Source organism: Macaca mulatta, chromosome 12 (genome assembly GCF_049350105.2).
Source record: "Macaca mulatta isolate MMU2019108-1 chromosome 12, T2T-MMU8v2.0, whole genome shotgun sequence".
NCBI classification, from domain to species: Eukaryota; Metazoa; Chordata; class Mammalia; order Primates; family Cercopithecidae; genus Macaca; species Macaca mulatta.
Window position 1 is genome coordinate 105,970,266 of NC_133417.1, and position 232,829 is coordinate 106,203,094.

The 232,829-nt window shown below is 40.1% G+C and overlaps 5 protein-coding genes and 2 non-coding genes across 67 annotated transcripts; 3 read left to right on the forward strand and 4 right to left on the reverse strand.

Annotated features, from left to right (window-relative positions):
• Nucleotides 1-4,845: 4,845 nt before the first annotated feature.
• On the reverse strand, nucleotides 4,846-22,989 carry PPIL3 (peptidylprolyl isomerase like 3). 5 transcript variants are annotated; one of them, XM_028830454.2, is made up of 7 exons: nucleotides 22,942-22,989; nucleotides 21,553-21,627; nucleotides 19,646-19,720; nucleotides 16,325-16,418; nucleotides 15,411-15,478; nucleotides 10,585-10,703; nucleotides 4,846-5,409 (listed from the first exon to the last, which is right to left on the reverse strand). In XM_028830454.2, the coding sequence occupies exons 2-7, from the start codon at nucleotides 21,553-21,555 to the stop codon at nucleotides 5,283-5,285; spliced, it is 486 nt and encodes a 161-aa protein (XP_028686287.1). In that variant the 5' UTR covers nucleotides 21,556-21,627; nucleotides 22,942-22,989; the 3' UTR covers nucleotides 4,846-5,282. The 5 variants fall into 5 exon arrangements, with proteins under 5 accessions (XP_028686287.1, XP_014966099.1, XP_014966097.1 ...); XM_015110613.3 differs by lacking the exon at nucleotides 22,942-22,989 and adding an exon at nucleotides 22,420-22,757; XM_015110611.3 differs by lacking the exon at nucleotides 22,942-22,989 and adding an exon at nucleotides 22,287-22,556.
• On the reverse strand, nucleotides 15,703-15,809 carry LOC114671552 (U6 spliceosomal RNA). The gene has a single exon (XR_003721594.1). It is a non-coding gene; the product is annotated as a U6 spliceosomal RNA (small nuclear RNA).
• A 62-nt stretch (nucleotides 22,990-23,051) lies between the features above and the next one.
• On the forward strand, nucleotides 23,052-103,130 carry NIF3L1 (NGG1 interacting factor 3 like 1). Of its 20 annotated transcripts, XR_013401792.1 has the most exons (10): nucleotides 23,052-23,089; nucleotides 25,594-26,055; nucleotides 26,921-27,083; nucleotides 30,402-30,528; nucleotides 32,482-32,620; nucleotides 34,827-34,910; nucleotides 45,591-45,675; nucleotides 70,291-70,399; nucleotides 81,030-81,163; nucleotides 102,788-103,130. XR_013401792.1 is itself a non-coding variant. In XM_077956324.1 (8 exons), the coding sequence occupies exons 2-7, from the start codon at nucleotides 25,620-25,622 to the stop codon at nucleotides 45,668-45,670; spliced, it is 1,029 nt and encodes a 342-aa protein (XP_077812450.1). In that variant the 5' UTR covers nucleotides 23,052-23,089; nucleotides 25,594-25,619; the 3' UTR covers nucleotides 45,671-45,675; nucleotides 70,291-70,696. The 20 variants fall into 20 exon arrangements, 14 of the variants coding, with proteins under 14 accessions (XP_077812450.1, XP_077812448.1, XP_028686292.1 ...); XR_013401791.1 differs by lacking the exon at nucleotides 102,788-103,130 and having other exon boundaries at nucleotides 81,030-81,875; XR_013401794.1 differs by lacking the exon at nucleotides 102,788-103,130 and having other exon boundaries at nucleotides 23,066-23,508; nucleotides 81,030-81,875.
• On the forward strand, nucleotides 34,463-34,564 carry LOC114671588 (U6 spliceosomal RNA). Its single transcript, XR_003721623.2, has one exon. It is a non-coding gene; the product is annotated as a U6 spliceosomal RNA (small nuclear RNA).
• Nucleotides 45,566-105,642, reverse strand: ORC2 (origin recognition complex subunit 2). Of its 4 annotated transcripts, none has more exons than XM_015110704.3 (19): nucleotides 105,472-105,642; nucleotides 104,279-104,347; nucleotides 101,261-101,309; nucleotides 99,870-99,973; nucleotides 99,226-99,369; nucleotides 85,239-85,328; nucleotides 77,094-77,186; nucleotides 75,683-75,714; nucleotides 71,867-71,927; nucleotides 69,694-69,887; nucleotides 67,889-67,987; nucleotides 65,403-65,512; nucleotides 60,622-60,754; nucleotides 59,364-59,460; nucleotides 55,755-55,901; nucleotides 54,990-55,161; nucleotides 49,311-49,372; nucleotides 48,677-48,795; nucleotides 45,566-46,786 (listed from the first exon to the last, which is right to left on the reverse strand). In XM_015110704.3, exons 4-19 carry the CDS (start codon nucleotides 99,961-99,963, stop codon nucleotides 46,700-46,702), a joined length of 1,734 nt encoding a protein of 577 aa, XP_014966190.2. In that variant the 5' UTR covers nucleotides 99,964-99,973; nucleotides 101,261-101,309; nucleotides 104,279-104,347; nucleotides 105,472-105,642; the 3' UTR covers nucleotides 45,566-46,699. The 4 variants fall into 4 exon arrangements, with proteins under 4 accessions (XP_014966190.2, XP_077813480.1, XP_014966189.2 ...); XM_077957354.1 differs by having other exon boundaries at nucleotides 45,566-48,170; XM_015110703.3 differs by lacking the exon at nucleotides 104,279-104,347.
• Nucleotides 105,643-121,382: 15,740 nt separating this feature from the next.
• Nucleotides 121,383-204,711, reverse strand: HYCC2 (hyccin PI4KA lipid kinase complex subunit 2). Of its 33 annotated transcripts, XM_077956342.1 has the most exons (15): nucleotides 204,650-204,711; nucleotides 183,312-183,409; nucleotides 169,259-169,354; nucleotides 167,414-167,494; nucleotides 166,312-166,413; nucleotides 165,547-165,602; nucleotides 160,481-160,660; nucleotides 154,607-154,687; nucleotides 151,905-152,020; nucleotides 139,983-140,078; nucleotides 135,416-135,532; nucleotides 134,815-134,902; nucleotides 130,822-130,981; nucleotides 129,934-130,101; nucleotides 123,613-124,463 (listed from the first exon to the last, which is right to left on the reverse strand). In XM_077956342.1, the coding sequence occupies exons 7-15, from the start codon at nucleotides 160,565-160,567 to the stop codon at nucleotides 123,862-123,864; spliced, it is 1,515 nt and encodes a 504-aa protein (XP_077812468.1). In that variant the 5' UTR covers nucleotides 160,568-160,660; nucleotides 165,547-165,602; nucleotides 166,312-166,413; nucleotides 167,414-167,494; nucleotides 169,259-169,354; nucleotides 183,312-183,409; nucleotides 204,650-204,711; the 3' UTR covers nucleotides 123,613-123,861.
• Nucleotides 204,712-205,034: 323 nt separating this feature from the next.
• Nucleotides 205,035-217,890, forward strand: NDUFB3 (NADH:ubiquinone oxidoreductase subunit B3). Of its 3 annotated transcripts, XM_077957356.1 has the most exons (4): nucleotides 205,035-205,099; nucleotides 206,433-206,512; nucleotides 212,212-212,353; nucleotides 217,606-217,890. In XM_077957356.1, the coding sequence occupies exons 3-4, from the start codon at nucleotides 212,214-212,216 to the stop codon at nucleotides 217,760-217,762; spliced, it is 297 nt and encodes a 98-aa protein (XP_077813482.1). In that variant the 5' UTR covers nucleotides 205,035-205,099; nucleotides 206,433-206,512; nucleotides 212,212-212,213; the 3' UTR covers nucleotides 217,763-217,890. The 3 variants fall into 3 exon arrangements, with proteins under 3 accessions (XP_077813482.1, XP_077813481.1, XP_028686804.2); XM_077957355.1 differs by lacking the exon at nucleotides 206,433-206,512; XM_028830971.2 differs by lacking the exons at nucleotides 205,035-205,099; nucleotides 206,433-206,512 and adding an exon at nucleotides 208,426-208,573.
• The last annotated feature ends 14,939 nt before the right edge of the window (nucleotides 217,891-232,829 follow it).

Below are 232,829 nucleotides of genomic sequence, written 5' to 3' on the forward strand. Positions count from 1 at the left end.
ATGTTGGCCAGGCTGGTCTGGAATTCCTGACCTCAGGTGACCCACCCGCCTCGGCCTCCCAAAGTGCTGGGATTACAGGGGTGAGCCACCATGCCCCTGCAGGAATGCGGTGTTCTTCGCACTTTCTCACAGCAGAATATGACAGAGGTGTTTCTTTAGTGGTGCGTTTGTCCGTTTTGTGGTCAGGTGGTTGGGCAGGATGTTTCTCACAGCCCGAACCCCCGTGGAATGTTTCACTTTGACCAAGGTCTGCAAAATAGCCTGTGGGGGAGACGGGGCAGGGCCAGGGGAACGGGGGAGGGCGGGGGGCAGGGATTTACAAAATGGTGCAGTTTGGACTAACACTCTTAAAACCAAAAAATAACCATATTTGCACCACTGATTAAAAGTGGCAGAGTTTAGAATAAAACCTGGAGGAGGTCGGGTGCGGTGGCTCACGCCTGTAATCCCAGCACTATGGGAGGCCAAGGTGGGTGGATCACGAGGTCAGGAGTTCAAGACCAGCCTGGCCAAGATGATGAAACCCCATCTCTATTAGAAATACAAAAAATTAGCCGGGCGTGGTGGCAAGCTCCTGTAATCCCAGCTATTCGGGAGGGTGGGGCAGAATTGTTTCAACTTGGGAGGTGGAGGTTGCAGTGAGCCGAGATCCACCACTGCACTACAGCCTGGGCAACAGAGCAAGACTCCGTCTCAAAAAAAAATAAGTGGCAAAACAAGGTCTGGCCAAAGGCGTTAATACTAATTCTAGAAACCTAAATGATTAAAATTTTAAAAGTGAAACAAAATGTAAAGTCATTAGTATACCAGGCGTGGTGGCGCACACCTGTAATCTCAGCACTTTGGGAGGCGGAGGCGGGTGGATCACGAGGTGAGGAGTTCGATACCATCCTGGCCAACATGCTGAAACCCCATCTCTACTAAAAATACAAAAATTAGCCAGGCGTGGTGGTGCTCACCTGTAATCCCAGCTACTCAGGAGGCTGAGGCAGGAGAATTGCTTGAACCCGGGAGACGGAGGTTGCCGTGAGCCAAGATCGCAACATTGCACACGAGCCTGGGCAATAGAGTTGAGACTCTGTCTCAAAAAAAAAAAAAAAAGAATTGCTTGAACCCTGGAGGCGGAGGTTGCAGTGAGCCGAGACTGCGTCACTGCATTCCAGCCCAGGCAACAGAGTGAGACTCTGTCTCAAAAAGAAAAAAAAAAGTCACTAGTATAACTGGCACTGTTACAGTAGGTAGCTAGTCAGGTATAAACAAAGAAGATGGCTCCCCCAAAACACACACTATGAGTGTCGGGCAACCATCAGGTGAGATGGTCATGCAGTTATTACTTGTCTTGCTAAAGTAGTAATTGGTCACAGCTGGCACCAGGGAACGGCAGTCTTCTAATAGAGAACACCTGAAACTGATGAGCAGCAGCTTCCTGATAAGATCTCAGGAGTTGGGCGAGTGGGGAGAAGTAATGCAAGATCCTGGAAGCATGACAATGTATAAAACCCCAAGTCATAAGCTCAAGCCACACACTTGTCTTCCAAGTCGCCCGCTTGGCCCTCTTCCAAGCATACTTTCCTTCCTTTCATTCCTCCTCTAAAGCTTTGTAATAAACTTTCACTCTTGCTCTAAAACGTGCCTCACTCTCTCCTGCCCCTCAGTCGAATTCTGTCTTCTGAGGAGGCAAGAATTGAGGTTGCTGCAGACCTGTACGGATACAGCTTCGCTCCTAGTAAAAGCACCTCAATTTAGTGGAAGATATAAATGGTGACAAGAGGATAGCTGTAAGCTAACTTCAAACTAGTCAAGAAAGAATCAAAACATTAATTAGACCAGCCATTGGAAGAAATGAGACAAACCAAGAACTGATGCCAAGAGAAACATTTTGAGACGGAGTTTTGCTCTTGTCGTCCAGGCTGGAGTCCAATGGCATGAGCTCAGCTCGATCTCAGCTCACTGCAACCTCTGCCTCCCAGGTTCAAGCAGTTCTGCCTCAGCCTCCCGAGTAGCTGGGATTACAGGCATGTACCACCACGCCTGGCTAATTTTGTATTTTTAATAGAGACAGGTTTTCTGCATGTTGGTCAGGCTGTCTCGAACTCCCAACCTCAGGTGATCTGCCTGCCGTGGCCTCCCAAAGGGCTGGAATTACAGGCGTGAGCCGCTGCGCTCGGCTGGTATAAGTTTTAGGAACACCCAAATCCAACCACTGTGATCTAGGCAGTGAGCAGAATATGGTCTTGATGAAATCAATGGTAGAACCCAATGAATGGCCTGATGAGGTGAGAGCCCTGTGGTGGACATGAATGTTAGGAGAGCAGCTTCCACTTACTTACTACATGCCAGCAGCTTTACACACATTTAACCCTCACAAATGTCTTATGAGGTATTATTTATGGATGAGAATACTAAAGCTTGGAGATGTTAACTTGCCTAAAGTTACACAGTAAGGGGCACAGCTGTGATTCAAACACAGACCAGAACTCCACAAACTGATGCCTTTAACTAGTTTACTGCATTTTTCAAATGGATCTTCTGTAAAGCTCCACTCTTCAATATTTTCAAAGATATGCCTTATGTTCTTACTTGTAATACAACCAAGTATCCTAGCCTTGAAATGCATTTTAAAGTTTTTTTTTTTTCTTGTTTTTTTTTTTTTGAGATGGAGTCTCACTCTGTTTCCATGCTGGAGTGCAGTGGTGCAATCTTGGCTCACTGCGACCTCCACCTTCCGGGTTCAATCAATTCTCCTGCCTCAGCCTCCCAAGTAGCTGGGACTACAGGTGTGTGCCACCATGCCCAGCTAATTTTTGTATTTTTAATAGAGACGGGGTTCCACCATGTTGGCCAGGATGGTCTCGATCTCTTGACCTCCTGATCCGCCTGCCTCGGCCTCCCAAAGTGCTGCGATTATAGGTGTGAGCCACTGTGCCTGGCCCATCAAGGGCTAATCGTGACATATACCAGGCTTGGAGACCCAGCTGCAAAATTCCAGAGATTACCTTAAGGTGGTTAGTCAACAACCCAGCCATTGTTGAGATGATGCCAGCCCCCACTCCAGGCAGACCACAACTCAAGATAGCCACCAGAGCAAGCCACAGAGACCTGAAACCCTGTACCACTCCCGCATGCCTCCCATTCTAAGTTCCCTTTTTAAGCCCCTCTCCCCAGCCTAAAGTTCAAAATGATTTATTTAAGGTACCAGCTTTGGCCATTTCCCCATTAATAGCTCTGGAATAAAGTCACTTTCCTTTTACTGCATCTCCTCCTTGTTATTGACTTTGCAAGTGGTGTGCAGCCAAGCCTGCATTGTTACAATAAATGGGAACTAAATCTTGGATTCACATGGACAAAAAGATGGAAACAGTGACACTGGGGACTCCAAAAAGGAGGAGGAAGGGGCAGGGGCAAAGGCTGAAAAGCTTGCTTTTGGGTACTATGTTCACTATCTGGGTGACAGGATCAGTAGAAGCCCAAACCTCAGCACCATGCATTATACACTTGTAATAAAGCTGCATATGTACCTCCTGAATCTAAAATTTTAAAAAAAGATATGCCTTAAAACATGTCCATAAGCAGGCCAGGTGTGGTGGCTCACACCTGTAATCCCAGCACTTTGGGAGGCTGAGGTGGATGGATCACCTGAGGTCAGGAGTTCGCAACCAGCCTGGCCAACATGGTGAAACCCCATCTCTACTAAAAATACAAAAAAACAATAGCTGGGCATGGTAGCGGGTGCCTGTAATCCCAGTTATTCGGGAGGCTGACACAGGAGAATCACTTGAGCCCAGGAGGCGGAGGTTGCAGCGAGCCGAGATTGTGCCATTGCACTCCAGCCTGAGTGACAAGAGTGGGACTATGTCTCAAAAAAAAGAAAAAAAAAAAAGTCTATAAGCAAATCAGTTGGGAAATGTTGTTTACGGTATTCCAAGACGTCTTTTTTTTTTTTTTTTTGAGATGCAGTCTCGCACTGTCGCCCAGGCTGGAGTGCAATGGCTCGATCTCAGCTCACTGCAACCTCTGCATCCCAGGTTCAAGCGATTCTCCTGCCTCAGCCTCCCAAGTAGCTGGGATTACAGGCGCCTACCACCACGCCCAGCTAATTTTTTATATTTTCAGTAGAGACAGGGTTTCACCGTGTTAGCCAGGATGGTCTTGATCTCCCGACCTTGTGATCCACCCATCTTGGCCTCCCAAAGTGTTGGGATTACAGGTGTCAGCCACCGCACTCGGCCTCCAGGACTTCTTAGAGCCTTTACTGTAAACCTAAAGATCACACCTGTAATCCCAGCACTTTTGGGAGGCCAAGGTGGGCAGATCACAAGGTCAAGAGATCAAGACCTTCCTGGCCAAAATGGTCTCTGTAAACCCTGTCTCTACTGGAAAAAAATACAAAAAGTAGCTGGGTGTGGTGGCGTGCACCTGTAGTCCCAGCTACTTGGGAGGCTGAGGCAGGAGAATCGCTTGAACCTGGGAGGCAGGTGTTGCAGTGAGTGAGACTGCGCCACTGCACTCCAGCCTAGGTAAAAGAGCAGACTCCGTCTCAAAAAGGAAAAAAAAAAAAAAATTACAGAAAATAGCAAACGAATTGGCTGGCCTTTCCAGACTAACTTTTTATCCTGTCCCTCCTCTTTCTGACTGTATCAAGTGAATAATTAATGGCAGAGCTCTTACCATTGGTATCAGTTTCAGGAATACCCAAATTTTCAGATTTGGGGATACTTGCATATACACAGTAAGATATCTTGGAGAAGAGACCCAAATTTAAACATGAAGTTCATTTACGTTTCATATATACCTTATAGCCTGAAGGTAATTTTACACAATACTTTAAATTAATTTGTCCTCCAATTTAATTCCTTAAAACATTTTTAATTTTATTATAAAGTAACACTTCCAGGATATGGACTTGCTGTGGTAGGACTACGTAATCAGGCCGCTCAAAAATGCCTGCACTTGAGGCTCAGCATTTAAAAATGAATGTTTATATGTAACAAAAATTAAATGATGTATTTTTTGTATTAAAATTAAAGAAATATGTTGGATAATCGTTATAATAAAGACTATGCTCTAAGAATGGGGATAAAAGCTGTTGGGTGCCCCTTGGTATCATCATTTCGTAGAAGATCATAGTTGTAAACAAGCAGAAGGATGATGTAATCTCTGAAAAATTTAGAGATGAATCTCTAAAAAATTTTTAGATTCAGGAGGTACATAATTAAAACCGGGTAAACCACAATAAGTGTGTTCCAGCAATTTGTCAAGTTATTTGTCCAGGTCTATTACAGCTACTGAGCAAATGGGTTGGCATGAATAGTTATGTCCTTAATGTGTACATCATTAAGAGGTCGATAAGTCTTCTCATTTACTGGCAACTTCTCCAACTCATCTAGAGTTTCCAGACCATCTATTACCCTGAAAGAGAAACAATATAACATATGAAAATTTCCTTAAATTGAAACATGATATCCATATCTATGACAATTACAGTCTCCTTAAAAGAAATCAAGTCTTACAGATCTCTGAATTCTCTAGTTGAATGTACAACAAAATATTGATTTTCCATCATAGATACGGATCAAAATTCAGAAATAATTTACTTTTATGCCCTTAATTAACAATACAAAAGGTAGGAATATTTCCACCATAGTACCTAAAAGTATATTCTACCCCATTCATACACTGACACAGAACAGCTACCAATGGGACTAATATAACCAGTGAAAGGGAAAACAAACTGTTTTTCTACACTTTCACACTTCCAACACCAAATGTGTGGGTTTTCCCAATTCTCCAATTCTCTGGGTATCCCACAACTTAATTATTTTTTCAAAATTTTATTTATTTTTTTAAAGACAGGGTCTCACTGGGACTACAAGTGCATGCCCCCACACCTGGCCCTACAATTTAATTGTGACACTAACTACAAAGAGTGAACAGAGACGCCGGTTAATCCCACAAGACAGCCCCTACTACTTCGGATGCCAGTTCCAAGTCCTGGTTGTGATCTGTACTATCTGACTAACCAGATATGCTTTGGGATTTTTCATGCCCCCCGGCTCTGTTCAATAATTTTCTAAAATGGCTCATAGAACTTAGGAAAGCACTTTATTTATTATCGGCTATTATACAGGTTACAACTCAGGAACAACCAAATGGAGGAGATGCATAGGGCAAAGTCTGAGAGGGGGGCACAGCGCTTCCATGCTCTTCTCAGGGTGTGTTACCGTCTCAGTATCTACTTGTGTTCACCAACCTGGAAGCTCTGAAACCCTGTTTAGGGTTTTTACGGAGGGCACATTAGGTAGGCACGATTAATTAAATCACTGGCCACTGGTGACTGGAACTCAATCTCCAGCCCTTCTCTCCTTCCCAGAGGTCAAGAATAGGAGGTCACTGAATGTTCCAGCCCTCTAAAAATACATGGCTGATTCCTCTGGCAACCAGCCCTCCATTCTGAAGCTATCCAGAACCCCACCAAGAGTCACCTCATTAGCATAAACTCAGGTATGGTTGAATGGGGCTTATTATGAACAATAAAATATTCCTTTCACTCCTGTCACTCAGGAAATTGCAAGGTTTTTAAAAGAACCATGCTAGAAACAAGGGATGAAGTCCAAATATGTATTTCTTATTACAACACACTAGTCATAAAGATTTCTGTGTTACAGGAAATAGCTGGAGAAAGCTAGTAGATGACACTATTATCAATGTTGCCCTACAATGAAGAGTCCTGAAGTAGGTGACCACCCCACTTTGTCCTTGTTTTTGTTTTTATTTTTTATTTTTTGTGAGACGAAGTCTCACTCTTGTACCCCAGACTGGAGTGCAATGGCGCGATCTCGGCTCACTGCAACCTCCACCTCCCGGTTTCAAGCGATTCTCCTGCCTCAGCCTCCCGAGTAGCTGGGATTACAGGAGCCTGCCACCATGCTCGGCTAATTTTTGTATTTTTAGTAGAGATGGGGTTTCAGCATGTTGGCCAGGCTGGTCTTGAGCTCCTGACCTCAGGTGATCCGCCCACCTTGGCCTCCCAAAGTGTTGGGATTATAGGCATGAGCCACCGCACCCGGCAGTTAATTGTTTGTTTATAGTATTTCTTTCTTTTTTTTTCCGGAGATGGAGTCGCACTCCCCTTGCCCAGACAGGAGTGCAGTGGTACTATCTCGACTCATTGTAGCCTCTTCCTCCAGGTTCGAGCAATTCTGCATCAGCCTCCCAAGCAGCTGGCACTACAGGCACATGCCCCCATGCACAGCTAATTTTTGTATTTTTAGTAGAGATGGGATTTCACCACGTTGGCCAGGGTGGTCTCAAACTCTTGACCTCAAGTGATCTGCCCACTTCAGCCTCCCAAAGTGCTGGGGTTATAAGCATGAGCCACCGTGCCTGGCCTAATTACGGTATTTCTACTTTTTGCTTCTGGGTAACAATAAGAAGTAATAAAAATAGGAGAAGAGAAGACTAACAGTTAACTCAGCCTCTAGCAATCCCACTTCATGTTACCACCAAGAAAAAATATATTGAGAGCTATTCTTCAAATACAAGTTTTGGAAATTTCAGTCTAAAACATTTACTAAGAAAGAGTGGCTTTTGGCCGGGCACGGTGGCTAGCGCCTGTAATCCTAGCACTTTGGGAGGCCAAGGCGGGTGGATCACAAGGTCAGGAGATTGAGACCATCCTGGCTAACACGGTGAAACTCCGTCTCTACTAAAAATATAATAATAAAAATTAGCCAGGCGTGTGGTGGTGGGCGCCTGTAGTCCCAGCTACTTGGAAGGCTGAGGCAGGAGAATGGCGTGAACCCAGGAGGCAGAGCTTGCAGTGAGCCAAGATCACACCACTGCACTCCAGCCTGGACGATAGAGCGAGACTCTGTCTCAAAAAAAAAAAAAAAAATTAACAGATTTGCATTTTATCTTGCATTTTCACAAAAAGGGCACTTCAACCAAAAGATTTTGATTTTACCCCTAAATGTAGACATTTAAGTCTTTAAATTATAAGTCTTAAAAGCTTTCTCACCTTCTGGGTCAGTAAGAGAAACAGAGAATATAGAAAACATAGGTTTCAGGTAAAAAGTTAAAAAAACCCGGCAGGTAGAACTGAGGCAGTTTAAGTAGAGTCAAGTATCTGGGAAACGGACCCCTTGGAGAACTAGAGGAAAGTTACTGGATCATCTTCCCAGAAAAATCTGTGTGCATCTGTATACAACAAACAAGGAATTAATGAACCTAAGGTTAATCTTTGTTCTAAACTCTACAGTTTTGTCACAAATCCAGTAAAATGAGTCCTGGTAATAACTGAACAATAATTTTGAATGATGGGTTAAGGGATAAAATAAGAGGGAAACTGGGTTATTTACAAACAAAAAAACCAAACTACTAGGTGTTGTAATATTTTTTTTCCTTGATTATTATTGTGTAAATTAGACACATGTATATGGAATGAAAAAGAAAAGATCTGTCTAGATCTCACTGCAGCCTTGACTCCCTGAGCTCAAGCAATCCTCCCACTTCAGCCTCCCAAGTAGCTGGGAACATAGGTGTGAGCCACCACACCTAATTTTTAAACTTTTTTGTGGAGACTGGGTTTTGCTATGTTGCCTAGGCTGGGAGTCCTCTATTTTTAATTAACCTAACTTGGCATCCAAACTATTAAATAGAACAAACTCTAGAATTGTGCCTTGGTTTATTAAGCATGATAATTATTTGTTGAATGAACAGACAAATTGACTTCCCACTGATTTATAAAAGGAACTCCCATATATAGTACTTTTAACAGATACCCTGGCAGAAAGTGCAAAACACCTTCCTAGGAGCCATTCTTCTTACTCAGAGAAATCTAATTTTAGTAAGGGTGGCAATGTGGCTGAAATATATTTTCTACCCTCCACTGTAGGTAAGGAGTGGTCACATTACTAAGTTCTGGGTCTTCTGGGAAAGTTCTTTTTTTTTTTTTTTTTTTTTTGGAGACAGAGTCTCACTCTGTCACCAGGCTGGAGTGCAGTGGCGCAATCTTGGCTCACTGCAATCTCCGCCTCCGGGTGCAAGCCATTCTCCTGCCTCAGCTTCCTGAGTAGCTGGGATTATAGGCGCACACCACCGCACCCAGTTAATTTTTGTATTTTTAGTAGAGACAGAGTTTCACCATGTTGGCCAGGATGGTCTCGATCTCCTGACCTCATGATCCACCCTCCTTGGCCTCCCAAAGTGCTGGGATTACAGGCGTGAGCCACTGCACCGGATTTTTTTTTTTTTTTTTTAGAGATAGGGTATCATTCTGTTGCCCAGGCTGGAGTACAGTGGTGTGATCTCAGCTCATGCAGCCTTAAATTCCTGGGCTCCAGTGATTCTCCCACCTCAGCCTCCTGAGTAGTTGGGATTACAGTTGTCTGTCACCACACCTGGCTAATTTTTAAACTTTTTTATAGAGATGGGTTCTCATTACGTTGCACAGGCTGGTCTTGAACTCCTGACCTCAAGTGATCCTCCTGTCTCAGCCTCCCAAAGCACTGGGATTACAGGCCTGGGAAAGTTCTGTTAATTAAAAAAGCTGAATCAGCTGGCAAGCACCTTTTGTCTTTCCTCCTCTTTCCTGCCTGATACACAGAAGTTTTGATAAAAGCTGTGCTGCCAATATTATGACAGAGGAGACTAGAACACTGGTAACAAAATGGAACCACCATGCTAGTCCATCTTGTTTAAGCCACTATTTTTCAGATCTGTTAGTTGCTGTGAAATGCTATTATTAATGAAAATAGACCAGCCTGGGCAACACAGTGAGATCCTGTCTCTACAAAAAGAGTGTTTTTGGTTTTGTTTTTTTTTAAAGTAGCTGTGCATGATGGTACACATTTGTGGTTCCAGTTACTAAGGAGGCTAAGGTGGGAGGATCACTTGAGACCGGGAGGTTGAGGCTGCAATGAGCCATGATTGTGCTACTGCACCACACTCCAGCCTGGCAAGAGAGCCTTTCGTCTCAAAGAGAAAAAGAAAAAGAAAATAGATATACTATGTTAATTTGCATAACAATGTTGAAAAAATTACTGGCCTCTTTTATAAAAATAAGGAAAATAAGGCTCAGGGAGATTATAACTTTCCCAAGGCCACAGGGTTGCTAAGCAGTAGACTTAAACTCCAGGTACATTTAGCTCTCACACTCTCACACTCTTCTTTTTTTTCTTTTCTTTTTCTTTTTCTTTTTTTTTTTTTTGAGGCAGTCTTACTCTGTCACCCAGGCTGGAGTGCCACGGCATGATTGTGGCTTACTATAATTTCCATCTCCCAGGTTCAAGCAATTCTCCTGCCTCAGCCTCCTGAGTAGCTGGGCTACAGGTGTGTGCCACCACACCCGACTAATTTTTTAAAAATATTTTTAGTAGAGATGAAGTTTCGCCACATTGGCCAGGCTGGTCTTGAACTCCTGACCTCAGACAATCTGCCCACCTTGGCCTCCCAAAGTGCTGGGATTACAGGTGTGAGACATTGCGCTCTGCGTCACTCTTTTCAATATTAGTTATGCTACTATCACAGCTGAGCATATGCACCTGCGTTGAAATGCTAAAAGAAAACCATAACCAGAATACTCACTTCCCAAATACGGTGTATTTCATGTCCAAATGTGGCTGTTTGCCATAGGTGATGAAGAACTGAGATCCATTGGTGTTCGGGCCATTATTAGCCATAGATACAACACCTCTAACACTGTGCTGAAAAAGACACATCAAAGTATTAACTGTGCTTTTATATAACCATCCCAAATATAGTATTCAGGCACACCTTTGTCTTCTTTTTTAAAAATATTTTGAGATGGGGGTCTCACTATGTTGCTCAGGCTGGTCTCTAACTCCTAGGCTCAAGTGATCCGCCTGCCTTAGCTTCCAAAGTGTTGGGATTACAGGTGTGAATCACCACTCCAGCCAAGACATTCACTCTTTGCCTTCACAATATTTAAGGGAGCAAGAAAATATTTAACCAACTTTTATTACGGGTAATCCAAATGTTCAGTTTCTACTTTTTCTGTATACTTGAAAACTTGTATGTAAAAGGTTAATATATCAAATCATATTTCTCAATTAATTTCATTTTCACTTTGAAGAAATACAGCCATGGACGCTTTTTGCAACACCAACAAATAATATAAATAATCCTTACATTTATATTAAGGAATAGTGTGCTGGAATGAAACGATCAGGTAGGCAACAAAACCAATTTGCCCACAATCTCTTCTCACATATAATGGACTCTTGCTAGTTTCTTTATCTGTAAAACAAGGGAGGCTGGACTAGTTCAAGGGTCTATTCATAATTCAGATGCTCACAAGGGTCAAGCAGATAAACTGACAATTGGGAAGAATGTAAACATTAAAGAGAGATGAAGTCTGGCAAAATGAATAGGCTATCTCTTAACTAATGGCATTAAATATATTTTTTTAAACTAATGGGCCATAGAAAATGCATCTGTGGGTGTTCCACTCATGGGCAGTCAGTTTATAACCCCAGGACTGAACAATCTAAGAAAGGTCTCAGCTAGCTCTACTATCATATTTGTTTACCAGAGACTGTGTAGAGAAATTAAAAGGACCTTACTGATAAGAATGAAGATATAACTGTGAACTATGTTACAGGGAGGTGCCTGTAATATACTACAAGTAACTCCACCAATTACTCTAGCTTTAGCTATTCATTGGGTGACGCTAGTAAGTCATAGAGATGCACCTATATAAAAATATTAATGCTTGTTTCCCTAAAAGGTGTTTACCACTCAAATGTAATATTTAATACATATACATGTAATATTTAATACATACACATGTAATACTTAACACATACACAAAAATATAGTTAATAAAAATATAAGTTAATAAAATAAGCACCCATTAATGTATTTCCCAGCTTTCAGAGTTAAAATTTACCAATTCATTGGATAATGGGAGCTCAAGAAAAAATAAAAGTTACCAATTAATTACATATATCTATGTGCTCCTCTCCATCTATTACCTCAGCCTCTACAAGAGGTAACCACTATTCTAATACTTTTTTTTTCATTTTTTCCTTTTTTTTTTTTTTTTTTTAGAGACAGGGTCTCGCTCTGTCACCCAGGTTAGAGTACAGTGGTGCAATCACAGCTCACTGTAGCCTTGACCTCCTAGGCTCAAGCAATCCTTCCACCTTAGCCTCCTGAGTAGCTGAGACTACAGATGTACACCACCATACCTGGCTAATTTTTTGACTTTTAGTAGAGACAAGGGCTCAATATGTTGCCCAGGCTGATCTCAAGCTCCTGGCCTCAAGTGGTCCTCTCACCTGGGCCCCCTAAAGTGCTGGGATTATAGGAGTGAACCACTGTGCCCAGCCCTAACACATTACACATGCCTAAACAACACATTCTTTCCTTTTCCTTCTGAATATAATTACATCCTAACATTTTAGTCTTCTGGGAAATGCTCTCTACAAATAACACTGTTACAGTTCTAAGGTCATACCTGTACACATAGCCATAGTTTATTACTGATTTTTTACTGATATTTCACTGATGAATGTACTGCAATTTATCCACAATCTACATGGTGATTTATCTACAATCAAGGGACATTTGGGTTGTTTCTAGACTTTTGCTATTACAAACACTATATCAGAACACTCCTGTACACATCTCTTGGTGCATACTTACAAGTTTCCCTTGAGTAAACATTTGGGAATGGATTCCTGGGTCAGAAGATATGAACAGTCAATACATATCTATAACCTTGGTGTATAAGGTGTATAATACATAATGGTTCTTTTTTTTTTTTTTAGACAGAGTCTTGGTCTGTCACCCAGGCTGGAGTGCAGCAGCACGATCTCAGCTCACTGCAAGCGTTGCCTCCCGGGTTCATGCCATTCTCCTGCCTCAGCCTCCCAAGTAGCTGGGACTACAGGCACCCGCCACCACGCCCGGCTAATTTTTTGTATTTTTTGCTAGAGATGGGGTTTCACTGTGTTAGCCAAGATGGTCTTGATTCCTGACCTCGTGATCTGCCCACCTCAGCCTCCCAAAGTGCTGGGATTACAGGCGAGCCACTGCACCAGGCATGTAATGGTCGTTAACTCTGCCTGCAAAAGAATCATCTAGGAACCTTAAAATATAGTCTCAGTCCTAACCAGCCCTACTGACTGTTTATTTTTAGGAGGGCAAGGCCGTGATCTGTTATAGTTTTAAAACTTCCAGCCAATTGCAGTGGCTCATTCCTGGAATCCCAACAGTTTGGGAGGCCAAGACAGGAGGATCATCTGAGTCCAGGAGTTTCAGACCAGACTGGGCAACAGAGCGAGACCTCGTCTCTACAAAAAAATCAGAAATTAGCTGGGCATGGTGGTGCACTCATGTGGTCCAGCTACTTGAGAGGCTGAGGCAGGAGAAACTGCTTGAGCTCAGGAGGTCAAGGCTGCAGTGAACCGTGATCAGGCCACTGCACTCAGCTTAGGCAACAGAGTGAGACTCAGTCTCAAAAACAAACAACAAAGTTTCACAGGTGATTCTGTCATAGCCAGTCTCTGGTTTTCAACTGGTATATGGAAGCAGTCATTAATGTAGTAATTAATACCTAAAAAATTGTTTAGTTATTCATTCAGGAAAAAGTTGACTTTTCAAAAAGTTTATCACCTCCCAGCCTCAAATCCTGTAACAAAACTAATATATTTCCTTACAATAGAAAAGTAAAAGAAACCAGCTTGGGCAACATAGTGAGACACCATCTGTACAAAAAATACAAACATTAGCTGGGCATGGTGGCATGCACCTGTAGACCCAGCTATTCTGGGGGCTGAGGTGGGAGGATCATCCGAGCCCAGAAAATTTAGGCTGCAGTGAGCCAAGACTGCATCACTACACTCCAGCCTGGGGGACAGAGTAAGACCCTGCCTCTAAAAAAAGGTTTTAAAAAAAGTAAAACGAAAAGAAATTATTCCTAGTCTTATCATCCAGAGATAAACACTGCAATGAATTTTTTTTCAGAAATTTTGTGGGTACATTTTAATGTAATGTAAATATAATAATACACTTAAGCTGCATATTTTGATTGAATAGACTTTTTTTTTTGAGACGGGGTCTTGTTCTGTGCATGATCTTGGCTCACTGCAGCCTTCATCTCCTGGGCTCAAGCAATCCCCACACCTCAGCCTCTTGAGTAGCTGGGACTGCAGGCACATGCCATTACAACAGGCTAATATTTGTATTTTTTTGTAGAGATGGGGGTCTCACTATGTTGCACTGGCTGGTTTCAAACTCTTGGCCCCAAGTAATCCTCCTTACTGGGCCTCTCAAAGTGCTGGGATTACTGTACCCAGCCCTGATTGAGGATACTTCATCGCTCTTTTTCTAGTCGTAAAGTTGTCATTCTATGGAGATACAAAGTTTGAAAGACCACATAATAAGTCATCAGCTGAAGGCATCTCTGGGAAGTGGAATTGATTTTTAAAACTAGGCATGCACTAGTTTTTTATTTTAGACAAAAAAAAAAAAAAAAAAAAAAGACTCCACAGAGGTTTGAAAAACACACAAAAATATAACAAAGAAAATTAAAAATCCCTAATTTTACCATGGTAAAGACTATTTATATGCACTTCTCTTTAACCTAGTTGTGATCTACCACAGGTATTAAGTCAGATTAATACAGGGATATTCAAACATCTAACAGAAGATGATAAAAGCTGGGTACTGATAATGGGCAACATTGCAACCAGGAAGTTTGATAGTCTTTCCTCCCCACTCTCAAAAAAGGCCACTGTTTCATGTCATTCAATATGAATTTTATGGTGAGATATTAAGCCTCTTTGGTACACTACTAGTTAAACATTTCAGGTTAGATTCAAAGATGAACTCAATATCAAGAGCCATGTGGTAGTGGGATTCCATTATACGTCAGGCTAGGACCACCATTTATCAAGTCTCCCCGACATCATTTGTCAAATGTACAAAAACTATAAAAAAGTCTACTCATTTTGCAATGATGTTAACTTGTATTACTATAACACGTGTATCAAAGTTTCCATGCATAAGCAAGGCATGAAAAAACAGATTTTTGGTCGGGTGTGGTGGCTCACACCTGTAATCCCAGCACTTTGGGAGGCCAAGGCAGGCGGATCACCTGAGGTCAGGTGACACCAGTCTGACCAACGTGGTGAAACTCCATCTCTACTAAAAATACAAAAAAAATTAGCCAGGTGTTGTGGCATATGCCTGTAATCCCAGCTACTCGGGAGGCTGAGGCATAAGAATCTCTTGAACCCGGGAGGCGGAGGTTGCAGTGAGCCGAGATCTCGCCACTGCACTCCAGCCTAGGCGACAAGAGTGAAACTCCATCTCAAAAAAAAAAAAAAAAATTTTTTTTCAAAAATTTTTTCAAAAAATAGATTTTTAAAGCATTGAGGATTTACCTTAAGATATTCACTGTATTCATCCTCAAACTTCTTGCCCCATATACTGCTGCCGCCTCTTCCAGTTCCTATGTTACAAGAGAAGCAAATCGAAAGAAGTATTTAATTAAAATTGATAACAAGTTCATTTCCCAAAACTTAAGGAATAGAGTTTGACTGCTTAAATATAAACAAAATTCGATATGGCCTCTCCTAATTCCCCAAATTTAACTTCACAGACCTGAAGATTAAAACAGACCTACAAAAAACAAAACAGAATAACCCTTCTTGTAAATATTGTTCATACATATATTGTAGCATGAAAAGCTTCACAAATTTGCGTCTTATCCTTGTGCAGGGGCCACGCTAATCTTCTCGGTATTGTTCAAATTTTAGTATATGTGCTGCCAAAGTGAGCACAATATTGTTCATATTTTAGGTGTAGGTGCTAATAATTTCTGCTTTAAAATTACACCATGGAATACTATGCAGCCGTAAAAAGGAATGAGATAATGTCCTTCGTAGGGACATGGATGCAGCTGGAAGCCATCATTCTTAGCAAATTAACACGGGAACAGAAAACCAAACACCGTATGATCTCACTCATAAGTGGGAGTTGATCAATGAGATCACATGGACACAAGGAGGGGAACAACACACAGCAGGGCTAGTTTGGGGGTGGGGAGCAAGGGGAAGGAGAGCATTAGGACGAATAGCTAATGCATGCTGGGCTTAAAACCTAGATGACAGGCTGATAGGTGCAGCAAACCACCATAGCACACATATACCTACATAACAAACCTACATATTCTGCACTTGTAGAACAGAACTTATTAAACAAAACAAAAACTCCACGTTTTTAATTCCTCTTCTTTTACCCACTTCTTCATACTATACGTTCAGTTCCTTAGATCTTAGTTAATGGAATAACTTACCTGTTGGATCTCCTGTTTGAACCATGAAACCCTTGATATTCCTATGAAATATACATCCATTGTAGTAATTACTGGCACAAAGAGCCAAGAAATTCTGAAGAGAGTAAAAATAATGATTGAGAAATGATGCAGCAGAAACCGAGTTAAGACAAAGAACCAATCATATTTACTGAAAACCTGATAGCAGCATATTTAAACTATGACTTTTGGCATTACGTTGGATGTCATTTCCCTGCCTAGAACACTTCAATAGCTTCCTTCTCCTTTTGGAATAAAATACAAAATCTTCGGCCAGGCATGGTGGCTCACTCCTGTAATCCCAGCACTTTGGGAGGCCGAGGTGGGTGGATTACCAGGTTAGAAGATCGAGACCATCTTGGCTGCGGTGAAGCCCCGTCTCTACTAAAAATAAAAAAAAATTAGCTGGGTGTGGTGGCAGGTGCCTATAGTCCCAGCTACTCTGGAGGCTGAGGCAGGAGAATGGTGTGAACCCGGGAGGCGGAGGTTGCAGTGAGCCGAGATCACACCACTGCACTCCAGCCTGGGTGACAAAAACAAAACAAAACAAAACAAAATCATCAGCAGGGCCTAACAAGCCCTGCAGTACCTGGCTTATCTCCTCATCACATATACTAAGAACTGCTTTCTTATTGTTTACTACCTAAACCCCATCAGCATTCTGACAATTAATCCAAAAGGGGCAGCTTTTCTTACCTGGGGGACTTTATACCTGATATTTCTATACCTGGAATTTTTTTTTTTTTGTAAAGACAATGTCTCCCTATGTTGCCCAGGTTGGTCGTGAACTCCCGGGCTCAAATGATCCTCCTGCCTCAGCCACCCAAAAAGTTGGAATTACAGGTGTGAGCCACTGTGCCTGACCTTGGAATTTTTTAAAATTTTATTTCACAACCTTTTCTGAATCTGAATAGCTGGAATATTATTTTTATACCTCTTTCCAGAGATGCCCTCATACCTTTGCATTTAGTTTAAGTATTAGTTTATTGGCTACGTCTGCCCTCACCTTCTTCCTTTCCCATTAATCTCTATCTTAACACTTAATTTTTTTCAAGGCATTATCACCTTTTAGAATTACTTAATTTTAGGCCAGGCACAGCAGCTCACACCTGTAATCCCAGTACTCTGGGAGGCGGGAAGATCACCTGAGTCCAGGAGTTCAAGACCAGCCTGGGCAACATAGTAAGACCTCATCTCTATCTTTAAAATAAATAAATAAATAAAAATAATTTCTTAAAAATATAATTACTTAATTTTCCTGCCCTGCTTATTTTCACAACTAAAATATTGGCTCCATGAGGGTAAGGAACGTCTGTTGCTCATCACTGTATCTCCAGACTCTGGGGTAAGATAGCCTTTCACAAATAATGGTTTTTTTGTTTTGTTTTGAGACAGGGTCTTGCTCTGTCACGTAGGCTGGAGTGTAGCCATGTGATCAGAGCTCACTATAGCCTTGACCTCCTAGGCTTAAGCAATCCTCCCACCTTGGCCTCCCTTGTAGCTGGGATAACAGGCTCATACCACCATACCTGGCTAATTTTTGTATTTTTTTGTAGAGATGGGGGTCTCACTGTGTTGCCTAGGTAAGTCTAGAACTTCTGAGCTTACCTCAGCCTCCCGAAGTGCTGAAATTATAGATGTGAGCCACCATGCCCAGCCATAAATAATCGTTGAATAAATGAATATATACAGGTGACTCTTCTTCCTTCCATCCTTGTCATTTAAACAGGTGAAACAGGCCGGGCGCGGTGGCTCATGCCTGTAAACCCAGCACTTTGGGCAGCCAAGACGGGTGGATCACCTGAGTTCAGGAGTTTGAGACCAGCCTGATCAACATGGTGAAACCCCATTGCTACTAAAAATACAAAATTAGCCGGGCATGGTGGCTGGCACCTATAGTCCCAGCTACTCAGGAGGATGAGGCAGGAGAATCCCTTGGACCTGGGAGGCGGAGGTTGCAGTGACCCGAGACTGTGCCACTGCACTCCAGCCTGGGCAACAAGAGCAGAACTCTGTCTCAAAAATAAATAAATAAATAAATATAAACAAACAGGCAAAATAATGTATAGAACAGGTTAGGCATGGTGGCTCACGCCTGTAAGCCCAACGCTTCAAGAAGCTGAGGTGGGGAGGATGGCTGGAGATAAGGAGTTCGAGACTAGCTTGGGCAACATAGTGAGACCTCATCTCTATAAAAAATTAAAAAAAATTAGCCTGGCATGGTGGCACACACCTGTAGTCCTATCTACTTGGGAGGCCAAGGTGGGAGGATTGCTTGAGACCAGGAGGTTGAGGCTGCAATGAGCCGTGATTGCACCACTGCATTCCAGTCTGGGAGACACAGCAAGACCCTGTCTCAAAAAATATATATATACACAACAATTCTTTAATATAATATTCTGCCGGGCACAGAGGCTCATGCCTATAATCCCAGCACTTTTGGGAGGCTGAGGCAGGCAGATTACCTGAGGTCAGAAGTTTGAGACCAGTCTGGTCAACATGGTGAAACCCCGTCTCTACTAAAAAAATACAAAAATTAGCTGGGCATGGTGGTGGGTGCCTGTAATCCCAGGTACTTGGGAGGCTGAGGCAGGAGAATTGTTTGAACTCCAGAGGCGGAGGTTGCAGTGAGCCAAGATCATGCCACTGTACTCCAGCCTGGGCGACAGAGCAAGACTCTGTCTTGAAAAAATAGAAAAAAGGCCGGGTGCGGTGGCTCATGCCTGTAATCCCAGCACTTTAGGAGGCTGAGGTGCATGGATCACCTGAGGTCAGAAGTTTGAGACCAGCCTGGCCAACATGGTGAAATCCTGTCTCTACTAAAAATACAAAAATTAGCCAGGCATGGTGGTGCACGCCTGTAATCCCACTTACTTGGGAGGCTGAGGCAGAAGAATTGCTTGAACCCGGGAGGCGGAGGTTGCAGTGAGCCGAGATCGCACCATTGTACTCCAGCCTGGGGGACACAGCAAGACTTTGTCTCAAAAAAAAATAAATAAATAAAAAATAAAAGAAAGAAAAAAAGTAATATAATGTCCTAATGATTATGTTTCCCGAGGAAAATCAGTCAAAAGAAAAAGATACTGGCTACTCTATCGTTACTGAAAAATTATCTACCTTCTCTTTGATCCACATTTGACATTGAACAAACAAGTGGAAATCAGGCCAGAAGTTATGATGGCTGGTTTTCCTTAACAATGGTTTTACAGAAAGTTTTGTTGTTGTTATTTAGGTTAGATTATTCAATTCCAAAGTGGTTATCTTGTTGTATTAACTGAAGTTGAATATGTAAATGGTACTTACCTCACATGTTTTGGGTGTCCTCTCACAGAAGACTTCAATTTTAATATCACCTACATCTGTATGCAGTGTCACAGACTAAAAAGGAGAGAAAATGTGAGAACAAATGAAATTTCTTTAGGTGACTTTATGCATTGTTTATTTCCCTATGTGGATATTCAAGATGATAATCTGAAAAAAAACAGACAGAAATACTGCTTCAGAGATGACTCGTCCACAAAGCAGCTCTTAGAGCTAAGTTGTATTTTTTCCTCAAAATTGATCTCAACATAGAGAAAAAACTCCAGAATATAAATGTTAGGGTTAAGTAGTATCCATGATAAAAATTTGGAAGTAAATATTTTGATGGAAAGATTTTAACTTTGAATTTTATCAAGAAAAATAAAAACAATTGTTATGTATTATTGATGTACATGGCAATTCACCAACATCCTTATTTATAGAAAAATGATGAGAAAATGATCTTTCAAAACATAATTTCCACCATTTTCCTTAGGTAATTTAATTCTGAGAAATAAGGTTAAAAAATAATTCCTTTCTCGACTAACAAAAATATAACAAGTGTCAGTGTTTCTAAAATCCTAAATGCTCAGAGATAACCACAGTGCTTTCTTGCTTGCTTTTTGTTTTTGTTGTACCTGTTTTTCTGTAACCTGTATACCCCTTGATATAATACTGTATTCCAGAGAGGGAGAAAACAATTTGGAGGGTTCCTTTTCCATTTCTCCATTTTTTTTTTTTTTTTTTTTGAGATGGAGTCTTGCTCTGTTGCCCACGCTGGAGTGCAGTGGTGTGATCTCTGCTCATTACAATTTCTACCTCCTGGGTTCAAGCAATTCTCTTGCCTCAGCCTCCCAAGTAGCTGGGATTACTGGCATATGCCACAACACCCAGCTAATTTTTGTATTTTTAGTAGAGACAGGGTTTCACCATGTTGGTCAGGCTGGTCTTGAACTTCTGACCTCAAGTGATCAACCTGCCTAGGCCTCCCAAAGTGCTGGGATTACAGGTGTGAGCCACTGCGCCCAGCCTTCTTCTTCTTAAATAGTATGTAGCAGTTAGAGAATATGACCAGGTTAAAGATGTGTGAGGGAGAAGCAGGGCACTATTCTCATTGCTTTTTCTACTTCAGGTTCTAGTTGCCCACTTTATTTTATTTTTTTAAAGTAGAGACAGGGTTCTCACTATGTTGCTCAAACTGGTGTTGAACTCCTGGGATCAAGCAATCATCTCACCTCAGCCTCCCAAAGTGCTGGGATCACAGGTGTGAGCCACTGCGCCCAGCTTAGTTGCCCACTTTAGATCTAGAGCAAAATAATCCAATTAAAATTGTCAGACCTGTCTATTCTCTTCTGCTCCTTCAACTCTCCCTTTCCATTTCTATCTATCTTGTAATCAGCCTTTCTCCATAAAAGGTAAATTCTGGCCGGGCGTGGTGGCTCACGCCTGTAATCCCAACACTTTGGGAGGCCAAGGCGGGCAGATCATTTGAGGTCAGGAGTTCGAGACCAGCTTGCCCAACATGGCGAAACCCTGTCTCTACTAAAAATACAAAAAATTAGCTGGGCGTGCTGGCAGGTGCCTGTAATCTCAGCTACTCGGGAGGCTGAGGCAGGAGAATCACTTTAACCCAGGGGGCAGAGGCTGCAGTGAGCCGAGATTACGCCACTGCACTCCAGCCTGGGCAACAAGAGCGAAACTAAATTCTGTGCATTTTAAGTGACAACATTAAAGAATTTTAAAGTAATTTTGTGTATTTTTTAAAAGAATTATTCCATATTAAGTGGAATAATGGTATACAATTTCTCTATCTTGCCACTGCAATTTCCATGCACTTTTATTGCCCTTGACTGAATTTCTAAAAATTACTTACAATGAAAGACATTTCATAAAAATTGTTCAAAACTTACCATTTTTCCTCTTAGTGGTTTCAGGAAGGACTACGTAATTTCTCAGAGCCTTACAGCCAGTTTAAAAATAAGTCTCTAGTCCCAAAAGAAAAAAAGAATTAGGCTCATTTTTCTGTCTTAACTCACACACGCTCATCTTTACTGCACATTTTAAATAAAAATCCTCGCCGGGCGCGGTGGCTCACGCCTATAATTCTAACACTTTGGGAGGCCGAGGCGGGTGGATCACCTGAGGTCAGGAGTTCGATACCAGCCTGGCCAACATAGCGAAACCCCATCTCTACTAAAAACACAAAAATTAGCCAGGTGTGGTGGCACACGCCTGTAGTCCCAGATACTCGGGAGGCTGAGGCAGGAGAATCACTTGAACCCGGGAGGCGGAGGCTGCAGTGAGCCAAGATTGTGCCACTGCACTCCAGTCTGGGTGACAGAGCGAGACTCCGTCAAAAAAACAAAAAATAAAAATAAAAAAATACTCTAATGGCAACCTCTACGTAATAAAAACCCAGCTACAGAAGTAATGACGAGAGATCCTACCCGATTCAAGCCTCCCCATCTCCTACTTGCCCTGCTTGCTCTTCTTCAAGAGCCTCATTGCAAGTCCCCCAATAACCCAGATACTCTTAGGGTCTAGGCATTGGGTGTCCCTTTTGCCTGGAATTCTTACACTCGAACATCTCTACGGCTGATTTCCTCACCTCCACATTTCTGGTTAAATGTCAAGTTTAACTGACCTGATAATCCTACATAAAACTGCGTTAGCCCTTTAGCCCTAGGACATTCCTATTTCCTTCTCCCACAGCACTTATCACTAATATACTATGAACTTCTTCTTTTTTTTTTTTTTTTTTTCATTTTGAGACGGACTCTCGCTCTGTCGCCAGGCTGTAGTGCACTGTGGCACGATCTCGGCTCACTGCAAGCTCCGCCTCCCGGGTTCACGCCATTCTCCTGCCTCAGCCTCCCGAGTAGCTGGGACTACAGGCGCCCGCGACAGCGCCCGGCTAATTTTTTGTATTTTTTAGTAGAGACGGGGTTTCACCGTGGTCTCGATCTCCTGACCTTGTGATCCGCCCGCCTCAGCCTCCCAAAGTGCTGGGATTACAGGCGTGAGCCACCGCGCCCGGCACAGCCGTTGTTAAAACAGTAAAAATGTAATCGCAGATGCCAGCATAGGTCTGTTAGTTCAAAATCATAGTTTCTTTGGGCCGGCGGAAGTTGGGCGCGGGACCCAAGAGAGAAAACGCCCCTTACGGCCTCACCTCCTCCTTCCCCTCTCCTTCCTATCTCAAACCAAAACGACAATGTAATTTATCCCCAACTGGAAATTTGAAAGTGAAACGGAGCTCTACTAATGCACGGGGAAGAGAAATGTAAGGCGAGAACTACCTGGCCAACCTCAAGCAACACTTTACACTCGGCTGCCAAACGGAAAGGACCACTTCCGCCCAGCTCTCTCGCTACGGGGAGCCCATTGCCACAGCGCCCGGAGCGCCGACGCAGGACCGGAAGTGACGCAGCGAAGTTTCCGGGACTGGTGAGTAGTGGGCGATTTAAAAACCCGCGAGTGTAGTAGTGACCTACGCGGTAGGTGCCGGTTGGGGTCGGCTGTGATTGTTGTGTTGGTGCTGCAGAGCAGAGCAGAAGAGGTTGGGTCAGAAAACTGCCCAGCCGCACGAGAGCACAGCGCACTAGTGGGTCAGGGGTCCTGACTCAGACTTACTGGCTGTGTCTCGTGGTTTTTCACTGCCCTGGAAAAGGCCTGAAGTGGCGCTGAAATGAGGCATAGATGAGGTAACGTTGAGGGAGCGGTTTGCAACTTGCAGAGGGGCCCTACTGATGCTACTTAGTAGTAAACAGTGCTTACTTTAGGACAGGAGCTGTTTGCAGCTTTACATATAAATCTCGCGATATTGTGGCCTGGGCACTACTTCCTTTTAGGAGGAAAATGCATAGGTAAGTCATTTACCTGTTGTTGCACAGCTCTGGCTCTCGGATTCAGACTGGCTTCAGAGTCGGTGCTCTTAACCACCATACTATCCTGCCTCCTGTTGTCGTTGTTGACTGTGGCCATGTAGCCTCGCAGTTTCCTCATCTGTTGCAGTAAATAACTCAAAACCTGAATGGTGGCCCACTAGGGTTTCACTTTCGAGCTTGCCAGATGTAGAAGATGCTGGAGAACGGAGTACTATGAGGACCATTAGAAGATCTTCCAAGGCCGGACGTGGTGACTCACGCCTGTAATCCCAGCACTCTTGGAGGCCGAGGCAGGTGGATCACTTGAGTGCAGGAGTTTGAGACCAGCCTGGGCAACATCGTGAATCTCTATCTCTACTAAAAATACAAAAATTAGCCAGGTGTGGTGTTCCGCGCCAGTAGTCCGAGCTACTCAGGAGGCTGAGGTGGGAGGATCTGCTTGAGCTCAGGAAGTCGAGGCTGCAGTGAGCAGAGATCACGCCCCTGCACTGCAGCCTAGTCAACTAGTGAAACCCTGTCTCAAAAAGAAAACAAAAACAAACTTACAAGACCTCGAGTGGTTTTTGGAGACCCCGTATCACTTCAAATAATGTATTAAATAAGCATCCTCATCTCATTAAATAGAAACGTTGAAAAATTGCTTTTGGAATAATTGGCTTGTGGATATTTCATCAAATTTACAGTTGGCTATGCTTTCTTATTGTGCATACTATGAAATGCTTTTCTTCAAACAGTTTATAAGTGGTAGGTTTAAGAATGGGGTTGACAGCATTATCTTTTGTGGTTATTTGATTAAACATTTACTAATTGTGCATATTTTGGAGCCAGCAGTTTTTTTCTACCTTTCCATTGCCCTCCCACCTTTCCTCTTTTGCCAACCTTTTCAGTTCCTTGTTGGATGTAGATATTTAGAAGGCTTACAGGCTACATGGGAAAAGTACCCTATACCTTAACCTCTTCCACCTCTTGAGCCTGGCCTTTGTGTAGCAAATGTTGCTTAAGGGGCAGTGGCTTCTCCCTTCTTCTGCCTTGACCCTGCCCATTTGTAGAGTGACCTGCCTATGTATTCCTTGATTTTTGATTCTGATAAAGCACTTGACATTTTAAACATTCTTTTTTTTTTGAGACGGAGTCTCACTCTGTTGCCCAGGCCATAGTACTGTGGCACGATCTTGGCTCACTGCAACCTCCACCTCCCCGGTTCAAGCGATTCTCCTGCCTCAGCCTCCCAAGTAGCTGGTACTACAGGTGCACGCCACCATGCCCAGCTAATTTTTGTATTTTTAGTAGAGACGGGGTTTCACCATGTTGGCCAGGATGGTCTTTATCTCTTGATCTCGTGATCCTCCTGCCTCGGCCTCCCAAAGTGCTGGGATTACAGGCGCCCCGCCACATTATTCTGTTTTTTGGTAAAGCACATTGTAATGTCAGTATATACCACCCCAACTCCAAATTCTGTTGCAGTCAGGGGAGGTGAGCAGTGTCATTCTATGCAGTAAGCAGTTAGTGCTGGCTTATATTAGCGATACTGAGATTTATTAAAGATAGTTCCTATTCCATAGTAGCTTTAGCATAATGGGCACACTCAATAATGAGAATACTGAGGGGTTGGGAGCCTTGGGAAGGATGCTGAAAAGGGAGGTCAAGAAAAGTTTTATTTAAGAAGTTGAAGGGGGTTTGGGAAAAGGAAGGATAATATTTAGAGAAATGGATTAGGGAGGAGGTTGGTTGAAGCAAGGGTAGGGAGAATAAGAACAAGGGTGTGTGAGGCAGGAGATGGGATGGACGTTTGTGTATTATGTACCAGACTTTGCTAGGTTACATAATTCATTTGCTCCTCTGGATGGCCTGTGAGGTGGGCTATAGTATCTCCATTTCGTAGGTGAGAAAACAAGATTGGAGAGGTTAAATGGTTTACCTAAGTTACTATGTGCTGGTAAGTGGCAGAGCCACTATTTGAACCCAGATCTCTATGATGACAGTTCTTTTGCCCATATGCTTTGATGCCTCAAAGATCCAGGCCTAAAGTGTACCTGTGTACCATTTTCTTTGTTTTGACTTCAGAAACTTGAACTTTACCTGATTTCTGTATGTTGTCATCTTGTGTACGCCCGGTCCCCACGACAGTCCGGTTTGTAGATTCTCTGATCTGCAGTTCTTCCCGTTCCTTCATGGATTTGAAGGCTCTCCTTTCTTCCTTGAATGACTTTGCATCCCTCTCCTTTGCTGAGAGTTGGGACAATGTTGGATTACTGGTGGAACCAAGCCCACCACATACTGTAAATACGCTCTTCCTGACCAATGACCTGACTGAGGAAGTGATGGAGGAGGGGCTGCAAAAGAAGGCAGACCTCATTCTCTCCTACCATCCGCCTATCTTCCGACCCATGAAGCGCATAACCTGGAACACCTGGAAGGAGCGCCTGGTGATCCAGGCTCTGGAGAACAGAGTCGGTATCTACTCTCCTCACACAGCCTATGATGCCGCACCCCAGGGCGTCAACAACTGGTTGGCTAAAGGGCTTGGTGAGAAGCTTCTTTCATATTTGATATTTTCCCTGCAAATACTTTGAAACCTTAGAATGTCTGTCCAGTAAAGTTTTAACTGCTTTAGGGTTGGGGAGGGTATGATTCCATTTTTGTATAATAAATTTAAAATAATGTTGCTGAAATTTGGCAGTTAAATTGCATTTGAAAAAGGAAACATTTTTTATTCTTACGGAGTTAGGAGAGCAGAAGTCTTCCTTACTGGGCTGAACTTCGTGATCCCTCACTTTTGTGGCACAATGCCTGTCACCCAGGCACTTGAAAAATGCTTGTTGAATTGAAAGCTCAGGTCTCTCCAGAATACACTTGATTGATAAATCAGGCAAATAGACATCTGGGTTTTAGTGAATGTTTTTAGTGAATGTTTACTTATGCCTAGGGAATGATGTATGGATTTTAGCTTTACTTTAGTAAGTCTTTTGTTTACTCATTTTGGGCTGAAGCTTTTATTATGATATCTGGATTAATGTGGTCAAATAAAGTATGAGCATTTGCAACCTGAATGATGGTTTACATGGGTAGATTTACCAAACAGTAGACCATTCTGTGTATTATCTGAAAATGTATGAATCAGTCTTTCTTGTCCAAGTTTTTCAGAGATTTAAGAATCTTTTGGAAAATAATTCTGAAATAATTTGATTTTGTACATCCATACCAAAGCCCTAGGGGACTGGTGATGTATATCTAAAGGATATATGTATGTGTGTGTATGTCATATAAGCATGAGAATGAATCTTTTAAAAAAGTCATTTCTTAGAAATTTTGCCTATAATAGTTTATCTTACTTTTAAATGTTAACCTCTAACCCCCCAAAACTCCCATTTTCCCACAATATTTTCTCTAGGAGCTTGTACCTCCAGGCCCATACATCCTTCCAAAGCTCCCAACTACCCTACAGAGGGAAACCACCGAGTAGAATTCAACGTTAGCCACACCCAAGCCCTGGACAAAGTCATGTCTGCAGTGAAAGGAATTGGTGATGTTTCTGTCACTTCTTTTTCTGCTAGGTACAATTTATTTTTCTCTTTTTTGTGTGTGTATTTATTTGTAAGCATCTTCCTTACAAAGTCTGTAACCCTGGTATTTAGGCTTGAAACAAATAATTTTCTCTAGAGTTGGTTTACAAAGCAGCATACTCCTCATTTGTCTGTGGGTCCTGGAGACCTATGGAATTTTTTCAAAACAATAAAAACAACAAGTAACACTTATTAAGTATTTTCTATGTCAGGGGACTATACTATGCATTTTATATACAGTATTTCTAATCCTGTTGATGTTCAAAGATAGTTGTTTTCACTTTAGAGAACACAGATAGATCCTAGTGATGTGGTGATGAGGCTTTTATTGGTTCCCAGCAAATCAGTGATTTCCAAGCACTTTCTTTGTTTTTTATATTTATCTTTACATTTTAAATATATATTTTCATAAATCAGTTTTTTAATTTAACATCATGGGAAATACTTTTCTGAATAATCTTTGTTTGTTTGTTTTAAGAGACTCCCAGGCTGGGCGCAGTGGCTCACACCTATAATCCCAGCACTTTGGGAGGCCAAGGCTGGTGGATCACCTGAGGTCAGGAGTTCGAGACCAGCCTGACCAACATGGAGAAACCCCGTCTCTACTAAAAATACAAAATTAGCTGGGTTTGGTGGCGCATGCCTGTAATCCCAGCTACTCGGGAGGCTGAGGCAGGCGAATCACTTGAACCCAGGAGGCGGAGGTTGCAGCGAGCCGAGATCGCTCCATTGCACTCCAGCCTGGGCAACAAGAGTGAGACTCCATCTCAAAAAAAAAAAAAAAAAAAAAGCGATTCCCATGCTGGAGTGCAGTGGTATGATCGTAGCTTGCCATGGCTTTAAGCTGCTGGTCTCAAGCAGTCTTCCCACCTCAGCCTCTTAATTAGCTGGGACTATAGCTGCCAAGCACTTCAAGTGAAAAATACATTAAGTGCCTCTTTATAAGGTCAATCATTATTTAGGGCAGAGATAGGAGTTTTTTTGGTTTGTTTATTATTTATTATTATTTTTGAGACGAAGTCTAGGTCTGTCACCCAGGTTGGAGTGCAGTGGCACAATCTTGGCTCACTGCAACCTCCGCCTCCCTGGTTCAAGCGCCCGCCACCATGCCTGGCTAATTTTTTTTTGTATTTTTGGTAGAGATGGGGTTTCATCATGTTGGGTGGGTTGGTCTTGAACTCCTGACCTCGTGATCTGCCTGCCTCAGCCTCCCAAAGTGCTGGGATTATAGGCGTGAGCCATGGTGCCCAGCTGTTTTTTTATTTTTTATTTTTGAGAGACAAGGTCTCACTTCGTCACCCAGGCTGCAGTGCAGTGGCATGATCACAGCCCATTGCAGCCTTGACCTCACAGGCTCAAGCCATCCTCCCACCTCAGCCTCCCTAATAGCTGGGACTATAGTTATAACTTGCCACCATGCCTGGCTAATTTTTGTATCTTTTGTAGAGACAGGGTTTTGACTTGTTGTCTAGGCTGGTGTCAAACTCCTGGGCTCAAGCCATGTGTCCACCTTGATTTCCCAAAGTGCTGGGATTACAGGCATGAGCCACTGCCCCCAGCCTAACCTCTCATTATTTTTAATTGCTTGTAGTGTTTCTTATTATGGATGAACGGTAGTTTCTTTAAGCATTCCTCTTCCTACTGATGGACTTTTTAGTTCGATTCCAGTTTTTCCATATTGTAGATAATATCTGAGTTTTACCACTAGATAGGGACCAAGGCATTGGTTTTCTTTCTTTTTTAAAAATTTCGGCCGGGCGCGGTGGCTCAAGCCTGTAATCCCAGCACTTTGGGAGGCCGAGACGGGCGGATCACGAGGTCAGGAGATCGAGACCATCCTGGCTAACACGGTGAAACCCCGTCTCTACTAAAAAATACAAAAAACTAGCCGGGCGAGGTGGCGGGCGCCTGTAGTCCCAGCTACTCGGGAGGCTGAGGCAGGAGAATGGTCTAAACCCGGGAGGCGGAGCTTGCAGTGAGCTGAGATCCGGCCACTGCACCCCAGCCTGGGCGACAGAGCAAGACTCTGTCTCAAAAAAAAAAAAAAAAAAAAATTTCACAGATGATTGCAGAGTTTATAATTAATGCTTCCAGATTATCTTTAAAGGTGTTCTTTAGTTCTAGAATTTTATGATTATATTTAGAATTTATGGTTAAATGTGAAACTTTCTTGATGCCAATAATTTTGGAGAGGCTCTGGAGGGTGATCCAAGGACCCCCTGCATGATTGTTAATCAGGTGCTTATTTAAAATGCAGATTTTTGTATTCATCTCAGATCTTGTAATTAGAATGGAGTTTGCCTGAGAATCTGTCCAAGACATTCTCAAATTCAATGTTTTAAAATTATCTCTAAGGCTTTAAAAAAATTCAGTTTGCCCCAGCCCCATTCATAGATGTTCTGTTTCACTGGTTCTGTGGAAGGATCCAGCACCTGTTATTTTAAGAAGCTAGAAGGAATTTTTTTTTTTTTTTTTAAGACAGTGTCTTACTCTGTTGCCCAGAGTGGAGTGCAGTGGCGTAATCTCGGCTCACTGTAACCTCTGCCTCCCAGGTCCAAGTGATTCTCCTGCCTCAGCCACTGGGGAGTGGCTGGGACTACAGGCACCCCCCACCACGCCCGGCTAATTTTTTTTTGTATTTTTGGTGGAGATGGGGTTTCACCATGTTGGCCAGGCTGGTCTTGAACTCCTGATCTCAGGTGATCCACCTACCTCGGCCTCCCAAAGTGCTGGGATTACAGGTGTGAACCACTGTGCCTGGCCTTTTTTTTTTTTTTAACTTTAATTTTTTAATAAAAAAATAAAATGGGGTCCTGCTATGTTGCCCAGGCTGGTCTTGAACTCCTGGGCTCAAGTGATCCGCCCACCTTGGCCTCCCAAAATGCTGGGATTACAGGTGTGAGCCACCGCGCCCGGCCAGGAAATTTCTGATGCACAATCAGGATTGAGAACAGTTCTTGAACAGTGGTTTCAAAGTGAGGTCTCTGGAACAGCAATATCAGCATCACCTGGAACTTGTTAGAAAGGTAAACTCTCAGACCCCCACTTAGATATAATGAATCAAAAACTCCAGGGGTAGGACCCAGCAATCTGTGTTTTAATAATTCTCCAGGTGATTCTGATGCATAGTAGACTTAGAGAAATGCTATTCTAGAAAATGGATTGGTTTCAGATTAAATGGGTTCTGTTGGTTAAATCCTTAGTTCTACATAAATCTAATCTCCTATTATAGTAAGTTTGTAAACTGTGGATTATGTAAAATACATTTTGGCTATATTTGGCCTAAATGGAGTGATTTTTCCCCCCTAGGTTTGATAATGAGGAACAAACACGGATTAGTCTGAATTGTACTCAGAAGGCTTTGATGCAGGTGGTAGATTTTCTTTCTCAGAACAAACAACTTTATCAGAAGACAGAAATTCTGTCGCTGGAGAAGGTAATAAAAATATTTTATGTTTGATCTTAAAATACTGTGCATTTTCAGCTTTATTGAGGTATAACTGATATACTCAGAATTGTACATATTTGATGTGTACAGTTTGATAAGTATCATTACTTTGCATTTTTCTTCAGCAAATTCATTTGTAAATTATTAGATCAACAGGCCATTCACTGTTTTTTTTTTTTTGAGACAGAGTCTCGCTATGTCGCCCAGGGTGGAGTGCAGTGGCCGGATCTCAGCTCACTGCAAGCTCCGCCTCCCGGGTTTTTACGCCATTCTCCTGCCTCAGCCTCCCGAGTAGCCGGGACTACAGGCGCCCACCACCTCGCCCGGCTAGTTTTTTGTATTTTTTAGTAGAGACGGGGTTTCACCGTGTTAGCCAGGATGGTCTCGAACTCCTGACCTCGTGATCCGCCCGTCTCGGCCTCCCAAAGTGCTGGGATTACAGGCTTGAGCCACCGCGCCCGGCCCATTCACTGTTACCTAAAGTACAAAATGGCAATGAGAGCATAATATTCTCTAGGAAGTAATTGAGAAAGGGAGACATTCCAGGAATAGGAAAATAGTGGTACTTCTTCAGGGTTACAGATTTGGTTACAGGTTTGCTCTCTCTTTATTTTATACCCTCTGCCTGGACCATGTCATTCACTCTTTCACTTGATAGCCATTTGTATGATGATGATTCCTATCTTTACTTTTTGGCTTAGAATGCTTTCTTAAGGGAAAAAATGACAAGAATCCATATTTTCAACTACTTTCTGGATGTTTTGCCCTTACAGAGCCCACAAGTATTTCAAATTCAATATATCCAAATACTTTATCCCTGTGCCCCCCCCCCTTTTTTAAATATATATTTCATATTTCAGTATCATTATCTACTTTAGTTTCCAAGTTTTCATACTCCTCCTTGACTCCAAGCCCTGCTGATTCTGGCCTCATATCTATACAGTGTTTCTCCTCTGTATTGGCTCTGCCACCACAGGAGTTGAAACTCTCATTTTCTGTGATGAGAGTTGTCTCACCGAGCACCTAGGAGGCAGTCCAGGCTCTTTAGCATGGTGTCGGAAGCCCTTAATGATCTGCTACAGCCTGGGCCTCCAGCCTCCTCTCCTTCCACAGCACGTGCTCTGCACAGTAGCCATACTGTCTTCGTTTGGATCTACCCCCACAGTGTGTTCTCTCAGGTCTTTGGCACCTTTGTCCATGTTCTCTCTGTTTAGAGTGCCTTTCTTCATCTCATCGTACCTCTGTCCTGCCACACTGCACTTGACATCACTGCCCTTTCAAACTTTTTTATTACCCCCTTTTTAACTCTTTCAGGGTTTTCTCTAAGACCTGAGTCCTTCCTCCAAGTACTCCCCAAGCCTCCCAAGTCACAGCTCATTTAGTTTGTCATTCCTTGTGCTGCTGCAACTGTAGAACCTACCTTGAATTTAAACAGTTTTATTATTTTGTTTAATTAATTAATATATTTTTGAGGCAGGGTCTGGCTCTGTCCCCAGGCTGGAGTGCGGTGGTATAATCTCAGCTCACCTCTGCCTCTTGGGTAGCTCAAGCCCACCTCCCATTCAGCCTCCCAAGAAGCTGGGAGTGCAGGTGCACGCCACCATGCCTGGCTAATTTTTGGATTTTTTAATGGAGATCAAGTCTCACTATGTTGCCCAGGCTGTTCTCAAACTCCTGAGCTCAAACAATCCACCCACCTCAGCCTCCCAAAGTGCTAGGATTATAGGCATGAGCCATCGTGCCTGGCCTGATTATTGATTTAAACATCTGCCTTCTTAGGAAACTGTGAGCTCCTAGAAGAATGATTTTGTCAGGTTTGTGTCCCCACATTTAGCCTGGAGCTTGCTGTAGTAACCTCACAGTGTGCATACTGATTGATTTTAGCATTTGTTGTTTTAGGACTGACAGTGGACACCGTTTCTAACTTCTGTTTCTCCTCAGCCTTTGCTTCTACATACTGGAATGGGACGCTTATGCACACTGGATGAGTCTGTCTCCCTGGCAACCATGATTGATCGAATCAAAAGACACCTAAAACTATCTCATATTCGCTTAGCCCTTGGGGTGGGGAGAACCTTAGGTAAATATTGCTCCTTCATTTATCCAGTATGCCTACTGTTAACATTGGACAAAGGTTGAAACTCTTGATTGTATTAATATGTGATAGAGAATGTGTTAGCAGCTCATAGGAGATCATTGGTTTACTTTATTGATTAGGGTAGGCCAGGTCCTGCTGTGGAGTACATCTCATTGGCCTAATCAATGAGATTTATTTCTCTGTCATGCTATGTGTTCATTTCAAGTTGGTTATTTTAGGAAGTCTGGCCATTGTAGACTGGTTGTTGTTGCAGAGGGAGAGAGTTTTGCAGGGTCTTAAACCATCAGTTCAAAATTCCAGGAAACATGTTCATTTCTGCTCAACTTATTTTCCAGATTTAGTCATGTTATCCAATACAACCAAGGGAGGCATAAAGTGCAGTCTTACCATATGTCAGGAGGAGAGCTGGAATCATGATTGCTACAATTACAACATAAATTTTGCACTTACAAGACTGGTAATATTTTCTAGTGAGGTGCCACTGAGTGATCTGATCCATTGCAGTTTCTAAGTCTTGTATTTTTTCTTCTGGCCTTTCTCGGTACTTTTGAGAACAAAAAGAGTGAACAGACATTTGTTCAACACCTGCAGTGAACCTAGCACTGTACTGATTGTCTGTCCTGAGTGTGTGAGCTCCCACTGGCAAAAGCAGTGGGGCACAGTGGTTATAGGTATAGATTCTGAGCTCAGACAAACCTGGCTTCAGATTTGTCTGTCCTCTCTGTTTGCTGCTTGTCTTTGACAAGTTGTTTATGCCCTCTGTGTCCCAGTAGTCTCATTGGTAAAAACTGCATTAATAATAAAACCTAACTCAGAAGGTGGTAGTATAATCCATGTGACATGGCACAGTGACTGGCTCACATTAAGTATAGTTAAAGTGCTAGCTCTTGTTAGCTTTGTGGTTGGTACTATTTCTCCTATGTTATAGGTGAACAGTTTTGGTTCAGAGAGATAAGTAACTGTATTAGTTCGTTCTCACACTGCTATGAAGAAATGCCCAAGTCTGGGTAATTTATAAAGAAAAGAGGTTTAATTGACTCTTTAATTTATAAAGAAAAGAGGTTTAATTTATAAAGAAAAGAGGTTTAATTGTTCTGCATGGCTGGGGAGGCCACAGAAAACTTACAATCATGGCGGAAGGCACCTCTTCTCAGGGTGGCAGAAGAGAGAATGAGTGCAAGCGAGGGAAATGCCAGACGCTTATGAAACCATCACATCTCATAAGACTCACGCGTTATCACGAGAACAGCATGGGGGAACTGCCCCCATGACCCAATTACCTCCACCTGGTCCTGCCCTGGACCCGTGGGAATTATGGGGACACAGAGCCAAACCATATGAGTAACTTATGCAAAAGTCCAGTTAGATCAAACAACCCAAGGGAGTTAAGTGTCCAAAGAAAATGGATAGCAGAGGTGGGATTTGACTTCCAAAATAACTCCAAAGCCCCATCTTTGGGATACCGTGCTGCTGAACTGGAGTGACCACTGAAGAAGTGTCCATTTTAGAAACCCAAGTGCTAAATACTTGGATTTTGGTTCAAAAGTTGCGGTTATTTCACTTTTCAGAGGATGCTTTTTGAGAATAAATAGTATATTTAAAAATATGTGCCAACTCCATTCGTAGCATTCCTCTTTCTCACTAGTCCTTTTAGTTCCTTAGCTTCCTCCCCTGAGAATAGAGATAGTACTTGCCTACCTCTCACTGTTGTCTGAAGACCCAGGTGAGATTACTTTACCCAGCAACGTTGCGGTACTGCCTGGAGCTGCACCATTAGTACTATTCAGTGGTTTGTGAGTGTGCAGCCATGTCAAAGGAATAACGGTACTCCCTTCAGCAGCACATATACTAAAAATTGGATGATATAGATTAGCATGGCGCCTGTGCAAAGATTACACGCAAATTTGTGCATTGTTCCATATTTTGTGCAATTCACAAAGGTTGTTAGTTAAAAAAAAAAAAGGAATAATAACTGTACCTTGGGTTAGCTATGCAATATCAAAAGAATGACCTGTTTGCTTATATTAAAACATGTTTTTTTTTTTTACATGCAGAAAGAACAATTCGTATACTCGTGATGAGACCAGGAGTAAAATCTGTATTATGTTTAGGATTCTTGCTACAAATTATAATAGTAAAAAGAAAGGGAATTGTAAAGTATTGGTCTCTTGTTTCCTTTGTCTTAAAGAGTCTCAAGTCAAAGTTGTGGCCCTGTGTGCTGGTTCTGGGAGCGGCGTTCTGCAGGGTGTCAAGGCTGACCTTTACCTCACAGGTAGGACAGACTTTGGATCTCTCTTGGTTTATTTTTTGCAAAATCAAAAATGGCAGATTTTAGGACAGTACCTGGTACATAGATGATACCTAATTAATGTTTTGTAAACTTGAACTAAACAGAAACTACAACAGAATTGGGACATACTGCGTTCTTTGTGGAGGGATGAAATCATTGAACAATTTATTATCTCAAAAATTAATGGTCAGCATTTATTTTACCTACATTCTTCCTAAACTGTCCCAAACCTCTCAGATTTCACGTCAGTGGGATACTTTCTACCCTGTCACCTTAGCTAGGAAATGGTTCCTCTTAGCCTAAAGCCAATCATCAATTCCTATCAATTCAAGCTCCCAAATCTTTCTAGAATCTTCCCCCTTATCTGTCCAGGCAGTGTCTCCTACTTGAAGTACAGCATCAACCCTCTAATGTTATCTTCCATATATTCTCCTGAAATTAACTTTTCACAGTGCGTATTTGATGGTCTTGACTAAAAAGACTTCAGTGATTTCCTTCATCTGTCTGGTAGAGCCTGAACATTGCATCCTCTTTCTTGTACCCTTTGCATATGCTGTTTTCTTTGGTTAGAATGCCTTTTCCTTGTTCTTCTTGTGATAAGTGAGCACCCCCTCTGAGAAGCCTTCTCTGACACTGTCCTGCTTCTGCCTCTTGTGGGTCCCTGTCACTTTGTCCTTGATCTCCAGTGTGCACTTCTGTTGGACAGTAATTGGCTCCTGGGCCTTACACTCTCTCCTTAAGGATACTACCTAATAGGTCCTGGCTAATTTTTATTGAAAGAATTACTTCACGTAGTTACTACTCAGGAATGTGACCAAACATGGCCCATTATACCTGCAAAGGATTTGAAGACATTTTAATGGGTTGCCAGTTTGTTTACCTCCTCCTTCTTAGGGTTAGGAGAGAATGAGTTAAAGAATTACTTTTCCCACTTCGAGGACCAGGCTCTAGACTCTTAGCCCTCTGGCCATTCCTTTGGCTACTTCCATGCTTCCCTTGCCTCCCACACCCATGCCTTGTTGTGTAGCACACTCTCTTACAAAGGCTGCTGCACTGAAAGCATTGTCACATCCCGAAGTACCAAGGAGCAGCATCTGAGAAAGCCTGATGGAACTGCTCTAAACCAATAAATTGATTAAAAAAAAAAAACATGTATGTGACTATTACCTGTTTTCCATTCTTCTGAAGATAAAAGATTTTTGTAAGTCCTTAAATTTCTACCAGATTAAAGTGAAATTTCAATATGAATATCTTACAGCATTGTGTCTGGCTATTTTAAAATTCATTTTAGCATTTTACTTAGAAGGAATTTCAGACCTATGCAAAAGTTGCAAGAATAGTACAATGAATTCCTATGTGCTCTTCACCTTGGTTACTAATGGTTATATTCTGCCATATTTGTACATTCTTTATGTACATATTATATATGTGTCTGTATACATTTGTGTGTGCATATATAGATATATAATATATAATATACAAGTTAAAATTTTTATATATATATATATATATATATAGATGTATTTCCCCCAGGACCATTTTAGAAATCGATTGCAGACATGACAATTTCTTTACCTCTCAATATTTCAGTGTATAGTCTTCTAAGAACAAAGACATTCTAAGTCTATAGAACAATTATCAAATGAGGGAATTTAATATTGTTAAAACATTTACTTGATATACAGTCCATATTCACATTTTTCCAGTTGATAAAAGTTTATAGTATTTCTTTTTCTGATCCATATCCAGCCCATGATCTCACATTGCATTTAGTTGTTGTTAGTCTCCTTCAGTCTGGAATAGTTCCTCAGCTTTGTCTTCATAACACTGACATTTTTAAAAGAGTATAGGCTCTTTGTTTTGTGCTTCTCGCTCAATTTGGGGTATCTATTTCCTCATAAATACTTTTTTAAAAACTAGTTTTTAAAAAAAGTGATAAAATATAATGATATGTTCATAAAATAAATTCAGGCAGTTCCAAAATGTTAAAATGTCCTTCCTATCTCGCTGTGGGGAGAAAAAGAAAATATTACCTGGCTAGCATTAGATGTCTCTGGTCTGTGAGGCATTGCTTTTGAGTGTAACTTCAGAGATGCAAAGCCCCTCCTAAAGGACCTCTGCTGAACTTCATCACGCTCCCTGTGAGTCTGAGGCCGTGTTCTCGTTGTATTAGGTTGTTAAGGGTAACACCCTGTAAGACCAGCAGATGGGGAGCCTGCTCCTTGCAAATGTAAGTTCTCTCATTTGTCATTTCATTCTCCATTTGCTTTTCCTTTCCCAAGCTGCCATCCTGGGCCAAGCTTTTCTTTCCGTTGGCTTCAGCAATTATTGCAGGGTCTTCACAGATTTCCCCCCTTTCATGCCTTCTCCGGCCAATGAGTTTGTCACAGTACAGGCAGCCAGACTTATCTTTCCTAAAACAAGGCTTCCAACTGGGTCATCTTAGTGTCTTTTTCTTGCTTTTTACTTTTACTATTATAGATTAAGATGTTTTAAAAAGTGCTCGAATAAAAATTATTCCTTATAATGAGATGACACTTACTAGAAGAGTGTGGGGAACTGAAAAATTCTGGAATTAAGAAAACTTATTTTTTACTTACAGATGTTTTCTTGTGGGAAAATTAGAGAAAAAACTCAATTTTTTTTCTAAGAACCTTTTTTTTCTTAAATTTGTATGCCCTTCTGTCTCTAAATACAGTTCAAAATTGTACTTTCTAAAGAACAAACCAAATTGTACACAGTGCAGTTTTGCTCTTAAATTACAAGTCATCAAATTCACAAACTGCATTTTTAAAAATTCAGAATATTAGGCTGGACACGGTGGCTCACACCTGTAATCCCAGCACTTTGGGAGGCCGAGGCGGGCAGATCACTTGAGCCCAGGAGTTCGAGACCAGCCTGGCCAACATGGCAAAACCCCGTCTCTACTAAAAATACAAAAATTAGCCAGGCTTGATGGTGGGTGCCTGTAATTCCAGCTACTCGAGAGGCTGAGGCAGGAGAATCACTTGAACCCAGGAGGCAGAGGTTGCAGTGAGCTGAGATTATGCTATTGCACTCCAGCCTGGGCAATAGGACAAAACTCCATCTAAAAAAATAAATACAAATATAAATAAATTAAAAATTCAGAATATTTGAGTTTTCCCCAAATCTTTTCACAACAGATGAGATTCCCTCCAGAGTTTCTAGGGATTTTGCTTAAGTCAAAGAAAAATACTTTGTTTTAATCTGGAAATAATCTTAAATTCATTTCATCCTTGTATATTAGACTAAGTTGACGACAGAAATACTAGTGCTTACAAAGCCTAAGTCTGCTGGGCAGTATACACAGAATGTCCTCCAGAGGTATTTATTACATAAGAGGCAGATTTTCTGAAGGCCTCATTTTACTTAGCAGTGGTCATTCTCTCTACGGTGGAAACACAGTAAAATGGGTGTTTACAGATCTGGTTCTGGCCAGATATGTTGGATTGGACGATTGCCTTGGGGTCTGCCAAGGAAAAAGAAGTTGGAATTCTCAATGGGATGGCTTTTATTTTTATTTTATTATATTTTCAAGACAGAGTCTTGCTCTGTCACCCAGGTTGAAGTGCAGTGGTGCAATCTCGGCTCACTGCAACCTCCAGCCCCCATACTGAAGCAATTCACCCGCCTCAGCCTCCTGAGTAGCTGGGATTACAGGCGCACGCCAGCACACCCAGCTAATTTTTGTGTTTTTAGTACAGATGGAGTTTCACCATGTTGGCTAGGCTGGTCTGGAACTCCTTAGCTCAGGTGACCCCCCTGCCTAGGCTTCCCAAAGTGCTGGGATTACAGGCGTGAACCACCGTGCCCAGACCTTTCTCTGTTTTTAAGTTGGAGGACATAAAAGAAAACTGTACAGTACTTTCTAGATTTATAACAGTTCTGCTGTATTACATTCACTTTATATAGAATATAAACTTGGTATTTCTGCTTTTGTGTTTCCTCATTCCACAGATTCCATATCTAGCATTTAAGAATTTGCTGTTTCCTTTTTGGTAGGTGAGATGTCCCATCATGATATTTTGGATGCTGCTTCCCAAGGAATAAATGTCATCCTCTGTGAACATAGCAACACTGAACGAGGCTTTCTTTCTGACCTTCGAGATATGCTGGGTTCTCACTTGGAGAATAAGATAAATATTATCCTATCAGAGACTGACAGGGACCCTCTTCAGGTGGTATAATTGCAGAAACATCAGGATAACACATTGTACAAATTAGTTGGATGCCAACTTGAATTTGTAACATGAGTCAGTGGGACTAGTGTGCTTCTAGAAGAGTGTCTTAGAGGGTATGATCATTTCCGGTTTGTTAATCTGATTCACCAAACATTCTTTTTTTTCCTTTTTTTTTTTTGAGATGGAGTCTCGCTCTGTCACCAGGCTGGAGTGCAGTGGCGCGATCTTGGTTCATTGCAACCTCTGCCTCCCAGGTTCAAGCAGTTCTTCTGCCTCAGCCTCCTGAGCAGCTGGGACTACAGGTGTGTGCCACCGCACCCAGCTAATTTTTGTATTTTTAGTAGAGACGGGGTTTCACCATGTTGGCCAGGATGGTCTGGATCTCTTGACCTCGTGATCCACCCGCCTCGGCCACCCGAAGTGCTGGGATTACAGGCGTGAGCCACCACGCCCTGCAGATTCACTAAATGTTCTATCGCTCATACAGTAAAACTGTAATGTAACTACCACATTAAATAACAAGTATTCATATAAAATCTAGGAAAGATTGAATAAAATCTGTTTACTTAACATTCTTTGGAAGCAGCTCAAGTGATTCTCTCCTTAGTTTAATTGTAGATGGGATGGGATGGATCCATTTGGGTATCTTTGCCCTTGCTTAGTTTAACATTATGCTTGAAAAACTTGGGCTTGAATACTTCTTTCTAGGTAGTAGCCTCTTTGCAATGATAAGGTCTGTTTGTCCCTGTTCCTAGTTCTGCCTACGATCTAGTCTCTCACCTAAATTTCAGAATCAGAATGAGATTTATCAGGATGTTGTTTTAAAAATATATATACACAATCATTATTCATTATTACTATTACTTTATTGCTTTTTAGATGACTTACTTGTAATTTTTTTTTTCTTCCACAGTCCTTTGTTCCCAATTTCTGCTGTCACTTCCCTCTCTTGGCAATGAACTTGGCTGACACAGGCAGGGGGCAGGGCCAGGGAGTGAAATTCCAGAGCAGAAAGAACGAAGTCAGATATCTCAAAATATCATCCTGCCCCATTTAATCTGGGCCCTTTCTCCATGTGGATGCCCTTTTCTAAACAGCGCCTGCACTGGGCTGCGAGGCCCCTGCCTGCCTCCACTGGTTGGGCAGGGCAGATACACCTTTCTCCACCCGTTTTCAGATAATCTGGCTAAAGCAATATTCCCTCCAGTTTAGGCATTCTTGGATTGCCTTTATGATTTGTGCTGTTTTACCATACCACATATAATTTTTACTTCATGCTTTTGTGTAAAGCAACTTTTTCTCTTCTTATTTTTTATTGTGGTAAAATTCACATAACATAAAATTCACCATTTTCCTGCCCCTCCCCCCAATTCACCATTTTAAAGTATATAATTCCGTAGCTTTTAGTACATTTACAGTGTTGTGGTACCGTTACCACTACAGTTCCAAAACATTTTTCATCACCACAAAGGGAAGCCCCATTAAGTAATAACTCCCTCCTCCCATCCCCTGAATCCTATTTCTATGGAGTTGTCTATTCTGGATATTTTCTATAAGTGGAATCATAAACACGTGGTCCCTTGTGTCCGGCATCTTTCACTTATGTTTTCTCCATTACTGCCGCCTTTTGTGTTTTTTTCCTTGTATTTTGACTCCCTTATTTCCTTATATATATATATTCTTACCTATCTTTAAAGGAAATTTTATGTCACATCCATTGTAACTTAAATATTTACTTAATCTGTATTAAATACAGGATTATTAAAATACAAAGGAACACTGCTCAAAAGAAATGTCATTTTTTAAAAAATATCATTTTTTTTTTTGGAGACATAGTCTCACTCTGTTGCCCAGGCTGGAGAGCAGTGGCATGATTACAGCTCCCTGCAACCTCTGCCTCCTGGGTTCAAGCGATTCTCCTGCCTCAACGTTCCAAGTAGCTGGGATTACAGGCACCCGTCAGCATTCCCAGCTAATTTTTGTATTTTTAGTAGAGACAAGGTTTCATCGTGTTGGTCAGGCTGGTCTCCAACTGCTAGGCTCAAGTGATCCGCCCACCTCAGCCTCCCAAAGTGCTGGGATTACAGGTGTGAGCCACTGTGCCTGGCCTGAAATGTCATTTTTAAGCTTAGTGTCTAATGACATGTTTTGTGCTGTTTTGCTGATTTAATAAATAAGGCCACATACTGACATGAAATAGTGGTTTAGTAATCCCTTGTCTACTCCTGAAAGCTGAAGGCTGAGGAAGGACATGCACATTCTCTCACAGGCGTCACATGAAAAATCTTCCCCATCCTGTAGGACTTACAAGGTCACTTTGGATGCCCAAATGGATGGTACATTCCAGGTGGAAGGTTGCAGATTGTAGGGAACAGTGTCACCACCTTTGTTGTGCATCCGTGACACCTTATATAATCTTTTGTGCACATGTATTGGAGGGTGCTGCATACCAATCTAGATCAGGATCCAAATCAGACACTAGCGCAGGAAAGAAGCAGCTGGCCAGGAGGTGGCAGCAACAGTTCAGCTCAAGGCAACTGCTGCTGAGCAGAATGAAGGTCCAGCATGGCCAAGTCTTCCTGATCTTTCAGGGGCACAGGAAATCTGGATTTTTAATGTGTGGTGTTAAAATATACATATATTATCATATATAAAACATACATATATAGGTGTTTCTGTACAGTTCCTGGCTTACAACTCCCTTAGCCCTTGTTACAGTCTTTTGGGTGTGTTAAGCCTCAGGGGCAGGCCTCAGGAAACAATCTCTCAGAGTTCTCCTGCCCTTCCTTCACCCCCAAAGCAAAATCCTAATCTTCTCCCTCCCTTTTCTTTTTTAGAGACAGGGTCTTGCTCTGTCACCCAGGCTGGAGTGCAGTGGTGTGATCATAGCTCACTGCAGCTCCGAACTCCTGGGCTCAAGTGACCCTCCCTTCTCAGTTTCCTGGGTAACTGGGACTATAGGCACCTGCCACCACCCACCCCCTACTAATTTTTTCAAATTAAAATTTTTACTTTTGTAAAGACAGGGTTTTGCTACACTGCATAGGCTGGTCTTGAGCTCCTGAGCTCAGGGAATCCTCCTGCCCTGGCCTCCCAAAGTGCTGGGATTACAGGCGTGAGCTACTGAGCCTGGCCTTTTTTTTTTTTTTTTTTTTTTGAGACAAGAGTTTCACTCTTGTTGCCCAGGCTGGAGTGCAATGGCGTGATCTCGGCTCACCACAACCTCCGCCTCCCAGGTTCAAGTGATTTTCGTGCCTTAGCCTCCTGAGTAGCTGGGATATTAGGCATGTGCCACCAGGCCTAGCTAATTTTGCATTTTTAGTAGAGATAGGGTTTCTCCATGTTGGTCAGGCTGGTTTCGAACTCCTGACCTCAGGTGATCCACCCACCTCGGCCTCCCTAAGTGCTGAGATTACAGGCGTGAGCCACCGCACCTGGCCTTATTTTTATTTTTTTGAGACAAGAGTCTCACTCTGTCACCCAGGCTGGAGTGCAGTGGCACGATCTCTGCTCACTACAACCTCTGCCTCCCAGGTTGAAGCAATTCTCCAGCCTCAGCCTCCCAAGTAGCTGGGATTACAGGCGCTCGCCACAATGCCCAGCTAATTTTGTATTTTTAGTAGAGACAGGGTTTTACCATGTTGTCCAGGGTAGTCTAGAACTCCTGACCTCAAGTGATCCACCTGCCTCAGCCTCCCAAAGTGCTGGGATTACAGGCATGAGCCACCGTGCCAGGCAAATGCTGCCATTTTAAGGCCTACACTTTGGGTAGCAAAAGTAAAGATGTTGACCCTAAATACTTGAGAGGCCTGGGGCCAGTGATAAATATAAAAATGGTTACAAAAGTTTAGGAATGAGCTTTGTATTGTACTATGTTTAAAGTTATCCATAGCATCAGTCTTTTCAAATTTGCTTTATTCAACACATTAAGGATGCTATAACTTATGCTATTAAAACCTCATAGGCTGGGTGAGGTGGCTCACACCTGTTAATCCCAGCACTTTGGGAGACCCGAGTGGCTGGATCACTTGAGCCCAGAAGTTCAAGACCAGCGTAAGTAACATGGTGAAACCCCATCTCTAGAGAAAAAGAAAAAAAAAAAAGCTGGGTGTGATGTGTGCCTCCTGTAGTACCAGCTGCTCGGGAGGATAAGGTGGGTGGATCACTTGAGCCCAGGAGGTCAAGGCTGCAGTGAGCTGAGACGGCACCACTGCACTCTAGCCTGGATGACAAGAGACCCTGTCTCAAAAACAAACACTTAACAGACATTTCATATTTCATCTTCATATCCTCACAACTACTGCCTTTTGTGTAGTAAGTGTTCAAATTTAGGCTATTCAGGATTATGCTGAAGAGTAATTTCACCTCACAGAATGTAAAAAGTACATTCTGAACAATGCTACTGCCTCCACATTTGAATTAGCTGGAACAAAAAGAGTGAACTTCTAAAGTTAGTCATTTTGTTTAAAAGTTAGGCAAAATCTATTAATCAGCCCCCAAACCAACTGATCTTTTATTTTGAGACAGGGTCTCACTCTGTTACCCACCAGGCTGGAGTGCAGTGGCATGATCACAGCTCACTGCAGCCTCAGCTTTCCTGGGCTCAGATGATCGAGCCACCTAAGCCTTCTGAGTAGCTGGGACTACATGGTGGGTGCCACCACGCCCGGCTAATTTTTTGTATTTTTAGTAGAGACAGGGTTTCGCCATGTTAACCAGGCTGGTCTTGAACTCCTGGTCTCGAGATTGGCCTGCCTTGACCTCCCAAAGTGCTGTGAGCTACTGCACCTGTTTACACTGATCTTTTATATGAGTGAAGTGATCATGTATTAAAATAACAAATGATGCTAAGAAGGTCCAGTTTCTGGACTACTGTGAGGACTAATTTAGCAGTCCTTTCACAATAAATTCAGCACTGTGGCAAATTTATAAACAATAAATGTTTGACATCTCCTGTGCCTTTTTTTTTTTGGTAATTTTATTAAGAGTACCCAGAAAACCTTTCAAGGTTTCAGTAGGTCTGTTCAATCTTGCCAGAAGCAAGTTAACACAGTAGAAGAAATTAGAGCCTTAGCAGTCGAGACATAACTGCTAGAGCCTGAGGGACACCGATGTGGACACAAGTCAACAAACAGCATATAATAATATGCCAAGATCTTCACCAGATCTGTAAGATGCACTCATAAAACTTCTTTTGAAGAACTTAAAAATATTCTTAGTAAAAAAGTAGCACTACAAATTTACAAAGTGATTCTATCCAAATTGGCTTTTTATTTATTAGTAATAAAGTCTACTGACAGATACTGCTTGCAAATAGTATAGACACAAAAATTATAAAAATAAACCAGTAGATATTTAGGGCAGATGCAAAAATTTGCACATTAGGTCATTATAAACTAGATATCTTAAGCAAAAAAAGCAAGGTGCAAACCAGCAAGTATATTACCAATTGTGTTTTTAAAAGGAGAGAGACAGATACTTTTACATATGCATAGGCTATATCTGGAAGAATACTTAAGAAAATGCTATTAGTGGTTGCCTAAAGAACTGGGTGGATCAGGGAGTGGGCAGGAAACTCACTTTCACTGAATATCCTGTGGTACTATTAAAACAATTTTTAAAATCACATTCATGTACACATTTGTTTAAACATTTTGACTAGAGGTTATATTTAAGACTAAGCCCTTGGCCAGGCGCAGTGGCTCACCCCTGATCCCAGCACTTTGGGAGGCCCAGGTGGGATCACTTGAGATCAGGAATTCGAGACCAGCTTGGCCAATATGGTGAAACCCCATCTCTGCTAAAAATACAAAAATTAGCCAGGCATGGTGGCGTGTGCCTATAGTCCTAGCTCAGGAGGCTGAGGCACAAGAATCGCTTGAACCTGGGAGGCAGAGGCTGCAGTGAGCTTAGATCACACCACTGCACTCTAGACTGGGCGACAGTGCAATTCCATCTTTAAAAAAAAAAAAAAAAGACTAAGCCCATGGACTTAACATAAAATTACTTTTTTTAAAAATGCCTTTAAAAAAATAAAAGTAAAAAAAGACAAGGTCTTGCTCTGCACCCGTACTGGAGTGCAGTGGCACAATCATAGCTCACTGTGATCTTGAACCCCTGGGTTCAAGCGATCCTCCTGCCTCAGCCTCCACAGCAGCTAGGACTATAGGCATGGGCCACCATGCCCGGATGATGTTTTAAATTTTTTGTAGAGACAAGGTCTCACTATGTTGTCCAGGCTGTTCTTAAACTCCTGGGCTCCAGAGATCCTCCTGCCTTGGCCTCCTAAAGTGTTGGGATTACAGGCATAAGCCATTATGCCTAGCCAAAATTACTTAAGTATAAACCACAAGAAAAATTATTTAAAAATTCCAAGGATTTTTGGAAATATTTTCATGAAAGAGGTTTACAAGATAAGAAATGAGTGAGAAATGCTGATGTAGTACATATTTTATTGCAGTGATATTTTCAGGAAGAACTTCATTTCCAAGTGTCGGATATTTCAGGGGGTATGTGATGACTGTAAGCCGACAACAGTAGCCAAGGTGAGCCTTTTCTTCTTTCCTAAGAAAAAAGTCTCGTGCAAATAATTAGGAGGCTTGAAATCATCATTTTAAGGAAAAAACTGAAATATCTTACAGTGAGTTTTAGGTCTACTTGACAGAGGAATCAAGATTAAATTTACAGCCAGCCATTAATATGCTACTCACCTGCATGTTATTCAGGAAAAGAAAAATATGTCAATATACAAGAATAATGAAATGTTTTATTTTTTGTGTCTTGAAAACAATTACTAAAATGTAATTCAGGATTTTATTTCTCTAGCCTGGCTTCTCACTGGTATCATGAAGGTCATGGCACAGACATTAACTGTTCCAAATATATGACGTATTGTTCTGTGCTTTCTAGGCTGGGTAGATACCCTATATACTCTTTGTTTTTCCCACTATCCCAACTGAATAGTAGTATAATATATTCCCTCCCCTGCCCCCACCAAGTACATAGCCTCAATCCAAAAGGAGAAAGCTGGATCACCCACCTCTTCCCAATCTATACCTTTTAAGTTGTTTTAGAAACAGTAAGAGATGACCTGCCTTCTCCATTACACTCGTTGGTTCTGACACACAGAATAGCAAACAAAGCCAATTTACGTGATGCCCATGTCTTGATACTTCCACACTCTGGAACAAACACACTTGCAAACAATCAGCTCGGGGAGTGTTAAAAGGCCCTCAAAAAATTCAGAATATCTCTAAGTATAAAATATTTCAAAAACATCCAGTTCCAAATAGTCCCTGAGCACACTGTTCATTCCAGCAAGAAGTCTCCAGAGAGGTAATGAATGAAAGGCACATTTTCTCCAACTTGAGGACCGCTGCATAGTACTAGACGGTACCAGCCAGGCCGATCAAAAGTTCTAATTGAGGACATCCCCCACCCCTTCCCAAATTTAAATCTTGTACACTGGAAAAATAATTTAATGTCAGATGTAAACACAACACTTTCAACTAGAGGAGTGGCAGCTGGGGTACAACCCTTCCATGGGAGGTTCAAGAATAAAGGAAAGCTTCAAGCCTCCTCTTCTTCCTTTTCCAAGAAATCAGTCAATGTTCCATTATCAACAGGAATTAATAAATACTCTACTCCATCAGTTCCCTGAAAGATTTAAGAATACCTGTACGTTAGTCATTCATAAGAGGTATATGAACTCTTCTATTGTAGAGGCTAAAGAAAAAATGAATTTATTTCTTTGATGTAATATTTTAAATATATAAGTATAAAAATTAAGGCAAAAGGGCACACAGTCATATATACTTAAATATATGTACAGTTAAACAGCCTTATAGTGGAAAAGACAACTAATTAGAGGGTGGGTAGGTGGGTATTTATTTTTTTCATTGTGCTTTAGATCATTTTCACTTTCCTGCCCTGTCCGGAATCTAACACTATTGATGTCTCTATCCTTTCTTCCTCCTTTCAACAAGATCCTTCCCTTTGGCTTTTCAATATTTAATACATTTAAGTATGTCCAATTTTTCAGTAACCCTCACTAGACATCTTCATTCCTCTCCATCTATCACATTATCTCTGCACTTCTCCAGGCAAGTTGGCTATGATGGCAGTCTCCATTTCCACACCTCATTCAACACAGTTCAACTGAGCTACTGCTCCCATTATCACATCGTTTGCTTAGACCATCAGGAATTTTATATTCCTAAATCTCACAGACATTCTCAGTCTTCATCTTTTTGGCCTCTCAGCAGGATCTGACACTGCTATTTTCTCTGCATTAAAACATGCTTCTCTTGGCTTCTGTGACATCACATCCTGGTTTTCTTCCTAGTTCTCTGGCTGTTTCCCTTACCTTATCGTTTACTTGGCTTGTTAAATGTCAGACTTCTGGTCTTATCTCCTAGCTCTCTATTCTCACTAAATGTCCTCCCTTTAGGTAGTACCCCCAATGCCTGGTTTCAGTTATAATCTAAATACATAAGAATCATAATCTTCTCTCTCCAACCCAGATCTTTCCTCTGGTTTCTTGTCCTAGGTATCCAACTGCATAGTTGACATTTCCATCTGGAAATCTCAAAGGAACCTCAAACAGAGTTGTCTAAACTGATTAAGATCATGAACTCATCATCTGTCTCCCTAAAATGCCGCTCTTTCTGTGTGTGTGTGTGTTGTTCTTTTTGAAATAGGGTTTTACTCTTGCCCAAGCTAGAGTGCGGTGGTGTGATCATGGCTTACTGCAGCCTTCACCTCCCAGGCTCAAGTGATCCTCCCACCTCAGCCTCTTGGGCAGCTGGGATTACAGGTGTGTACCATCACAACCAGCTCTTTTTTTTTTTTCCCCGTAGACAGGGTCTCGCTGTGTTGCCAGGCTGGTCTCGAACTCCTGGGCTCAAATGATCTACCCACCTTGGCCTCCCAAAGTGCTGGGATCACAGGCGTGAGCCACCACGTCTGGCCTCCTAGTCTTCCTTTAGATCTCAGCTCAGTGGTCTCTTCTGATATCTATCCATAAATAGGTCAAATCCACCTATTTAAATAAACTCTTTCAGAACTGTACTTTCTAATCATAGGACTTCCTTACAGTTAAAATTTTATGTATGTGATTACTTGACTAATGTCCATCTCCCCCATTAGACTTTAAGCTCCATAAGAAAAGCAATCAGGTTTTTGCTTACTACTGTATCCTAATACTTAGTGCAATATCTATGCAGTTAATACTCAATAAATATAGACCAAATAAATGAATGAGCAATAGGGAAAAAACAAAAGAACAGAATTATTTGACTCACACCATGTTTCTAATTGCCTATTACTCTGGACTAGAACATATGAGGAGTTTTCTGCTCTGCTCTGAAGCAGGGTACTTCTACCACGGCTCTTTCTACAAACTCAAATGGCATATCCCCTAAATGAATCTGCGACCCAACATGGGACGTCAGTTTCAAAATCAGGTCTGAGTCAAAGGTATACTTGTCCTTAAGTAAATGATATAGACTATTCCTGGCATACAATGCTACAACAGTGGAGTCTTACCTTCTTTGTTCTTATAAGCTTGTGGTCCCTAAATTCAGTTAACTGGGCCCGGAGTGTCAGCTCACTATTGACGAGGAATGCCTCCCGACACTGCTGGTAAAAATCTTGAAAAGAAAGGCCTGGCAAGTTCAAAAGGATATGAACATAAGTCAGCACTTAAGACATGACCCAGTATACAAACACCCATACAAAAGAACACAGAATAAAAGTGCTATTTGCATGTTATCCCAGAGCAGTGAACAAGTATTGATAGGACTTTTAAAGAAGGAACAAGTCAGTCATGAGAGCAGAACAATTATTAAAATGTTTGTTGAAATCATTTCTGCCAAAGGGGAAGACAATCTCCTAAGATGCCTAGAATATGAAAAATATGTAATTGGCAGATACACATCCATAGTTAGCACAGAACATTTTTAAAGTAAGCTGGGTTTGTCTTTCAATTTGTGTTGGCAAACACCTTGCTCAGCAGTGGATCTGTAGAGCTGCTTGAAAATTTGCTATGTGGCAGACATACCCATCATGAGTGACCACTTACTGCTGTGAAAAACTGCACTTCTGTCATTAAATTCCAGAGAAAGGAAATGTATGGGGTAAAACAAAAATTACACAATTGAATGTCATAAATATTGGATACCAGTGTAAGAAGGGTTATCCTGGTTGTCCAGCTGGTACTTTATTAGTAGCCTGAAAATTCCCCTAAAAACAAAAAACAAGAATTTAAATCCAAAATGTTAACATCAAAAGGTAACAACTAATAGCAAAATACACAAAGAAAATGTCAAATACTTGGCCTATCTGCATTATCTTCTGTTCCTCCAAGGAATATCATATCCTTGCCTACTTAAACAGAAAGCTTTTTTATTTCTTCTAAAGAAAAATATAGGCTGAGTGTGGTGCCTCACACCTATAATCTCAGCACTTTGGGAGACTGAGGTGGGAGAACTGCTTGAGCCCAGGAGTTTGAGACCACCCTGGGCAACACAGTGAGACTCTGTCTCTATAAAAAATTTAAAAATCAGCCAGGCATCGTGGTATGCGCCCATGGTCTCAGCTACTCGGGAGGCTGAGGTGCAAAGATCACTTGAGCCTGGGAGCTTGAGGCTGTACTTGAGCGACAGACACCCTGTCTCAAAACAAATATGAAAATATTTTTTTCTTACTTTTTAGGTTAGCCTTGGTAGAAAAGTTGGAATACAGAATAACATCTAAAGAGAAAAATATCAATCCAATATCCATTAACACTTGGTATTGAGATCATATGGGGTATGCTGTTGTCTCAAATCTTTGTGGAATGAAGCGGGTGGAAACACCATAAATTCATACATTTATATACTGCATATACCACTTTATACCTTGCTTCTTCACTTTTTGATTTTTCCCACGTCTTTAAAACTTCTCCTAAACAAGTTTTTCTTTTTTTTTTGCCATATGTAAGAAGAACTTAAGGAAGTTTTAACAGCTGCTTATCTACCATGTACCATAAACTTACCATTTCCCTACTGGTTTGGATGTTTACATTATTTCTAATTTTAGATTAAAAATAACTCTTAATGGATGACTGGATACAGAAAAAATAATTCTGCACTAAATAAAACTGTACCTATTTCTTCATATTCTGAATTATTTCCATAGGAGAGTGAACCAGGTAGAATTATGGGATTGGAAGCAGTGTTACACAAACTAAGACTCCCATCAGTCCTTGGGTATGCCAAAAATTCAAAACTTAAATGCATTTTCATTTTTATGCAGGTCCAGAAAACAATGACTATAGTCATATTTTGGATCATCTCAATGAACACTTTTTTTTTTGAGACAGGATCTCGCTCTGTTGCCCAGGTTGGAGTGCAGTGGTGCAATCTTGGCTCACTGCCATCTTGGCCTCCCAGGTTCAAGCGATTTTCATGCCTCAGACTCCTGAGTAGTTGGGATTACAGGTGGACACCACCACACCCAGCTAAATTTTTATACTTTTAGTAGAGATGAGGTTTTACCATGTTGGCCAGGCTGGTCTTAAACTCCTGGCCTCCAGTGATCCGCCTACTTCAGCCTCCCAAAGTGCTAGGATTATAGGAGTGAGCCACCGCATCCCGCCCTCAATGACTACTTTTTAACTAGGTACTACTACTAACTCCAGAGCTGAATTTTGGTTAAAATTTTTATTCAATCACATACCAAGTAAAGGCTAAATGATACTGGAGTTTGCAGAATCAAGCAAAATTTCAAAATAGTTCAAATAAGAAAATGCTGAGGTCAGCACACAGACACTGAGGCATGCCAAACTAAAAAATACTTGCATTAGACTGGGCATGGTGGCTCATGCCTGTAATCCCAGCACTTTGGGGGTCAAGGTGGGTGGATCACTTGAGGTCAAGAGTTCAAGACCAGCCTGCCCAACATGGTGAAACTCCATCTCTACTAAAAATACAAAAATTAGCCAGGTGTGGTGGTGCATACCTCTAGTCCCAGCTACTTGTAGGACGCTGAGGCATGAAAATGCCTTAAAACCTGGAGAGGGAGGTTGCAATGAGCTGAGATCTTGCCACTGCACTCCAGCTTTGGCGACACCATGAGACTCCATCTCAAAAAAAAGCTTGCATTAGAGTAGCCATTGCCATATTTAATGTTGTGAGTTCTCACAATGCATGGACCCTCAACTTTACACACAATAACTTCCAACAGTCCTTCAGCAATTAAGGACTTTTATTATTAGTAATAACAAAACTGAATGAAGACTTTGTCCCCAATTCCATCAAAAAATTTCATTAGATAACCATTTAATGCCTATTTCAATTTTTATTTTATTTTTTTGAGACGGAGTCTCGCTCTGTCACCCAGGCTGGAGTGCAGTGGTGCGATTTCGGCTCACTGCAAGCTCCGCCTCCCGGGTTCACGCCATTCTCCTGCATCAGCCTCCCAAGTAGCTGGGACCACAGGCGCCCACCACCACGCCTGGCTAATTTTTTGGTAGAGACGGGGTTTCGCCGTGTTAGCCAAGATGGTCTTGATCTCCTGACCTCGTGATCCACCCGCGTCGGCCTCCCAGAGTGCTGGGATTACAGGTGTGGGCCACCGCGCCCGGCCTTTTTTTTTTTTTTTTTAAGACAGAGTCTCACTCTGTTGCACAGGCTGGAGTGCAGTGGTGTGATCTTAGCTCAGTGCAACCTTTACCTCCTGGGTTCAAGCGATTCTCCCTCCTCAGCCTCCCAAATAGTTGGATTACAGGCATGCACCACCATGCCGAGCTAATTTTTGTATTTTTAGTAGAGACGGGGTGTCCATGTTGGCCAGGCTGATCTCGAACTCCTGACCTCAAATGATCTGCCTGCTTCAGCATCTCAAAGTGCTGAGATTACACGCATGAGCCACCGCACCCAGCCTGCATATTTCAATATTAATGCAAGGCTTTATTTTTATTTTTTGTAGAGATGGGGTCTCACTATGTTGCCCAGGTTCGTCTCAAACTCCTGGCCTCATGCAATCTTCCCTCCTCAGGCTCCCAAAGTAGTAAAATTATGGGGTGAGCCACTATGCCCGGCCGAGTTCAATGCTAATCTTATCTTCAGTGTTCAAATCAGCTTTATAGAGTAACAACATTCATTAAAATTAGCATTTGAGGGTCAACATTTGAGTCTTGTGGTGATGGTACAGCTGTATACATGGAGGTAGTTATACAAGGCTACAGGTAACAAAACTGCACAGAAATTTACACACACACACGCACACAAGTGCAGCATGTATAATAGCGAAATCCAAATAAGCTTGATGGATGGGATTACAATAATGTCAGTTTCTTGGTTCTGATACTGTACTGTGGTTATATGAGATGGTGGTGGTTGGTGGAAGTTGGTGCTTTGGGAGGAGGGTACATGAGACTTCCCGGCATGTATTTTTGTAGCTTCTTCTGAATCTATAATCATCTCACAACAAAAAGTTAATCCCCCCACCACAAACACACAAGTAAAAGAAAAATAAATTGCTGGGGGGGTTAAAGAAAAAGATATCCCCAAAGTCCCTGTGTACACCATCCTCTATCTATTCCCCTTTATTCTTCTCCAGGGTTAGTACCTAATTATTTTTAAATTATTTTTAGTACCTAAAAATACCTAATTATTCTGAATTAGGTATTTTTCATTTCCATGCACATTTAAAACTTTTATTCATATTGATATATACATTTGAACACTATATGTTTTATATGGTTTTATTTCTACACCGAACATCTGTTCAGTTCAGCATTTGTCCTAAATGAAAATATCTGGTTTGGGCAATATGTATCATCACACTACTATCATCCCATATAAGTCAAAATCCTGGCTGCCAATGCCGCTTCTAAACCTAGAATGCAGCTGTGCTGTGGCTTCAACTCTGCTCACTGATTTATCATTCTGTTGCATTGAGATGTTTCTATTTTGAGCCAGGGTATTTATTTTTAAATTTTGTCTATTATGCTGTGTGTTTGGAACAAGAGGGGATGAAAGGAAAGAGTGAAAAGTATTATGCCATCTTGACCACAAGTGTCCCTTTGTTGCTCTTTAAAAACAAAAAAAGAAATTGTCTCTGCTAGACTTGCTTGTTTCTTCTTTTTTTTTTTTTTGAGACAGAGGCTCACTCTGTCACCCAGGCTGGAGTGCAGTGGTGCCATCTTGGCTCACCGCAACCTCTGCCTCCTGGGTTTAAGCGATTCTCCTGCTTCAGTCTCCCAAGTAGCTGGGATTACAGGTGTGCGCCACCAAGTCTGGCTAATTTTTGTGTTTTTAGTAGAGGCAGGGTTTCACCATGTTGACCAGGCTGGTCTCGAGTTCTTGACTTCAAGTGATCCACCCGCTTCGGCCTCCCAAAGTGCTGGGATTACAGGTGTGAGCTACCACACCCAGCCGACTGTTTATTCTTTAGGAAACTAAATTTTCTTTCAAATTTAAAATAAAAAAATTCATTTACATTTTGATTAATTTATAGATCTAATACCTATTTTTTGGAGACAGGGTCTTGCTCTGTCACCCAGGCTAGAGTGCAATGGCGTGATGTTGGCTCCCTTCAGCCTCCCCAGCTGAGACTATGGGTGTACACCACCACACTCAATTAATTTTTAAAACTTTTTGTGGAGATGGAGTGTCCCTATGTTGCCCAGGCTGGTCTCAGGCTCCCAGCTGGAGCAATCCTCCTGCCTTAGCCTCCCATAGTGTTGGGATTACAGGTTTGAGCCACTGTGCCTGGCAAGTCTAACACATTTCTAACATGGAAAGAATTTCTACTCTTATAATAGTTAATCTACCCACCCAAGAACACAATATTTCTTTTCGTCTATCCAGCTCTTAATTATCTATTCTCAACAAGAATTATCTATTCTCAGTGTTGTTATTTTTCAACACTTCATCTTGTTAAATATAATTCTATAATTTTATGCTTTTGTCAGGGGGTAAAGTTTGTTACTAAAAGCTTCTTTCAACAGGCTAATTATGCAATTTCTTTCTTTATTATTTTTTTGAGACAGAGTCTCACTCTGTTGCCCAGGCTGGAGTGCAGTGGTGCAATCTCAGCTCACTGCCACCTCTCTCTCCTGGGTTCAAGCAATTCTCCGGCCTCAGTCTCTTGAGTAGCTGGGACTACAGGTGTGTGCCACCACACCTGGCTAATTTTTATATTTTTGGTAGAGATGGGGTTTCACCATGTCAGCCAGGCTGGTCTCGAACTCCTAACCTCAAGTGACTTGCCTGCCTTGGCCTCCCAAAGTGCTGGTATTACAGGCATGGGCCACTAAGTCCAGCTAATTATGCAATTTACTTTTTGCTGGCTTATGCTATAATCAGCTTGTGTTTATTAATTCAGATATGCCTCTTGGTTAGGCTGCTGTAAGGGCTTGACTGGAGACATCATACAGTGATGTTTTGGAGCTGACATATCTGGATCAAAGTCTTTGTGCTACTGACTATCCACCTTAGGATCAAATGAGGTATTGCATATAAAGTACTCAGTGTCTGGATCAGAATATTCAATATGTAATGAAAAATAACCATAAAATTTAAGTAAAAGTCATGAAAAGTCTGCTTTTTCTCCATTATGACCACTCAGGTGCTCATATTCCGAAATATATTAAGAAATAAAAAGTTGGTACTCTCACTTTATTACTGAGCAATATGACAGACTGCTGTTGACTTACCTGCCTACCCCATAATCCAGTACTGGTAACAATTATTACTATAATTTCTCTTAATCCTTCAAACTAACTAGGGACTTCAGTATCACCATTAAAACCTAGTAGTACATATCTTAAAATGTATAGTTTTTAAAAAAGAAATATGGTTTTCATCCTTACCTTGCATTAGGGGTAAGGCTTCGTAAGACATGAGTAAGGGAGCTAAGTGGCAGGGATCCAGACTGCTTCACCAGAAGAGAGTTCTCATAGGAGGTTTCTTCAGTATAAGGACTATATGTGGTAGTTTCATACCAGAGCCAGTTAAAAAGACTCTGCTTTGCATGATCCCACACTAGCACATGATCGAAGAAAACAAGAATTACAAATTATTTTCATATTGTCATGATACTAGATTCCACTTTACAAAAGAATGAGAAAGGATTAAATAAAAATGAATCCCCAAGTTTTTCATTTTTGCCACTTCCATATCTAAATCAGTAACTCACAATCTAATTTCATTTTCAACCAACATCTGAACCTTTATTTTTATATTAAGCATAAATTAAAAGCATTACCAATGCATTCTTTTTAAAAAATTAGAAATGTTTTAACATTTTCTTCTACAGGATTATCAGAAAGTCTATACATTAAGTTCATAAAATAAATGCTGCAATATTACAAGAAGAGAAGGAGACCAAAATAATAGTTGGGTCTTTTCTCTCCTTTTAACTTTAGACTAAAACATCCTTATTTAGTATCTGAATTTTTATTTCCAAAAAATATGTTCTAAATTAGATTGAGAACACATTTTTGGCAACCTGTGTTTTTAAACATGTAAAAGGAGGAAAAGCATTCTAAAAACAGTAAAAATTTTCTGATTTACATTAATACTATGTTTTGTAAGACTGATATCTCTAGAAGGAAAAATAGTAACACTTAACTTACTGAGAGGAGCGTTGAGGTGGTCAATGGATGCTATAAGGTAAATGTTATGCAAAGATGACAACTGACCAATGATTTGCTGGCTCTTCTCTCCTCTCAACATCTGGCTATCCAAATTGTGGATGAGAAGGAAGAGTTCTAAAGAAGAATCTAAAAAGAAAAGAAATCCAATTATTATTATTATTTTTAGAGGGTCTCACTCTGTTGCCTAGGCTAGAGTGCAGTGGTACAATCATAGCTCACTGCAGCCTCCAACTCCTGGGCTCAAGCAATCCTCCCACCTCAGCCTCCCGAGTACCTGGAACTACAGGCGCACACCACCATGCCTGGCTAATTGTTTTTTTGGTAGAGACGGGGTCTCACTAAGTTGCCCAGGTTGGTCTTGAACTCCTGGACTCAATTTGGCTTCCCAAAGTGCTAGGATCACAGACGTGAGCCACCATGTCCAGCCGCAATTGTTATTTTTAGTGATATTTCAGTGATTATTTCCTCTACCACACACAATGCCTAGGTATTAAAAAATATATTAAAGTAGTATAGGATAAAATAATGATTGCTTAGGGGTATGTAATTTATTTGAGAAGATATGTCATTTACTCATAAAATAGACAAGACATGATTAGCACTGAAGTCAGGCCCTACAGAAAGCAGCTTTTTTGTGTGTGTTTTTTGAGACAAGTTCTGGCTCTGCTGTCCAGGCTAGAGTGCAGTGGCAAGATCCCAACTCACTGCAACCTCGACATTCCAGGGCTCAAGCCATCCTCCCACCTTAGCCTCTCGAGTAGCTGGGACTATAGGCGTGTACCACCACACCTAGCTGATTTTTATATTTTTTGTTGAGATGAGGTTTCACCATGTTGCCCAGGCTGGTCTGAAACTCGTGACCTCAAGTGATCTGCCCGCTTCGGCCTCCCAAAGTGCTGGGATTACATGTTTAAAGGCAATTTTATTTTTATTTATTTATTTTTTTGGAGACAGAGTCTCGCTCTGTTGCCCAGGCTGGAGTGTAGTGGTGTGATCTTGGCTCACTGCAACCTCCAACTCCCAGGTTCAAGCGATTCTCCTACCTCAGCTTCCCGACTAGCTGGGATTACAGATGCGCACGACCAGGACTGACTAATTTTTTGTATTTTTTGTCGAGACAGGGTTTCGCCATGTTGCCCAGGCTGGTCTCAAACTCCTAACCTCAAATGATCCACCTGCCTCGGCCTCCCAAAGTGCTGGGATTACAGGTGTGAGCCACCGCGCCTGGCTTTTAAGGGCAACTTTATTTTTAAGGTACACTGTTGATCCATTAACACGGAACCCACAGTCAAGAACACTATAACTTATAACTGAAGGAAGTTTACATACACAGGCATTTTTTCCCCAAGGCACATCACAGCCTTCTTGTGCTTGGGAACACTAGATAGCATTCTAACACTATGCTTGGGGGCCATTTTAAACAGCCAAATCACCGACACAAAAGCAGAAAAATGTGAAAAACATAGCACTGAACGGACTGCGAAAAGGATGCTTGTTTATAGTATGAGAGTTGAAACAAGACGGCAAAGCATTGCATTGTTTGACCTCTGCTTAGAATGTGTACATTGGGCAATGCAAACTTTTTGCCACTCTGTGCATGTTTCACTTTGCAAAAGTGCCAAGAGTATTGATTTTGGGATTATAATAAATGTTAGCAAGCAGGAAAATTTGTTATTATAGAATTTGTGAATAATGAGAATCAACTCTACCTGTTTTCAAATGTGTACAGTTGGTATAAAAATGTATATTGTCTGGCTGGGCTCATGTCTGTTAATCCCAGCACTTTGGAAGGCCCAGACAGGCGGATCCCTTGAGGCCTAGGAGTTTGAGACCAGCCTGGGCAACACAGTGAGACTCCCATCTCTACAAAAAATTTTAACAATAGCCAGGCAGATGGTGTGTGCCTGTAGTCCCAGCTAATGGGGAGGCTGAGTTGGGAGGATCACTTGGGCCCAGGAGGTTTAGGATGTAGTGAAATGTGTTTGTGCCACTGGATCCCAGCCTAGGTGAGAGAGAAAGACTGTGTTAAAAAAAACCCAAAAACAAAAAAGTATACTGTCCATTTCTATAAAGAACTGTGGGTAAAATGGGTGTAGAAGTGTGAAAGGAAATTTGGGACAGAAAGCTTTTCAGGTTGGAAACAAAATGAAGACAAAACTAAAGAACATGCCAGAATATTGACAAGATAAAAGTACTATGGAAACAGAGCTAGGATTATTGACATTATCAATAAAATTATCCATCAAAGCAGTTAGGCATTCTCATGTACTTCTCTTAATTTAGTCATTATTAAATGGCAATTAACTATCAGAGACTATATAATGCTATTTCCAATTTTCTGACATACTCACATAACCAAAACATTCACACCAAAAGAATCAGAGATCTTAGTATATAAAATTATCCCAATGTAATGATATATACACAGAATAAAGAAATAATGTTTTATTTATTTATTTATTTTTAGATAGAGTCTCACTCTATTGCCCAGGCTGGAGTGCAGTGGTATGATCTTGGCTCACTGCAACCTCTGCCTCCCAGGCTCAAGCACTTCTCCTGCCTCAGCCTCCCAAGTAGCTGGGACTACAGGCACGTGCTACCATGCCTGGCTAATTTTTTTTGTATTTTTGTAGAGACGGGGTTTCACCATATTGGCCAGGCTGGTCTCGAACTCCTGACCTCAGGTGACCCACCCAGCTTGGCCTCCCAAAGTGCTGGGATTACAGGCGTCAGCCACTGTGTCCAGCCAAGAAATAATGTTTTATAAAAACATTAAACAATATAAAAATATCAGACAAAGATGTAACGCTCAAGTGGAGGCACTTTACACAAGCAAAACAAAACCTGAAAATTATTCTGAAATAAATTAGCTGGGCTTGGTGGTGCATGCCTGTAATCCCAGCTACTTGGGAGGCTGAGGCAGGAGAATTGCTTAAACCCGGGAGGCAGAGGTTGCAGTGAGCCAAAATTGTGCCACTGCACTTCTGGAGTGTTTTATAAACAGAAAAAGGCTTTTGGATATACAAACTTAAGAAAGTGGGACTAACATTTTTCTTCCCTGTTAAGTTCACAGAAAAGGTTCATAGAAAAAGGTCAAATTATTTTAGAGCACCAAGATAAGTGCCATTATTAAAATAATCTTTTTGGGCCAGGTGTGGTGGCTCACACCTATAATCTCAGCCCTTTGGGAGGCCAAGGCAGGAGGACTGCTTGAGCCCAGAAGTTCCAGACTATCCAGGGCAACATAGCGAGACCTCATCTCCACAAATAATACAAAATTAGCTGGGCACAGTGGCACACGCCTGTGATCTCAGCTACCTGGGAGGCTGAGGTGGGAGAACTGCTTGAGCCCAGAAGGTCAAGGCTGCAGTGGGCCATGATGGTGCCACTACACTCCAGCCTGGGCAACAGAGAGACTGTCTCAAAAAATATATATATATAAAATAATAATAATACTGTATGTATATGTATGTATATAATACATATAATATGTATGTATAACTGTACTGTATGTATATAAATACATGAATAAGTAGAAGTATATGCTTAACTTTACCCTAAAACTACAGAGCATCTACTTCATGTTACCTTCTTTAAATCTCTTTACTATCCAGTCTAGCTGATCCAGTATACTGCGGAAAGTACCCATATGATCGAGGACTTCTTCTGTTATAGAATTCAGGACCTATATCATGAATGTGCAAGAGGTGCCACATTAATTACAATTTATTGTCATATACAACTAGAAAATCAAACCTTTTTTTATAAATTAACAATGAATTTGGATTTCCCAAAAGTTTTAAAAAATCACTTTTAAAAATTCTACTGGTACTCGATGAATTATATCTAATTCATTGTTTTTTGCCTAAGTTGTGGCTAAAAGAAAATAGAAAAGAATAGCAAAGATATCAACGTAATAGGTAATATAAGAGGGCAGCAAAAACAAATGAAAAAGCTCCCAAGAACATGAGAAACATTAGAAAACTACAGTTCTATCAAAGGAAACAGGACACAAACACTATAGACACTTTTAAAAAGGAATACTACATGACTCAATATCCAGCACCCAAAAGATTTCATGTTCAAATGAGGAAGAGAGATTAAGCATTTGAAATAAAAATGATCTATGATAAATGTATTGTAAAACTATAGTCTTCACATCCTGTTGCATTTTAAAGCATTTTCACAGCATGTAGTTTGTTTTTTTTTTTTTTTTTTTTTTTTTTGAGAGGGAGTCTGGCTCTGTCGCCCAGGCTGGAGTGCAGTGGCCGGATCTCAGCTCACTGCAAGCTCCGCCTCCCGGGTTTACGCCATTCTCCTGCCTCAGCCTCCCGAGTAGCTGGGACTACAGGCGCCCGCCACCTCGCCCGGCTAGTTTTTTTTTTTTGTATTTTTTAGTAGAGATGGGGTTTCACCGTGTTAGCCAGGATGGTCTTGATCTCCTGACCTCGTGATCCACCCGTCTCGGCCTCCCAAAGTGCTGGGATTACAGGCTTGAGCCACCGCGCCCGGCCCCGAGTTTTTGCCTAATAAAGCATTTTCATAGTTTATAACAAAACTGAAGACCCCATAATTCCCTTCTTTAGAAGTACCACTGATACTCAGTGTAGTAAACAAAACTAACATATTTTCCTAAGTTTTAATACATGTCAGTTACAACGTAGGACATTCAAAGATGGTTTCAAAGCTAGATTCTTCTGAGTCCAAACACATGGTATTAAGCACTATACAATCCTACTACCGTGAAGACTAAAACAAAAATTCTTTAATACTCCATCCTCATTTATGTGGAGGCATGAATTGGCAGAGGATATAATGTTTTTCCCTTTAACATTTTGAAACTTACTGATTTCACACTGATTCCGGGAAAGAAGCCATTGATGACAACGTGAATGGAATCTTGCAGCATAGTGGTTCGAAACCTTTCTAGTAAATCTCTCTTAGAACCCAAACCATAAAGCACAATGTTGAACCCAAGGCTGTTAGGAAAGACAGTATTCATGCAATTAAACTTCAATACCTCTTATTACCAATTTTATTATCAACCAGTTTCCTTAAATTAAGCTTATAAAAAATACAGGAAAGGGGTAAGGCACATTGGCTCAAGCCTGTAATCCCAGAATTTTGGGAAGGCAAATGCAAAAAAGTTTTTCATATATGTATATATACTTTTTTTTTTTTTTGAGACACATCACTCTGTCACCCAGACTGGAGTCCAGTGGCACTCTTGGCTCACTGCAACCTCAGCCTCCCAGGTTGAAGCGACTCTTCTGCGTCAGTCTCCCAAGAAACTGGGGCTATAGCTGTGTGCCACCACACCTGGCTAATTTTTATATTTTTAGTAGAGATGGGTTTTTGTCATATTGCCCAGGCTGGTCTTGAACTCCTGGGCTCAAGTAATCCACCCGCCTTGGCCCCCAAAATTGCTGGGACTACAGGTATAAGCCACCACATCTGGTCAAAAATATGTTTATTTAAAAAAAAAAACAATTAAAAAATTATCTGGGTGTGGTGGCAGGTGCCTCTAGTTCCAGCTACTCAGGAGGTTGAGCTGGGAGGATCACTTAAGCCAAGGAGTTTGAGGCTGCACTGAGCTATGATGGTGACACTGCACTCCTGCCAGGGCAACAGAGCAAGATAGTGTCTGTAAAAAAAAATTAACTAAAATTTTTTTTTCAAGATGGAGTCTCGCTCTGTTGCCCAGGCTGGCGTGTAATGGCACCATCACAGCTCACTGCAACCTCCGCCTCCCGCGTTCAAGTGATTCTCCTGCCTCAGCCTCCCCAGCAGCTGGATTACAGGCGCCTGCCACCAGGCCCGGCTAATTTTTATATTTTTAGTAGAGACGGGGTTTCACCATGTTGGTCTCGAACTCTTGACCTCAGGTGATCTGCCTGCCTTGGCCTCTCAAAATGCTGGGATTACAGGCATGAGCCACCGTGCAAGGCCAGGAATCAATATTTAGTGATTTAGCTATCCCAGTTCTTCCTCTTCCTTCCTAAAAAAAAAAAAGTATTCTTTTCAAAAATAATTATTGGCCGGGCATGATGGCTTACGCCTGTAATCCCAGCACTTTGGGAGGTCGAGGCAGGTGGATCACTTGAGGCCAGGAGTTCGAGACCAGCCTGGCCAACATGGTGAAACCCCGTCTCTACTAAAAAATACAAAAATTAGCCTGGCTTGGTGGCAGGCACCTGTAATTCCAGCTACTTGGGAGGCTGAGGGAGAAGAATTGCTTAAACCTGGGAGGTGGAGGTTGCAGTGAGCTGAGATGGCATCACTGCACTCCAGCCTGGGCAACAGAGTGAGACTCCATCTTAAATAAATAAATAAATATTTTTTCCAAACTCATACAAGGTAAAGGCACAATTTTATTATCTGTATACCAATTTGTTCAGTAGCTTCACTGTAGCTTCTATTACTTTTCAGATGACAGATGACTGGAGGCAAGGGAGACCATTGCCAATAAAAGCTCTAAAAAGGCCGGGCACGGTGGCTCACGCCTGTAATTCCAGCACTTTGGGAGGCTGAGGTGGGCAGATCACGAGGTCAGGAGATCGAGACCACCCTGGCTAACACGGTGAAACCCCGTCTCTACTAAAAATACAAAAAATTTAGCTGGGCATGGTGGTGGGTGCCTGTAGTCCCAGCTAATTGGGAGGCTGAGGCAGGAGGATGGCGTGAACTCGGGAGGCGGAGCCTGCAGTGAGCCGAGATCACACCACTGCACTCCAGCCTGGGCGACACAGCGAGACTGTCTCAAAAAAAAAAAAAAGTCCTAAAAATTTTACAGGCTGGGCCGGACGCGGTGGCTCAAGCCTGTAATCCCAGCACTTTGGGAGGCCGAGACGGGCGGATCACGAGGTCAGGAGATCGAGACCATCCTGGCTAACACAATGAAACCCCGTCTCCACTAAAAATACAAAAAAATTAGCAGGGCGTGGTGGCGGCGCCTGTAGTCCCAGCTACTCGGGAGGCTGAGGCAGGAGAATGGCGGGAACCCGGGAGGCGGAGCTTGCAGTGAGCCGAGATCGCGCCACTGCACTCCAGCCTGGGCGACAGAGCGAGACTCCGCCTCAAAAAAAAAAAAAAAAAAAAAAAAAAAAAAAAAAATTTTACAGGCTGAAGCAGAGTTGAAATTGATAGATTAAATTGAAAAGGTAAGCAGAGGTCAAGTAACAAAGGCCTTGTTAAGTCATACTAAACCATTAATTCACTAATTCCAAGGAGAATGAGCATTTATTTATTTTGAGATGAAGTCCTGCTCTATTACCCAGGCTGGAGTGCAGTGGCGTGATTTTGGCTCACTGCAACCTCCGCCTCCTGGGTTCAAGCAATTCTCCTGCCTCACCTTCCCAAGTAGCTGAGATTACAGGTGTGCACCACCAAGCCTGGCTAATTTTGTATTTTTAGTAGAGACGGGATTTCACTATGTTGGTCAGGCTGGTCTCGAACTCCTGACCTCAGGTGATCCGCCCACCTTGGCCTCCCAAAGTGCTGGGATTACATAGATGTGAGCCACCGTGCCGGCCAAGAATGAGCATTTAAAAGTAACTAATGAGGGGTTAACAGAAAGGTTTTAAGTAAGAAAGTAACATGTTCTTTTCAGAAAGATCACATTGGCTATGTTTGGGGAATGGATAGGAAGGAACAAAACTGGAAGATTAATTTAGCTGTCATGGAGAAAAATGTAAACATGTCAAGAACTTTATAGTCAAGCCAATAAGATTTGGAGACTGATTAGATGTGGAGACTGAGTAAAAGAATACTTAAGAATGGCTCAGTGCTGGGCGCGGTGGCTCATGCCTGTAATCCCAGCAGTTTTAGAAGCCAAGGCAGGAGAACTGCTTGTGCCCAGGAGTTTGAGACCAGCCTAGGCAAGATGGTGAGAGATGGTGAGACCTCATCTCTACACAATAAAAAATTTAAAAAATGAGCCCAGGTATGGTGGCGCACATCTGTGGACCCAGCTATTCAGGAGGCTGAGATGGGAGGATTGCTTGAGCCCAGGAGGTTGGGGCTCCTTGAGCTGTGTTCACACCATTCTGGGTGACAGAGTGAGACTCTGTCTCTTAAAATGAAAAAAAAAAAAAAAAAAAAAAAAAGAAGAATGATTCAGTTTTCTGCCATAGGCAACTACACAAATGGAGTGACTAACATTCCCTCATTCACTCTGCTGGATAGCAGGGGCAGGTGGAAACAGTGGACTTCAGATGAGCTTAATTTTATGTATGTTGAATTATTTACAGGACATCCAAGTAGAAACTGCTAATATACATTCAGATATCCAGGTCTGCTACTGCGAGTGAGGTATGGGTTGGAGGTTAACTGTTACATGAGTCATTCATATACAGAAACCAACTGAAGCCAGAAGAGTGAATAAGCCCACCCAGAACACCAAGCACTAGAGGTCAAGCTAAAGTCCAACTCCATGACTGTTTATGAAGGTCAAGCAGAAACAGTATTTATGTGATGCTCTCTGGCAATGCAGGATAACCTAGAAATGGAAGAACAGAAAAGAGGTAACCTCCAAAGGTAGAGATTACAAGGTCAAAGCACAAAAATAAAGAGGCAAGGAATTCAGAGAGCTAGCAGTTCCAATGAACTTGCTGACTATAAGGTCTCACCTGAGAAGCAAAGCAAATTAAGTTATCGTAAGTTGACATACTGGGAGAAAAAAATAATGATGGGCTAGAGATGGGATTAGAGTGAAGAGCTTACAAATTTATAATGCACAGATCCATAATTAGTTATTGAGAGAAGCCGAGGTTCTTGCAGAAAAGTTAATCATTCCCTTCCTAGCATAACTTTTTTTTTTTTTGAGACAGAGTCTCTCAAACCCCTGGGCTCAAGCAATCCTCCTGCCTTGGCCTCCCAAAGCACTGGGATTATGGGTATGGGTCACAGTGCCTGGCCCATGGATCTACCTTCTTATTTACCTCAGTGACAATGTAACTGTGAGTGTGCATGTATATTCACATTCGTGTACATTTTAAGCACTTCCTTATGTTCAAGTCTTTTTAACTGCAAGGATAAAAGTAATTATCATAAAAAGAAAATACTATGTTTTGATTTCACTCATTCTTCTAGGCATTTTAGTGGAAATTTAAAATTTAATCTGAGGTGTGTGAAAATAATAAAAGTGAAAAAATATTCTAGGAAATAATGTTAAAATAGTAAATTAATGCTTATAGAACAAATCTGCTCATAAAATTCTGAAAGTCTGTAGTACACAAACATAAGATTAAAGTAAATATTATCCTTTCATTTAAATAACTATGCTGTGGAAAACTGGATTAAAATCTAATTGGTATATTTATTAATCTTGACAAATTAAATATACAGGTTTTTTAAACCAGTAACATAATTCTAAGAAATGCTATTTATCTTATCAATGGCTGTCAAGTCTGATAAACACAAATTTCTTAAAAACTGTAGAATTTCTGGGAAGAGTCATACAATAAAGTGACATTTCTATATGAGTCATAATGTCTATTTTTACATTTATTTTTATATATGACTAAATATATCAAACTCATTGTAAAAAGAAAAATGTTAACTTACTTTAACATATTCATGTAAATATGTATTATTCTTTATTTTACAAGGGTTTGTAATAATACTTACTGTAATTGCAGCATCCATTTATGAAATAATTTTTCATACTGTTGATTTAGTTGTTTAAGTTCGGCAGAAAAGGAAGGGGAAACCTTGCTCAATAAGTTACGCAATGTTTGCTTTAAAAAAAGGAGGAGGGGAAAAAAGTCATTCTCAAACCACAGATAGCAGATCAATCCAAACAATTTCCTTAGAAGTTGAGCTTAGAAGAAGCCAATTGGGATATTACTTTAATCTGGTTTGGCAATGAGTGTATCAACTGATAAACACAATTCTTAAAAAATAATTTGTTTTCTTAAAACTGTTAACATTCTTTTTAGTAATAACAGCAAAGAATTTCGTAAGTTTTGTCCAGAACCATTTAAATGATTATAAACTCCAAGAATAAGGTTTTAATTTAATTCTCAGAAAACATTAAAGGTTCTTTATAATTTATTTACCATTATCATTAGTAAAATAAATCTGTATCACTGCTCCTCTTCCAAAAGCTGTTTCTAACAAATCCTTTATCTTTGATAAGTATTGCAAATTTTTAAAAACAATAACATAAATAAACTGAGGAAAGTGCATTGCCCTGTACCCCAAACTTGGAAAGTCATGCTGATGAATTAGAGATCATTTTTTGAAATGAAAACTCCAGCAAAAAGCTGCACATGGGTCTTCACTCTGGCACTACCATGTTTTCATGATTCCACCACCTTTCAAGTAAAATATTCTTTAAATACTGAAGATTAGAGTTGCGATAAATATTTCAGGTACTCTGGCTTGTACAGTGTTTATTTAGTCACAGTTAAAGCAAAACAGGACTACCTTTAAGTAAAATTGTTAACTAGGTTGCTAAAAAAAAAAAAAAAAAACTCTCTTATCTCTTCTGAGTTCAGAGCCCTGAAAAAGCAGAGAAAGCACTAGTATCTTTTCCAGCAGTCATTTACACTGGATTATCTGATCATATTCACACTTGAGTGTGAACTCTAGAATGTTATCTCATGTATGTACTTTCATTTCAAACTTTTTTTTTTTTGAGACAGAGTCTTGCTCTGTCACTTGCTCACTGCAACCTCCACCTCCCAGGTTCAAGTGATTCTCCTGCCTCAGCCTCCTGAGTAGCTGGGATTACAGGTACATGCCACCATGCCTGGCTAATTTTTGTAGTTTTAGTAGAGATGGGGTTTCGCCATGTTGGGCAGGCTGGTCTCAAACTCCTGACCTCGTGATCCTCCCGCCTTGGCCTCCCAAAGTGCTGGTATTATAGACGTGAGCCTCTGTGCCCGGCCTCATTTCAAACTTTAATTAATATTCATGGAAAACTGCACTTTTGACCCCAATATCCAGCTGTACTAGAATGAGGCAGAACTGGCAATCTAGTTTTGAGCCTGGGCTTTAACAGACTGTTTTCCCACTTTTTCTCTTATGCCTCTGCCATTGTCATGAGGATAACATGCCTCAGCTAGCCTGCTGGTCCAATGAGGAAGAGAAACATGGAGCAAATCCTAGATCAGCCAACCTCTGACTGACTTGCAGACATGAAAAATAAATGCTTATTGTCACATGCTACTGAAGACTGTATTGATTAGCTATGCTATGTTTATGATCAATGAAAGGCTTTCCTCTCCCTCACTGACAGGTGTTTCTTTCATCCCCCTAGAGATCTTTTTGCCTCTAAGTATGATGAAGTCCTATTGTGAGCCTAGACTCATGTGTCCTTCTCCCACGTTGCTTATATTCTCTGATCCGAGTCTCAATACCAATGAGCCAGGACTTAGATTATCAATTGAAATTACTACTGGCAAAGACTTTCTCACTCAGATGGTTCTGTCTCCTCTCTTAGAGAAGTAAAACCCCAGCAAATATAACTGTATGGTATTTTTTTTTTTTTGTAAAATGAGCTACTGGAACCATAGTACATGGTAATCTTGTTACCACACTGGGCAGGTTTTCCATAATATCCTCAAGTAGAATATCCTCTACTTTTTGCAAAGTTTGTAACTGAGAGAAAGTCAGGTTGCAGTCACTGTTTTATGACCAGTGTGAGGTTTAGTAAATACATATAGGTTAAATGAATAACAGAGATTAATGGCAAATGGATATCAAGGACTATGACCCTGATGATTATCATAGATCCTGAAGAAATAATAAACAAATAAGAGGGGGGAAATGCATAATTACAGTCCAATCCAGTAAATTATTTATTTATTTATTTAAATTTTAGTAACAACGAGGTCTCCCTATGTTGCCCAGGCTGGTCTCAAACTCCTGTGTTCACATAATCCTCCTCCCTTGGCCTCCCAAGGTGCTGAGATTACAGGTGTGAGCCACGTGTGCCCAGCCTATTTACTATTTGTATAACAAAAGAAGTAATAATCACATTAACTTGTGTTTCATTTGATCAGGACAATAATTCTACTTGTGTATACTTTTCAAATCTGTTGCTTATGTAGCATATTTTTCAGGACAGAGTAAAAAAAAATTTAGAAGTAACATTCCTTGCAACATACCTGATCCAGTTTAGCTCTCCTTAGCTTCTGCAGCGTTCTATCTGAGGTTAAAACTTTTGAACTGCTGTGAGCTTCAAAATACTCTTCCACTAAGTCACTCTGAAAGTGAACAGAGTAGTCAGTCCTTAGTAGCTTCAGATATCTGTCTTATATCAAAATTAGACAGTAATATTAATGTAAAATAGGACATGTGAAATTCTTTACTTGGTAGTCTTTTTAAAGCAACAGTACCAGTTAAGGCCAAGCATATTTAATTTCAATAATAAAACTGAGTAATTACTAGGATCATATAAGTTAAAGAAATGACTAGATGAAGTAGTAGTCTGTTCCTAAAAATGATTCCTAAGTTACAATATGTAATTTCCATTTAGACTAAAAAAAGAGAGATGATTTTACATATCAAGATCTTTCTTTCTCCTCAAGTAAATCTTTTTTTTTTTTTTTCCTTTCTTTATTGAGGAAGGGTCTCACTCTGTCACCCAGGCTGGAGTGTAGCGGTGCAAATACGGCTCACTGTACCCCCAACCTCCTGGGCACAAGGGATCCTCCCACCTCAGCCTTCCAAGTACATGGGAAGGCAGGCATGCACCACTACACCTGACTAATTAAAAAAAATTTTTTTTTTTTGCAGAGACAGGGTCTTACGTTATCCAGGCTGGTTTCAAACTCCTGGCCTCAAGCAATCCTCCCACCTTGCTCTCCCCAAGTGCTGGGAAACAGGCATGATGCCTGGCCTCAAATAGTCTTAGCAAATTCTTTAATATTAGTATAGCTGAAGTACTGTGAAAATGAGGAGGAAATCGACTGCAAGGTAATAAAAGAAAAAAACCACAAACAAACCAAAAAACTTGCCTACTATTCCAGTCAAGTGGAATTTTCTTCTCACACTATTTGTTCTTCTTATTTTGGGCAGGACTAAACTCTAGGGTGGTAAGGAAGGGACAGAAAGCTATTTAAGCAGTAGGCTCCTCAATTGCTCTGAACCTTTAGATGCAGCACCAGGATAATTAGCCTTTTCTAAAACCAGGGTGCCTGCAGTATTCTTCCAAATGACTCAGCATGGGTCCCTAGCCACATCATTCATTACACTGACTTAAATACATCAACAATGGTACAAAAACAAGATACACTGAGAACTCATGACTCCAACTGTCCAATCAATATTTACTTAAAAGTTCAGTTTTTTCTGTTATTTTTCATTCTAATCCTATAGCATATTTTAAAAATTATTTATTTATTTATTTTTGAGACAGAGTTTCACTCTTGTTGCCCAGGCTAGAGTGCAATGGCATGATCTCGGCTCACTGCAACCTCCGCCTCCTGGGTTCCAGCAATTCTCCTGCCTCAGCCTTCCAGGTAGCTGGGATTACAGGCACACACCACCACACCTGGCTACTTTTTGTGTTTTTAGTAGAGATGGGGTTTCACCATGTTGGCCAGGCTGGTCTCGAACTCCTGACCTCAGGTGATCCACCCGCCTTGGCCTCCCAAAGTGCTGGGATTACAGGCATGAGCCACCGTGCCTGGCCTAAAAAGTTCATTTTTATACAACAGAATTGAGATGTCACTTTTAAGATGTACTATTTAGCATATACTATGGTATTAATTCATGAATATGTAGACAGACCAGAACAGAAAGTCAAGAAGTAGAAACTGATATATGTGGGAATTTATGTGGAAGGCTGAGAAAATATAGAAAAGTGAAGAAAAAATATTATTTTGAGAGATGTGGATCTCTTAGGGTAGCCTATCTTTGAGATATTACACAATTTTTCTTTAAGGTTAAAGTCTCTCTCTTCACTTACTGTTTTCTCTCTTTTCATTCTCTTAGAAGGTGTTTCTTTGCAAACAGGAGCTGAAACTACTCTATTCTGAGCTGGAATCTTTTGGCTGAATATGACTGCATTAGTGTCCTCTTCATGTTCCTGTGCAACCCCTTCATCATCCTCTGAGTTGGAAGCAGAATATTCGCTTTCACTGTCAGAATGAGACCTTGGAACTGTGGGGGGAAAAATAGCAATTTGGACAATTTCATGGTTTGACAAGAGAGGCATTGTGGGGTAAAGGAAAGAGTGGGGGCTCTGAAGTAAGAGTCTGAATTCTGGTTTTGTCATTACCTGCTCATGATTTCACCAGAGCTAATTAATAAATTCTCTCAGTACTGGTTTACTTATCAAATTAACAGTACATAATTTTAATAAACCATTAGGAAGATTACACTGAAATGTATATAAAGCCACTAATAATGCCTGACACTCAGGAACTGTGATAGAAATTGTTAATCATACCTAACACCGTTCTCCTTCCCTCTTCCTTGCTAACAGAGCTCTAATTTTACAAAATATGGCAATGTGCCCCATCCTAGGGGATGATTCATGGTAACTGCATTTTTCTTCTTCTAGGTACCTGCTTTCCCAGCCTCTGCTCCAACTATGGTTGACTATGTGACCCCTGGACCAATGAATTGAGGGAAAATAGCTGGCAGTTCTGAGAAAGATTTTCATCAATTATGTAAGAAAAACCCCTATTTATACCCATCGTTTAAAGCTATGAAAGCCATTTTGCAACATGAAGTATCAAACCTAAAGATGAAAAATGCTGGTGGCAGAGTAAAAAGATAGGAACAATCTGGGTCCTTAATGACACTGTTGAGTCACATCAACCATGGAACTTGCATCTCCATATTTGTTTTGATGTGAGATACCTAAATGTCTATGGCTTAAACTACTATTATAGAATTTTCTGTTGCTGCCTATTGACAATGTCATTCTAACTAATACAGCACTCAATAAATGGTACTTATGATTATAATTATTACTAATACATACACATACACCATCCCAGAGTTGATTCAAGAATCATCTTTTTCGACAAACCACAACCTCACCTGTACAACTCCCCAGAAATAATATAGCTAGTTTTACACTTATTAAATAAGAATAAAGCCAGTTTCACAATCAACAGGCATAAAACTGTTTTTAAAAGCTAACTTCCAAAATATGAGTGAAAAAACTTTATACTGCAGAGGATTATCCCAAGTCAGAATGTAACAAACGTAAATATTAAAAAAAAAAAAAAGGCTTAATTTTGTAAGCACATATAGCTTAGCAGATTCAAATGTGCACTGACTGCTGCTCATGGTATATGCACAGCTTAGAAGTGGTGGCAGGTGGCAGAAAGTGTCTCTACCTTCTTTACATGTACGCTTCCTCCATGTAGGCATATATGTTTTGTGGTGATTAAGAAGGAAGAGGGAAGTTCACCTTCTCTCTAAAAAACAACCCATCTTTGGGATAAGGAGAAAACACAAGACATGGGATATAGTTGACATGAAATAACAATCACAACTATACAGACCTTTTACTGCTTTAATATACCAAATCATTTAGCATTACCAATTTTATGGTGATTAAAAATACAGTTTTAACAATTCTATGAAATCCGTACCTTGAAAAGAAAGGGCTATGAAGTTATAAAGCCCTGATGTTAGGCTGAATTTAACAATGTTGGCTAATACTACTCTTGTCAAGGATCAGCATTATGAAAGGTATTGACATTTTCCTGATATATAAAGGTCCAGTCATTTGCCCCAAAGTTAAATATTCAAAAATCTGAAACGATTTTTAATTTCCTAGAAGGCAGGAGCCATGTCTGTTCACTTGATTTTGTTTAGCCTTCAGTACAACTATGAATATTTAATATTATTTCATTATAAAATTTTCAAATAAATCAATAGAATAATTTCCAGACTGTCTCAAAACTGTCTTAAAAGGCATGTTATTTCTTTGGAAAGACCTTTTAGCTGACTTCAATATACACTGACTACAATGTGAAAGACATGGTGCTAAGCGTTGCAGCTAAAAGCCAAAGATTCAAAACACCAAGCAGTCTAAGTCTAGAACCTATATACTTAACTACCATTGCCTGTTGTTTAGATGTTGCTTTTTATAAAAATGTCACGTAAAAAGAAATACGTACCTATTAATCTTTTTCTTAGACTACGAGGTGCTGTTGACAGAAATTCACTTTTGTCATTGTTCTGTTTAAAAACAGGAAAAGCATTAAATAACAACATAGAAGTTAATGACTGATCTGAGTGAAAGAGGCTAGAAAAGAAAAATATTTTGCTTTCAATAGACTGCATTAGAGCTAGATGAGCTTACTTCCTAGAACTAGAAGATAATGACAAATGAATTATTTGGAACAAAACAAGGGTATAACAAAAGAAACAAATTCCAAAGGATTACTAGAGTGATTCTAGAAATTGAATTCTATATTATTTGTAAAGTATGTATATACTTCTATTATGTACAGAAAAAATATGAGTATATCAGCCTTTTGAACTACTTTCACCTATCAGATTAGTAGAACATATATATACACACACACACACACTTTTTTCTGAGACAGAGTCTTGCTGCATCACCCAAGCTGGAGTGTAGTGGCGTGATTTCGGCTCACTCCACCTCACTGCAACCTCTGCCTCCTGGGTTCAAACCATTCTCCTGCCTCAGACTCCCAAGTAGCTGTGATTATAGGCATGTGCCACCACGCCCAACTAATTTTCGTATTTTTAGCAGAGACAGAGTTTCACCATATTGGCCAGGCTGGTCTCAAAACTCCTGAACTCAAGTGAACTGCCCACATTAGCCTCCCAAAGTACTGGGATTATAGGCATGAGCCACCGTGCCCAGCCCAATAGAGTATCTTTTTAAAAGATAGTATTATGTAGCAATCGTAAGTATGAAAGGGAATGGGCACTCCTATGTATATGGCAATGGGCCTTTTAATGTGCTAGAAATTTACTGGTGTTAAAGTATTACATTCTTTAAGGAGAGAAATAGAGATTTACACTTTCTTACTTTCTGTAAGAAATTTAAAAATTGTAATTTTTAATTTAACAGAAATAAAAAAATTTCTGTTACAATTAAAAAATTGTAACTTTTTATAGAAGTACAAAGAATTTTTTTATAGAATACTACCATAAGTTGTTAGCACATTAAAATATCCACTGTTATATACATGTAAATTTCTAACAGTATTGATAAAAAAGTTAAGGTACCCTGTGATTTTATCAACATGAAAATATGACAAAAAAAATTTAAGTTTATTGTCTTGTGATAGATTGTTGGTGTCATTTAAATCTGATTTGGGATATTAAGAATAGTACTCTAGGCCAGGCGCAGTGGCTCATCCCAGCACTTTGGGAGGCAGAGGCGGGCAGATCACCTGAGGTCGGGAGTTCGAGACCAGCCCGATCAACATGGAGAAATCCCGTCTCTACTAAAAATACAAAATTAGCCGGGCATGCTGGTGCATACCTGTAATCCCAGCTACTTGGGAGGCTGAGGCAGGACAGCTGCTTGAACCTGGGAGGTGGAGGTTGTGTTGAGCCGAGGTCATGCCATTGGACTCCAACCTGGGCAACAGAGTAAAACTCTGCCTCAGGGAAAAAAAAAAAAAAAAAAAGAATAGTAATCTAATAACTGAGATAATCCCTTACCGATGGAATTACAGTATGTCTCAAACTTTTTTGATCAAGATCCTCAAAAATTTTTACATTTTGTCATCTTGACCCAGTACATGTATATATATAAACCAAAAAAATTATAAAACAGAAATTTAAAATTCTGTTCTACTTCATTTGTTAAAAATGCAGTTTATGTCTTACTAAACTGATTTCATGATTGAGTATTGAGATAACTTATATAATATATACACAGCTTAAGTCTGAGAATTCACAACACCAGTGTCAAAATAACCATTGCAGAAAATTCCTGCTCAAAAAGACAAGACTAATAAATAATTTCCCTACTTGCTATAGAAAATTTCTGCAAACTAATCTCTCTTGACGGTTTGCTCATTTGGGCAAACTGTTCTCCTATCAGGACAACAGATTACTCCCAGGGCAAACAGCTTATCTTATCAACAGTTTAGTTATCAAGATACACTTTAAGACACGATCTTCACTGTGTCTACCAATCCTAAAATATCATGTCCCCAATTCTGCCCAATACCAATCAGTTTACCATCTTGAAAAACCTGCCTTAAGCCACTTAAGCCCAGGATCCCCAAGCCCTATACATATTTTCTCTTGAACTTGCTTTTCTAAGACAGTACACTAAGATTCTGTCACAACGATGTTGTCTCTTATTGTAATAGGTAGCTTTGTTTCATCAACAGGTTTTTCTGGTCTTTTGGGAGAGTTGACAATATCTACTAATGGGTTATAATCTATAACTTGAGAAAGAATAATCTAAATTCTTGATTGGATTATGGCAATGAGCTTTTTTTCCTTTTATAGTGATACAACACACAAGACATAATATAGGAAAAAAGCATTATTAAAGACAATTGAAATTCTGGCATGTCTAATCCCATACACAGACTTGTCTAAATAGGACATTCCTGCACAGGCCATAAGCATGGCCTTAGATGACGCATAAGAATCACTTGAACCTGGGAGGTGGAGGTTTCAGTGAGCTGAGATCGCCACCACTGTACTCCAGCCTGTACTCTATACTGACTGTGGAGGCAAAAGTGACTCCATCTTGGATGCTAATCCATCATGTTAACTTCTGATTAGCCCCAGACTCATGAATGCCTCCTGATTCCTACTTTATTTACTGTCTTCTGTGAAAGAGCATGTCAACCTTGATATTATTACACAAATTACTGGCTACAATGCATATAGCATTCTTGCCGTCTTGACAATTAAAGAGGGTTGCCTTTAATTATCTTGCTGGAACATGTATACCCTTTCCTTATGCTATGTAAGCCATGGCTCTGGGGAGTAACAGTGAAGAGAGCTACCCTGTCTTGTGGCTGCCCAAGACCATGCTCCTGTCTCTAATAAAATACCCTTTACTGACAAACTAAACTTGTCTGCCTTCTCCTTTGGTTTCTTGGCTCCTTTGGCATTTGGGGGATGCTTTGCATATATGGCCCTTTCATGGAACACTCAACACTCGAAAAGGCATAATGAGAAAATTACACCACAAAAACACAAAGGAGGCCAGGCGTGGTGGATCACTTGAGGTCAGGAGTTCAAGACCAGCCTGGCCAACATGGTGAAGCTTTGCCTCTACTAAAAATACAAAAATTAGCTGGGTGTGGTGGTTCGCACTTGTAATCCCAGCTACTCAGAAGCCTGACGCATAAGAATCACTTGAACCCGGGAGGTGGAGGTTTCAGTGAGCCGAGATTGCCACCACTGTACTCCGGCCTAGGTGACAGAGTAGGACTCCGTCTCAAAAACAAACAAACAAACAAAGAAAAAAACCCACAAAGGAGGAGATAAAAATTGTCAATTCCTTTTAATTACTCTGGAATGGATTTGCCTAAGCCAGCCTAAGTTTTCAAATGTAAATTATAAAAGGATAGAATAATGGATCTAATGCATCTTGGGATCAAACTGCACAACACTGCCCCCTTCCCCCTGCAAATGAAATAGAACATGACATATAAAAGCAAAACCCCCAAAATTTTCAAGCCCGCTACACACAGCAGAAAAAGCACAACAGTTGGGTCTGGGAGGCCTGGCTTCATTTTCTAGCTGTTCTCCTTCCAGTCAACTGAACTCACACAAGTCACTTCACCTCTCTGAACCTCCAATTCTCCATCTATAAGTTAGATATTTAACTGCCAAATATCTGTAAATTACAAAGCTCTATATAAATTAAGAGATCAATTTTTTCATTGAATTTCTGATAATTTTTCATCGAATTTCTGACGATTTTTCATCATGTCTTACTTTGTAACACTAAGGCTTTTGCTTTTTAGTCAATCACTTACCTTCGGCTGAACCTTGTCTGAAGCAGAATGGCCTAAAGAATGAAACAAAAAGCCATGACTTACTACGGACACTTTACTTTTCATTGTGGTCTAGTTTCATCAAAAGTAGTTTCCAGGCATGGTGGCTCACACCTGTAATCCCAGCACTTTGGGAGGCAAGGCAGGAAGATTGCTTGAGGCTAGGAGTTCAAAACCAGCCTGGGCAACATAGCGTGATCCTGTGTCTATTCAAAAAATTAAAAATTAAAAAAAAAAAAAAAAAAGCAAAGCTGCAGCTTCTACATAGAAGCCACCACATTATTACTGAATTATAAATTAATTCCCTCTCCACCGGAGGATTATCACTATTCATTTCATGATCACTCACATTATTAACAGCTACTTCCCGCATTTCTGTAGCATTCTAACAAGAAAAATGGAGCCCTTTTAAATTTTGATTATTGAAAGGTACAACTGTCCAGGAGCAGTGGCTCACGCCTATAATCCCAGCACTTTGGGAGGCCAAGGCAGGAGGATCGCTTGAGGTCAGGAGTTAGAAAACAGCCTGACCTGCAGGGTGAAACCTCATTTCTACTAAAAATACAAAAATTAGCTGGGTGTGGTGGCAGGTGCCTGTAATCCCAGCTACTCGGGAGTATGAGGCAGGAGAATTGCTTGAACCCGGAAGGCAGAGGCTGCAATGAGCCAAGATCACACCACTGCACTCCAGCCAAGGTGACAGAGTGAGACTTCTTCTCAAAAAAAAAAAAAGTACAATAGAGCCAGACACAATGGTGCTTATAGGCCCTGTTACACGAGAGGCTGAGGCTAGAGGATCACTTGAGCCCAGGAGTTCAAGGCTTTAATAGTGTGCTTTAATTGTGCCCGTGAATAGCCAATGCACTTCAGCCTGGGCAACACAGCGAGATGCCATCTCTAAAATATGAAAAAATAGAAATATCGGCAAGTGACATTGGTGTTCAAAAACCAAAAGAAAAATATAAATAAAGAGAAACACAATGTATACTTTTTAATCTAGTTAGAAGGGATCATTCAAAAATAGCCGCTCCACAATTACTGTAAGACTTCCAAACTCCAAACGCCTTATTTCATATAGTATTTCCCAAAGTCAAATCTTCTATAAAGAATTGGCTAACTCAAGCAAATAACAACAGGATTTAAAGACTATTTCTGGTTAGCCCTGTCAATTTGCACAACTTCAGTTAGCACAGATATTTTTCCCTCTTATTGACTGCTAAACATGAGTATACTAAGTTACATGAGTTGAAATATTAATTGCATTTTGTTGAATGAATTTTCAGAATAGAAAAGAAGAAAATATATAAAAATGCACAAACAAGGGAAAAAGTAACATGCTCTATCTTGAAGCAACTATGAAAACTCTTTTCAAAGAACTAATGTAATGTCTTACCCTTGCTACTTTGAGGAACGTTTATCATAATCTCAGGATCATTCTTCAAACTGAATGAAACACTTTTTTTTGGTGTTTTTGCTAGTTCTGAAGCTGTAAACAAAGAAATATATAAAAACCTTTTAAAGGACAACAGTAGATAAAGAGGGAAATAAACTTATTTCGCTTACAAAAGTTATTTAAAAACCTTTGCTACTTTTATCAGAAAAATAATCCTGTCCATATTAGGAGTAGTACTAATTTCACCTTTATTAGCTGTCTTCCCAGCATCTTCAAATTTTCCTTCATATTACCCACAGATTTCTTAAAAAAAAAAAAAAAATACAAATAACTTTGACCTTGCTGCTTTCTCTAATTACCATACTCTCCTCTCCATCAACCACTTATGTTCCTTTCACTTCTTACCATATATAGTTGAGGCACATCTTTGATGGGGGGTGAGAAAGAATGGCCTGAAAGTGAGATCCAAACTCAAGGGAAAACTGTGCAGAGTTAAAATTATACTTTAAAATCTTTTAAATCTTCCATAAAGTGTGGAACAGTTTATTTTGTGCCAAAAATTCTATAATACGTATAAATAATGCATAAAACAGAGTGTTGAACAGATGGCCATTTCTTCAACTAAGAATAAATGAAATAGTGGTCTTTTGTTTAGGGGCCATTTTATTTTTACTTTAACAATTTTCTTTCCCTCATTTTTTTTTTTCTAAAGACCAAAGACCAAATCGCTTGTAATAGGGGCCATTTAAAATAAAAAAATATAATCGTTATCTTTAATGATGCTCTCACACTCACACCATGAGAGGCATGTGGAAAATGAACCCAAATAAAGAAATAGATTTACATTTTCCAAGTTAACTCTCACACTGGGACACTGTTCACTGAGAAAAAGGGCACATACCAAATTAACTGCTTTTTTTCTTTTTTCTCTAAATGGAGAAGGTGTAGTTAAATTTGTACAAGTGAAAGCCATTTTACTGGCTCCTAAACCTTTCTAACCTGCCCCCATTTTTATCCTCCAATCTTGAAACTGACCCAAGATACTCATAACAATCTCTACAAATGAATTGGCTGCTTCTTTTTTCTTAATCTCTTTGGCATTCTATATGATTCACTAGGTTTTGTTGTTGTTGTTGTTTTGCTTTTGTTTTTTTTTTTAAATCTCCCTTGGTATTACTCCTCCATTTGAGTCTTATGACATTATCCTGGTTCCCAAGCTACCGGTGGTGGTTAGTCCATCTCTTCTTCACTGTCCTCAGCCTCCTCAACATTCTAGGCATACTTAAGGCTCAGTCCTTGCTCTTCTCTTTATGTCATTTTTGGATTAAAGGCTGATTCACAGGATAGGGAAAAAACTTCATATGAAAAGAAGCAACAAAAGCAACTTAGCTGAGATCATTCTGGTTTTATACTGAAACATAAAAATGCTCCACCTGATTTTAAATAACTATAAAACTACAAAGGAGTCAGGGAGAAAAGAAGAAAAAGAAAGAATTGAAGAGGAATAAGAACAAGATAGTCTTTTTTTTTTTTTTTTTTTTTTTTTTGAGATAGAGTCTTGCTCTGTTGCCCAGGCTGGAGTGCAGTGGTGCGATCTCAGCTCACTGCAACCTCTGCCTCCCAGATTCAAGCAATTCTCCAGCCTCAGCCTCCCAAGTAGCTGGGATTACAGGTGTGCACCATCATGCCCAGCTAATTTCTTGTATTTTTAGTAGAGACAGGTTTTCACCATGCTGGCCAGGCTAGTCGCAAACTCCTGACCTCATGATCCGCCTGCCTTGGCCTCACAAAGTGCTGGGATAACAGGTGTGAGCCACAATGCCCGGCCAAGATAGTCATTTTTGTGAGTACACAGAGATAGGCAGACATTCCAACACCTCTTGGATGACTCAACATGTCTAATAAGCACCAGGCACAATGCCTAGTACAACTACCTGTCACCCAGGAGTGCAGTGGTGTGATCATGGCTCACTGCAGCCTTGACCTCCTGGGCCCAAGCCATCCTCCCACCTCAAACTCCCAAATAGCTGGGACCACAGGGGTGCACCACCATGCCTATCTAATTTTTAAATTTTTGTAGAGACAGGGTCTTCCTATGTTGCTCAGGCTGGTCTCAAACTCCTGGCCTCAAGTGCTCCTCCCACCTCGGCCTCTCAAAGTGTTAAGATTACAAGCATGAGTCATCACACCCAGCGGTGAACCACTATTTAACACATAACTTTTTGTTTAGTTATGACTGTGAATGGCAAAAAGTTACAGTGTTTCTTTACGTCAGGGGTCAGCAAGCTATAAGTCTATGGGCCAAACCCAGACTTTCCACTTGTTTTAAGTACAGTTTTATTGGAACATAGCCACACCATCCATATGTATTGTTTGTGGCTGCTTTTTAGCTACAACAGCCAAGTTCAGTAGTCACAACAGAGACTGTTTAGCTCACAGAGCTGAAAATATTTACTGTCTGGCCCTTTACAGAAAAAGCTGGCTGACTTTTGCTCTGTATTAATCATCTGCATGCACACTTTCAATGCGTGTGTACAGTTTTTATCATTCTTTTCTTGCTCCTGTGTCATATTTGTTTTCGATGATATTAAATGAAATGTAATGGCATGGCTGTTGACTCTATTAATACAAAATTAGGCCTGGACATGGTGGCTCAAGCCTATAATCCCAGCACTTTAGAAGACGGAGGTGGGTGGATCACTTGAGTCTAGGAGTTCAAGACCAGACTGGGCAACATGAAGAAACCCTGTCTCTACAAAACAACAGAAAAATTAGCCAGGTGTGGTGGCGTGTGACTTTAGTCCAAGCTACTTGGGAAGCTGAGGTAGGAAGATCGCTTGAGCCCAGGACATGGAAGTTGCAGCGAGCCAAGATTACACCACACATTCCAGCCTGGGCAATACAGAGAGACCCTTAAAAAAAAATGATGTTACTTGTGGGCTTGTAAAAAAAAAAATAGGGCATAAATTTTGTATCTTTATATTCATTATTCTAATAATTCATCTATATTGTCTTTTACACAATAAACTGGTCTCTAATGATAGCTTTAGATCAGTCTGTTATCTGGTCCTATCTAACCAATCCATTTTCTTCTTTTTTTAAAAAAGATACTTATTTTCTTTTACCTCATTTATATTTATCTGCTCATCTGTTGATGAACATATAGGTTGATTCCATATCCTGGGTATTGTGAAATAATACTGCAATGAACACGGGCGTGCAGATCTCTTCAACATACTGATTTCATACCCTTTGGGTATATATCCAGTAGTGGGATTGCTGGATCTCAAACTATTTTTAATTTTCCCATTTACTTCTCCAGCCTGATTGAACTCCTCACTTTCTTCTCTACCTGGTAATTCTACTTTTGCTCTTTTGTTTACATTTATTTTCTTACCCTAGATACATTCTCTGTATTTTACAAAGCCTTCCTATCTAACCTATAGTCTATTTCTAGCCCTATATCTTGGTTAGCCCAATTATATGAAAATCTTTTTCTTTTTTTAAATTTTTTTTATAGAGATAAGGTCTCACTATGTTGCGCAGGCTAGTCTCAAACTCCTGGGCTTAAGTGATCCTCTTGCCTTGTCCTCTCAAAGTGTTGTGATTATAGGCGTGAGCCACTATACCTGGTCAAAATAATCATTTATACTCAGAATAACATGATTTTCTGGCAGATCATGTTATTTATTAAATATTAAGGCATTCTATTTTACTGATATATTTAGATGTAAACACAATTAGCAACAATACTTAATGAGTCAATGAAATTCATTAAAGAGCATCGTAACTAAACATGGGTTGTAACTAAACAAAGATTTTAGAAGTCTGATCAGTCTGTCAAACTGTGTTCCTGAAATTTCATGGTCATAATAATAAAAACTAAATATCTATAAAACTATCTTCTCATGACTTTAAAATGTGTATTTGTTTCAGATGTGATGACAGAAATGCAGAGAATGAAGACAATATTCCAGTTTTATGCAGCGCTTACAAATACAACACATTATCATCTTTAAGTTATGAGCGTGCTGATTCTCCAAATGGAGAACTACTACTTGATTACTCCTGTGAGTTCTATTTCACTTCACAATAATAATTCTCCTCTTTCTCCAGTGGTATTTTTTTGTCCTGCACCATTGTTCTAGGGTTTCATTTTGGTCTTGGTGTCTATTTTATCTTTCTTCTAATAATTACATCAGCATTTCTCCGGTTTCTCAGTGCTCCTATACAGGATTCAGTCATTTTTATAGATTTAAACAACCTTCATGTTCTGGGTTCAAGTGATTCTCCTGCCTCAGCCTCCCAGGTAGCCAGAATTACAGGTGCGCACCACCACATCCAGCTCATTTTTGTATTTTTAGTAGAGATGAGTTTCACCATGTGGGCCAGGCTGGTTTTGAACTCCCGATCTCAAGTGATCCACCTACCTCGGCCTCCCAAAGTGCTGGGATTATAGGAGTGAGCCACTGCGCCCAACCAAAAAAACTTAATTTCTTGATGTAGATAAATATATACTAAGAAACACATCAATTAATGTAAATTATTGTATGTACCATGTTATGTTCAAAATCAGTAATGTATTTAATGTTACAACTTTTAGAAAAACTAAACTGATTTTGTCAATTGATTAACTTATATTCAGAAATACAGGTTTTATAATTACTTCTCATATATTCCTCATCAGTGTCAACATTTAACATATTTCATTTTTACTTGACCCTGAATGTTTACATGTGTCATTGGCTACAGTGATTGAATAAAAACAAACCACTGAAGAAATATCCATAGGTGTTTTATACTTATACATTGTAAGCCCTCTTTTTCAACTATTAGATTTACCAGGTGGATAATAATTATTCTCTTGTTCCTGACTTTTTGGTATTTCCAAACCTTATATTTATATACCTTTATAATTTTCAAAGTACTTTCACATATATTACTTTCCTTCCTTACTGCTTTCAAAAATGATGACCCCCTCATACCACAAGATCGAAATACAGTGCCATCTGATTCTTTTGTTTGTTTTTGTTTTTTTGAGACAGGGTTTCACTCTGTCACCCAGGCTGGAGTGTAGTGGTGTGATCGTGGCTCACCGTAACCTTGAACCCCTAGGCTCAAGCGATCCTCCTGCTTCAGCCTCCCAAGAAGCTGGGATTACAGGAATGCACCACCATGCCTGGCTAATTTTTTAATTTTCTGTAGAGACAGGGTTTCACTATGTTGCCCAGGCTGGTATTGAACTACTGACCTCAAGCTATCCTCCTGGCTTGGCCACCCAAAGTGCTGGGATTACAGGTGTGAGCTACCATGCCTGGCCTGAATTTTAAAAAATAATTGACAGTTTAATTTTAAGGTTATATGTAATTTATTACAGCCTAGTTCTCTGAAAATCAGCAATTGAAGTGTAATTGGTATAGGTGGTAACTCAAGTAAGAAAAATGTTAGAAGACTATTCCTAATAATTTTATGTAAGCATTTTCCTGTAATATAAACAACATTTTTCCATATACAGGGTAAAGCTCTGTGGGTTTTTTTTGGTTTTTTTTTTTGAGATGGAGTCTTGCTCTGTCACCCAGGCTGGCGTGCAGTGGCACAATCTCGGCTCACTGCAAGCTCTGCCTCCCAGGTTCAAGTGATTCTCCTGCCTCAGCTGCCTGGATAGCTGGGACTATAGGCACGCACCACCATGTAGAGATGGGGTTTTACCATGTTGGCCAGGCTGGTCTCAAACTCTTGACCTCAAGGGATCTGCCTGCTTCCTGCCTCAGCCTCCCAAAGTGCTGGGATTGTCCAGCAAAACTCTTATTTAATCATTAATTCAGAATAGCTCTATGTGACTCTCACTTGTTACTTCAAAATAGTTTGTGAAGAGACTAAGCTATGGCTGGGCACAGTGGCTCATGCTTGTAATCCTAGCACTTTGGGAGGTTGAGGCGGGTGGATCACTTGAGGTTGGGAGTTTGACACCAACCTGGTCAACATGGTGAAACCCCTTCTCTACTAAAAATACAAAAAACTTGGGATTGGGTGCCAAGATGGCCAAATAGGAACAGCTCCAGCCTTCAGCTCCCAGTGTGAGTGACACTAAAGACAGGTGATTTCTGCATTTTCAACTGAGGTACCAGGTTCATCTCACTGGGGCGTGTTGAACAGTCAGTACAGGACAGTGGGTGCAGCCCAATGAGTGAGAGCAGAAGCAGGGCGAGACATCGCCTCACCCGGGAAGCACAAAGGGGAAGGGAATTCCTTTCCCTAGCCAAGGGAAACTGTGACACACAACACCTGGAAAATCGGGTCACTCCCACCCTAATATTGCGCTTTACCAAGGGTCTTAGCAAATGGCACACCAGGAGATTGTATCCTGCGCCTGGCTCTGAGGGTCGCACGCCCAGAGAGCCTCCCTTATTGCTAGCGCAGCAGTCTGAGATCTAACTGCAAGGTGGCAGCGAGGCTGGGGGAGGGGTGCCCGCCATTGCTGAGGCTTGAGTAGGTAAACAAAGGGGCCTGGAAGCTCCAACTGGGTGGAGCCCACCACAGCTCAAGGAGGCCTTCCTGCCTCTGTAGACTCCACCTCTGGGTTCAGGGCATAGCTAAACAAAAAGCAGCAGAAACCTCTGCAGATGTAAATGTCCCTGTCTGACAGTTTTGAAGAGAGTAGTGATTCTCCCTGCGTGGAGTTTGAGATCTGAGAACGGACAGACTGCCTGCTCAAGTGGGTCCCTGACCCCCAAGTAGCCTAACTGTGAGACACCCCCAACTAGGGGCAGACTGACACCTAACACCTCACACGGCTGGGTATACCTCTGAGACGAAGCATCCAGAGGAACAATCAGACAGCAACACTTGCTGTTCAGCAATATTCACTCTTCTGCAGCCTCCGCTGCTGATACCCAGGCAAAGAGGGTCTGAAGTGGACCTCAAGCAAACTCCAACAGACCTGCAGCTGAGGGTCCTGACTGTTAGAGGGAAAACTAACAGACAGAAAGGACATCCACACCAAAACCCCATCTGTACATCACCATCATCAAAGACCAAAGGTAGATAAAACCACAAAGATGGGGAAAAAGCAGTGCAGAAAAGCTGAAAATTCAAAAAATCAGAGCGCCTATCCCCCTCCAAAGGAACACAGCTACTTGCCAGCAACGGAACAAAGCTGGACGGAGAATGACTTTGACAAGTTGAGAGATGAAGGCTTCAGACGATCAAACTTCTCAGAGCTAAATGAGGAACTATGAACCCAGCACAAAGAAACTAAAAACCTTGAAAAAAGATTTGACAAATGGATAACTAGAATAACCAATGCAGAGAAGTCCACAAACGACCTGATAGAGATGAAAACCATGACACGAGAACTATGTGACAAATGCACAAGCTTCAGTAATTGACTCGATCAACTGGAAGAAAGGGTATCAGTGATTGAAGATCAAATGAATGAAATGAAGTGAGAAGAGAAGTTTAGAGAAAAAAGAATAAAAAGAAATGAACAAAGCCTCCAAGAAATATGGGATTATGTGAAAAGACCAAAAGCATTAGGAGATATACCTAATGTAAATAACGAGTTAATGGGTGCAGCACACCAACATGGCACATGTATACATATGTAACAAACCTGCACGTTGTGCACATGTACCCTAGAACGTAAACTATAATAAAAAAAAAATACAAAAAAGTTAGCCAGGTGTGGTGGCACACACCTGTAGTCTCAGCTACTTAGAAGGCTGAGGCAGGAGAATCATGTGAACCTGGGAGGTGGAGGTTGCAGTGAGCCGAGATTGCACCACTGCACTCCAGCTTGGGCAACAGAGTGAGACTCCACCTTTGAAAAAAAAAAAAAAAGAAAGAAAAAGAAACTAAGCTACATATTTTGGAGAGGACTAAAGAAAAACAGACTGTGCTCATACTACAAGAAGCTTATAATCTAGCTGAAAACAGAAGACATCTGAGCATGTAAAAAACCAAATGAACTTAATTGTGCTTAATATAACATCCTTCTTTTAGGGAATGTCTCATTATTCCCTAAACCATAGGGAATCTGTCTTCATTCCTATAGGAAATACAGTAGTATGATAATCATGGGGAATGTGGTTAAATCTACCTTAGGAAAGATGAATAATAGTTACAGAAATCAGAAAAGCAACATACCTAATTTAGCCATCTTTTCAGAGTGTTTTCTATTCTGAAAAGAATAAACTTTATTTCCACCACCTGTAGCAGAGCCATTTTTCAACGATTCTGAAAGAAAAAATGCAACATACATTTAGGAAAAAAGAACAAAATTAACAGAAAAAAAAATTTTAACAAAAAACTAAAGATCTGTACCTCTCACAGCCTTGCATAAAGGTTTAACTATATTTATATATAAAATATTTAGAAATACATTGTAAAGAAAACAGGCTATGGAACTGTTTTTATAGGTTTTAACATGCTATTCAAAGATACACAGACATCTATGTAAAAATACAAAAACATGGCAAAACCCCAGATTAGAGGGATATGCATTCAATTCATAACAACAGTTGCCCCTGGGGAGGGAGGACTAAAAGGACTTTATTGGTTATATTTATTTTCTGAAGCAAAGATGAAAAGTACAATTGTTGAGGTTGAGATTTAAACAGCTGTTTTATGGTAGAAGCTTTCTTGGCCGGGCCCGGTGGCTCACACCTATAATCCCAGCACTTTGGGAGGCTGAGCCAGGTGACCATGAGGTCAGGAGATCGAGAGCATCCTGGCTAACACGGTGAAACCCCGTCTCTACTAAAAATACAAAAAAATCAGCTGGGCATGGGGGCACACGCCTGCAGTCCCAGCTACTCAGGAGGCTGAGGCAGGAGAACTCCTTGAACCCAGGAGGCGGAGGTTGCGGTGAGCAGAGATTGTGCCACTGCACTCTAGCCTGGGCGATAAAGTGAGACTCCAACTCAAAAAAAAAAAAAAAAAAAAAACAGCTTTCTTAACAGATGCTGACTTAACTGACATTCTTCAGTCTCCTCTTTAAATATCAACTGCTACCTACAACAGTGAACATTCATTTCTAGTATCCTACTCCCTAACACAGCAATTTCCAACATGTGGCCTGAGGGTTGCTAGGATCCCTGAGGTCAAAATTACTTCTTAATAATACTAAGACATTAATTACCTTTTGATTCTCAATCAAGAGTGTACAGTGAGGTATGCCAGAGACAACATGACGTGATAACAAGTTATCATATTGACTAATGGAATGTGTGAAGCAGGTAAGAAAATCCAGTTGCCTTCAGTGAAGCCAGAAATTAAAAATATAAAACAATGCCCTCCTCATTACGTTTTTGAAACCATTGTTTTTCATTTAAATATGTGATGTATTGTCAATACTTAATGAATTTATTAGAAAATAGTGTCAAACTTTCCAAAATGTGTGCTCATCCTCCTTATTGCTTAAGCTTTCCTAGTGATCTGTATTCCTACTGACACTTGGTTTTATCCAAATTCCTTAATCTTTGTCAAACAATGGGTATAAACTGAATCTCATGAAGAGAGGTGTCTTAATTTGTGTTTCCTTAATCATTACTGACATAGAACATTTTTTTACAGGTATCTTCTCAGAAAAAAAACCTTCTTTACACTGTGGCTTGTCTTTACACTCTTTTTATGGTGTCATTTGAAGGAAAGTGCTGGTTTCTTATAAAATAGACTTTACACTAGTCTTTTTACTGTCACCATAGTTTTGCATTTTCCAGAATGTCATATAGTTGGAATCATACAGTATGTAGCCTTTTCAGATTGGCTTCTTTCACTTAGTAACATACTTTTAAGGTCCTTTCATGTCTTGTTCATAGCTTGATAGCTTTTTCATTTAAGTGCTGAATACTCCATACTCAGGATGTGCCAGTTTGTTCATTCATTCATCTACTGAAGGACCTCTTTGTTGCTTCCAAGTTTTGGCCATTATGAATGAAATTGCTATAAAGGTCCACCTGCAGGTTTTTGTGTGGACATGTTTTCAACTCATTTGGGTAAATACTAAGGAGCATAACTGCTGAATTATATGGTTAGAGTATGTTGAATTTTGTAAGCAGCAGCACAGCTGTTTTTCATGGGGCTGTACCATTTTGCATTAACTACAGATAAATGAGTTCTTGTTGCTCCACATCCTAACCAGTATTTGGTGGTATTGGTGCTTTGGATTTTGGCTATTCTAATAGGTGTATAGTGGTATCTCATTTTCTTTCAATTTGCAATTCCCTAATGATATGATATTGAGCATATTTTCATATGCTTATTGGCCATCTGTTTATTTTCCTTGATAATAAAGAATAAAAATAGATGGCAAATACACATACAGTATCTGTTCAAATACCTATTTGCCTATTTTTAATTGTTTTCTTATTGCTGAATTTTAAGAACTCTTTGTATATTTTGGATTAAAAGTCCTTTATCAGACATGTCTTTTGCAACATTTTGTTCTAGTCTGTAGTCTTCTCATTTTCTTGAGAAACAATGAATGGTAATTAGTTGATTTTGTCAATCTTTTCTTTTGATTACATATTTTGTAAGAAAACTTTCTATAATCAAGACCAAAACCACATTCTATTTTCACCTAAAAGCGTTTACAATTTGCTTTTCATGTTTAAATAATCAAGGTATTTAATCTGTTTATAAAGGGAGGTAGAGGGTCTTTTTTTTAAAAGGGAATATACAATTGTCCCATCACCATTTACTGACCAGTTCATCGCTACCCCAGTGATCTGCAATGCTACTCCTATAGCATATCTAGTTTTCATATATGCACAAGTCTATTTATGGAGAACTTGTTACTACAATTATAGAACTACAACTAGAATATATAATTAGAATACAGAATGTATAACTATATTTATATTATTTCTTTTTATCTATTATACTTTATGTTCTAGGGTACATGTGCACAACGTGCAGGTTTGTTACATGTGTATACATGTGCCATGTTGGTATGCTGCACCCATTTACTCATCATTTACATTAGGTGTATCTCCTAATGTTATCCCTCCCCACTTCCCACACCCCACAACAGGCCCCGGTGTGTGATGTTCCCCTTCCTGTGTCCAAGTGTTCTCATTGTTCAGTTCCCACCTATGAGTGAGAACATGCGGTGCTTGGTTTTCTGTTTTTGTGATAGTTTTTGAGAATGATGGTTTCCAGCTGCATCCATGTCCCTACAAAGGACATGAACTCATCCTTTTTTATGGTTACATAGTATACCATGGTGTATATATGCCACATTTTCTTAATCCAGTCTGTCATTGATGGACATGTGGGTTGGTTCCAAGTCTTTGCTATTGTGAATAGTGCCTCAATAAATATAAGTGTACATGTGTCTTTATAGCAGCATGATTTATAACCCTTTGGGTATATACCCAGTAATGGGATGGCTGGGTCAAATGGTATTTCTAGTTCTAGATCCTTGAGGAATCGCCACACTGTCTTCACAATGGTTGAACTAGTTTACAGTCCCACCAACAGTGTCAAAGTGTTCCTCTTTCTCCACATTCTCTCCAGCACCTGTTGTTTCCTGACTTTTTAATGATCACCATTCTAACTGGTATGAGATGGTATCTCATTGTAGTTTTGATTTGCATTTCTCTGATGGCTAGTGATGATGAGCATTTTTTCATGTGTCTGTTGGCTGCATAAATGTCTTCTTTTGAGAAGTGTCTGTTCATATTCTTTGCCCACTTTTTGATGGGGTTGGTTTTTTTCTTGTAAATGTGTTTGAGTTCTTTGTAGGTTCTGGATATTAGCCCTTTGTCAGATGAGTAGATTGCAAAAATTTTCTCCCATTCTGTAGGTTGCCTGTTCACTCTGATGGTAGTTTCTTTTGCTGTGCAGAAGCTCTTTAATTAGATCCCATTTGTCAATTTTGGCTTTTGTTGCCATTGCTTTTGGTGTTTCAGACATGAAGTCCTTGCTCATGCCTATGACCTGAATGGTATTACCTAGGTTTTCTTCTAGGGTTTTTATGGTTTTAGGTCTAAGATTTAAGTCTCTAATCCATTTTGAATTAATTTTTGTATAAGGTGTAATGAAGGGATCCCGTTTCAGCTTTCTACTCAAGGCTAGCTAGTTTTCCCAGCACCATTTATTAAATAGGGAATCCTTTCCCCATTTCTTGTTTTTGTCAGGTTTGTCAAAGATCAGATGGTTGCAGATGTGTGGTATTATTTCTGAGCGCTCTGTTCTGTTCCATTGGTCTACGTCTCTGTTTTGGTACCAGTACCATGCTGTTTTGGTTACTGTAGCCTTGTAGTATAGTGTGAAGTCAGGTGGCGTGATGCCACCAGCTTTGTTCTTTTGGCTTAGGATTGTCTTGGCAATGCGGGCTCTTTTTTGGTTCCATATGAACTTTAAAGCAGTTTTTTCCAATTCTGTGAAGAAAGTCATTGGTAGCTTGATGGGGATGGCATTGAATCTGTAAATTACCTTGGGCAGTATGGCCATTTTCACAATATTGATTCTTCCTATCCATGAGCATGGAATGTTCTTCCATTTGTTTGTGTCCTCTTTTATTTTGTTGAGCAGTGGTTTGTAGTTCTCCTTAAAGAGGTCCTTCACATACCTTGTAAGTTGGATTCCTAGGTATTTTATTTTCTTTGAAGAAATTGTGAATGGGAGTTCACTCATGATTTGGCTCTCTGTTTGTCTGTTATTGGTGTATAGGAATGCTTGTGATTTTTGCACATTGATTTTGTATGCTGAGACTTCACTGAAGTTGCTTATCAGCTTAAGGAGATTTTGGTCTGAGATGATGGGGTTTTCTAAATATACAATCATGTCATCTGCAACAGGGACAATCTGACTTCATTGTTTCCTAACTGAATACCCTTTATTTCTTTCTCTTGCCTGATTGCCCTGGCCAGAACTTCCAACACTATGTTGAATAGGAGTGGTGAGAGAGGGCATCCCTGTCTTGTGCCAGTTTTCAAAGGGAATGCTTCCAGGTTTTGCCCATACAGTATGATATTGGCTGTGGGTTTGTCATAAATAGCTCTTATTATTTTGAGATACGTTCCATCAATACCGAATTTATTGAGAGTTTTTAGCATGAAGGGCTGTTGAATTTTGTCAAAGGTCTTTTCTGCATCTATTGAGATAATCATGTGGTTTTTGTCTTTGGTTCTGTTTATATGCTGGATTACGTGTATTGATTTGCGTATATTGAACCAGCCTTGCATCCCAGGGATGAAGCCCACTTACTCATGGTGGTAAGCTTTTTGATGTGCTGTTGGATTCAGTGTGCCAGTATTTCATTGAGGATTTTTGCATCGATGTTCATCAGGGATATTGGTCTAAAATTCTCTTTTTTTGTTGTGTCTCTGCCAGGCTTTGGTATCAGGATGATGTTGGCCTCATGAAATGAGTTAGGGAGGATTCCTTCTTTTTCTATTGATTGGAATAGTTTCAGAAGGAATGGTACCAGCTCCTCTTTGTACCTCTGGTAGAATTCGGCTGTGAATCTGTCTGGTCCTGGACTTTTTTTGGTTGGTAGGCTCTTAATTATTGCCTCAATTTCAGGGCCTGTTATTGGTCTATTCAGGGATTCAACTTCTTCCTGGTTTAGTCTTGGAAGAGTGTATGTGTCCAGGAATGTATCCATTTCTTCTAGGTTTTCTAGTTTATTTGCGTAGAGGTGTTTATAGTATTCTCTGATGGTAGTTTATATTTCTGTGGGGTCAGTGGTGATATCCCCTTTATCATTTTTTATTGCATCTATTTGATTCTTTTCTATTTTCTTCTGTATTAGTCTTGCTAGCGGTCTATCAATTTTGTTGATCTTTTCAAAAAACCAGCTCCTGGATTCACCAATTTTTTGAAGGGTTCTTTGTGTCTCTATCTCCTCCAGTTCTGCTCTGATCTTAGTTATTTCTTGCCTTCTGATAGCTTTTGAATGTGTTTTCTCCTGCTTCTCTAGTTCTTTTAATTGTGATGTTAGGGTGTCAATTTTAGATCTTTCCTGCTTTCTCTTGTGGGCATTTAGTGCTATAAATTTCCCTCTACACACTGCTTTAAATCTGTCCCAGAGATTCTGGTATGTTGTCTTTGTTCTCATTGGTTTCAAAGAACATCTTTATTTCTGCCTTCATTTCGTTAGGTACCCAGTAGTCATTCAGGAGCAGGTTGTTCAGTTTCCATGTAGTTGAGTGGTTTTGACTGAGTTTCTTAATCCTGAGTTCTAGTTTGATTGCACTGTGGTCTGAGAGACAGTTTGTTATAATTTGTGTTCTTGTACATTTGCTGAGGAGTGCTTTACTTCCAACTATGTGGTCAATTTTGGAATAAGTGCGATGTGGTTCTGAGAAGAATGTATATTCTGTTGATTTGGGGTGGAGAGTTCTGTAGATGTCTATTAGGTCCACTTGGTGCAGAGCTGAGTTCAATTCCTGGATATCCTTGTTAACTTTCTGTCTTGTTGATCTGTCTAATGTTGACAGTGGGGTGTTAAAGTCTCCCATTATTATTGTATGGGAGTCTAAGTCTCTTTGTACGTCTCTAAGGACTTGCTTTATGAATCTGGGTGCTTCTGTAATGGCTGCGTATATATTTAGGTTAGCTCTTCTTGTTGAATTGACCCCTTTACCATTATGTAATGGCCTTCCTTGTCTCTTTTGATCTTTGTTGGTTTAAAATCTGTTTTATCAGAGACTAGGATTGCAACCCCTGCCTTTTTTCATTTTCCATTTGCTTGGTAGATCTTCCTCCATCCCTTTATTTTGAGCCTATGTATGTCTCTGCACGTGAGATGGGGTCTCTGAATACAGCACACTGATGCATCTTGACTCTTTATCCAATTTGCCAGTCTTTGTCTTTTAATTGAAGCATTTAGCCCATTTACATTTAAGGTTAATATTGTTATCTGTAAACTCAGTCCTGTCATTACGATGACAAATGACATTATTTGTCATTATTACAAAATAACCTGTTAGCTGGTTATTTTGTTCGTTAGTTGATGCAGTTTCTTCCTAGCATCGATGGTCTTTACATTTTGGCATGTTTTTGCAGTGGCTGGTACTGGTTGTTCCTTTCCGTGTTTAGCGCTTCCTTCAGGAGCTCTTGGAGGGCAGGCCTGGTGGTAACAAAAATCTCTCAGCATTTGCTTGTCTGTAAAGAATTTTATTTCTCCTTCACTTATGAAACTTAGTTTGGCTGGATATGAATTTCTGGGTTGAAAATTCTTTAAGGATGTTGAATAGTGGCCCCCACTCTCTTCTGGCTTGTAGAGTTTCTGCCAAGAGATCTGCTGTTAGTCTGATGGGCTTCCCTTTACGGGTAACCCGAGCTTTCTCTCTGGCTGCCTTTAACATTTTTCCTTCATTTCAACTTTGGTGAATCTGACAATTATGTGTCTTGGAGTTGCTCTTCTCGAGGAGTATTTTTGTGGCGTTCTCTGTATTTCCTGAATTTGAATGTTGGCCTGACTTGCTAGGTTGGGGAAGTTCTCCTGGATAATATCCTGCAGAATGTTTTCCAAGTTGGTTCCATTCTCCCTGTCACTTTCAGAAACACCAATCAGACATATATTTGGTCTTTTCACATAGTCCCATATTTCTTGGAGGGTTTGTTCGTTTTTTACTCTTTTTTCTCTAAACTTCTCTTCTTGCTTCATTTCATTCATTTGATCTTCAATCACTGATACCCTTTCTTCCAGTTGATCAAATTGGTTACTGAAGCTTGTGCATTTGTCATGTAGTTCTCATGCCATGGTTTTCAGCTCTATCAGGTCATTTAAGGACTTCTCTACATTGGTTATTCTAGTTAGCTATTCGTCTAATCTTTTTTCAAGGTTTTTAGCTTCTTTGCGATGGGTTCAAACTTCCTCCTTTAGCTCGGAGAAGTTTGATTGTCTGAAGCCTTCTTCTCTCAACTCGTTAAAGTCATTCTCCATCCAGCTTTGTTCCAGCTTTGTTCTATTGCTGGCAAAGAGCTGCATTCCTTTGGAGGGGGAGAGGCGCTCTGATTTTTTGAATTTTCAGCTTTTCTGCTCTGTTTTTTCCCCATCTTTGTGGTTTTATCTACCCTTGGTCTTTGATGATGGTGACATACAGATGGGGTTTTGGTGTGGATGTCTTTTCTGTTTGTTAGTTTTCCTTCTAACAGTCAGGACCCTCAGCTGGAGGGTTGGAGTTTGCTGGAGTTCCACTCCAGATCCTGTTTGCCTTGGTATCCGCAGTGGAGGCTGCAGAAGAGTGAATATTGCTGAACAGCAAATGTTGCTGCCTGGTCGTTCCTCTGGAAGCTTCATCTCAGAGGGGTACCCGGCTGTGTGAGGTGTGAGGTGTCAGTCTGCCCCTAGTAGGGGGTGCCTCCCAGTTAGGCTATTCAGGGGTCAGGGACCCACTTGAGCAGGCAGTCTGTCTGTTCTCAGATCTCAAACTCCATGCTAGGAGAACTACTACTCTCTTCAAAGCTGACAGACAGGGACATTTAAATCTGCAGAGGTTTCTGCTGCCTGTTGTTTGGCTATGCCTTGTCCCCAGAGGTGGAGTCTACAGAGGCAGAAAGGTCTCTGAGCTGCAGTGGGCTCCACGCAGTCTGAACTTCCCAGCTGCTCTGTTTACCTACTCAAGCCTCAGCAATGGCGGGCGTCCCTCCCCCAGCCTTGCTGCTGCCTTGCAGTTAGATCTCAGACTCCTGCGCTAGCAATGAGGGAGGCTCCATGGGTGTGCGACCCTTGGAGCCAGGTGTGGGATATAATCTCCCGGTGTGTTGTTTGCTAAAACCCTTGGTAAAGTTCAGTATTAGGGTGGGAGTAACCCGATTTTCCAGGTGTTGTGTCACAGTTTCACTTGGCTAGGAAAGGGAATTTCCTTCCCCCTTGCGCTTCCTGGGCGATGCCTCACCCGGCTTCAGTTCTTGCTTGGTGGACTGCACCCACTGTCCTGCACCGACTGTTCGACACGCCCCAGTGAGATGAACCCAGTACCTCAATTGGAAATGCAGAAATCACCTGTCTTCTGTGTCGCTCATGCTGGGAGCTGGAGGCTGGAGCTGTTACTATTCGGCCATCTTGGAAGCACCCTTCTTATTATTTTTGAGACAGAGTCTCACTCAGTCACCCAGGCTGGAGTACAATGGCACGATCTAGGCTCACTGCAAGCTCCACCTCCTAGATTCATGCCATTCTCCTGCCTCAGCCTCCTGAGTAGCTGGGACCACAGGCGCCCACCACCATACCCAGCTAATTTTTTTTTTGTATTTTTAGTAGAGACGGGGTTTCACCATGTTAGCCAGGATGGTCTCAATCTCCTAACCTCATGATCTGCCCACCTCGTCCTCCCAAAGTGCTGGGATTACAGGCATGAGCCACCACGCCTGGCCTATATAATTTATTTTTGTCTCTATGTCAAATATAGACAAAATATAAATTTGAAAAAGTTATTAACTAAAACGACTGGTTTTAAGGTACAAATGAGAAACTGTAAAAGATTTAAGAGAAAATTTGAGAAACATGAAAGCCTACTACACTCAGATAGCATTAAAAGTATCATTAAGTTATCAGTTTATTGGAGGAAAATGAAACTGGAAAATTCCAGTTGATGCATTATGGATATGCTATCTTAAAAATTAAAAAAAAAAAAAAAAAAAAAAGCAGGCTGGGCGTAATGGCTCACGCCTGCAATCTCAGCACATTGGATAGGCCAAGGCTGGCAGATCACTTGAGCCCAGGAGTTTGAGACCAGCCTGGTCAACATGGTGAGACCCCACCTCTACAAAATATACAAAAACTAGCCAGGCATGGTGGTGCGCACCTGTAGTTGCAGCTACTCAGGAGGCTTAGGTGGGAGGATCACCTAAGCCCAGGGAGACTAAAGTTGTAGTGAGCCTTGATTGTGCCACTGCACTCCAGCCTAGGTGGCACAGTGAGACCCTGTCTCAAAAAAAAAAAAAAAAAAAGGCAATACTGTTCAACCAGGCGATCTCCAGCAAACTTACACTCAAAGACTCAAGTCTGACATCAAAATCAATCACTACTGCATTAGTTACACTAATAAAAAGTTAGAAACAATCCAAAAGTATAATACAGAAAACCCTATATTGTTTATATATTAGAATGCAATACTACTAGCTATTACAGTTCTTTTTGTCTGAAGACTTATCTCTGAGAATTTCACAATATGTTAAATTTAAAAGAAAATAAAATCATCGCCTCATATCCATTAAAAAGGCTACTTTTTTTTTTTTTTTTTAAAGGAAATAGGTGTTGGTAAGAATGTGGAGAAATTGAAACCCCTGTACACTGTAGGTTGATATGTAAAATGGTGCAGCTACTGTGCAAAAAGTATGGTGGTTCCTTAAAAAATTAAAAATAGAATTAGTACATGATCCAGCATTTCCACTTACGGGTATATACCCAAAAGAATTGAATGCAGGGTCCCAAAGAGGTATTTGTACACCCATGTTCACAGCTAGCATTATTCGCAATACCCAAAAGGTGGAAGCAACCCAACTGACCATCTACAGATGAATACATTTCACTTTTGTACAATGAGAAAAATTTGGGAGATTGGTTACAAACAGTGCAAATGTACCTAATGCCACTGAACCATACACTTAAAAATGGTTCAGATGCTAAACTTTTTTGTGTGTGTATGAGATAAATTCTTGCTGTCACCCATGCTAGAGTGCAATGGTGTGACTGTGGCTCACGGCAGCCTCACCCTCCTGGGCTCAAGTCATCCTCCCACTTCAGTCTTCTGAGCAGCTAGGACTACAGGCGCATGCCACCACACACAGCTAATTTTTGTATTTTTTTGTAGAGACGGGATTTGGGATTTCTTTTTTTTTGTTTTGAGACAGATTTTCACTCTTTTTGCCCAGGCTGGAGTGTAATGGCGTCATCTTGGCTCATTGCAACCTCCGCCTCCCGGGTTCAAGTGATTCTCCTGCCTCAGCCTCCCAAGTAAATGAGACTACAGGTGCCCACCACCACGCCCAGCTAATTTTTTGTATTTTTAGTAAAGATAGGGTTTCGCCATGTTGGCCAGGCTGGTTTTGAACTCCTGTCCTCAGGCGATCCAACCTCCTTGGCCTCCCAAAGTGCTGGGATTACAGGCGTGAGCCACTGCGCCTGGCCAAAACCAAGTCTTTAGGAAGATGTAACTATGATTAAATAGTGTAATCTGTATAAACTTTAGGAGGATATTTGGCAATATATTTCAAAACTCTTATTGTGGAAGAATGTCTAATGACAGAGTAATGTATATATGATACATTATTAATTGCAAAAAGCCTATTTATAAATAAACATAATGGTGCAAGCTTATGTGTGCCCATGCATGTATGAACAGACAGAAGATACACACTGAAATGTTAACGGTTCCATGTTCTGTAAAGCAGGCATTCTTGACAGGTACAATACTTCTCCCAATTGGGTAAAACTGGATCTTGGTATGGGGGGAGTGTGGAAAAAAGACTTTGACATTATTAATATAATAGTCTGCGGCCCTCCAAAGGGTCACAGTAGATAAACAGATATACAGCATATATATAGTACTGAAATTTTACGGGTGGGAAAAAGTGATTAGGAGAAAATGTCTAAAAAGGCTAATTAAGGGACAGTAATTTTAAAAAGGTTGAAAAACACAGGGCATGATGCCAAAAAATAAGGCAAAGCTCCCCAATCAGTATGAGGAATGAATGAATGAATAAATAAGCAAATAAATAAATAAATAAAAGGTATGGATTTCATATGTGCTGAGTACTGATTCTCTCAGGCCTTTGAGGATGCCAGTCAAGGCCAGTAGCAGGGGTAGGACCCTTGGGTATTTGTCCTTGGTCTGTAGCATCCTCCTCTATTTATTCCATTGTGCCTCCAAATATCATTTGCTGTGAGTGCTGTTATGTGAGAAAGGTTCGTAAGCACTGAATTTCTACAACAAACATACCGCTTTTTAAAGAAATGATTTTTATGATAAAAGTTTCATTTTTGGAATACTGTTTCAATCTCTTCTTAGGCCTGGCATAATAGGGAGTCAAGAACACCAAGTTTTATTTAGAATATCCTCAAAAAATGTCAACTGTCTAGCTGTGGATAGTTGATAGGAGACCCTACCCAGCCCACTAAATCTATTGAGGAGCAGTGGTCATTTTTTGTGTAACTCTATACAGGGAGTATATGATTCTACCCCCATAGTTAATGAACTAAGTAATAGGCACAGATAACTCAAATGTGATTCATCTGTGGATATTCCAATTATATGTTATTTCTATGTTGAGATTTTAAAAATGAATTGAGCTAAATCGACTCTTGAGAATCTAGAATGAGAGAACTGAAAAACCAAATTATTTAACACTGGGAACTTGATGTACATTTATAAGTATGCGAGAATAAAGCACATGTACATGAAGAAAGTAAGTGGCATAGAGAAATCAGAACAGATGCACAGAAATGACACAGGGAGACCCGGAGACTCATGAAAGCACAGTTCCTCAGTTTTTAACACTGTCCCAGTTCCAACTCTCCTAGTGCCCAACAATATTGATTTCTTTCCTTGTCATTATTTTTTTAAGCTAGGTTGTGGGGATCTGTGTTCCTTGTACCCAGGAAAAACCTAACTAAAATATAATTCAAGCCTAAAAAATGTTTTATGTTAAGAATAATCTTGCAGGAATCTTGCTTCGATATAAAAATTAAAGCCACACACACAATACCAGCATCCCTGGGTTAGAACACTACTTCTTGAAATGTTCCTCCTAGTTCTGTAAAGATCAAGGTAAAAATAAAGTAACTTGCTTTAGAAAGTTATTTTAAATAAGTTAGAAACATATTTTTTTGTTTTGTTTTGACCTAGGGTCTTGATTTGTCACCCAAGCTGAGTATAGTGGTGCAGTCACAGCTCACTGTAGCCTCAACCTCCTGGGCTCAAGCAATCCTGTGCCTTAGCCTCCCAAGTAACTGGGACTATAGATACACACCACCATGCTCAGATAATTTGTTTTTTTTTTTTGAGACAGGGTCTCACTTGCCCACACTGGAGTGCAGTGGTATGATCACGGCTCACTGCTGCCTCAACCTCCCAGGCTCAAGTGATCCGCCTACCTCAGCCTCCCTGGTAGCTGGGACCACAGGTGTGTGCCACCACGCCAGGCTAGTCTCAAACCCCTGTACTCAAGCGATCAGTCTGCTTTGGCCTCCCAATTGTGCTGAGATTACAGGCATAAGCCACCACACATCCAGCTTCCAGCTAATTAAAAACATTTTTTTTTTTTTTTTTTTAGAAACGGGATCTTACTATGTTGCCCAGGATGGTTACAAACTCCTGGGGCCCAAGCAGTCCTCCTGCCACAGTCTCCCAATGTGCTGGGAGTACAGGCGTGAGCCACCAAGCCGGGCCATAAATAAATAAATATCTTAAAAATAGTACTAGCTACTCAGGTGGCTAAGTTGGGAGATCTCTTGAACCCAGAAGCTGGAGGCTACAGTGAGCTGTTTTTGCCATGGCATCGCGACAGAGACCCTATCTCTAAAATAAATAAATAAATAAATAAATAAATAAATAAATATCCTGAAAATCACTTTAGGAGTACTATGCAGCCATAAAAAGGAATGAGATCATATCCTTTGCAGGGACATGGATGAAGCTAGAAGCCATCATCCTCAGCAAACTAACACAGGAACATAAAACCAAACACTGCATGTTCTCACTCATAAGTGGGAGTTGAAAAATAAGAACACATGGACACAGGAGGGGATCAACACACGCCACGGCCTGTGAGTGGGTGGAGGGAGGGAGAGCATCAGGACAGACAGCTAATGCATGTAAGGCTGAAAACTTAGATGACGGGTTGAAAGGTGCAGCAAACCACCATGGCACATGTATACCTATGTAACAAACCTGCACATTCTGCACATGTATCCTGGCAAAATTCAAAAAATAAAGTAAAAAGAAAATAACTTTAGAAAGGTTGGTCTATAGATTCCTTCTTACTGAAAACTATGTGCAGGACTGGTTGTTAAAAAAAAAAAGAACTGTGGAGAAATTGAAGCAAATGCTTTTTAAATGAGAAACACGATAATATAGAACACCACTGTTTAACCTACCAGACTACTTTTGTGTATCCTATAAAGCAATTTTGCTACTAGCAGAAACATGAGTGCATATTTCACCCCCTCAAATACCTTGAACATCTCTTCCCATAATTTCCACATAGTTCTGATCTTTTAAGACCTCCTGGTCATCTTCCTCCAAATCATATTCTGGCTTCTTTATTATTTTTTTGGGGTTGACCAAAAGCTGAGCTCGCTCCTTCTTTAATTTAGCTCCTATAAGAACATCCAAAGAATTAGAGCCTGACAGGTATAAATTCTTTCTAAACATTACATTTAAATAAGTAAAGAAATTATAATATTTATATTGTCATTACTTAAAAGCTGGGAAAAAAGTTTTTTCTTTGATTAAAACTGACCACTTCTTCCACAGTTTATATAGTTAAAAAACAAAAAACAAAAACAAAAAAACCCCCACAATCTCGAAAGTGTGTATTTTTAGGGTTCAAAATAAGCACATATTTTAAATTACAATGGGTAGTTATCAATGACTACCACTACTGAGCATTTCATTTTAGATTAGGCTTTATTGAACATTTTCAAATAAAGTTTGAAAGAATTAAACTAAAAATTAAAGCAGTTTTTATTTAGTTTTACTAACCAGATCAATCCTTTGTGCTATATTTTCAAGATAAAATGTTAAAAGTTTTAAAAGTGAAATAATCCTTAAACATTATATAATAAGCATCTCTTCAAATTGTACAATCACTTAGTACCTCCTTCTCTATCAAGAATGTGATTAAGAACATCATCATCTCCCACAAAATGAACCTCCAGCATCTTGTCTTCCTTTAATTCTGGTTTACTCATTGTTGCCAACCTAAACAAAAACAGTAAGTTACTCAAAAGTGATGAAGAATTCATATCAACCACCAAATTAAACATTCACATAATGAATACATGTCTTTATCTAGTATTTTTAAAGTCTTTTTAAGTATAAAAAATATATTATGCATTACTATATTACTATATATTCGACTGTAGGTAACTCAATTCTTTATCTAAAAAATTGGGGAGGGAAAGAGATGTCTGAGATTTGAGAAGAGCTAAATCCTATCAAGGTAGCTAAAATACACTCAGAAAAAAATAAAATATACTCAGAAAAACAATTCAAGTTTTAATGAATGCTCCAACCAATCTAGATAAGCACATTAACAGAAATGGGGTGGTTAATACATGAGTGTTTAGAAAAGTGATAGCCAAACAAAGAATAACGGTTTGGTGGATTATATTATCTGTTCACTAGAAAGCTATAGTCAATTGTGGGGAGACTGTTAAACTTCATTTATGTCCTAAACCTGGATAAAAAACCCTCAAGCACCTCCCTTTACTTTTATGGAATGCTTACCAAATAACTTTACAAATATGAATATAGCTTTCTAGGTATCTTGGTAACTAAATAGTAAACACAAATCTTTCGAACACTTAACACTCAGTTCCTCACTGAACAAACCTCCAGAGTTTGGCAAGCAAAAGTTTGATCAACTGTGACTAGTCTGACAAACTGTACTTTCAGAACTTATTATGCTACTGGCCTGAAAATAACTAATGATGATTTTAACTGTTGCCAGCTAATCAGTTTACCCAAAAAATGTAAACTAAGATTCAGTGTTCTTGGTGTCTTAGTGATTTATTTTCTCTTTTCTCTTTCTTACAATCTTGTTTTCACCTTTTCTTTTGGCAGGAGAAACTATTGACTGTGTCTCTCTTTCCTCCCTCCCTCCCTCCCTTCCTTTTTTTTTTTTTTTTTTTGAGACAGAGTCTCACTGTGTTGCCTTAGTCTCAACCACCTGGGCTCAAGCAATCCTCCTATCTCAACCTCTGAAGTAGCTGCGATTATAGGCACATGCCACCATGCTAGGCAGGTTTTCCTCTTTTTGTAGAGACAGAGTCTCACTATGTTGCCCAGGCTGGTTTTGAGCTCTTGGAATTAAGCAATCTTCCCACCTCACCCTCCCAAACTGCTGGGATTACAGGCATGGGCCACCACAACCAGCCATTTATCTCTTCTGAGTTCATTATCTGCAGGAAGAGAACTAATTCAATGTTACCAAGTTTTATTTTGACAAGCAACATGCTTAAATGACTTGTTTCACTTTTCATTTACCTTTTAAGGTACTACACATTCTGCAGCTGCAAAATTCAGATAGAGTCACCTGTAATTGGAAAAAGAACTCAGTCAGGGTCAGCTAACAGAAAAATGAAAGCAATGGGGCAAAAACAAGTTCCACAAGTTTTGACAAGCATGATAAATAGATAACATGTAGACCTTACAAAGCTAAAGCTGTTGTAATGGTATAGTAAAGGACAAAAAGACCATTACCAATTTGGCCAGGAAGTCCTAGATACTGAGAACATCTGGATGGAGTGGGAAGATAGGAGGACAAAATTTGAGTACTTACAATGTGCTAGACATAGTTTTGAGTACTCCATATGTATTCTCATTTAATCTGCACAACTCTATGAGGTTCATACTTTGTGTACAAAGATAATAAATACTGGGCTGGGTGCAGTGGCTCATGCCTATAATCTCAGTGCTTTGGGAGGCTGAGGCAGGGGGATCCCTTGAGGCCAGGAGCTGAAGACAAGCCTGGTAACATAGTAAGGCCCTGCCTCTATCAAAACAAAAAAAACAAAAAAAACAAAAAAAAAAAACAATTAGCTGGGAGTGGTGGCATGTGCCTATAGTCTACTTGGAGGCTGAAGTGGGAGGATTCCTTGAGCCCCAGAGTTCGAGATTACATTGAGCTACGATCACATTGCTGCACTCGAGCTTGGACGACAGAGTAAGACCCTGTCTCTAATTTTTTTTTCTTTTTTTTTGAGACAGGGTCTGGGCTCTGCCACCTAGAGCAGTGGTACGCTCTTGGCTCACCACAACTCCGACCTGGGCTCAGGTGATCTGTCCACCTCAGCCTCCCATATAGCTGGGCCTACCGGCTTGTGCCACCACACCCCCGGCTAACTTCTGTGTTTTTTGTAGAAATGAGGTTTCACCATGTTGCCTAGGCTTGTCTCAAACCCCTGGGCTCAAGCGATCTACCTACCTCTACCTCCCAAAGTGCTGGGATGATAGGAGTGAGCCACCACACCAGGTCAAAAAAATTTGTTTAAACAAAAAATAAAAAATTATGGACTTAGCTATGATATGAAGGAAAAATTTTAGAAATAAAAATAAAAAATAAAGATAATAAATACTTCATCTATAACTTATGACCACTGCTTGTAAAACATGTCCTCTTGGGCCTTCTTTCTAGTCATGATACTGCTTCCTATTATGGGGAATCTGGGTATATTAGAGAAAAAGTTTAATCCATTTACATATTTGTATAAAATAAAGAAACAGGTTTTTTGAGGGCACTGTTTGTGAGGCACTGTATTAGGCACATTTATGTACACCAGCTCATTAAATCCTCAGATTCTCTCACATAGGTATTTTGCATCTCTCTCTTTATATGTATAATGTCCCCAATTTACAAATGAGTAGACTGAGGCTAACTCATTAAATATTAATAACTCATTAAATTATTAATGCCAATACACACAATTATAAAGTCTATTAGGGTTGAAATCCAGGTCTGACTCATCCTAACTTCTTCTTTTTTTTTCCTTCTTTTTTTTTTTTTTAAGACAGAGTCTTGCTGTGTCCCAGGCTGGAGTGCAGAGGCTCAATCTCAGCTCACTGCAACCTCCGCCTCCTGGGTTCAAGAGATTCTCCTGCCTCAGCCTCCCGAGTAGCTGGGACTACAGGTGTACACCACCACACCCAGCTAATTTTTGCACTTTTAGTAGAGATGGGGTTTCACCATGTTGGCCAGGATGGTCTCGATCTCTTGACCTCATGATCGGCCCGCCTTGGCCTCCCAAAGTGTTGGGATTACAGGTGTAAGCCACTGTACCTGGCAGATTACTAACTTCCTGACCACTCTATTACACCACATACCTCTCCTGCCATCAAATAAAAATGTTATCCTAAATGCTTGGTTTTTTTTGTTGTTCTGGGTTGTTTTTGTGGGGGTTTTTTTGTTTGTTTTTTGAAACAGGGTCATTCATCTCTGTCACCCAGGCTGGAGTGCAGTGGTGTGATCTCAGCTCACTGCAACACCTCACCTCAGCCTCCTGAGTAGGTGGGACTACAGGTGTGCAATGCCAAGCCTCGCTAATTTTTGTATTTTTTTGTAGAGACGGGGTTTCCCCATGTTGCCCAGGGTGGCCTGAGCTCAAGCGATCTGCCCACCTCAGCCTCCCCAAGTGCTGGGACTGCAGGTGTGAACTACTGTGCTGAATGCTAAATGCTTGTTTTGACCTCTGAAAACCATTCATAATAGGTCTAGTTATTTCTCTACATGTCAGTTAGGGTTAGGGTATTCTATAGCCCGTAACTATAGAATGTCCAAAGAATTCTATAGTTTCTCTAACTTTCCAGTTCATTGGGTGAAACATTACTAGTTCTATCAAGCATACTTCAAAGAGCATGGCCAGAGTCAGCATAATCTACATTATTTTACTTAATTATATGCTGCCATGTACTACAAAGGATTTGAAGCAATGACACGGATCAAATGTGATAAAACAAATTATAAATTATAAATGCTAATAGGGAGTCTACACCAGAAAAAATATAAAGGAAAGCAGAAAATAAAATCACAAAACGAATTTTTGGCTCTGAGCTTCCTGGTAATCAAAGGAAAAAGCAAGTAAAGGTCTGTTACATAATTCTTATTGGCCAAAGTTTAGTTGTTCTTGGGGATGGGGGGGACGAGATTTTCTAGGAAAATTTAAAAACAAATATTCTAGGCAACTGAGTATTGTCCTAGGCAATTTCCCTATGGTATTCTATATAAGAATTGCCTGGACAGAGGCATCCTCAGTCTTGTTTGTAGCCAAATGCATTTATACAAACATTTCCTTTTCTAATTTTGGAGCATCTTACTAAATAGTACAAAATCACCAAATTAAAGAAAATGTCTACAAAGACCTCATGAGAAACGTTTCCTTCTTTCCTTTCCAACAGTTCCTGAAAAACAAACACACAAACAAACAAACAAAAAACCTAACAATCACACAATAAAATGCAATATTTAGTGACCATTATGACCCTTCAAGGCACTGCCTTGGTGCTTACCTGTCAACCCCTTTCAAGGAGTTAACTTCAAAGCAATTCAGCAGCACCAAGTGTTAGCAACACACTCTCCTTTGAAAGCAAATGAAAGATTTGCTGTAATTTTTAAAAACATAATCCTTTGAAAAAGGTTGGAGAGATTAGTGGTTAAGCACCAATTTTAATATCAGAGAAACGTGAGTTCCAATCTCCACTCCATACTTTATAACTGTGTGACTTTGTCCAAAGTCCTGACGATTAAATGAAATCATGTGCCTGATGTATAAAAGAGCATCACTGAATGCTCCCAATTATCGGTAATTTTTTCTTTAACCTTTTTCTTTTTTAGCTCCTTACTGCAGTACACACTGAGATATTTTTACTTTAAACTTCAACTTCACCATGCAGATTTCTTGTACATCTCTAACTCATTCAACATCTAACAGAAAAACTGCTCAATAAGTGATGATGACCGTTTAACGTGCAGTGCCCTTATACAACGGTGTAGGACCGTGCTATTTTTCTTCAGATTACAATTTAACTGGGGGAAAGTGTAACGATTCTATTAGGATTTCAATTGTAAAATGAAAAGTAACGTCTCAACATCTTTTTGATTAAAAAGCTCTACCAAAAGGGCCTGGCTTATCAACATTTTACAGCCAAGCGTGGCTCCAAGGTGACCGATCAGTTAGCAGGACACATGGGTGCCTCCAGGCTGGGATGACATCAAAGGTTCTAGCTACAGTGGTTCTGGGATGCGATCTCTTCCTCTTCATACCTCACAGGGCACTTTACCACTTTCGTTACAGATCTTCACAGTTCTTTTCCAACCAGAGGGCTTCGTAAGCTGGGAATCAGGTATGTTAATATTAGGCGTCCCTTTCACAAAAGGCTTTTAACTGCTGGGCAGACTAACGAAAGGTCCTCCCAGAGCGAGCCTCTCACCTCAAGTATTAAAGGACTTTGGCTTGCGCCTCCAACCTCTGGCCAGTTGGCTGCGCTCCACCAGCAAAGGGTTCTCGAGCCCCCGGGCAGCCTGCGGGGGGCAGAGAGGCGCAGAGACCATGCCCCGAGTGCCGAGGGAAAGCCCTGAGATGCGCGACGTGGGACGCTGGGGGCCAAGCTCCGACGCGGGGCTGTGTGCACCTGGATGCGCCCCACAAGCCGCGAGCTAAGCAGAAAAGGGAGGCAGGCTGCTCCGACACCCCACTACTCACCGCTAGGTTTCCGCCTGGCGCCGATCCGGCCGCCTCACGCCGGCCGAACGACACCCCGCTGAATCGCCGCCGCAGGGAAAGCACCTTCGGCACCAACGGGAGAAGCCAATTTCTAGTAATTCACGCCCGACGACGGCGGAGGTAAGGAGCCCTGCAGGCCAGCTGGGGGATGGGAAACCTGCGTGCGGCACACCGAATCTCCCGCCCTGTTCAGGGGGCGGTGCCCGGGGAAGCCAATAGGAAGAGGAGTCGGCCAAGAGCGACGGCTGTGCCGGCCAGTCGGCGCCGGCCACTCGGCCCCGCCCATCAGGAAACCTGAGGAAAACGGATCCTTAGGCCCTGAGTTGTGGGCCTTATCTTTCCTTTCCTCTTTCCGTTTCCGGGGAAGGGAGAAGGAAGTGTTGTGTGGATGCGAGGAAGTTTGCGGAATAGCTGGCTGAGTGGTGGCTGTGTACTTGGGGTCGGGCGCAGTGGCTCACGCCTCTAATCCCAGCACTTTGGGAGGTCGAGGCGGGCGAATCACCTGAAGTCAGGAGCTCGAGACCAGTCCGACTGACATGGAGAAACCCCGTCTCTAGTGAAAATACAAAATTAGCCGGGCGAGGTGGCGGGCGCCTGTAATCCCAGCTACTCGGGAGGCTGAGGCAGGAGAATCGCTTGAACCCGGGAGGCAGAGGTTGCAGTGAGCCGAGATCGCGCCATTGCACTCCAGCCTGGGCAACAAGAGCGAAACTCCGTCTCAAAAAAAAAAAAAGTGTTCGTTGGTTTCGCCAGGTACCTTTTGAAGAAAAAGGTAATGGAAATTGATTCGTGTTTCTTTTTTAAATATTTTCTTCATTTGGCGTGAAAGGTAGGATCTTGTACATCTCCAGGGTTTGGAGTAGGGAAAAGAGACGTTAGGAGAAGCACTGAATTATGGAGATGGGATCGGACGGCTAGTGGGATGAAGAGGCTGGGGAAATAGAATGAATAGACAGAGTAAATGATTGACTTCAACTATCCAAAATATAAAAAAGACAAGACAGAGAAAATGAGGAAGAAAAGGAATGAACCTGGATGGGATCCATACAGTATTAAGAACAGGGTACTATTTCATTTGGATTCACTGACTCAAAACAAAACAAAACTACAGAGTACTCTGCGAATCAGAAGATAAGGATTCAGTATATAGCGAGACACCTACAATCTCTGCATTCACTATAGTTACCTAGCACTTGAAGATATTGAACGGAAAATATTGAGAAAAATGCTATTATATGGGAAGTGCATTGGAGCACATGGTAGGAGTATCTAATTAAAAGTCCAGAAGGAGTCAGGAACAATTTTCTTGGAGGAAGGGATGTTTAAACTGAAACCTGAGTGTTGAATAGATTTAAAACAGGTCAAGAGGGGTGACATTTTCCAGGTAGAAGGTCCAAATCCGTGTAACAGCTGTGTAAAATGCCAAGCGTTGGGTCTGTTATTATGAAGGGCTTAGTTGGCCGTTAGGGCACTGGTCAGATTTGTATTGAAAGATCTTTGGATAAAGGAGGTAGGATTGGGAGGGAAGATACAGAGTCACGAGATTTGGAAGCTGTTTAGGAAATCCAGTTGAGAAAGAAATGATCGTAGCCTTGATACCTCATTATTCTATTTTGGCTAGGTGGAGTTAAGAAAACAGAAGAGAAAGGCAATTTTTTGTGCATTGTAAATAAAAAGAATTTGGGGAGTGACTAGAGACAGAAGATAAAGAGAACATAGCTTAACAGTTAACAACGATGTGCTTGAAGAGTGTTTAGAAATGTGAAGATGACTATCTAGCCCAGCATACACACCTGTAATCCCAGCTACTTGTGAGGCTGAGAAAAGGAAGATTGTTTGCATCCCAGAATTCCAGGATGCAGCGAGCAGTGATCTTACCTGTGACTAGCCACTGCACTCCAGCCTGGGCAACACATTGAGACCCCATTTCTCAAAAAAGAAAAATTTGAAAAAAAAGATGAAGATCTAGGAATGTTGAATAGATATGTTCTACTTATGTGTCTTTTATATATATATAATTTTTTTTTTTTTTTTGAGATGCGGTCTCCCTCTGCCTGCCCAGGCTGGAGTGCAGTGGCTATATCACAGTTCACTGCAGCCTGGACTATCTATTCTCAACCACACCTCCCACCTCAGCTTCCTGAGTAGCTGTGACTACAGGCGCACGCCACCATGTCCGGCTAACTTTTGTATTTTTTGTAGAGAGGGGGTTTCACCATATTGCCCTGGTTGGTCTCCAACTCCAGAGCTCAAGTGATCCACCCTCCTGGGCTTCCCAAAGTTTTGGTATTACAGGAGTAAGCCACTGCACCTGGCTGTTTTTTAATATTTCTCTGATGTCAGTAAACTCCCCTTCATTCCTCTTCTTTCCACATCTTGAAAAAAGGCTTCTACAGACCACAGAGGCCTTGGTGTGAGTGGTGGGTTTGGATGTAGTTTTTATGGCATATGTGTGGAAAATAGAGGGAAGGAGCTGAGTTTTGCATTTAGATTGATACTAAGATAAAAACAAAGAGCCATACCTTCAGAATGGAGACACAGGATTTAGGAGCAGCAGGAAGTTGAAGTCAGAGGGGACCATAAAATGGCAACTCACCATGTATTCATGGAAATTTTGCGTAGGGCAGTAGACTGTTCCAAAGGGGGAAATAGAAGCTCAATATTGTAAGGGGTAGAGGCACAAGCAGTTAATTGGGTAATAGTTTGAAATTTAGGGACTGGCTTTAAAAAATCTCTAATCTATGAAACAGGGTGAATTGAAGACCTTTTAAATACCACTAAAATAACAATCAGAATTTTTTATTGAAGTATAAACATAAAATTAACAAACTAACACAAAAAATTAGCCGGGCGAGGTGGCGGCGCCTGTGGTCCCAGCTACTCGGGAGGCTGAGGCAGGAGAATGGCGGGAACCCGGGAGGCGGAGCTTGCAGTGAGCTGAGATCTGGCCACTGCACTCCAGCCTGGGTGACAGAGCGAGACTCCGTCTCAAAAAAAAAAAAAAAAAAAAAAAAAAATTAACAAACTAGAAAAACAGGTTAACGTAAGCTGGTTAGCTGGAATCCAGGCCTGCAGAGGGGGAAGCCAGTAATAAGCCTATTCCTGTCACAGAACTCCAGGTGGTAGTCTCAACAGCATGGGTCTGGTTCAGTGGCTCATGCCTGTAATCCCAGCACTTTAGGAGGCCAAGGCAGGTGGATCACTTGAGGTCAGGAGTGCAAGACCAACCTGACCAACATAGTGAAACTCCGTTTCTACTAAAAGTAGAAAATTAGCCAGGTGTGGTGGTGCATGCCTGTAACCTCAGTTACTTGGGAGGCTGAGGCAGGAGAATCGCTTGAACCCGGGAGGCAGAGGTTGCAGTGAGCCGAGATCGTGCCATTGCACTCCAGCCTGGGCAACTAGAGCGAAACTCTGTCTCAAAAAAAAAAAAAAAAAGCATGAAGCTGAGACTGGAGGATTGGTTGGGGGGAAAAAAAAAAGGAGTATGAAGCTGAGACTGGAAGATCGGTTGGAAGTCTTGAAACAGTTAGATGCTAGATCTCCTGTCATACTTTGTGGAGGACCAGGAGATTACAAGGTGAACCGAGAGGATCTAGACTCTACCACTAGGCACAACTGAGAGTAGAAATGAGGTCATACTGAAATGGGGAGGACAAGCTTAGGACCTTGTTTTACTTGGCTCCCAGAACGCTGGCAATGAGTCATATATCCCCTGAGCATTAAATTTAAAGACTTTTTCAGGCAAGCTAATCAGAAAAGACAGGAGGCCCCAACTGAAAAAGCCAGTTTATCAATATAGACCTACACTGACACCTACTAGCTGATAAGCCCTGTCCCTGCACGCTGAGCTTCTGATCAATTTTAGCATTACCAAACTTTGGGATAAAGTCTCAGCTCTGAAAAAGAAAAAAATAAAGTAGGAGCAAACATTCTATGTAGAACCCAGAAGAAAATTTACTCAAAATTGTAATAAACTCTTGACGTTTTATATCTATTAAAAAAGGAATGTAAAAAGGAATGTGAGTCATCAAATTTAGATTCTTTAAGGAGAAAATAATTCTTAAAGTTTTAATTTTTAAATAGACTGCAGAATCAAGATGGTATCAGCTTATATTTTTTCTTCACCAGTGATCTCATCTGTCAGCACACTGAAGAAAATCAGAATCTTTATATTCTTCTTCAAGATGACTGAGTTAAAAAATGAAATCTTTTTTTAAGTTCATTTTTATGTTCAAACAAGGTTTTTTACCCAAACCATATTTTACTTGATCAAATTCAAGAATATGATCTCAGTTCATATCTTCCAAATGGAAATATAACCTAAATAGCTGTATAGGTATCAGGGAGAGATCTAGATTAAGCAACCAGAACCAAGTAGGTCTTATGAACAAGTTAAGATACATTTATATTGGTCCCTAAGTTTGGGAAACTCAGTTAACTTTTGTCTTTGCCAGTATTGTGAAAAGCATTATATTGATGCTATTGCTCCTTGAAAAAATCCATTTTCTCCCTGGGTCTTTAAATAGTTTACTTAATAAAATTTTTGAGCCCCTAACTCTACCAGGGGCATAATGCCCAGGTATGGCCCTTACCCTTAAGGAATTTAGATTTTAGTTTAGTAGAAAGAATCAGGTAATTTCGACACAAAAGGGTGTAGGCTGGGCCCAGTGGCTGACACCTGTAGTCCCAACACCTTGGGAGGCTGAGGTGAGAGGATCATTGGAGCCCAGGAGTTCAAGGTCACTCTGAGCACATAGGGAGACCCCATCTGTACCAAAAAAAAAAAAAAAAATTCAAAAAGGTGTACTGAGAACTACAAGGACAATGGCCATTTAGCTTAATCTAGGGGTTGGGTTGGGGGATAGCAGAGGAACAGCCAATCCAATTTCAAAAGACAAGTAGACTTAAGCAAAAGAGAAAGTACTAGAGAAGACATTTCAGTAAGAGTACAAACTGGGTGTGGTAGTACAAAGGACAAAGGGTGTGATTGTACAAATGAATGTGGTAGTACAAAGGACTTTGTTGTTACTTAAGAATGATAGGAGATGGGGTAGAAGTAGGCCACAGGGCCTTGTATGCAGGCTAAATAACATGGAATTTATCCCCTATATTGGAACCACTGGATAATTTTAACCAGGGTACTGATAAGCATTTAATATCCATCACTAAGAAGGATAAATTTACAGGCAAGGAGTCTAGTTAGGAGGCTATTGAAGCAGTCGATATGAAGAGGATATGAGTTTGTGCTTTAGTAGTAAAGGTGGGAAGGATTAATTTGGAAGAAAAAAGGGGGCAGTCAGCAGGATTTGGGGACTGGATAATAGAGGTGAGGGAGAGAGGAGATATAATTCTCAGGTTTCTGGCTTGGTTGCCTGGGTTAGTTCATTGGTGTGATGTGAGAGATAGATTACTGATAGAGGAAAAAGGTAGATGAGTTTAGTTTGAGGCATCTTAACTTTGAAGTGCCCAAGAGATATCCAGCTATCCAGCAGCCAGTTGGATTTAAAAGTCGAACATTCAAGAGGTCTAGGCCTAGAGATACAGATCTAGGGTCATCCGTATATAGATTTAAGCCAAGTGGTGAAAATGAGAACTGCAGGGACTGTGAGAAAAATAAGAAATGTGAGATACCTCTCATCTGAGACAGGCAGCAAGGGGATAAGGATAGTTGCAGACATAGTTCAGAACTTTGAAGTGGTAGTGGGAAATAGGAAATAAAGAACATTCATTCTAGCATCATGGCCTCCATTTCATAGAAAAAGAGTTGAGGCTGCTGAGAAAGTGATACTTTATGTGCCGAAGCTGTGGAATAGAAACTAAAGGGAATGAGAAAGGGGACGGGCCAAGAAGTGCAAGGGGCCAATGAAGATGTATTAACACCTACAGTGTTCAGTGGCCTGAGTTAGGGAATAGAGAAGGCAGACTAAAGCATTGATAGGGATGGATCTATTCTTTGGGGTGGAGGTATATTTATGTAATGGGTTAATAATACTTCTTTCTTATATTGTCAGTTACTATACTAGGTATTTCTCTAGGAAAATTTTATTATTGAGTCAGGTTCTGGACAGAAGAGAGAAAGCTTACCTATGCCAAAGATTGGTATAGCATTAAAGAGAATTTTCAATCCTGATTGCACATTGAGAATTAGCTGGGGATCTTTGAAAACTATGTGATGCCAGATCCTACTCCCTGAGAGTCTGCGTGGGGCCAGGTCATCAGAATTGTTTTAAAAAATTACCCAGATGATTTTATTTATTTTTTTCGAGACAGACTTTCACTCTGCTGCCCAGGCTGGAGTGCAGTGGTGCGATCTCGGCTCACTGCAGCCTCCACCTCCTGGGTTCAAGTGATTCTCTTGCCTCAGCCTCCAGAGTAGCTGGGACTATAGGCACCCACCACCACACCCAGCTAATTCTTTTGTATTTTTAATAGAGATGGGGTTTCACCATGTTGACCAGGCTGGTCTCAAACTCTTCACCTCAGGTGATCACCTACCTCGGCCTCCCAAACTGCAGGGATTACAGGCTTGAGACACCGCGCCCAGTCGGCCAGATGATTTTAATGTGAAGCCAGGACTGAGAACCAGTGAGCTAGAGAGAATTAAAAATTGGCAATAAAAATTTTTGTGAGATATGCAGTGGCCTAGATCCTGTATGTTAAACACACACTTGATAAAGGTTCAATAGATCTAATATGTCAGTGACACATGCCTCAGCAAATAACTTCTACCCTGAAATTTTTTTATATGTCAATTTGATTTCAGTCATGCTCGGGAAAAGTGATTATATCTGAGTATCTAGGAATAAAAGAGAATATGGCAGCCAAAACCTCCAAGATATTTTTTTTTGTACCAGAGATGGTGAAGCAGTCAGTGAGGACACATGAGATGACATCATCAAGTAAGTAGTGAAAGATTTGACACGGTAATCCTTAAAAATGTACGCAGATGGGCCGGGCGCAGTGGCTCACGCCTGTAATCCCAGCACTTTGGGAGGCCGAGAGGGGTGGATCACGAAGTCAGGAGATTGAGACCATCCTGGCTAACACGGTGAAACCCCGTCTCTACTAAAAATACAAAAAATTAGCCAGGTGTGGTGGTGGGTGCCTGTAGTCCCAGCTACTGGGGAGGCTGAGGCAGGAGAATGGCATGAACCCGGGAGGCAGAGCTTGCAGTGAGCCGAGATTGCACCACTGCACTCCAGCCTGGGCAACAGAGCAAGACTCTGTCTCAAAAAAAAAAAAAAAAGTACACAGATGGCTGGGTGTGGTGGCTCACACCTGTAATCACAGCACTTTGGGAGGCCGAGGTGGGTGTGAATCACCTAAGGTCAGGAGTTTGAGATCAACCTAGTCAACATAGTGAAACCCCGTCTCTACTAAAAATATAAAAATTAGCTGGGCATGGTGGTGGGCGCCTGTAATCCCAACTACTTGGGAGGTGGAGGCAGGAGCATTGCTTGAACCCAGGAGGCAGAGGTTGCAGTGAGCCAAGACCACACCATTGCACTGCAGCCTGGGCAATAAGAGTGAAATTCCGTATCAAAAAAAAAAAAAAAAAAGTACACAGAGTAATTACAATAATGGGCAATTAGTTTTTGAAAACAATTCTGAGTTGGTCAGGCGCGGTGGCTCACGCCTGTAATCCCAGCACTTTAGGAGGCTGAGGCGGGCGGATCATGAGGTCAGGAGATCGAGACCATCCTGGCTAACACGGTGAAACCCCATCTCTACTAAAAAACGGAAAAAAAAAATTAGCCGGGCGTGGTGGTGGGCACCTGTAGTCCCAGCTACTTGGGAGGCTGAGGCAGGAAAATGGCGTGAACCCGGAAGGCGGAGCTTGCAGTGAGCCAAGATCGCGCCACTGCACTCCAGCCTGGGTAAGAGAGCGAGGCTCCGTCTCAAAAAAAAAAAACACAAAAAACAATTCTGAGTTTTACAGTGTGTATAAAGTCAATATAACGTTTGTAAATAAAGGAAATATATATAGATTTCTTAACATTCTGTAATTTTACTTGGAGGAAGTGAAGAAAGCCTATGTTTGGGGAGTATGTTTGGGGAATTCCCTACTGAATATTGGAGAGAATAAAATAAAAAGCTTATTGAATATAAGAGGATAAGAATGTTTTGTTTTGAGACTATTAGCATTGTTTCAGTTTTTTTTTTTTTTTTTTTTTTGAGACGGAGTCTTGCTCTGTCACCCAAGCTGGAGTGCAGTGGCGCGATCCTGGCTCACTGCAAGCTCCGCCTCCTGGGTTCACGCCATTCTCCTGCCCCAGCCTCCCGAGTAGCTGGGACTACAGGCGCCCGCCACTGCGCCCGGCTCATTTTTTTGTATTTTTAGTAGAGACGGGGTTTCACCGTGGTCTCGATCTCCTGACCTTGTGATCCGCCCACCTCGGCCTCCCAAAGTGCTGGGATTACAGGCGTGAGCCACCGCGCCCGGCCTTTTTTTTTTTTTTTGAGAGAGGGTCTCACTCTGTCACCCAGGCTGGAGTGCAATGGTGCGATCTTGGCTCACTGCAACCTCCGCCTCCCAGGTTCGAGAGATTCTCGTGCCTCAGCATAGGTAGGATCACAAGGGTGCAATACCACACCCAGCTAATTTTAGTAGAGACAGGGTTTCGCCATGTTGGCCAGGCTGGTCTCAAACTCCTGACTTCAGATGATCTGCCCGCCTTGGCCTCCCAAAGTGCTGGGATTACAGACATGAACCACTGCGCCCAGCCTATTATCACAGATTATATCTATCGCATTTGGATTATCACCCAGGGCCAGATAAAGACCTTTACGTATCCTAAACACAAAAGACTATTCTTCTCCCCTCTCTCATGTACTTAAAAATTTAACATTAAATCATAATAACATAGTCATCAGCCTAACAAAGTTCTGTTTTCCTCCCATGCTACCTGGCAGTTTTTTTGTGTGGATGGGAAGGGTCATAGAAAAAACTTAAAAATAAAAAACTTAAAAACATATATTTTTAAGTTTTATATTTTGGCAGTCTCTTCTGCTTTATTATGCTGTAAAATAGCTTTTCTCAACTGAGCTTCCTTACGTGAACCACAAAAAGACTATTTTCTCATTTTCCCTCAGGATAGTACACAAGAACCATTGTATATACATAGGAAAGAAGTTAACTTATAACTATGGATACTTAGGATGTTAGGGCTTCTTTCATGGATTTAGTTTGCCTATTAGCAATCTAGCTCTGTTGAGCTCCAACCCCTCCCTTTCTTCCCATCCCTCACAGAGGGACTGGCTTTCTGGGGTAGGTGTTTTAGCAAGTGTACTAATAGTTGAGAACAATCAATGCAATTAAGCAGTATATCACGATGTTTAAGTTCACAAGTACATTTGCCTGAGTGTCTATGTTCAGTGTTAGCTCTTCCACTTACTAGCTCTGTGACTTTGGACAGCTGTACTTTACTTTTCTCATAAAAGAAGAATAGTACTTATCTAATGCTGTTGTATTGAGTATTAAATGAATTACTGCATTTTCTTTAAAGTGTTTAGAATAGTGCCTGGCACATCCTGAGCACCCAATAATGTTAGTTATTGTTTAATTCACATGGGAAGAATCTTTGTACCATAAAACACTATGACTTACCTGGACAAGAGTTGTATGTGTAGGGATAGTGTGTGTGTGTGTGTGTGTGTGTGTGTGCGCGTATATAAAGTGCCACTATTCTATTAATATCACAATTATATTACAATACCTTAAAGGAAAATATTACTTTTCCCATTGTACTTTTTCTGTATTTTCTTTTGTTTCTGAGATGGAATGGCGCGATCTTGGCTCACTGCAACCTTCACCCCCAGGTTCAAGTGATTCTCCTGCCTCAACTTTCCTAGTAGCTGCGATTACAGGCGCCTACCACCCTGCCTGGCTAATTTTTGTACTTTTAGTAGAGATGGGGTTTCACCATGTTGGCCAGGCTGATTTCGAACTCCTGACCTCAGGTGATCCACCCACCTCGGCCTCCCAAAGTGTTGGGATTACAGGCATGAGCCACCACACCCGGCCCTTTTTCTGTATTTTGTAAATGAACAACCATTACATTTCTAATAAAGGGAAAAAATTGTAACTGTCAGTTTGTGAATCTCATCCTTACTAATGCAGATCCAGAGTCAAAGAGAAAAACACAGTCTTGGTTCTGGATCTGACAATCTTTGGATTAAGGGATAATAAATATCAAAAAGATAATGTACTTTGTTTGCTTGAATCTGAAATAAAATGGAGAATAAAGCTTTCACTCAGCAAGGAATACCAATCATAAAGAAAAAAGGCACAGAAGAGATTTTCCCAGAAAATGCATGTAAAGAAAGGGAAAGGACAAAGGGCCTAGGGCTTAACCCTTGATTAAACCCATGTTCCAAGCAAAGGCTAAAGTATCTTTAGGAAAGACAATGTGGGAAAGGCCAAAAAGTTTAATGATGAGAGAACTAACTGCAAATAAGGGTGTGAAGAAACAAGCACCTTCATAAATTGTATTGTTAATTGTATCGTAATAATGTTGGTTCCTCTTTACAAGGACCCAGGAAAGAAAATATTTTAACATTAGAAACAGTTGTGCTTCACCTGAGAAACTTGTTGAATCTTAAGGATATCTGAAATTATGTAATTAATCTTACTTCTGTCTTTACATTTGGCTGCTTTAACGTTCAGTGCTAAATCTGTACCCCTACAATTAACTACAGAAATATATGGCACATGTTTTATGCATTAATTTCACACCTGCCTTTGTCTTGTTTCTCATTTTGTGGTGGTATATATAATTTTATATACTGCCTTAATGTTGTAGGGTATGATATAAGGGTTCAGATATACATAATTAAAATGGTACACTTTGAAAAAATATGAAAAGATCCTTTTAAGGTATAACATTTAGGTAACATAAAATCAACTCAGGGAAATCCAGTTAAAAGCCAAATAGAGCTGTATTTTTATACTGTACAAAAAAATTTACACTTTTAATGTAACTAGATACATCTAAGGGTAAATTACACATCTCTCAAACACAGTATTTTAACATCTAAGATATGTTTCTGCATTGTAGACTGATACTGAATTTTATACATCTTTATTTACAATAACTTAAAATATTTTTTCATCTCTGGCAGATATTTACAAGGTCAACAATGACTACATTTCACATTTCAACATCAACAGCATTAATCGGTTCAGTAAGACAGGATAATGGCTTACATGCACCAATAAATATGATCTTAAATTCACGGTTTTTTCTTCAGCTCTGAAAAAATGAAGGTTGTCACTAGTCCTAGGTTGAAAGGACATCACTCAGTACAAGTTGTAATTTCTATATGCCTATCCTATTTAAATTTTCACCAGCACTATTCTCTAAATACTTGGGAAGTTTATACCAAGTTATAGGTTGATGCTGGTAAAAAAAAAAAAAAAAAAAAAAAAAAAGGCTGATGTGTACATTCCATATCCTTTTATGAAGCAAACATATGAAAGTGAGATATTTCTTATTTACTTGTCCAGTGTGAAAGCGATCAGATTACATAATGCCAAAGTAGTAAAAATCCTTCAGAAATTATAGCTCAGGAGACCCAAATTATCACGAGAAAACCAGTGGGAAAATAATTTTTGCACCCTAAAAACTGTTTCACTTAACCAGTTAAACTGAATGTAAGGCCAGAATAATTTTAGAATAAGAATAAAAAAGATTCAATGTCAAGTAGATGAACTTATTACAAATATTTTTAAACATGGAGCATCTCTCTCTATTCAGTATGGATGATAAAACTTACAAACAAACCAACCCCCTGCCCTACCGCCAAACCCAGACCTGTATCAGTGATTGTTAGAAAGCCAATCCTCTCTTTCCAAGACAGCTAATCAGTATATTCATTACTTTTTAACTACTCCCTGCTATAAAAAACAATACATAAAACCTGTTTGGAATATTAATATGCAAATACATTTCATGATTTCCAAAAAAAAATTATTTAACTTTTGAAATAAATTATTTAGTTCTTATTGGGCTATACATTTTTAAAAATGAGTGTTTTAGCTTTTCTTAATCCAATCCTGTTTTTCTGCAAAGAAAAAAAAACACTCAGAATGATCATGGACATATTTAACAAACTTTACCAGTTTAACCAATATTATACTTACAATAATTGCCACTGCCCTTTAAAATAGGTACATTTCCATAATGTCCCCCTAAATTTTACTTAAATGACCCACAATATTACACAATATACCAATTTTAGGAGTTTCCCCCTTTTTATTCAATCCTGATGAGTAGGATTCTTAATTTAAGGAGACAAGAAACTGTGCTATGAGGAATAATGTTTCGACTTAGTCTTTAACGAGTATTTTTGCTGGAAGTGTGAAATATTGACATTTTTTGACATAAGAAAACCTAAAATGGAATCTTATAGCTACTGTAAATCTATTTTCCAGGTCAGGTCAAGGAACTTTAAAAAATTATATTTGGTAGATACATTTTCTTTGGTAAATTTTGTAATCAATGAAGATGTAAAGAACTTCCTTTGATGTAATTAACACTGAGCTGTTTATACTCAAATACAGCAAACCATATTGGTATGAATTCTGTAATTGGGGATGAGTTGTCCAATTAAGTTCATTTCTTTGAAAATAAAAGGATTTCTTTATTAGACCTACTTCCAGATACACATTTTTAAAGAGACTCATTTATACTTTAAGCTACACCTAATTCTATTTTTTATAAAATCAATATTAAACATAATAGCAGACATCTGAATATGCCTTAATTTGTAAACATAATTAACACAATTTTTAAAAATCCAGAAGCAAAACATATACCCTACATTTCTGTACTATGCTGCCAGTTATTTCACATCATTCCCAGCTTTCTGCCAATTTCTATCCTGAATTGTTTACTCTTATATTTCTCATAGGACTATGGCTAAGATTACAAAAATACTGAAAAGACTGAAGTTACCAAAATGTTGTACTTGTGTAGTCAAGTTCAGAAGAAATATGCCTACATGGGCAAGGAGGTTGGGTGGTGATGACTCCTCCATGAATATTCTATATATGCTCAGTACCAGTATGATATACCTATTAGGTACACATAATGCAAGTAATACTAAAATTTGTCTTACATTATCAATATGACCACCTTGGCATGGAAAACTGTACCAATGTGATGACTCATAATTTTATTAGCATTGTTAACAGTTTTACACTGCATTCCATCTTCTCATAACCAGGCAAATATTCTAATTTCTAATTAGTTTTCAAACAACTTGTTTCTAAAAACACTTTAAAAAAATTAAAGTATTACAAGTAAGTGTCTCAACCAACTTAGTGGTAAAACGATGACAATAATCATTCAACTTGAAAGATAAAAAGTCTCATGTTCAGACTGTTTAACATAGCTGTACGTAGAAAAATTGCTCTAAAATCTTACAGATTTTCTGATCATTGGCATGACCTGTTAAACTTTTTAAAGCTGAAAACAAATATGTAACTGAAATACTGATTAAAAAAGAAAAACCCAAAACATACTTTGTAATCCAAGGTCAGAAATGGAGAGATATTCCTTGCCAGTGTTTGTAATAAATAGGGGACTACCCCTAAAGACAGGTACTACATTTTTTATTTACAAATGAACATGCAGAGATTTAAACGAGACAACTGATTGTCAACAACTGAAGTACTAAAAAATTGACTCCATTTCATTAAAATATTCACAAAAGTAGTGCAAACAAAACAATCTGAAGTTATTCTCAGTATTCCAGTGTCTAATAAACAATTTTAATTAATTTAAAGCTACAACGTGGAATTTGAGAATACAGACTGGAAATACTGAGCTTATATAGCTGAGACTACTGCATTTAAGACATTTTATACGGTATATACACACTTTAAATGACATCATGGTCACTGTTCCATTATGGAATCAAAAGCTTCACACTATAAAACCTTTTTCAATCATATAAGGAAATATTGCTTGCATTTGCTCTAAGCATAAGTAAGATTCAGTCTCTTTCTACATTAAAAATTAATGGAATCAAATTTATTTAATCTTTACTTTGCAATACTCTATTGTGCAATATAATTAGCTTGCCACACTGGTGACTGAAAGCTGGCTGACTCAAAAATTACTTTAAAATAACTAGAAAACACTGATCAAAGCCGTTTCATTGGGTTTATTTTACATTTAAATAAATCCCCAACAAATGTATTCAACTATAAAATGGCAGCATACAACTGTTATGTGGCAGAAAATATGCATAAATTAGAATAATGTGTTGATCCTTACATCTGTAGATATACTTAACATTTCCAACACTTCCCCATCTAGATTACTGTACATTTGGATTTAACACTTTTCTTAATGTGCTGTATTCACCAACTATTAGACCAGAACTATAAAGAAACTGCAAAAATGGAGTTAACAACCCACTGCCTCCCCAAACCCATGGGAGACTGCGTTTGATTCTGGCTCTGCTTTAGTTATATGACCTTTATCATACCACAACCTCTGAGCTTCCGTTTCTTGAGGATGAATGTTGGGGTGAGGGAGTGGGAGACTAGCTAGATTATCCCTAGGGTTTCTTAGCACAGTTCTGATTCTATCATAAGCAGACAAAGAAAAGTGAATTGGAAAGGAATGGGAATGGTAAGGGGTAAAGGTAAGGGGATCAGGATTTTAAAATAACAATTTTCCCCTTAGCTTCTTAAAATATTTTCACATTTAAAAGTCTTCAAGCCAGGTGTGGTAGTTATGTCTGTAATCCTAGCACTTCTGTGACGCCAGGTGGGTGGATCTCTTAAACCCAGGAGTTCAAGACCAGCCTGGGCAACATGGCAAAACCTCGTCTCTACTAAAAATACAAAAATTAGCCAGGCATGGTGGGGCATGTCTGGAGTTCCAGCTACTCCAGAGGCTGAGGTGGGAGGATCACCTGAGCCCAGGGAGGTCGAGGCTGCAGTGAGCCGTGATAGTGCCACTGCACTCCAGCCTGGAGGACAGAGTGAGACCCTGTCTCAAAATATCAAATCTTCTGAGTTAACTATTCACTTTGCATTTTAGTTTGCTTTCCAGTAATTAATGTCAGAGCAGAGCTCCCAAGCCTTCAGCTATTTCTTTGTATTCTTTTATCCAACTTGGCATACATGGCATCAACCTATTTGTTTTATTACAGAAAACAAGTATTTTCTCCCTAAATATCTTTTTCATAGATGGTTAGACTTATAGAAATTAGAAAATATACAACAAAAGCTTGTTAAAAAGGTATAAATATTGCTGGCATATATCTGTAACAGCTGTTGTATATCTGAAACAAACTATTTTAAATTAAATGCCAAAAATAATGCATGTTAAAATGCATAGTTAAAAAGTTAGAAAATTTGACTCTCAGTTTGTTAAACTAACGCCTTCCATTTTAACTAATAATAATTCTTGAAACAAGAAATCTGTTGTAAGACCCTGAATGCAAGGTTTAGACTAAATGAAATGTTTCTTCACTGAGGTCAACTCACATCACCTAAAAGAATAGAAAACAAATGTTACAGGGTCATAAAATGTTAATGTGTGTATGTATACGTACAAGCATATATGTATATATATATACAGATAAATAAAATCCTCTAAGATGAACTTTTTTTTTTTTTTTTTTTTTTGGAGACGGAGTCTTGCACTGTCGCCCAGGCTGAAATGCAGTGTCGCGTTTTCAGCTCACTGCAAACTCCACCTCCCGGGTTCAAGCGATTCTCCTGCCTCAGCCTCCCGAGTAGCTGGGATTATAGGCGCCTGCCACCATGCCCCGCTCATTTTTTGTATTTTTAGTAGAGACAGGGTTTCGCCAGGCTGGTCTCGAACTCTTGACCTTGTGATTCGCCCACCTCAGCCTCCCAGAGTGCTGGGATTACAGGTGTGAGCCACCGTGCCCAGCCATGATGAACATTTTTTAAAACCAATTTTTCAGGTATAACATAAGATTTCTAGCCAAAGGAAAATTTTGTTGTATTTATTGTAACTTTTGCTGTAATTTGGTATTGTGTGGTATTTCTTTTGTGCTTTAAGTAAAATCATGCTAGATTTAGATGCCAATAAATGCACAATTTGAATTAAAAACAGTCTTTGTACCTCTCAAATAAAACCATAATTTATGCCATAAAGTGACTGACCTCCAGCCATAGCCAAGATCTCACTTTCTAGGTGAGTATAATGCTCCTTTCCTTACATACCTGAAACTGCCTTTTTTAGTATGTTATAGACCTTTACAGCTCATTTATTTTGGCTATTTTTAACCTCCTTTCATTTATTTGACATCCCTTAAATTAAAAGAAAGGATATTTAAAATACAACTTTGTGATATATACATATACACACCATATATATATATACACACACACACACAGACACACATAAATCAATAAATTGTCTATTTATCAACTTTTAGCTTTACCCCGGACTTTGGCAATGTTGTAGATAATAGTTCAGGTTCTAGTTTTCCATTTTCACATGAGCTGGAAAATGTTACAGACTACCAAATTCAAACAAGCATCTCATATATAAAGAGTCTAACAGAAAGTCTCTTAGGGAGAAAAGAAAGTTCTTACAATAAAAACGGGAGCATTGCTAGGTGTGAAAAAAAAAAAAACATTTTTTTCTGTTATTTATCAAAATCTATTGTAATTTTAATGGTAGGGATAAAATTTTAACTTTTGTTAATTAGGAGAATACTTGCTTTCTATAAATTCAGTATTTTTTTTTAAACAATAATCAAGTAAAAACATCTAAATGTACAAAGCACTAATAGCTCTGATATATTCTGTGGAAGGATAACTTATAACAGTTTAAGTCACAATACACTGATTTTTTAAAACCCAGTATATTCCCTTCTTTTTCAAACATCAGAGCCTGAGACCCAGAAGAGGTTATGATAAAATCTTATCCAACCAGATCAGAACTAAGAAAATTTTTTTTACCAATAATGTTTTTGTAACCTCTTAGCAGTTACCAAATGCTACTTACATACATTCAACATCTAGCTTACTGGCATGATTTCAAAGTTTTATAAAAATGAGAAACTGCAGATATATGATTAGAAGGTACACAAATTGCATTACATTAAACACAAAGGCAGTGTGGTCCTTATAGGAGAAATCAAGGTCAGTACCCCCTGGTAGAAATGTTCTATAAAAATGTGTCACATTGAAGTATCAGTGTTTTCAGCCAATTGTCTGTCCCTGATATATTTCCTTGGAGTATGTAATGTATCAGGACTTTAGGTTTCTTAATCCAAAATACCTGACTGAATTTAGGTACATCTAGAAAGCAGCTGAAAGGGTTTCTCTTATAGTCTGACATAACAGAAAGTAGATTGAGAAATCCCTCTCTTTACCTGAAGATGTACTGTTATACTTCAGCCATCAGCTCACAAAGGAAAAGAAAAAAAAGAAGAATCAAAATCTCCTCTCACACACACAATCTCCACACAAGCTAAACAAAAACCACCCCTCCCCCCACAAAACCCCAGCACCAAAGTGTCAATCATTCCTGGGAAATAGAACATGCCCCTCAGAATCTGATTTGTTAGTTGGCCAAACTTGAAGGACAGAAATGACCTTATATGTCCTTGTGGGGAAGAGGGAAGACATGTTAATAATGACTATAGAGCCATTGAGAAAGTGCATTATCAATTACACAATCAACTTAGAGCCCTGTCCTCCAATGGAGGTGGTCACAACTTGATTTAAATGCCTCCGTAATTGAACATTTATGTCTTCGGGATAAACGAGATGGGGGGTGGAGAAAGAGCTACCCTCATTTTAATGAAAAAGTGCAGCAGTCTACCACCTTTCCCCATGCTTCTCCAGAAAATGATTGCACAGACTCAGAGAAGTCCAAAGTCATTGCAGAATCTCTGAGGCACTCCTGGTTAAGAGAAAAAAATATGATCCAGTAATCTTCATAGTTCTCTAGATTATGAGAACAAACCCGTTTTGTTTTGTTTTTAAACAAAAGCCAAAGAATCGTTTCATAGGGATCATATACACCATTTCCTCTAACGTATCCTCAGTCTCACAGTGTTGAAATGGGACCGATCAGCCTACGATGGATTGCACATCACCCAAGGAGAAAGGAAGGCATGGAAAAGGCAAACATTTTATACTGCTTCACAAACACATTTACAAGGAATACGTGAAGATGTAGGAAAGAGGGATAAAGAAAACCTTATTGCTGTTTTGATACAAAATACAGTATGAAGATACCTAAACTAAATGAAATCTGATGACAGTGACCAATATTTTCACAATGTGGGATGAAGTGTCTTCTTGCACAATGAAATGTTCAGTTTAAAAGGTAAGCAGAAAGATGAGGGAGGATGTCAAAACTACACCTGGGATATTAGCTGCATATTGAAACTTGGGGATCGAGACTGCTTGGTTAAGGGGGCTCCTGGGCTGAGAAGCTCTTTACCTTCGCCAGCTTGACCTAGCCGGTCTTCCTGCAGACTGACAGTTGAGTATCGATTAGCATTGTTAGCTGCTAAATTAGTACCTCCCTCAGTGCCAACCCCAATGCTGGTACTTGCTTGACTGCCATTTACATAGTCAAATGATTTACTTGAGGAAGCACTGGCTGTCCGGATTAGACTTAAGCTATTGGTTTTTGGCACCACCTGGCCAGCAGGCAGGCTCAGGTGTTTCTTCATTGGTGTCAGCTCAACTGAATCTACACTAAGATCAGTTGGTTGCTGTACATACTGCTTGCGAACTACTGAATCTCGAGGGCTCTCACTGGATTTGATGGCAGAGGCTGTTTCTTTATCCTTGGCTGAACGCCCAGTTGCTACTTTCCTTAAGCTTCCCCTCTGAGAAGAGGAGGATGGTTTGGTCCCAATTGGCTGACTGCTGAGGGAAGCCCCTGATGAAAATCCTTCATCTGCATCATTCAGGTTTACAGACTCCTCTCCTCCATTTACACCCTCAGCACCTAAGAAAACAAATCAGACAGACTCAGCAATAGCTAAATTAAGTAAGAAGCAGCTGTGAATAACAATACTGACCTTATCTCTTGGGTAATGCTTGCTATAGGTTGTCAATAGCCCTACTATCAACACTTCCCCTAAATAATTTAGGGGAAATCTTAATCTACACAGAGTTCTACTATGCTCAAACATGTTAATTTAGCTTTATTTAGTCCAGTTTTTGTAAAACTATCCACAAACATATCTAGTATATTGTCAATATTTAGGCATGTAAAACAACTAGGTAAAATACAACAGTTAACATAAATTTTTATAATGCACTCTATCATTCTTCTGAAATGACTATATCTACCTACTGGAAAAAAAAAAAAAAAAAAACTTTGCCCCTCATACCTTCTTTAACCCACCATAAGATGTGCAAGAGACCCTCTTCTAATTCTGGTTACCCAGAATTATACCAAAAACTCATTTATGCTTACAGGCCAAACTCTTTTTAACTATAATAAAATTTATATTTACTCAGTGGTTGGTTAACTGCTTCTATATGGCTTTAGAACCTTTAACATGGAACTAGCAATTTTTTAAAATAACTCAAAACTATATTGCTTCTGTAACTTCACAGTCATATTTTGTCTTATGGCCTTTTCTACTCACTGGTTTCCATATTTTGATCAATTAATGTGAAGAAAATATTATCAGAGAGCAGTGGTAGGGAACCAGCAGGGGTATTTAAGAAGGATTTATATTTTCTATATGGTATGTTTTGATAATATTTTATGTAATTATTTCTGTAATATTTTAGATTCTTAGTATTGAGATGTCATAATCACAAAATACTATAGTGTCCCATCACATTTCATTTCATGCAGAAACTGCAGTTAACAAAATAATTTTTTTTTTTTTTTTTTTGAGACAGAGTCTCACTCCGTCACCCAGACTGGAGTACAATGGCACGATCTTCAGCTCACTGCAACCTCTGCCTCCCTGGTTCAAGTAATTCTCCTGCCTTACCCTCCCGAGTAGCTGGGATTACAGGCGTGCACCACCATGCCCAGCTAATTTTTATATTTTTAGTAGAGATGGGGTTTCACCATGTTGGCCAGGCTGGTCTCCAATTCCTGACCTCAAGTGATCTGCCCACTTCAGCCTCCCAAAGTGCTGGGATTACAGGCGTGAGCCATCTCTCCCGGCCAACAACAGAATTCTTATCTTGGGTTTTTGTGGGAGGAAGAGAAGAATATATAATATATTGAGCTTGCAGTTTACAGAAAGCCACTTCTCTTACTGAGAGTATGATCAACATTCTCTTAGAAAGTAATACATTTGCTTCTTTCAAGAACTCATATTGGCTTGCTACCTCATTAAATACATTTTCCAGACTGCCATAAGTTTAATCTGAATCTACAAAACAGATATCAACATTACAGGTAAGGTAAAAATGTTAGGAAAGAATCTAAACAAATATTAGAGATATAAGTTACCTAAGCAAAATATATACAAAATATTTAAACACAATCTTTTATTTAACATAGTACCTGGAAAATATTTACTTAGCTACATTTACTCATATGGATTATTTTCTTCCTTCTAAAGAATGAAATAAGCTATCCTTAAAGCAAAAGGCACCTTATTATATCCAGCAGTTTAATAATCTTTAATCATCATGCAAAGCCATATGAAAATGCATTTACTAAGAACAGTAGCAGCTGACACCACTTCTCTCAACCTCTTCAAAAGAACTGTATATAATGTACTTTTATAATATGCCTCAAAATAAAAACTTTATATTCATATGATACATTTTAGTAATTTACTTAGAATTAGTATAAAGAACTCCAAAATGCCCAAGAAAGGATAGTTATTGGGTCAGAATTGATATTAGTGATATAAAACTGGGAGTGAACAGAAATGTATCATTAGGTATATTTATTAGGAAAGAAGACTGAGAGACTTAGTGCTAGCTTCTGAATCTTGCTACATGCAGATCTGATGTCCAAGCAATATGGCCATAAAAAAGATGGTAACATAAAAGCCATCATGCAAGAGAATCTATTGATATTTTATATACTAAGAAATGCTTAGTATATATAATGGAATACTGATTATACTTTAATCACAGGTATTGTCTTCAGTTTAGTAATAATTTTTAAAAACATTTGTTTATTTATTTTTATTATATATTTTTTGAGACAAGGTCTCACTCTGTTGCACAGGCTGGAGTGCAGTGGCACAATCACAGCCCACTGTAGCCTCAACCTCCCAGGCTCAAGTGATCCACCTCAGCCTCTCAAGTAGCTGGGACTACAGGCATGTGCCACCATGCTTGGCTAATTTTTGTATATTTTGTAGAGACGGGGTTTTGCCATGTTGCCCAGGCTGGTCTCAAACTCCTGGGCTCAAGCAATCCACCTGCCTGGGCCTCCCAAAGTGCTGGGATTATAGGCATGAGCCATCGTGCCTGGCCAGTTTAGTAATAATCTTAACTCCAGCTTTAAAAGTCACAAATAGAATGTACTCGACATCAGGAGAAAAGTAGGTAATGGGCTTATATTGTCTCTTCAATTTCAACATGTAATAAACCCAATTTTAATTGTAAAATTATTTAAAACCATCATAGCAGAAAACTAGTCAATAATCTATGTCAATCCAAAAGCTTCAGCAGAGTTCAGAATTACCAAAACTTTTCATAGGTTTTAGTAATTTCCTTTCTTCTGTTTGGTGGGGTATGGTGGCTCACGCCTGTAATCCCAACATTTTGGGAAGCCAAAACAGATCCTTTGAGTTGAGGAGTTTGAGACCAGCCTGGGCAAATAGCAAGATCCTATCTCCAGAAAGTTAAAAAATTAGCCAGATGTGATGGCACCCACCTATAGTCCCAGCTACTGAGGAGGCAGAGGTGGGAGGATCACTTAAGTCCAGGAACTCGAGGTGGTAGTGAGCTACGAATCTTAAGGAGGCTGGGTGCAGTGCGTCACACGTGGGAGGCCAAGACGGGAGAAGTGCTTGAGCCTGGGAGTTCAAGACTAGCCCGGACAACATAGCAAGACCCCATCTCTACAAACAATTTAAAAATTAACTGGGCATGGTGACATGCCTGTTGTCCTAGCTACTGAGAAGGGTGATGCCAGAGGTTTGCTGGAGCCCAGGAGTTTGAGGTTACAGTGAGCTACGACTGTGCGACTACACTCCAGCCTGGGCAACAGAGTGAGACCATCTGGGGGTCGAGAAAAAACCCTCAAGAAAGAAAAAGGCAACAGTGTCTCAAAACATTTTTCCTTTGTAATTTGGTCCAAAGGTGATAACAATACATTCCTGGTCCGAAGAGGAGACATCTGAAATAGATTTTTTTTCTTTTTTTTTTTTTTTTATTCCTTTTTGTATTTACACTGAACCCCAAGAAGCTATGAAATGGATTTTTAATGAACATTTCTATTCATGGCTGACTTTACCTATACATTTGGCTTCTGTTAACATTGATTTAAAACTACAAATAGGCCGGGGTGGTGGCTCATGCCTGTAATCCCAGCACCCTGGGAGGCTGAGGTGGGCAGACTGCTTGAGTCCAGGAGTTTGAGACCAGCCTAGGCAACATGGCAAAACCATATCTCTACTAAAAATACAAAAAACTAGCCGGCTGTGGTGGCGTGCCTGTAGTACTAGCTATTCCAGAGGCTGAGGGAAGATCACTTGAGCCCAGGAAGTTGAGGCTACAGTGAGCCTTGATTGTGCCACTGTACTCCTGCCTGGGTGATGTGAGTGAGATCCTGCCTCAAAAAAATAAATAAATAAGACTACAAACAATCTGGATTAAAAGGTAAAATAAGGAAACATTCCTCTTTCCTTGTGGCTACACCTTCTTCCTCCCTCCCCCAAACTGAAATTTTACCAGTGATAGATATTAAAATAGGATATTTTAATATTTTATAGGATATTAAAAAGGAACTACTATTTTGGTTCATTTGTTTCAAAGTGTATGACTTGATGTATCTGAAGGAATGCTTCAACCTAATCCTACACTTTCTGGAATTTGAGCAACTGTTGATTAACATGGTACTATATTTAGCATAAATACTTCCAATATTCTAGCAATAGTAGTAGATAAATATCAAGTGGCTCAGTCATTCAAAAATGTTCAGTTTAGGCCAACTCTGGGTTCCACATCTATTCATCTTCTTATTGTTACATGTTTATACAAGATAAAACTTACTCCTAGGGATAACGTAATAAGATACAGGGAATAAAGGGAAGGCTGCATCTTTCAGAGCCATTTAAAGGATCTCTCAAACAGCACCAACTTTTTTGGGTCCCTAGGTCATGCACATGCAACACTGTTAAATGAAATAAGGTCAATCTGGGTAAATGGGCAAGGGAACAGAGGGTAGATTTAGATTCTTACTGAGCATGCTCAAATTTCTAATGCACCAAAGAGCAAGAGAGTTCCCTATGGTGGAAATTAACTGCTTTATGTATGTTTGGTCTTTAAGTAAAAATATATAACCTCATTTAAAGCTACTTGTTTGATTTAATAAGTATAAAGGATCCACAGTAGCAATACATTAAATAACTTTTTAAAAACTGGCTACAGTTCCCTCCTTTACAAAGCTAATTCCTATGGCATTACATGCAAAACAGCAAGTAAATACTTTCCCAACAAAGAGAAGCATTCTTTTGCAGATGGGGGTTCAAGGGAAGGGTATTAAAAAACCCCTCCATGTTGTGATACTTACATTATAGAAATAAGGCTCTACTAGGATATCTGACCTCTAAATATAATAATACATTTTAATTCCATTGAATTTAATACCACCATTATTTACAGTAAATTGTAAAATGTACTGTGCATCAGGATAGCACATTTATAGAAGGTGTCAGTAGTTTACTAGTTAGACCTAAGCAACTTAATCTACAGATGATAAAGCCAATGAACATCAGCATACTTGGTCAAAGAGCTAAGAAATTCTTCATTGAACACCACAGAATTACACATAAACCAGCTGGCTCCACTTCAATTTTGATCTTAAAGATAATATGCTAATGTTTTAAAACTCTCTTCAAAAATTTTAAAGAATAAATTATTGTATAATTAAAATCATTCATGTTGATGAATAAGGCTCATGTCCACTGGGTACATTTTTCTTTCCTAATGTTAGAATAAACATGCTCAGTAATAAAAAAAATTCCAAGCATTTGCAGACCTTTTGGAGACAGGACCCTGCCTTGTTAGTAGCCATGCCAAGCTGTTCCTTGATTACACAGGATGCAGACTTCAGACCAGCACAAATGGTAACTAAAGATTGCACCTGACCCGGTGCTATGCATATGAGGAGGGAGGGTGCTTTGCAAGGAGAAGCTAATACACCCTGGGGTACTGGAAACACACATTAGAATGGAAAGATGCTCTGCTTGGGGATAGAGAGCCAGGATCCTTCTCCAGCAACTGCCTCACTGACTTCTGCCTCCTCATCTCTGTCCTACCCTCTGTTGTGGCTGTTGCTGAGTTGGGCTCGGGTGAGCCATGCTCAGGGGTCCTGCGCACCAGCACCTCCCCCTCTTGCACACGTTTGATCCCTAGGTCAGTGGAGCCGTGTTGGATCGGGGAGCCAGGAATACTCGAGTCAGCCTCGTTTGAGAAGTCAAAGCCATCTGGGATTCAACATATAAAATTTTAGTGCTTTTATGCTGCTCTATTATTTTCTGAGCATTTTGACCCAGGCAGATAAGAAAATGTATATATGGATATGATATAAACACAAACACTATTTATATAGTTACATGTGTGTGCACAGCATGCACACACATAAGGCAGCAGATGAACAATGTGAGGTTTGCAAATGAATTAAGACAGAAAAATCAGGATCATTAAAATGGCAATATCTCTTAGGCAAGACAGCTTGACTATTCAAGTACCATGTGTATGAAATACTGCTGGATTCAGCACTTACAAAAAAAGGAAAGGCAAAGATAAAAATCAAAAATCAAGAATAAATCATTTTATGAATAGCTTGCATTATACTGTTAGTTTGGCCAGTTATATAGTTTTTCCCACAGTGCTCATACGTGCACCTTTTTTTTTCCAGTATGGTAACAAGGTTAAAGCAACTTCTTTCCTATTTTTCTTATTTAGTTCAAAAAAAGACAAAAATTAACCTCATCTTATTTTGTTTTAATCTTCATACAGCAATCTAAACATCTATCTTATAAATACATATTAAAATAACTTTAGACATTTAGTCACATTTCTAGTGATAAACAAAAAAATTTACTTTACACAGGGTCTTTTAATATCATGTGCTAAGACAGTCTGTAAAAACAGTGATAAATTTACTTGACTCCATGTGTGGACTATGGGGATTTTGTACTCACCTTCTCTTCTCCATCTATGACGACGGATTGAAGCTGTTGTAATTGCAGTCCGAGAAATCCTCGGCACTGTTGGAGTGACTTCAACTTTAAGGACTTTCTGGCCTTCTTGTGTAGAATCAGGAGCATCAAATGGTAATGAGTTTTTCATGGCATTGGCAACCTAAAATGATAATATAAGTCTATACAAGTTTACAATCAATATGCAGTTTTTGTTTATACTACATGTGTCCATAACTTTTGAATATGTATTTAAAATTTGTATTATAATGTTTAATAAATGTATCTTGCTTGTTCTGTATTCTTTTAAGCAGGCTTTTCAAATGAGAATTTCTAAAATATGAGTCACATACCCCAATGATGCCTTAAAATTGTTGACTTTCAAAGAGAAAAAGCATGCCAAAGAATTAACATATAAACTCTGATTATGAGACAATTTAGAATTGTCTGATTCTTCAGATAAATAACATGCAAAATTTAATCTCTAATAAAACATTAGGATGTTCTCTGCTCTTCTGTTTACATGAGGAGAAATGTTCCTTAAATACTTCTGACATTTTGTCCTACCATTTTCTGCTCCCTGAAGAGGAAAGTGACATACCTGGTAATTGCCATTTGACTGATCCATGTTTCCTAACTGGGTTGTACTAATCTAGCAAAAATCTTGAGCTAAAGGATTGTCTTGCTCCTTCCCTCTCCACTTGGACAAGCCCACATGGAATTAAGCAGCCTGGATGGGTGTGCCTGATCTGCTCACTCAAACATTCTTGCCAGTGGGCTGTTCCAAGGTCTAGATGTGGAGGAAAGTCTTTCAATTTAGCTTTTAACAGTAATGAAAATACTTGTTCCCCATATACCAACTATTTTTCTGTTTATCATATGGCTCTAGATTTGAACAGGGAAAGAGGGTATTATTATTGTGTACCTCAGAGACCACGGACAATAAAGGAATACTGTAACTAGAGTTACTAATCTCTTTACCTGTATTGCCTTGGAAATGCCACCTCTACTTAATTTACAAGATTGTTGAAAGGATCAACTATTAAAGAGTTTCATAAGTTCAAGGTACTACTCTGATGATGTAATTTTTAAATCTTTTTATCCATTTGTTTTAATATAACTCAGGGTAAGATTAGGAAACAAATGGGAATTCAAATGGAGAATTACTGCAAATGCTACCTTGATAAATTTATATTTGGCTTAAATATTTTAAAAATGATATAAATAAAATGGCTTTTAAAAAGCTGAGCCAGGCATGGTGGCTCATGCCTGTAATCCCACCACTTTGAGAGGCTGAAGCAGGCAGATCACTTGAGTCTGGGAATTTGAGACCAGCCTGGGCAACAAGGTGAGACCTTGTCTCCACAAAAAAATACAAAAATTTGCCAGGTGTGCCGGTATGCACCTGTAGTCCCAGCGACTCAGGAGGCTGAGGCAGGAGGACCACTTGAGCCCAGAAGGTGGAGGTTACAGTGAACTGTCATCACACCACTGCACTCCAGCATAAGTGACAGAGTGAGACCCTGTCTCAAAAAATAATAGTGATTTTTTGAAACAGTGAAATAAAAAGCTGTATTCTTACAATACTGCAAGTAGAAAATAGTATTTTAAGAATACTGTTATCAAAATACTACAAAAAGCTTAGGAAATTGGAAAGGAATAAAAATTCAGTCAAATCACCTAGACAACTATTATAGCATTTTATGTTTCCTCTGTCCTGTCTAGATCTAAAAAATAGTTGTATACTGTTTTTCTACCTCATACAAGCTAGCACTTCCCTTTAATATAAAACCTCATATATATAATCTCATCAAGTAAATATTATATAACTTAAATCATTTTCTGCTGTGGGACATTTAGACTGTTTTTATTCCTTTGCAAGTAGAAATAAAACTGCAATGTGGTGCTTATAATACATTGTCTTTGGTATTTATAATTTTGGTATTAAATTTAAGTTTAGTTTCTTGGAATACATTGCTAGACATGGGATAGAGGGCCAAAGAAATAAACACACATTACCAAACTGCTTCTTCAGGGGATATTCAGAGTTGTTTCACACTACCACTGTAACATAAAGAATGCCTTCCTCACTCCACTACTGGATATTTACATTCGTTGTTTTGTTTTGTTTTTGAAACAAGGTATTGCTCTGTCACCCAGGCTAGAGTGCAGCAGCACGATCTCAGCCCATTGCAACCTCTGCCTCCCAGGTTCAAGCAATTCTCATGCCTCAGCCTCCCAAGCAGCTGGAATTACAGGCATGCGCCACCACACCCAGCTAATGTTGTTTTTGTTTTGTTTTTTTTTTCAGATGAGGTCTCACTCTTTCGCCCAGGCTGGAGAGCAGTGGCACAATCTTGGCTCACTGCAACCTCCACCTCCCGGGTTTAAGCAATTCTCTGCCTCAGCCTCCCGATTAGCTGGGATTACAGGCGCCCACTACCATGCCCTGCTAATGTTTTTAATTTTTTGTAGAGATGGGGTTTTACCATCTTGGACAGTCTGGTCTTAAACTGCTGACCTCGTGATCCATCCATCTTGGCCTCCCCAAAGTGCTGGGATTACAGGTGTGAGCCACAGGGCCTGGCCTTAAATTTTGTGTTTTTTTGTAGAGACAGGGCTTTGCCACGCTGACCAGGCTGGTCTTGAACTTGTGGTCTCAGATGATCCACCCGCCTCAGCCTCCCAAAGTGCTGTGATTACAAGTGTGAGCCACCGTACCTAGCCTTACATTTGTTTTTCAATTGATCACTTACCATTTGAAGATTTGTTTATTTTGTGGGAGAGTACAAAATCTTTTTACATAGAATGAAATATTAATTTGCTTATTCGTATCATGACTGCTGAAAATGTTTCTCAGTTTGTGCCCTGCATATATTAATTTTGCTTTTAAAAACCTGATGGAGGCCAGGCGTGGTGGCTCACGCCTGTAATCCCAGCATTCTGGGAGGCCAAGGCAGGCAGATCACTTGAGATCAGGATTTCAAGACCAGCCTAGCCAACACAGTGGAAACTCTGTCTCTACTAAAAATACAAAAATTCACTTTGGGAGGCCAAGGTGGGTGGATCACGAGGTCAAGAGATTGAGACCATCCTGGCTAATACAGTGAAACCCTATCTCTACTAAAAATATAAAAAGTTAGCCAGGTGTGGTGGCACGCGCCTGTAGTCCCAGCTACTCGGGAGGCTGAGATAGGAGAATTGCTTGAACCCAGGAGGCAGAGGTTGCAGTGAGCTGAGATCGCGCAAATGCACTCCAGCATAGGTGACAGAGTGAGACTCTGTCTCAAAAAAAAAAAAAAAATCACCTGGGCATGGTGGTGCCTACAATCCCAGCTACTTGGGAGGCTGAGATGGAAGGATCACTTGAACCCATAAGGCAGAGGTTGCAGTAAGCCAAGATCGCGCCACTGCACTCCAGTCTGGGTGGCAGAGACAGACTTCATATCAAAAACAAAATAAAAATAAAAATAAAAAATAAATTTAAAAAAACTGATGGAATAGGCTGGGTGTGGTGTCACACATCTTTAATCCCAGCACTCTGGGAGGCTGGGGCCAGCCTTGGCCACACAGAAAGACCCTGTCTCTACAAACAATACAAAACAAGAAACAAAAAAAACCCAAAAACCTAACAGCTTAGAATTCAAGTGTTTATGTGGGGGCTGGAGGATGGGGATCAAACTTATTTTAGTGACTTGTCCTATCATTTATGCTTAGAAAGTAATCCCTTCTCCAGAAATCTGAATATTTAGAACCTTTTCTTCTCTCTTTTCTTAATGGATTTCAAAACATTTAATTATTCACTTTATCTGAACTTTATTTTGGTACTGGAAGGTGGAAAGGACCTAAACCTATTTTGTTTTCTCTCTAACAGTTAACCAACTGTTATCATGGAATAAAATTTTTCCCCTAATTATTTGGATTGTCTTACTTTTTTAACCTAGTACCTTTTTTAGGTACAAGTATATTTAATAAAGAGTAAAGATAATAACTTACCAATAGTGGTTGAGAAAAAAGCTCTAGCTGGGCTCTATAAATGATATCATCAAGAACTTCCTGGCCAAGGTCCCACTGTCCATTATACCTATGAAGAAGAAGATCATTTACTCTCCTGAGCAAATATCTAATCTTCAGCACAACTTTTTAAATTGTTCCAAATCCTACTATTTTGGTTGTGAAGCAAAACTTTCATACCAAGTGTTATGTCATTTCATTTGTGAACTATCCCACTTTTGGTTATAAAAACAAAACAGATTTTAAATGCTATGTTTACAAATGTTTCTTCACATAAATTGGTTTTTATTACATGCTGATATTTAATCTACTTAATGCATTCATGAAAACCTGGGTTATGAACTATGTAGAGATAGTCTTCCATACAGAAAATCTGACAATTTCTAGACTCCAATTTTAATGACTAGTTGTGTTATATTTTGGCTATTTTAAAAGTACTAAAAGGAAACCATATTAGAAAAAGAAGATAAGCCCATCATGGAACAAAAGATTCAGTACTGTGTCTGATAAGGAAGAAAGAGAAATTTTCAAAGTTTCTAAACATTAGGAAGAATTCATACAATTTTATATTCCACCTACTTACATGGCATAATACACCCCTGTGAGAAGCTGCACCATAAATTCAGGATCCAATACTATTCGACCACAGAGTTCTTTCCAATGTTTTTCATGTTGCCGTGGAAACCCACTCACACAAACCCTAGGAAAATACACTATTTAACATGTGATTTCCAGATTCCTTAAATAAAATAGTTTTTGTTTTCCTAAGTTCATTTATTCAATTTATTCATTCCTCAAGTATTTATTGAGTGCCTGTTATATACCAGTCATTGTTCTGGGCCTAGGCATACAGTTGTGAACAGGTGAAAGATAAAAAATAAAAATGAAATCTGTGCTCTCATAAAGCACTCATTCTAGTGGACTGCACATAAAAGCAACTTTTCTAAAATAGCTAACCATCTCTTTCACAATCATCCTTCTTTCTTTTCACACACATACACACACAAATGTCTAACTTTCACTCAACCCAAATTGTATCAGGGTGAATTAATGGGAAGTATAGAAATCTCAAAACAAAAGGACATTTCAAAATACTGTTGTCTGTGAGGCCATTTTTAAACAAACAACTATAAACAACTCCCTAACATCCATTTCATCTCATTAAGTGATGCTTCCAAAAAAAGTTAGGCTTGATAATGATCAACAGTTGTAATATACTACATTATTTAATCAATTAATTTAGTAAAATAATTGTAATAGTAAATCCAGAAGACATTTTTTAGTGTTTAGTGCCTTATGGTCTTGGGAAATTTTTTTTTAAATTCTGTTTATATATTTTTTGTAGCAGAGATATACAATAAAAGACTTGCTATTTAAAAACAGCATTATATGGCCAAGCGCGGTGGCTCATGCCTATAATCCCTGCACTTTGGGAGGCCGAGCCAGGTGGATCACGAGGTCAGGAGATCGAGACCATCCTGGCTAACACGGTGAAACCCCATCTCTACTAAAAATATTTTTAAAAAATTAGCCGGGCATGGTGGCAGGCACCTGTAGTCCCAGCTACTCAGGAGGCTGAGGCAGGAGAATGGCGTGAACCTGGGAGGTGGAGCTTGCAATGAGCCAAGATCGTGCCACTTCACTCCAGCCTGGGCAACAGAGCAAGACACCATCTCAAAAAAATAAAAATAAAAAATAAAATAAAAATAGCATTATATTAAGATAAAACTATGTGGCGAAAGGGGAATGGAAATTTCTCCTTTAATTTCAAGGAGAAAAAGGAATGAATGTAATATTAGACCATTAAAGAAAAGTTTCTTCATTTATTCCTCAAATGGATGATGGTATCACATCATTATGGTATTTACATTACATACATTTAAAACAGTGACCCAACAGTTATTTTTTTAATTATGTCGATACTTACATACTAGAAATTACATCATTTCCTTTTTCCTTTTTTTTTTTGAGATGGAGTCTCGCTCTGCCGCCCAGGCTGGAGTACAGTGGCCTGATCTCGGCTCACTGCAACCTCTGCCTCCCAGGTTCAAGCGATTCACCTGCCTCAGCCTCCCAAGTAGCTGGGACTACAGGCATGTGCCACCACTCCCGGCTAATTTTTGTAGTTTTAGTAGAGACAGGGTTTCATTATGTTGGCCAGGATGGTCTCAAACTCGTGACCTCAGGTGATCTGCCCACCTCAGCCTCCTGAAGTGCTGGAATTACAGACATGAGCCACCACGCCTGGCCTAGAAATTATATAATTTCTACCTACTTAAGATAGGATGAAAAACCTTTAATGCCAACAACGTACAAGGAGTACATAGTTTTTCAAAATTCTGTAGAGGATATATGAACAAAAGAACAAAAGTTTGAGGACCACTAAACTCCGCCATCATCTTTGTTATTAAGAAATTCTATTAGGCTGAGTGTGGTGACTCATGCCTATAATTCCAGTACTTTGGGAGACCAAGGTAGGAAGATCACTTGAGGCCAGGAGTTCAAGACCAGCTTGGACAACACAGTGAGACCCCATCTCTATAACAAATTTAAAAATTAGCCAAATATGGTGGCACATCCCTATAGTCATAGCTACTAAAGAGACTGAGGTGGAAGGACTGCTTGAGCCTACGAGTTCGAGGCTGCAGTGAGCTATGTATAATGATTGTGGCACTGCACTCTAGCCTGGGTGACAGAGGAAGACTCTATCTCAAAAAAAAAAAAAAAAGAAAAAAGAAATTCTATTGAAGGCCACAATAATGTTGTCAATGAGAGAGCAGGCAGTTTTCTTTTAATGAACCTAAAGTAATGAATTATAAATAAATTTATCTGCAGATAGGCAGTAAGTGCTTAAACAGCATCTAAATTAGAGACAAGAATTTTGTTAGACATTAATCACGTTATTACAGTTAAGAGAAACAAATATTTTTAAGTAATCTGTAAAATCAAAGTAACAGCTAATTTAGATGGGAAAAATTAGTAAGTTTTGTTTAAGCAGGATCTCTTCCCAGTAACACAATAGCATGTCACCTTGAGCAAAGCACTTGTGGTGGACAGACTCTTGGAGAGCCATGATCCCTATGATCTTTCTGGTATTCACACAGTGTCATGCCCTTCCCCTTCAGCAAGGGTAGGATCTACAGCTTGCTTCTAACCAATAGAATAAGGCAAAGGTGATGGGATTCCATGATTATGTGTACATGAGTACGTTACATAAGGTAACAGGTCTTGCTGGAGTCTCACTCCTCCTATGTTGAAGAAGTAAGCTGCCATGTTGTAGGCTGCCTGTGTTGGGAGGCCAATGTGGCAAGGAGCGAAGGATGGCCTCCAGCACACAGCCACAAAAAACTGAAGCCCTCAGTCCTACAGCCACAGGAACTCAATTCTGCCAACAAAACTTTTGAGCCTCAGATGAGACTGCAACTCCAGCTAACATCTTAACTGCTGCCTTGTAAGACGCTAAGCAGAGTACCCCAGCTAAGCCATCTGGATTCCTGACCCACAAAAGCTGTGAAACAATAAATGTGTGATGTTTTAACCTGCTCAATTTGTGGCAATTTATTACGCAGTAATAGAAAACGAACACAACATTTAACCTTTTTGGGGGATTGATATCCTCAAGTAAAAATCATTTTGAAAGGCTGAATTCAGAATTCCTTCTATAACTGAACTTCTGTGACTCTAAACATCCATTGTCTCCAAACTAATTTATATCACTTAAATTTTTTTCTTTTTTTCTTTTTTTTTTTTTTGAGACAAGTTCTCACTCTGTCACCCAGGCTGTAGTATAGTGGCACGATCTCGGATCACTGCAACCCTGCCTCCCAGGTTCAAGTCATCCACATGCCTCAGCCTCCCAAGTAGCTGGGATTATAGGCATGCACTACCACGCCCAGCTAATTTTTGTATTTTTAGTAGAGACAGGGTTTCACCATGTTGGCCAGGCTGGTCTCAAACTCCTGACCTCAGGTGATCTGCCCGCCTTGGCCTCCCAACGTGATGGAATTACAGGCGTGAACCACTGCACCTGGCCTACATTTTTTCCACAGTAGAAATTTAAGGCCAGGTACAGTGTCTCACACCTGTAATCCTAGCATGTTGGGAGGCCAGGGCAGGCAGATCACTTAATCCTAGGAGTTTGTGACCTGCCTATGCAACACCATGAAACCCGGTCTCTATTTAAAAAAAAAAAAAAAACCCAGCACAGTGGTGGGCACCTGTAGACCCAGCTACTCAGGAGACTGAGGTGAGAAGATCGCTTAAACCTGAGAGGCAAAGATTGAATAAGCTGATATGGCACCACTGCACTCCAGCCTGGGTGACAGAACAAGATTTCAGCCTAGGTCTGTCCAAATTATTAGAAATTCTGATTTAGTAAAGATTATAATCCATGAGATACAGAATATCCACCCCCCACATACAAATGAGACACATACATCATTGGTACTATTGCTAATCACTTTCTCCAACACAGAGACAGTTATTTATGAAATGTATGGGAAGAGGTTCACATTCCTTAAGACTTTCCCATATATACAGCACTATTTTTTTCAAAGATCTCAAAGTGATTTACAAAGGCAACCAGGGAATGATAAGATATGTCACTAAACAACCTTAGATTTGGATGTCTTGGTACAACTCTATGTTCAGCTAGAAAATATTTCTTTAATGCTGAAAACATTTTCATAATGCACAAGGCCAGGCATGGTGGCTCACACCTGTACTCGCAGCACTTTGGGAGGCTGATGTGGCAAGAATGCTTGAGGCCAGAACTTCAAAACAAACCTGGGCAACATAGCAAGACCCTGTCTTTACAAAAATTAGCTGAGTGTCGTGGTGTACACCTGTGGTCCCAGCTACTTGGGAGGCCCAGGCGGGAGGATTCCTTGAGCCAAGGAGGCCGAGGGCACAGTGAGCTATGATTCAGCCACTGTACTCCAGCCTGAGTGACAGAGAGAAATCCTATCTCATAAAAAAGCAACAACAAAAAAACAGCCTCATGAGGATACGGACTCCTACAGGAATATAAGCTCCCTGAGTTTTGTTTACTGCTGTATTACCAGAAGTTAGAAGAGTGCCTGGCTTAGAGAATGTGTTCAATAAATATCTGTCAAATAAATATGAAGATTAGTAATAATCACTCTTCTCACCTGGAACCCATCCGACAAAGAGATTGATAAGATGAGGCAGGCATATATACAATAGCAGAATTATAACACAGCATGAGAAAACTCAGGACTTCAAACCTAAAAACAACAAATGCAAGGTTAAAAGGATTACAAATAATTACTTCTATTAGCAACTGGTTATCACAATGCCTTAATATTGACCTTTATGATTTCTTAATCAGATCAACATAGCATCTTTCTCAAAGATTTCCTGTTTATATTATCCTTATTACAAGTCATATCCCTTGCTGTCATCTTGTCATCTATGTTTCTGTTTTTAAAAAATAAATGAGGCCAGGCATGGTGGCTCAGCCTGTAATCCCAGCACTTTGGGAGGCCAAGGTGGGTGGATCACAAGGTCAGGAGATCGAGACCATCCTGGCTAACACGGTGAAACCCTGTCTCTACTACAAATACAAAAATTAGGCAGGCATGGTGGCACAAGCCTGTTTTTCAGCTACTCAGGAGGCTGAGGCAGGAGAATTGCTTGAACCCGGGAGGCAGAGTTTACAGTGAGCCGAGATCACGCCACTGCACTCCAGCCTGGGCAACAGAGTGAGACTCCATCTCAAAAAATCAATCAATCATACATGCTTGAACAGATGACTCCCCTATAAATAAGTCTACCATCTTCCTACTGACTTCATAATAAAATCCAAACTTATCACAAGGTCCTTTAAAATCAAAGTCCTTATTACAAGGTACTTTAAAATCCACCTTCATCCTTCCTCTCCAGCTTTACTTCCCTCCATTACCAACCACATATACCACACTATATCAATCTTCTTACCATTCCAACAATATGCTGTAACCAATCAGAATTCCTTGCTTTAATGCTCGCTGCTCCTTCTTAATAGAATATACTTTTTCACTTGGGTGATTCCTGATAAGATTTCAAGTCCTAGATCAAATTTTTACTTTAGCCATAAAGCCCTTCTTACTTCTCTCTGCTAAAGTAAACCAGTCCCTTACCTGTGTAGCTCTAATATAGCATTTATCCCACTGAATTATAATTTTATTCCTTTATGTCTCTTTCTCCCATTTAGTAATAAGCAACTTTAGAATAAAGACCCTGATTTATTAATCTCTATCATTAGTGTCCAGCCAGTGTCTAATACATTATTGTTTAATAAATACTTGTTGAATGAATAAACGCTTTCCTAACATTTATAATGTCTAAGAAAGTGGCTCCTAAATCTGGATGCACATTAGTTATTTAAAGACCTTTTTAAAAACATACACTTCTATGCCTTAACCCAGTTGAACTACTTAAAACCTCGGGTAGGAACCAGGAAAGTTGTACCTCTAAAAAGCTTCCCACAGATGAATGGCGAAGGGTTTATGGAAGCACTTTGTACTATTTTAACAATGTTTTTTGTAAGTCTGAAGTTATTTCAAAATGAAAAGTTAAAAATCAAGTTGAAAGTCTGATCTGGAAGCAGCCATACTTTCAGATCCCTTCACTTTCTCCATACATCTAGGTAAAACAATGGAGATTTATTCTCTGAAAGGATAAAAAATAATTTCTACCTGGGAGCCCCAACGGTGATGGGGGTGGATGCCAAATTGAAAATAGGAAGATTGGCCGGGCGCGGTGGCTCAAGCCTGTAATCCCAGCACTTTGGGAGGCCGAGACGGGCGGATCACGAGGTCAGGAGATCGAGACCATCCTGGCTAACACGGTGAAACCCCGTCTCTACTAAAAAATACAAAAAACTAGCCGGGCGAGGTGGCGGGCGCCTGTAGTCCCAGCTACTCGGGAGGCTGAGGCAGGAGAATGGTCTAAACCCGGGAGGCGGAGCTTGCAGTGAGCTGAGATCCGGCCACTGCACCCCAGCCTGGGCGACAGAGCAAGACTCTGTCTCAAAAAAAAAAAAAAAAAAAAAAGAAAATAGGAAGATTAAGTGAAGTGAAATATAACTGACTAGATATTGCCACTTGGCCACCAAAATACTAGCAACAAGATCTCTAGTTAAGATACCAGAAGAGTTGTTTCTAGGGAATTTGACCACTCTAAGAGGAAAGACTTAAAGATATGGATTTGGGAAAATTTCCAAATGAATGGCCTAGTGAGATCCTATGGTGAAGTTTATATTTATAGTCAGTTACTAGGTTGGTGCAAAAATTATTTTTTTTAAATGGCAAAACCACAATAACTTTTGTACCAATACTAGCTCAAATCAGCCATATACTAACATGGTCAAAGCTTCTCATTTTTTATTCCCCCCCAACTTTTTTTTTTTTTTTGAGACAGAGTCTCGGTCTTCTCACCCAGGCTGAAGTATAATGGCACGATCTCGGCTCACTGCAACCTCTGCCTCCCGTGTTCAAGCTATTCTTTTGCCTCAGCCTCCCAAGTAGCTGGGATTACAGGTGCCCACCACCACACTCGGCCAATTTTTTTTTTATTTTTAGTAGAGATGGGGTTTCACCATTTTGGCCAGGCTGGTCTCAAACTCCCGACCTCAGGTGATCTGCCCGCCTCAGCCTCCCAAAGTGCTGGGATTAAAGGCATAAGCCACCGCACCCAGCCTATTCCCCTATTCTTAAACACGAGGGAAAAAAGATTGCCAGACATCTAAGGAACTTACTAGGATGAAAAAGAGACTATAAAGAAACAGAAGGGCTGGGCGCAGTGGCTCACATCTGTAATCCCAACACATTGGGAGGCCGAGGTGGGTGGATCATAAGGTCAGGAGTTCGTGACCAGCCTGGCCAACATAGTGAAACCCCATCTCTACTAAAAATAAAAAAAATTAGCTGGGCATGGTGGCACGCGCCTGTAGTCTCAGTTACTCAGGAAGCCGAGGCAGGAAAATCACTTGAACCCGGGAGGCGGAGGTTGTGGTGAGCTGAGATCATGCCACTCACTGCATTCCAGCCTGGGCAACAGAGCAAGACTCTGTCTCAAAAAAAAAAAAAAAAAAGGAAATAGAAGGCTGGGTCCAGTAGGTCATTCCTGAAATCCCAGCACTTTGGGAGGCTAAGATGGGGAGGACTGCTTGAGCTCACGTGTTTAAGAGCAGCCTGGGCAACATATTGAGACCCCGTTGCTACAATTTTTTTTCTTTTTTTTTTAATTAGCAGGACATGGTGGTAGTCCCAGCTACTCAGGAGGCTGAGGCAGGAGAAGCACTTGAGCTCAGAAGGAGCACCTGAGCTCAGGGGTTCTAGGCAGCAGGCTGCAGTAAGCCATGATCACGCCACTACACACCAGCCTGGGCAACAAAGCAAGACCCTGTCTTAACAAAAAAAGAAAAAAAAAAAAGAAAGAAAAATATGCAGAGCTAAAGCATATTTGGCTTCAGGGGAAAAAATGTATGTGTATTCCTGATAAAGTTGGCTATATAAAAAACTAAAACATACAGCAAAAACAAATAAATACCAGAATGCCATATCACTCTTTATACCCATTAAGATGACTACAATCAAAAAGATGGAAAATAAGTGTGAGAATGTAGAGAAACTGGTATCCTCATACACTGTTGTAGAAACGTAACATGGTACATCCACTCTGGAAAGAAGCATGACAGTTCCTCAAGAAGTTAAGTGTTGAATTACCATATGATCTAGCAATTCTATTCCTAAGTATATACTAAAAAGAACTGAACATGTACATTCACACAAAAATTTGTGAATGCATGTTCAAAACAGCTGTTGTTGTCTAAATTCATGTTGAAACTTAATCTTCAATATGGTGGTATTAACAGGGGAGGCCTTTGCAGCTGGGCGAGGTGGCTCACGCCTGTAATCCCAGCACTTTGGGAGGCCGAGGCACGTGGATCACCTGAGATCAGGAGTTCAAGACCAGCCTGGCCAACACAGTGAAACCCTGTCTCTACCAAAAAAAAAAAAAAAAATTAGCCAGGCATGGTGTTGCGCACCTGTAATACCAACTATTCAAGTGGCTGAGGCAGGAGAATCACTTGAACCCAGGAGGCAGAGGGTGCAGTGAGCCGAGATCGTGACACGGCACTCCAGCCTGAGTGACAGAGCTAGACTCTGTCAAAAAAAAAAAAAGAGAGATGGGGCCTTTGGGAAATGATTAGGTCATGACAGCTCTGCCCTCCTGAATTTGATTAGCTAGAAGGTGCCATCTATGAGGCAGAGACTATGAGCCCTTACTAGACACTGAGTCTGATGGCACTTTAAGCTTGTACTTTCCAATCTGCAGAACTGTGAGCAATACATTTCTATTGTTTATATATTACCCAGTCTAAGGTATTTTGTTATAGCAGCCCAAATAGACTAAAGAGAGCAGAGTTATTCATAATAGCCAAAAAAGAAAAAATAGAAATAACTCGAATGTCCACCCATTGATGAATGGATAAATAAAATGTGGTATATCTACACAATGAAATATTATTTAATTATAAAAAGAAAGTACTGATACATGCTACCACAGAAACAAACCTTGTAAACATGCTAAGTGAAAGAAGCCATACACAAAAGGCAACATATTGTATGGATCCACTCATGTAAAATGTCTAGTAATAAAAACCACTCAATTGTATGCTTTAAAGGGGTAAATTTTATTTTTAATTTTTATTTTTTTGAGACAGAGGCTCGCTCTGTCGCCAGGCTTGAGTGCAGTGGCGCAATCTCGGCTCACTGCAACCTCCACCTCCCAGGTTCAAGTGATTCTCCTGCCTCAGCCTCATGAGTTGCTGGGACTACATGCGCCCAACACCATGCCCGGCTAATTTTTTTGTATTTTTAGTAGAGATGGGGTTTCATCATGTTGGTCAGGATGGTCTCAATCTATTGACCTTGTGATCCACCCACCTTGGCCTCCCAAAGTGCTGGGATTACAGGCGTGAGCCACCACGCCTGGCCCTTTTTTTTTTTTTTTTTTTTTTTTTGAGACAGAGTCTCAGGTTGAAGTGCAGAGGTGCAATCTTGGCTCACTGCAACCTCTGCCTCCCAGATTCAAGTGATTCTCCTGCCTCAGCTACCCAGTAGCTGGGATTACAGGCATGCGCCACCACACCTGGCTAATTTTTGTATTTTTAGTAGAGACAGGGTCTCACCATGTTGGCTAAGCTGGCCTCAAACTCCTGGCCTCCAGTAATCCACCTGCCTCAGCTTCCCAAAGCGCTGGGATTACAGGCATGAGCCACCGCGCCTGGCTCCCTAAAGGGGTAAATTTTATGGTATGTGAATTATATCTCAATTCAAAAAATAAATGTAAAGTCAATAATTAACTGAAAACATGCAACATGAAAAACCAGTGTCAATTCCTCAATATTCAAAGAACTATTGCAAGTCACTAAGAAAAAAAAAAAAATACACAGCTCAATAAGAAAAACGGGGCTGGGCACAGTGCCTCACATCTATAATCCCAGCACTTTGGGAGATCGAGGTGGGAGGATTGCTTGAGCCCAGGAATTTGAGACCAGTCTGGGCAATACAGTAAAACAAACCTCTCCCACTAATCGGCCAAAAAAAAAAAGGACACAGGACATGAATACGCAGTTCACAGGTAAAGAAAAACAATAATGAATAACAATGTGACACCAGTTTTTAACTATCAGATTAGTCAAGATTAAAAACTTTGAAAATAGTATTGGCAGTTAGTAGGAGGAAAAACTCTCAAACTACTAGTAGGACATTCAATTGGTATAGTTGTTTTGGAAAGGGTAATTTGACAATATCTACTCAAACTAAAAAAGCAGACATTCTTTTTTTTTTTTTTTGGAGATGGAGTCTTGCTCTGTCACCCAGGCTGAAGTGCAGTGGCGCGATCTCAGCTCACTGCAACCTCCACATCCCGGGTTCAAGCGATTCTCCTACCTCAGCCTCCCAAGTAGCTGAGATTACAGGCACCTGCCACCATGCCCAGCTAATTTTTGTATTTTTAGTAGAGACGAGTTCCACCATGTTGGCCAGGCTGGTCTCGAACACCTGACCTCATGATCCGCCCACCTCGGCGTCCCAAAGTGCTGGGATTACAAGCATGAGCCACCGTGCCCGGCCACAGATATTCTTTAGCATAACAATTTCACTGCTAGGAATTTATCCTACAGATACTTTTTGTGCTCTCACACAAATATATGTACAAAAAATGTGTTCCCAGCAATATTGTTTATAATAGCAAAAACCTGAAAACAATCTAAATTTACTCAATAAGAGATTGGCTAAAAATTGATGGTACATAAATAAAACTGAATAATAACTCATCATTAAAAAGAATAAGATATCTATGTGCTGCTAGAGAAAGAAATACAATTTTTTTTTTTTTTTAGGAGATGGGGTCTCGCTTTGTTGCCCAGGTTGGAGTGCAGTGGTGCAATCATAGCTTACTGCAGCCTCAAACTCCTGGGCTTGGTCCTCCAACCTCAGCCTCCAGAGTACCTAGGACCATAGGCATGTACCACCACACTCAGTTTCTTTTTTAAAGAGATTGGGTCTTGCAATACTGTCCAGGCTGTTCTTGAAGTCCTGTCCTCAAGTGATCCTCCGACCTCAATCTATGCACTAGGATTATAGGCATGAGCCACTGTGTCCAGCCCAAGATTTATTCTTTAAAAAGCTGGGCTGGGAAGCTGAGGCAGGAAAATCGCTTGAACTAGGGAGGTGAAGGTTGCAGTGAGCTGAGATCACGCCATTGCACTCCAGCCTGGGTGACAGAGCAAGACTCCGTCTCAAAAAAAAAAAAAAAAAAAAGAAAAAAAAAAAAAGTCTGGGCATGTACACCTGTAATCCGAGCACTTTGGGAGGCCGAGGCGGGCGAATCACAAGGTCAGGGGTTCGAGACCAGCCTGACCAAAATGGTAAAACCCCATCTCTACTAAAAATACAAAAATTAGCTGGGCATGGTGGCATGCGCCTGTAATCCCAGCTACTCAGGAGACTGAGGCAGGAGAATCGCTTGAACTTGGGAGGCGGAGGTTGCAGTGAGCAGTGATCATGCCACTGCACCCCAGCCTAGGCGACAGAGCAAGACTCCGTCTCAAAAAAAAAAAGTGAAAACTTACCAGCTTGGCAGGTTGGCTGAATTGCATGCAGTTTGCTGCTATGTTTGTTTTGTTGTTGTTGTTGTTGTTGTTGTTTTTGAGATGGAGTTTCGCTCTTGTTGCCCAGGCTGCAGTACAGTGGTACGATCTCAGTTCACTGCAACCTCTGCCTCCTGGGTTCAAGTGATTCTCTTGCCTCAGCCTCCCGAGTAGCTAGGATTACAGGTGCCCACCATCATGCCCGGCTAATTTTTTGTATTTTTAGTGAGACAGGGTTTCACCATGTTGGTCAGGCTGGTCTCAAACTCCTCACCTCAGGTGATCCACCCACCTCAGCCTCCCAAAGTGCTGGGATTATAGGCATGAGCCACCATGCCTGACCTGTTTGGGTTTTTATCAGCTCATGAGTGGTGGCCAGTAGCCTGGCCATGTGATCATGCAGAAACGTAATATAAAACTGGCCTATTAAAGGGGTGTCTGTATGGAAAAAAACAGACATATGGAAACCACTATGGGAATCTGAAGACTGCATAAGTAGGATATGTCAATGCACATCAGGAGAACCTCCTTCTAGAATCAGGTGACTGGCACTTATGGGCAAATATCCCTGTGTCGTCACCTGGTGTGATCACTTGGGTCCATGAAATGAGTGGACATGGTGGTACTGCAGCAATGCAGAGATGGGTTGAATTTAGACATATTCTTTTTGTACCTTCTGAGGCATAAAATGCCAATAACACAGACAAAGACTGCAGATGGCTATGGGGCACATTCCTCTAGGGGAAGGCCCTGCACATAGCTGGCAAGCTGAACAGATGCCAGCAGTCTCTGGAGGCCACAAATGGGTCCTGACAGGAACAGACACTCTGCATTAGGTTTTGCTTATCAGACTGTGGATCAAATGCTCAGAGTACTGTAAGAGGACCAGAAGATACTATACCCATATGGACTGCTTAGTTACATTTTTGGAGCAAGAAACACACTTTAAAGACCAAAAGTCCAACAATGGGCAAAGAGACATCCTCAGGGTAATGGAACAAGCAATTGCATGGAATGAAAGCAATTGAAAAAGAAAATAATTGGAACAATCAAATGAGATATTTTTGGTCTAAAAGGCGGGGGTGAGATACAGGCATGAAGGGCTGGCTTATGGGCCTTCATGACTGTGTACTTAACCTGAGCAGGGCCAAGGGAAGGCCAATTATCACTGGAGAGATTCCTCTGTTTTTCTGGGGGATGTGGGAGGAGGCAGTGGAGAGATGATGCTGGGATAGTCATCATCACTATTCTGTTCTTCCCATAGTGACAGAAGGTGGTGGTATTACTATACTTTTTTCCCTTCTTTTCCACATCACCTCAACATTTTTTTTTCCCCCACCTAAAGCAGTGGTTGCAGTACCAGTGCTGCAACTGTGGGTGCAAGGAGCAGAGATGATTCCTAAGCAAAAAAACTGGAACTACACCTTCAGATCTTTATGTCAGAATTCCTAAAGGCCTGATGGGCTAGGCTGTACCTTCATTCCATCTGGCAAAATTAGGATTGACAGAGAATGTATATTTATCGCCTAGTTGTGATAGCATATTAATTCTTTATATAAATCTACTCTACATCCTTGGGATTGAATTGATGGGGAGGCACTTGCTAGTCAGTTTTGCTGCCAGAAATAGAGACCAACACGATGGCCAAACCTAACCTCTCTCCAAGGGAGGAGAGTTTGAGTATAAATGAAGAGAGAAAGAAATAGTAGCTAAGATTTTTTATTTTTATTTATTTATTTATTTTTCTTTTTTTTTTCTGAGATGGAGTTTCACTCTGTCGCCAAGGCTGGAGTGCAATGGCGTGATTTCGGCTCACTGCAACCTCTGCCTCCCAGGTTCAAGCGATTCTCCTGCCTCAGCCTCCTGAGTAGCTGGGATTACAGGCATGCGCCACCATGCCCGGCTAACTTTTGTATTTTCAGTAGAGACAGGGTTTCACCATCTGGTCTCAAACTCCTGACCTCGTGATCCACCTGCCTCAGCCTCCCAAAGTGCTGGGATTACAGGCGTGAGCCACCGCACTCGCCTATTTTTTTTTTTTTTTTGAGATGGAGTCTCACTCTGTCACCCAGGTTGGAGTGCAATGGCGTGATCTCAGCTCACTGCAACCTCTGCCTCCTGGGTTCAGGCTATTCTCCCTGCCTCAGCCTCTTGAGTAGCTGGGATTACAGGCGCCCACCACCGCACCTGGTTAATTTTTTTTTTTTTTTTTTTTTTTTTGTATTTTTAGTAGAGATGAGGTTTCGCCATGTTGGCCAGGCTGGTTTTGAACTCCTGACCTCAGGTGATCCACCCACCTCGGCCTCCCAAAGTGCTGGGATTACAGGCATGAGCCACTGTGCCCGGCTGAGATTTTTTAAAATGAATAAATGAGTTGTGCAATGTGGGAAATACATCAGCACCCTGGAAGAGGCTCAGAGCAAGAGATGATACTATTAGCTCAATTATACTAGCTGCCTGAAAGAGTAAAAGTCATAAGTTTGTGAGACCACTCCTGCTTTTAGAACTTAATAAGGTTGAACAGAAGTCTGTAAACTTGAGTGACTTCTCTCTGGGAGATATTTTGGTCATATATGATGATGAACTGGGGTAACTGTTAATGACTGACTGGTACTCTATGAATGTGCCAGTATCTTTGGCTCTTATTTTTCAGGTTTCATTTACTGCCATCCTGTGACATGGTATAATATTGGCATTGTTGGTAAGGTTATAATATTGGTCATATGTATTGGAAATTGAATTGAAGCCTCCTTCGAATGAATACTAATAGAACATGACTTGCCTGAGGAGGAAGGAGATTTAGCTAATCAATAGCTAATTTCTACGACAAATAGTTCTGCACAAGTTTACCATGAGGTAGGTCAAGAAGAGAGGTGAGGTAATCATATTTGTGCAAAAATATGAAAATATATGCAAACATTAAAGGACGAATTATTTATTTAAATCTATCTGTAACCTACACTGGTTCCTCCAAATGTTAGGCATATTCATAATGATAGTATCTGTCATATAAATGCTATACTAAATGTAAATGCCCAGATAAACAAGATCATTTTTGAGCCTTGGCCAAAGACCAGGAGACAGCCTATATAATAAATATAGGTGTTTCTCAACCTATGATGGAATTGCATACCAATAAACCCATTGTAAATCGAGAATATCATAAGTAAAAAATGCATTTAATACATCTACTCTACTGAACATCATAGCATAGTCCAGCCTACCTTAAATGTGCTCAGAACACTTACATTAGCCCTACAGTTGGGCAAAAATCATCTAACACAAAGCCTATTTTATATTTATCATAAAATTGAGTATCTCATGTAATTTACTGACCACTGTACTGAAAGTAAAAATGAGAAGGGTTGCATAGCGACTTGAAGTACAGTTTCTACTGAATGCATATTGCTTTCATACCATTGTAAAGTTGGAAAACCTTAAGTTGAACCATAATAATTCATGGGCCATCTATAAACTGGCCTTCCCCAAAGAGAGGTCTGGCATTTGCTCCTAAGAAGTTAATCTGTGTCATATCTGATAAAGAGTCTTTGTTTAGGGCAGGGACTGGTAACACCAGAACTTAGGGCTGGACTGACCACATCTGACTTTCTTAGGTAGGAGTTGGCCATGACAGAAAGAACTACCATGTCGATTTAAGGTGGTACCTCTGGGTCACACTGCATCAGTCCACATGGAGGCTGAGATCAACAGTGGGCAATCAACCTAATCAATCATGCCTACATAATGATGCCTCAATAAAAAAACTCTGGAAACCAGAGCTTAAATGAGCCTCCCCCATTACCAGTACTTTGTGTTTACTGTCATACACTGATGCCAGGAGGTTGTAATGTATCCTGACTTCAGGGGAAAGGACAATAAATGCTTTGTGTTTTAAACACTTCATATTCTACTACATGTGTCTCTTTTGGCTGATTTTAATCTGTATTCTTTCCTTGTAATAAACCATAACTGTGAGTATAATGGCTTTCAGTGAATTCTGTGAGTCCGTCTAGCAAATTATCAAACAAGAGTTTAGTTTTGGGAACTCCCAAAACTTTCAATTTAGTCAGAAGTGAGGGCAATTTTGGAACCTGTCCCTGAAACTCTGTCTAACTTCAGGAACGAATCCCATTCTACAACCAAGAAAGCAAGGTATACAGAATAGATAAACTGCCTGAGGGAAAAATTTCTAAATTGCAGTACTAGAATATGAATCCTGATTTGACTGACTGCACGTTCACTTTTTAAACTGCTTTATACAAGATGACCATAACATAATACCAAACGTTAGAAAATGGGTATTTCATGACTATGATGTATTTACCTTTTGGACTCTTTTCATACCAAACTTGAATTGAAGTAATTATAGTTAACTACTAAGCATAAGTTAACAATTGTTAGCTGAGTGCAGTGGTGCATGCCTGTAATCCCAGCTACTCACGAATCTAAGGTGGGAGGATCATGTTGAGGCCAGGAGATCAAGACCAGCCTGGGCAACATAACTAGACTCTGTCTCTAAATATATAAATAAATGGGCCAGGTGCAGTGGCTCATGCCTATAATCTCAGCACTTTGTGAGGCTGAGGCAGGAGAAGTGCTTGAGGCTAGGAGTTCGAGACCAGCCTGGGCAACATAGCAAGACCTTTCTCTACAAAAAATTAAAAAAAAAAAAAATTGGCCAGGCATGGTGGTGCATACCCGTAGTCCTAGCTACTTGGAAAGCTGAGGTGGGAAGATCACTTAAGCCTGGGAGGTCCAGGCTGCAGTAAGCCATGTTTGTGCCACTACACTCCAGCCTGGGTGACAGAGTGAGACTCTGTCATTCATTCATTCATTCATTCATTCATTCATTCATATATTCATGCATACATACATACAAGTTGGTACTATATACAGTTTTGACCATTACCGGTTCTGTGCCGTGAATGTTTCCCTCTGAGGATGAAGATCACTATAAACAACTCTGATGAGATCATGCTGACACAATGCCCCTTCTGTCAAAGCCATGGATCCAATTGTTGAAGGCTACAAAAATAAGGTACAGTATGAGACAGTGTCTCTACCATGAAGTAAAAATCTGTATCATGTAATAATATTTAATTTTCTTTTCCACAAAAGGCAGTTTTAGATCATTTATTCTTCTCATTCTTCACAGAAAACATTCAGAATCTTTCAATTCTCAATTACATAAATTATATAGCTTCTTTTGGAAATTGTCTGTAAAATATAAAACTAAAAATATTTTTAAAAGGTTATATATAATAAATCTATATTTAAAGGAGTAAGAAAAGTTGCTGAAAAAACTAAAGGTTAAAAATACATCCATTTTGATGTCTATATTTCAGAACAGAGTACAACTGCTTATAATTATACAAACAATATTAAATACTATAATCAAATATCTATCTTTTCTTTTGAAACACAGTCTCGCTCTGTCGCCCAGGATGGAGTGCAGTAACACGATCTTGGCTCACTGAAACCTCCGCCTTTTGGGTTCCAGCGATTCCGGTGCCTTAGACACCCAAGTAGCTGGGATTACAGGTACCCTCTATCACGTCCAGCTAATTTTTGTACTTTTAGTAGAGACAGGGTTTCGCCATGTTGTTGGCCAGGCTGGTCTCAAACTTCTGACCTCAAGTGATCCACCCACCTCAGCCTCCCAAAGTGCTGGAATTACAAGCATGAGCCACCATACCCAGCCCAGATGTCTCTTTAATACTAACATCATTGAGTTCGTGTTTCTAAAGTTAGAAGAACGATCCAGGCTGGGCGCGGTGGCTCACGCCTGTAATCCCAGCACTCTGGGAGGCCGAGGCGGGCAGATCAAGAGGTCAGGAGATCGAGACCATCCAGGCTAACATGGTGAAACCCAATCTCTACTAAAAATACATAAAAATTAGCCGGGCTTGTGGCACGCACCTATAGTCCCAGCTACTCGGGAGGCTGAGGCAGGAGAATCGCTTGAACCCAGGAGGCAGAGGTGGCAGTGAGCTGAGATCGCACCACTGCACTCCATCCTGGGTGACAGAGCGAGACTCTGTCTCAAAAAAAAAAAAAAAAAAATAGAAGAACCATCCATTCATTAATACTTTACTACTCTCCATTTTACTTTATAACATGATACACAGAACTTAATTAAAATCTATTACTCAGAAATACATTGTGCTAAAATGATTCCTGGCTAAATGGGAGACATTCTATTTTAAACACAAAACAAAGTCCCAGGGAATTAATTAAGCAAATTAATAGTGCAAAGAGCTATGAGATGGTCAGGATACTGTGTGTTGACAGGAAAATAGAATATAATTTTTAGACTACTAGTAAAGTTTCTCTAAATGTTATCCTCACAACTTAGTGTAGCAACAATAGAGGCCACTGCAGATCAGAAGTTTGATTCATAACAGTTTCTTATTGGATTTTACTTAAAGACAGAAAGCAGAAAAAGTTCAGCTCAACAGGCATCATTTACCTACACGATTATCAGTGTTCTCGAATTCTTCAACCAAATAAATATAAGCTAAAAAGTATAATGTACTGAACACCTAGAATGCAACAATTAGATTCCTTTAAACTGAAATATAACAGAGTGTCAACATTCTTTTAAGTAGTTATTTTCCTAGAATAATAAAGAATAACAAAAACAAATCAATCTAAGGTGATTTCTAAGTAGTATAGAAGACTTTAAAAATTAAAGAATATTTTTAAGGCTTACGATTTTAAAAATTAAAAATACAAATATAAAAAAATTAATGAATTTTTAAAAAATTCATAAAAGATTAATGAAAGTAAAAAATGATACTGGTAGAGCCGGATGCGGTGGCTCACGCCTATAATCCCAGCACTTTGGGAGGCCAAGGTGGGCGGATCACAAGGTCAGGTGTTCGAGATAAGCCTGGCCAACACGGTGAAATCCCATCTCTACTAAAAATAAAAAAATTAACGGGCATGGTGGTGCGCGTCTGCAGTCCCTGCTACTGGGGAGGCCAAGGCAGGAGAATTGCTTGAACCCAGGAGGCAGAGGTTGCAGTGAGCCAAGACTGCACCACTGCACTCTAGCCTGAGGGACAGTGCAAGAGTTTGTCTTCAAAAAGATACAGAAGAATAAAAAAACAAAAAGAACTAGAGAAAATGTTTCATTATTTTCTGCCTCTCTTGTCACAGCTCAGTCTTGTAATAACAAACATCCACTTTTTTGTTTGTTTTTTGAGAAAGAGTCTCGCTCTGTAACCTAGGCTGGAGTGCAGTGGCGCAATCTTGGCTCACTGCAAACTCTGTCTCCCGGGTTCACGCCATTCTCCCACCTTAGCCTCCCGAGTAGCTGGGACTACAGGCCCCCGCCACCACGCCCGGCTAATTTTTTGTGTTTTTAGTAGAGACGGGGTTTCACCAGGTTAGCCAGGATGGTCTCGATCTCCTGACCTCATGATCCTCCCGCCCCGGCCTCCCAAAGTGCTGGGATTACAGGTGTGAGCCACTGCACCCAGCACATCCACTTTTAAGAAGTAAATCAGTAAAGATATTTTAGGAATATTTATCTCTGATAAGAAACTGACTTTTTGATTTGTTACTCAATATAATTTAAAATAATTCCACCTTTCCAATGTTACTTACTTCATGGTATATTGAAGGCTTGGATAAGGAGGGGATAGTGAAAGACAGAACTTTATTGTTCCCATCTTTATCAGCAATTTCCTATAGCCAAAAAATATACAAAGATAATGAAATAATCACAGATCTACAAGAAATAATAATTACTTTCTTAATTTACAGACTATATGACTGGCAGTAGAAAGATTTTTCAGAAATAGTAATGGATAAAAATATTACCACCCTAGTTTATATTTTCTAACTTATTAGCAAATTTGTACACTTTGGTAGTAGAGTTATAATCCACAGAATCCACAGAGAGATAGATATTGAGTACAATTCTATACAAAATCAAATACAATATGACAGCAAAGACATGAGGCAGGCAAACAAATGAATTTGATGTTAAATTTACATACAGGATGGGAAGATTACAAGTGATTAGATCTTTTAGTAAAAACACGGCTATGCTAAACAGATTAAAATGAAAAAACCAAGAGATCCACACTTATGAAAACAAGAAAAACACATTAATTTAATACAGAATGAATTTTTTCCAGCTTTACTGAGGTATAATTGACAAATGAACATTATATATTTGTGGCATAAAACATGATGTTTTGATATATGTATACACTGTGAAATGATTAAAATAATCAAGCTAATTAACAAACACAACACCTCAGTTATCCTTTTTTTAAAAATGGTGAGAACATTTATCAATGAATCTTGAATAAAAGATTCTTACAATCATTTAGCAATAAACGAATGACCTGAAATAAGCCACAATTAATAATTATATTGGGCCAGGTGTGGTGGCTCAGGCCTGCAATCCCATCACTTTGGGAGGCCAAGGCAGTCAGATTGCTTGAGCTCAGGAGTTCAAGACCAAAAAAATACAAAAAAATATTTTTTCTACAAAAAAATACAAAAATTAGCTGGGCATCGTATTGCAGGCCTGTAGTCCCAGCTACTCAGGAGGCTGAGGTGGGAGGATCCCTTGAGCCTGGGAGGTGGAGGTTGCAGTGAGCTGAGATCACCCAATGCACTCCAGCATGAGTGACAGCATGACACCCTGTCTCAAAAACAAACAAACAAAATGATTATTAGTCTAAGTCATTAAAAATAAATTCATATTTAGGTAATTTTTACTAAGCTACAAGAAAGTTCTTGTGATTTTATTAAAAACACTTTCTTTTCATAAAAAAGACAATGGACAACGGTATCCTTCATTTCTCCATCTCCGGCACCTCCAATATTCCTGTTATAAATAAATATGTGTGGCCAGGCACAGTGGCTCACGCCTGTAATCCCAGCACTTTGGGAGGCAGAGGCGGGCGGATCACCTAAGGTCAGGAGTTCGAGACCAGCCTGGCCAACATGGTGAAACCCCGTCTCTACTAAAAATACAAAAATTAGCCAGGCACGGTGGCAGGCACCTGTAATCCCAGTTACTCAGGAGGCTGAGGCAGGAGAACCCAGGAGGCAGAGGTTGCAGTGAGCCGAGATCACGCCATTGCACTCTAGCCTGGGGACAAGAGTGAGATGTCGTTTCAAAAAAAAATATATATATATATATGTACACACACACACACACACACACACACACACACACATATGCCTACAGACGACGACAATCAGAGGAGTGAAAACTGCAGCAATCCTTTTCCCCACTGTCTTATTTTTGTCTATTTCCCTTACAACTCATATTAGCATACATCACTGGCATAAAATCCATAGAGAGAAGACTGCTCTTACTAGACCTACATGGCAGTAGTCAGAGACTGAGTAGTTGCATGGCCTAAAAAGAAGATACATCAGGCTGGGCACAGTGGCTCACGCCTGTAATCCCAGCACTTTGGGAGGCCGAGGCGGGTATCACTTGAGGTCAGGAGTTCGAGACTAGCCTGGCCAACAAAGCAAAACCCAATCTCTACTAAAAATACAAAAATTAGCTGGGCATGGTGGCACATGCCTATAATCCCAGCTACCTGGGAGGCTGAGGCAGGAGAATCACTTGAACCCCAGAGGCAAACGTTGCAGAGAGCTGAGACTGCCAGTGCACTTCAGCCTAGGCGACAGCTGAGACTGTGCCACTGCACTCCATTTCAAAAAAAAAAGAAGAAACAATAACAGCAGCAATAATCCTCATCACCAAACACAAACCCCAAAGAACTTCTGTATAGGACTCATTTCTGAGTTTATGATGTCACATAAGAGTACCAATTACATGTGAATAATGACCATACCTCTAATTACGGTAGGAAAATAGGTCTGAAAAGTTCCTTGAGGATATAACTTCTTTGTAGTCAAACCAGGTCCCACCACATTTGGGCCACTGTGCTTCAGAGAAAGTCTATGCTAAGATGAATGGGCCTGATTTAAGTTAGACAAAAATGTTTTAATTTTATTGTTAAATTTCAAATTAAGCCTAATACTTTTGATTTATCTTTGCAGGTATTTGTGAAAAGGATATGCTAAATTTTGTTTAAGGGAAATATAAAACTTCCCCTGGGGCTATTTGAAACAAAGTAGTGCTGGGGAGGGAAAGAAGGAAAAACAGAAAAGAATATATGGACGACTCCCAGTGTGATTAAGAAAAACTGAGAACCACAGAAAAGGAAGAATACAGATATCAAGGGAATTAAAAGGAGTCCAAAGCCTAGGGTTACACTTCTGACATAAAACTGAGCAAAAAATTTTTCTATAGTATACTAATTTTGCATTGTCAAACAGCACCAACAAGTTATGTCAACAATTTGTCCAACATGACACTTTGCAAAATGTTTCATGTGCCTCATTATTGAATTTTATTACACTAAACACATTAATGAAAATGATAGCTTAATGCTAAGCGTAGTCTAAAACACCAAGTTCCATCATTAAATCAACAAACATTTACTAAGTATCTGCTGGTAAGCACTATAGGAAACACAGTGGTAAATAAAACAGACTTCCTACTTGAAAAGAAAAAACAATCAGGCAAGTTAGGAAAGTAGAGAATTTTATTCCTAGATCAATTTTCATTGTTTTTAAATTTTAATTTTGATGGTAATTTTGATGAACATTTATAAACACCTTAGGCAACATAATGAATTCTTCAAGTTGTTTTTAATCCTACTAACAATGTTTTCTTTTTTACAGATGAGGCAACTGAAGTCAAGATATTAAGTAACTTGTCCCAATTTAAAACAGCCAATAAGTGGCAGGGCATGGTTCTGAACTGAATACAAGTCATGCTAAAGCCCTTGCTCCTTCCTTCAGACTTCTAGCGATGGAAATGTTTGCTAATGATTTTTTAAAGTAACTAATACTTAGAGGAGTGAGCACTGGTACAGAAGAATATTTACCATGAGATTCAATTTTCTTGTACTTTATTACCTTTCAGTTATAAAACTAAACTTTTATTATGTGGAGTGTTTGTTTACAATGTATACTAAATACACAAAATATTAAGACTTCAAGGCGCAGAAATTTCAATACTAATGGTCCTTAACTGGACATCATGAGAAAAAAATAGAATAATAATGTTTACGGTACTTAATTCCTTAGAAGAAAAGAGTTTTATAAACAATGTACTATCAAATACATGATATATTATCAAATAACTATTAACAAATTTACAACTTTTATGACAAATAACACTTTGGTTTCTCAATTGCTACCCCACTCAATGACTCCAAGATACATTCATAAAATTCACGATTCTTTATTGATGAGTTCAGGTAACTGCCCAATTTTGTAGAGGCACATGGGAATGGAAATATGATGCTGTGATATTTTGTTTCCCTGAATTGCACAAGAAAAGGTGCCTTGTGCTGCCCAAATCTTCAGAAAAGTGCTACGCAGATGATCCCATGTTCCTAAACTCTCCCTCACCTTTTCACCTTGCTTCCTACAGTCTTTGTAACCTTTCTAGCATACCCTCCCCATCTTGCAGAAGTGATCAACTCTCAATCTTTGAGTTCTATGTAAAGCCCCTAGTATCTCAGAAGTGTTTATGGTTTCTTTCCTCCCCCTAGTTTCCACTGTGTTCTTACTAAGATTTTAAAAATCCTACCATGCTATAATACTACATGAACTTTTTTCCTGAAACTGATGTCCTCCCCTCAGAGAAACAGAAATCTCATGTCCATTTGCCTCACTCTTCTCAATTATGTATATAGCCTTTAATATATAAGAAGTGGTGACTAAATTCAATTTATAATTCAAAAGTCTCTCTGCATATCACCACAAGATTCATCTTCCTAATATATAATACAATTCTTCTGTTCAAAACCCTCTAATTGCTTTGAAGAGAACCCAAACCTAAACTCTTCACTTTAAAAAGACTCTCCAAAACTGACACAAAATTGTCTTTTCCAGCTTGCATATATACTCTGTGCTTCAAACAGAATTACTTTCTATTTCCAGGACGTGACCTGACTCTCCTGCCTCTCTGCTTATGTTCAATTGATAGCTGCTTCCTGAAACCTCACCTGCTCCTTATCTCAATGGGCCAAAACTATACCTCTTCATAAGGCCCAGCTTAGATGCCATCACCTCAATAAAGCCTGCCATGATAACTTCAGCTAACATCTGAGTTTCTCTCTAAAATCCTCTTATTATACAAACCGCATTATTAGTTATCTGTAAACATGTCTTTTCAAACACAGCAGGAGTTTCCTAAAAGTAGGTGCCACACATGTAATTCTCCATATTTTCAGTGTCCAACTCAATGCCATACATCCAAAAACATTTATAAATATTGGTCAAATAAAATAATTTGGCCGGGCGCGGTGGCTCACCCCTGTAATCCCAGCACTTTGGGAGGCCGAGGCGGGCGGATCACAAGGTCAGGAGATCGAGACCACGGTGAAACCCCGTCTCTACTAAAAATACAAAAAATTAGCCAGGCGCGGTTGTGGGCACCTGTAGTCCCAGCTACTCGGGAGGCTGAGGCAGAAGAATGGCATGAACCCGGGAGGCGGAGCTTGCAGTGAGCCGAGATCGCGCCACTGCACTCCAGCCTGGGCGACAGAGCGAGACTCCGTCTCAAGAAAAAAAAAATAAATAATAATAATAATAATTTGAAGAAATAAATATTAATAATGCTATCAATTATAGTAGTTTTACATACTTTGTAAAATATATTATCAAAAAATGCATTATCAGTATTTACCCCTGTACTCAACCTAATTAGTTCAAACAAGTTACATTTATAGACATTTGAATTGTTTTTTGTTTTTTTGAGATGTGGTCCTGCTCTCTTGTCCAGGCTTGAGCACAGTGGCATGATCATGGCTCACTACAGCCTTGACTTCCTGGGCTCCAGAAATCTTCCCATCTCAGCCTCCTAAGTAGCTGGGACTACAGGTATATGCCACCATGCCCAGCTAATTTTTTATAGAGACAAGATTTGGTTAAGCTGCCCAGGCTGGTCTCAAAACTCCTGGGCTCAAGTGCTCCTCAGACCTTGGCCTCCCAAAGTGCTGGAATTATAGGCATGAGTCACTACATCTGGCCTCAATTTATTTATCTAGTATTTTTATTTTTTTTTTTTGAGACAGAGTCTCAGTCCTTTCACCCAGGCTGGAGTGCAGTGGTACAATCTTGGCTCACTGCAACCTCCAACTCCCCAGTTCCAGCGATTCTCCTGCCTCAGCCTCCCGAGTAGCTGAGATTACAAGAATACACCGCCATGTTTGTCTAATTTTTGTATTTTTAGTAGAGACAAAGTCTCACCATGTTGGCCAGGCTGGTCTCAAACTCCTGACCTCAAGTGATATGCCTGCCTCGGCCTCCCAAAATGCTGGGATTACAGGCATGAGCCTGGCCGATTCATTTTTCTCTAAACATTCCTTAAGTATTTCAGAGGACCTTACAAAATACTTAAAATTTCTGTCACCTTCAACTTACCAAATTGTATATTCCTAACAGAAGTGCTTCAATGCAACCATTACTCTGTCTGTCTCGGCTAACTGTAAGCCGTAAATAAACCCACATCAATTCTGGCAAGAACTGCAGTGTGAACCTCTTAAGTCGAACCTCTGAGCTACGATAGAGCTCAAACAGCTGATGGCAGACAGGCTCCAGGAGCTAAAAGGAAAATAAAGTGCACTGGTCATTTCAATTCTTTTGGTTGTAATTCTTTTTTGTTTTTTCTTTTAAAGGCACCTATATCTGTATAAAACTTTTAAAATAGTCTTAATATTAACTTCTCCATATTTTGAGTTAATTTAACCAAAACCTTTGTGTAAAGAGACCACATATTAAACTGACCAATCCACTAACTATAAGAAGTATTTTGTGCCCATATATCAATGTACCTTTCAGTATAGTGTACTACTAAATTTACTAGATTATTAGTCCTTTAGCCAATGTACTACACATTTATATTTAAGAAGAATTTTCCTTTCTATTCTTATCAACTCTTACTATCCTCCATTTCAAAAACTTTCCACTGAAATAAGATAATTTTGCATAATATTGTTGGGAATAAACTTAAAATCTCAACTGAGACTATGATTTAAACAAATTATATACCACTCTTACTGAAAAATGTGTATTGATACAGAATTTTCTAAGAGTCATGTTGTTGTGCAAAGCAATTATTTTTTTCAACCACTGCTAATCAGTTTCTGTATAGTCAAAAATTCTGTACATATTTTGGAATCTGAAGAATCCTATGTAAATCATTTGTTACTTAAATCTGTGAAAAACATGCTTCTTTGGAGGAAAATGTATGCATTTGTAAGTGTTCTGTGGAATCAGTTTTCACTGTATTGATGTCATTGTCTCTAAGTACTCAGTGTCTTCACTGCAATATGAAATTCATTAAAGCATCCACATTCCATGTAAAAAAAAAGTTATATACCACTCAGTAGAAGGGATTTTGCAATAAATATTTGTGCATCCAAAATTCTAGCTAATATTTAAAATACACACAAGTGAAGCAAACCATTTTAAAACTGATTTAAATTTTACTTATTGTATTTATGTGAAAGATTTTAACAGAAATAGCTTTTTCAGTGTTCGATTGGCTAATTTTTCATACGATATCACACAATATGACTTATGAGGAACTTCACAATCTAGAAAACTGAAGAAAATGAACAGTTAAAATAAACTTTCCCACTTTTCCCTAAATATGTACTGCCAATTTAGAATGGGTTTGCTGGAGTAACTGTAGGCTGCACAAAACTGGGCTATGACTTTAAAATTCATATAAAATATTGACAAGAAACTATAAATTTTAAAGTTTAACACTAACTCTTTAAAAAAAAGAATAATAGTTCAGTAATTTCATGTGCTTTCCTCTATTCTGAATGATTAAAATAATGGATATAACTTTGGAAATCTGCTTGAATATAGTTATATACATCTGTAATAATCTAACACTCTACAATAAAAAGTCACTGTCATGATAAAAAGTTAACAAATCCATGTCAATTATATAGTTAATATATTTAGAAGAGTTAGGATTAGCTCTGGAAGAATTCTAAAGTTTAAAAAATTTACATACATACACATCCTAGTCTAGTAAATACTAAGCCCTTTATGTTAAATCACTATCAGAACAGTTTTCAAAATCTTAAAAAATTTTCCAGAGGCTGGGTGTGGAGGTACACATCTGTAGCTCCAGCTATTCACAAGGTTGAAGAGGGTGGATAGCTTCAGCCCTGGAGTTTGAGGCTGCATTGAACCATGATAGCATTACTGCACTCCAGCCTGGGTAAAACAGAGCAAGACTGACACAAAAGTAAAATATTGCAACTCTTCTCTTACATTGAAGTCTAAACCAATCAGATAATTTGTCAAAAGTCGTTGAAGTTAATGGTGAAATAAGACACTAAATTCAGGTCTTCTGACATCAAGTTGATGTTTCCACTCTACCACATTTCTTATATTAGAATGGAGGTATAGATTGTTTAATCACAAACAGTGTATTCCATGTAGTGCCAATAATGAACAAGTAATAAACTTCTGGAAACTGTCAGTTGCTGGCATCTTTCTTAAATACTGAGAGCAATATTCAGTTCTTTGGGAGAAGTAAAAAACTGTTGCTCTCACAAATTTTGTTTACTAAAAATTTATACTCATGTTTCAAACTCAATCTCCTCTTTAGTAAAAAAAACTCTCCAAAGATTGCCTTCTCTAAACTTCAAGGGCCATGGTACAATTATGATGAATTTCTTCTGTGAAGACCTTAAACTCCTCTTTCTCAGTAGCAACAGGTACACTGGCATGTGGGACACTATAATTTAACTAAGCACAGTGAAGTAATACAGGGTTACCAACATTATTACTCTGTTTTATTTTAAGCGAATGGGGGGTAGATGTTGGCAATCCAGTAACTTTTAATCAGATACTACTACAAAGTAAGACTGTTAAAAACTTGCTGGTCAGGCACAATAGCTCATGCCTGTAATCCCGGCAATTTGGGAGGCCAAGGCAGGCTGATGGCTCGAGGCCAGGAGTTTCAGACCAGCCTGTGCAACGTGGCAAAACCTCACCTCTACAAAAAATACAAAAATTAGCCAGGTGTGGTGGCACACGCCTGGGTAATCCTAGCTATTTTGGGGGGCTGAGGCAGAAGAATTGCTTGAGCCCAGGAGGTTCAGGCTATAGTAAGCTGTGTTCAAGTCACTGCACTCCAGCCTGGGTGACAAAGTGAGGCCCTGTCTTAAAAAGAAAAGAAAAGAAAAGAAAAATTGCCAATGTTATGTGTTAAAATCTTTAATTGTGGCCAGGCTCAATAGCTCATGCCTGTAGTCCCAGCACTTTGGGAGGCCAAGGTGGGAGGATCGCTTGAGCCCAGGCATTCAAGGCCAGCCTTGGTAACAAGTGAGACTCTGTCTTTAGAAAACAAAAAATAAAATTAGCAGGGTGTGGTAGCATGTGCCCATAGCTAATTGAGAAGCTGGGTTTGGAGGATCACGAGTCCAGGAGTTTGCGGTTACAGTGAGCTACAATGGTGTCACTGCACTCCAGCATGGAAGAGAGAGTGAGACCATGGCTCAGAAAAAAACAAAAAAACAACAAAAAAACTTTAACTTGAAGCATATGTCTCATAGCACCATGTTCTCAAATTCTTAATATAAATGATTCTGACCTCCCTTAAATGGCACCACCACCCACATCAAAAAGTATTAAAAATCATTATCCTTGGGTTAGAAAAAATCATAACTGACACCTTTCCCAAATTTAGCAAACACTGTTTTGACATGATAATTATTAAGAGACATGCTATTTGATGAACACACTGAGTATTTTGATGGAATAATGAAGATGAAGCCTAACTTGAGTGGGTTAAAGAATGTGAGGTGAAGAAAAGGAGACAAGTAGACAGAGGCTATGAATAAGCAGTATTTTATGAAGTTCATCTGTGAATAGGGACAGAGAAATGGGGTAGATAATAGCAGATAAGCTCAAATAAAGTTTTTAAAAAATAGAATAAGGTTGTTTATCATATTCCACTCATCAGGGAAAGAAAAAAAGATCAGTGATGGAAGAGAGAAGGAATAATTGCAGGACCCGAGTCCTTAAGGTAGCTAGAGAAGATAGGATCCAGGCCTAAGCAGAAGAGATGGCTTTTGATACAACCTGAGATACTTCACCCACTGAACACCAGAAAAGGCAAGAGAGTGCTGTGGAGTGGTAGATTTGAATCAGAAAATATGAAAGTTTCCAAATATTTTCTTTTCTTTTTTTTGAGACGGAGTCTCGCTTTGTCACCAGGCTGGAGTGCATTCGTGCAATCTCGGCTCACTGCAACCTACGCCTCCCAAGTTCAAGCGATTCTCCTGTCTCAGCCTCCCAAGTAACTGGGACTATAGGCTTGCACCACCAGGCTCAGCTAATTTTTGGTATTTTTAGTAGAGACAAGGTTTCATCACGTTGGCCAGGATGGTCTCGATCTCTTGACCTCATGATCCACCCCCGCCCCGCCTCCCAAAGTGCTGAGATTACAGGCGTAAGCCACTGCGCCGACAACTATTTTAAGTTCTAATTCATATTAAATATGGCACATGACAATTTTCTAAAATAATTTCTTGTAACCTAAATAGTACATTTGTTTCTTTCAGAATATAACAAAATTAGGATTAAAAGGGACCTCCTTCTATGACTAACGTCCATAATTGTTTTGAAATTCTATCGAATTCATCATTCTGTTTTTCTGAAGTCTGAATACATGGTTAAAGCCTTCTAACCTGACAGGAGACAGGAGAGAAACTCAAACCTCCTCTAGCAACTGGTTGATTATAATGAATGCTGGATCTTGAGCTCATATCCCTCGAGTTGTAATTTTTCCATTTCTAGCCATGAGACCCCCAAAGTCCCACACATTAATATTATGAAATATGACAACAGAAAGTAATGAGAGTAGCTTTTTTAATGTAAAAGCTTCCAAAGTATTAAACAAAAAAATAGGAAAAGGTTACATCTTATACACTTCTGAGCCCTAATGAAAATGTCATTTTAGAATCTCATTTTGTACTTCACTGTTCTTCCAATCAATATTATTCTATGTTTGTTATGTACATGATAAAATACTAGATTCTAGAGAAGTCACAAATATAGAATATCTGACCACTGCCCATGAAGAGCTTACAATCTAAAGAGAAAGCATTAAAACAAATACATTTTAACAAGCAAAGCTTAAATGTTAAGATAGCGCAAAACAAGGGGTAGGGAATACACACATTCATTATTCAAAGAATTCTGAAAACTCTTGACCATATGGATATGCATATACGTACATTACGCATATCCAGAGTTATAAAACATTCAGAAATACACTGCAAGAGAAAAAGCAAATGAATCCTGCAATTGCTGCTACAAATAGCAACAGATGCAAGTCTAACTGAGAGCCAATCGCAATTTAGGAGACAGGAAAGAAGGAGGTCAATAAGCAAGCTTTTAGTGATAGGACAAAAATGAAGATGCACTTTAAGTTAAGCTGCTGGTTAGGAGGGGATTACCTGAACTTCTTCAAACTCACTCCAGTACACAGCAGAGGCACTCTTGGAGGTTGTATCTGGGAAGATAAGAAGCTACTTTCCTGTGTGTTCCTTTCATTTTCATTTTAAGCATACATGAATCCAGTGGTGATAAAACTGTATGTCACACTACTGTGTTAATGGAAAGATAATGTGTGTATTTTGCATAAGTTAACATACAGATTCAATAACTGCACTTTTTCCTTCTATCACAAGGTTAAATAATACAAAACTCTTACTCTAAGATTATCGATCTTGACTACTTAGACTAAAAAGTGCTTCCTCTGATCCTTTTCAAGCTAAATTGACTAGCAGCATCATTTTGTGTTATCAGTTTGATTTTAGAGTGATTATACCTAATTATATATTCTCAGAAAAATAACTGTAAAAATACTTAAGATAAATAAAGTTGGATCAGTATACAGTTAAAATATGGCTTCCAGAGCAGGAAACATTCCAGAACAGGCAACAGAAAAGTTTCAAATAAATAATCCACTGAGATGATGGTCACTAAAATCAACAATCAAAACATACTGCACACTGAACAGGAAAAAATTTGACCAAAACATTTCAAAATATGGAAAGGCAGGGAATAGGGAAAGCCAAAGCAACTATCAGAATGAAAAACAGCAGAAAGAAAATTTTCCAGATTCACAAGAAGAGAAAACTATAAAACTTAAATTTACATGTTTTGGTAAACATATTTCATTTCACTATGTAGAAATTATTTTTCTTGAGCTCTCCTACCTCATTATTCGAATCCTGAATAACTTTATAGAGGGCTGGTACAAGTGTTTTTTTCCGGTGTAAAGTTGCTGCATAACTGGTGATCTGAGTGTCAGGTAATGCCTAAAAGAAACCACCAAAGGAAAACAAAAGTGAACATTTGAGAAGTGAGGAACTTTATTTTACACAAGTAGTTCTTGAACAGATTTACAACAAACTCAAGTAAGAAAAGTAAAAATAATTAATATAAAGAAATAGGCTGGGCACAGTGGCTTATGCCTGGAATCCCAGCAGTTTGGGAAGTCAAGGTGAGCGTATCACTTGTGGTCAGGAGTTCAAGACCAGCCTGGCCAACATGGTGAAACCTGTCTCTACTAAAAATACCAAAAATTAGCCAGGCATGGTGGTGGGCTCCTGTAATCCCAGCTACTCAGGAGGTTGAGGCAGAAGAATCGCTCGAACCTGGGAGGTGGAGGTTGCAGTGAGCCGAGATAGCGCCACTGCACCCCAGCCTAGGCGACAGAGTGAGACTCCAACTCAACAAAAAAAAAAAAGAAAGAAAGAACCATCAGAGTGCAAACAAATTAAGTTAGGATGTTATAGTATAGAATCCTTCTAACTACTCAACCATAAATACTGATTAGAAATCACACATTATACCAAGATTTCCTGAAATGGGCCATCTTAAATTAATCTAACCTTTTAAAAAATGTAGGATGTTTCAATTCTTGCATTTATGTTTTGCCGAAACATTTACAATTCCACAGTATTCATAAATTACATAGTTTTCCATCAAGACTATTTGACTTTTAATTACAGGATAGAAAAACGTAATTTTTGTGCCTTATTAAAGCTTGGTGGATCTTCTCTTTTACTGAATATATTTTAAAATATCATCTCATCAATCTTAACAACTATTTTCATTTTTACATATCCCCTTCTAGTCATTATTCATATTAGTACCATTTTTAAGAACTACAATTACAGAAGCACGTTATTTTGTATTTTGCCATTTTCACTTCCTACCATATTTTTATACGTTCCTCCATAGAGCACATATTCACTGTTTGAATTACTGACATACAGAATAATATAATACATTCTGATCTCCAATCCAATTTACCTTGAATTCTGATAACCATTCTTCCACCACACAACGGTCAGTTCCCAGCATTTTCTTTCACCTTCTAATCCTCTTTTATCTCTAAAAGAAAAAAGCATTGAAACTGAGGACAGTAGTACTTATAGAAACAACTAGAAATAAATAATATGTGCCTTTCACCAAGAGAAATTAATCTAGTATACATTTTAGATAAGGTGACTTGTTTTAGTTTGGAGCACAATTAAAAGAAAATTTTCAGAAGTAAGTTCTGGCTGGGCATGGTGGCTCACACCTGAATCTCAACACTTTGGAAAGCCGAGGTAGGAAAAATCACTTGAGCTCAGAGTTTAAGACCAGCCTGGCAACACAGTGAGACCTTGTCTCTACTAAAAATCAAGAAAATTAGCCAGGCGTGGTGGCGTGCACATCCAGTCCTAGTTACTTGGTATGAAAAGGTCGGAGGATAACTTGACCACAGGAGATAGAGGCTACAGTGAGCTATGATCGTACCACTGCATTCCAGCCTGGGCGACAGGGCCAGACTCTGCCTCAAAAATAAAATAAAAGTAAGTTTTATGTTTAACGATACATTTGAAACCTATTATCCTAATGCTTTCATATTTTCTCCAGCAAATTATACTTCAAAGTAGCAAAGACAAGTGTCCTGAGTAAAATCAAGTTGCACATTATCCAGACAAATGCACAGTCTACAGTTTTATCAAATACATAACCAGAATAAGCTACATATCATAAAACGAACCGAGAGAGTATAAATGACAAAGCCAGATAAACCAGAAAGCAAAGGTTACATATTCAGCAAACTGATTATAAACATATATGCACCATACAAAATAAGGCCTCTGAAGAAAATAGATCCATAAATCTTCTAAAATGGAGAAATAGCTGGGCACAGTGGCTCATGCCTGTAATCCCAGCACTTTCGGAGGGCCTGTAATCCCAGCACTTTCAGAGGCTGACACAGGACTGAGCCCAAGGGTTCCAAGACCAGCCTGGGCAACATGGTGAGACCCCATCTCTACAAAAAATAAAAAAAAAAACTTAGTCGGATAGAGTGGTGTGCACCTGTAGTCTCAGCTACTCAGGAGGCTGAGGCAGGAGGATCCCTTGAGCCCAGGAGGAAGGCTACAGTGAGCCATGTTCACGCCACTGCACTCTAGCCTAGGCAACAGAGTGAGACCCTGTCTCAAAAATAAATTAATAAATAAATGAACTGGAAAAATGCCCAAGTAGGAAAAGCAAGCTGTAGGATGTAAACTGTAATTCCATTTAAATGCTAAGGGAGTCACCCCTGGAAGTTTATCAGCACCCAAATAGGCAGCTGCTGAAAAAGCTAAAAAGGGATTCAGTAAGAATTGATTGATTCATTCCATAAATATTTCTTAAGCATTAACTATATGGCAGCCATTATGCTAGGATCTGGAAATATAATAATAAACAAATCCAGATGTACACCCACTTTAATGAACCAGTTATCCAGTGGAGGAGACCAAACATATTTTTGCAAAGAGATGAAGGGTAAGACAGAAAGAAAGAAAGACACACAAAAGTATAAAACAAAGGAGCCAAATATTGACTAAGGAATCAAAAGAGCTTCTCTGAGGTACTGCTTAAGTTGAGATATCAAGGATCCATAGAGTTAAGGGGAGTAGAAAGAGAACATTCTAGGAAGAGGAAACCACTTATACAAAAGGTCCTGTGGCAAGAAAAAGCACAGAAAGTTATAGAATCTAAAAGAAGATCCAAGTGGTTTGGAGTACAGAGCACAAAGGGCAAGAATTGAGGGTGGACAGGCAGGCACAGTCCAATGGCATAGGAAGTTTGAGGGCCAGGCATGGTGACTCACACCTGCAGTCCTAGCACTTTGGGAGGCTGAGGTGAGAGGATTGCTTGAGGCCAGAAGCTTGAGACCAGCCTGGGAAACATAGCACGGGACTCCCATCTCTACAAAAAAATTTTTAAAAATTAGCTGGATTTGCTAACATCATAATGTTAGGATCAGATTCATACATAACAATATTAACCTTAAATGTAAATGGGCTAAACGCCCCAATTAAAAGACACAGACTGGCAAATTGGATAACAAGTTAAGACCCATAAGTATGCTGTATTCAGGAGACCTATCTCACATGCAAAGACACACATAGGCTCAAAGTAAAGGGATGGAGGAAGATCTACCAAGCAAATGGAAACCAAAAAATCCAGGGATTGCAACCCTACTCTCTGATAAAACAGACTTTAAACCAACAAAGATCAAAAGAGACAAAGAAGGCCATTACATGATGGTAAAGGGATCAATGCAACAAGAAGAGCTAACTATCCTAAATACATAGGCACCCAATATAGGAGCACCCAGATTCATAAAGCAAGTCCTTAGAGACCTACAAAGAGATTTAGATTCCCATACAATAATAATGGGAGACTTTAACACCCCACTGTCAATATTAGACAGATCAACGAGACAGAAAGTTAACAAGGATATCCAGAACTTCAGCTCAGCTCTGCACCAAGCAGACCTAATAAGACATCTACAGAACTCTCCACCCCAAGTCAACAGAATATACATTCTTCTCAGCACCACATTGCACTTATTCCAAAATTGACCACGTAGTTGGAAGTAAAGCACTCCCTCCTCAGCAAAAGTAAAAGAACACAAATTATAACAAACTGTCTCTCAGACCACAGTGCAATCAAACTAGAACTCAGGATTAAGAAACTCACCCAAAACCACACAACTACACGGAAACTGAACAACCTGCTCCTGAATGACTACTGGGTACATAACGAAATGAAGGCAGAAATAAAGATATCCTTTGAAACCAATGAGAACAAAGACACAACATATCAGAATCTCTGGGACACATGTAAAGTAGTGTGTAGAGGGAAATTTATAGCACTAAATGCCTACAACAGAAAGCAGGAAAGATCTAAAATTGACACCCTAACATCACAATGGAAAGATCTAGAGAAGCAAGAGCAAACAAATTCAAAAGCTAGTAGAAGGCAAGAAATAACTAAGATCAGAGCAGAACTGAAGGAGATAGAGATGCAAAAAAACCTTCAAAAAATCCATGAATCCAGAAGCTGGCTTTTTGAAAAGACCAACAAAATTGATAGACTGCTAGCAAGACTAATAAAGAAGAAAAGAGAGAAGAATCAAATAGACACAATAAAAAATGATAAAGGGGATATCATCACCGATTCCACAGAAATACAAACTACCATCAGAGAATACTATAAACACCTCTACGGAAATAAACTACAAAATCTAGAAGAAATGGATAAATTTCAGGACACACACACCCTGCCAAGACTAAACCAGAAAGAAGTTGAATCACTGAATAGACCAATAACAGGCGTTGAAACTGAGGCAATAATCAATAGCCTACCAACCAAAAAAAGTCCAGGACCAGATGGATTCACAGCTGAATTCTACCAGAGGTACAAAGAGGAGCTGGTACCACTCCTTCTGAAACTATTCCAATCAACAGAAAAAGAGGGAATCCTCCCTAACTCATTTTATGAGGCCAGCAGCATCCTGATACCAAACCCTGGCAGAGACACAAGTAAAAAAGAGAATTTTAGACCAACATCCCTGATGAATATCGATGTAAAAATCCTCAATAAAATACCGGCAAACTGAATCCAGCAGCACATCAAAAAGTTTATCCACCAACATCAAATCGGCTTCATCCCTGGGATGCAAGGCTGGTTCAACATACGCAAATCAAAACGTAATCCATCACATAAACAGAACAAAGACAAAAACCACATGATTATCTCAAAAGATGCAGAAAAGGCCTTCAACAAAATTCAACAGTCCTTCATGCTAAAAACTGTCAATAAACTAGGTATTGATGGAATGTATCTCAAAATTATAAAAGCTATTTATGACAAACCCACAGCCAATATCATACTGTATGAGCAAAAACTGGAAGCATTCCCTTTGAACAAGATAGGGATGCTCTCTCTCACCACTCCTATTCAACACAGTGTTGGAAGTTCTGGCCAGGGCAATCAGGCTAGAGAAAGAAATAAAGGGTATTCAATTAGGAAAAGAAGGAGTCAAATCGTCCCTGTTTGCAGATGACATAATTGTATATTTAGAAAACCCCATTGCCTCAGCCCAAAATCTCCTTAAGCTGATAAGCAACTACAGCAAAGTCTCAGGAGACAAAACCAACATGCAAAAATCCTAAGCATTCCTATACACCAATAACAGACAAACAGAGAGCCAAATTATGAGTGAACTACCATTCACAATTGCTACAAACAGAATAAAATGCCTAGGAATCCAACTTATAAGGGATGTGAAGGACCTCTTCAAGGAGAACTACAAACCACTGTCCAACGAAATAAAAGAGGGCACAAACAAATGGAAAAACATTCCATGTTCATGGATAGGAAGAATCAGTATCATGAAAATGGCCATACTACCCAAGGTAGTTTATAGATTCAATACCATCCCCATCAAGCTACCAATGACTTTCTTCACAGAATTGGAAAAAAACTACTTTAAAGTTCATATGGAACCAAAAAAGAGACTGCATTGCCAAGACAATCCTAAGCCAAAAGAACAAAGCTGGAGGCATCACGCTACCTGACTTCAAATTATACTACGAGGCTACAGTAACCAAAACAGCATGGTACTGGTACCAAAACAGAGATATAGACCAATGGAACAGAACAGAGGCCTCAGAAATACCACCACACATCTACAACCGTCTGATCTTTGACAAACCTGACAAAAACAAGAAATGGGGAAAGAATTCCCTATTTAATAAATGATGCGGGGAAATCTGGCTAGCCAAATGTAGAAAACTGAAACTGGATCCCTTCCTTTCACCTTATACAAAAATTAATTCAAGATGGATTAAAGACTTAAATGTTAGACCTAAAACCATAAAAACCCTAGAAGAAAACCTAGGCAATACCATTCAGGACATAGGCATGGGCAAGGACTTCATGACTAAAACACCAAAAGCAATGGCAACAAAAGCCAAAATTGACAAATGGGATCTAATTAAACTAAAGAGGCCGGGCGCAGTGGCTCAAGCCTGTAATCCCAGCACTTTGGGAGGCCGAGACGGGTGGATCACGAGGTCAGGAGATCGAGACCATCCTGGTGAACACAGTGAAACCCCGTCTCTACTAAAACTACAAAAAACTAGCCGGGCGAGGTGGCGGGCGCCTGTAGTCCCAGCTACTCGTGAGGCTGAGGCAGGAGAATGGCGTGAACTCGGGAGGCAGAGCTTGCAGTGAGCTGAGATCCGGCCACTGCACTCCAGCCTGGGCAACAGAGCGAGACTCCGTCTCAAAAAAAAAAAAAAAAAAAAAACTAAAGAGCTTCTGCACAGCAAAAGAAACTACCGTCAGAGTGAACAGGCAACCTACAGAATGGGAGAAAATTGTTGCAATCTACCCATCTGACAAAGGGCTAATATCCAGAATCTAAAAAGAACTTAAACAAATTTACAAGAAAAAATCAAACAACCCCATCAAAAAGTGGGCAAAGGACATGAATAGACACTTCTCAAAAGAAGACATTTATGCAGCCAAAAGACACATGAAAAAATGCTCATCATCACTGGTCATCAGAGAAATACAAATCAAAACCATAATGAGATAGCATCTCACACCAGTTACAATGGCAATCATTAGAAAGTCAGGAAACAACAGATGCTGGAGAAATAGGAATGCTTTTACACTACTGGTAGGAGTGTAAACTACTTCAGCTATTTTGGAAGACAGTGTGGCAATTCCTCAAGGATCCAGAACTAGAAATACCATATGACCCAGCAGTCCCATTACTGAGTATATACCCAAAAGATTATAAATCATGCTATTATAAAGACACATGCACACGTATGTTTATTGCAGCACTATTCACAATAGCAAACAGTTGGAACCAACCCAAATGTCCATCAATGATAGACTGGATTAAAAATATGTGGCACATATACACCATGGAATACTATGCAGCCATAAAAAAGGATGAATTCATGTCCTTTGTAGGGACAGAGATGAAGCTGGAAACCATCATTCTGAGCAAACTATCAAGAGGACAGAAAACCAAACACCACATGTTCTCACTCATAGGTGGGAACTGAACAATGACAACCCTTGGACACAGGGTGGGGAACATCACACACCGGGGCCTGTCATGAGGTAGGGGGAGCGGGGAGGGATAGCATTAGGAGAAATACCTATGTAAATGAGGAGTTAATGGGTGCAGCAAACCAACATGGCACATGTATACCTATGTAAAAAACCTGCACGTTGTGCACATGTACCCTAGACCTTAAAGTATATATTTTAAAAAATTAGCTGGATGTAGTCATGCACACCTGTAGTCCTAGCTACTGAGGAGGCTGAGGTGGGAGGAACGCTTGATCTCAAGAGTTCAAGGCTGCAGTGGGCTATGACCACGCCGGTGTACTTCAGTCTGAGCAACACAGTGAGACCTTGTCTCAAAAAAAAAAAAAAACAGTTCGGAAATTTCATTGTAGTGGTGACAAAAAGGACATATTTCCCAAAATAAACAAAATTGGAACTTTAAACAACTCCCTTATCTCTATTGCTAGTTATTAAATTACTGACCTTTGTTTTTTTTTTACTGGAAAATTAAAAAGCCATACCTGCTCTGTATCTCAACTATTACCTCTGTAGTTTTACAATCTAGCTATAAATACATATTTAGCTGATATTAAATTTTTAAATAATTTTAAAATATCATAGATGCCTGTAAAAAAAAATGGAACTTAGCCCAACCACCTATTCCATCCACAAACACTGTCAACCATTCTTCTAGATCTGTATTTATATATATATATATGTATTTATAACATATATGTATGTAAATATATGTTATTTAAATACAGTCATGTGTTCACATCATATATAGTGCTCTACAGTATGCTTTTTACATTTGTTAAAAATATATCACTGGGCACGGTTGCTCACGCCTGTAATCCCAGCACTTTGGGAGGCCAAGGTGGGTGGATCACGAGGTCAGGAGATTGAGACCATCCTGGCTAACACAGTGAAACCCCATCTCTACTAAAAATACAAAAAATTAGCCGGGCATGGTGGTGGGTGCCTGTAGTCCCAGCTACTCGTGAGGCTGAGGCAGGAGAATGGCATGAACCCGGGAAGCGGAGGTTGCAGTGAGCCAAGATCACACCACTGCACTCCAGCCTGGGCGACAGAGTGAGACTCCATCTCAAAAAAATAAATAAATAAATAAATAAATACATATAAAGATTTAGATGTTAGACCTAAAACCATAAAAACCCTAGAAGAAAACCTAGGCAATACCATTCAGGATATAGGCATGGGTAAGGAATTCATGACTAAAACACCAAAAGCAATGGCAACAAAAGTCAAAATTGACAAATGGGATCTAATTAAACTAAAGAGCTTCTGCACAGCAAAAGAAACTACCATCAGAGTGAACAGGCAGCCTACAGAATGGTTATACTGGATATATAGATATATATACACACACACATATATATATTCTAGAACTTTTTTTTTTTTTTTTTTTTTTGAGTTGGAGTCTCACCCTATTGCCCAGACTGAAGTACAGCAGCAAGATCTCGGCTCACTGCAACCTCCGACTCCTGGGTTCAAGGGATTCTCCTGCCTCAGCCTCGTGAGTAGCTGGGATTACAGGTGTGCGCCACCACACCCAGCTAATTTTTGTATTTTCAGTAGAAACGGGTTTCACCACGTTGGCCAGGCTGGTCTTAAACTCCTGACCTCAGGTGATCTGCCTACATTGGCCTCCTAAAGTGCAGGGATTACAGGTGTGAGCCACTGTGCCCAGCTTATGTCATTCTTTTTAACAGCCACAGAACTGTAAGCACAAACCCTTATCTGTCCAATAACTTACTGATGGACACGGACTGTTTTCAATTTTCTTATATTACCAAAAACTTGTTGCAATCAACACCCTTCTACATATTTGTGCATTTGTGTTGTTCTCTTCCATAGTATAAATTCTAAAAATTGTACTTGAAAATTTAAGGTTATAAGATATAAACATTATTGATAGCATATTCAAATCTACTCTCAAAACTATAATCTTTCAGATTTTTAAGAAGCATGTGGCTGTTACATATACAGAATAATTTCTTCCTGCTCTGTTTATAAAGCTACTACCATAGCATAGAAACCTAAATTAATCTAAATATAAAACCATCAATTTGACTGCATTTATTTACATATAAGACTTTTAAAACTAGCACAATGAAAATTGGAATCAGAACACTCTACAACAAAAAAGAAATCACAATATATATTACTGTATTTTAAAAATCAGCCAGGCATGGTGACTCATGCCTATAACCCCAGCATTTCAGGAGGCCGAGGAGGAGAGATCACCTGAGGTTGGAAGTTCGAGACCAGCCTCACCAACATGGAGAAACCCCATTTCTACTAAAAATACAAAATTAACCAGGTGTGGTGGCACATGCCTGTAATCCCAGCTACTTGGGATGCTGAGGCAGGAGAATCACTTCAACCTGGGAAGCAGAGGTTGTGGTGAGCCGAGATAGTGTCATTGCACTCTAGCATGGGCAACAAAAGCAAAACTCTGTCTCAAAAAAAAACAAAACAAAAACAAAAAACACCTTGCTTGCTTAGTTAAGGCTTCACTCTTCTAAAATTAAAAACCACGTTCATGGTTTACTCTTTAAACAATCTGGAAGTTATTTTAGAATATGATATGAGATTAAAATCTAACAATTTTTTTTCCAATTGTTCTAATATATTGTTTGCATGCCTTTTGTTGTTTCTGTTTTTGCAGAGACTTGAAATACTACTAAAGTCTTACATATATTTGAAACTACTTCCCAGCTACATTTCGCAGTAGTTTTGCACAAGGACTGCAATCATTTATTTACTATCATTTTATTTTATTTTATTTTATTTATTTTTTGAGACAGAGTCTCACTCTGTTGCCCAGGCTGGAATATAGTGGCACGATCTCGGCTCACTGAAACCTCCACCTCCCGGGTTCAAGCGATTCTCCTGCCTCAGCCTTCCGAGTATCTGGGTTACAGGTGTGTGCCACCATGCCCAGCTAATTTTTTGTATTTTTGGTAGAGATGGGGTTTCACCATGTTGCCCAAGCTGGTCTTGAACTCCTGGCTTCAAGTGATCAATCCGCCTTGGCCTCCCACAGTGCTGGGATTACAGGTGTGAGCCACCACGCCCAGCCTATTTACTGTCATTTTATAATATACTTTAATACATAGCAGTACAAGCCTTATCCTAATTCATTTTTTCTAAAAATATATTTCATCGTTATTGCCTGCCTTATTCTTGCACATGAATATTAGACTTTTGATAATAAATTCCTTCCCCACATCCTATCCTCAGGAGAATGTATAAATTAATTCCAAATGACAGCTTCACAATACTGAGTTATTCCACAGAGGAGCATAGCACTGCTCTTTCTTGAAAATCCTCTATGTCTTAGCATAAATTTTTATTTTCTTCATGGAGGTCAACACAATTTCCAATTAATTCTTAGGTGGTTTTTATATTTTGATGCAATTACGATTGGGATTCGCTTCCATTATCTTTTCTAACTAGTTATTGTTACACAAAAATTATGAAAACATTGTTTTTTTTGAGACAGGTCTCTGTCACCTTGGCTAGACTGCAGTGGTGCAATCATAGCTCACTGTAGTCTCAAACTCCTTGGCTCAAGTGATCCTCCTGCCTCAGCCTCCTGAATAGCTGAGATTATACACATGTACCACCACACCTGGCTAATTTTTTATAATTTTGTTTTTTGTAGAGACAGGGTCTCACTATGTTGCCCAGGCTACAAAAACATTTTTTAAACATCAAAATTAAAAACTTTTTAGATAATTACAATCATTTAAAACATTGAAAATGGTTTAAATCAAGATGTCTGTGTTTTAGGAGAAATGTATAAACAAGTCATCTTTTAGCTAACTATAAGGAATTTTTTTTTTTTTTAATGTATACTACTACTTTACCGAAAAGGGCAAGAAAAAAAACTACAATTAATCAATTTTTTTTTAAATGTTCTCTGAAGAACATAAACTGCCTTTAGAAGTCAAAAAGAAAGTTGTTGTTTTTTTTTTTGTGATCTCTCTGTCTCCCAGCCTGGAGTGCAGTGACACAATCAGGGCTCACTGCAGCCTCACAGCCTTGACCTTCCAGGCTCAAGCAATCTTCACACCTCAGCCCCCTAAGTAGCTGGTACTATGCATGTGCCACCATGTTTGGCTATTTTATTTTATTTTATTTTATTTCATTTTATTTTTTGAGATGGAGTCTTGCTCTGTTGCCCAAGCTAGAGTGTAGTCGTGCGATCTTGGCTCACTGCAAGCTCCGCCTCCCGGGTTCGCACCATTCTCCTGCCTCAGCCTCCTAAGCAGTTGGGACTACAGGCACCCACCACCATGCCCGGCTAATTTTTTTTGTATTTTTAGTAGAGACGGGGTTTCACCGTGTTAGCCAGAATGGTCTCGATCTCCTGAATGGTCTCGATCTCCTGACCTTGTGATCCACCCGCTTTGGCCTCCCAAAGTGCTGGAATTACAGGTGTAAGCCACCGCGCCCAGCCTAATTTTTTTTATTGTATAGAGAAAGGGTTTTCCTATGTTGCCCAGACTGGTCTCACTTCTGGGTTCAAGCAATCTTCCCATTTCGGCCTCTCAAAGTGCTGAAATTACAAACATGAACTACTGCACCTAGCCAAGCCAAACACTTTTTAAAAAGCAACACAAATCTTTTGATACGTACTTTTATCAGAATCCCTGTCTGATATAGGGTCCAGAATATTTATTTTGGAAAAGCCCCCCAAGTAATCCTGATGACCATCCTCCAGTTTTAAAAAAACAAAAACAAAAAAAGTATCACCTCCAGGCTAAATATTTTAAATTCCTATTTGATCTTTCCTATAACCACAAATTCAGCACATTAAACCTCTATTGTTTCCACCCATACCATTTTAAAAATGACTAAAAATGAAATACCTTTAGAGAAATATAGTGGTATTAATAATAATAATAATCATAACACATCATATTTCCCAACTCTATAAAACTACTACTAGTTTTAAGACAGTAATTTAATAAGTACTTTAAAAGAAAATACGAAATAATACTTTATGAAAAAGAAAACAAAAAGCTTAACTAAGACAAGAGTATAAGGTCCCTCATATAATCACATGCCACTTTTTAAAAATTACCCTTTATGTTTCTGGCCACCTTTGGTCTTTGTACCTGCCACCTGGCATTCTCTCCCAGCTCTGTATATGGCTGGAGTAGACTCAGTTCATGTATTACCTCCTTAGAGAACCTTTCCCTATATACTTTAATCAGCTACCCCTACCTTCCTCCTCCCTCCAACCTCAACACTCTGCCCATTTTCTTCAGAGCATTTAGCACAATCTGTAATTATCATTTATTTGTTTACTTAATGTCTGTCTTTTCGACTAAAATCTGTACTTTCCAGAGACAGGCACTGTATCCCAAATGACAGGCATATAGCAGGCATTCAATCATCTGTTGATTTTGAGCACCTTCAGCGCTGACATTGTTATTTTTGGCCATAACAAAACTTGAGATTTCTGTTTTCTTAGTTAAACTTGATAATTTTACTTGGAAAACTAAATACCAAATGGAAGTTAAATACCTTCTTCATATATCGTCCAGAAATTTGTGACAAGTAAATGTTGTCCCAGATGCATGAATTAGTAACACCAACCTTGCCAAGGTTTGATATGAGAGACTGAATAATTTGGCGATTTTGTTGTCTTTGAATTAACTGACATATGTCAGGCAATCTTCTACTGAGATAATTGTTCATTTCAAAGCTGTATCTTACAGTGATATATAGCAGACATTTTAAACAACAATTAGGGACACAAATCCAATTAATATTTCAACCCCATGTGGTGCCACTAATATCAACTGAAATAACTGAATAAAAGAATACACAAAGCTAAATTCTAGAAATACTAAGTATAAACGACTACTACTACTTCACAATTTACTTGGCTGGCTGCTGAAAAGTTTCTTCAGACAAGTCACACCTTGATTTCTAAAAATATCAAAATGTGGAAAAAAATGTGTCTTAAAAGTGAGGAAATAAGTTACCAGTGAGCCTATTAAGTAGAAACATGATACCAGGTGTTTCCTATATTTTATCTGATTTAATAACAGGTGGCAGAATTTAGTGGTGTACAGCACCAGTTCTCAGCTTTTTTTGGTTTCAGAATTTCTTTCACTAAAAACGTTCATTTATTAATTAATTTTTTGAAAAGCCTATTACATGTTAACATTTTAAAGCGAAAATTATATTCTTCTAAAACAAAAGCAAACTGAGGATAGCGTTTTGTTGTTGTTGTTCTGTTTTTTTGTGAATCTCATAATTGGTTTTTTTGTTTGTTCGTTTTTTCGAGACACAGTCTCTTGTTGCCCAAGCTGGAGTGCAGTGGCACAATCTCAGCTCACTGAAACCTCCACCTCCTGGATTCAAGCAATTCTCCTGCCTCAGCCTCCAAGTAGCTGGGATCACAGGCACGCCCCACCATATCCGGCTAACTTTTTTATTTTTAGTAGAGATGGGGTTTCGCCATGTTGACCAGGCTGGTCTCAGACTCCTGACCTCCAGTGATCCCAAATCGTTGTGATTACAGGCGTGAGCCACTGTGCCCAGCCTCATAATTGCTTCTGCATTCAATCTGTTGCAGAAAAACCTCACTGTATATTTATGACAGAATGACAGTGAAGATGGCAAATACTCTTTATATTAATATGAAAAATAGTTTTGACCCCATGGACCCCCTTAAAGGATCCTGAGGATCACAGTTTGATCACAAACTCTGCAGCAAGGTTGCCTAAGGTTAACGTCACTTATTAGCTATGTTTAAACCCTTGTACCCTCTTACTAGCTATACTCAAACCTTCTGTCCCTCATTTCTCTCATTTCAAAACTGGGAATAAGAGTGGTACCTACTTCATACAGTTTTTGTATACTTAGAACAGTTCTTATCACAAGATAAACATTACATAAGTGTTTGCTATAAGCACTATATAATCTTCATGATATTATGTACTATGAAGTAGCTTGTTATTCTCATCTAATAGATAAGAAAATTAAAGTGTAAATGGGTGTGTGACCTATACAAGGTAACACAGTTTAAGTGGCAGAACTCAGACTTGAATCTAACGCTATAATTTTGAAATCTATGATTGAAAAAGGCACTATGTAATCTGGCCCCTATCTTATGGTTCATACTACTCTCCCCACAGCTTTCTATGTTCTGGCCATACTCTTCTTTCAGCTTCTCTATAGCTTTATGCGCACCTTACCTCCAGCACATCTGTGCAGGCTGTTCCAGCCTGGAATGCTGCCCTGCTCCTGCTATTTAAGTGGCTGGCTCTTTCTGATCTTGTCAGTCTCAGCAGCCTTTCCGAACCACTTTACGTAAATAGCAGCTCTTTTTCTATTCCCCAGTATTTTCCATTCCAACACAATATTTATTTCCTGCCTAGAACTTTGTGTTTTGTAATTTGTTTATCAGACCTCATTACTTATTGATTATCCATCTCCCCACAGGATTGTAAATTCCAAGAGAACAGGGTATATTTCTGCATTGCTCACTACTATGCATTCAAAGCTAACAAACATACTATGATTTCTGGATGTAAGACAGGTACTTAAAATATACATACATATATATATATAGTCAGTGAACCATACTGTTTATATGTCCTCAGACAACTCATTTAAACCCTTTGGGCTTCAGTTTCCTAAAATGAATAGTTATTTTCTAACTCTAAAATCCTAAAAATAGATTTTAGTACCTTCATTTGAAAAATAGAATAGTACTGGTTACAGAGGAATTCTGTAAACATATATTTTCCTTTTTTTTTTTTTTTGAGACAGAGTCTCGCTCTGTCGCCCAGGCTGGAGTGCAGTGGCGCAATCTCAGCTCACCGCAAGCTCCGCCTCCTGGGTTCACACCAATCTCCTGCCTCAGCCTCCTAAGTAGCTGGGACTACAGGCGCCCGCCACCACGCCCGACTAATTTTCTGTATTTTTAGTAGAGACAGGGTTTCACTGTGTTAGCCAGGATGGTCTTGATCTCCTGACGTCATGATCCACCCGCCTCGGCCTCCCAAAGTGCTAAGATTACAGGTGTGAGCCACTGCGCCCGGCCAAACATGTATTTTCTAACTAGGCACAGCACTATTAGTACATAGAGATATCTACAGAGCACAGCTATAAGTAGACTGCAAGGTATCTTTTATTTTTTGAGATGGGGTCTTGCTATCTTGCCTCAGCTGGTCTTGAACTCCTGGGCTCAAACAATCCTCCCACCTCAGCCTCCTGCATAGCTAGGATTACAGCATACGCTACGGTGCCTGGCCCTGCAAGCTTTCTGTTTATCTAACCATACAATATAAAATTCTACAGATCATTTCTTCTACTGTATATTACATCTATCCCATCACACGGTAAAAACTATACTTAAAAGAACTCAAGCTGATATTCCAGCATGCAGTTTAATTCAGATCCATACTGCCTTAGTTCCAGAATGTATAACTAAGAGGCTATCACAGAAAATGACTATCTTTTTGATAACTATGACAATGACGACCTTTTTATTATTAATAGTACTACCATTATTTACAGACGAGTTCTTGCTACGTTGCCCAGGCTGGTTTTGAACTCCTGGCCCCAAGCAATCCTCCCGCCTTGGGATTAGAGCTAGGATTACATGTGTGCACCACTGTACCAGAGATGGTAATGGCAACCTTTATTAGCAAACCCTAACTACAACATAATGAACAAAATAATAAGCTGCTGGAATGTGATCTGAAGAAGGTCAAGAACTACTTGCCGGGAAGAAAACTCACAGTATTTGTCCAAGGTCTCTAAGTACAATAATATGTGTCCTTGGGAAAATTACTTAACTACTCTCTGTCTTCAAATTCCTCACTTATAAAATGAGAATACGTACCTATAACAAAGGTTTATTTTTAAAGATTTAATAAATCAACACACATAAGGTCTTACTTAGAACAGTGACTGTACAACATAAGTCTTCAATGGATGCTTGCTACTATTATTATTATAGAAATATTATCAATATAATCATTTAATTTTTGAACAATTTAGGAGGCATTTTTTTCCTGTAAAGTACAGAGATTCATCCATTCTTTCAACTAATATGCACTGTGAATACCAATTACATGCTAGGTACCAAGTAAAATGTTAAAGATACAACAGTGAGCAAAACTAACTGTGGTAAGCGCTCTCAAAGGTTTCTTGTGGATCAAAATTATGGGATAAACCAAGCTACACAATTATCAAGACAACATATGAAATAGCCAGTGATGGTTTTGCTACTGCTAATTTTCAAACTTGATCAACAACTATGAAGATACTTCAAGGTGTAAGTCTAAAACTTAGGCATTTAAGACATACTGTTAGCATAATCACCAAATTTCCTAAGGAAAAGCCCAGAGCTGCACTGTCTAACACAGGAAGCTACTTGTGGCTACAGTGTCCTATATTGGACTGCAAAGATATAGAATATAGCCATCATCAAAGAAGTTCTATTGGACAGCACTGATCTAGATGTAGCCAGATAATACAGTTATGCTGAGTAAATTCAATTCTTCAATAAAGTTTAGATAACAGAAAGGTTTTTTAAAAACACATTTATAAAAGGGAAAAACTTTCAAAAATAGAATTCAAAGGCAAAAATTAAGATGTCATTATGTTAAGTAAAACTGCTTAATAAATAGAAGCTATCCAGCAAAGGTTACCAAAAATGCTAACATGTCTAACGATATAGAAAATTCATTCTTTATCCTTTAAAAAGTTAAAGTCTTAATTTTACCTGTATTAAGATCAGTTTTCTAAAGGAGGAGGTGGCACAGGAATTCGGCAGAGTTCAAGTGGGGAATTCATTTGTTAAGAGTTAAATATTTTCCAATTCTATAAAAAATACAAATAGAAAACTGAAATATTGAAGAAATAGTCTCAAGAATGTAATACAAAGAACAGTTTTGATAGGCATTTATAATACAGCTTATCTAATTTTAAGAAATAATTATAGATCCAAAAATTTCTGTAACAACTAGCATACTTGCATACCTTTATCAAACCTAATTAAAATGCATTATTTTGAAGACAGAAAGTCTGAATTTTAATTTCAAATTTGCCATTAATTATCTATAAGACCTTGAGTAGATTACTTAAATTATCTGGTGCCTCACTTGCATTATCTGTAATATTAAGTCCCTTCCAGACAAAAATTATATGACTCTTTTGAAACATGTTATAGTGGTTTTTCTTTCTCTCTCTCTCATACACACACACACACAAACACACAATCATTTTAAAAATACCCTCATTAAAATCATAATATGCAGTATAAAACCAAGCTTAAATAATAAGTATCATAAGCTACAAAATTATTTTGGTTGAGTTTCACATAACTGAAAAACATACCTTTTATAGAAAAGAACACAAAAAATGCTATTATGCTGAATTTTTGGCAGAAAAACACATTAAAAGATTGTCAGAATCATTTTCAAATTGCTAAAATGGAGACTTTTCTTAGAAAGTAATAACTATTTTCATGTGTTTGCTGACTACATTATGCTCTCCTTTCTTTGATACAAAGAATACTGTGATGAAATTCTCTTAGAATTATATTAACTGAAGATGTGTCAGGACCCCCTACTCCACTACAGCAGCTGACACTTTATCTCATATACTGGACTTTCACATGTGAGTTTTGTTTTATAAGAAGGTTCTGCAGTGGAGGGAAGAACTTGAATGGGACTAAGGGAGTATTTCTGGAAAGACACAAAAGAGACTGGTAGTACTTTAAGAAGGGGCACTTGATGGAAATAGGGTGTACCTTGGGAATTTTGAACCACAACCACCAAGACAATTGCCAAATTGAAGCAGTCTGTAGGCAGAATGGCTATGTGGGGAACCTCTACAGAGACAAATCTCCCATAGTCTTCCAGGGCCAAGGAGATAGATACTCAGTAGACTCTCAATTTAAAAAGTAACAAACAAAAAGGCCAAATGATAAGAACAATGAGTTTTATTAAACTTTAAGACAACCCTAAAATAGCTCAATCTCTGTCTGGTTGAAGGTAATTAGGTCCTTACCAATTTGTGCAACAGAGAAAAATGTGATCCCTACTGGGAACACTGTATAGCACCTCTATGGTTCTTTCATATACAAAGTCTGGCACACAATTTAAAAATTACTAAAAATACAAAGGGATAAAAAAAAGACCAATAATTAAGAGAAAACTAGACAAGAGAATCAGACTCACAGACATTTTAAAAATGAAGTTAATACACAAGGACAATTATTTAAAGTAATCCTGATTAATAGAAAACAGAAGGGGAAATGTACAAAACTGCTGAAGATGCAACATTTCACTAAAGGATTAGGAACTACAAAAATAATTAAATAAGCACTCTAGAACCGAAAAACACAATATATGAAACTAAGAACTCAATATAGAGCCCTCTCAGCATAGCCGGCAGCACATCAGTCTTATAATCTGAAGAATTCAATATATTGATCTTAGAGCAAATGAGACACAGCGGAAAACAGGATGAGTTAACTAGAAGACAAATCAATAAAAAATACCCGAACCGAAGCATAAAGAGAAAAGAATGGAAGACAGAGGAAGGGGAAAGGGAAAGTAGTGAAAGGAGGAGGGAGAAGTTTAAGACAAATGTGACACACACTCACAATGTCTAATGTGTGTGTGTGTGTGTATCACATTTCTCATATATATACATAAAACAGAAGTCCTAGAAAAGAAGAGAAACTGATAAATGTAATATTCTAACAAAGAATAACTGGGAGTTTTCAAAAACTGATGAAAGAAATCAATCTAGAGATTCAGAATGCTTTGCCAACACCAAGCAGGATATATTAAAAGGAAATTCTACCTAGGATGCCATAAACTAGGGAAGGAAGGGAAGAAGTAAGGCGGAGGGGAATCATAAAAGCAGCCATAGGAAAAAAAAGAGTTGCTCTTCGCAAAACAGTAAGACTCACATATTTCTCAACAGAAATAACAGAAGTCAGAATATAATAGAACAACACTGTTAAAGGGCCAAAGAGAAAACAACTGCCAATCTAGAATACTATGCCCAGCAAAACTATCCTTCAAAAATAAAGGTGAAATTTTAAAACTTGCAAAAAAAAAAAAAAAAAAAAAAAGATTCTCACCTTCTCACCTACAAGCCTGCACTAAAAGAGACTTAAAAGGAATTATTCAGGCAGAAGGAAATTATCCTAAATCATAAACATGGAAACGCAGGAATAAATAAACAATATCATCTGCTCAGTTCTGGGGCATAAAAATATATATATATCAGGGTAAATAGTGTAAGGAAATGTTAATAGTGACAGTTCAAAACAGTAACTGAAATGCCTTGTAAGGTTTAAAGGTTCTAAGATTTTTAGCAGTTGTGTGACACTAGTAATAGTAATAATTTGTATTATACTGTAAAAGTTAAAGAAGGAAGTTGTAATTTTTAGGATAACCATTACAATAAAATTATATATATATAAAACAAGTTAGAAGGAAAATATAACATTTAATCTAAAAGCAAGCAAGAAATTAAAAAAAAAAACAAAAAAACAGATGGGCCAAATAGCAAATGACAGTAAGATTATACATATAAACCCAACTATATTAATAATTATATTACAGTATATAGACCAAGATTGTCCAACTCACAGCCCAGGGCGGGCTTTGAATGTGGCCCAACACAAATTTGTAAACTTTCTTAAAACACAATGCGATTTTTTTTTTTTCAGCTCATCAGCTATCATTAGTGTTAGTGTATTTTATGTGTGGCCCAAGACAATTCTTCTGCTTCCAATATGACCCAGGGAGGCCAAAAGAGTGGATAACCCGATATAGAAAAAATTCTTCTAGTAAAAGACAAATTTTGTCAGACTGGATTAAACAAACAAAGAAGCACAGTCCTTAAAAAAGACACACTAATTTCAGAGAAAGATTTAGAATATATGGCAAGAATGATTATTAGAGATTAAAGTAGTATTAATGAAGGGATCGATCCAACAGGAAGATACCACAATCATAAACTTATATGTACCCAGTAACCTCAAAATACATAAAGCAGCAGGGCATGGTGGCTCAAGCCTATGATTACAGCACATTGGGAAGCTTGAGCTCAGGAGTTCAAAACCAGCCTGGGCAACATGGCGAAACCCATTATCTAGAAAACAAACAAACAAACAAAACCAGCGTGTGGTGGTATATGCCTGTAGTCCCAGCTACTTGGGAGGTTGGAAGGATCACTTGAGCCCAGGAGGTCAAGGCTGCAGTGAGCCACGATCACACCACTGTACTCCCGCCTTAGCAACAGAGCAAGACTCTGTCTTTAAAAAAAAAAAAAGAAAAAAAACACATAAAGCAAAAATTTGCAGAATTAAAAGGAGAAAAAGACAAAGCCAAAATAATAGTTGGAGACCCACATCTCTCTCAGCAAACTGACAGAAAAGGCAACCAAAACTCAGTAAGATCTGAATGGTGCAATTAATAAACAACCAAAATGACTAATACAGAACACTGTACCTAGCAACAACACAATTTGAATTATCTTCTTTTTTTTTTGAGACGGAGTCTCACTCTGTCTCCTAGGCTGGAGTGCAGTGGCGCAATCTTGGCTCACTGCAACCTCTGCCTCCTGGGTTCAAACGAATCTCCTGCCTCAGCGCCTAGAGTAGCTGAGATTATAGGTGCTTGCCACCACCCCTGGCTAATTTTTTTGTTTGTTTGTTTTTTTGTATTTTTAGTAGAGATGGGGTTTCACCACATTGGCCAGGGTAGTCTCAATCCTCTGACCTCGTGATCCACCCACCTCGGCCTTCCAAAGTGCTGAGATTACAGGCATGAGCCACTGCACCTGGCCTAAAATTACATTCCTAAATTATCTATAGGTCAAAGAAGAAATCTCTACAAAAATTTAAAAAATAAGCTGGGTGTGGTGACGCACACCTGTGGTTCCAGCTACTCAAGAGGCTATAAGGTGGGAGCATTGCTTGAGCCCATGAGTTTAAGGCTGCAGTGAGCCGTAACTGTGCCACGGCACTCCAGCCTGGGCAACAAAGTGAGACCCTGTCTCAAAAAAAAAAAATTCCCCCAAAACAAAACAAAGAGAAAACCATGTCAGTATAAAATGGACACATTTCTTAAAAAATATAAATTACTAATGCTGAAAGAAACAGAATATCCAAACAGCCCCAAAGCAAATAAAGAAATGGAATGTATTATTAAAAATCTTTCCTTAAAGAAAATCTCAAGTAAAGATGTTTTCACCAGTGAATTATTCCAGTTACGGGAGAAACCACACCAAGATTATAAAAGTCATCCCGAGAATAGAAAATAATAAATATGCAGAGGAGGGAGAATCTCTTGAAACCGGTAGGCAGAGGTTACAGTGAGCCAAGATCGCGCCACTGCACTCCAGCCTGCATGATACCCTGTCTCGAAAAAGGAAAAAAAAAAAAAAAAAAGAATGAAGACTTCCTAACTATTTTTAAGAACCAGTATAATAGCCAGGTGCAGTGGCCCACGCCTACAATCCCAGTACTTTGGGAGGCTGAGGCAGGCAGATCACTTAAGGTCAGGAGTTCAAGACTAGCCTGGCCAACATGGTGAAACCCCATCTCTACTAAAAATACAAAAATTAGCCAAGTGTGGTGGTAGGTGCCTGTAATCACAGTTATTTGGGAGGCTGAGGCAGGAGAATCACCCGAAGCCAGGAGGCAGAGGTTGCAGTGAGCCGAGATCGCACCATTGCACTCCAGCCTGGGGGACAGAGCAAGACTCAGTTTCTGAATACAAGGTTAATTAATACAAAAAAAATCAATTGTGTTTCTATAAACCAAACACAAATTTTTAAAAATGCATCTTACAACAGCATTAAAAAAATAAGACTAGAAATAAATCTAAGTCTTATTTATAAGAAAAGTCTTATGTATAAGAAAACAAGAAAACATTTTTTAGAGAAAATAAAGACGGTTTAAATAAAGCAGAGGATATACCATGTTCATGAGTTGGGAAGACTCATAAAGATGTCAGTTCTCCCTCAGTTAATCACTCCCTTAGTATTAAGCATATGTATTGCCTAATCTGTCATTGTGTGGGGTGGGGGCAGGAAAACTGTAAGATCCTGGCACAAAAACCAGCCCAAAACTGAGATTGGACCAAGACCATAGAGAACACCCCAATCCTCAATCATAAGCCTAATACTAGGGAAGGAGAAAAGTGTGAGGAGAGAAGGGCCTTCCATTTCTCAATAAGATAGAGTGACAGAAAGTCAACTTACCTTCTTGCCTGAATTTAAGACATGGAAGAAAGCCGGGCATGGTGGTTCATGCCTGTAATCCTAGCACTTTTGGAGGGCAAGGAGGGTGGACCACTTGAACTCAGGAGTTCAAAACTAATTTGTGCAACATGGTGAAACCCCATCTCCACTAAAACTACAAAAGCTAGCCCAGCACAGTGGCACACACCTGTAGTCCCAGCTACTCAGGAGGCGGAGGCAGGAGAATCACTTGAGCCCAGGAGGCGAGGCTGCAGTGAGCCGAGATCATGCCACCGCACTACAGCCTGGGCAACAGGAGTGGGGGGAAAAGAAAAAACACGGAAGAAAATATGAAACAAAGGTAGGTCACAGTGGCTTACACTTGTTATCCCAGCACTCTGGGAGGCCAAGGCAGGAGGACAGACTGAGCCCAGGAGTTTGAGACCAGCCTGGCCAATACAGTGAAACCTCATTTCTGCAAAAAAAATTTTTTTTAAATTAGCCAGGCACGGTGGCACATGCCTGTAGTTGCAGCTACTCAGGAGACTGAGGTGGGAGGAACACTTGAACCTGGGAGGTGGAGGCTGCAGTGAGAAGTAACTGTGCCACTGCACTGCAGCCTAGGCAACAGAGCAAGACTCTATCTCAAAAGAAAAAGAAAAAATAAAGAAAGAAAATACATGAAACACAAGTTTTCATGACACTGGACGCAGACAATGAAGAACAATGAAGTTGCCTCAACTTCCTTCCTCAAGACTTTCCAGGCTGCAGGCTAAGGAAGAGAAAGGCAAGTGAAAACTCGTAGACTCTCTGAGTTAAGGAGGCAGAGCCAAGAGTACAGGTAGACCAAAGTGTTAGAGGACAGGGTAACGCGGAGAGCTGTACTGAGAACGAACCCTGGAGATCTGCAAAGGATCCCTCTCTAGTAGTCAAACGAAAACTGATCAGCACACTGTATGTGTGAGGAAACTACTAGAAACCAGGAAAAGAAGCACCAGATTAGAGGTAGCAGTGTCCAGAACTTACACAGGGCCAGAAATAGTGCCACTTCTCACCAATTCCATTGAGGATGGGGTCAAGTACACATAAGAGTTCTTCCTAAGTAATGGGGACTTACCAGCCCTACAGCGAACACAGATCCAGTACTCTCTATTAAATCTTAAAATCTTTTTTTTGTTTGTTTGTTTGTTTGTTTGTTTGTTTTTGAGACAGAATTTCCCTCTTGTCAACCAGGCTGGAGTACAATAGCACGATTTCCAGTCACCGCAACCTCCGCCTCCTGAGTTCAAGTAATTCTCCAGCCTGGGCCACCCAAGTAGCTGGGATTATAGGTGCCCGCCACCATGCCCAGCTAATGTTTGTATTTTTAGTAGAGACAGGGTTTTACCATATTGGCCAGGCTGGTCTCAAACTCCTGACCTCAGATGATCTGTAAAATCAAAATCTGGAACTATTTTCAAATAAATGTAACTGCATCCCAGAGCAGAGTTCGAACACATTTATAGGAATGCAAAACTATCCCACGTAATGCAAAGGTTTAAAAAGTGCTTGCACACTGGAGTTTGCCCTTCTTTCTACTTTTAAAATCTAGCAGCCATGTGAAGAAGCCAGAGCTAGCTTAATGAATAGACATAGGCCGGCCAACCGCCAGCACTATCCAACAAATGTGTGAGTGAAGCCATCTTAAATAACAGTCCCAGTGAAATGACATGAGTAATCTCAGGGAAGATCAAAAAAAGAACTGCCCAAGCCAGGCGCGGTGGCTCATGCCTGTAATCCCAGCACTTTGGGAGGCCAAGGCAGGTGAATCATGAGGTCAGGAGATCGAGACCATCCTGACTAACATGGTGAAACCTCGTCTCTACTAAAAATACAAAAAAAAATAGCCAGGCATGGTGGCGGGCACCTGTAATCCCAGCTACTCAGGAGGCTGAAGAAGGAGAACCATTTGAACCCAGGAGGCAGAGGCTGCAGTGAGCCAAGATCGTGCCGCTGACCCATAGAATTGTGAGCAAATAAAATAGTTGTCATGTTAAGCTACTAAATTTTGGGGCTATATAATAAAGGGTAACAAATACATATGTTAAAGAGGGGAGTTGAAAATCATTCATAAATCTACTATAAAGGACATTAAAAAGTGTTCATCACTAGATAATTTTCAAAACAGATCTTATTAACTGAGTCCCTACCAAGACATTCTGAGAGACACTAAATGCCAGGAACTAGAAACCAGCTCTTAGTTCAAAATGACACAGGTTTGTATTAGCATTAGAACTCAATGCAGCATCCCTTCCTGGTCCCCAGGCTGCAGGGGAGTTAGCCTACTGAAGAAAGTAATGAAAACAGTGATCTAACAAAAATCATAGTTGTCCACTTATAGGTCCTGGATATCAATACTTTTAAATTATCCATATAAATTTAGTGATGTCAATTATCTTTGTCCTTTTTTGGATATCTGCCTGCTCTAGCTACAGGGGCTTTCTTAATGTTTCTTGAACATGCCAAACTCGTTCTTGCCTAAGAGGCTTTGTGCTTCTATTCCCTTTGCTGCCCAGCTGCACGCATTGGTTTCCTTCTTACTTCATCCAGGTCTCTGCTCAATCCAAAAAAAAAAAAAAAAAAAAAACAAACCCACTACCCATCACCAATCACAATCACTCTCTATCCCATGATCTGCTTTACTATTCTCCACATTTACTAGTACTTGTTTACTGCCTATTTTCTCCTACTGGAATACATAAACACATAGGAGGTTGTCTTCTTATTCACCACTAAATCCACAGTCCCTATTTCAGTGGCTAGACAAAGCAGGTAGTCACTAGATGTACAGGGAAGCAAGAAAAGATCCCTATTTACCTAAGTGTTATTGGGGTCATGGCAGAGTAATGACCTCAGAAAATCCTCTCCTCCATAAAAGCAACAAGACACTGGTAAAAAGTGTCAGAATGAACTTTTTCAGAACTTTGGAAATTAGGCAAAAGGTTAATGCAATCTGGGAAGTGTTTATTCAAGAAAAGTAGCTGAATCTCTAAGTAGCTGAGACTACAGGATGTACCCACTGTGCCCAGCCGTCAAGGAGTTTTAACTTGCCCTATTCCCATTCCACCTCCCCAGCTCCACAGTAGCCTTGAAAACAAAAAGCCCACAATCACACTAAGAGCCAGCAGACTGGCAGCCACTAAAGGTGACAGAATGGTCTGCAATGCCTTCAAAGCCTCATTCTTGAAAAACTAATTATTTGACCCGTCTGATAGTTCCTGGAAGACCCTGATATGGTTCGGCTATGTCCCCACCCAAATCTCATCTTGAATTGTAACTCCCACAATTCCCACATGTCGTGGGAGATGATTAAATTATGGGGTGGATCATTCCTGCTCTGTTCTCATGAATGAGTCTCATGAGATCGGATGGTTTTAAAAATGGGAATTTCCCTGCACAAGCTCTCCCTTTGCCTGCTGCCATCCATGTAAGATGTGACTTGCTTCTCCTTGCTTTCTGCCATGATTGTGAGGCTTCCCCAGCCATGAGGAACTGTAAATCCATTAAACCTATTTTTCTTCCCAGTCTCGGGTATGTCTTTATCAGCAGTGTGAAAATGGACTAATACAGACCCCATATGCAAGGACGTCTTTAATTTGACTTGAAGATCAACCAGTGCAAAGTCTTTTCCCTAGGGGTATTTGTCTAAAACAGGAGCAGTTATTTAATATCCCGGCTGCCTAAGGCAGGGGATACAGTTAGGGCAAACAACAGGCCAGTCAAAAAGCCTAAAAAGAAAAGCTGGGAGCCAGGCACGGTGGCTCATGCCTGTGCACTTTGTGTGTGAGGCCAAGGCTGGTGGATGACTTGCAATCAGGAGTTCGAGGCCAGTCTGGTCAACATGGTGAAACCCCACCTCTACTAAAAACACAAAAATTAGCTGGACATGGTGGCACACACCTATAGTACCAGCTATTCAGGAGCCTGAGGCAGGAGAACTGCTTAAACCCGGAAGCAGGAAGTTGCGGTGAGCCAAGATCACACCACTGCCCTCCAGCCTAGGCAACAGAGTGAGACCCTACCTCAAAAACAAACAAAAAACCCAGAAAAGAGAAGCTGGGGAATGAGATGTCCAAAAAGGACTCTGAAAAGCTCCAACAACTTCCCGGGAATCCAGAACGTCATATTCATGCAAAGGGATGTGTACTCAGAGCTATATGCATGCTCAGGAATAGTCTGAGAAGCCCTTAAAATCTCATTAGGGGCTAACCTGAGGCTCTGCACACAAGTCACTACTGGAAAATTAATGGCATCTTTTGCAACTCTACTGGGAGAGGATTCTTGCAAGCTTGAGCTTGGTTTCTTCCAGACTTCATTCCATTTGCCTTTTGCTTTGCTGATTTGCCTTGTATCATCTCATTGTAATAAACTATAACTGTGAATAAAATATTGAGTTCTAAGAGTCAATCTTGGAAATCATGAAATGTGGGAATGGTCTTGAGGGACCCTCTACAAAGCTCCTAAGCCCTTTTGACATAAACCTAGTTAATGAAGATAACTTCCTAGCTTCCTGCTAGGACAAGAAGTTCCAGCCTTACCTTGCACAAATCCTGCCTTCAGCCTAGAATCAGACATTTCTCCAAGGAACTCCTTTCAGTAGGAAACAATACTTTAAAGACTACACTATGGGTGCTAAAGCTTGGGCATATCTTAAATTCAATTTACTCCCAATTAAGTGACATAGGGGTAGAGAGAGGAAAGGATCCATTCCTTGTGTTTCTAGTAAAAAAAAATTTTCCCCCATAAAAAGTAGTATCCAACTCTGAAGAACCTAAAAACATGTTGGATATACAACCTGTTTAGGTATGTAGGCACAAAATTAAAGTAGAAAAATAAATTCCAAGAAAATATGTTGAATTTTTTAAATTTTAATTTAATTTTAATTTTAATTTTCAGAGATGAGTTCTTGCTGTGTTGCCCAGGCTGGTCTTGAACTCCAGGCATCAAGCAATCCTCCTGACTTGGCCTCCCAAAGTGCTGGGATTACAGGCATGAGCCACTGCACCTGGCCTATGTTGAATTTTAGAATAAACCTTTCAAATACTGAATAAATAAATGTTGGTTTAAACTTTACTTAATTAACTGGCACAGTTCATAATAAGTTCTTCCTAAAGGCAAAAATATTTGAAATATTGGCATCTTTTTTTCTTTTGTGTTTTCTTTTGTATTTTTTTCCCAATTTTTTTTTATTGTGGTAAAACACACTTAACAAAAAATTTACCATCTTAACCATTTTTAATGTACATTTCAGTGGTATTAAATATATTCATAATGTTGTCCAACCATCACCATACTCTTTTCATCTTGTAAAACTAAAACTCACGGTGAGCCGAGATCGCACCATTGCACTCCAGCCTGGGCAACAAGAGCGGAGAAAAAAAAAACACTAAAACTCTAAGCTAGGCGTAGGGGCTCACACCTGTAATCCCAGCCCTTCGGGAGGCCAAGGAAGGCAGATTATTTGAGCCCAGGAGTTTGAGACCAGTCTAGGCAACATGGCAAAACCCTGTCTCTATAAAAAATATAAAAATTAACCGGCCATGGTAGTGTGCACCTATAGTTCCAGCTACTCCAGGACTGAGGTGAGAGGAACACTTGAGCCCAGAGTTTGAGGTTACAGTGAGCTACAATCATGCCACTGCACCCCAGCATGGGTGACAGAGTGAAACCCTGTCTCTAAAAAAAAACATAAAAATAAAAATGAAGGACAAGTTATCATAGCTCAATCTGCCACCACCACTTAGAAAGAAGCACAGTGCTGGGAGCAGTGGCTTATGCCTGTAATCCTAACTACTCGGGTGGCTGATGTGGGAGGATTACTTGAGGCCAGTAGTTCGAGACCAGCTTGGGCAACATAGAAAGACCCTATCTCTAAAATTAAAATAAAATAAAGAGGCCAGGCGCGGTGGCTCAAGCCTGTAATCCCAGCACTTTGGGAGGCCGAGACAGGTGGATCACGAGGTCAGGAGATCAAGACCATCCTGGCTAACACGGTGAAACCCCGTCTCTACTAAAAAACACAAAAAACTAGCCGGGCGAGGTGGCAGGCGCCTGTAGTCCCAGCTACTCGGGAGGCTGAGGCAGGAGAATTGCTTGAAGCCGGGAGGCGGAGGTTGTGGTGAGCAGAGACCACACCATTGCACTCCAGTCTGGGTAACAAGAGCGAAACTCCATCCCAAAAAAAAAAAAAAAAAGATGTTCTGCCATTTGGGCCTTAAGATCCAGCAAATTCAGTGGTATTCAAAGTGTCTGTGGTAGATGATAAAGTAGCTGTATAAAGCTACCAGTAGGCCCTAATAGGAGAATCACAACAAGGCACAGAAGTCCATCTAAAGCAGGATTTCTTAACCTTGGCACTATTGGCACTTTAGTCACCCTTGACATTGTGAATGGCTTTTACGTGATAGGATGTTTAGCAGCATCCCTGCCCTCTTCCTACTAGATGCCAATAGCACTGCCCTGAATTGTGACCAGCAAAATGTCTCTAAACATTGTCAAGTGTCCCCCTGGATGAGAACTACTGCTTCTGAAGAGAGTTATGCCCTCTCTGCAGATGACTGCTCTTCTTTTGAGAAATAGCTCCTTGCTTGACTTTTGAGCCCCAGCAGTGACTGACCATGTGACCTGACATACTCTCAAGAAGTGAGTGTTCCAATCCACCAAGCCATAAAGCTATACGTGCTGGCAGTGTTCCATCATTAAATGGAAGTGATATCGTGTGTCAAATGTGAACTTTCAAGGGAACATGGGAGGACTATATTTTTCTATCCTCTTTAAGTCAAATGTGACCTTACGACTTTTTTTTTTTACCAAAGAGCAGAAATCATTTCTGCAGAAACATTTATGTGCCAGTACGCAATTCTCCAGCCCGTTCTTCTCTTGTCACTATGATAATAGAAGCAGAGATAAATATAGATACGCAATGCTGACCCATCAAATGAAGAACAGCTGCCTGGAATCACCCAACTTGCAGCAGATTTTACATGAGAAGAAATAAATCTCTCTTTTTCACATTTTAAGCCTTTATTTGAAGGTTGGTTATTACCACTACATAACCAACTAATCCTGACTACAATGGTTGTAATGAGGTTAGAGCAGGCTCCAAAAGCACAAGTAAGCTAAAAGAACAAATGGCTCAGACACCCATGGCACTTACTTCTACTAATCAACTCTTCCTTAATCTATGGCCCTGTAGAGTTCCCTAAGATCAAATGAAAGAAGAAGAAAAAAACTTAGACCTGGTTTACACATGGTTGCATACAATATGCTGGCAGTGGCCTTACAGAGAAGTAGCCCTACAAGACAGGAGAAAGGGAATTCCCAGTAGGCAGAACTTCAAACAGTATCTCTTTGTTCACTATACCTGAAGAAACCGAAGATATAGATCTATTGGTTTGGCTAAATGGCCTTTGTAAACAGTATTTGCTCAACAGACTCATGAACAAAATGGTCTTGTCAGCAAGAATAGAAATTATACCCTGGCTCAACACAGACTTCCCCTCATCAATGTTGATCTACAATTTCACAATATGCCAGGCTATCTCACACCTCACACATTTTCTTATGCTACACTCCTCTCTGGAATGCCTTTCAACTACCCTCTATCCTAACTGCCCTCCCCTTCTTCCAACACTCAGACCAACAGTTGCCTCCTCTATGAAGCTTTTGCATAGCATACAATCCTGCATCAATTCAAAGCCCTCTCCTTCCTGTTCACACAGCAGTTCTCAACATAGGGTCCACAGACCCCCAGGGATCTATAATAAAACTCATAAACTTTGATAAGAAGAAAATTGTATCACTCTTTTTACCAATCTCTAACTAAAATTTATAATGTCATTAGACTGTGAGTATAGGCAAAACAATAAAACAAACAACCATAATATTTTTACGATTTGGTCACCAATAGAAATCACAGGTATTAGGCCAGGCACGATGGCTCACGCCTATAATTCCAGTACTTTGGGAAGCCAACACGGGTGGATCACTTGAGGTCAGGAGACCACCCTGGCCAACATGGTGAAACCCCGCCTCTACTAAAAATACAAAAATTAGCCAGGCGTCGTGGCGCATGCCTGTAGTCCCAGCTACCCAGGAAGCTGAAGCATGAGAATCACTTGAACCTGGGAGGTGGAGGTTGCAGTAATCTGAGATCGCACCATTGCACTCCAGCCTGGGAAACAGGGCCAGACTTCATCTCAAGAAAAAAAGAGAAATCACAGAAATTTTCATATCAAATTACATTTGTTTCTTATCACTATGTCATGACACTTTTTTCTGGTCAGAGAGCTTCCATTCTACCCTGGATAAAAATGTTTCCAATCTCATCTGCCCAGATATTTAGCTAAACATTTTTCTAGGTGTTTCCATATGAGATTAACATTTAAATCTATAGACTGAGTAAAGCAGATTGCCCTTCCTAATGTGGGTGGATGTCATTTAATCAGTGGAAAGCCTGAATAGACAAAAAGGCTAAGCCTCCCCCAAGTAGAGAGAGTCAGTTTCTTCTGCCTAAGGACATTAACTTTCTCCTGCCTTCAAACTCAAACTGAAACATTAGCTCTTCAAAGTCTCAAGCCTGAGTGACTGCTACTATGTTATCTCTGGTTCTCAGGCATTTGGACTGTGTCTGACTGGAACTATACCATCAGCTCTCCTGAGTCTCCAGCTTGCCAACTACCCTGCAGGCGTGGTAGAAAGCACCTGTGATCCCAGCTACTCAAGAGGCAGAGATGGGAAGATCATCTGAGTTCAGGAGGTAGAGGCCGCAGTGAGTTGTAATTGCACCACTGCACTCCAGCCTGGGCAACAGAGTGAGACCTTGTCTCCAAATATGATAATAATTATTAAATATATTAATTAGATTTATATATATAATTTATATATATATATATATGGCAACTGTTGAAATGGTCCTAGTGAGCCGCCCAGTGAGAGGTTAGAGGCCTGAACAACTACTACTGCTGCTATTACTATTAATAGCAGCTAATATTTATTGTGCACCAAGTACTATAATAAAAATATTCTGTGTATCTGCTCATTTAATCCTAACAACTCTTCTTAAAAACCTTTAATTTTGAAATTATAGACTCATGGGAAGTTGAAAAAAAATTGCCAGCAGGTCTCATGTACCCTTTGCCCATTTTCCCTCAATGGGAACACCTTGAATAACTACAGTAAAATATCAAGACCAGGAAATTGACATTGCTACAGTCTACAAAGTTTATTCAGATCTAACCAGTTTTACAAGCACTCATGTATATGTGTGTGTATAGCTCTATGCAATTTTATCACATATGTAGACTCATGTAATTACCACCACAATCAAGATACAGAACTGTTCTGTCACCAAGACACTCTTGTAGTCCCACCCACTCCCCTCTCCTTGATAACTAAACCATGGCAACCACGAATCTGTTCTCCATCTCTTTATTTTTAGTATTCAAGAATGTTATATAAATGGAATCATGGAATATGCAATTTTCACATTTTTTTCACTTGAGACCCATTCAAGTTGTTACATATCAAACAGTCCATTCCTTTTTATTGCTGCATAGCAGTCCATGATACAGATGCACTATAGTCTATTTAACCTGTTGAAGAACATTTATGTTTCCAGTTTTTGGCTATTAGGAATAAAGATGCTATGAGAAATCACACAAATTTTTATATGAATGTAAGTTTCAGTTTCTCTCGAACAAATGCCCAAGACTGCAATTGTTGGCTTGTATAACTCTATTTCTAAAGATAAGGACACTGAGATGTAAATAGTGGAGCTGGGATTCTAATCTAGACCGTTGCCTCCAGGCCCTAACTCTTCATAATATTTCTAGCCGCTATAGATGAGAGAAGTACATGGAATCAAAAAAAGAGTAAGAAGGTAAAGTCAACAGAACCTAGCATTGCTCAGATGAGGGGTAAGTGTTAAAGATAGACAACATCAGGGTTTCAGTTCCAGCAGGTTAGAAAGATGATAAAAGGGAAAACATGAATTCACTTTTAAACATATTATATTTGAAGGACCTGTAGATCATCTTCATCCAGCAGGCAATTACATGTATAGAATAGGAACTAAAGTTCAAGGGAAAGCTCTGGATTAGAGACACAGATTTGAGAACCATCATATTCGGATGCTAATTAAATAAAAAAGATCACAGAGTAACAAAGTATAAAATGAGAGAAGATTCAGAACCTTAAGGAACAGAAACATTTAAGTCTTAAATTTTATATTCATTTCCCCTAGTATTTTCCATAAACAGTAGATACTGTAAAATACTGCAAATTCAAATTAACTTTAGATTTTTAAAAAGTCCTTCATGGTTTCTTGCCTTTTTTTTTTTTTTGGAGACACAGTCTCACTTCATCACCCAGGCTGGAGTGCAGTGGCACAATCTTGGCTCACTGCAACCTCCACTTCCTAGGTTCAAGCAATTTTCCTGCCTCAGCCACTCGAGTAGCTGGCACTACAGGTGTGCACCACCATGCCCAGCTAACTTTTGTATTTTTAGTAAAGACAGGGTTTCACCATGTTGGCCAGGCTGATCTTGAAATCCTGACCTCAAGTGATCTACCCACCTCGGCCTCCCAAGATACTGGGATTACAGGCATAAGCCACTGTGCCCAGCCATTATGTTTTCTATTTGAGTCTTACAGTTACCCTATAATGTAGACAGGACAGTAGTATATTCTCTCCCATCCCCACACCCTTTCTCATTTAAAAAGTATAAACTAATAAATAAATTTTAAAAAGAATGAATGCACAGATTAAAAAGCCTCAATAGAAAAGAATATGGAAAAAGTATAACTTTCAGTCCCTGCTCAGTATCTAACTTGTCTCTCTCATATATATATATATATGGAAAGGAATTTAAGGAGGTTAATTGGCAAGTCTTAGTAGCTAACAAAAGTCTATATTAATTAAGAATCAGGGAGACTCTTTTCACAAGATAGTGCCAAAGGCGAAGAAGGAAGCTCCTACCCCCTCTTAAAGCAGAAGCCAAAGCAAAGGCTTTGAAGGCCAAGAAAGCAGTGCTGAAAGGTGTCCACAACCACATACACAAAAAAAGAAGATCCACAAGTCACCCATGTCCCAGTGGCCCAAGGCAGCCCCAGAGGTAGCCCAAATATCCTTGTAAGATAGCAGGATACAAGGAGAAAGAAGCTTCACCACTATGCCATCATCAGGTTCCTGCTGATCACTGAGGCTACCATGAAGAAGATACAAGACAACAACATACTTGTGTTCATTGTGGATGTTAAAGTCAACAGGCACCAGGTCAAATAGGCTATAAAGAAGCTCTTTACCATCGATAAGGCCAAGGTCAAGACCCTAATCAGACCTGATGAAGAGAAGAAGGCATATGTTTGACTGGCTCCTGATTATGATGCTTTGGAGGTTGCCAACAAAATTGGGATCATCTAAACTGAGTTCGGCTGGCTAATTCTAAGTATATATCTTAATATCTTTTCACCAGAAAAAAAAAAGAATCAAGCACTATCAACAGTTAAATATTCATAATGACAAAGGTGATGGATAAATTGGATTCTAACACTTTTTGAAGTTTCATGTGTTAAAATAGGACAAAATAGATATTCTGTAACCCATGCTTTGCCATTCAATAAATTGATGCCATTTACCATATTTTATGACTACTTTTTTGGCAGTTATATTTCAAAACTAGAAAGTACTATAATTCTATAAATAATCAAAGTCACACCTCTTAATATATTACATAATTGGGTTTTTACGCTTTTCTCTAAAATTAAAGTCTACTCATACTTTTCCTCAGATTTGTCTCCATGGCAGCCAGATACTCAAACAGAAAGTCTAGAATTCACAAAGATGAACTGTAAGTTTCTAAACTGGACCCAAGTCAAGGTAAACACATTTGCAATGCCAATTTTTAGTATATATTACTGAGTGGAATGTTTATGCAAAGATTAATGCATATGTTCATCATATATCATTATCAGAAAACAACCTTGAATTACTCCAACTCTTATTTTCCAATTTTAGTTTAATTCTAGAACTAGATAGCTTTCAGGGACAGTAAGAGAATAGGATATAAATGTCTATACAAATTAGCACAGGTCTGAATCATGAAAGAAATTAGTTTGATTTATGGAAAGCAGATAAGTGCCAAGTAAGAACTAATCCAAACCAAAACATTCAGCACAATTTTCATTTCTCGCAACTCCAGCTCCTGGCTAGAAAAACTATCCTAGCTATGACAGGCTGGGTGCGGTGGCTCACGCCTGTAATCCCAGCACTTTGGGAGGCCGAGGCAGGTGGATCACCTGAGGTCGGGAGTTCAAGACCAGCCTGACCAACTAGTAGAAACCCCGTCTCTACTAAAAAAATACAAAATTAGCCGGGCGTGGTGGCACATGCCTGTAATTCCAGCTACTTCGGAGGCTGAGGCAGGAGAATGGCTTGAACCTGGGAGGCGGAGGTTGCTGTGAGCCAAGATCGTGCCACTGCACTCCAGCCAGGGCAACAAGAGCGAAACTCTGTCTCAAAAAAAAAAAAGAAAGAAAAAAAAAGCTATCCTAGCTATGACATGAAATGACAATTTATTGAGCTATAAAAATACTAGCAAATTAGTAGATTTGGCAGCCCTTTCTCTAAACTGAAACTACTACTGCTTCATACCACAAGTGTCAGAGTCTTTGAATTAGATCAAGGCACTTCCACTCTGAAGTGGAAACCAGTGGTGAATCAAATAATCAAGGGAATTTGTTTCCAAAATACATCTACCCCCTTCACACTCCTCTCATCTGTAAGATTCTGAAGGGAAGTGGAGATGATATAAGTGATATGTGTATGCCTTTTTAAAAACTCCTAAATTGTTTTGAGGTATCTATTTCCAACTCCATGAAGAATTCTTAAATTAGTTCCAAATTTTTTAAAAACACTGTATCAATCACAGGCTTGAGGAGCAGAGCTAACAAGTGACAAGGGCTCAACAGAAGGCTAGAAAGGTAAGGAGCTGTACTCAGAACAGATGTAAGCTACTTTCAGAGCTTTCTGTGCTGGCTCCCTCCAGAATCCACTACATTTTAGTCAGTGATAAATGTTCAGTTCAATATCCCGAGAAAAGCACATAGTCTAAGCAGATAAAAATGTAAAAAGAAACAACTCTGGAAATCAAAAGAAATAAGAAGCCACAGACAATGACAGACAAAAAAATCTTCTGTTCTGGCTTTAAAAGAACAGTAACTCGGAACAAGGATCTCTAAGGGGGAAAAAAAAGAACAATACAAAGTACGATTGTGATAACTAGTTTTGAAACTTCTGCCCATATTTTATCAGTTTTTCATTATGTAGCATTGGTTTTTCTATAAGATTCAAGCTGAAAATCTCAATCATTCTAGAACTTAATAAACTATTACACGACGCCAAAACTGTGTATTACAAATAATCAAACTTAAATCTGAATCACATGTCAAGATAGTTTAAGGGCTGGGCTAAAAAACACACTTTCAAGGTCTATTTTATGGCAAACAAACTCCTTTACAATCATTGTTTCAAATTCCTTATAAACAGCTCCAATACTGAAATGTTTCATAAGAGAGAACTTCTATAACGTATAAATAACCATCTAACCACACTATATGCTAATTTGGACTAGTGTTTCTTTAACTACTTGTTAATTTCCTACTCGATGCTCAACTTACTGCATTCTACAATGACACCTACTGGCCATTGAAAATCAGCCATTAGTTCTCTAAGACAGCTCTAGTAGGCTGGTTACATAAGAAACACACACACACACACACACACACACACACACACGCATAAAAGCAAAGATTTAACTGGTACTCAAAACACTACAGAATTGCACCTAAAATAGAACCAGAAATTTCCTTTGTGACTGAGATTGCATTATTCTTGGAAAAAGAGAAAAGTCAAAGAACAAAACACCAAACGTCAATTAAAATTTTTATCTAAAGCATTCTCAAATATTTCAGTACTGAGAACATCTGGGAACAAACAAACTTTAATGATGCACCTCTTTCCCAATTAAAATTTTGAGAAAAAAACGAAATTTTGACTTAGGTTCATATACAGGAATATAAATTATCATTAATAGAAAAAAATCACATCTTATAAAGTTTTTCTGACATGCACTACTGAAATAAATTTAGGAAAATTATAGAGTTGCTGATACTACATTAGACCTTATCTCCTAAGCTAAAGACAATATTTCAAACACCTTACATTTTAGAAATTTATAACGCTTCCTTTAAAATTATTTTCCAGTGCTTCTTTGAAAATTGTTTTTCAATGAGCTATAAAATCAAGTTTTTATGTCGTTTGCCCTTCCATAACACATACTGAATAGAATTCCTATTTTAATTCTACATTTTATTGTGGAAACAATGAATTATAAAACTTTTTAAAAATAAGATAATTTAGTTAATTATATCTATAAATATATTTTGCCTCTGCCCGAGAGGTTCAGAGTCCACTTTTTAAACCTAATAATTCATAACTAGCTTATCAGACTTGTTTACAGAACAAACTACTTAAAAGTTGACTTTTTTCGGCCAAGCGCGGTGGCTCACGCCTGTAATCCTAGCACTTTGGGAGGCCGAGGCAGGCGGATCACCTGAGGTCCGGAATTCGAGACCAGCCTGGCCAACATGGAGAAACCCCGTCTCTACTAAAAATACAAAATTAGCCGGGCGTGGTGGCGCATGCCTGTAATCCCAGCTACTTCGGAGGCTGAGGCAGGAGAATGGCTTGAATTCGGGAGGCGGAGGTTGCTGTGAGCCGAGATCGCGCCATTGCACTCCAGCCTGGGCAACAAGAGCGAAACTCCGTCTCAAAAAAAAAAAAAAAAAAATTGACTTTTTTGCCCAAATTCAGACCACCACCTTATTTGCACAGTTGCTAACTTCCACAATATCCTGGGGGGAGGAAGAGATCTGCCAACTAATTTTCTACTCATTTTCCAACTTACACTTAGCTCCCACTGTAAATTTTTTAAGGATCCCCACTTTCCTGAAGATTTTTTTTAAATGTTGTCAGCCTTGACCCTCAAATAAATTCACAAACTACAAAACATGAACCTGCAAACTACAAAACATGAACCACATTCATCGCAACCTAGTATCTGTCAAGTCAAGTCCATATTTGGGATAAGCTCTTCGTGACTACTCTATCCTCCATGCTACCACCCTTCGCCTACAGAACCTGCCAAGGTAAAAGACACTCAAGCCAAAGAAAAAAGTGTTCTAATACATTAATAGGTTGAAAGACCTTCTCTCCCAGGAGGGGCAACCTAGTTGTTTGGGTAAATAACCGCCAAAGATTACATAATGTACAGCAATAATGAGTTTTCAGGATCTGACCGCCCGTAAATATTTTTCTTCTCCGCTCCCCTTCACCACCCCCAGGAAATAGCCCTAAGAAGCAATCACTGGGATTTCTTAGCTGTCTTCAATGCCGTGTCCTTTTCTCGCCTAGGGCTTTGTGCAAGGAATCCCTTCAGCCCTCACTACACCGCCTTGCTCCCGCCTCTCTCCTCCCTCTCTGCTGGCGCCAGCGCAGCCCCCACGCCCTAGGTGGGCCCCCACGTCGCCCCACAGGGCTCGGCTTCCACCCGCCTCGGCTGCAGCCTTCTCCTCCTCAGGACCCTCCCAAGATGTTACCTGGTTTACGAGAGGTTCTGGGACCACCAACACACCAACTACCGCCTTTCCAGACCACCCACGCCAGCTACCCTCTGTAGTTTCCGCGGCCGAAGGAGAAGAAAAACCCTCTTCACCTAGCACTTTGCGTCCCCCAAAGACAGTACCACCGCCTACCTGTCACCCTGCTGTCTCCGGCTTCCTACTGCCACCGCCTCCCGCAGCAGCCTGCCAACTGCAGCGCAACAACCAACCCTTTCATTGGGTGAGAGCACGCGCTCAACAACAGCCTCCCTGATTGGCTTCAGTATGTCCGCGGCCCTGCCCCCTGTGCGGTGTCTAAGGGTTCCGTCCCCAAGGAAGAAGAACATGTTCTCTTCCCCGCCTTTTTCTCTTCTACAGTATCTGTTACCTCAGTCAGATTGAAGATGCACATATGTGGGGAAGATAATCGACTTCCAGCCTCCTTCATGTAATCTCTTCCTGATTTAGGAATCTCTAACCCAGTACCGGAACGTTAAGCGGCTTCTCCGCTTTCCTGCCGTGAGAAACTCGAGGTGACAACCTCCGCTTCCGGTTGGTTCCGGTTGCAGAGTTGAGTGTCCTGAGAGGTCAGATTGAATTCAGGTAAATTAGGGAGTTGGTGGGAGACCGGTTGATTAGGATTAAGAGCTAGATTCTATTCTGGGGAGTGTAGAAAAGGAGAGACTAAATAAATGGAGAAGGATGGGAGGCTGGAAGGGAGATCAAAGAACTAGCAGGCGAGAACTAATGAAGTCTAAGTTTAAGTTGGGGTAGGGAGGGGTGATTGGAGGATTCAGTGAGCATTACTGTAGTTGTTACATAAAAGTGCTTTTTCCCGCCTTTGCCACACGCAAAATTGTCTTTGTTTGGCTTTGAATAGAACAAAGGCAGAAGAACAGCATCACTAAAAGTAAAACAGTTCATTTGTTATTTCCTAATATTCATATAATCACAGTTTTTTAAATACGAGGAAGTTAAGATATATACTTGGTAGTCTTCGGTAAACTAAAATTGCACGTAGTGGAAGTGGCATTATCTTCTTATTTCTTTCTTAGGGAAAGGATACCAGCACACATCTTCTTAGAGCCAGCTTCCTTTAGTGGAAGTTGATCCTCATCAGACTTTTAGATTCACTTCAGACACAGATAGATAGCTTTTTAAATTTTTGGTTGCATGTTTTTTTCTTTATTTAATTAATTTCCTTACTGTTATTTGAGCTGCTCTGAAACGGAAATAACCAGCATTTTTCAGTCCTCAGCACAATTTAAGTCAATTTTTCTAATTTTATTTTTTATTGTCAAGTATACATACAGAAGGGTGTATAAAACATACATTTTTTAAAATTATAACTAACAGAAGCAGACACTCCCGTAACCACCTCTTAAATTAGAAAATAAAGCATTGCCGGCCGGGCGCGGTGGCTCAAGCCTGTAATCCCAGCACTTTGGGAGGCCGAGACGGGCGGATCACGAGGTCAGGAGATCGAGACCATCCTGGCTAACACGGTGAAACCCCGTCTCTACTAAAAAATACAAAAAACTAGCCGGGCGAGGTGGCGGGCGCCTGTAGTCCCAGCTACTCGGGAGGCTGAGGCAGGAGAATGGTCTAAACCCGGGAGGCGGAGCTTGCAGTGAGCTGAGATCCGGCCACTGCACCCCAGCCTGGGCGACAGAGCAAGACTCTGTCTCAAAAAAAAAAAAAAAAGAAAAGAAAGCATTGCCAATACCTTAGAACATGCATTCTTAACAGGGGTGATTTTGCATTTCAGGGGGGTGAAAATTGGTGGGGCTGGGGTAGTAGGTCTTAGTTACTACAATGAGTTGTGTCCCTCCAAAGGGCCACAGTATATAAACATATATAGTGTGTATGTAGTGTTAAATTTTCATGGTGGGAGGGTCGTGATTAGGAATAAAATGTCTAGAAAGGTTCCTTACAGGGACAATAATTAAAAATTGGTTGAAAAACACTGCCTTAGCTGCCTGTATGTTTCTGTGATTCCATCTCCTCCACCAAGAGGTAACCATTATCCTGACTTGTGCTAAGCACTCACTTGTTTTACTTTAATTTTTCCATCTATGATGAATTCCTAAAAAAATGAATTGTTAGGCGTTTCAATTTATATAAATAGGATCCGAGTGCATGTGTATTTTTTTTCTGACTCACCCCTTGCTCATTATTATATTTGTGAAGATTCAATCATACTTTTGCATGTAGTTTTTGGTTGTATAATATATAGTGTGACTATACCATAATCGCTTCTGTTGTAATTGGACATTTGGGTTGTTTACAGTTGGGAGATAGAATAAACAATGTGGCTATAAAGATTCTTTTAAAAACATTTTTCTTAGGCTGGGCATGGTGGCTTACGTCTGTAATCCAACACTTTGGGTGGATAATTAGGTCTGGAGATCGAGACCATCCTGACCAACATGGTGAAACCCTGTCTCTACTAAAAGTACAAAAAATTAGCCGGTTGTGGTAGCGCATGCCTGTAATCCCAGCTACTCGGGAGGCTGAGGCAGGAGAATCACTAGAACCCAGGAGGCGGAGGTTGCAGTGAGCCGAGATCACACCACCCATTGCACTCCAGCCTGGGCAACAGAGTGAGGCTATCTCAAAAAAAAAATTTTCTTTTTTTTTTTTTTTTTTTTTTTTTTTGAGACGGAGTCTCGCTCTGCCGCCCAGGCTGGAGTGCAGTGGCCGGATCTCAGCTCACTGCAAGCTCCGCCTCCCGGGTTCACGCCATTCTCCTGCCTCAGCCTCCCGAGTAGCTGGGATTACAGGCGCCCGCCACCTCGCCCGGCTAGTTTTTTGTATTTTTTAGTAGAGACGGGGTTTCACCGTGTCAGCCAGGATGGTCTCGATCTCCTGACCTTGTGATCCGCCCGTCTCGGCCTCCCAAAGTGCTGGGATTACAGGCTTGAGCCACCGCGCCCGGCCTAAAAAATTTTCTTTTGTTTTTTTAGAGACAAGAGTCTTGATGTCTCTAAGAAAATATTTTAAATATATTTTTTATATTCCATAAATGGAAACCTTTGATCCGTGATCATAAGATTTACATTTGATAAAGTAAATTCATATATCCAAATTGTTCCAAAGACACTTTATTTTATTTACTTTTTTTTTTATTTTTATTTATTTATTTATTTATTTTGAGACAGAGTCTCACTCTGTTGCCCAGGCTGGAGTGCAGTGGTGCAATCTCAGCACAGTGCAACCTTCACCTCCCAGGTTCAAGTGATTCTCCTGTCTCACCCTCCCTAGTAGCTGGAACTACTGGCATACACTACCATGCCCAACTAATTTTTTTATTTTTAGTAGAGATGGGGTTTTGCCATGTTGATTAGGCTTTTCTTGAACTCCTGACCTCAGGTGTTCCACCTGCCTCAGCCTCCCAAAGTGCTGGGATTACAGGCGTGAGCCACTGCGCCTGGCCTCCAAAGACACTTTAGTATTTTCTAATAACAATTTGATCATCTGTTTTGGGGTTAAATTAATTAAAATTAAATTAAAATTCCCAGTTCCCAATTGTACCAGCCACATTTCAAGTGCTAGTGGCTACCATATTGGACAGTGTCTATCTAGAATATATGTACTAGGAGTGGAATTGATGGCCATAAGGTATTCGTATGTTCAGCTTTTCTTTTTTCTTTTTTTTGAGATAGAGTCTTACTCTGTCACCCAGGCTGGAGTGCGGTGGTGCAGTCTTGGCTCACTGCAACCGCCACCTCCTGGTTTCAGGTGATTCTCCTGCCTCAGCCTGCCTCAGCCTCCTGAGTAGCTGGGACTACAGGTGTGTGCCACCACACCTGGCTAATTTTTGTATTTTTAGTAGAGACAGGGTTTCCCCATGTTGGCCAGGCTGGTCTCAACTCCTGGCCTCAAGTGATTCGCCTGCCTCGGCCTCCCAAAGTGCTGGGATTACAGGCATGTGCCACTGCGCCCGGCCACGTTCAGCTTTTCTAGGTCATGCCAGTTTTTCAGAATGGTTGTGCTCAGTTGCATTCTCACCACCTAAGTGTGAAAGTAGAAGGTACATCACAATGTGTTTTCCTCAGCTCTCAACAATCTTGCAAGGTAGGTTTTATCCTCATGTTATATGAAGAAACTGAAGTTCGGGGAAATCAAGCGATTTGCCTTGGATTTTACTTTTACTAGTGCAAAGTAGGAGAATTTCAAGCTCTTACTTTACATGATCACAATATCATTGTTTGATTTATGGCTATTTGGAAATAGAAATAAGTTTAAAAAGAAAAATGGGCCAGGTGCCATGGCTCACGCCTGTAATCCCAACATTTTAGGAGGCCAAGGAGGGAGGAATGCTTGAGGCCAGGAGTTCAACAGCAGCCTGGGCAACATAGGAAGATCCTGTCTGTAAAAAAAACTGAAAAAGAAAAAAGAAAATGAAAGGTTTCCTAGAGATAGTGTTTTCTACTTTCTGCTCTTTTTGAAAAGTCATTTAAATTTATATCTAGTAAATTCCTATGAAAAGGATACTTCTGAAATAATTAGGTAGAAGAGAAAATACATTGAATGTATATATAAATAAATTTGTAGAGGAGAAATGAGGGTATGTATACTTTCATGTTTTCTTTCAAAGATTTATCTTTCAAATTACTTAATAGTTTAAGCACAGTAGTATTGTAATTTCAAAATAGTCTTTATACCATGGTAATGTTTCAACTTTTATTTTCAAAAGCTATTTTATCAAAATTCTTGACCCTTTGTTTTATACTCTCTTCCAAATACATTGATCCTCAGGTTAATATTCTAGAAGTGACATTTGCCAAAATAAGGGTTTGTCTTGTAATCTCTTTAAGCATTTTTAAAATGAAGCCTTATTTTAAAAAAGATTTTTTGAAAACATGGTATGCAGAAACCAAGACATTATCATTCTAAATAAACACTCGTAATGGTCTTCTTTTGTAATAAATGTATTCAGTCTCAAAAGTCAGTCCGAAATCTGACACCATAATTTTTTCCTTCATTTTATTGAATCTACCAAGTAATAATGGGTTAAATGTTTCAATCAGAGTTGTGTTGTAGTTTTAACTTGTGTTTGAGAGTATTGATTTTCATTTTCATTTAAATGTGAAAATCCTCCTGGGCATGGTTGTAACCCCACTGTAATCCCAGCATTTTGGGAGGCCTATGCCAGAGGATCGAGGATCATTTGAGGCCAGGAGTTTGAGACCATCCTGGACAACATAGGGAGGTTCCATCGCTATAAAACATTTAAAAATTAGCCAGACATTGTGCACGCTCCTGTAGTCCTAGCTACTCAGGAGGCTGAGGCAGGACAATCACTTGAGCCCAGGAGTTTGAGGCTGCAGTGAGCTATGATCCAGAGCAAGACCCTCTATCTTTAAAATATATATATATATATATATATAAAATTAAATGTGAAAATCATCAACATAATGTTTTTTTAGTATCTTAACATGTTTACAAATAATAAGTGTTGGTTTTTCACAGTTAGTATGTACAAGTTTTTCCTCATATCTTGGAACTATTTATTTTTTGAGACAGAGTCTCGCTCTGTTGCCCAGGCCTGAGTGCAGTGAGACCATCTTGGCTCACCGTAACCTCTGCCTCCTGGGTTCACTCGATTCTCATCCCTCCCTCAGCCTCCCAATAATGTGTCTTTAATATACACTTTCTAATAATTACTTCTATCTTGTAAGATGCAATATAAGAAATCCTACCAGGCCGGGCGCAGTGGCTCATGCCTATAATCCCAGCACTTTGGGAGGCCGAGGCAGTCACATCACCTGAAGTCGGGAGTTCGAGACCAGCCTGACCAACATGGGGAAACCCCGTCTCTATTAAAAATACAAAATTACCCGGGCGTGGTGACGCATGCCTGTAATCCCAGCTACTCAGAAGGCTGAGGCAAGAGAATCGCTTGAACGCGGGAGATGGAGGTTGCTGTGAGCCAAGATCGCACCATTGCACTCCAGCCTGGGCAAAAAGAGCAAAACTCTGTCTCAAAAAAAAAAAGAAATCCTACCTTATTGGGCCTGTTCATAGTTATAAATATGGACATAATGGTAATAGTTACTTGATTTTACTTCTGGAAAAGCAGTGATTATAGAATTGCTACTGTTTGCCAAGTAATTAGAATTTGGGAAAATAAAAAAAAAAAAGAATTGCTACTGCCAACCTTATACAAATTATAGTATAGTGTTATTAAACCATACCCATTAATTTGAATTAGCAATTTAAATGAAGACTGAGCTGGTTTATTTTTATATTATATATTAAAATAACACTAGTAAAACTGAAGTATTTATATAACCATTGAGGACATGTTTTATTTAAAGAAGCAGGTTTATTGATTAAAAAGGAGTCCTAAGGTCTCTGTTGGCCCAGTTCAGGGATCGGCAAACTGCAGCCTGTGGACCAAATCCAGCCCAGTGCCTATTTTTGTAAGGTCCATGAGCTAAGAATGGTTTTTACAAATGAACATTTGTAATCAGTTTGATGCTAAGGATCACTAACTTTGAGCCCCAGTTAAGCAAAATGTTACCCCCCAAAATGGGAGTCCCATTTTTTTTGTCAGTAGACCGGTATTACAACAAAATTGTACTCAGTTACATATTATATTTTGAATTTTATCAATAAGGTATTTCTGGAAGTGTGTTTTCCTATAAATGTACCTACATGATTGCCTCGATTTTACCTCTTTTACCCACAAAGCCTAAAATATTTACTATCTGTCTCTTTAAAGAAACTCTTCATGTAATCATATGTATTTAAAAGCATTACTGCATTTTAAAAGAATCATCTAAAGAAAAATTTTTAAAACAGTATATATAACCTTTTTGTTATATATATTTTTGCATTATGAAAGGATTCAAAAGGAAAACAATATTGCTTAGAAGTTAGGAGCAGGAGGCCGGGCGTGGTGACTCACACCTGTAATCCCAACACTTTGGGAGGCCAAGGTGGGCAGATCACGAGGTCAGGAGATCGAGACCATCCTGGCTAACACGGTGAAACCCTGTCTTCACTAAAAATACAAAAAATTAGCCGGGCGTGGTGGCAGGCGCCTGTAGTCCCAGCTACTCGGGAGGCTGAGGCAGGAGAATGGCGTGAACTCGGGAGGCAGAGCTTGCAGTGAGCCGAGATCCACCACTGCATTCCAGCCTGAGCGACAGAGCAAGACTCCGTCTCAAAAAAAAGTAATAATAAGAAGAAGTTAGGAGCAAGGTTCTGAAACTAAACTGCAAGGTTCTAATCCCAGCTGTACCATTACTATTGTTACCTTTGGAAAGTTACTTAACTGCTTGGAGTCTCATTGTCCTTATCTGTAAAATGGGGAACTCATAATTTAAGTTCAAAGAGTTGTTTTAGAAGTAATGGAGTTAATACACATAAAGCATCTTAGCATAGTACACCTGGCACATAGGACTCCATAAATGTTTACTATTGTTATAATGAAGAAAAGAACCAGATAGTAAGTGGTTATCTCTGAGTGGTGGGATTGCCAATTATTTTTCTTTTTTATATTTTGTGTATGTGTATTTCCTAACTGAACGTGGTTGTGGAATAAGACACTTTTATAAAATCTTTTAACTGAAATTTACGAGTATTTATATTGGCTTTTTTTTAAAAAATATTAAATGCTTCACCTTAAAACATAAACAATAAATTTGGGTATTTGATATCTACAATTTGCATATATCTCACTTGTGTTAATATTTTCCTTATAGACATGGCCCATGGACATGGACATGAACATGGACACCATAAAATGGAACTTCCAGATTATAGACAATGGAAGATAGAAGGGACACCATTAGAAGATATCCAGAAGAAGCTGGCTGCAAAAGGGCTAAGGGATCCATGGGGCCGGTAAGATGAGTTAAGCAATTTAGATAGAATGTATCCTAGAGAATTAAGTGTCTATGTTGCTTTTCAATGTATTCTCCTCAGAGAATCATGAAAAATGGCTTTTTACTTTGAGCCCCAGTTAAGCAAAATGTTACCCCCCAAAATGGGAGTTCCATTTTTTTCGTCAGTAGACCTGTATTACAAAAAAATTGTACTGAGTTACTTATTATATTTTGAATTTTATTAATAAGGTATTTGTGGAAGTGTGTTTTCCTATAAATGTACCTACATAATTGCTTCAATTTTACCTCTTTTACCCACAAAGCCTAAAATATTTACTGATTTGTTTTTGTTTTTGTTTTTGAGATGGAGTTTTGCTGTGTTGCCAGGCTGGAGTGCAGTGGTGCGATCTAGGCTCACTGCAACCTCCGCCACCTGGGTTCAGGCGATTCTCTTGCCTCAGCCTCCTGAGTAGCTCTGATTACAGGCACACTACCCACCATGCCCAGCTAATTTTTGTATTTTTAGTAGGGACGGGGTTTCACCGTGTTAGCCAAGATGGTCTCGATCTCTTGACCTCATGATCTGCCTGCCTGGGCCTCCCAAAGTGCTGGGATTACAGGCATGAGTTACCACGCCCAGCTACTTTAGAGTTTTGTGTTTGTTTTGAGACAGGGTCTCACTCTGTCACCCAGACTGGAGTGCAGCGGTGCGCTCACAGCAACCTCCATCTCCCAGCTAGAGCGATCCTCCCACTCCAACCTCCCTAGTAGCTGGGACTATAGGTACAGCCACCATGCCCAGCTAATTTTTGTATTTTTAGTAGAGACAGGGTTTCGCCATGTTGCCCAGGCTGGTCTCAAACTCCTGAGCTGAAGCGATCTGCCCACCTTGGCCTCCCAAAGTGTTACGATTACAGGTGTGAACCACTATACCCAGCCACATTAAAATGTTTAAATCAGCTTTATTGAGATATCATTTATATATAGTAAAATTCACCTGTTTTAAGTGTAAGTCCTTTATCAGATAAAAGTTTTGTGGTGCTTGCTTCAGAAACATGTATACTACAGTTGTAATACAGAGGAGTTAGTATGACCCTGTGCAAGGATATTTTTTTAATTTTTTTTTTTTTTTTTTTTTTTGAGATGGAGTCTTGCTCTGTCGCCCAGGCTGGAGTGCAGTGGCCGGATCTCAGCTCACTGCAAGCTCCGCCTCCCGGGTTCACGCCATTCTCCTGCCTCAGCCTCCCGAGTAGCTGGGACTACAGGCGCCTGCCACCTCGCCCAGCTAAGTTTTTTTTTTTGTATTTTTAGTAGAGACGGGGTTTCACTGTGTTAGCCAGGATGGTCTCGATCTCCTGACCTTGTGATCCGCCCGTCTCGGCCTCCCAAAGTGCTGGGATTACAGGCTTGAGCCACCGCGCCCGGCCTCTTTTTATTTTCTTAATAATGTCTTTCAGAGAGTTTTAAATTTTGATGAATTCACAATGTAGCAATTTTTTTTATTTTACAATGTATGCTTTTTGCACCCTAAGATTATCTTCTATGTTTTCTTCTAGAAGCTTTTATAGTTCTTCTTACATTCTATGATCTGTTTTGAGTTCATTTTTGTGTCATATGAAGTAAGGATGAAGGTTAGTATTTTTACATATATACATCCAGTTGCTCCAGCACCATTTATTAAAAGACTATTGTACCTCCATTGAATTACCTTAAGAATGTTGTCAAAAATCCACTGAGTGATTTTTGACACTCAATGAGGGTGGTGGCTCGCACCTGTAATTCCAGCACATGGGGAGGCCAAGGCAGGCGAATCGCTTGAGCCCAGGATTTTGAAACCAGCCTGGGCAGTACGTGGAGACTTTGTCTCTACAAAAAATTTTAAGAATTGCCAGATGTGGTGACACACACATGTAGTCCCAGCTACTCAGGAGGCTTAGGTGGGCAGATCATTGGAGCCCAGTATGTCCAGGTGGCAGTGAGCCAAGATCTGGCCACTGCACTGCAGCCTGGGCAACAGAGAGAGACCTTGTCTCAAGAATATAAAAAAATAAATTGACTGTATCTATGGGATCTATGTCTGGACTCTATTCTGTTACCCTGATTAATATGTCCAATCCCTTATGCCAATACCACATTGTCTTTAAATCACATAGCATAAGATCTCCAAATTTTTTTTTTTTTTTTTTTTTTTTGAGATGGAGTCTTGCTCTGTCGCCCAGGCTAGAGTGCAGTGGCGCAGTCTCAGCTCACTGCCAGCTCCGCCTCCCGGGTTCACGCCATTCTCCTGCCTCAGCCTCCCGAGTAGCTGGGCCTACAGGCGCCCGCCACCACGCCCGGCTAATTTTTTGTATTTTTTAGTAGAGATGGGGTTTCCCCATGTTAGCCAGGATGGTATCAATATCCTGACCTCATGATCCGCCCGCCTCGGCCTCCCAAAGTGCTGGAATTATAGGCATGAGCCACCGCACCAGGCCTAATTTTTGTATTTTTTTAGTAGAGATGGGGTTTCACCATGTTGGCCAGGCTGGTCTTGAACTCCTGACAAGTGATCCACTTGCCTCGGCTTCCCAAAGTTCTAGGATTACAGATGTGAGCCATCATGCCTGGTTTTGTTTGTTTGTTTGTTTGTTTGGGAGACAGAGTCTCTGTCGCCCAGGATGGAGGGCAGTGGTGCAGTTTCGGCTCATTGCAGCCTCTAACTCCTGGGCTGAAATCATCCACCCACCTCAGCCTCCCGAGTAGCTGGGACTACAGGTGTGTGCCACCATGCCCATCTAATTTTTGTATTTTTTGTTGAGACGAGGTTTTCCTGTGTTGCCCAGGCTGGTCTCAAAATCCTGAGCTCACGTGATTTGACCACCTCAGCCTCTCAGAGTGCTGGAATTACAGATCTGAGCTACAGCACCCAGCCTGAATTATTTTATTTTTTGATGATATTGTAAATAGTATTTTAAAATCTCAACTTCCAGTTGTTCATTGCTAATACTTGTAAACACAGTTGACTTTTATATGTTGATTTTATATCTCATTACCTTGGTAAGTTCACTTTTTAGTTCAAGTAGATTTTTTTTACACATTTGTTAGAATGTTCTTCATAAACAGTCATTCTGTCTACAAATACATTGTTACTTCTTCCTTTTCAATTTGTAAACTTTTTATTTCTTTTTCTTCCATTTTTGTACTGGCTAACACCACTAGTATAATGTTGAATGAAAGTGGTGGACGTCCTTGCCTTGTTCCCAACTGACAGAAAACATTTGGTGGGTCACTACTTAGTATGATATTTCTTGTAGTGATCTCCTAGGTGCCTTTTATTAAGATGAGGAATTTCTTTCTATTTCTAGATTACTAAGCGTTTTATTGTTTATTATTACTTTTTTTTTTTTTTTTTTAAGATGGAGTTTTGCTCTTGTTTCCCAGGCTGGAATGCAATGGCGAGATCTTGGCTCACCACAATCTCCGCCTGCTGGGTTCAAGCAGTTCTCCTGCCTCAGCCTCCCGAGTAGCTGGAATTACAGGCATGTACCACCACACCCAGCTAATCTTGTTTTTTTAGTAGAGACTGAAATGTTGGCCAGGCTGGTCTCGAGCTCCCGACCTCAGGTGATCCACATGCCTCGACCTCCCAAAGTGCTAGGATTACAGGCATGAGCCACCACGCCTATCCTGTTATCACCATTAATGGATATTGGATTTTGTTAAATGCTTTTTCTGCGTCTATTGAGATGTTCATAGTTTTTTCTTTTTTATTCTGTTAATATGGCGAATTACTTCTATTAATTTTCAAATATAAGCCAATCTTGCATTCCTGGAGTGAACCCTACTTCATTATGATGTATTACCATTTTTATATCCTGCCGGATTCCATTTTCTAAAATTTTGTTAAGAATATATGTGCCAGGTGTGGTGGCTCATGCGTGTAATCTCAGCACTTTGGGAAGCCAAGGCAGGCGGATCACTTGAGGCTGGAAGTTTGAGACCAGCCTGGCCAACATGGCGAAACCCCATCTCTACTAAAATTACAAAAATGGGCCGGGCACAGTGGCTTATGCCTGTAATCCCAGCACTTTGGGAGGCCAGGGCAGGTGGATCACGAGGTCAGGAGTTTGAGACCAGCCTGGCCAATACGGTGAAACCCCATCTCTACTAAAAAAAAAAAAAAAAAAAAAAAAAAACGACCGGGTGCTGTGGCTCATGCCTGTAATCCCAGCACTTTGGGAGGCCAAGGTGGGCGAATCACGAGGTCCGGAGTTCGAAACCAGTCTGGCCAATGTAGTGAAACCCCATCTCTACTAAAAATACAAAAAATTAGCCAGATGTGGTGGTGTGCGCCTGTAATCCCAGCTACTGGGGAGGCTGAGGTGGTTGAATCACTTGAATCCAGGAGGTGGAGGTTGCAGTGAGCTGAGATTGTGCCACTGCTCTCCAGCCTCAGTGACAGAGCAAGACTCCATCCCAAAAAGAAAAAAAGAATATTTGCATCTATGTTCATGAGGGATATTATTCTGTAGCTGCTTTTCTTCTAACATCTTTGTCTGGTTTTGGTATCTCAATTAGATTTAATTAGCTTTCGTATTTCCTAAGTCATATTTCTAGAGTTAAATGGTTTTTGTTTTTCATAACATGATTTTTTCACTGGTTTGTGCTTATCAGAGCAGGATGTCAGTCATCTAAAATTCAGGCTGCTATGGTAGGGAGAAGCAGAGATCCTTTTGAATAGTAGCAATAATGTCAAGTGTTACATACTCCATACTCCTCTGCCAAAATATATCATGTATGAGCCTGTTTAGTCTTTATGATATTATAAAGGAGATAATAATCATCATTGAATAGAACAGGAAGCAGACCATGACAGGCTAAGTATCTTGCCCAGCCTACAAGATTTTGAATCTAATATAAGTGGCATACCAAAGATAAATACCAAGTCTCTAACATCATCTTTCCGTGATGTTATAATGACTAGTGTGGGCAGAGTCCATCTGACCTGTGACAGATAAGCTGAAGTGAGTCTTGCATTTGAGGGTTTTGTAAAATCCTGAGGCATGTGACTATTAAATGTGAAACCATCAAGTGTTCATTCTTCTATTTTATATGTGAAACTTGGGCATATACTTAATTATCCTATGCCACAGAAAGATTCCTATTGCGATTCACTTAGATGATCTTCTGTAGGGTAGCATTTAAGTCAATTAGAAAGATGAAAATTAAATGTATTCAATGTATATACACACAATTGCGTATGATTATAATTTTTTCTTTTTTTTTTTCTAGCAATGAAGCTTGGAGATACATGGGCGGCTTTGCAAAGAGTGTTTCCTTTTTTGATGTATTCTTTAAAGGATTCAAATGGGGATTTGCTGCATTTGTGGTAGCTGTAGGAGCTGAATATTACCTGAATTCCCTGAATAAAGATAAGAAGCATCACTGAAGATAATACCTGGAAGTATCATAGTGGTTTCTTAACTCTCCAAAATAAGATTTCTTCACTATAACCTACTCGTCTGGTTTGTCCCTTACAGAATATTAGTAAGATTTAATAAAGTAAAATAAAATATATATATGCCAATCTGTTTTTGTCATTCTTTAAAAAAAAAAGTCTCAAGCCATATCAGATTTGGTTTAGGATACATAGGGGGTTGGAGAACAGCAGTAGTGCGTTCTATGTAACAGGCAGGCATCATATATTTGAGCAAATGGACATGTTCTAAGAAGTTTGTTTTAATCTTTTTTTTTTAACTAGTCCTGACCTAACTGGCACTAACAAGTTTTTAAATGGGAGTTGGCCTTGCTGCTTTTATCGTCCTCTTCAGATGGTTTAGAGGAAGCCAGATTCTACTGTAAATACTCACTGCCCTGTTCTGGTTGACACATCCATGTATCATGTTCATTTTTCTTAATTGTGGTAATTGTGGTATTTTCTACTTGCTTAGTCTTCATTCTTCCTATGTCATGAAAAACCTTACTTTCTTCTTCTTCTTTTTCTTTTTTTTTTTTTTTTGGGAGATAGGGTTTTGCTCTGTCACCCAGACTGGAGTGCAATGATCTTGGCTCACTGCAGCCTCAGCCTCCCTGGGCTCAAGGGATCCTTCCACCACACCAGGCTATCTTTTTGTACTTTTAATAGAGCTGGGGTTTCGCCTTGTTACCCAAGCTGGTCTCAAACTCCTGGGCTCAAATGATCTACTTGCCTTGGCCTCCCAAAGTGCTGGGATTACATGACCCACTGCGCCTCACCTTTTTCTGTATTTCTAACAATAAACTAGATATTCTCCCAACATCATTGACTTTTTAAAATTTATATCCCTAATTAAAGATTTGGTTAGGTGCAGTGGCTCATGCCTGTAATCCCAACACTTTGGGAGGCCAAGGCAGGCAGATCACTTGATCTCAAGAATTGGAGACCAGCCTGGCCAACATGGTGAAAACCCAACTCTACTAAAAAAACAAATTTAGCCAGTCATGGTGGTGGGCACCTGTAATCCCAAGTACTTGGGAGGCTGAGGTGGGAGAATCACTTGATCCCAGTAGGCAGAGGTTCCAGTGAGCCAACATCACGCTACTGCACTCCAGCCTGAGCGACAGAGCAAGACTGTCTCCGAAAAAACAAAAATAGATTTAACACTCATTGAGGAGGGGTGATAATTTTGTTTAAATAATGAAACAGAAAATCCCAAGGTGAATTTTTTTCTTTTCTTTTTTTTTTTGTTTGTTTGAGAATGAGTCTTCCTCCCAACCTAGAGGGGTAGGCAGTGGCACAATCTCAGCTCACTGCAACCTCTAACTTCTGGGTTCAAGTGATTCTGCCTCAGCCTCCCAGGTAGCTGAGATTTCAGGCACCCACCACCACGCCCAGCAAATTTTTGCATTTTTAGAAGAGATGGGTTTTGTCATGTTGGCCAGGCTAGTCTTGAACTCCTGACCTCATGTGATCCACCTGCCTTGGCCTCCCAAAGTGCTGGGATTACAGGTGTAAGCCACTATGCCCAAGGTGACTTTTTCTTTGTAAATTTCTTGTTTTTAAATGTAAAGCAATGCTAAAGTGAGACAAATTTCTAATAAACTGATAGTGGTAAATAGAATATGGTAACATGAAACATAAAAAAGACTCCATGCAAAAAAAGGAAAGCATTTATTTTTTAATTTAGATACAATTTAATACATACTTTCTTCTCTGTTTTTTGTTTGTTTGTTGAGATGGGGTCTCACTCTGTTGCCCAGGATAGAGTGCAGTAGCTCACTGTAACCTCCGCCTCCGAGGCTCAAGCAATCCTCCCACCTCAGCCTCTCAAGTAGCTGGGACTACAGGCAAGTGCCACCACAACCAGCTAATTTTTTGTATTTTTGGTAGAGACTGGATTTCGCCATATTGCCCAGGCTGTCTCAAACTCCTGAGCTCAAGTGATCCACCTGCCTCAGCCTCTCAAAGTGCTGGGATTACAGCTGTGAGCCACCATGCTCCTAATTTTTTTTTTTTTTTTTTTTTTTGAGACAGAGTCTTACTCTGTCGGCCAGGCTGGAGTGCAGTGGCGAGATCTCACCTCACTGCAGCATCCACCTCCCAAGTTCAAGCAATTCTCCTGTTTCAGCCTCCCAAGTAGCTGTGATTACAGGCACTTGCCACCTGCCCAGCTAATTTTTGTATTTTTAGTAAAGACGGGGTTTTACCATGTTGGTCAGGCTGGTCTCAAACTCCTGACCTCAGATGATCCACACACCTCACACCTCAGCCTCCCAAAGTGCTGGATTACAGGCATGAGCCACCACACCCAGCCCACTCTAAAACATTTCAGTTAAGAGATGGCCGGGCATGGTAGCTCAGGCATGTAATCCCAGCACTTTGGGAGGCCCAGGTGGGTAGATCACTTGGGCTCAGGAGTTCAAAACCAGACCAGACAACATGGCAAAACCCCGTCTCTACAAAAAATACAAAAATTATATGGGTGTGGTGGTGCACGCCTGTGGTCCCAGCTACTTGAGAGGCTGAGGTGGGAGGATGGCATGAGCCCAGGAGGCAGAGGTTGCTGTGATCCAAGATAATGCCACTGCACTACAGCCTGGGAGATAACCTAACCCTGTCTCATAAATGAATGCATGAATGACAGAGATGATCAGCTTTGGCAAAAAACAAGACCCAATTCTAAACTGCCCATATGAAAACCCCAGTGAAAAGAATGTTGAAATATATTAATATCAAAGTGATTTTAGAATGAAGAACTACCTGTGAGAGAGACATTTCATAATAATGAAGAGGTCAGTTCATTAAGAAGATCTAAGGAATCTTAAGTGTTTATGCACAGGGCTTCAAAATACGTAAAGCAAAAACAAAGAAAACTTAGAGACAAAACACAATTATGATGTGTTTGGAGATTTCAACACTTCTTTCTCAGTAATTGATAGAAAATTAAAAATAGGCAAGTTATGGTGGCCCACATCTGTAATCCCAGCACTTTGGAAGGCTGAGGTGGGAGGATCGCTTGAACTCAGGAATTCAAGACGAGCCCAGGCAACAGGACAAGACTCTATCTCTAAAAAACAAAAAAGTTAAAAAAATTAGCCAGGCGTGGTGGTGTGCACCTGTAGTCCCAGCTACTCAGGAAGCTGAGGCAGGAGGATTGCTTGGGCCCAGGAGGTCGAGACTAGAGTGACCTGTGATCATGCCACTGCACTCCATCCAAGCTGGGCAACAGAGTGAGGGCCTGTCTCAAAAAAAAATTAATAATTTTAAAAAATTTAAAAATTATGAATCACTCACTTTCTAACAAAACCCAGGGAATGTACAAGACTATCCCTTGGGGTAAAAGGAGAAAGTATTTAAACCTCTGTTTTTATTTTCATGTTTAATGAAAATGAATTGGTGGCCGGGCGCAGTGGCTCACACCTGTAATCCCAGCACTTTGGGAAGCTGAGACGGGCGGATCACGAGGTCAGGAGATCGAGACCATCCTGGCTAACACGGTGAAACCCCGTCTCTACTAAAAAATACAAAAAACTAGCCGGGCGAGGTGGCGGGCGCCTGTAGTCCCAGCTACTCGGAGGCCGAGGCAGGAGAATGGCGTGAACCCGGGAGGCGGAGCTTGCAGTGAGCTGAGATCCGGCCACTGCACTCCACCCTGGGCGACAGAGCGAGACTCCGTCTCAAAAAATAAAAAGAAAAATAAAAAAACAAATTAGCTGGGCATGGTGGCTCGCGCCTATAGTCCCAGATACTCAGGAAGCTGAGCCAGGAGAATTGCTTGAACCCAGGAGGTGGAGGTTGCAGTGAGCTGAGGTTGCAGTGAGCCAAGCTTGCACCACTGCACTCCAGCCTGGTGATAAAGCGAGACTCCGTCTAAAAAAAAAAAAAAAAAAAAAAAAAAAAAGAATTAACTGTTGTTAATGTTTAATAGATTCACAGTGAAGTTTGCTCTCACATGGCGGATACCAAAGCAGTCACACAGAATTAGTGATAAGTCATCCTGAAGTGAAAGTAAGAGTTCTACCCTCCAAAGGAGAGAACAAAAGGAGTTTTCAGCAAATTGCTACAGACTGTACTTTATATATCCTCAGTTTTGGAATTTATTATCTGCTAATTATTGTTTTCTTGTTTTTCATTTTTTGTGGGGTTTTTTCGTTTTCTTTTTTTTTTTTCTTTTTTTTGAGACGGAGTCTTGCTCTGTCACCCAGGCTGGAGGGCAGTGGTGCGATCTTGGCTCACTGCAACCTCTGCCTCCCGGGTTCAAGAGATTCTCCTGCCTCAGCCTCCTGAATAGCTGGGATTACAAGCACAAGCCACCATGCCCAGCTAATTTTTTGTATTTTTAGTAGAGACGGGATTTCACCATGTTGGCCAGGCTGGTCTCGAACTCCTGGCCTCAAATGATCCAACCACCTCAGCTTCCCAAAGTGCTGGGATTACAAGCGTGAGCCACCACGCCCCACTTTTTTGTGGGTTTTTTTGAGGCGGGATCTCCCCGTGTTGCCCAGGCTGGGTGCGGTGGTGCAAGCACAGCTCACTGCAGCCTGGACCTCGTGGGATCAAGTGATCCTCTGGAGCCTCATAAGTAGCTGGGACTGCAGGCACATACCACCATGCCCGGCTAATTTTTTTTTATTTTTGTAGAGACAGGGAGCTCACCATGTTGCCCAAGCTGGTCTCAAATTCCTGGGCTCAAGGAATCCTCCCACCTTGACCTCCCAAGTACTGAGATTAGAGGTGTGAACCACTGCACCCAGCTTTGTCTACTAGTTTTAACTAAACCTTCATGAAGTAGATAAGTGGCTTAAAAAGATTTTTTACAAAGAAACTGCTGATTGAAGCTAATACTAATAACCCAAGAACAAGTAAACAAGGATAAAATAGAAGAGCTATGAACTCTGTCAGCAACATTACCAGTAAATAGGATGATCTCATCACCAGAAGAGTCAACCAAAAAAAAAAAAATTTAAAGATTAAATTATTAATGCCATATACTGTATTAGACTGAATTACTTTTGATATATATAAACAATTTAAAACTGCTTTAGAAGTCACAAAGAAAAGGACAAAATCCCCTTGTCTCAAGGTCTGTATATTTTTCTGTTTAATATCATATGCAACAAAATGAAGTAACTCAAGCCCCAAATTACAAAACTAACTGGAAAGAATTTTGACTTGGTTGTTGCTAAACACCTGTTTCTGAGAACGCATTACAAAATAAGAACATTGCAAAATAAGAACACGCATACTTATAATGTAAATCAGAAAGTTGTGTGCAATTTGAAAAATTCACACATTTTGTAGTTTTTCTTTTTCGTGTTTTTTTTTTTTTTCAGATGGAGTTTCGCTCTTTGTTGCCCAGGCTGGAGTGCAGTGGCACATCTCGGCTCACTGCAACTCCGCCTTCCAGGTTCAAGCGATTCTCCTGCCTCAGCCTCCCGAATAGCTGGGACTACAGGTGCCCGCCACCACGCCCGGCTAATATTTGTATTTTTAGTAGAGACGAGGAGGCTGAAGCAAGAGAATCGCTTGAACCCGGGAGACGGAGGTTATGGTGAGCCGAGATGGCGCCATTGCACTCCAGCCTGGGCAACAAGAGCGAAACTCCGTCTCAAAAAAAGAAAGAAAAGGAAAAAACATTTATTACTCCCTGCAAATGTTGTACTCACTCTCATTTTAATTAATTCCCAAGATGAATTTGGAAAAACAGCATTTAACATACATTTTTCTGCTGATTTAGTAACTAATCAAATATCGTTCTAAATTTACTTTCATATTTTTATTTTATTTTATTTTATTTCTTTGTTTTTTTTTGTTTGTTTGTTTGTTTGTTTGTTTTTGAGTCTCACTCTGTCGCCCAGGCTGGAGTGCAGTGGCGCGATCTCGGCTCACTGCAAGCTCCGCCTCCCGGGTTCACGCCATTCTCCTGCCTCAGCCTCCTGAGTAGCTGGGACTACGGCGCCTGCCACCACACCTGGCTAATTTTTGTATTTTTAGTAGAGACAGGGTTTAACCATGTTGGCTAGGATGGTCTTGATCTCCTGACCTCATGATCCATCTGCCTCAGCCTCCCAAAGTGCTAGGATATACGCATGAGCCACCATGCCCAGCCCCAGAAAACATTATTAATAAAAGGTCTTTGGCAGTGTCTGGGACACAGATTCCAGAATTGGAAGGCACTTCCTCAATCCCAAGGCAAGATTAGAAGTAAACTAGGCCTGGCCGGGCGCGGTGGCTCACACCTGTAATCCCAGCACTTTGGCAGGCTGAGGCGGGTGGATCACGAGGTCAGGAGATTGAGACCATCTTGGCTAACATGGTGAAACTCCGCCTCTACTAAAAATACAAAAAATTAGCCGGCATGGTGGTGGGTGCCTGTAGTACCAGCTACTCAGGAGGCTGAGGCAGGAGAATGGCGTGAACCCGGGAGGCAGAGCTTGTATTGAGCCGAGATCTCGCCACTGCACTCCAGACTGGGCAACAGAACGAGACTCCGTCTCAAAAAAAAAAAAAAGAAGAAGTAAACTAGGCCTAAGCATTCTGACACATACTATATAATCTTCTCCTACTTGTTAATGAGTTGGTGATAAAAAATACTGACCATGAAGAGTCAAGATCAATTTGTGCTACATGCAACCAGTTACTCCATGGTCATTGCATGCAATTTCTCCTTTAACACATTGGTCATTTTAGTTTTTTTGTTTTGTTTTTGCAGAATTATAAGGAATAGAACCCCTGCCTGCAAATAATGGGGCATGCTAAATAGTGGGGCATACTGACCCAACCGTCCTCCAATGTCAAGGAAGCTCCATGGAAGTGTCTAGAACAGTGGCAGACCTCTTAGTTCCTTTTCTATGAATTGTATTTATTCACTTAACAAATATATATTGTGCACATCCTATGTACCAGTAATATTCATGGCAGTTTATAATACATCAATGAACAAAACAAATTTATCTTTTCTTGGCACTTACATTTCAGTATAGGATTACTATTTTTTCCCAGATGCTGATTAACGATGCAGCTTCTCACTACCTGGTGGGCACCAGAGACATTTTGTCCACGTGCAATATATTTTATGAACCAAACTTTTTTTCCTGGAAACATACATTTATTTGTTTATTTGTATTTTTTAAATTTTTGAGATAGGAGCTCTAAAATTTTGTATGTAGCGCAGGCCGGACTCAAATTTCTGGCCTCAAATGATTCTCCAGCCTCAGCCTTTCAAGTAGCTTGGACTACACCAGCATGCCTGGCTAAACAAATTTAAAACTGTGGTTTGAATTAGTGAGATTTGATTCTTGATAATGATTTTTTTCTCTTCTAAATTGCCCATGCAACCATCGATAAAAGAACAAGATTTTGTCTTTTGTGGGAACATGGATGGAGCGGGAGGCTATTATCCTCAGCAAACTAACAGAGGAACAGAAAATCAAAAGCCGCATGTTCTCCCTTATAAGTGGGAGTGAAATGATGAAAACTCACGAATGTAAAGAAGGGAACAACAGACGCTGGGATCTACTTGAAGGTGGAGGATGGGCGGAGGGAGAGGATCAGAAAAAATAACTATTGGGTACTAAGCTTAATACACCTGGGTGGGTGATGAAACGTATGACAAATCCCCAAGACATGAGTTTGCCTATGTAACAAACCTTCACACGTACCGCCAAACCTAAAATAAAAGTTAAAAAAAAAAAAGAAATAAAAAATGAAACCGACTGGGCGCGGTGGCTCACGTCTGTAATCCCAGCACTTTAGGAGGTCGAGGTGTGCGGATAATCTGAGTCAAGGGTTCGAGATGAGCATGGCCAACATGGTGAAACCCCGTCTCTACTAAAAATACAAAAAAATTAGCCGGGCGTGGTGGTGGTGGGCGCCTGTATAATCCCAGCAACTCAGGAGGTCAAGGCAGGAGAATCACTTGAACCCGGGAGGCAGAGGTTGCAGTGAGCTGAGATCACACCACTGCACTCCGGCCTGGGCAACAAGGTCCAGACTCTGTCTCAAAAAAAAAAGAAACCAAATTGTCATTACACTTTAAAAAATTGCACAGAACTTTGTACTCTCCTAATAAAACATATCTTGCTTTACCTTGTAACTCAGATTTTTTTTGTTTTTTTTTTTTGGACAGAGTTTTGCCCTGTTGCCCAGGCTGGAATACAATGGTATGATCTCCGCTCACTGCAACCTCCGCCTCCCGGGTTCAAGCTATTCTCGTGCCTTGGCCTCCTGAGTAGCTGAGATTACAGGCACAAGCCATCACGCCTGGCTAATTTTTACATTTTTAGTAGAGACGGGGTTTCACCGTGTTGCCCAGGCTGGTCTTGAACTCCTGACCTCAGGTGACCCACCCTCCTCGGCCTCCCAAAGTGCTGGGATTACAGGCATGAGCCACCACACCCGCCCTGTAACTCAGATATTTTTATACTTGCCTTATTCTCTACCAGATTAAAAATCTTGCAAATCTTGCCTTATTTATCCTGTCTCCTACACAGTGCCTTGCACATAGGAAACATTCACAAATGTTTAATTTGAACTTAATTCCAGACAGCATCTTGCTATGTTGCCCAGGCTGGAGTACAGCGGCTACTGACATGTGTGATTATTGCACACTACAGCCCTGAACTCCTAGGCTCAAGAGATCCTTCTACTTCAGTCTCCCAAGTAGCTGGAACTACAGGCACACACACACCACTTTGCCTGGCAATTTCTTTCTTTTCTTTTTTTTTCAGAGTTTCACTCTTGTTGCCTAGGCTAGAGTGCAATGACATGATCTTGGCTCACTGCAACCTCCGCCTCCTGGGTTCAAGTGATTCTCCTGCCTCAGCCACCCAAGAAGCTGAGATTACAGGTGCGCACCACCATGCCTAGCTAATTTTGTATTTTTAGTAAAGACAGGGTTTCACCATGTTGGCCAGGCTGGTCTCGAACTCCTGACCTCAGGTGATCCATCCGTGTTGGCCTCCCAAAGTGCTGGGATTACAGGTGTGAGGCACCGCACCCGGACCTGGCTAATTTCATTTTTAAATGCATACTTCATCATCATTCTTTTATTTTTATAGTGGGCATGCACCACTATACCCACTAAATTTTAAAATTCCTATAGAGATGGAGTCTCGCTATGTTGCCTAAGCTTGTCTTAAACTCCTGGGCTCAAATGATCCTCCCACCTTGGCCTCCCAAAGCTCTGGGATCACAGGCCTGAGCCATGGTGCCCAGCCAATAATTCTTATAATAAATATACATTCTCATTTAAACTACTTACACATAGTTACACTATTTTTCTTTCACAGTGCTGTGTGAAGAGTAAACTCTTGGCCGGGTATGGTGGCTCAGACCTGTAACCCCAGCACTTTGGGAGGCCAAGGCAGGCGGATTACCTAAGGTCAGGAGTTTGAGACCAGCCTGGCCAACATGGTGAAACCTCATCTCTACAAAAAATACAAAAATTAGCTGAGCTTGGTGATACATGCCTGTAATCCCAGCTACTAGGGAGACTGAGGCAGAAGAATCACTTGAACCTGGGAGGCAGAGGTTGCAGTGAGCCGAGATCACACCACTACACTCCAGTCTGGGCGACAGAGAAAGACTCCCTCTCAAATTAAAAAAAAAAAAGTAAACTCTCAATAAGCATTTTCTGAGTTGAATTGAAAATGTTTAAAGTCATTTTATTTATTCTTTGATTTTTAAATCAATTTTTATGGAGCAATAAATTCCCCTTTTAGTTGACCATCTAAGGTCGATCTTAATGAGCTCAGTGGCACATGACTGTAATCTCAGTTACTTGGGAACCTGAGACGGAAGAATCACTTGAACCCAAGAGGCAGAGGTTGCGGGAGCCGAGATCACACCACTGCACTCCAGCCTGGGCGACAGAGCGAGACTCCATTTCAAACAAACAAACAAACAAACAAAAACACTGGTGACCTCCAGGGAGCGGAGACCACCAGGTTGCTCAAGGAAGGATGAACCTGGGAGGTGAACTGACCCAGATCAGAAATAGAGCAGGTCAAAAACTCTTGTGCTGATCAGTAGTGGGATCTGCTTGTGAATAGCCACTGCACTGTAGCCTGGGCAACATAGTGAGACCTTGTCTATTTAAAAGAATAAATAAATAAAGATTAATAAATAAAGTCAATCATTTAAAAAAGAAAGAAACACGGCCGGGTGTGGTGGTTCACACCTGTAATCCCAGCACTTTAGGAGGCCAAAGTGGGTGGATCACGAGGTCAGTAGATTGAGACCATCCTGGCTAACATGGTGAAACCCTGTCTCTACTAAAAATCCAAATATTAGCTGGGCATGGTGGCAGGCGCCTGTAATCCCAGCTATTCTGGAGGCTGAGACAGGAGAATTGCTTGAAACTGGGAGGTGGAGGTTGCAGTGAGCCGATATCGTGCCACTGCACTCCAGCCTGGGTCACAGAGTAAGATTCCATCAGAAGGAAGGAGGGAGGGAGGGAGGGAGAGAAGGAATGGAGGGAGGGAGTGAGGGAGCCCAGGCACAGACAGTGGTTCATGCCTGTAATCCCAGCACTTTGGGAGGCCGAGATGAGAGGAGCATTTGAGTCCAGGAGTTCAAGCTTTCAAGGTTATAGCGAGCCAACACTGCACTCCAGCCTGGGTGACAGAATAGGACTCTGTCTCTTAAAAAAAAAAAAGAAAAAAGAAAGTCAGATAAAGAGTAACTGAGAAAATAAAAGCACAACAGGTTTTGAAAGAGTTTTATAATATGTATCTTTTCCATCCATGCACACCACCCTTTTTTTTTTTTTTTTTTTTTTTTTTTGAGATGGAGTCTCGCTCTGTCACCCAGGCTGGAGTGCAGTGGCACGATCTTGGCTCACTGCAACCTCCCCGTCCCGGGTTCAAGCTATTCTCCTGCCTCAGCCTCCTGAGCAGCTGGGACTACAGGTGCGCCCCACCATGCCCAGCTAATTTTTGTACTTTTTTTAGTAGAGACAGGGCTTCACCACGTGGGCCAGGCTGGTCTTGAACTCCTGACCTTGTGATCTGCCCACCTCAGCCTCCCAAAGTGCTGGGATTACAGTTGTGAGCCACCGCGCCTGGCCACTTACTAGAATTTTTAAACAAGGAGGAGTCAGGCGCATGCCTGTAATCCCAGCACTTTGAGAGGCGGAGCTGGGACGATTACCTGGGGTCAGGAGTTTGAGACCAGCCTGACCAATACGGTGAAATGCGGTCTCTACTAAAAACAAAAAGTTAGCCGGGCGTGGTGGCACACGCCTGTAATCCTAACTACTTGGGAGGCTGAGGCAGGAGAATCGATTGAATCTGGGAGGCAGAGATTGTCGTGAGCTGAGACTGTGCCATTGCACTCCAGCCTGGGCAAGAAAAGCGAAAACTCCGTCTCAAAAAAACAAAGAAAGAATTTTTAAGTAAGGAGAATTACTATTTCAATTTCGCATCTTGGCTATATTTTGATAAAGGAGATGCCTGTAAGAGTATAGCAATACAGCAACAATCTCCTGTCCCAAGCCAGGAATCGATCAGTGTTCCCCTCCCCATCTCCACCCCAATCTCAAGAGCCTTTTACTTCCCAACTAAACAACACAATTGGCAAATGAAGCCTGTGTGAAACTGTATCAAAAACCAATAAGAGAGTCTGCAGTGAACCAGTGTGTTATGCAGCCACTCTCATAAATGATTACTTGGCCTCTCATAGACTTCTCAGCAGAAGATGGACCTTTATATCCTGGTGGAAAAACTAACTTAATATTTCTGAGCATGCTCCACATTACATCATTATTTTCTGCCTTCCACTATCCTTTAAGGGCAATTAATTATTCTTGCTAAGGGGAATAAATAGCATAACAAAATGTATAATTCCAAAAAGTGACAAAAGCTAAAACAACAAAGTGGTTTTGCATATGCAGCCTTGGTTGAGATTGTAGTGGGTTGATTGGCCACATGATGAGAAATTTATTTCTGGAAAATTTTCACAGAAAAATGGGTAGGAATGGTGGTGGGGTCCATGTGGTATAGGTTCTGAGGTCTGGGGCAGAGAACATTTACCAAATAATGTCTAAAGAGAATGCTAACAGCCAAACCCAGAAAATCCTGTCCAAATGGGTTATGCAAGTAAGATGGTGCAAGGACAAGAGCATAGATTCTAATTCAAGGGGATCATCAAGCCAGGCAGGCAAAGAAGAGAAATGGAACAACTCTGGACAGTAACTGGTAGGCCATCTGGGATGAAAGCTGGTGACAGCTGCTATTGTCTAGGACTGAATCCCTTGTGTTAGGGCTGGTCTGGTTCATTTAAAAAGTCTTAGCCAGGCATGGTGGCTCACACCTGTAATCTCAGGACTTTGGGAGACCAAGGCCAGAGGACTGCATGAGTCCTGGAGTCCAAGACCAGCCTGGGCAACATAGGGAGACCTTGTCTCTACAAAAAAATTAAAAATTAGCCAGGTATGATGGCATGTACCTTTAGTACTAGCTACTTAGGAAGCTGAGGTGGGAGGATTGCTTGAGCCCAGGAGGTCGAGGCTGCAGTGAGCCATGTTTGCACCACTACACTTGAACCTGGGCAACAGAACAAGACTCCATCTCAAAAAAGAAAAAAAATCTGGAATGGAGCAGACACTAAACTTCATATCCTGGCAAAATTCCAGAGATACTGTGTCTTTAGCTTAGTCCTTTCCTGTCCAAAGAGAAAGTTATGGGACAGATTGATAGGTCATTCATATCCAGGGCATATTATTGGTTTTAAGCAATTTGATTATCATGTTTGTTGGTGTAATTTTATTCATGTTTCTTGTACTTGGGGATCATCAAGCTTCTTTTTTTATTATTTCAATAAGTTTTTGGGGAACAAGTGGTGTTTGGTTACATGAACAAGTTCTTTAGTGGTGATTTCTGAGATTTTGGTGCACCTATCACCTTAGCAGGGCACACTGTACCCAACACATAGTCTTTTATCCCTCACCTCCCTCTCACTCTTTTCCCCAAGTCCCCACAGTCCATTGTATCATTCTTATGCCTTTGTGTCCTCATAGCTTAGCTCCCACCTTTTTTTTTTTTTTTTTTTTTTTTTTGAGAAAAAGTCTCATTTGCTCTGTCACCCAGGCTGGAGTGCAGTGGTTCGATCTTGGCTCACTGCAACCCCCTCTCCCAAGTTCAAGTGATTCTCCTCCCTCAGCCTCCCCAGTAGCTGGGATTACAGGTGAGCACCACACACCCAGCTAATTTTTGTATTTTTAGTAGAGACTAGGTTTCGCCATGTTGGCCAGACTGGTCTCAAATTCCTGGCCTCAAGCGATCCGCCTGCCTTAACCTCCCAAAGTGCTGGGATTACAGGCATGAGCCGCTGTGCCCAGCCGCTTAGCTCCTACTTGTAAGTGAGAACATAATGACATTTGGTTTTCCATTCCTGCGCTACTTCACTTAGAATAATGGTTTCCAAATGCAAACTTTTTTTTTTTTTTTTCTGAGACTCACGCTCTGTTACCCAGGCTGGAGTGCAGTGGCATGATCTAGGCTCACTGCAACCCCTGCCTCTTGAGTTCAAGCGATTCTCCTGCCTCAGGTTCCCGAGCAGCTGGGATTACAGGCGCACACCACCATGTCCAGCTAATTTTTGTATTTCAGTAGAGACGGAGTTTCACCAAGTTGGCCAGGCTGGTCTTGAACTCCTGACCTCAAGTGATCCACCTGCCTCGGCCTCCCAAAGTGCTGGGATTGCAGGCATGAGCTACTGCACCTGGCTGCAAACTTTTATTAGCATTTGTTTTATTCTGAATTTATTCCCATGCCACAAGTTTTTGTTTTTGTTTCTTCAGTTTCTTTGAGATACCTTTTTCTTCAATGCAACTTCCTCTTCCGGTTAAAGAATAATTTGTTCTGGGCCGGGCGCGGTGGCTCAAGCCTGTAATCCCAGCACTTTGGGAGGCCTAGACGGGCGGATCACGAGGTCAGGAGATCGAGACCATCGTCGCTAACACAGTGAAACCCCGTCTCTACCAAAAAATACAAAAAAACTAGCTGGGTGAGGTGGCGGGCGGCTATAGTCCCAGCTACTCGGGAGGCTGAGGCAGGAGAATGGCGTAAATCCGGGAGGCGGAGCTTGCAGTGAGCTGAGATCCGGCCACTGCACTCCAGCCTGGGCGACACAGCGAGACTCCGTCTCAAAAAAAAAAAAAAAAAGAAAGAAAAAAAGAATAATTTGTTCTGGTCAGGTGTGGCAGCTCATGCCTGTAATCCCAACACTTTGGGAGGCCAAGGTGGGCGGATCACTTGAGGTCAGGAGTTCGAGACCAGCCTGGCCAACATGCTGAAAGCTCGTCTCTGCTAAAAATACAAAAATTAGCCGGGCATGGTGGCACTGGCCTGTAATCCCAGCTACTCAGGAGGCTGAGGAAGGAGAATCGCTTGAACCTGGGAGGCAGAGGTTGCAGTGAGCCGAGATGGCACCATTGCACTCCAGTCTGGGTAACAGGGCAAGACTCTGTCTCAAAAAAAAAAAAAAAAAAAGAAGAAGAATTTGTTCTTTTCAGTAAGGATCATCTCGATGTGGCAGGCAGAGGTCACATATGGGTTATTCTGACCATGAGCTCTGTAAGTCCAGCAGTGCATCTTGGGTGCTTTGTTCACCTGGATAGGCTCAATGATCAGAGAATCTATATCCAAAACCAAAATTCAGCATTACCCTGCATTTTTAAGCATGTGCAGCAAAAATTCAGCACTCTTTTTGGGTCAGCAACCCTGTGTCTAGCCCCACTGTTTGGCCTGGGCACACCTACCAACTCCACCATTGTAACGTGGCTTCTACACGGTATTTTTATAAAGTGACATCTTTCAGATACTTGGTGGCTTCTCGTGTATGCCTACCCTTGATGGCCCAGATAATTTCACCCATATTCTTAAAAAAAACAAAGATTTGAACCTTTTGATTTGCATGATTTTGTGAAGTTTTCTAGGGCAAATGAATAGTGAACCATTTCTGCAGATCACCTCAAGCTGCTTAGAGGAAGCGAGCTCATTAAGTTTCTTTGATCAATGGGTTTGTTTTTGTCTAA

Bases quoted from the DNA above. Each gene is read 5' to 3' on its own strand.
- PPIL3 (XM_028830454.2), bottom strand. The intron at 10,704-15,410 runs GTAAATCCTCAA...TGTCTTTTTCAG, and splicing joins AATACAGTGAATATCTTAAG to CACAGTGTTAGAGGTGTTGT. The intron at 5,410-10,584 runs GTGAGTATTCTG...TTTCTCTTTCAG, and splicing joins AAATACACCGTATTTGGGAA to GGTAATAGATGGTCTGGAAA.
- NIF3L1 (XM_015110614.3), top strand. From the start codon at position 25,620: ATGTTGTCATCTTGTGTACGCCCGGTCCCCACGACAGTCCGGTTTGTA. The intron at 26,056-26,920 runs GTGAGAAGCTTC...TATTTTCTCTAG, and splicing joins CTGGTTGGCTAAAGGGCTTG to GAGCTTGTACCTCCAGGCCC. The intron at 34,911-38,951 runs GTAGGACAGACT...CCTTTTTGGTAG, and splicing joins GGCTGACCTTTACCTCACAG to GTGAGATGTCCCATCATGAT.
- ORC2 (XM_015110703.3), bottom strand. From the start codon at position 99,963: ATGAGTAAACCAGAATTAAAGGAAGACAAGATGCTGGAGGTTCATTTT. The intron at 65,513-67,888 runs GTATGTTGCAAG...CTTTTTTTAAAG, and splicing joins GGAGAGCTAAACTGGATCAG to CAAACATTGCGTAACTTATT. The intron at 59,461-60,621 runs GTAAGTTTCAAA...TTCATGATATAG, and splicing joins CCGGAATCAGTGTGAAATCA to GTCCTGAATTCTATAACAGA.
- HYCC2 (XM_015110622.3), bottom strand. From the start codon at position 167,464: ATGCTGGGAACTGACCGTTGTGTGGTGGAAGAATGGTTATCAGAATTC. The intron at 160,661-166,311 runs GTAGGAGAGCTC...TTTTCCTTTTAG, and splicing joins TTCAGGATTCGAATAATGAG to CTCCTGGAGCCTGTCTGCCA. The intron at 140,079-151,904 runs GTAATGGTCAAA...TGTTGTTTTTAG, and splicing joins ACATTCACGGCACAGAACCG to GTTTGAAGTCCTGAGTTTTC.
- NDUFB3 (XM_028830971.2), top strand. From the start codon at position 208,426: ATGTGCCACTGCGCCCGGCCACGTTCAGCTTTTCTAGGTCATGCCAGT. The intron at 208,574-212,211 runs GTAGGTTTTATC...TTTTCCTTATAG, and splicing joins GCTCTCAACAATCTTGCAAG to ACATGGCCCATGGACATGGA. The intron at 212,354-217,605 runs GTAAGATGAGTT...TTTTTTTTCTAG, and splicing joins CTAAGGGATCCATGGGGCCG to CAATGAAGCTTGGAGATACA.